The 258,731-nt window shown below is 41.5% G+C and overlaps 7 protein-coding genes across 20 annotated transcripts; 4 read left to right on the top strand and 3 right to left on the bottom strand.

Annotated features, from left to right (window-relative positions):
- Positions 1-16,738: 16,738 nt before the first annotated feature.
- Positions 16,739-84,202, bottom strand: LOC110986918 (sarcospan-like). 5 transcript variants are annotated; one of them, XM_022249237.2, is made up of 5 exons: positions 82,772-82,993; positions 68,253-68,321; positions 58,626-59,153; positions 39,751-39,837; positions 16,739-21,667 (listed from the first exon to the last, which is right to left on the bottom strand). In XM_022249237.2, exons 3-5 carry the CDS (start codon positions 59,079-59,081, stop codon positions 21,203-21,205), a joined length of 1,008 nt encoding a protein of 335 aa, XP_022104929.1. In that variant the 5' UTR covers positions 59,082-59,153; positions 68,253-68,321; positions 82,772-82,993; the 3' UTR covers positions 16,739-21,202. The 5 variants fall into 5 exon arrangements, with proteins under 5 accessions (XP_022104929.1, XP_022104931.1, XP_022104928.1 ...); XM_022249239.2 differs by lacking the exons at positions 68,253-68,321; positions 82,772-82,993 and adding an exon at positions 84,026-84,202; XM_022249236.2 differs by lacking the exon at positions 68,253-68,321 and having other exon boundaries at positions 82,772-82,992.
- A 4,505-nt stretch (positions 84,203-88,707) lies between these two features.
- LOC110986932 (plexin-A2-like) lies at positions 88,708-121,502 on the bottom strand. Of its 5 annotated transcripts, none has more exons than XM_087135831.1 (20): positions 121,483-121,502; positions 116,922-118,254; positions 116,236-116,427; positions 115,758-115,892; positions 109,253-109,365; positions 107,744-107,879; positions 105,246-105,414; positions 102,225-102,433; positions 101,558-101,677; positions 99,588-99,695; positions 98,887-98,980; positions 98,321-98,508; positions 97,724-97,872; positions 97,249-97,375; positions 96,648-96,784; positions 96,014-96,181; positions 95,570-95,666; positions 94,850-95,098; positions 92,725-92,883; positions 88,708-92,213 (listed from the first exon to the last, which is right to left on the bottom strand). In XM_087135831.1, the coding sequence occupies exons 2-20, from the start codon at positions 118,107-118,109 to the stop codon at positions 91,953-91,955; spliced, it is 3,999 nt and encodes a 1,332-aa protein (XP_086991957.1). In that variant the 5' UTR covers positions 118,110-118,254; positions 121,483-121,502; the 3' UTR covers positions 88,708-91,952. The 5 variants fall into 5 exon arrangements, with proteins under 5 accessions (XP_086991957.1, XP_086991958.1, XP_086991956.1 ...); XM_087135832.1 differs by lacking the exon at positions 121,483-121,502 and adding an exon at positions 119,272-119,945 and having other exon boundaries at positions 116,922-118,114; XM_087135830.1 differs by lacking the exon at positions 121,483-121,502 and adding an exon at positions 119,272-119,944.
- A 789-nt stretch (positions 121,503-122,291) lies between these two features.
- Positions 122,292-202,682, top strand: LOC110986460 (plexin-A2-like). 5 transcript variants are annotated; one of them, XM_087136190.1, is made up of 33 exons: positions 122,292-122,522; positions 129,786-129,849; positions 135,681-137,003; positions 137,923-138,114; positions 140,709-140,843; positions 157,675-157,787; positions 161,786-161,921; positions 166,287-166,455; positions 171,334-171,542; positions 172,082-172,201; positions 173,410-173,517; positions 174,109-174,202; positions 179,717-179,904; positions 180,353-180,501; positions 180,850-180,976; positions 181,441-181,577; positions 182,044-182,211; positions 182,552-182,648; positions 183,120-183,368; positions 184,425-184,583; positions 185,431-185,656; positions 186,651-186,787; positions 187,553-187,818; positions 190,945-191,158; positions 191,674-191,830; positions 192,587-192,678; positions 193,830-193,902; positions 194,247-194,434; positions 195,301-195,470; positions 195,676-195,888; positions 197,464-197,617; positions 198,117-198,238; positions 198,389-202,682. In XM_087136190.1, the coding sequence occupies exons 3-32, from the start codon at positions 135,816-135,818 to the stop codon at positions 198,201-198,203; spliced, it is 5,715 nt and encodes a 1,904-aa protein (XP_086992316.1). In that variant the 5' UTR covers positions 122,292-122,522; positions 129,786-129,849; positions 135,681-135,815; the 3' UTR covers positions 198,204-198,238; positions 198,389-202,682. The 5 variants fall into 5 exon arrangements, with proteins under 5 accessions (XP_086992316.1, XP_086992315.1, XP_086992313.1 ...); XM_087136189.1 differs by having other exon boundaries at positions 129,781-129,849; XM_087136187.1 differs by having other exon boundaries at positions 129,746-129,849.
- Positions 202,683-203,439: 757 nt separating this feature from the next.
- On the bottom strand, positions 203,440-228,375 carry LOC110986451 (NUAK family SNF1-like kinase 1). The gene is made up of 7 exons (XM_022248321.2): positions 227,616-228,375; positions 225,670-225,790; positions 215,692-215,840; positions 215,339-215,404; positions 209,553-209,672; positions 208,630-208,762; positions 203,440-208,252 (listed from the first exon to the last, which is right to left on the bottom strand). Exons 1-7 carry the CDS (start codon positions 227,883-227,885, stop codon positions 207,231-207,233), a joined length of 1,881 nt encoding a protein of 626 aa, XP_022104013.2. The 5' UTR covers positions 227,886-228,375; the 3' UTR covers positions 203,440-207,230.
- A 1,381-nt stretch (positions 228,376-229,756) lies between these two features.
- parp3 (poly(ADP-ribose) polymerase family member 3) lies at positions 229,757-240,994 on the top strand. 2 transcript variants are annotated; one of them, XM_022248351.2, is made up of 12 exons: positions 229,757-230,093; positions 231,213-231,436; positions 232,183-232,308; positions 233,168-233,356; positions 234,731-234,878; positions 235,169-235,392; positions 236,243-236,299; positions 236,530-236,631; positions 236,790-236,876; positions 237,438-237,615; positions 238,366-238,512; positions 239,222-240,994. In XM_022248351.2, exons 2-12 carry the CDS (start codon positions 231,257-231,259, stop codon positions 239,389-239,391), a joined length of 1,608 nt encoding a protein of 535 aa, XP_022104043.2. In that variant the 5' UTR covers positions 229,757-230,093; positions 231,213-231,256; the 3' UTR covers positions 239,392-240,994. The 2 variants fall into 2 exon arrangements, with proteins under 2 accessions (XP_022104043.2, XP_086992317.1); XM_087136191.1 differs by lacking the exon at positions 229,757-230,093 and adding an exon at positions 230,109-230,261.
- A 330-nt stretch (positions 240,995-241,324) lies between these two features.
- Positions 241,325-248,399, top strand: LOC110986461 (acid-sensing ion channel 2-like). Its single transcript, XM_022248337.2, has 8 exons — positions 241,325-241,997; positions 243,419-243,585; positions 244,296-244,425; positions 244,902-245,092; positions 245,455-245,665; positions 246,165-246,324; positions 247,033-247,124; positions 247,376-248,399. The coding sequence occupies exons 1-8, from the start codon at positions 241,664-241,666 to the stop codon at positions 247,594-247,596; spliced, it is 1,506 nt and encodes a 501-aa protein (XP_022104029.2). The 5' UTR covers positions 241,325-241,663; the 3' UTR covers positions 247,597-248,399.
- Positions 248,400-250,929: 2,530 nt separating this feature from the next.
- On the top strand, positions 250,930-258,446 carry LOC110986456 (acid-sensing ion channel 2-like). Its single transcript, XM_022248331.2, has 8 exons — positions 250,930-251,575; positions 252,747-252,913; positions 254,179-254,308; positions 254,524-254,714; positions 256,001-256,205; positions 256,709-256,871; positions 257,151-257,242; positions 257,737-258,446. Exons 1-8 carry the CDS (start codon positions 251,257-251,259, stop codon positions 257,964-257,966), a joined length of 1,497 nt encoding a protein of 498 aa, XP_022104023.2. The 5' UTR covers positions 250,930-251,256; the 3' UTR covers positions 257,967-258,446.
- Positions 258,447-258,731: the final 285 nt, after the last annotated feature.

Raw genomic sequence — 258,731 nt, 5'->3', positions numbered from 1 at the left:
TAGAGTTTGTAGCTTCTGATCACAATAATAAGGTGGGGGGTTCGAATCCTATTATGTGGCTACCTGTGACCTTGGTCAAATCACTTGAACCCTTTCCGTGTTGCCCCTTGTCACCCAAGAGTAAACAGGCACCTGTGAGGGCGGACATGGTAATTGTGACTGAAATGGTAGCATCAGGCTATCGCACTACATAGGGAGCTGAGATGGTCATCCTAAGGATTGTATGGAAGTTGTGAGCCCAATGAGCACGTGTAATGGTGGTTATCAGCGCCAATGAATGACAGATATATAGATACTGTGCGCCTCATAAATATTTTCTCTCAAGGACAAGAATGAATCGTTTTTCTTTGCGTTCTTGTCCTCAGAAAATACTTTTACGACAATGTTCCTGACCATTTTTGGAAGCCTCGTACCCCAGTACGTGTGGATTGTCCTGTATACACACTATGTCAGATTTTGGCATGCATTATATAATTCTTTGCAGCGACAGGAAATTGTTCATGTTTACGCCTTTCCAACCAGAGAAATGTGGGCGAATTACGTCATGGCCGATTGGCAGATGGTCTCCTCTTGGCAACCAACATCAGAAGTTTTTGAGTTCTTGACAATTGGGCTTGAACGTGCCTTCTCCCCCCTAAATAAATTAATGGTTTTCACGCTGTTATTTTATCCCGTTTTAACTCTGGGTTTTCTTGGAGACTTTCCTTCCCAGGAAACTTCAACAAAATGCTTTAAGATAATCAACAAAGCATGATTCGAGTTGGACCTGACATTGTCAGCAAGTAGTCATCACTCTAAGCACACCATCACAAGAAACAAGGTAATTAAATCTGTTGACAGGCAAGAGAGCTCGGAGGTGCTATGTTTGTCCGTGCCCGGCCTGGCAATTTACAGAATACAGAGTCTATTTTGGGACCCGGATAATATATTGTGCCAGGAAGGTTTGGGTGAAAATACATGTATACCAGGGGCAAGTTAATCATGATAGGGGCTCAATGAAGTGTTGTTTAGAAGTGAATAAATCACCGCATAAATTCATTGTGCCTCGTGAGGAAATCGTTCTTAAAAACAAAATGGTGAACTATGGTTGAACAATCTTCAGCAGAGTGACCTTTGGCCACGGTCAATTACTGTATAGACATATACTTGTAATTTTCAAAACATTGGTTGATTGAAAGTTGTGAAGGCGAGCAATTCGAGTAATTGCAGACATTTTGTGGGGGGGGGCACACAGGACCTTAGTTTCGCAGTTTATCATGTAGCTTCAACGGGTCTTTTTAAACTGATCGGCACCACTGAATAGTTTTGGCCGTTTGCGATTGCAGCAAGACTTTTTACGACAAAACTCGTGAAATTTATCTGCGGGCTTCAGGGTGGTGACAAAGATGGCATTCGAAGACAAAATGACTAGTAAGACACCTTTAGATTTTTCACCACTGCCACAAAACTGGCACCCTCTGTGAATCATTCAAGAAATGCATGACAGTGCGGAGGATGCCAGATTGCCCGGAGTCCGTTATCAAAAGTGTCGGAAACTTATAAAATCCCCGTGCCTGCGGCACAAAATTCCCGGCAAAAGAACATTACAGCGAAAACAGGCTCCCGTATCTCTATCTTTAGGGCTTGCAAATGTCACCCAAACCACAATTAACTTTTTGATGCTCTACTGTGTGGGCACAGGGACTAACAAAAGCTTTATTAAACAACAGCAGCTTGATTTAAATTAACTTAGCCGCAAATTCACTCGTGCGAAGAGGGTATTCCTAGATCCACTGCCTGGCTTAGTTCCACATTTACTCGAAGCGATCAAAGACACTCATCTGAATTTCGCACCAAGTAATTCAAATGGGTTCAGTGACTCAGTATCAACCATTCAAAAGGGGAACTACCGAAAAAAATTATATTCCCCAGGTGGCTTGCTGCTGTCTGACTGGCCAAAACATGACGTCAGAAAGCTATTAGAAAGTCGCACGGAGTGTGCAAAAATAAACTAACTTCAATTTTCTATGCACGTATCAGCTCAGCTACATGACAACATGTCTTGTTCTCCTTGATATGAGATACCGGGGTTCCCAAGTAACATACTTCTTGTAAAATTGACACTATATCAACCTGGTTTTGGAGGCCAGTTCGTTTAAACGTAACCATGTTCAGAGTCTTGTGTTTGAGGTAGGACTTATAATTTTTCACCATCCAAAGATAAAAGTGAAGGGGTCTCGTTGGACAAGAGGACTGAAAATATTTACAGATGTTTCATGAGCAACGCAATCATAGTCTTAAGTCAGACGTTCCAACTTTCACCTCCCCCCCCCGACTTTAAAGCAGCTTTGTGTTGAGGGTTCCCCTGGGTTTAGCATCCAAGGAGCCAGATTTGGGATCAAATGGAATTTGGATATTCGGAGGAATATATAAAAGCAGTAATTGGCCATCTGCTGATTCCGTGCATCCAGGGACTCGGCGTGCTTCTGCATGCATTAGACTTTACACATCACCCGTCACCCACCCCCACTTTAGCGAAAGCTAGATCTGCCACTGACGAGAATCTAAAAACTTGAGGTCGCAGAACATGAAGCGCAAAGCAATAGACTGACAAGAAACAAACACAAAAACAAAACACAAAAAAAACGGAAAAAGACAAACAACCAAGTGCAAGCACAAAGAGAAACTTAATGGGTATTCGTCTAGTCACACTGAAAGACCATAATTATTCCCCTCTTCACAAGAAGTTAAACCTTCAGCCCAATCGTGGCCTTTTCTTTGAATCAAATAGGACTACCTGGTAACCTATTTCAGATTCTTTTCGAATCTGGATTTAAATCATCATGGGCGTGGCGAGAGGGGGCAGGGGGGAAGGAAAGTGGGAGGAAATCACCAATTTGCTTGGGAAAAAAATACAATACACCTCTTTCACTACTGACATTTTATTGGTTATTTGTTGACGAGTGCCCCTCCCCGGCAATTGCCCCCCCCTTCGAAAAAAATCCTAGCGACGCCAATTAATGCAAGTAATGTACTTCAATAGGGACCTAATTTATTAATGTATTTCCACAAGAGTTTAAACGGATTTTTTTGTGGGAACCTGAATTCAATTTAATTTCTTATTCCTGTAAACACTTGTGGGGTTATTAATTGCAGCAGATTGACATGTTGAGGTCAACTCTGATACACCTCAGGAAACCTGAGTTGGCTTGAACTCGGGTTGAATAAATATGAAGGTGAAAACGACCTGATACTGTACACCGAAGGTGCCAAAATTCAGGTAATTATGTTGTTGCACCTGTGCCTGTCACAGCCAGTGCAGTTGCACAAGTTGATGGGGCACCTGCCTCCGGTTTTCATTATTGCAATTTCCCCGCCGATGTGAATTACTGTTAAGTCCGGCACGTCCATCTTTTCTCAAGCATGGCGGAGAGTCCCGGGTAATGAAATCAGACCGAGAAGTTGCTCAGGAACTAGGAAGATGGGTCTTTGTAGATGCAATTTTGTTTTTTAAATTGTTCATTTCTCTTGCTTATTGACACTTTCTTTGAAGAAGGTCCTATAAAAATCCACTTCAGGTAATAAAAAAATCCCAATAAACTCAAGGAATCTTGTGCAAGCCCTGCAACTGATGCTGTACCTTAAAGCATTCATACATGAATTCCACACTGGGACTGTATATTCTGCAAATATCTTGCCCCCTCCCCCACCCCCCCCCTCTCTCTCTCTCTCTCTCTCTCTCTCTCTGTCTCTCTCTCTGTGTCTCTCTCTCTCTCTCTGTCTCTGTCTCTCTCTCTCTCTCTCTCTCTCTCTCTCTCTCTCTCTGTGTGTCTCTCTCTCTCTCTCTCTCTCTCTCTCTCTGTGAAATGAAAAAGTAGAACAACTAAATGGCCCACTGCATCCTTGACACTTAATCTTTTTAGCTCTCTAAATAACTGTGAAGGGGTTAAGAATTTATTCTTGAAGTAACACTGAAAGGCTTGGTTTTAAGATATCCTTGACTTATGGGCAATGCACAGTAGATTCCCATGATTTGAAAATTAGGCAGACACCAATTTCTACGATTTCGACTGTTCATAATTTCTTACAATGCCTCAGACATGCTCGTGATTTGGAGTTTAATTATGACGTTATTATTCATAGCTGTCACATCGCCTTGGGCAGTGCACTTCAGTTGTGCAAAATCCAGGTTCTTTGAGGTGTTGATTTAGTGCTGCAAGACCTTATGGTCACATTCTATGTGATTCAGTTCATGTAATACCCTCATCTGGTATAATTTGCTCAGCCAGTGTTGACACAACGGCTGGCCTCTGAGGCATGTTTTGGTTTGATGTTTTTCTAATATAATAGACACCATCGAGTGATGGCAGTCCTCTTAATTTGGGCTGTTTTATTCAATTGTCCATGGTTTGCACATATACCCACACAATGTTGCTTTCATATTCGTGCGCCAAATTAATTATGTTAAGACAAGCAATAGTTTTGTAACATGAAAATGTGTCACAGGATTAAAGCACCGAATATCCTGGTGGCATCAGACCGGCGCATTGTGGAGACCTCTCCACTTCCATACTTTCAACTAAATTACTAGCCATAGTTTGTGTTTATGCACTTTAACAGCCGACCAACTTGGTTACAACATAAACTTAATCAACTCTGTTCGAAATAAATGACTAAATCCTTAATTCGACCAATCAAAATACAGTCTATTCAAAATTAGACCGACAGGTTCGGCCTTAGTTAATGAAGGACCTGTTTCTTTCACGTGGATCCGGATCGCGACCAGTGATCTGTCGTTGGTTTACTAACACAAGAACCCACTTAATGGATAGCGCGAACCAGCTTTGGGATCACTGATCGCGATCCTGATCCGCGTGAAACAAACAGGCCAATTAGTTTTCTGTTCAGCTGAGGTCAATTTTTACGAAAGCGACAAAAAAATATCTCGAATAAATACAATGGAAAAATATATCTAGAAAAAACAAAATGGAAAGAAAAAATGGGAAGAATATATCTCGCAAAAACAAATTGGCAAAAAAATATCTCGTAAAAACAAATTTGAAAAAATGTACACTACATGGCACTGGTGGGCTTTCGTACAATTTTGGCTTTTGATTTGGTTTTTGGAGTGTCACCGCTGTTGTAATATATGATTGCCAGTCACTGAAGAACTGCTATTGGCACCCTTTTAGGTTCATACTTGACAGAAGTGCAGCGAGTGTGTGAAATGACATCACGGCAACAGCGCCCCCACGGTTCCAGAAATAAGGAAACCAACCAACATACAGAAGTACCGTTTTCGCAGTATCTCAGCTTTTCTACACAATTTTGAGGTGTGAATACATATTGTGAAATTTCAGGCCCTTTTAAATGGAACTCTTGCGGCCAGGGTTGATGCTTACTGCTTACAGTCAATGTGAACAGTGCCAGTTAGCAAGAAATCAATAAGTTCATGGTTGAGGGACAAAAACACGAAGTGGACATTTTGGTACTTCATTTACAAAATACTGCAACCATACTAAAATGTTAATGACGGCTTGCAACCAACAAAATGCGCTCAATCCCACCGGCTATAAAATATTACCTATTAATAATAATGAAAACATAAACCCTTCGAGTTTCAGAATTGTTTTATGAGTAAACAACTTTTTGATTGATGCTTGAGCTAATAACTCAAGCCTGTATCCGTCGCTAGCCATTTTTTTTGGTAGTCAACATTCCCGGAAGTAGAGCGTTTCGCTATTGGGCTTAGTCAAACACGGTATTTGACTCCTGGGTACGCTTCGCTCAAATGCTTTGTTGGAGCAAAGCCTTGCAACGGTTTCTGGAATACCCTTGTCTTCAATTGTCTCAAAATGTCTTTATTCTCAGTTGGGTGGTTGACACATAATTTGAGACCGGGTAATGAAAACTGTTACGCTGCTATCTAATGTATCGGCATTATGGGGCATATGCAGCAAGGTATGAGACAGAGAGAACCCCCCCCCTGCTTTGTGTTGGTCATTGTCTCGCAGGAATCTGGGGAATTCCTTTCAGACATCTTGGGGGGATGTGTTAGGTAACAATAGTCTGGAGTGTGTATAGGGATTGGACATGTGGGGGGGGTACCCCTCGGTCTCATTTCTTGCTGGGTATATTATGGGGAATTGACGATCAAAGAGGTGTGATTTTAGTGGCAGTGGCGCGCCTAGGATTGGTCGTTAGGGGGTGACCTGTGACCAGAAACCCCCTCCCCCATAAAAAGTCAACCCCCCCCTCCGTTGCGGCATAAGAGAGTGGCTGTTTGAAATGTAGGTGTATAATTGTGTTAATGCTTTTCAAAAAGTCAAAAAAAGTTTTGTTTATTTGTTTTCAATATGACACTGGGGGGGGGCTCAAGCCCCCGAGCCCCTTCCCCTCCGGATGCGCCACGTTTTCAAGTGCGTTTGAATTGCTTTCCCAGACTAGACGGAAGCTGTGAACACGGAACGATGAAAAAGTGGTCTGACTTTGATACAATTTCAGCCTACCCGTGGAACACATTCAACTTCCCCCCAAAAAGAGACGGTTTTCTGTTTCAATAAACGAGTACACGGTTGAAAATAATAAAGGACAAATATGCATCAATTTTCTGACTTTGACATTATTGGAACAATCGATGCAATATTTATCACTGTTACCTATGCTCCCGCTCCACAAAAATAACTATGATTATAAATGTGTCCGCTGCATGTTGAAAATGTCACTCAGGGCTCATATTATTAAGAAACGGGGAAATGACATTATCGGTTTCAGCTTGTGGAAATTTACCACAGCGAAAAGTTTGCCCTTTTTGAACAAATGACACACTAGAATAAAATTTGGAATTTTCAGAAAACAGCAAGGTCTGTTTTCTCATGTTGGCTGCATGCTTATTAGTCATGGACAATTTATCAAAAGCCCGGGTTGTGTTCATGGCAGTACTGCTTTCTTCACCAACCCGGGGAAAATGGATCAGATTGGCAGGGTGTTCGGTTCAGCCAGGTCTGGCATTTTCTCAAGCAAAGCCTAACAAAGCAAACAAAAACCAGGATGGCACGCTTAATGTTTGCCTGCGTGGGCGGGTTGGGCAAACTGTACCCAAGGCTCATCAACTCAAAGCGCGGCGGGGAAGGAAATTCAGCCCAAATGCGGGCGAAATGTGAGGCTATATTGCATTATCAATTGGATAATGTGAGGTTCTGCGGATTTGCCGAGATAGAAAAACCCACTTAGCCAAATGTCATGCCTATACATTTCAGCGGAAGGACACATAATCTCGTTAAGCTAACGAAAGAGGAAAAATAGGCCTACCCAGTTTTACCAGAATTTGTTGTATATTCCTTTTTGGAAAACAAAGCAAAAACAAAACAAAAATGTTTATTTACTCCACACGTTTCAACAACAATATGATTTCTAACGTCACAATCATATGCATCGAGTGAAATCTAGCACCCATTTTTTTCGGGGGGGGGGATGGCATCTCTGATCGATTACCGGTCAATATTTGCTGAAAATTGGAATTTAACAGATAACTAATAGCTTGTTATATAAAGCAAATAATGCGGCTGTTGACTGAAGACATTGCGAGCATCCGCTGGGAACAGTTCCAAATCCAATATTGACGAACCGGGGACAAACATTGTTTGAACAAGTGACAGTTTCCCATTGTATCTTTGCTAGGCGGTAATTAACCAGGCGAGACGTGTTCGGCATGTGGCAGACGGTCCAAAATAGGACGCGCCTCATTAATTTTCTCCCCGTTAATTAAACAGATGCGTCACTGCATTCCATACTGCAATAAGTCCGAAGGAATCGCCTGTCGGCCTTATTCGATTTCAAACAGTTATTGGCATTCTGGCTTTGTCCTCCTTTGATGTTGCGATCTGGTGTTGATTCGGCACTCTTAAGATCTTAGGTCGTCACATTGTGCGATGCGTTTGAGGTTGACAGCCAGACGGGTTAATTCGCACCTAGACCCCCGGCAAGTCTATTCATGTCCAGGGATACTTCTCCCACAACTAAAATACTGCTTAAATACTAAGGACTATTGTTTTTCCAATAGTATCTTGCGGGAAATGCTTATTGGATGTCTCACAGTACATTGAAAGCAGCGCCTAAAACCTCGAACAATCATGCTGTTCAATACATTCGTCTGATTTTTCTCGTGCAATAAACGAACACTTCAGGAGAGATTTCGTACCCTGACTCAATTTCGGAGGAGTTAGCGAATTCCGCTTTTACAAGAGGAGATTTTCTTAACCCCAAATTACACTGAGGTTGATGTCAAAAGCTTCGGCCGAAATTTCCAAAGATCGAAGCCTTCAGGGTTGTGGCAGAAATGGTATCTAGGACACCACTGAACATCTCTTGCGGATCTCGATTTTTTTCCCCTCAAGACCACAGCACAGCGTAAACAAGGACAGTTTTGAAATCGGTATCAATCGGGGACAGAGGGTATGTCAGAATTATCCTAGATATGAGCCCGAGTGAATGACATCACTGACGTCGCCATGACAACAGCCCAGTTGTCCTCCGAATTGTCATGAATTTCACAAGAGCGCCGATCAGATGCTGTATTTGGGTTGAGCCCCAAGTGCCGTATTCTCCATTGATTGCACAGAAGTGGGGGCACGTCAGAGTTAATTGCATCGCCATTCATAATTATTTGATTTTGTCTCGCTGTCAACACTTTGGAGTGGCATATGTCCATTTTTTCACACTTTCCTTTAATATGGCTTGCTGCATAGCAACTTGGCGTTGGAAGGTTGTTCTCTTTTCGAATAAAACGCATCTCAAAAACACGGAAAGCTGTATACCAAATTACAAGGTTGGATCCAGAACCGAATGGCCCGAACTGTGAAGTGGGGCATTGGAGAATTATTTTCTTCATTTAATCTTCGTGGTCTTTTGGTATTTTAAGTGAAATATTATAGATGCACATTGCATATAGAAAGGAACTTAAATACGCAATTCCAAAAGGCATACAATTAATCATGAAAGTGAGCGAAAGAAATAGGGGTGGGGGCATAACATTGTCCCATTCGCCTCCTCAATTCGCACCAAGAGCATGTTTACCCTTGTAACCTCGAGTGTCCCTTCAGTTCTTTGATTACAGTCTCCTGGCGCGTCGCGTTCCCCCACGGCCTCCTTAACAAGTTATCGGGACTACGTGAGATTGATATATGTGAAGTGTGGGGTATACTCTACAGATTGCATTTTTTTTTCAATTTTGAAGAATGTAATTTTTTATAGAAAATAACTTTGATTGATAGAATCGGTTTATCCCAACAATTTGTAATTTATGCCGCGTGCCAATAACACATAAAGTCAGAGTTACAAAGGGGGTCTACAGTTTACGGTAAAGTTTTCAATAATAAAACAAAATTCATTACAAAATTTAGACCCGAAATCATGGTATTTTATTATGCAAAAATCCTAATCATTCAAATTCGGACAAGACACTTGCCAACATTTCTACCTCGACTTTATTACAGAAAAAGACTAAGGAAATATAATGAAGACTCCCTTTAAAATTATTACTGCATCGGACAATATCATTTGTTCATCTCGATCTGAAATATTTGAGACTCGACGTTCATTATCCATGTTGCCTTTCAGACTTCAAAAGAACTGGGGTCTGTCAGCGCAAGTTACCATGGTAACGACAGGGAGTTGGTCAAAGGCAGAAAGACAGAGATCCCGGAGCCACGGCAGTCAGGCAACTTAGGATCAACCTACTTCCAGCGCGCGTCAGTCAATCCATCGACATCAACGCACGGTAAACTGGAGGGCATGAAATAAGAAATGATGTCTTTCTCCAGGAATGTTTGCGCACGGTATTTGAAGGTCCTCAAAGTGTCCTAGTCATGTCGTGATGGTAGCCAAATTGAAAATCTTCGAATTTGGTTGAGTAGAAGAAAATAACATGGTTTTATTACCGAGTTACTTTTTTCAGTAGATGTCTCGAAAACAGAATGACCAAGGTGTTACTTCGCTTTTCGCCTGCTCAGCCCGAGCCGCCAGGTATGTGTGGTGTCATTGTCAACGTGACAAATTTCTTCCAAATGGTTATTCTACACAACATATGCACACTCTGAATTGAGGCTTCACTACAAAGAAGTTTGGGTAATCAAAACCCATGTTTTATTACACAGAATATTTTTCTAGCGCTTTGTCAGTTCATCACTAATCCTTTCTTATCTATGAAAGAAATAAACGAAACCTTCAAATCACTTCTGGACGCCTCACAAAATAACGCGACCCTCGAAACCTCGTACTCTCCGCATGACCTGAACGGTACATCGGGACTGTTTTGTCATGATTTGATTTCCGTAATCTTCTCTTGCATCTTTCCCCCAATTCCTTCAATCGAAAGCGATATTAATTAAAAACCCCGCAGGGGGAAGTTTATCCTCATCCGAAATGAAAATAATGCCGAAATGAAATTAGATGGTATAAAGGCGGCTTCGGCAGAAACGTTACTGAGCTGGTTAAAGGTATAAGCGTCATTTATACCAGAGAAAAGCAGTTTTAATGTTGCTTGCATGGTAAGTTCTACCACCGCCAACAACCCACTCAAGGCTTTTTTTAAGGAAATATGAAACGTCATACAGGGAATGGTATATGATATGAAAAGTAAAACTGAACATGATATGATTGTTATAACATATATGTATGCATATTAATTTTCCTCGAAATCTTCCTTCACCACAGGGAGAATCGATAATTATGATTGACAATGAAAAATTTGTTCATGATATAATTTTGCCATTTTCCAAATTTTAACTAGTTTTCTGAACATATTTGTTACGTAGTAGGTTTGCGGTAGGATCATGCGACATATCTCTTTTTGTGAGCCACACTTACAAAAGAAATGTTTCGAATGATGCTACCGCAAACCTATTAAATTGCCAACTTCACCGTGAAAAACTTCGAATCTCTAATTAATTTGTGCTTCTAAGCTTACACGGTAGGTAAACCACGGTTTGTTCTGGTTTGTTTACATATTTTAATTTCGAGTGTTTTCGCTCGGCGGTGTTTTATGTCCTTTTAACTTTCTCAAAGTCAATGTCCTCATAAAAAAACACATGCTGAACTTTGCGATACAAAAAGATTATGTCTGAAATTGTAACCGTTGTAACCGAAAATGGTGAAATATTAGACGGATCTCTCTGGGTTTGTCGGATCCTGTTAATATGAAGTTGCATTTCTGAGAGAATTTGAGTAGGAGTCGCCTCATTGCCAGAAGGAATCAACAATATCCGGTATTAAAGGAATGATTCAGTTAGTTACGATAAAGACGTTATCATTTACAATCGGTGTCTGAGGTGCAACATTGTAGGGTTATATATCATTACCGCATGTGCTTCAGTGTACAGAGAGCATGTTCAACATATACATGTAAATGAAAACAACGCTTGCCCGGATAAATCTCCAAGTGGATTTAAGGAGTAAAAGGTGTAAGTTGGTGCAGTGAACACGATGACTTTACGATGACTTTCGAACCGTTGGTAGTTGGTTTCAATCGCAGTAAGAAAGGAGACAACATTAATGCATGTACTTAAATCCTCCTGCATTCTAGGAGAGAAGAATACCAAGTAACTTAGTCCCACAGGGCACTTCCATTACCAAAATTTGAAGATTTAAAGTGCATCTCTGCTTCCAAACTACCGGTACCGGGTACCGCACGGCCTGTTAAATGAACACCGTACCGCTCAGATGCAATTCAATAAAGATGCCAGGAAACAGCACTCAAAACTAAAACATCGTGGGTATCTCTGTAAGCTATTCGTTTCCTTCTTTGTCAGGGAAAACGTATACCAATTAACGGAAACGTGTATACTTGGGTTGGCTCTGTCGTAGTTCCATCCTTCGTGGCTCTAACGTAATTTGGCTGCGTTCAGAAGGTTTGGTTACTGATGATAATAACACGTGTGCTTATGGAAGATGGCGGCCGTATCCATTTGCCGTCTATTTTATATTGCCGTATGGCCGAGACTTTGGGGCGCAACGTTGTCCGCATGCCTACCTTTTACCAGCAACTTGCGACAAGCATATTTCTGCACAACTTATATTGATTGCTTACGGACTGGCAAAACCTTCACCATCAGGTGCAAGTACAGACCTATGGAAGATGGATAGTCTCATTCCTTCCTAACTATAGTCGTTTAACAAAGACGCGATTAAAAAAAAGTTCCACAAGCTTTTAGCAGGTTCATCCCATCCATTATTTTTGATCGGTTGGCATTTTGAGCCCCTGTTGACAATGGACGTTGGCAAAACGTGAAGATCTTCAGGTTTGCCGGCTGAAAATGTACACCGCATTCACGCACTGTTCCCCCTCCAGTAACTGTATAATTTCATTTAATGTATTAGGTAGGTAGAGAAATGAGTAATATTTAGTGTTTATTTTAAAATAATAAAGGTGCGATGGTAAACTATGTTTTTGCTTTGGTGATCAACGATACGAGAAGCAAGAATCATTAACTACCTGGAGAGTTTAAGACTGCATGTTCATGGAATATATATCAGTCGGGTGCATCTTTATTACCAACAGTGAAGTGGAAACTGGAGCAGCACTGTAAAATAGCGTTAAATGAAACCGGCTACATGAAAATTCTGTAATTCTCGGTTACCGAAGTTCACTCCAATTCAGATACCATTTGTTATAGTTCTGTGTATTTGTAGTCTGGAGATCGATGAGGGGTAGGAATAGCGGGACTCTAAAGGTCAAGTGGTGTGGTACCTTACCTCCCCTCTGAAGCAGGCTGCTTATCCCCTCTTGGTGTAGGACATAAATTAATAACAGGCTGATTAATGTACTCTAATGGAAGTACTTAGCGCGGTGTTAAAATGATTAATGGTGGGCAATTGCCAGGGACAGAGACTACGGAGTCAACATCCTAGTCCTCCGCTGGAATTTACCTTACCGACTTTGGTAGATAGAGCGGCCAAAACTTGAAAGCGATTGTTAATCTTTGGCCTATAGATAATAATAGTCGTTCTCTGTCAGGACTTCTATTCGCACATGATAAATTTCTTAGGCGAACTTGGCTCTTTTTACCTTTTCACCAAGGAGATCCTTGTCTCGTGTCAGTGTTTTTCCAAGGCGTTTCCTGCCGGGATATTTTTCAGCGGGTTTTAAGGGGCATTTTCAAGAGGGCAACTTGATAAGGCCTCATATATTACAGATTTCAGAGGATGGGGTGGAGGGAGTGAAACAGACAGTAACCTGGGGAATTTCTGTTCAATTTTTTTCCAATAGAGTTGACCAGACTGCCCAAGTATCAGTCTTGCAAGTCGGCTATGCAAAGAATGACATGCCCCATGCAAATGCAGCAGGTGCATTTTGTGAATATCGGTACCCTTGGTACGCGTGCCATAGTTATGGCTAATTTGAACTAGAAACCTTCTCCCCGGGAAACATTTGACAACATTCGATTCCATCTGACAAGATGGAAATGTTGGACTTCAAAGTTGCTGTATTTCAGAAGATATGGCTTTGTAGTCTACAATCTGAGGAGAAAGGAACAATTTAGCCTCGCACAGCCCGAAGGCAGGGTTCTTTATAACCAGATGCCTGAAAAGGTCAAAGCTGAAGAAAGCATTAACGAATGCCACATTGATTACTCTCAGGAAAGAAGGAAGCCTATGGGGCTAGAAATTGCTAGCATCGGTCATTTTGAGGGAGAATTGCCCATGCATTGGCATAGTTGAGGGCTACATCTGGGTGCTTCGCCTCTTAGGCCTACACCCACAAACCCATCCAGATAAGCATCGTTTCTCCGACTCCACCTCTACTCTGTTAAATGTCAAGTGCCGACAGATCTGGAAAAAAAAAACGAACCAGGGAAAAAATATGTCGAGTGAGAGGGTGAAGACCGATGATTAATCTTTGGCTGCAACTGTACACGACTCTCTCATTGTCTGCGCAAGGTGTTAAGGGGGTACAGGAAAAGACCACAACTTAATGACCACTTTATCACGGTTGGCAACACCGGGGCGACCTGTACATCTGTCTCACTTTCAAGAAAATCAACATCGTCTTTGTGTATCTTCTTTCCTGGCTGACGAAGAGATGCGTGTTTGTTCAGGTTTTTAACTTGGATCCTCTGTGAACGATCACATTTTTTTGGTTGTCGACGGCGATCAATCGCCCGTCCATTAATGTGCTCAGGTGCAGCGCGATACATTATCGGATCGAGGAGGGGCGGGGGTTAAGAGAAACTCAAGCTGCAAGTGTCATTTATCACGCTGAGCTGAGCGGAGTGGCTTCATTCAGATCGCTGGTAAGAAATTCTGATAAACACTAAATCTTGATTCCTGTCTAGATCACGAGTGTTCTGATGAGGTTGAAATATCACCTGAACTGCATCATTACAATGTCCTTTGTAAACTTCCGAAAAAAAAATGCGGTAAGCCTACACTGCAGTTTCCAACTTTCGGCTCGCATGTAGAAATACCAATAAGGGCCAAATTGGTTTAATTTTTTTTGTCGGCTCTTTTGATTTATCTTCAAAACCGCATTTGATACCAAACTAGAGTGCTTTCTTGAAACTAAATACACCTCAAACAGGACTCACGAACTACTTATTTGCATAAGATAGTCCTTGAAAACAAGATGCCCTTCCAGGAAACTTCACACGCGTACTACTAACCCGCGCCACGTTAATTTCCACCCAAGACTGAGCAGACAAACCTTAACCTCTGGTGAGAGAATTTCGCTCGCAGAAAAAAGCATTACCAGCTCTTGCAGTTCCCAGGGACTACGAGCGCAGGTACGAAAGGGCCCATCGTCGACTGAACTGTCCAGGGTCCCCGACTATCGGTGCTCAATCAATGCACATTTCCCCGCTGATTGTTCGGCAATAGCCCGTTAGTAGTTGTAAAAATAGAATCCTTTAAATATGCCATGATTGCCAAGACGGCACGGGGACCGGGTTGAAATGATAGGTAATGACTTCACGGCATTCACAGTGCCACGATTGTGAAAACTATCAGGTAAACACACGTGGGCAACACGGCTTAGAAGGTTCATTTAACAAATCAACATTGGACAAAAGACCGTTGGATTTTTCTCCCGCCTTGGTGGAGCGCACCTTTTTCGAAGATAACTACTACCGGTAACAATTTTGTGTTCATTTTTTGTTATTATTTTTTTAACCAACGTCGGCGTGTTTAATTTTGGGGATGAGAGGAAACGTCATGTTAATTTTTCGAATAAACAACACCAACCACTGAAAAGGTCATTAAAATGAGGAAGACATCTAGATGACCTGTATTTGACTTCCCAAGTGCCGATAATGAGCAAGAAAAGCGTGGTGACAGCCTACAGACAGACGGCGGACCGTGAACATGTCGGTTCGTGGTATGAACTCGGTGTCCTTCTGGGATTCTTTTCCCCAGACGATGCTAAAGCGACTGCAGCTCTTTATATGTGTCAAAGTATATCTTTATGTAATCATGAAAATCCACGACGGCACGCCACGCGCCGTCTGGCCACGCTGCCCGCATACATCGCACGGAGCATCATCTTGGAACTGTTTGGCAGTTGTAAGACGGAGAAAAGACCCTCGGGAAACAAACAGAATCGGATACTGGCTCAGAGATGAGGGAAAAGTGTCTCATTCCAGAGGGAGGGGTGAATTGATTGGATTTGACAAAATCTGAAAAAAAACCCCAAAAACAAAACAAAACAAACGCAGAATGAAGAAAACAAATTGGCTCGTTTTCGAGGAATCCAAAGTTCCTTATGGCAAACTTACCGTTTCTCAACTTCCCTCCTGTGCAGACATTGTAAGATAAAGAATATATCGAAGCAGACTCAAGGGAAAGAGGATTCTACATGCTGTAAGTTCACCTTCGCAGTGTTACTTCATGTTGACTTTAAAATATTACCACCCAACGTGGTATGTTGAGGTTGAACGACCAAAGGTTGAACGTTCAGAAGACATCGCGTGCTCGACACCGCTTGTTTTTCTATTTTAGAGCCACAGTTTTCCCATCTGCTGTAGGCCTGTGCATGGTTGCCCCTTCTTTTGGAAGGAATTCCTACAGTTGGGCTGGCGTGGCATGTCATTTAATCCCGACTTGCACTCATTACTGAAGAAACCATTTTACACATGTCCTAGTAATCAGCTGGAAACAGATTTTTGACGTTTTCACTCTATGATGGAACAATGCCCCTTGTTTACGGGTGGGCAGCTCTTTTGCCAACAAAATAATGAGGTTCACGCACGGTTCCAAGCTGTTTTTTTTTTACTACCAATCTATTCAAGAAATGGCGTGCAAAACAAAATTCGAAGTAGTGTTTTTTGGGGGTGGGGGTTGTTTTCTGTACTTCCGTGCAATGACCAACAAGCACGTTCAAACTCATTGAAAACGCCTGTGATACGACGAATATACGTTTTTAACTTACTGACCGGTGAAGAATGTCAGTTGCTTGATTTTTGGTATAATAAAAGGGGATTGTGGAATTTTTGCCAATAGCGCTTTGGAGCAACTTAACATTGGGGAATGACAAAAGGGGCTTGTTCAGAAAAAAAAATACATTGAAGACACTTGGCCAACGTGAGTTCCACTGCAGGTGTGGCTTACCTTATAATCACAATTCGGATAAACATTGCATGGCCCTTTGGCCCAGTAACATATCCATGCTCGATATATCATATACACTGGATACTACACTGAACTAAGGTACCGAACTTGGCTGAAACCGATGTTCACTCTGAAATAAATAGACAAAATTGAGGCTTGAGCGTCAAGTTTCAATCGTCATTTTAAGCAATTCTAAAATGGGATAAATCACTGAAATTCGTGTTTGAAACAAAAGCGTACAGAAAACCGAAATGCTATGCAATTCCATTCGATCTAGTGATTACATAAAGCACTCCTGAAGTTCGATTTCCTGTCCACAACATGCAAAATATGGAACACCCTTTGAATTTTGAATACTATAAGGGCAAAAAAAATCAAATTTAGAGCGATGAAGTCGTTCTAGTTTGAAAGATTTGTTCATGGAACCATCATACTTAACAGAGAATAATACATTAACTTTCCTCCTCTTGTGTGGGTTTGGGTATATTTTCGCACGGTTGTTGACGAATTCAAATAGGCCTACACAGAAAGATGTGACCTCCACGGGACTACGACAAACCGATTCAGTTAAACGAATACGCACTGTCTTCGGTATTCTTACAGCACGAAACATATTAAGATACAACTTTCCTATTGGAATAATCAAAGCAGATGCAACTACAAATATACAAATTGGGGGAAATGGTAATAGAATCTGAAAACCAGTTGGAATATCGTCAGCCATGGTGCAGTCCCAAGCCGAAAGCATTGTGTAAATAGTTCCCAACACGATTTTGTTTGAATGGTTTGTTTTCATTTTACTTCAATTTCCCCGGTACCCTCCGTGGTTATAATATAAACAAACTCTGGTGCATTGGTCATTCCTAAATTAAAATCACCTATCCTTGATATGAGCAACGGGACACGATTTTGGCAAAACTTATCTTCAAACTTTTATGTACAAATTAAAAGAAATTAAAAACGGCAAAACGCTCCCCAAATCCATTACAATTTTTTTGTCTAAGAATTTCTTAAGCGGAAGAAAAACGACAGATTCCACTTTAGTTCAAAAAGTACAGTCCCATCTCTTCGAAGATAACGTCAACACAATCTACGAAAGAGAGCAATAATTTTAAATAATTCTGTTGTTAAAACATTTTTTTATACACTTGTCAATCTGCAAAACTCCAAACGTGCAAAAAGATTTCATCCCAACGAAATGCCGAGGACAGTATATGGGGTCACAGGCAATGGTGCACACAAAATTGACAAAGAAAGACTCGTTCATGATCAAGATCAGAGTGGAGTCAAGGATTACCAAACAAACAAATTCAAAGTTGCCACACTTTCCAACTTTAAAACAGATGCAACTTTATAATGTGAACATGAAAAATGATAATCTGAAGTTTTTGCCAAACATCTACAAATTGTTCTCCTGATCATCTACGAAAAGGACTTTCCTAATCAAGTCAAACAAATTAATTTAGCAACTAATTTTTCTGCCAATCATCAAACACCTTGAAAGCAGTTTCGATCTTAAAGAAGGCATTCTTTGTGCATACATGTATTATAAAGCAGTAAAAAATAAGTGGTAAAGCATAAGTTACCATAGAAACCGTCTCCATGGCGATTATATAGCACATGGTTATCAACACGGTGATAAATAGAACTGGATAAAATTGTAACTCTATCTATATACAGAAAGATTGCACACAAGTAACCAACTGAACGAGTCCGTCTACAACTCAACCCTGTCTTTGGCTCTGCTTATGATATCCCCGAGAATTTTTCTTCTTTTCATAATATACAAGAATGTGGTGATAATATACGAATAGTACAATATACATAAAATATTTACACCATTACTGCATATCTGAAAGATTAAACCCCTTCAAACTTCAGAATCTCTCTGAGACCTTAAAACCCAGCACACAAAAAAGTCAAGGTTGAATCAACAATAACAGTGGGGCATCTCCCTTCCATTAACTTTCATATATGTACAGTATACAGCAAGGCTAGTAACAGCTTTTCAGGCTTGCATAGTGTAAGTGCTTTTTTTTTCTTTGAAAAGAAGAAAAAGAACATTTAAAAGAGCATAAGAGGGGGGAAAAGACAATTAAAGGGAAAATATTGGATTGACTGAAATTTGACTCAACCTCATCGTTAATAATAAAAACCCTGGCCATCTGCTCCATCATCCTGTCAGGAATAATCCGTCTCATCATTCCGTTATTACCAAACCTGGCCTCTCTCCCATTTCAATAAAATATCGGTCATTTCCCCCCCCCCTTGTCTACTGTCGGTCTCTGTGACAATTCCTCACTGGGATTAATATTAAAGCCCGGGAAATGAAAAGCTACTCCTGTCCAAACCCCGAAGAGATTGACAAACAGATTCAAAAATATGGGCATTCCATCAAATGTCAAAATGTACCTCTATCATGTGTAACATAATTACATTCTGAACAATGCGAAAGAAAATAATTGTTCAAATCCTCTGCTAAATTGGAATATTGGTTTTAAAAAATGCAGAATCACTACAATGTACAAACTCTATTAAATTTCCATTTAACCTGGCATCACAAAAGACTTTAAATGATTCCAAGGGTCAACACTTGAAATTTACTAACTCAACCCTGTTAAGCAGGAAAACTTTGATCATGCATTTAACAAGGAAGTCTGAAATTGTAATCAAAGACCTAAAAATGAGAATAGACATTGATCAAGTTGCAAAAGGTCTGGAGAGTTTGTCTTACATGCTCCAGAAAAGGGGCAAAACCATTAAACCTACAGCCATGATGACCCAAAGACAATCAACCCAAACAGCTTTTGGAGGGACTTTCTTCAACATTTGAGTAATTCAGACAGAAATGAATGTGAAAAAAGACAAAAACCTGCAACTGTAGCAGTACTGTTTCTGGAAAGTTAAACATGATTGAACTCTAGGAGCATGAAATTTATTAAGCAATTCACCAACCTGAAAATTTACAGGTGCATTCAGTGACAAAAAAATTTATTAAATGAAATGAATTCTAATCTTTAAAGCAGTGAATCTTACTTACAAAATCAACTTTTTAAAAAATGGATGAAAAAATTGATTCAGATCTGTTTAGATTCAACTAATATCACTGCCGACATGACATTCGAAGAAACAAAATGGCTTGAAGCTGAATTACGTCGAAGGTGAAAATTCCTTCTCATCTGTAAGGCATGAATTATGTTTAACCTTTGACCTCTTGAGGCAAAAGAAGAGCAAGTACTTTGGTGGAGAATGCACTGGCTCCAGAAATGATGAGGGCAAAGATATGAAGTCAACTCGTGACAAATTTGATGAGTATGCACAATTGGAATGTTTGCGAATTTGAAAGCCAATCACCCAACAACTACACGTACCATCTAGTGAATTAGGTTGAAAATGGATATTTACAACATATACAGGTATGAAGCTACATGTATGCTGGAAACAGTTCACTGCACAAAGTTCAGAAAGACTTGAAACAGCAGTAGAGTGTGCTCGAATGTTTGCAATCTCACTGGAATCTGTGTTTTAACGTCCTCGTAAGGCGCTCGCATGTGCATTCAGTAGTGGCTCCAGAGAAGTCCAACGCACCTTGAAGAAGTGCATTTGGCAATTCCTTGGACAGTAAATGGTTAGGATCAGTTTCAGATCCAGAGGGAAACTGCAAACACAAACCCCGCTGGCATGAACTCTGACCCTGCTTGGTTTTTCTGTTGGCATCCTCAATTACCCAGCAACGTGTGCAGTTGTGTTGAATCCAACAGAACACAGCAACTGCGATGATGAAAGCCCTTTGTTCCCTACCAGTACTTCATTCCAACCAATGCCACCCATACCGAGTAGAACCTTCTCACTCATGGATTTTGCTGCATTCTGCATGGTTACATGTAGGGTTTCCAGAGGCTCAAATCCTTGCCTTGTTTAGGTCTTCATCTTCTAGAATGGTCCTTGTAAAAATGGCTAGGATTCTAGGCTGATTCAAAACACTAGGAATGGATGTGTTCACACCGTGTGTCCCAAATGGTTTACACATTGGTCATTCTCCAAAAGTTTTGTTTTTGTATAACTTCAAGTTAAAACAGACGATTAAACACACAAGGCGATATACCCAAGACTTGCCAGACCACATCAAGCCTTTTCAGAGGTAAACCCATAATTTTGGCCTGAAAGATTTTGAGTTAAAACTCAATTATATTTGACAATCAATGCCTGGACATTTACAATGTTTTGATTTCACAAATGACCCCCTCCCCACTGAACGCACCCACTCTATCCCAATGAAGGTTAGTTTAAATTATAAGTAATTGGATTCAAGTTAAACACTCTCTGCACTTGCACAAGATTATTCCATGTGAAGGAAGTGAAAGTTTTATCATGAAGCTGAGTCTACATCACAGTCTCAGATTTCACAGCTCACTGGATATTGATGATGACTCCTCGAGTCTATAATTCCAGGTATAAATACCAAAGGAGTTCCCGCCATCACTCGCATGCCACCCCCCCCAAAAAAAAACCACGAATGCTGTCCATCATCAGCACATCTCTGCAAGGAACAGAAAAAATATAGATGTATTTACACTGCCTCCAGTCTGCTGAGTTTGTCGATTTGTTTCGTCTTCGCCGAAGCCGGTCACGTATCAAAAACAAACTGATCCTGCCCGTTGTCGCCATTGGCCATGATGTAGTTCGTGTAGGGCGGGGTCTGCGGGTCGGACCAGGGGTGGTTGGGGATGCTGGCACTGTACGAGTAGAAACGCAGGCCCGAGTGGAAATCCATGTACCGGTTACGCCACATCAGGATGACCACAAGAAAGGAGGCTATGCCGCCCAGCCCGTTGAGAATACACTGGATGAACATGTAGGTCTTCAGGTTGAGGAGGAAGGACTGGCAGTCGATGATGTCCAAGAAGGTGTAGATGCGCGACAGTCCGTCGCTCTCCACCTTGGTGCAGTGGCAGGTGTAGTGATTGTCCGAGATGCAGTTGGACTTCTCCGAGTTGATCAGGCTCAGGATGTTCTCCCCTTGGATCCCGCAGAAGGCGCTGGCAATGGTGCTGACAAACAGACAGACAACGGAGAGCAAGAAGAAGGAGGCCTGGTGGAAGGGGAGAGAGAGACAAGATGAGATTGGAGGCTGAATAAAAACTCCACAAAGTCCATCAAGCAGAGAGGTTGTGACAATGACTACAGTAAGATACAGGTGACTTTACATTGGATAGAAGCTGACAAGGCATGACTTCTATCCCAAGGGGGGGAACATGATGATTTGGTCAAAAATTCACTCAAATCACACCCCAGGACAAGTTTCTTCAAATGTGGCTCAAGTGAATAACACAAGTTTTTCTTTTTTTTCCAACCAGTATTTCTTCTAAATCGGGGAAAGCAATTACATAAAAGGATACTGTACTGCACTGTATTCTTCACTGCAGCTCAATGAAATATGGCTCCAACTAAATGTATATTTAACAAAGTAAGACACAGGGTAAAAAGAAAAATAAAAATTAGCATTTCCATTTAAAGGTTGCCTCTCTGGTGGTATAACTGGCTGAGGGGTGGAAAGGCATGCCCCAAGCCGAACTCTTTATTTCAAGGTGCCCCCATGCAAATGAACACAACCTTTATACAGGTACATACAAGCAATAGTTATTTAACTTTCAAATAAAAAAAAAAGCCCCCTTCCAAAAAAAAGGGGGAAGACCTCGGGGTGCCCCTTAGAAACTACACCCTGGTTATGCTGCCTGCCACAACCACCCACCAAGAGGTACCATATCTCCTCCCCTTTTGCACCAAGACAAGGTCTTGATAGCAGTGGGCCACTCTACACACAGGCCACCCACATCTCCCCCACCTTCATTACCAGGCTACAAGCTGAGTTGAGTAAACACCAACAACCTTTCAAACAAACGGTAATTCTTTCTGGCTCTGCCGGCACTAAAGCTGTCAGGCTGGCGCATTTATGTCCCGACACTCGCTCGAAGGGGGGGGGTGTGGGTGTGGGAGAGATGGAGAGTTCAGGGTGGAGATGAGACACACAGGTTTGCTTTATATCGCTGAAACCAGACCGGCATGACATCCTGACATTTACGCCACTGCATTTTCAGGCCCGTCTGAACATGTCTGCCTTGGCCAGATGAATTCATCAAGCTTAGCAACTGTGCTACTCGATAAGAAGCGGCCACAAAAACTCTTCCACACCCCAAAAAATTGGTTTTTTATAAAATCTGTTGACAGCATCCACACATTTTCGATTAAAGAGTGAGGGTTGTTATTAACAAAAACATCTCCAGCTAAGTTGCTATGCACCGGTATCCTGAAAAACACAAAATAAACTGTTTATAAAATTCACCTGAAGGTCAATACCACCAGACCAGACCAAGATGTTGCTGCCAATAGCTCAGATCAATTCTGAGTTATTACAGATGGCGATTACAACCCCTAATAATGAAAGATTGAGCAATCAATTCCCGGAAGGCTTACAAATTACCTGCATAATAATTTTATCAATTTATTAACAATGAAATAGTTTGAAATCAATTCCGGTGATATTTCCATGTCAAATAACAAAGGTCAGATGTAACAGGGACACAAAAATGTCACACTGTTTCTGGAATTTTCTGGAATTACCCATATGTAGATCTACTGCTTCAGTATATCAGAGCAGTGTTCTAGCTAGGACCATTTTAGTGCCGGATAAATGTTTGGATTACAAAGCATAGTGAGCGCAGTTCTTAATGCTTTCTGATGCTTGAAATACGATCAAATTGGTACATTTAAATTTTCAGTAATATTTCGGTTCATTTCTTGGAACATCCGTGCTGGGTGGCACAGCTAATTTCAACCCTGAGTGCCGGGCGGAAATTTGCAGTACCGGGTGGTGCCGCCCGGTGCCGCCCACCGCGGCTAAAACCCTGTATCAGAGTACCAGTAGTTTTAATAGAAAGCAATTCAAACGATAAAAATAATCGTTCAAATAATCAGAATCCTTTATTTCAACATGCTCTGTAATAACTGTTCTTAGCCTCGGGGATGGGGGAGGGAGGAATTCCAGACTGCTCTGAAACTCTGGTTCCTCAGGAGGCCGACAATGACAACATCCCTTGCAGCCTGTACATATTATTGAACTAGGGATCGTTGTGTGCCTTCCTAGACACGTCTTGTTGGATGTTGTTGGATGCCACATACGACTAATGGAATAGTTCACACTCTACCGGCGTGTGCAGCCTGTGTGCAAACTGCGGGACTCCCCAGTGTACAGACACTCCAAACCGCTGCAAAAACACCGAGAGTGCTTTTTCTTCCTTGAGGAATACGCGCTGGGACACCTGGAGGTGGGAAAAATACGCAAACGGTGTTATCGTTTTGCTCCGGCGAATGTGTGCTGAAGGCCTCCAAGACAGGCATGCATCGATGAATCGTCACGGCACGTCACTACCTGATGGCCAGCCCAAAAAAAGATTGGACAACCAAGGGAGCTGTATGATTAGTTTCATCTTGACAAAGTACAGTACCTCCCAACAAGGCAGGCCATTATGTGCTATGTGATGCACGACAAACCATGTAGGGTGAGATGTACATATCAACAATCACAAACAGCGTCCTTATATTCTGAAGTACATTGCTAACGGCTTGAAAATAATGTTTCAAAGGAGAGAATTCAAACAATCTTGGCAAAATATGTCTGACGTTTCACCAGAAAATATTCAAAAGAAAAACTCTGAACAGGTGTAAAGAAAATATTTCTGTACCCTTTGGGAGGCATGTGGTCTAGTGGGTTGGGTTTGGGACTCACAAGCATATAGGGTCAGGGGTTCAAATCCAGCTGCTGGTCGATGTAACCTTGGGCTACATTCACTTTACTCCCTCTTGCCCCTCTCCACCCAGGGCTACAAATGGGTACCTGTGAGGGTTGAGATGGTTGGTGTGTTTTGATTAGCTATTTGTGCCAGAAATGGCAGCAGTGAGCTGTGTACTCCCCTGGAAGCTGAGATAGATTTTAGGAATGTTTATGGACACCCTGTGAGCAGGGATAATCATAATGCATGGCGCCTTGATTGAGTTTCCAGATACATTTACATGCACATTTAAAATATTATCATTATTAGTACTTTTTAATGTTTTATACTGACAAATGTACACAATATTTCAATGAGAAATTTAGAGACTCCTACCGTCTCCTCTGAAGCTGACAACTAGACAACTCTAGAGCAAAGATTCACTGTATTTATGACACAGTGCTGACAGTAACTTTACATGACAATTTTCAGAGGTAATTTCGCTTGAAAGAAAGATTGCTTTCTCCAAGTTTTGCTTATCTCAGCCATCTGGCAATTTCTCATTTTTCTCTCAATGCGTCAATCTCACAGACAATCCAAAACAAGTGACAAGCAATCTCTGCAGCATATGAACTTGAGGTTGTCTCGGAAAGACCGGGGAAGGGGCAAGGAAAGGTTTCATGTGAATGAAAAAAGTGGCGATTTGATTGCCTCCAGTGGCAGCCTTCATACATCCTCCCCAGAGTGGCGCGGCACATAAATCTGTCAGGTTTTGCTCCTGTCTGTCTTGGTTTTTTTTTTTTGAAAATATGTCTTCAGCTTCCCCATATTATGAGAACGAAAAAACGGCTGTCATATACTGACTACTGATCCGGAGCGTTGCGGGCCGATGCAACCTGTCACTGATATGGTTCTCGCCTGGTCGGAACTATGTGCTTAGACCAGTGGAGCCTGCAAGGGGGAAAAAAGTCCAGGACTTTGCTCATTAAAGGTGGACGGCAATGGATGTGATATGTCTCATGAAGCCTCGCAGGGAATCATCGCGCCAGTGGACTGGAACCCCTTTCGATGTGCACGCACCTTCCGCTTATCTTGTCCAAGCAAACGCGTGTTTGATATTACGGTTGTAATTTGTGTTTGTGCTCTTTGCTCGACCCTGGGGGAATTTAAAAAAAAAAAAAAAATGAAGGCAGACAAGCATTTTCTGATGTCACAGCATCCTTTCCCTCAAAGGCTTCTGAGAGTCATTCCACCGTATGACCCACATAATTGTGTTTGATCTTAATGTATCAAATGGGAAATTTTCCAGGTTCCATAAGGCTATCATTTCCTGCATTTGGGCAGTGACCACAGGGACTCTTTACGGTGCATCCCTAAATCCACACACAATCACATTTCCACCTTTTACTCCAAGGTTGGTTGCACTACACGTGTGACTGCATGTCTGTTTTTCGATCTACTTCTTTTGTCTAAGGGGCATATTAAGATTTCCAATGTCGTTCATGATGAAAGTCAAGGCCAATCATGTTTAGAAATTGGAATATACTTCCAGACATCAACTGTCCTTGATGAGACTTGATTCGAGGATAGCCTGGCTTCACGCCTTGCAAGTCTGCTTTTCACTGGTGTATTTTGTCACTCTGTGCTACTCCTAGCTAGCCAGCTAAGGTACACATGTGCAGTGTTCTCTCAAACAGGGTTATCACTTTGACAGAAAGGGGATGAAACTGAACTTCCAGGCTTCAAAGTACATGAAGCTACTCTGTGACAACCTCAAGCTTTATAAGTGCAAACCCTACTTTACTTACAAGGGCACAGGAAGAGAAAGATAACATTCGCAAAATCTGAAGCTTCTAAGCAAAGCTTGTCCAAATTTTGTGCTAAGCAAAAATGGGCGGAAACAAGTATCAAGTAATGTTCTTTTCACAGCACTTCAGCTTGGTAATCTGTCTCGCTAAGCAAATATTCTACCAAATTTCTGAGCTTAACAGTTAATCTAAACTGGCCCTTCAGTCTACATACATGTACATGTATGTTCAAACGGAATAAATAAGGACTCCTGTGGCTTTCAACATATATACAGTTACATTTGTGACTCATCTGAATGCATCTGTGTAGCTGACCTAAACAAGGAAGGTCAGGCGATAAACTGCACAACATATGAAAGATGTGGACTGTAAAGTAAAAAAAAAAACAGAAAAAGGAATGGAGTCTTTGAGGAGAACTTTTGGTGGCACACTAACTGTAACATGCAGAGTGCATTCTTATACTCACTGATATTTCCACCACAGACTAATGGAAAATGGGAGATTCGATATCCTCTCGTCTATTGACTTTGTAAGACTCAAGGCATGCAAGGGCTCAGATGAGCACAGAGCCAATAGTTCATCCATATCGGGAGCTAGTGATAAAGTCCATTTCGTCGAGGGGAAAAAAAAAAACCCAGATTGGTGAGATATTCACATACTGCAGCACTAAAAAATACCACAACATAAAACAAAACACGGACATCTGTCCAGTTACGCCACACAGGGCAGCAAAGCCAGTTGAAATGAATGGCCGGGACTTGGGTTTAATCAGTCATAAAGAAACAATACAATTTGTTGATTGATTGACGAGAAGAGGAGGCCAATCAATCCGTTCGGCGGCCGTGAACCACGGAGGACACAGATGGCTTAAAGCTGGCTTTGCACTGCGTGGGTTTGTACGGCGCGGCGCTTGTCGCCCAGAGCACGCAGGATGGCAATAGCGACAATTATTCAATTTGGATACATGTACGTGTACATGAACACAGCCACGGGGCAGAAATGCTGGCAGCAGTGTACTCTCTCTGCCGTGTCAGCCACTCCTTGAGTGTCACTCATTGAACCAGATGTTCCAGCAGTTCTTGAACAATAATTTCACCTTCAGTGAAATAATTGCGATTCCCTCATTCAATTTTTCTTCTCCTAGCATCCCCCCCAACAAGCTTTTCATGATTGTGGCACAGGTTGCCATAAATTACTTAGATGTCAACTGATGAACAAAGCAACGGAAGCGAAAGATCGTGTGCAGGTGATATCAATGGCGGTGCACAACCCAAACTCATCTCTTGAATGAATGGGAAGTTAAAATGCATATTGGCAGAACAGAATTGGTTATTAAACAATTGACTACAGCATTAGGGTCTAAATGTTAGTCGGAGAGGAGGAAAGTGCAGCCTACTTTGGGACACCTGGCGCAGGCGTTTGCAGAAAATCAAAATTTCAAATGAGCGGAAGTGGGGAATGGATGGGTTGACGAGACATGGGGATGGGTAGAGGAGTCTGAAGGGGAGGGGGGATGCACACCCACATGTCCCCACCCCACTCCCATTAGTCACTTGAATACAATAATATTTCTTGACTACGGTGGGTTTTTGCTTCTGAATGATATACTTTTGATCATGCTACATTAATTTGAACCTTGAAATACACCCTTTTTCCAAGACTAAAATCCTCCTTACAGCTAACATACATTTGATGAGTGTGTTGACATGTACGCAAATGAATGAGGTTAAACATACAGGAATTCTTTGCTGCTGTACGTTTGTGTTTTAGTTCTACTATTGTGTTCTTGCAGACTAGGTACATGTATATTTTGCTTCTATCCCAAGTTCTGAATATGGGTCAAAGGTGCAGGAGGGGGCACAGAATAAAGGGTTCTCCCTATCGGAAAGCTTTGGCTCTGCCAGTCAGGAAGTTGAGCCATCCATCATGTTCTCAACTGACCTGAACGAGGCGGTTACCCTGGCAACAATGACATCAGCAGGCAACCTGACTTCCCATTAAAAAGGAAAAAACAATGGGTAGAAGAAAAAAAGAATATCTAAAAATGAAACAAAAAGGCCAAAGGTTGTCCAGTATGGAACAGAGCGTTGCAGCCAGCCACGTGGAAATGCTTGACCTGGACATAGGAGGGAGGTTCTCTGTGAAACGTGACTGCGGACATTGCAGATGCTGTGGTACCTGGGTTTGTGGGATGCTTTTTTTTCCCCTTTTGATCGATGCGTGCTAACCAGTGCATGGAAGTTTCCTGGCAATATGGATGACCCTCTGAAGATCTGTCTTGAAATCCACACTGTCACTTGTGTCAGAGCGATGATCAAATTTCAGGACGATGGGAGGGGCATAAAAACCTCGATTTTCCAAGTGTGGGAGTACTGAATGAGTTCGGCCAAGACTGCGCACCTTGGTAATGGCTGGTGAGGGTACGTGGAAATCACTAGAACAGGTCTATTAACAGACTGCGCTCTCTGTAAATGGACCATAAAAAAGAACAGTAACGGTTCATTACTCCTGTGCAAAGAGGAGAAAAACAGAACCACCAGTGAAGACAATTACTGAGAGACATCTTAGAGGAAAGCCCATAAATGCCAATGAGACCACAGATGGTTCTTATCAATGTCAATGGCAGTTTTAAACTGCAAATTTCTAAGAAAGTCCTACTACACATGTGTACATATGCTCCCCTTGAAAAAAGTGAAATGTCCAAGATAAAAGTCAAATTGTAAGAATGCACGCAAGGGATACAAAAAGTGATTGAAATCAAGACCCCAAAAATATGTGACTTAGATCCAATGCAACCATCCCAAGTAATATAGAGCAGTTCCAATTTATTCCCTCCTCCCCCCAAAAACCCCCAAACATTCAAGGCAGTCTCCAAAGGCAACTGTGGTTTTAATTTTGTGACAGGTTTTGGGCTGAATGAAAACACAAACATTGCCGGAGACAGAGCCCCAACTTTTGCTTTCACCTCAGTAATTAAATGTACCGGTATGTACACGTAGCAGTGGTGACTTTCCCTGCTAATTTATGTGCGATTTAATTCAATTCAATTCAATTTTATTTTCCTCATGTCAACCATGAAACTTGGCTTCTCATTCCACATCATGGAGGACAGACTTTCATGGAGATTCTTAGCAGAAAACACCAGTACATAGCTCTTTTTTGCTGTATTTAAACTAGTCATTAGCACTTTAAATTATACCGAAGTCCTTCCAGTAGCTTGTTTATCCTGCTAAGTAAAACTTTCTTCAGTCAGTGCCTTTGGCAGCTCCATCAAATAGATGCTCTGATGCTTTAAAGACACAATACCAGCCATTTTAACAGTACATGTACATGTATGTACATGTACATGCAAGTGGTCCTCTGTCTATCTTACATTTGAGAAGTATTGACACAACTTCAAGTTTTTACACGTGTCAAAATGTCAGTCCATTACTATGGAAACTGCCCTAAAGCAGCTCCATCTCGTTGGGACACTGATGCTTTCATGATGTAATCCTAACCATCATGCCAATCATTACCTCTATCCCTTCCCTAATCCTTCGACATACTGTACCCTAAGAAAGACAACAGCAGCATCATTCTGACTGGCCTGCCACCGTTCAGGCTTCACTAACACATCGATTTCCACCCTCCTCCTTCCATTCTCATCACTTTCCTTTGTGAGCTGCTTGTTCACCCTGTTTTCTTCCATACCGGCTGCTTGTGCCCCGCCATCCACTTCCTCTTCTGTTTTGGCCTTGTAATCGGTTTTCAATAACCAATTCTAGAGACACCCTCTTGTATTCAATCACTATAGTGGCTCTTGGACGAGGCTGGGACGCTTACATGAAACTCCAGCTCCTGCTGCTGGCCGAAGGCAAGCCATCGGTAGAAATGGAAAAGAAAACCAGGACAGCTACTGAGTATTGCTTTGAGCTGCATTGTTCAATAATATGGATCTCTTGCCACACGGGGACACCAATGTGTTGATCGAGCTCTCTGGAGTTGGCATATCAGAAGATCTCAGTTATCCAACCGACATACTCTGCCATCCCATGCAATTGCTTCTGTTGTGATGTTTATCTTGTGACTTTCCACAGGGGAGGAAGATGTCATTTGGGTCTTATTACTCGGCAATGGATGCCGGGAGACTAACTTGATGCAATTGAGACACCAGAACACATCACGAGTAAGTGACAGGAAATCTATACCGAACCTGCCAGATTTTCCGCAGCTTGGCTTTATCCCTCTTGTAGCTGAAACCCCAAATTGTCAAAGCAACATGAAGGCGTCTAGATTGAGCCATTAAATTCCCCGAGCTTGTGCCAATTTCAGAGGCAATGAGAAGCGACAAATCATCCTTTCAAGAGGATTCCCTTTTGCTCCTTGAAACCCTAACTTTGAAATCCGGCTTGCACCGCAAAATGTGCGACGCGTCAAACTCTGAGCAGACAGTGAGACAAAACAATGGGGACAAGTTCTGGAATGTGCTGTTGCTACAGAACTGTACTGGCACTTCTTTGAGGGCGACTCCTTTGGATTGTATCTCCTCTGCTTTAGCTCTCTTTACAGAGATGTATCCCTCTGAGGGGGCCTATATGTAACAGCAATTGATTAAAAAAGAAAGGTCCCGCACTGAATAAATAAATCCCCAGACTGCTGCTGACAAGAGGCATGAGTCTGCGCGGAAATTAGTTGTTCCCGTTCGGCTCCCGCCTGCATTTGTGCAGTCGGTTCCTCCTCGGCCACATATGCATCATCCCAAGCGGTTGGCACCGGCTGATTGCAACCGACAGCGCGACTGACTACATAAATCCACAAGACAGCAACTGATGACAGTGGGATGCAAGGGGGGGCGATAAAACGGTTACCGTGCGTAGCCAGTCTTCGCTTGAACTGCTGTGGTGACAAAATCGTCAGGATGGCAGAGATGGAACAAAATGGGGATTGATTAGCGTGTAGTGAGCTTGGGGAAAGGGCACAGACAAGTTGGAAGGCTTAGATTATGATCAACAAAAAGTGCGAAGCCTGAAAGACATAAAAGGGTAAGGTTGATGACAGGAAGAGGAGAAATAAGTGAATGAAGGGTAGGAAATTTTTAATCAACCACTGGAGAGGATTATGTTAAACGCTCTATTTTTCGCCTGAGTGAAATGTAGGTTGAAATGATAGGACCCATAACTGCACATGTACACATCAAAGGACAATGAAATAAACCTGTCCATGTGCATTTCATCAGTTCCTTGTTACTTTAGGGGAAAAAAGGCTTTCAACGGACAACAATATTCCACCTGGCAATATGACTGTTATGTACATTAAATTATAACACTTGTACACATCTACACAGCAGATTCAGGGCTGGATGAACAAATGTACAATAAACATGGTTACATTTACCACAATGTAACACACAATATGAGCAGAGAGCAAGGGAAAGTTTGGCTGCAGATGAGTGCGTGGGTTGTTGAAAATTTTGTTTTTTATGACAGCCATGTGCAAGTACATGTATCAGCACTTCCACTGTTATGTACCCCTACATTACTTACACACCTATTGGTATATCCTATCAAAATTTTAATTTTCTGCAAAAATGTGTAACTCAAGAACATTGGTTGTGACATCGATTTCAAAGTTAATTTCTTGGGTTAATCAAAGCATGCAAAGGCATGCTACTTTTTGAGTTTAGAAAAACATTCCTGACATCAGTTTTTCTCAATATAGAGGCTTTGCGTGGTAGCCATCTTGCAAGGCAGTTCTTTTGTTCCACAGGGAAATCTCCTTTGTGCATGCCCTGGGAAACAGCACTGACCTGCAAAACTGATAAGACACAGTAAGAGCCTAACATATAAAGATACATGTACCAATGATTTGCATGGCCAGGCCAAACAGTGCAATCCTGCAATTTTCCTTTTAAACATTAACGGCAATCTCAGAGCAACCGAGACGTGACTGACAAAAGGGCCATCGTTTCCCCACATCTGACCCTTCCAGTCATGGCCGGGTGATGACTTGCCTGCCAGTGTTCTTTGTTCAGCGTTTCATCTGCTCATGATGAAGGAGCATGTCCAAATTACATTACACTTGAATTAACTGTCTCCTCCTCTATCCTTTCTTTTCTTTCCTTTTTTTCTCTTTCCTGTTGGCTGCGACAACCTCCAAGCAATTTCCCTGTCATTACTGAGCACTCCGGAGGAACGAAAGACAATTTTGCTCCAGTCGCAGACAAACACGTTGTTGGGGCAGCGTGTACAACAACAGCACACCTGTGACGGAGGCGGGGAGGGGGGTGTGTGAGATCAGAACTGTTTGACGTGGGAAAAAGATAGGCCACTGACGACAGCAGAGACAAACAGTGGCCAAGAAATGCAAAAAACACAAGAGGACAAGGAAAACAAGCTTCAATTATTCAAGTACCATTTCTCAAAAACAAGCTTCAATTATTCAAGTACCGTTGCTTGAGCGTGTGCAAGAATACAACAAGAGTCTTATTCCTTCATCAAGGCTACAGCCCTCAGCTGGCATACACTGTTTCTGAGCTAAGCCATGCCATTGGGATTGGCAGCTGATCCCAAAATAAGAGGTGAACGACTCGATCTCAACTCGGACTAACACTTGTGCCCTGTCTCATGATTTGAATGATGGCAGCCCTTTCCATCGCATCAACTTCAAAACAAGTTGAAAATGTTTGATTTTCCTTAATACATTCTCACTAGGAATTTTAAGGTTTGATTTCTTATGAGTCTGTTCAAAGAAGAGTCGGGGGGGGGAATATGCAGATGCATTTTACTCTCCGCTGATCTCTCAGAATTGCAATTAATGTAAAGATTACACCGTGCATGTCATGCCAGCAGACACAATGTCTCAAGACCTTTGGACTTTATGGAATGTTTGTTTAAGGGGTTTGAGGTATTTATTTTCTCGGCGGGGGGAAAACATAGGGATGCAAGGTTCCTTTCCATGAACGCATGAGTGTTTTTCTTCAGTTACAAGGCAGTCTGAAGAGGAAAGGAGAAAGAAAGGGGAAGGGGAGGTTTGGGCTGGAGGGGTGGGGGAATAGAGAGAAGAGGACATATAGGATGGCAGTGAAGATTAGAATGACTGTTGTGGCACTGAAGCAGAAGATGATGGCAACAGTTTGACAGATCACGATGGTGATGCTGATTGTTTTGTCGATGGCAGTGACGATGTGACGCTGCTGCTAAGAATGTTGATGGGTCATTTCACAGAAAGTGCGCTGCCTCTCAAATAATGTGACAGAGCAGCTCAGCAGGTTGAGGAAACATACGAACCATCTGGCAAGAAGATGAACACATGTGTTATGGAGTGCGAGAACAGTGTGATAGACACTTTAGTGTGGCTGAACTTGCCAGATACGCAATGGTCCTGTTGACAATGAAATACATGTGCATGTAAGAACTGGGCCGAGGATGAAGATGAGGAGGCCGAGGGGAACAGTGGTGATGACAATGACAGAGACACTGATGGCCACGACAAACAGGGGCTGATGATAATGAAGATGATGGCCCAGACACTCTTGTACATGTAGCTCCAAGGTTGACCAATGAACAAACTGATGATAACGACATAACGAGACACTCAAAAAGACAGCCATGGCAATGACCAACAATGACAATGGAGATGACAATATGGACTACGACAGCAGTGACTGTGACAATAACAACTGACAACATTGACAACATTCCTTTTTTGGGTCAAAGGTCATATATGCCCTCTCCCGAGTTAATCTCCTTGCAGAGCTCCATGCACATGTTCAGCTATTAAAGCTATTCCTTTCCAAAACTACCATCCAAGCCAATGATGTACATGTATACACCAGTGCATGTTCTCTCACACCCAGCCAAGAATTAATAAAACAAAAGCAAAAGAGAGCGAGACAGAAAATATGGGAGCAATTTTGCAAAAAGACAGATTACAAGGCTGGGAGATGCTAGATCCTCAAATGCAGACAGCATCTTGGGAATGTACCTCCCTCGTGCCTCGAAGAGGCAAACCGTGATTTTTTTTTTTTATTACGCCTCCCAAAGGGTGGGATGATTATCCCTCAATAGGCAACTCCACCTGCAACTTGTCAAAGCAATTAAGCACTGTCCATAACTCACGCCGTTATTATTACATGCCACGGCTTACACCCTCCAAAATTCTTACAATCCCTAAGAATTAATTTCCCGAGGGAAGGGGGAGGGTACGGAAGGAGGGGGAGGAATAGCATTTCGTGTATGTCGTGGACTAAAGGTTGATGTGTGACATACAATGCCGTAATAAGCACACAATACAATACAATGCACAATTTCCGCTCCGTTGTGTGGATGCGTGCAATCCTAGTAGGGACTGGTCTGCCCAACATCTCACCCTGAAAATTAAATTCCCTTTGAATCGATAATATCCTAATTAAAGGAGGATGTAGGCCCGGAGAGCCACCATTAATAACTTGACATTGTTGATCAATCAAGAACGTGGATTTCCTTTGGCTTCCATCGTGCACCGTACGGCAAGGCTCACATCAGACAGTATTTTTCAGGGTGATGCTGTCGTCTCTTTCGAATTATTTATCTCGCTTTCTTTTTCCATTGAACCCACAGCACTAGGATTCTTTCAGACCACAAATGGTTTTCGACATTGGTGCTAAAGCATACATCCGCCAGCCAAAAACCACAAATGGATTCCTAAAGAGTCCTTTGTACAGTATTTGTAAGATCATTCTTACAGTGAACGCACCTTTTACGACACCCTGTGGCCCCACCATGGGGCATTTTTCAACATCAGGCAACATGTACAAGTATGTGTAGATCTGTCAGGACCAAGTTGAACATGGTCCCCCAAATAGAAAACAAACGGGAACTCTGACAGGTTTCACCCATCATCCACCCTTGTGCATATTCATCGCCGGCGCGTGTGCCCTGGCTAGTCCTGTATTGCGGGGTACATTGTCTATGGTTGGGAAATTTATGATGGAGTTGTGGGGACAAAAAATTGTCTCCAGACTCCTCGCAAAAAACAAAACAAAACTATCATTCAGCATGTGTGTAGCCATCACAACGAAGGTACCAGTACATAAAACATGTGTACATGTGCTCTATCTGCAAAACTGTTCCTGAAAAAAATTGCCAGTTTTTCGTGACCCCTGGAATTAACTGATCAAAACAGTTTCAGGAAGTTTAAGGTAAAACAATGTACCGGTACCACATGCTAAGGGTGCAGACCACTACTTCAAGTGAGAATTTCTGGCCAGCTCATTAGCATTAAAAGTGCCCCCGCACCATCTTTTGAAAAAGGAGATTGTTTGGCCCCCAAAATGGTGAGATTGTGTAAATTGTTGCCAAGATCAACTCCCTGGGTCTTTGAGATTTCATATGAGAGCAGAATGGCTAAAAACTACGGTTTAAAAGTGGTCGTAAGTGCCCAAGAAAGTTGAGGGTTGCCACTTGAAAAATGGCTGCAATCAGACTTTGGAAAAATAACTTTTCGGGGGGGGTGATTTTGTTTTGTGGGAATAATTAAAAATGTAATTGGTTAATCCACAAAAAATTGAAAAGAAATTGAAAGATTAGGGACTGGACAATAATTTCATTTGTGTTTCTGAAATTTCAAGGATGTAGGCATGCATGCTATTGGGCCCTGAACAGTGCTGATTTTACACTGTTTTCAATGGGGCTTGAATTAGTGGACTGTACCCTCTAAGCTCTGGAAGTCTTCTCCCAGCTCCAAAATGTCAAGGCTATTCAACCGACAGCACCCGAGCCCCAAGTCCCCCAGCAACGATACAGTAGGCCTGCCCACTCTCCAAAATTAATTGTCAGATATGATATTTTCCCCCCTCACAATAAATGTGCCCTCCGGAGAGGAGTAATTACAGTCTGACGGAGATGAATAACATCCCCAACAACGACTGCAGCCATGCACTTGGGCCGGCTCTGAATGGCTGAAGCATTCGGTCAATCGGTCATCACGGCCGCGTGATGGATTGGGACATTGTTCTCTCGGGCAGAATGCCCATGCCTAAAGCTTAGGATTCTCCTCGTCTTCATAAATGAACAAATTCCCAAGGGAACAATTAATAATGATCATTAAGGGGTCCTTAACAACAAAAAAAAAAAGAAAAAAAAAGACACTCATAATAAACTGAATAGGATCAAGTGTTCGTTTGGCTGTGCAGTCCATCATCCTTCTATTTTGCTATGCCCCAGAGTATCGGCAGTTGCCAAGCAAGGTTGGAGTGTAAATATTTCTTAGATAATGTATTGATTCTAAATTTCATGATTGATTTCTAAATTTCAAATCATGTGTGGGGAGGATAACAGGGCATAAATGTACATGTATACCGGTATATATGCTCGTTTTGTGTCAATCCAGCCACTTTATCATAGACTTTGTACTTTTTTTCTGTAATTTTTTCTAAAAATGGGACTCTGGCCATTTGAAAATCTTGTTTCCTCAAGAAACTTGCAACAGCCACAGACCTTGGTTCAAAGAAGTGGATTTCTTGTTTCTAAGTCTCAATTAGACTGTGTATGTACATGCACTAGAGTTATAATTCTCCAGCAGTGATTTAAAATAAATGAGAAACCATTCATTTCCCCCCCCCCAAAAAAAACTAGAGGTCATGTCGCACCTGCCACCCAATCTGACCACAGATTCAGTGGCCGATTGTAACTGCAGTCTGGAGTATTACCCTAGGTGCACAGGCTTAACATCACAAACCTTGTGCAATCTGACCAATCACAAGGTCTTATATAACAGGTTTTTGCCCTTACCCAACGTATATTAATAAGCACTGTATGCTCAGTGCTTGTCCGAGAGCTTGCGAAAAAACCTCACAAGCTTACTCGGGTGGGACTCGAACCCACGACCTCCTGCTTACTAGTGCAGACGTCTCAAGGTCTGAATCACAAGGTCTGTTCTACATGTAGCAACCCCACAAAGGATTGTGGGTGTTTCCATGACACCAGGTGCTTTTCTTAAGCTGTGGAATACAGGCACATGTAGATGGAACAGACCGAAAAGTTTCATTTGCAAAAATCTGATTGGCTGTGCAAAAAAACAGATCACTGCAGACATCATCTTTACATTCTAAAAGATGTTAATACCGAAATGATAACAAATTCATTGTTAGCAACTTGACTTAGGCCTAACGTTGAAGTTGGACGAAAATTACCATCGTTTGGTGATGACCACCAAAACATAGTCAGTAGGGGCAAGGGAAAAGTTACTATGCCCATTCCTGACTAAACTGTAATGTATTTGTACAAAACAATGCATATTTTATGCATACATTAGCCGACTTCCTCCTCCCGGGGTAGGAACAGGTGTTAGCTGTCATCTGTTAGCACTCGATTTTCAGATGTCGGACTTTGACAATTTCGTGACGCAACACGCAGCGGCCCGGTACAATGTACTTTTTCTTTCCTTATTCTTCTTTTCCCCGATGGATGAGACCACTGTCTCCTTTGTCAAGGTGACAGACAGCGAGGAGCTAGGCGGTCCGTCCTCATCTCGCCTGAAGCGAGACTGTCTTCATTTGCATACTCATCCGCATGAGACGGGGGGGAGCCTCATTGATTGCTCTCACACACATACTTGTAGGGTGATGGCAGCCATTGTATAATCCAACGGATTAGAGGAAGAGTTAATCACTTGACGTAATTCTATTTTTCCCTCTTCAAGTTTGCTACCAAGCATTCCTATTCACACGTGCAGAAAGGGTAGCCTGAAAAAAGTACCATGACCCAGTCTTTGTGTGCGAGACCTTTGCACTGTAAATCTGAAACCAACAAATCTTCATTTGCATACCATTAGCATGACTGGAGTGCATCCAACTGATAACTAGTCTTTTACAAAGTAACCCTCTTCAAACCTGCATGCTAAATATGACACCAACTCGGGTTGGGTTTGCATGCCATCTGAATAAATTTCATTACCCGAAGCTGCTTAATTCCTGTGCACTTTTAACGAGCACATCAAATGAGCCACTGCTGATTTCACTCCTCGTTTGAGCATGATTAAAGCTGTACACTAATTCTGTTGTAATCCTACCACTGGATTTTAGAGTCATTTTCATATCCTGATGGCAGACTTTGTAATCAGTCTGTATGCTGATCAAAGAATACTGCTCATCAAAGGACTTCCACCTAGGCACAATATGCATGCCCACTTGCAGTGCAACAATGGACCTGGGCATGAATAATAGAGGGCGACCAGTAATACCAAGCAACGACATCCCATGAGGCAAAAACGCCGGGTGCATGCAACAGTTTGGACAGGGGCGTAGTGAGCAGGGGGGGGGGTGTTTCAACCCCCAATAATTCTTTTCAGTCGGCAAATGAAGGGTCAGTCCGCAATTGAAACTGAAATTGACGTCACGAATTATTGACGTACATCGACCAGTCGGCAAATTGACCCTGACAAACTCCCCCCCCCCAAGGAAAATGCCTTCGCTACGCCACTGAGTTCGGACACATATACCCAGTACATGTATCCTAGGGCAAAGTACATGTACAATGTATGTATAAGGGACTACCGGCACATGCATGTACATGTACACTGTACATGTACTCTCCATCTACATGTACAATTAAGTACAGAAGTCTATGCAGTCTCTGCACCTGCAGGCACAGGGATCCAGGCTGGCAAAGGAGTAAGAGTATTCCAAATACCAGTGCCATGCCGTTACAGTAGAAGCTGCTCTTACACATGAAAAAGTCTGTTACAGAGTTTTGTGAACAGTTTATTTTCTTCTCAGAAAACCCAGATCTGCAGGGTTCTCTGCACAAGGATTTTCCTTGCAGGCAACTTATGCATAAAACGTACATGTACACTTTCACTCAATTAATTTTCAATTCACCAATAACTTAAAATCAGTAACAGTCAAATTAAAACAAAACATTAAAAAAAGAGCTTTTTACAACATCCCGCAATTTTTGAACAATGATACAAATCCCTTCTGATGCAAACAGACAAATGATCAATGAATACCAAGAAAACTTGGTACCAAGTCAATTTACACAATATCCCTGAAGTGTAACCCTGAGAGGACTTTCTGTGCAAAGGGGCAAGTTCCGTCTCTTGGGCACAGTAGACCAAACTCCTCAAGTGTAAATGCGTACGTGTATATGACCGAGTCCATGTGGACCCCTGGTCACAATCACAACCATGATTCTGCAATGAGGGACTTGCACTCCGACACAGAAGGACAAATCTTCATTTCCATCAGGCAAAATTAAATGCTTCTCATTCCAATGAGGGTGATTAAAAATGCTTCGAACGATGGAATGCGTCGGCATAAATGCTCTGGTTGGCCGCCGTATGGAGGTTCTTCATGACTGCGACTTTCCTGAGTCCTCCCATTGTCTTAGGGTCCTCACAGAGAAAAATATGCAAAGTGTGAGGTCCCCTACCCCCCCAAACAAGATTAAGTGTAAGGACACATACATGTACATGGATGTCCAGCGGCAAATTACCAGTCCAGAGAGTATGGGAAAAGTGAGAAAATAAGATGTTTTGTACAGGGAAGCCCCTAGGGTGTATGTTAAATCATATTGAAATCGGAGGATTTGGGATTGTTAGGCAAACTGTCTCAATGTCTGTGATGGATATGGTCTTACCTTGACAATGAATGCTTTGATGCTACCTGAGTAGGCCTGCTCTCTGGTTGCACTGAAGTACAGCCCCACTCCACCGGCCATGATTAACTGTCGGCGAAAAGGAAAAAAATGAAGCATTAAAAGCATTTCCACCGATCAGAGCACGGGATATGCAAGGCTGTGCCCAGTAACTGGGAGTCAGGTTGGCGTAATGGTACTTTACTCGCCTTCCACCTCTGCGACCCTCCTGGCCAACTTGTGGATTGCGTTTTCAGTCCCTATTAGGCTCCATGGGTTTTCCCTGGAATATTTATCTGCGGCTTTCCTCCCACCTCTACAACAGACTTTCCTCATCTGGGGTGTGTTTCTTTTTTTCAGATTTAACTGTTTGCAATAATTCAGGATACAACTCCAAATAGAACATATGGACGAAATTTAACAATTTGCATTGTAAAGCAAATAAATTCCTTCCTTTTTCATGATCCACCCTCGATTGTATGTTTTACCACTAGCAGTCCCTTCTCTCCGACCAGTTTTATCAGCTTCTCCAGGAACTTGTCACATTCAATTTCAACAAAAGCAATTTGGAGCAATTTTTCCAAACGGGCTCTTCGACAAGGCACAAAACAAACAGTAACCGGCAAGAAGATATGTACCACTGCAACAGGAAAGGGCCCAAGTACCGTGTCCACATCCTCTGACACACTGCTGCAGCAACAGGACTTTAATCTTAGCTGCCAATTTTCGGCCAATCCTGCAGCTAAACAATCCCCCAAGGCGCAAAAGGAAAAATTGACTGTAAATCAAATTTGCACATATTGCCGCATCATTTTAAAGGGAAACATGTCTCCATTGGAAGAACGTTTCAAACTCAAAACAACCAACATACATGTACATTATATCTAATGACATCCGAGCACACATCATGGATTAAAACTTTTCCCAAGCTAAAAAAGAGTAATTGGAAAAACAACATTTTCTTTAATAAATCTCACCAAATTCAACTGTTTATACCGGGTACATGTGCATTATAATTTCATAAAACATACACATGTACGTGTAACACTGATCATTGGTGTCATCAGTTGCTTCTAATCAACATCATCCGAGTCAACTTGACAATGCAAATATCAAAAGAAAACAAGATTCCCAATGAGTGCATTCAAATTGTCCAAAACTTTCTCTGCCCAGGATGCTCATATTGGCCAGAGTCCTGCTCTTGCACGGACAGCTTTTAAACCCAACCCCTAATTTTCACCACCACAACAGGATCTGCAGTCGCTCCCCGTTTTTGCCACGCGATCCGTCACGCAGGGGCAACCAGCTGACATTTGCAGAGACCGTTTGTGCAGGGCTCAAGTTTCAGAAATGGATTTCGGTTGCCAAACATACGGATTACACGCTTGTGCCTCGTCCCAGTTTGGAAAAGAGAGAAGGAGGAGAGTGAGAGAGAAGGGAAAAAAAAAATGAAATTGTTGAAAGCTACAGGACCTCTCATCCGATGCGGCAAGGCTGGAATTGGAGGGCTACTGGACTGCCTGGAGCTTGTCCCGTGTGACACTGGTATCCCACCTTGATCAGTGTGCTTAAAGTCTTTAGATCACTGGTAGGCTACTGGGGACGACCTCGTACAACCCCTCTGTCTCAAGAATACCTTAATTTGTTTACTCTTCGACTGGAGCGAGCCCCACTTTGATATGATATTGCAGGGCCGAACTTCAAGACAGTTCAAAACCCGTGGGTGATTTTCTGATTGCTTTGAGCTTGGCCTGCTCAGAATGAACAGGCCGGCCCCTGTGGAAGAAGGTCAGAGTAAACAGACCCCTTGAAGGTAATTACACTGAAATGGAAAGTCCACAATGACCCGGCGAGAATTCTGCAGCTCTCCTGAATTCCTCCACAGATGCACAGTATATGTTCAGGGTACCAGTACTTTCGTCTCTGCAGCACAGCACAACACAGCAGCATGACTCACAGGTACCAACACGGGCATATTTGTGAGAACAGATCATTGAGACAAACACGTATAGCTTAAAGTTGAGCCTCAAATATGAACAGATTCATGTTTGAATGTTCTGGTATGTTTTTTTGCACCAAAGTTTCATTCAAACATCAACTCCTTGTACTTTTTGGCAAATTCATACCTCAGTGAAATGAAGATTCAGAAACACACAGTGAACAATGACAAAAATTGTCTGCATTACAAGAGTTTAAAGTTTATTACATGTCAGTCGATATACTCCAGGAGGGAATTACTATTACTTCAACTTATTTGGGGGGGGGTGATGGGAGCAACGATGGCTTTCAGAAGGATTTAGTGTGTAGTGCATTTACATTTAAGCTGACCAAAAATGTCATTACATGCACATCAACCAATCTTTGAATTCCTCTGCCCTCAACTTCAAATTGCAAGACAACAGTTCTTCAAATCATGACAGTTCCCAAAAGTTCTTGTCCAGTAGCAAACCTGCCTAGGGCCTATCCACAACAATGTAGGAAAAAGAAGAAAAACTTACAGCATACCATAATTAGCCATCCTCAAGCATTCCATACAGGTGAATGGATGTTGCGAAGGGATATGATAGTTCCAGTCATACCGTAGGAAGATTTACAATGCAACTTTGCAAATTCAGGTGCTTGACACAAATAGGCCAAATTTGATAGATCTGCTAATTAGTAATAAGCAGAAATGTTGCTAAGCATGTTATGAATTAAGCAAAAAAATCAGTTGAACACCAGTTATGAGGAGCGTGTCATGCATGGCATATTGGCTGGTCACCAGATTTTATGAAGGAACTATTTTCTGAACTCCATGACATCGATTGGTACTCTAAGTAGAAGTGAGGGAGTCAAGTAGCCAGACACAAGTCAGACAATAACTGCACGGCCAGAAGCCCCTTTTTATACCTTGTTTTAAGCATGTAGGCCCCATTACATTTATTACAACTTCTCTGTGCATCAGACCTGAAATGTCAAGAAGGTAACTTACGCCGATCATGTCAGGCATATTAGGCCCAAAATCCGTTGTAACTCCTGCTGCGCATGCACAAAGCGCTAAAAGACTTAGAAAATGTGACCTTTTGGGAGATCACGCTTATGTGTCCAACTTCTGTCGGTCTGTCATGGAAATGGAGCAAGCAGCTTTGCTGAAGATGAGACCTCAAGTGATTAAAATGCCAACAAAGTCTGGCGAGGGGGCAGTGGAGCAACACAGCCCTCTGCCTTGGGCCAATCAGGGTGACCCTAGCCTTGAAGCGGTTGCCAAATGGAGGGGGGGGGACAAATCCAAGCATACTGCTCATAACCACGGACGAGGGAAAAAAAAAAAAACTGGATTACTGAAGCTCCTTCAATTTCTTTCTGATTCATTAATGGAGCATGCCTAACCAAGGCAGATGGTGACTCTAAGACCAAAATCCCTTCTCAGTGGGGCGTGCGGCCTTCCACAAAATACCGACTCCAGTGTGCCTGAAGATGTACATGTACACATCTACTTCGTGGAAGGTCACAAGGTTATATCATATCTTCCTCTGCAATGAGACTAACATCTGCCAACCACTAGGAGACCGAGGACTGACCTTTGCTTTAGTTTAAACACAAATGGCACAACAGAGTACCGAAGTGAATGTAAACGACATTAGCGTGAGAACCAGTGCATGATCCAACATGGGTGCGTACTCCGTTCATTTGCAGTGCACATGATGTCACACTTCGGAACCCCATACTGACGTTTCTGTTTTTTTTTCAATTTAAGATTTTTCCAAACAATGTACACCGGAAGAAATCTGAATACTTCATTTTTCCTCTGTTTCGAGGCTGTTTTTTTAACACATCAGAGGCAATTTAAATAACAACACTGGGCTTCAGACAGACTGTTTGGCAGGAAAGTAACCAACTATTCATGCTGCAAATTTGCAAGGAACCAAAAACATTGGAAGTTAGGCAAATTTTGCCAGAAATATTTCTTGATGTCAAATGATGAACCTACCATTACACAGTTATACTCAATAACACAAGCGTCCTCATTTCCTGTGTGCTTCACTTCTGAAACATGCAAACTTCTGAAATTCTGGACAGCTGGTTCACAAAAAAGAAACGAGGAAAAATTTTTTTATCACTTCATACACACACAGTGCCTACCCCCTGAAATAAGCACCATGCCATGAAGAAAGTATGAAGCTCACAACATGGCCACGTCTCACTATCTCGAAAGCAATATAACAATGCTCTTGGCATAACTGGTGATGTGTGTCCCTTCAAAAAAAAAAAAATCACATTCCGTGAGGGCAAAACCGGATGCAAGGTGTAAGAAATCTCTACACAGCAGGCACACAGGAAATAGAAACGCCCACCGCATTGACAATCAACCACATCAATTTCCCCAAACTTGACAATTGTAATACCCCCTTCAGTTCAAAAAGTACTCCTCCAATGGTCACCTGTGTTGAAATGGATGACAAGGGTGCCAAGAGAGGGTGAAAAGGTAAACTGCTCCCACCTGACACCGCCCGAAGCCTAGCAGTCTGGTGCCAAGACTGCCACGGGGACCTGTGTCTTACACCCGATACTCAGGATGGTCCCATCAATTACGGTCTGGATGTGTTCTCTTCTTATGCCCATCAGGAATCGTGCTCGTTTTTTTTCCTCTGATGGAAAGCTGAAGAGTAATTGCATCTAATGTGTATGATGAAAAAGTTGGATGAACCGGGAGGCTGTCATTGGCAAAATGAGATTTATTTATGAGACAGTGAGATAGGAATTATGGGGAATTTTTCTTGTGTATGTCACACTGGGATGTTTACTCACTTAGTCAAGAAAAGGACGACTGGTGATTCAGTGCTTTGTGGTTTCTGGAATGGGTTAGAATTTGTGGAAGGCGCCTGACTAAATGGGTTATGAGGAGAGAATGAATATGATCGGGTGTCATTGGGGATGAGTGATTGAAGAGAGACTTTTGGAGCACCATTAAAACAGAACTAAGGTGTGCTGGTGTGGAAAGGGTTGAGTTGGCCTGATTTGGGGAACAAAACAGGCTAGGGGTGAGCTTGGTTGCACCAGGTTGGACTGGGTTGTGCTGGGTCGAGCTGGACTTGCCTGAACTCAGCAGGGCTGGGTTAGGTTAGAGGTTGGACTCAGATTGGACATGCCAAACTGTGCTGGGGCTTGGCTAGTGGCTAGACTTCAAAGGGCGTGACTGGGCCTCACTAGATTCAGCTGAGATACATGTACCGGTACATGGATGAGATTCTGTACACGCACAAAAGACTTAACTGGGGCAGTGCTCTAGGATGAGCTGGGCTACATTGGGCTAGACTGGGCGAGGATGGGCTACACTGGGCTAGGCTAGGCAAGGATGGGCTAGACTGGGCTAGACTGGGCTAGGCTAGGCAAGGATAGGCAAGACTGGGCTAGGCTAGGCAAGACTGGGCTAGACTGGGCGAGGATGGGCTAGACTGGGCTAGGCTAGGCAAGGATAGGCAAGACTGGGCTAGACTAGGCGAGGATGGGCTAGACTGGGCTAGGCTAGGCAAGGATAGGCAAGACTGGGCTAGGCTAGGCAAGGATAGGCAAGACTGGGCTAGACTGGGCCAGGATGGGCTGGACTCTTCTAAACTGGGCAGAGCTTATCTGGGTCTGGCTGCAATTACTAGGGATGGTACAGATTAGACCACACTGAACCAAGGCCACAAGAGCCTAAACCAAGTATCGTTCAAAACAGAGCATCAGCTTGGCAGGAACATCCAGGTGTTACATTTGATCCCCGAGATCACAGGAATCTCAAAGTGCGAACATGTTTCAATTCTAACAAGTGTTCATTCAAGTACATGTACATGTACCTGGACGAGCATAACTTATCAATTTCTGTACATTATATACCGTCAACTGACAATTTCTCCACCGTTCCTTTTTTTCCCCTTCATCAGATTCAGATTGATTTCTACTGCTGTAAGTCAAGGGGGCGAACAAAAAGTAAAGTGTGTAAATATGGCCTTGAAATTGCTACTCGTCATCTTCTTTTCTCTCTCTCTCAGTCTCAACATCAAGTGCATGTATCGGTCTACTTCCTGCTCTCCCAATCATCAGGTAGTGAGATGCACTTAGCAGCCGCCCCTAACAGCCCCTAACATCTCGGTACAAACAAGGCATTGGCACATCACTCACCATGAATCTCCCGGGAGCGTGGGAAGGCAAATAACGCATTTTCACCTTTTTTTTCCCCGCCTCCCGTCATTTCTTGCAGTGAGCACGGTACCTGGTACTGAAATAAAAAAGGCTCCAGGGTCTTCTCTAGACCGGTCGCAGAGATAAAGGAGGTCCTTTATTGTTTTCCTCTACGGCCAAACAAAAAGATAGTTGTGTTTCTCCTTTCACTGAGAAGAAACAAGAAGAATGAAGACTGCCCAGACAACTCTGGACAAACATACAAGAGGAATCCACCTTTTTCAAGCTGAGCAAATACAAATATACATGAAACGATGTACACAAATTAGGTTCTTGTGTGGACACCATACGTTTTCATTTTTATCAAAAATGTTCTGATCAAAAAAGATACAGGTTCTGCATGGTTTTCTGGGCTGGTTCAGGTGAACCAGAAACACAATCATGTTTTGGGTTTGGCCAAAGTCATCTTAATGCTACACAATCCTCTGTCCAATATTATTTTAAGCAAGCTTTCATGGCACTGGCCATGACTTTAATAGCATTATTCATAGTGGGCATCAAAAAAATTACGGAGGGTAAGTATGGGAATGGGCTTGTTTACAGTACGTACATGTATCCATATACGTCCTCCTGCACCGTCATTGTGGGGACATACACTTGACATTTCACCTATTTTGTGGGGACCCAAAATGTTGTGGGGACTCAGAAATGTCCCAACAACTCGGTTCAAATTTCCCTAACAAAAGAACTTGTCCCCTGAACGTGGTGAATGCCTACCCATGTGTACAACCCTTTATAAAACATTTTCTGAATATGAATGAATGGATGAATATCAGTGGTTTATTCAAACTCATACTTAACGCAGACAGAAGGCCATTACGTCTTAACAACCCCATCTATATGCATCCCTTATCATCCACGATCCCACACTTCATTGTGCAGTTTGCTGATGGGTTTACATGTCAGACTTCACAAGCGTAAAGCCATTTAGTTCAAGGAAGGCACAATGTCTCAATTTTGTTTTGATACAAAACAAGAGAAGACTGTGGTTGTGGACAACCACGGGGCTGCTTTGGTTTCAGAGGGTTTTCAAAAGAGTCATTAAATAAAATTTTTACATAATGGTCCAAAATGGAAATAAAACATTGGAAAGTTAACAATCCATGTCATTTCGAAACATGTCACATGACTTATCATGACTATCATGACTTAATTGTCACTAATGATGTCATCGTCACATCAGGTCAATTTGGGTGTAACCCCTTCATTTTAAAGCTACACAGAAAGTTTCAGCCCAATCGGACATGTACTTCACGAGATATAGCGCTTTAAAAGAGTGCCCCTTTAATATCACGTGACTTGTTTCTCGATGACATCATAATCACATAAGGTCAATTTAGGTCTAAAACCCTTCTTCTTCGAGTTATACACAAAGTTTCAACCCAATGGGACATGTACTTCAGCAGATATAATGCTTTAAAGAGTGCTCCTTTAATATCACATGACTAGTCACCCGAGGACGTCACAATCACATGAGGTCAATTTGGCCCTTAAACCCTTCCCCTTCGAGCTATACACAAAGTTTCAACCAAATCGGAAATGTACTTCACAAGATATAGTACTTTGAAGAGTGCCCTTTAATGTCACCTGACTTGGCAGCGGATGACATCATAATGAAAACTTGTATAGGAACGTTTTCTAGCTTGTGGCCTTAGTGTGTGCCCCTAACACCAACTCAGTCAGATCGATATCAGTGCAAAACAGTCTTCCTGTTGAAAAACATGTAAAAAACCTAAACATCTGGGACAAATGAAATACTAAAAATTTAAAAATAAAACACGTGATGACATCATTATGACAACTACATGAATGTTGTTGGACTATCCTTAAGTAATTGTCAGAAAGTTTGCTATGTAAGAAGTCAATCAGATTTAAAAAGAAAATACCAAATTCAAGTAAGACGATAATTTAGATGAAAGATGTATAAAACCAATGGGAGAAAATCAAATATTCAAAATTCAAAAATAAATCAAGTGACGTCATCATGATGAATTTCGTCTAGAACCTACATGTACCTGACATGAATATCTGAAGGTCTATCAAGTTTGAAATCAATCAGATAAATAAAACTATCAAAGTCCCCTGTCACAAAGAATGGTCTGAAAAAGGAAAAAAAGAAAAAAAAAACTTTAACGAAAGCAATAGCTACTTCGGCAGTACACCAAAGCAGCTAAAAAGTGCCCCTGGTTCCTTCTGTGATGATGTTAAATGGAGAGATGTTCGCGAATGTGGGATGCTTCCTGTACCAAAAAGTGCACTGGGAGTTGAGAGGTACAGTGTAACAGCTTTTTCAGTTACGCAGTACTGCCAACTTTTCTTTATTCCTTTTTTTCCCCATCCAACTCAGGCCTCCACAGACTACAGTTCCACCTCCTTGAATTACGGTACTGTCCCAATTAGATCTTTAGCGGGTGTGTAGTTTCCCACGAATGCTCCTAGTTGTGGTCAAACAATGAGGATTCGACTGGGAAAGTAGGGCAGGGGAACTGGGGAGAGCTGACCCACTTTACACCTCCGATTAGCGGCCAGCCAATGTCGCGCTGACCTGCTCATTCTCTGTTAAATTGTTTTCACACCCCCTCTCCCCGGAGTCTGGTGTGGTGCAGTGTGTCTGGCCGAGTGCCATCCTTCCTGTCACCAGAACGCAGGAGAAAAATGCAGGTGATGTTATGCTGTGAGGGGACTGCGATTGTTTGTCGCGCTGATCCGAGGAAAAGAAAAAAACAACCTCGATTTTTTTTATGGTCTCAAGGGTTTTTAATAAATTGTTTTTACATGACCATGAACTGACAATTTTATGACTAAAATAAAAAAAACGACCCACTGAACAAATAAGAAATCACTCACTGCGGTCTAAAATCTGAGTGGGGAGTGCTGCTTTTATAATTCCACTGAAGAGAAGGGACTGTGTTTCTTATTGTTCCTAGCGGTCATTTTTTTTATTTTAGTCATAAAATTATCAGTTCAAGGTTGTGTAAAAAACACTCTCCAGCAGACATGGCACTTACATAAAATATCGCCTGAGGACAGCCCCCCCCAAAAAACCTTGTTCCTTTTGTATTCCATCTTCTACAGTAAACACGCACACAAATAAACACATATACAAGTGCGTTAATCAAGGACATGCATATCAAACATTCTTTTAAAATGAGGACAGGTGATCCGACCAAGGATGTCCTCATTTAGAAAACGTGTACAAACAAATAGCTGTGGCAAAAAAAAGCTTCAGTCCAAACAAAAGAGAACAACACAAGTTCCTTAATACATAGGCACGCTGTGTTTTATGTGACTACCTAATGAACTGGTAGTGTGGATGCTTTCCTCTGTTTTGGTGTCGTTTTGGAAAACTCAGTTGAACTAATCGTTTTTGTTGTACTGTGAACACTCTTTCAAGCCTTAGTTTTGACGAGGGTGTCTTGACTGCTCCTTGTCCCTTTGCTACAACGTCTCTTTAGCTGCCTTCCTGAAAGGGGGTAACCTTGCGTGGACTTGGCTTAGTTCAAACAAGGTTCACACAACTTGTATCATGTGGACTGCAGGGTTTATACCAGGCATGTAAGGTAGGTACGGTACATGTGTGATCTCCATCCCCATCTCCCGCCCCCCCCCAAAAAACAATAATACACACAAAAAACCAAAAAAAAAAGAGGCAAATAACTTCTGCAAAGTCGGCTCATCGCATTGACAAACAAAAACGCAATGCCATCACAGTATCAGGTGAACATGCAGCCGCTGCCCTGGCGGCGCATTGTTAGGAGTTAACGACTGCAATATACAGCAATTAATTGCGCTGCCTCGGTCTCTACTGCTATCTGAGTGGATATGGGCTCTGGCATCGCGTCGATCTGCCGGAGGATGAGTGGTCACTGGGCATACACACCAGTAACAGCAGGTTTTAATTGCACTTTGTGTCAATAATACCGGTGCAGAAGAATTTTGAGAATAAAGCTGGTGGTGGCTGGGAGATATGATTACTCCCGACAGTCTGTAAACTAGGTCAATGCATATGAAGATGCACTCACAATATGAATTACAGTATGCCACAAGGTAAAATTTACTGGTATCCACGTTGATATATCTATCAAGAGTAACAGGTGAAGCACATGTATCATGTTTATAATCAGCTTTGTTAGAGTTAATATTGCTGGACTGCCAGCAACTGGCTCTAGCAGACAGTTTGCACGCTGATAAGGCAGGTATCATCAGCAATGCCATTATCACAACATGAAAATGTGATTCAGAGTTGTTGATGGATTGTTAGTCTCGGTGCCTGACTTTCTTTGCAGGGAGGTTAAAAGCCTTTGTCCTTTGCATGTTCCTGACTCAGTCGACAGAGCTGCATGAAAAGTGGTCAGTTTGCACATGTATAACTACCATTTGGTCTGGCGAATCAGATCTACATACATACATGTAGTTCAATAACCAGTAAATGCTTGTACGACCAACTCTCACAGTTTTAAAAGGTTTCAAAATAAACTACATGTATTATTGTGTTTCGTTTGCAATAAATCATATCTATTTTTTTTATTACCAACTCATGTCTGTATTGCGTCTGTATTTTTTGTTATTTTGCCAAAACTTTTGAACAGCATCTTCGAGTTTTATGAAAAATGTCTGCAGTCTCACCACTGGCAAGGGTGTTGAGAAACGAAATTTGTATGATGTAATACCGGAGAAAACATTGAAACTGGTATCCATGGCACGAATGGTTCCCCTACAGATGTACATGTACATGAACATGGAGCTTGAGAGTCTGTGCTCCTTTCTTCATGATTTACAATAATGCCAAAATCGTGTGTCATTGGTGGATGTACCAGAAATTCTGACAAAGAACCGGGATTGAAATTCTTGGAGTTTCTGAAGAATGAGAGCATTCTTCAAGTTTATGCTGTCTCCCACGGCTACACGTGCTATGCTTCCCTACATAGCTCATGCACTGTATTTCCTCTCCATGGTAATACATCACAGAAATCAATATTCATTAGATGCTAATGAGTCGTCATGACATGTCAATTTTTACAATACTGGACTGGACTTGCAGGAAAAATGGGTACGAAAACTGTGTTTTATGAACACAAAAACATGTATTGAAAGGGAGATATTGATATGCGCCACTTTTATTAGACTGGCTCTTCTCAATAGGATTCAGTATTAGAAAGTTAACATCATTGGAGTTGGTATTTAAACTTACCGGTACCACTATAATGATATCTTCCCACCAGGGCCCAAATTCATGGTGCTGCTAAGCACATGATTTTATGCTAACAGGTGTTCTGTGTATTTTATGGAGACCATAAGCAGTAAGCACTGCAAAAGGCATGCTTACCTTGGAGGAAATTTTTTTGCTTAAAATAGTAGCAAAACAACAGAAATCTCTATGCCACACAACTGTAAGCACAACAACGTCAAGCAATAATGTAATAGTGCTTACTATTCTGCTAAAATTTTTGGCTAAGCATGTACACGTAATAAGCACAACTCTTCTACTAACTGTTAGACAGCTCAGTGAAATTGCACTCAGCTGTGACTGGCAAGGAATGACGAGTATGACAAGTAACACACATGGCATGATACCGAAGCAACAAACAACATGGACAGCAGAACTGAATTCTTTCCAAGAGCTTGTGCCACTGGGCAAACAGGTCATGGTTATCAAAAAACCAAAGAGGAAAAACATTACAATCAAATCAAAAATGCAAATTTCTCCCCCGCGGATGAGGAAACAATCTGTCTTGAACAAGAGCACCCCCTCATCAGTTGGAAAGAGGCATGTTGGTGGGGACTGCTAGTGTTCCACTGATATTGTGTCCACAGGCCTGCTTTCCGCCGCATTGTGGTTTATAAACAGAGGCACAAGAAAACGAATCAGGAAAAGTTTACACACACATTTGCCGATAATGTGCATTAAATAAGCGCACAGTACCAGTCCATGTACGTATGTACGCATTCGTGAACCAGTGAAGTGCAGTTCCCACCAAAGGGTGCCACCGTTGTTGGGAAAGTTGCATTCTCTCCTGCATCCTTCTCGGGGCGGATGTTTATGCCGGACACATTTGTAACGTCTGGTTACATGTATGTAATTAAATGTACAATCACAAACACCTCAGACAGTCTCTCTATTCAACAACGTGCAAACTTGACTGTGTATTAACGTTTGATAATGTCCGCTGAGAAGCGATAATATCCACTGCATAAATCATGCCCTGGCACCTGGATACAAGACAGTTTAATCAATTCTGATTGGTCAAGAGTCTGTGTGCATGTGGCTTGCACAAGGAATATTCCATAAAAGGAACAGGGTTGTGTTCGAGGAAAAGAAATTAAAATTCTAGAACAAAATCAATGGAAATCCATCATATATTGACTTCTTTTGACTCTCTGACTAAAAAGGTACAAATGAATGGGAATAAATGTACTCATACCTGCACTGTATATACGGTACAGGTGCATACACGTGCTTGGCTCAAGAGACTGAATGTTGATAATAAGTCGCATCCATTCTCCTGAGCCGGTCTTAAATACGTGTTTAAGACTGGCCAAGGTCATATTTATTGCCTTATTAAAACCTTATGGTAAAACCACACAGGAGGACATCACCCAAAGTGTACCTCAACTCAAGCTGGTAAATGCACATATGTAACTGTGGAATTATTTTAAGTTCCACAGTGATGTGTGATTGTCACACTTCAAGCTTGAATTCTGCAAGCACACCTACGGTGCATGTATCAGCACTAGTGCCAGTAGGTAACCACAGCTCAAGAAAGGTTTAGCTTCCGACGTCGGAGCCGGGAAAACAGTCAATACACGACCGACTACGAACCGACTTCTGCAGATGTCTATTAAAGTCTCCAGACATTCTTTCCTTTCGTTCATCCCTGCCGCCAGTCCCTCCAGCCCCCCCGAAATCCATCAGCAAAAAACTGATTTGACAGAAATGAACCGCAATAGCATGATAATTCTGTCTGCTGTCCCACAACTTTCTCCTCTCCTCCAGGTCATGACTATGCATGGCTTTCCTGTGGGAGTTCCCACATGTAGATCCACTCTCCCCCCCTCCCCAAACAGATCCGAATCTAGAGGACAAGCAGATCCAGGGCTTTCTGTTTCAAAAAGGTTAATCTGGTTTTACAACACTAAATGGACACGAGGGACTCTTAATCACTAACTCATGATGACCATCGTAACTGCATGAAAATACGCTCATCCCTACCGATACTTCAAAAAAATGCACCAAAACCAGATGTTCTTGATATCTACCGGTAAGCTATTAAAAAAAAAAATCCTAAAAATGTAATCATCTGCATAGATACAAAACTAAAATACACATACACAGTAAATGCATTTTAAAACCATTAAAAATACATGTACATGTATAGGCACATTGATTAAAGCATGCTGACCTTAATACGCGTGAAAATGTACATCTGTAACAACAGTGTGTAACGTATAATTGCATCAGTTAAAATTTAAGAAACTAAATACACGTATCGTACACTACATATGCAAACGTTAAGTCAATACGTTCTTTCTGATGTCCACAAAGGTCAGACATACACGTATAAATGCCAATTGTGTGATAAAATCTGTTAACAGATGGTTCATTTTTATTTGGTAGTACGGTATCTGGATGGGGACTTGGCAATGGATTGTTACGGCAGAAAACATCAAAAAACATGTCTTATTGAGGAATATCTTTTTTAACTGTACCGGTACATTAACCTCTGTCTTGTCGTGTACATTTTAGTAGACCTGTGTGTGTGATATCCTATGTATGCACGGTCACAGGGACGTTCAAAAATTTTTACCCTAAATGTACAGCCCACGTACTGTACATGCACATGTTCATGTACATTTACTGTACGTACCTTGAACAATTTCTGTGAAACACCATTAATGGAGGCTGTCCACTGGTATAAATGTACCCATATGTTAAATACATTTCTTGATGTAGAATATCATGTGTTCCTTGCACTCATTTTAATTTGGAACTGCTTGACCGAGGAGAGTCAGAGACCTGTGAAGGATTTCTTACCTAGAGGTCATTCACCAACCATTTGAAGGGATTTTTAAACCAGACCGTGATTATGCATTCGGCATCAGAAAGCATTCGCAAAATTAATTGATAGAGCTTACAGGACAGCACTAACCATGCGCGCCGGCGTATTACAAATGACAAGTGTGCACGCATTACTTACGTGCTTCCCCAGCATGGCTAACACTTTGGGCTGAAATTTCAACACACGTACATGTACATGTACCCAGCACCACACTACATGTACATGTATGTGTACATGTCCCTAAAGGAACACGAACTATATGCAAAAGTCTAAATCAATATATATGAGCAAAAACAAATAATGTGAAAACTGCCAGATGTGCATGTACATGTACCATATCGGCATGTACATGTATATGAACATACATGTACATGTACACCTGTACAGGTACATGTATGTACTGTACATGTACAGTACTACAATAGATGACGAAGTGGACATTTACTGGTATGTACTAGATCATGTATATTCATGTTTAAAAAAAAGGCACTGGAGTTCAAACTATATTAATTACATACACATAAGCACATTTGTATTCGCGGAATACTCGCACACGGTAAATCGGTCAATATGTCAGTAGAGTACATCAAGCCTGCTGAGGTCTTGTCAAAAAATAGAAATAAAGCAGAGCACCAACACTTGACAAAGATGCACTTGTACAAGTAAGTACTACAAGTAACCATGACTAGACCGACATGGCAACTTTAAGCAAGATGCGGAAGTGAACCGGTGTGTGTACATGTATACATGTATTTTCTCTGAGCAAATTTTGTAGGGACACATGTATACATGTAGCTCTGGTATTTGTGTAAGATTTTTATGTACACATCTACGTGGTATCCATACATGTACTCTGTATCAATAAGTAAAAAAATAATCTATTAAGTTTACCTGTTCTTACAGGTCAATATTTTGATTTAATGAGGGTACATATGTACATAACTACAGGTAGCAGATGGGTCATTCTATAAATCTGGGGTCCAAAGTGTGACATTTTTTTCCGTCCCTGTGACCTCTGACTTGTAATACCATCTGACATGTTTGACAAGAGACGTATCACTAAAATCGATTTCAAACTGTTTTTATTTGTTGGGGAGGTAATTTGCAGTACTCAGTCAGTCTTGGAAATGAAACAATGAGTTCTAAACATTAAAAATTCCTACGCCAGATGTAACAGGGACGAGAAAATTGGACCCCCGGTTAATAGAATGACCCAGAAGAGCGTGTCCTTTAACGGTAGTTATTGTGAACATATCCAAAATACACAAATACACCCCCACTTTCATGTACATGTATTGTGTACTGTACGTTCACTCCACGCTTTGCACTGTAGTTGAATTATTAACTTCCTCAGACTAAACCAGCCCATCTTTAATACGTGTTTACCCTGAAGGACTAATTGCTTTCTTAAGGATAAGTCATCTCCACCATGGTTTAGTCTGTGCAAAATCATCCCCACAATTCAAAATGACACGTTCATTGATGTTATCACTGCTTTTTCCTGCCTCCTTTTTGGCATTCTGTCTTCTTCGTTCCTTCTCTTTTTACTTTCCTGCGGATAGTCTCAGACGCTGTTGCTTCTGTAAACAAGTGCTTGATGGACGAGTGCCGGCATCCTCACCTGTTTCTACGTCCATCCCCCCTCCCTTCAATTCTATTTTGCAGTCTAAATATTGTTGTTGCGCGAGTTGTCAGGAGTAAGATCGCAACGATAAGTCAACACATGCGGGGGGGGCACAAGAATACGTACTGGTAGGTGTTGGACAGAGGTCACTATCAAACTCAGGACTTGAGACTCCATTTTAGTTCTTGGACGTACGTCAACAGTACTTTTCCATTGAACAGGAAGAGAGAGAACAGACCACGAGGTGCAGGTACTAGGGTATGTAGATCTGAATGTGACTACAAGGCGATGATGGGGCACACTGGATATTAATGAATTTGAAATGAGCCAGACTACTGGAAGGACAGTGAAGTGTCATTATAGGGGGGGTGAATTCTAACAACTCATGTTTTCCATCAAATGCAGAAGCCGTTCATTCGAAGTGCGCCAAAGTAAAGTACAGGGGGTAGGAAAAGAAGTTTCCCAGACTTGTCAGTCTTCCTGTTAAAATGACATGATTATGTCAACACAGGCAACTGTGACCTCTCCAAAAATGACCATTCTGTACTGTTCCAAATTTGGAACAATATGACTTTATCCTCGAAAAACTACTCTTTTCCAATTTTCCGCAATAAATACATGTACTTCAGTTTGAAATGACAAATTTGGTGACAAATTTAACAAGATCCCAACAGATATTGATGTATGCAGGGCAGACTGGGGTGAGTCATTACAAAGCATTGCTAAATATTTGGGGAAAATTAGCAAGCTGCCAAAAACTATCCAACCAAAAGATGGGTAATGACTGAATGTGGCCACTGTTTCTTGTTTCTCTTATCACAGATGAAAGTACTTCCCAGGCAATTTTCCCCTTTTGCTGCTGCAGTGCAAGAGAACTGACTGACCATCTCTGTGTCTGTCCATACTGGTATTTAGATGTCCGTGTGAAATACCGTAATTCAAAATTTATCCCAAAGGAGATCGTTTACTAGAAGTCGACTCACTGGTACTTGTACATTCTGGTATCTTAGACCTAGAAGGGCTCGGTGGATTAGGGAATCACCATTTAGTGTTCAAACAAATTAAAACTGCTGGTAAAATATTGTCAATATGACTAGTATGGGTAAATGTACATTGACACATGTACAAATACTGGTAGTGACCACCAGAATTAGAAGCCATTTTTACTGCCGTGGCACAACGCTCTCAGACAGGTGGTACGCGCACGTTACATGCCTCTTCGACCAACAGGGTGTCGTGATTCACCAAATGCACGCGCGCGTCAAGCTGAAGAATGTGCCTGTGAGTGTGGTGACACCGCAGTTATGATGTCTAATCGGATTAGTCTATACTGTATGCAGCTAATGCAAGATGTCAGTAATTTTTAAAACTAGTGCAGTACTGTATGCCATTAAGGATATACATTTGCACGTGTTCATCATAAAGAACGCAAGAGGCAAATAAGTGGAAGACTGGTTCATCTTTGTAACTCTTCTGACAACTGAACCTCTGGCGTGTCACAAGTCACTAATACTGAAATGATACGTGCAGATGGAGCAAGCACAGACTTGTGACTGCAAAGACAAGACGCACAAGAAATTCTAAGCATGCCTGCCTCTCATCTACACGAACATGAGCCCACACGCAGGGGTAGCAGGCAGCTTGCAGTGTGCAGATACAAGACTGGGGAATGGAATGTTTACCCAGCAATCTGGGAGCAAATCTTGTGATTAGGTGCAATTACTATATTGGCTGATGATGAGGGCGGTGGGGGAGAATCTGCATGAAGAGTACATCTCCCTAGCAACAGACGACGGAACAGTTGGAGAAACTTCAAGCAAGTCACGTTTTCAATGTGGCAGTTTGAGGCAGAAGGTGAACACGTACACCACAGAGTTTTCTTTTTTTTTCCTCTATAAAGAAGTTTTGTCATCAATCTCGCTGGAGGAACTGTACAAATTGACCGAGCAATGTAACCTGCAGTTAACATATATTTGAACACCTTTTTCAAGCATTAAGTATTTTCTTCAGAAGAAAATACATGTATATGTACATGCTGGTATACAGCGTGTTCACATTACTGACATCACCTTTCACACGATGTTTGGCATTTTTCTGTTCAACAGACACAGACATTGAATTTTTATGATTCCAGTGACAAACCCAGTAGGTTACTGAAAAATGCCTTGAGTACTGTATTAAACAAAATCGGACAGTTCAACCAACAGTTTGGGCATCCATGGAGCTCTGTTCCAAAATATATCTCTCTAAAAAAAGAAATAATCAAATCCTGCACAAGGACAGGTAACAATTAAAACAAGCTTAATTAAATTTCAAATTAAATTCATGAGAGTCAGAATAAATCAAAACTACACTGTGTTATAATCCACTTTTTTATTCAGGCTCCCAGTATCTCTCATAAATTTTAATAAAAATCTTCCAGAATCCTCCAAAATCCTGTTTGTACTGTTGAGGGACATCAACCCTGGAGCCCATTTCATAGAGCTGCTTAAGCACAAAATTTGCTTAAGTGTGAAAAAAGCTTGCTTGATAAATCAGGAAGCCAGCCAAAACTCCATGTGATGTATATTGTTTTGGGACTGTATTTACCTGTCTTTTGGTTAGCATGACAATCAGATAGAGTTTGAGCTGGTGACCTTTGTTTTTTAAGCAAGGTTTTTTCATGCTTAAGCAACTTTTGCGCTTAAGCAGCTCTATGAAATTGGCCCCTGTTGAAAGAAATAACTATGGGGTGGAGCTCAACATTCTAAAATTCTAACAGGGACGCTAATCAGGTTCTTGTCCAGAGTCTGAAAGTGAAACCAGAGAAGCCAAAATATCCATACATGTACACGAACAAGTGTATCTTGTTAAAGCCTTAAATTAGCACAACACCTTAAATGAAAAAGCCTAAAATCCTGGCTTTTGCCTAAAAACTGGCATCCTCATTTTAAAAATCTTGGAGTTTGAAAAATCTGTGAGTTTAAGAGCAAAATGATAAGAGTGTTACTCACCACAAGACCAGCCCAGTAAGGGGCATCTCTGGTTTTGACTGAAGGCGTCATCAGCAACATTGTGACTCCAAACACCATGATGGTGAAGCCCAGCAAAAGCTGCAGAGTCACAAGGCACACCGGCAGTGTACAACATTGGAGATCGTACTTGGGCTTGTTGGGCACACTGGAGAGCTTCCGGACGGGCTGGGCAGGGCCAGGCAGCCGCTGCAGGTCCGACTGGATGCTGCCGTGGGCGTCGGCTGGGCGGGACAAGGGGTCAGCCCCGCCTTCGGCAAGCAGAGTGGGTGCGGGGGAGGTCTCCAGGGAAGTGTAGCGCAGCTCGGGCGAACTGGAGCTGCGGGAGCTACGGGACATGCGCGCCACGGACAGTGGCGCCGTGGAACGCGAACTGTTGGACCCGTCACAGTCGGGCATGGTGGTCAGCATGCAGGCCTCGGGGGCTTCACCACGCATCGTGCATCAGGCCTTGCGGACTTGAGATGCCACCACATCAAACTCACTGTACACAGACTGGCATTGTCACACCTGTAAAGAAAACCGTCAACCACACAAAACTTAAAATACACGTAGATCACCTTTCATCTTACATCCTATCCCTGAGAAGCCCACCATGCTGTCACAATATTTCCCACTTTCAAAACAAATCTACTTAGCCGGCACGATCACAGCTTTTCATTAAATCCAGTTTCACATCTGCTCGCTTTTGAAAGCCAGAATACATTTGGTACTCTCACCATACCTCCCTCGCCTGACAAACCTTCAGAAGCAACAGAGGTTTGTTCCCGTAAAACAGGATGGTTATCTGTGCTTTGCCACATTGTACAGACATCAGATTTACTTCAAAACAGCCCTTTATTCTTCCTAAAGACGTCACAAATGACCATGAGCAATGATTTTCCATTTAGGGGCTCTTTCACTGGAAGACATGCTCTGACGACGTTCTTCCCCCTCCTTGATCTGATAAGATAATCAGGAGCCGGCGCTGAGAACTCCATAATCTCTCCAATATAATTTGAAGATCTATTTTTGTTCAAGGCATTCTCCTCAAAATAACAATGATAGTTGTTGCAGGTGATGGATCGCACTTTTAAAATGTTGGCATCCTGTGCTTAGACCAAATGTCCCCTCTAGAGCGGGGATAAATTGAGTGCATGTTGCTTCTTCTCAACACTGTCAGATGATTAGGGTGATGAGTCCTCAGTTCAGGCATTATGCCTTATTAGAATAATCGGAAAAAGTTGGTCACAGGAAGTCGGTGGTTTTGGTCATGAGCAAGAACACACGACATACTGTTAATGCATGTACACTGTGCACTGAATAGAAAGAGACAGGAAGACCGACAGTGCATAAGTACCTAATATATTGCAGATTGGTGCGACATTCAGTGAGTACAGTTGAAATAAGTACGAGAAAAATCTAACCTCGAGAACATGACATGTTCAGATACGAGACTCAAGTTAATTTTGAGTGGCACTTAAACACATGCATCCACGCATACACCAGCTGTACACGTGGATGAGCTGTACACTCAGCTCACCATCAACATGACGTCATGGAAATTCCACCTACCGTACGTGCATTGCAATGCTCTGATAAAGGCTGCTTGAGACATTGCATCCAAGATGATTAAACAGTCATTCAACTACATGTACATGTAGAGACAAGATGCTCAAAAGGGTGAACGTGGAAATGCACTGGTACTCACTGGTCCACCTTGGGTGTCATGCATCCATCTGTGAGTATAAAAAAAGAAGTCTCCCACGTCACCGGCAGCCAGCAACTGCTGATTGATTCACGCCTTTTTGGCGGCAAGAAGATATGCACTGGTGAGTCGAATATTCCCCGAACCAACCGCACACATCATACCACAGAGTACATTAGGGTTGTGGGCCAGTTTTCAACCGCTTGTAACCTTCATGTCCTGACAAAACAGGAGGACACTCTCAAACCCGACAATTCATCAAATGACCGTGACAAATGGCAGAGCACTGGGAGTGCACGTATCTGATTTCATCCTCTGTTCACAGATTTCCTGGCTGCATTTTACGGACTTGTCACTGTAACAAAGACTGCAGAGTGAATCTAGGACAGCCAATGCCAGCAGCACCTCCTCAAAGAAGCTGTATTGCATTATGCATAACCATCCGCTGTTCATAGCCACACTACATCTGAAAGAGAATTCTGGACAAGTTGAGTTCAGCGCAGACCAGAGTCAGCACATCTATCTACGTACCCGTAAATGTTCAGATATTGATAGCCTGACAGAACACTTGGTGTTCATGGAAAATCAGGGCCTACAATCATGAGTACCCTACTAATAAAGACAACACCGATATACATGTATCATAACTACGGGGGAAAAAAAAGGAGGGCAAGCAAATGTTTAGGGACCGAGGTGCACATCTTGATGGTCTTATTCATCAGGCTTACACAAACAACTTGTTGGACAAGGCTGAGTGCATTCATGTGTCGCCACGCTCGGCTCTCACCGTGCTGTAACGAGGTTGTCATACATCGGCTGGCAACGGGCACTGGAAGGAGAGCCGAGCATTAGGCCAGGGCACGATTGGGGGGGGGAGTACAGCGACGAGGTCAACTGAACAACAATCTGGAACACAAGGGGTGCGGGGGTTGGTGTTGACTTCAAATTTGTTTCTCCGCTGGTTTGCTTCTATGGGGGTGTGACTGTGAAGTGAAACCCTGCTACAAGTGTTCCTGTACGCTGGTGTGGGCATTTCAATCCATTCTGATTTTTGTTAAGAACTTGGGATTCCACTCAGTACCAAAAATCAAGGGCAGATTTTCCTACGAAAAGCAATGGGCAACACCTCAGCAAATAGAACTTGAAGTACATAACTACATGTACATACATGTACGTACGGTACATGTACAGAAACTGTGGTACTGGTGAATCAACAAATTCACGCAAAGATATTACAAAGAGTGATGACTTTCCTCAAAATGTGATCATTTTAGCAGCAAAAATCTTAAAGCAGCAAGTTGATTCCTCGGAGAGGCATTGCAAAGAGTCAGATTCCTTGCTCAGAATTGAGTCTGCACACCAACTGCCCATACATGCAACCTTAACAGTGTTGCCAACTGGAGCAAAAACATGACGGATGATGCCATTACTTATGCATCGGTGACACGTCAAAAACAAGCCAAATTTGGAGGCTGTCGCAATACGGCTTCGGCCCAGATCCCCTGCAATCAAGGCAGTGCTTGTTTGTGACACTGACAGCTGTCTCGAGCAGATATGAAAATAGCATGCACATATCCACGGTGAGTTGCCGATAACAGCCCAAGATACAGTACATCAGGGCAATATACATGTATATCACTTTGACCACAGAAGCGTGACTGACGCACTTTCACCAGAAACTTCAACCGCAAAACCAAAAGATTGACTCCGAGACTTCCAGACTGATGTGATCTAATGGATTGAATTTAGTCTACATGTCACCCTGTGAGACATGCAAATAACAGCCATCTTCCTATCTGCCCTGAGCTGAAGTGCTCCCCCAATTGGCAAAAGAAAGACAGCTGGTTACAAGCGAGTTCTTGCACATATTCTACGTGTACGTAAAGACCATACATGCCGGAATAAATTAATTACGCATACTCAGCGTGCCCTGTGTCAAACGCGCATATACTCGCGTGCCTAACGATCGCGCGTCTATGCAGTGAATACCAAAAAAAGCACGCCCTCTTTGGTTCCGCTCGGAGCAGATACTCAATCTGGTCTTTTAAGACATCAATCCTTTGCTAGGAACAAATTCATCTTTCCAACAGGTTCCATGAAAAAATGACACTCCTCCCACAAAAAAAGAAGAAAACTCCACGGGCAAAAATTTAAGTATGGAAGGTTGCCATAAATGTACATGTAGGTGGTAACTGTTTTAGCAAGTACATGTATTGAGCATAAGTCAGCTCCAACTCTTGAATGGAAATGTCCAAAGAAAGTCAGTGCCGGAAATAGACAACATGCCATTGTTTTTTTCAAAGAGTGCATCAACAGGAAGGAGAGGCTACATGAGGGCTAGTTTCCTTTCATTTCGCACGTATACTCAAGTTTGAGTTCTTAGACTTTGGGAAAAAAAAGAAGTAGGAAACCACAGAGCATCTGGAAAATATCTCCAGCAGTGCGTACAATGACGGAGATAGCTGAGGCTGATTCAGTCAGCTGGAAATTAGTCAGTGAGCTGTAAAACCCAATTGGTAAACAAGATGTGAACACACGTTGAGAAGCCAGCATCGGTAAAAAGACTACCACTTGTACAAATTATACACGCACAGGTATAACGTATACATGTGCGTGGGTATCGGCAGTAAAACATGGTTGCAAGTTAATGGTTGTGTAACAGGAAAAATGGCACACTTCAAATAAGAAAGTTAAATCTGCCCCTGCTACACTCGCAAGTGTGTGTAGGGTTAATAGGTTAATAAACAATGCACGTGTACCGGTACATGTACATGTATTTTAAAAATCCTAGTTCAGTTTTAAAGTCCATTCAAACTCGAACATTAATGTACATGAAGAGTCCTTTTCAAAAAAATTTTTCTTTCTATTCTCTTTAAAGTTATTATCTAGGCTGCTGGCTGCCAATCAAACAGACAGCAATGTGTGAAATCCCACTGAATCCAACAGAATCCAGCTTAGTCCATCAAAACCTGTCCACTGTTGGATTATGTTGAACAGGGTGAAATTGTTGACAGATACAAGAGCCCATCAGTTGTTGCCCACAGAGCTTTGCTGGCTTGCAGATTTCTGATGCATGTACACGGATATGTACGGTATGCATTTGATGCTACATGTACACAACGCTTTAAATAGCGCCTAAATCAGTCGCAAATGCGACCACAATTTTGCTAATTCAATCAAATTTTCACCATCCAGTCGCCATTTGAGACTTAAGATAGCTTAAAAACTACATGTCCGTGGCTGAACCTTTGGCGAAAACCCTGATTTCGTGGATTTACCTCATTGGCGCTTGTATGCAAGTTGTGTGGTGGACGTGTGCCGGTCCAGATCATGATTCTTCGGCATGGATGGATGATGTAAACGCAGGGTATTTATAGTATACTACATGTGTGTACGTATGTTCATGAATATTCAGCACATGTGATTACTAAATTTTCCTAAAAGTGCTGGTGCCTAGATTTTTCCCATTAGGAGCCAATGGCTACCAAATACTGTTTTTCTGTTTAAAGGGTTGCAAGTACATGTACATGTAGGTGTGTACATATGGTACATATGTACGTGTATACTAATACATCAGGCAAATTAGGGCAATGACCATTTGTCAACACATGGGTCAATTTGCCTGGTACCCAGGAAGAAGTTGTGCAAAGGTTACCAGCGAAAATGGACAAGTGGTCAACAACTGGCTGTTTCTCAAACTTGCCCACTACACATGTAGCAGTTTCCTCACATGCATGCAAATTATAGCCCGGGATCAGACTGGCACAGTATGTGGAAAGTTTACAAATTAGAGCTTTAGAAAAGAAATTAAAACAAATCGGTGAACTTCTGGAAATGTATGCAGATGGCACGGCCCCCACTAGTGGCAGTAAGCATTATGATAACAATTGTGCAGAATAACTGTTCAATGACACTTACATGTACTTTGTACAGAACTGGGCACAAAACTTTTTGCAACGAAAATGTCTAGTGAAACATCACGGCATCATCTACAGAGCTAGCGGACACAGCCTAACACTCGCCCGAAAATGCATTCATATTTTACAACCTGCAAAGAATTCTCCTACATTGGATTTGGTTTATCGTTTATCTAGAACTACATGACGTTGTGCAGACACCGAGCAGACCAAAGACTCCCTCTGTGTTCGCAGTTTGTGCCAGGTAACCAGGATACTGCATAGTATGATGAGGTCTTCGCGAATATAAATGACACGCTATGGCACTACTGCAGGCTTTCTGTTGTCAATTTATAATTTGAGAATGTGCCCATGTTCCTCATCACCGCTGTAAGATGCGTGCATGCCAGATGACTAACATCCATTCTGGGAACAATGACACTCTGCAGTACTTTAGGGTTAGCTTATAAATGCATGAACCCTCCCTCAATCTTCACACTTTTCCCTCCTTATATTTACACGTATCTCCACATACTGGAGATACCAGCAGGAGACTCTAGACCTAAAAGATGCTATGTTTTAAATCCTCTCTTAAATAAACCAATTACAAATTGATGGGCCAGAAGTACCAGCAAATTTTTATCAGCAGATGCATTTGGCGTTACACAGAATGAGATAATTAATTCTGACATAACGTAAATGCCTACCGTCAGTAATAAGCAGACACTGATGCATGTCAACTTGAACATATAACTGCACCATTGCGTTTAAGTTGAGCATTTTCGGTTTATCAATGCACAAACGTGTGCCGTACCCATTAGCCATATTGAATACCCTATATCTGACCAAAAATGGTTGGTGCCGCACAGTTTCACAAAATTTTCTTTGCAACTTCCAAAACGGCACCGCTGAAAAGAAAGCTCAACTAATGGTATTCCCGAGGAAGCCCTTTTTTGATCTTGTTTAACGGATCTGAGTTACAAATTGTTAACTGTTGGATGGGATGACACCAGAATTATTTTAGAATTCATGCACGTGGATTCCAAGCTTCCCTTTCATTTTTTTCTAAATCTGGTTTATCACAAATCCAAAATTATTTATCAAAGTTGACAGGTACTAATTGACAGAAAATTTCACTTTATTCTTTCACCATGATGCTTTCAACTTTCCAAAATAAAGAGTTAACCTCACTTTCAATTTCAATATGGCCAACTCTTTATAAGGTCCAAGTATTGGTATTTTACAGCCTCTTGGAGAAAGAGGGTACAGTTTGTTTAATTTTAATGTACGCAGTGCGGCAGCCTACACTGTAGTACCAGGCAATCTGCAGGAATGGTCAAGCAAACCGGCAAAAGCTGTGAGTACACACAGGGTTTCAATGCTTACAAGTGCTTGATTGACTGGGGACTGCACAACATATTTCATGAACATGAAAAGCTACCTCCATATTTCTGTACAAGTGAAGAGGACCATGTAATTTATATTCTATATGAGCATGTATGATTTTTTTGTGTCACTGAGTGGTAAGAAATTCCACCGATTTCCACACTTTCTTTAGTTTTTATTTAAATCCCCCTGTACTGTTAATCACGTGCACACGAGTACAATGTACAAGCACTGCAGACAGTGATTTTTGCCACAAAGACATACAGTACACATAAACAACAAAACAATAAAACCGAATCTGGTAAAGTTGTTAACGCGAGATCAGCTGTTTTGCAATTTGTTGCTATGCTACAAAATTTTGTATCGGAAGCCCAGTCAATGTATTCATTCTGACTGTACGAGACAGAGCCTTCTTGAACTAAACTAATTTGCTAGTTCTTGAGCTGAAAGGGGAAAACAAAGGAGGGCAAAATTGACTCAAATTTCTGCATCTAGCCAGAGCTATGACAAATATTAATGGCACAAACGATGACTTGATGCAATATGTACTCATTGGACAGTGATATTGAGGACCCTGGGATTAAAAGTGCTACCTGGAATTCCCAGGGTCAGATAAGTAATACCTGGCTGATGTCAAGGTGTTTCGCACAGCTGTTTGCAGTCAGGGCCACAATGGCACAGAGTCTACAAATCACAGAGCTCCTTTTAAAAGCTCCATGTACAAATGAATCGGCTTCAGAAACTAGGAATGCGTGTACTGACATCTTTTTAGTGATTAACACCCTTCATGGAAGAGAGAAAAACAAAAAACTGTCATGGTTTGGCATTTTTTTCCAAACCAAAGAAACCTTTAGGAAGAAATGTAAATTTTTTTTTGCAACCACCTGAGTTGTTAGGAGTTGTGTCTATCAGTACAAAATGTATGCACACTGTATTTGCCTTAAATTCAGATCTGACAGAGAGTGAGATGCTGGATTACAATGGGGGGGTTGCACAGAAGAGGAGCGAGAGTCACCCAACAAGTCCCACCTTGACATACATTGTGGGGAATTTGTGTCATGATCATATAACCCTGAGTTTCATCCATGATTACACTCACAGCTACAAGTATGAGGACTTGTACTGATTTGTAGATTGTCATCAGGGTGTCAGGAAAGAAAAAAAAAACTGCTCTACATGTTTTCTAGTACATCAAAGGCGAAAAGAATCTGCCGGCAATCCTTTCATAAGCCTAGTGCAAATTGGCTTACGGGTCAGCGCAGGCTGGTAAAAATATATAAATATCTTTTCACAGCAGTCTAGTTAAGGTTAATTTTTACAGCAGTCTACATGTAGTTAAGGTTAATGGCAGTGGCTCAGCTGCAAATGAGTGAAGGTAATCCAGAAGGGGAAAGTGTCCAGATTTGAGGTTATCCTGAATTCAGCAGGGAGCTTTGGCCAAGGTGAAAAACTGACAGTAATTCTTGAAGCTTTGGTCAACACATACGGTACATACATGTACCTGTACCTATAAGTCCAGTTTTTGAAGAGTTATTTCCCATATCTGTAGTGATCCACTCACAAGAAAATCTACATGTAAGTCAAAATATTACTCGTTTAATAATGGCAAAGGGAATTTTGAAATAGGTTCACCTATTGACACACAAGCTTACATCTTATCAATGAAGATACCAGTACATAAAAAACATGCATGTACCAGTACTGTAAAATCTACAATTGGTAATACAGTGTATTGCAACTTTAAAGCCATTAAAAAAAACGTGTACAGATAAACATGTACATACACAGGGCATGTAACATTTGTATCTGATTATCCTACAGTCACAGCCTCAAATAATGGGGATAAAATGGAAGGCCTCCCCTCCCACATTCCCAAAACTGATTTTCAGCACATCACTGCACCAGAATAAAGACTGGACCTGTTTGAAATTAGCATCACGAGCAACAAGCCTGGTCTGATGAAATCATCGCATTCAGACACCGTACCGTGGGAGGGGAGGGGGGATAGGTGAGGTCGGGTGCCAGACGCTGCGCATGCTTTAACAGGCACCAGCCTCTTACAGCAAAGACCCAGCTGAATGGAACCAGGGGAAAACTTGGCTTTTCAATCGCAGCTATTCAATCCACGCCGCCCACTATTCTAGCATAACTGTTGGACATTAGACCTACATGTACATGTATATTACACTGCATGTCCACGAGCATACATGTACCAGTCACTGTGCATCTTGAATGCGCCACACGAAGTGGACTGAATCGATAATGTACTGTACGATAGGTTTCATGCTACACGTACATCTCTGACTTCATTAATAAGTGATAGCACCCAGTCCAACCCAGTGAAAAATGAAAACCATTTTGAAACAGCGTGCGTAACAGGAATGTAAACTAACCGGAATACATTTAAAATAAGGACTAGCCTACATGTACATGCACATGTAAGACTATAAAAGTGTGTAAGGTTTTATATTGTACATGCATGTACCTGTACATGTACGTGTACTAGAAACTAGAAAACATATTTTTAATCGAGCAATTTTTAAACTTACAGAAATTACTTAAATTTTAAGATACTTAAATTTTTATGCCTACAGAAATAAATTTTGCTAAAAATATAAGACATAAACCAGAAGAACATACCAGTATGTTGCTGACTCTGAGAACTTGCAAATGGATGAACCGAGGAAGATTTTGCTTCATTGGAACAGACTTCGGCACATAAAAGAAAAAGAATTTAAAAACCCATGCAATTTCCTTGTATCGCATTTCGGCACCTGATTAAAAAAATATATACATATAAAAAAAAAAACAGTTGGCAAAGGCAACTCTTGATAAAGAGCGATTCCATGCAGAAAAAAAAACAACAGTCAGCCCTGAAACCTAAAACCTTTATGGAAGAACAGGGGGCGCTACAAACGGATAGTCTTTCACTGGTTTATTGACAGGATTTTCTTATTCTTTTCAGGCAGAGAAGAGTCCAAGTGAGAAAAGAGGCAATCCGTCTGAGGCTAGTGGTGCCCGTGGCAAAACTCCTGCAGCTAATATGTTTACACTGAAAATAATTTCTTTAGCAGGGGCAAAATAGTGTCTACTTATGAAAAAAAAAGGGTGAAAATAAAAAGGTTTGAAAAAAACATCCACGAACTTCAGCTAATCAGATATTAGAGGTTTTCTTTTTCGTACATATAAAAAAATTCACAGTAAACAAATCATATCCACGAGTTGCAATGTCACCGCAAAAACACTGTTCAAATATGTACAATTCACTGCCTCGATACATGTATGTACATGTACATGAACGGTATGTACGTTATTAAAGACTGCCTACCAGTATTTGCCTAATACAATACAAGATAATTCGCATTTCGATCAATTTCCTTAAATATTAAGGAGTCTTTACAAACTACATGTACATGTATAGATAAATTATTATTCGTTAAGAGCTAGAACAAAACACAACCATTTTTAAATTACTTCTGTGTACATGTACAACACTCACACTGTACAAGCGCCGGTCTGCATAGAGTACATGTACATTAATGTACAGTGTACTAGGTACATACATGTACATGTACATTTTGCATGGAGATGTATGAATATGGTATCAATGTGCATCAAGTGTACGTTACATGTACACAGGCAGCATAAATGAGGATCAAAATTAAAAATTCAGATGTGAAAAATCGATATTTCTTGGCAGTTTGTAACTACTGACGATTGACAGGTACACTGCACAAGTGAACACTTTAAACTTGGGCTTTCTGTAGTTGTGGGAACTAGAAATTGACTGGGTCATTTCATTTTGCTTAAACTAAACATCCCCTCTGCCTTTCCTGAAACGATTTCCAGTCACGACAACAACGATAACCCATCACTCCAAAACCGGAAGAGCAAGGCCAGAATTGGGACAAGAGGAGGGATGGATGGGTTGCCGTGGCAACATATCAGTGAAATGAAGATTTCCAGTTCAGCGCACATCAAGGTTGCCATGTTTACCCGCCCTGTGCTCCAGATGTTCCTGAGCTGTGACAGGCTACCTTGGAGGGTGGTGGTGGTGGGGGGGGGAGGGTTGATGATACTGAAGCTTCCTGGATAATTAACAAGGGGATAAATTTACCTTTTAACAGCCTACAAAATGCTAGCCTGTTGAATTCTGTGACTTGTAAACTGAAGTATGACCTTCACAAGCACATGTACATTTGTACCATGTACATTAAACACTGCTAAACTGAAGCTGGCTGCATAATGTACATTGTACTGACACCGTACAAGTGCATACATCTTTAGGGCAAGTCCTGTGGCAATTTTTATTTGTGGTTGCTACATGTACATTTGTGAACACACACAGGTACATGTACCAGTGTGCGATATCGATCTGTAGAAATTCTGAACCTTCCTGAGAACAACTCTGAATCTCAATGAAAGAAATGCATCTTTTCACAAGACAATTTCAGTTGAGGAGCATGCACATACTGCTTATACGGTATGCACATTCTGATAACTGAATGGCTTTTAGTTCTTGATTAAGTGGCCTCTGAAGTGTACATGTTCCATACATGTATGGGGTAGATGCCATGGGAATGCTGCTTGCCTTAACCATTGCCTTAACACACCTGTTGTTTTAAGACCATGTAAACTTGGTTTACTCACAACTGTACATGTGCCAGTCGGTGAATACCTGTACATTCAAAGGGTAGAGATTTGCTGGTACGAGTTACACGTAAGTACGTGTACGTGTATGTATGTTGATAATATGGGAATATCTACATGTACCTGTGCTTAACGTGTGCAGAGAGAGAGATTGACAAATAAAACTGTCCTTGAGATCAATGTCTAGAGTAATGCGAGGCAATTAAGAAGGCTTATCGGTATGAAAAAGAGAGGAAAATTCCAGGCAGAACAAAAGAAAGGACAAATTTCTCATTTGACAATTGTACTGGTTGGCAGCAGAAAAAAATGTTCGATTATTAGAAGAAAATTTGAATTTTTTCTTGTTCAGGTGTATTTTCGAAAATTCATGAAAATTATGTGCATGTAAATGTGACCTTCACGTACAAGAGCGAGGTCAGAAGTAATTAATGCCTTTCAGGCTGGAACAAAACGGGGGAAAAAAGACATAAGCTTCAACCAGTTCAACTCATTACATCCTTAGAGGAAATCGCCCCAAAACTATGTAAAACATTATGAAAAATTCCTTGGTAAATGTGTTCCAGAAATGTCTACAGCATTATTTTAAAAGCTTTACACGTAAATTTACTTTTTCTAGCCTATGGTCTCACATGTCTGAAATTAATTTAATTAAGTTAAATTTTTTTGTAATGTCGACTTGGACTGGGCCATTGATCATTTTCATGGAAATGGCGCATTATAAATTTTTAATTATTATCAATATTATCATTATTCTTACAAATGGGTCATTACTGAGACATTTCAATGTCTCCCAAATGCTCCAACTGCCAGAAGGAGGCCGAATTTTAAGATTTTAAGAAATGATAGATTTGGGTATAAATTGAAAACATACAAAGTTTGGTTCAGATCAGATTAGGGAATATTTAATTATGGGCTAGTAAAGTTTGTGCACGTTCCTATGGGAATATCTCCCAAATGACCCATTTTTGGTAAATTTTGTTGTTATTATTATTATTATAATAGTAAATGCTGCAGGGTCACATTATAAAATATAAAAGTCCTATACATGTACATGTACATGTGTGTGCTGTGATTGGTATTTTAAAAAGTGTTTGGGTAGATGAATTGGGCCTACTTCACTGATGGCATGGTAGATATATATAATATCCAGGAGTGCTATGCGTGCAGTCATAAATTGATTGCATGTCTACTGTCACACAATTAGAGAAATTGTGGATCCGTCCCCCCCCAAAAAAAAAAACCAGAAAGAAAGTACAAAAATGTGCAAGAGTTAAATTTTAACCATTCGGGTTGGATGCGTTACCACTAATGGACAGTGCATCTCAGTTAATTAATCACTCTTAGCGACGGTGCAATAAGATGCACAGGGGCAGATTTGAGGCAAACTGACGGACGGAGCACAGCGTTATCTGTATGCATGGCTCTCTTCTCCGGTACAGGGTTCAAAACTTCAGGAAAATAGCCGCAAATCAATTAACCTTAAAATAACTGCGGGTGTCATCCGAGAGTAGCCACACCTGGGTCTCAGCACAGATGCCCTATTCAATGTACAGTATGTGTCCGAACATGAAGATCCTACAGAGTAAAGAAAATCTGACTGGCATAGGGGTTTGAACTTAGATGGAGTCCTCTGAATTACTGCTCAAGTACTATGTTGTGTGAGCATAGAGATCTGATCTCTGGTACAGTGATCATGTACTTTCCACCTGGCTTACAAGTTGCAAATAAAGCATTCTTGCTCATACTTCAAGTTCAGATCCACTGTCTGCCTAAAGTCTTGATGAAAATGCAAGAGTAAAGCAGAGAGCCAAAGAACCGTAAAAAAAAATTCCCCGTAGACACATTACTCTTGATCAATGGACAGCCAAACAAAACCAAAATTCTAGAGGTGTACAAGAGGATTGGGGTTGGGAGTTATTGATGGTTCACGTTACTGGGGATTGGGGGAAAGAGGGAAACAGGGAGAGAAGGAAGGAAGTGGCAACAAACCCTCTGTAAGAAACACTGTCCAGTTTTGCTCCTTCAAACTCTGCTGTGCTTCTGGAGCTGTACACTGAACACTGTCCCTCAGTCGTTGCTACCCTTACATGTAGATGCGCAAGACCTAGTTTACATTTCAACAGTTTGAATCTAAGATGTATTTTCACTGAGGAATTCGGCCATTTGATGCACATATTTTTTTCCCTTCTTATTTACAGGAAATGTGGACATTCCTTTACCGGGTAAAAAGCCTACAGCCACCAACTTCAGCAAAATCCTCTTCACAGATTTGGAAAGACTGGCCAAATCAAGTGAAGCAGCTGACAATTAAAGCCCTGTCTGTCCACACCATACCAATGCCTTGGACGAGTGGTGCACTCATTAATTTAGCAAAAGCTTTCAAGCATGTCAGAGCAAGTTATTTTGGACACACACAGGAGCTTGATGCGGAAACGCACAAAGGCAATTGCACTCACGACACAGCATCTGAACGCCCACGCCAGGTTTCAGATTTCACACGAAAGCCAGCCAAAAATTGGGCACACGTTCCAACATAAACATAAACAGCCCCCGTTGGAAAAGTCAAGCTCAAATCAAGGTGTGCAATATTAACAAGTCCCAACTGCTTCATGACGCACCTGGACAGATGCTGACTGTCTAATCTATGGGCAGGAAATATCATGCGAATCCAAGTCAGAAATTTATGCACAGGTGGCACATAAAAACAAGAAATCTAAATTAACAGCCGAGTAAGAGGTTCTGTGGACCGTACATTTTATGATTTAAACATCAGACCGGGCAGAGAGGCATGGCTTTCCAGACACATGGTGTGTGACCCTGCAAGAAAAAATTTGTAGTCTGTGGGCTGAGAGGGGTTTCAGTGCACCCTCCCCCTGAACCCATTACCACTGGTGTTTCTTAATTCCTAGCTTGTCCCAAACTATGACAGTAAAAATCTACGGGTGTTGTCTCTTAGGAGGCCACATTTTGAAATATAGGTACACTGTACATGCACTAGTACCGGTATGTGTATTTCTTACCACCGATTGGCCGTGCCACTCGATCGTTATTCTTTCGACTTCCAAGCTAAATTTTACAAAAAGAATTCAAATGTCTTCTGTGTCTGTTATTATTTTTGAGATGGGAGTCCTAATTATTCAAAGCAGTCAGTTCTAAGTTCAACAGTAAGGATATTAATGTCAAGGTGGGCCAAATTGGAAGACTAGAATACCATACTGTTCCCCCATGGTTGGTTTCCATGGCAACTGAGGACATTTCTGAAAGAGGTAATCGGGAACATTTAATATGTCATTTGGTCAAGATCCAAGTTGAGGTTTGGTCGTGTTATGGCTTACTGACAGCCTTCCTTCCAACCCTTGTGCTAAGAAATGTATACAGGGTGTCCCAGAAAAAAAACAAACTTGAGGAAAGGGGTTAATGAGATATGATTATAATGTATAAGGATCTCCGAAAAGTAGCAGCAGTATTCTTTCTGATGATCCCTTGATGGTATCCCTCCTGTCATGCATGACGGACCACCACTGTCTTGAAAATGGGGCACACTGCTTCTACATTTTGGAGATCCTTACACATGTACATTGTAATCATATCTCATGGTTTGGGCATATTAACCCCTTTCCTCAGGGTTGGCTTTTTTTCCGGGAAACCCTGTATATGTACGCATTTGGATGGGATTGTGAAAAGTGAGTGCATCTTGATTTTTTTTTTCTGTTAACATCATTTTTCTTGTTGAGGGCACGCTTAGTACTTTTTTAAAAATGACCGTAGCGTTGGGTTCTGAGCAGGTGAACTGAAACCCCCTCCAGTCCATCGACTATGGACAATGTACCCATCAGTAAGTCTTTGTAAAGACAAGTCCGAGACCTTTCCAGACCCTAGCCATGCCATTCTCCCTGAATGGTCTACCTCATACACACATGTACCGTATCAAACTGAACATGGGAAAGGCCTACATGTACATTTTTTCATTTGTCAAATTGCATACATGTACGTACGAACACACCAACTCAGAATAATGCAATATCTAAAAATAAATAGAAGAAATTCCAACAATTTTTCCCAATGACACTTTGGGAAAAAAGGTCAGAATATTTCCCCCCTGATAAAGGACATGTATCCTGAGTGAACTGAAAAAAAAAAAATCAGCTAATAAAACCCGGTAAATTTTGGTTTTATATTCTGACCCTCAAAAATTCAGATGCAAGTGAAAAACATTTATTGTTTTTTTGGTTTTGTTTTGTTTTTAATCCCGCTCTCTCATCCTGGGAAATCCGGCGGTGGCAACCAGTGGACAAAGGGGGAAAGGTATGTAATCATGCATTGCCAGCATTTAACCAACTGTTCTAATAATCACAGAAATTTTGGAGGAAAAAAACAATACAAAATAAGAGCAAATTCTGTTCCCAACAAAACACCTGCTCCATGGAACCCTAATTACCAACGATGAGGTCAGGCAAAACGAGAATCACGATAACATCTGTCAGTTCCCCTGTGTTATTTGGCACAGGGTGGGAGAATTTTCAACTGACTGACCTTTGCAGGGTGTACGATCTTGGCACGGCTGCATAAATAAGGACACATTTTCAAATCTTTGTAATTGTGTCATGGTTTCACACCAGCTTCCACTGCCTCTTTTAAAATGCAAAAGTACCAGGAAATTCTCGGACCATTAAGAATCGGGCTGTTTAGCCACAGGCAACATTGTTCAACTACAAACTAACTACAATTGAAATTTCCAGGTGCAGGCCACTGTCTTTTGAGACAGTAGGAGACGACGAACATGTACGCATTCCAGTGGTGTAAATTTTTCTCCCTGCCCCCCCCAAATTTGAGCATGTACATGTACCCAGCCTGACTAAACCCCATTGTTAACTTGTTGTCAATGTCTCCCCCCCCCAAAAAAAAGTGCACCATGGTTGCCCTCTGAGACATTTGATGTCCATTAAACCAATCGCACTGGTACATTCTTCAAAACTTTTATTGAAGCATGAAAATCCATATGTAAATTACCGTAGTGACTGGGCCCTGCCAATACATCCTGCAAAATTCTCCAAATCCGATGGTTAGATTTGAAGAGGATTATACCTGAAGGGTGCTTGTGTTTAAAACCTGGCTGTAATTGCTCAAAGAAAATACAACTAACAAGGAAAAGATGAAGAAGAATTTTTACAAGCAAAATTGAAGCTCCCCCTCCCCTCTTCCCAGAACACGGCTTGGTCGATGCAACACGAGACCTTCCGAAAATATGCCTCTTTACTGTACTTTGAAAGGGGAACTGCATCAGCACATGGGCCAGTCAACGTTCCTGGAATCTGGAACATCTGCTTTTTTAGTGCTGGTTAATGATAACATGTCTTGGGCTGCATCTATATTTTGATCGGAAAAATGTGTTCGAGGAGCCGGGGCCAAAATGTCAACTTGTCAGCCGGAGGCGCCCCGCTTGAGGTAAGCATGGCAGTGCAACGACCCACAATGCATTTCAATTAGAAATATGTAACTCGCGCAGAATCCTAATACGTTATTTTTGTTCTGTTGGACCCTCTACAGCCAAATACAACGAAATTGAAATGAACTTTCAAAACGATCCCGGTGAGCTTGGATCAATTAGACCAATTTTACATTTCACCACTGACATGTACCAGCATTTTAATCATTCCTTTTATCTCCAAAATTTAAAAATCCATTCATCCTTGGTGGTTTATATATTGCCACTCAAATGCACACTTTGAAAGTTCAATAAACAAATCCATCCTTTTTACACACAAAAACATGCCTTAAAAATAGACACTGTCAAGTCCACATGTTAAACGCGCAAGGTTCGGCAGATGGATGTCTTAAAACCTGATCCCATCTATACACCAAGAAATATGGTCTCTCCGGGGCAACCTCAGTAGAAAGAATGAAGATAGATAGCCAGAGATTGCTGGGAAGGGACCATACAGAATAACAAGCAAAAATCTAAAAAGAAACCAGGCCAACAAGTAAGGGGAAAAACACAAACAAACAAATAAGATTTCTCTCAATACAAGGACAAGTACAGTACATGTATTATGAATACTTGATTAACTTCAGCATCTACATGTAACTTCTCAAAGCATGGTAGGAAAAAAAACAGGTCGTAAAAAGCTTGGCTCATCAGATGTACATTGTACACGTACAATATACAGCTTTGGCCACTATCACCTTGCATTATAACAATTACCAATTTACTGATTCTTTTTTAAATCACTGATTTAAACTAACATAAATTTGGGGGAAACGGGCAAAAATGTTGCAATCGTTCGCATTTTTGACTGATTTGCCATTTTTCCCTAGGTTTTGGTAATTTTAAATGGTAAAAATTGATACATTTCAGTGACTCAACTACTGACAAGTGCCATACCGGTACCGTGGCAGTTTATGTGCATGGACATTTGGTAAATGCAATACATACAAATTGGTGAAAATGCTCATTACAGTGAGTTTTAATTGAGCCTGAATCATTCTCTATTAAATCACAAAGAAGCTGGATCGTAAACAAACCAAACAAACAACATTAAAAATGCGGTCTTAAATACTGGAATGCGACAGCTTTTTACAAACATTAGCACTTGTAAAATTAACAGGAACTAACCATCTTTACAGGTTTAGTTCCCAGTTAACAAAATCCAGTGAACTCTTTCTATTTGACATAGGCCTACTAGCACATGTATTTTACAGCCTAGTATAAACACTAACACAAACCTCAGCATCTGTATCTATGAAGGAGCTGGCTACTGTACTGTATTGTACACGTACATGTATGCATTTGTATGCGATACTCTACTGCATATATTTCATCTGGGCTTTGACAGAGTTAGTTATACCCAGCAAGAAATGAGACCGAGGGGTACCCCCCCACATGTCCAATCCCTATACACATCCCAGACTATTGTTACTTAACACATCCCCCAAGATGTCTGAAAGGAATTCCCCAGATTCCTGCGAGACAATGACCAACACAAAGCAGGGGGGGTTCTCTCCGTCTCATACCTTGCTGCATATGGAGTTAGTATTAAATGATAGTTATTAACTGACAGTAACGATGTGATCTGAATCAAATTACCTGCTTTAAATCTACTCCTTTAATCACAACTTGTTGGATTTTGTACTTCCCCAAATAAATAAAAGAAACAAAGAACATTTAAACAATTGTCAAAGACTGTGTACATGTACGGGATTGCATTGTACTCAAATGCCAGTTACATGTATCTCATTACTCACATCTCCAAAAGTTCAGTCACAACTTCATGACTAATTCACCTTTCAACGCTTGACTGGTAATCAGCGCATACGGATGGACACACAAAGCTCCACACATGAATCAACAGTTCTTCCATGCCTCGAACGGATTGACCGCCTCGCTGAGCCGCGGTTCATTACATATACGTGCGAGTTGCACCTTCGTCTTTAATTATGCAGACGTGATCAATCAAATAAAAATAACTGCTTTAATAATGGATGACAGACAGTGCTGTATGCAGCGCAATTCTTGTTTAATCCTGAGCTCTGTCAAATGCTCAAGAATACTAGCACCCCTAACTTTATGATATACAGTTTGCAAGGACCTTCTGCATCAGCTACACAGCAATGATGGACCAACCCTGCCTGGACATCCAAGAAATGTGACGATAACAAGACAACAAGGGAACAAAACAACATTGAAAGCAATCCTCAGATCCAACAAAGGAGTGCCTCTTGCTATGTTTCCTTTCCATCGTCCACGTCACTCTTATTTGGAGTCTGACCTGCTCTGCTTCTACATCTTCCAATCCTGTTAATACCTGTAGCAGAACTGTGGGTCCCAGAATACCACGGTACAACGGTAACATCCACCTTGCTAGACCGGTTAAATGTCACCTTGAATGTACGTGGGGCAAGAGAAAATCAGACACTGATCGTGAAGCATATGTACAGCAATTATCTAAGCTCAGGCAACCTATCGACGGTGCCCAGGATTCTTTTTTTTTCTGACAGTTAGCCATCGGTAACATGAAAGATGCTTTCAAAACCATCCATACTCTTTTAAACACTAAATGTAGCAAACTTCCAGTTGGTGAATCCGGTAAACCCTTAAGTGATAAGTTAAAATTCTGAAGATAAGGAATGCACTTGATGTTACATCCCAGACTGGAGGCAATGCTTACCACTTGATTTCCGTGATGTTCCTGTTGATTTTACCTTATCAGACTTTTACTCCAGCTGATGATGGAGAAATTACCAAAAGCCATTGTTGGTTCACCCCTCAAGTCTTGTTCACTTAATAGTTACTTAATACCTCGCCTACATGGTTGCTAAAGGACCGAGTTCATGTGATGGTTCCTTAAATAACTTGTATTGTCAACACTTCCTTGCATACAGGCACATTTCCCAGTGCCGTACGCCGTGACATTGTTACACCTGTTCTTAAGAAAGCTGTTTCCAACATTGCCTTCTTGTCCAAACTGATGGAGAAGGTTGTTTCTTTTCGCTTGAATGCTTGTGTTGATTTCAATTCTCTCAACCAACTCTTTCGGTCACATACAGGAGCATAGTACCGAGACCGCTTTGTTGTGGGTGAAAAATTATATCGCGGCTGAATTAGGTGACAACGCTGTGTATCTCGTCATGCTTAATTTTTGTCAGCTATGGGCAAGTTTCGTATGGACTTTTTTCTAAGGTTTGGGGGAAAAGTCACCTTGTGGTCAGCCTGTGGTCATTTTCAGGCAAACTATGGGAAATGCTTCATTTTCTAGGCATTTCAAAGCAAATCCACATAATCTACATATGGTCAGTAACAGCCTAGTTAAGACCAAATAGTGTCTTTACAAAGGTCAAAGATCAACCAGTGGTCAGCAACAGTCATTTTCCTGACAAACTTCCCAATGAGGTCATTTCTCAAGTCCTATGAAATAACTGGGGCAATATTTGTTCATTTATGTGGGCCGTCAAATATGCACTTCTTGTAGAAAAAGGTTTATGATTTGCACTCTTCCTGCCTTGATGGAATCCTATGACATAATGCACAAATCCAACAGCACCGATCAATTAGCTGTCCCCAGTGTACATCGATGTGTGTTATATCAGCCTATCAGCTTCTGCATAGGGGCAAAGTGGCGTGGTGAAAAAAAAAACACCTTATTTTCCTCAATGCCTTCAATGACTAAGGTGCCCTCTCACAAACTTCGCCAATCAAATTATCGGGCACTGGAAGTTGCATCTCTCTAGGAATGTAGAGGTTTACTAAGCAGGTTTGACTGCATGAGCAAATATTCTGGGTCTACATTATTGGATGTGCCCCGGTTTGCAACGGAGCGTCCTCATCCTTAATTACTGCAGATCAGATCTGGGTTATGCACAGTGTATTCTTGAAAGTCATTTGCAGTGTGGGGAGAGGGGCATTTTTTTCTGTGCTTTTCTACCCATTGCTTAAATCGTCTGCGTGTACGGCTTTGATACATGTATGGAATGGACCTCCGTAAACCCTTCTCCCCCAAAAACGCTGGCCAGTCTGTTGGATGACTCCAGCTGATCTATGCCATCCCTGGGAAGGCGACGGAGTTATTGATCCCACCCTCCAGGCTTGGGTGTCCAGCGACAAGATCGGGTGCCGCTCCGCGCACGGAGTCAAGAGCCATGGCCTTATTTCCAAAGAGCAATTGTGATCGTTTGGTGCACACTGCATGCATGGTGAATGCAAAAAAAGGGGGGGGGTCGGGAATGTGCAAAATGGATTCAGACGGGCTTGAGGGTACACACAAGTATGACCTCTGTTGCGAGGTCTGCAATTGATGCATCCAATAAGTACTTAAATAAAGTCTGTAAATTGCCACCCTCCCAAAAAAAACTCATGCGAGTCATTTGTGCATTGTATGATCAAGTATTTCTTACCAAGCTCCACATTTTTGCCAAACTCCTAAGATCCTGCCAGGGGGTGAGAATTCCTCTAAGGGGCTGTGTACAACAGCCGTAAGTTAAATTTAACACATGAACAATCTCCATCCACAGACGTCTGAACTTTGTGCATGTGTACAAAACAAACAGGACCTTTATTTACGACCACTATCAGAAACTCAAGAACGGTTGACTTCTTCCAGCATTAACTACACAGGCCCACCGTCAATTAAGTTCAAATGCAGCATATAATTTACTTCGAATTGTTGAAAGTACGGTATTTGTATGAATAACACAGTGTCCCCCCCTCAAAAAATGACAATAAGTACCCCCCCCAAAAAAGTTTCTCTACAAAATAATCAACTGGACCCATTCATGACATTCCGATTTGCAATCAAATTTCCTGGTGTTCTCTCACAAATTTCCCAGCGCTCAAAACTACTTTCTGCTTGCGTTTAACTCGGAGGAAGTGTACGCAAGGGAGGCTACAGGCCTACATGTATGACTGTCATCAGTCATGGAAGAAAGATACTGTGACAGCCTGCATCAATTCTGTGCACATATTTCACGGGTTGTCATTTTAAATGTAAACCAATATGGCTGGTTCTTCAAAAGACCAGATGTGGGTGCCCACGCATGACCTTAGTGTGTTCAAGCGGTCTGCTTTTGGCCACATCATATAAAAGTGGCATAAATAGAGACTGTGACCTAGAAACTATGGCAGCGTGCACATTTGGCTTTTTCATCTGGCTTTTTACAAATAATTTTTTTGGGGCAAAAAAATAAAGTCGACTCAATCTCAGACACTTAGTTGAACAATTACACTGAAAGGGGATTTATCATTGCTGTAAACAATTCACACAATCTGGGTACGTGCAAGTATTTACTTCTACAATTTGAGGCTGACTCACGCACCCTTTTTGTACCGAGCGAGAATGTTTGTGACCCACTTGACTGAACAATTATATTATAGGAGGGATGTATGAACAGGGGCATATCAACATTTGACTCTTGGTCTGCTCTGCTCACCAAGGTGTATGTAACTATTCCCTAACATTGTAGAGCAAACCACACACAGATGGACGCCACTAGGATGGACGCCACTAGGATGGACGCCACTAGGATGGACGCCACTAATTCATCCTGCAGTGACCTTATAGCCATAATACATCAATGCAATAATATGTTGTAAAAGGTCAAATAAGATAGGAAAAATATTGAGGGCCTCACTCAGAAAACACTTTGTCAAGACAAGTCTCATGGGTTTGTGTACAGGGTGTCAAGCAGGGTCCATGAGTTCTTTCCAGTGTTACTTTCTGGCAAGCAAAATGTGCACGCTGGGCTGAGTGTTCAATAGTGTACCAGACATCCAGAAGGTGAAAAATTGTACAGATTTTGTTATTTACTTTGTGAAGAGAATGATCCATGCAGTTTCGGGATAATATGAACCATCTCGTCCAAAGGGTAAAAAAGAGCAGGTTGACAGACATACTTTACACATACTGGAATGAATGCACAACGACTTACAACTTTACACGCACAAACGCGTTCAACTGATGTGCGTACTCAGCAACGTATGTTGTTTTTGCCCCAGGATCAAGAATAGATGGTGCACATTAACGTGAAACTGTTTATTCTTAAAGTATTTCCCAATTACACAAGAAAAGTTTCAGTCCCAACTCTGCATTTCTTTTCTGACTGCACTGACCAACCATGAACACTCATACATGTATGGGAAACTTTCTAATCCAGTACTTCAACAGGCCTAGGCCTACCCATATGGTTTTTTTGGGGGGGGGCTTTTTTTTTTTAATCTGACAAATCACAGCACGCAACAATAATTCAACAAAAACTTTAAAGTGTTAATATTTGACGTAAAAAATACACCAGCAAAAAACAGGCTGAATCATAAACAAGTCACTGTGAATCAACGAATTGGTCAACTTTTTCGGGAAAAAAGGTTGCATCCGGACTCCCCTTTTCTCGTTATATATCATCTCAATAAAAGTCAGTCATTACAGAAATGCTGGGAAGACACAAATTCTGGACTGAGAAACATTGACCGATGTTGTTGGGAAATACTCAGAAAATTCTCTTCACTCCCCACAGACTTTGTACACAACTGCTGAAGTGGAGTCAGGATGCAACATTTTTGCCAGTTTTTCTCCTCCAGGTATCAAGCGGCATCCATAAACTGAGTTCTTTACAACATTACTTTCTGGCAGCAAAATGTGCACACATATACATGTATATTTCACACCTGCAGCCCTTGCCTATGGCCACACACTGGGCTGAGTTCGAGATACCTTTACAAGAAACACCAAAAGCTCAAAACACAATTAAAGTTATAAACCCAGGTGGGAGAAGTTTACAAATAGACAAATTGCACAATTTAACAAAAGGGCACCAAGGAAAGACACTCAAAAAATTGTAAAAGGGAATATGGTTTGACCGATGCGCTACCGGCCGGCGCGGCGAGGTTGCGGTGTGGCCGGCCGGAGATTCGACGGCGCAATATCCAACCAGTAGGCCTACCAACAGATCACAAATCGGGGATAATGCATTCATCGCCAGTCCGACAGAATTGAATTTGGCTGAAACACGTGGAATGTACTTACATGCTGCGACACGTGATGACTCTGAGAAGACTTGGATCTGTAAAAACCACCAGTTTACCGGGTAAAATAGGGCAACACAAGATAGAACGCCGTGCTTTTGTCCAGACCAAACGTAAACATTGCTGCAGCTAACCGTACTGTGCATTATGTGTGCGGCCGGCCTCACGTACTCACGTACATTTTACGTACGTGCATGCCATACATGCATGCATAGTATGTACATGTGTAGCGCGCGCCGACTTTAAACCAACACTAGAGCTAGAGGGCGGGCTATCCATTTTTCAGGAACATCGGTGATGGGAACGGCCTTTGTGAGATAAGTCTGTTATTATCGGCTGCATCCGAAGCTGTTGTCTACGACTTGCGTCTTGATCTTCGCCCATCTGAAATACGACAATAGACGTAGCCGTAGACGTAGCTGACCTTTGCCTCGTGGTACCAGCCGTGCGAATTTCCTCGAGTGGAGGAAAACCCTAACAGCATCAGAAACCATCAGCAAAGTGGATGGGCTCCGAGCTATATACTGTTTCGTTTCTTTTTAATTTTCTATTATTTCCAGGTTGGGAGGGAGGCACGTGCCTTTGGTCCCGTCACCACGCCCATGTGCAGGATGACAACCCGCAAGATTGCATTTCGATCCATATTTCACAGCACATCGGATTTCATTTGAGCTCAAGTATCAACACCATTTGCTCGGCCCCCCCCAAAAAAGTTCTGTTGTGGAAAAATGGTACGCCTTCACGTCTGTAGAAGTAATGATAAGTTCTCATGCCAGTTCAAAAGGGTGAACATAAAGAAACCTGTAGGGCATTTAGTTTGGAGTGGAAACCTTTAAAGATGGTCCATATTTTTCAATCGAATTTTCAAATCGTTCGAGTTTATTTTATATTTTCTTTTAAAATTTACAAACTTTTCCTACTCCCAGGAAGTACCCGTCATCTATAATACGGAACCATGTTCTTTATTTCCCTGACAAATGATAACACCGTAAAACTTCTTTGCGATTTTAATTTCGCGTATAACAATCCCCTTCCAGTAACCCTCGCAATGTTTTATTCTGGATTAATTAGAAGTTAATATCAAGTCGAAAAATTAGGTCATTTCTCCTAAATAAGTTGTCTCTAGAGTCTTACCGCAATCGGTTTTTTTTTTCTGGTCCATCCAATCTCCCTAAACGAACAGACCCATTATTGGCTGATATTAGGGCCTACTTCCGATGTTTCAACAGAGATCTTAAGAAAGAAAAGAACTTACCGGATTTTGCATTGTGTCAATGTATGTAAGTTGAAAGTAGGAACTCCTCCATGTAGGCTTACCAATTCATTAATTCCAACACACACAACCTGGCGTCGGCCGGCTAAGAGGAACAACTTTGGACAGCTACCACTTCAACGTCCGTTCCTGGTGAGTACTTCGGACATAGTGGCGTTTGCCTCCGCATCATACACAAAAAGCACAGGCGCTGACCCATCTTTATTAGAGGTCGCTATTTATTTTCTATGTTGTCGTTAAAAGTTACCTCGCGTTTCCATACGATGGCGGCACGAAAGAATAGTGGAGGACCGGGACTACAGCGGAAATATGGCGTGAAGGGAAATTATATTTCCAAACGCTGAACACCTTTAATTTATGCCGTGACGTAGAATATAACGAAGTCAATCGTCGTTGAGATCTGACAGCAAATTTGTATTGTTGTAGCTCTGTGAATCAATGCAGATGAGATTGGAAAACAGTGTTTGGTTTCAATAGTCATAATACACTAGCTCTGGAGGCCCCACGCCCTAGCAGCGTCATTCGTGGGTTAGAATTCGTGCCACAGCAAGCTGAACTGCGCCAGGCTGAGCTTTAAGCAATTAATATCAACATGAGGCCCATGAGGGATGTTGATTACAATTTTCTGCCTGTGTGATTTTAAGAGATATGCCCCAACATCTGATATTTTGTTAGCAAGCCAATTTTAAGCGACCTCACGCGCCGGCCAATTTGATTCGACTTTTAAGGACTTCAGTTGTGTGACGTCCTTGTACTTCAGGCGGGAATGGTCTCAGAGCTTCTGATTGGTCGATAAGTGACAAGTGTACATCTTCTATGTCACTGGTGTTTATAGACTTTCTTTTTGGTTACAAACATCGACCGTCACGCATGGGTAACCAAAGTTTGCAGAAATGCATCTTATTTTTTTTTCAAAAAAGCATATTATGCTTCATCACGCAATGTTTAATGACTGTTAATTTAGAATCTAGGTTAGTTAAGTGAGCCTTTATAATCGTTGATGGAAGATTGACTTCTAACTAGTAGAAATATCATCATTTTTATTTTGATGTATTATTTTCGTTGATTGATTGAAATAAAAAGCGTAAGCAACGATTAAGTAACCACGAGTATTGTAAACATTGTTATGGCGACAAAGGAGGACGGACACAGGAGTTTGAACTGCGCGGGCTATAAAATCTGGCCACTAGTAGGCCTACCGCTTTCTGGCATGTTCGGTGTGTCCATAATAGCCAGAGCGCAGTGAATACTTGCTACGCACCACCTGTTTCAGAACCATAAGGGTGCAGTGTCCCAATTCAAGGAAAATTCTCCGCCAGGCCGAGGCGTACAAAAAGTACCCCCCAGAGATTGTTTCGAAAAGAGGGGTCTGTTTGGGCCAAGAGATGGTGGGATTGTGTCAGTATGGCTCTGAATCATCTCTGTAGATTCAGGGGCACCCATCTAGGGGCAAAGCAGACAAAAATGGGATTGAAAATTAGTCAGAAGAGCCCCAGGAAGGTGAGGGATGTCATTTGAAAAATGGCCGCTGGGAGAGCTTGGCAACATTCACTTTTTGGGGGGTGAGTTTGTTTTGGGCGGATAATTAAAAAATTCATTGGTTAACCTACTAAAAATTGAAAATCAAATGAAATCTGAAGGACCAAACAACACATTGATTTTTGTTTGAGAGGCCTCAGGGACTTCAGTTGCCTGCCATGGGGCTCCGAACTTGGTTGATTTTACACTATTTTCAATGGAGCTTGAATTAGTTCAGTGCACCCATAAGCGCCCTTTGATAATCATCGCAATTTGTCGCTGGTAACCTGCATCCTAAAACTTTGTGTGCTACAGTACAGGAAGTTGAATAGCCATGCCATCGTTGGTGCTTGGTATGATCTGACATCACCAAAGTTATTGGTTGTGCAGTTGCTTTTATTAGGCTGTGTGCCCTTAGTGTTCATGTGCAGTTACTGCCTTTATCAAACGCTTTCTTCTGGACTTATTTTGGGAATAAAGAGCCAAGTTGTTTATCAAAATTTTGTGCCTTATTTGAATCATTTTTATCACGCAAGTTACACAAAAAGGTATTTTATAAGATCTCATGATAACTCCCAGTGATGAAACAGCCCATTTTGTCTTTCGTGAACTTAACTGTCCTGTGGTGGTCAATATGTAGGCCTAGTTGGCCAGTCTTAGCCAAATTCGTACACTAAAGACTTTAAAAACTTATGTTTGGGGGTGACAAAATAAAATTACAAACAGTGCATGAATAATGGAAAAGTACATCAAAATCTTTAGAAAAAAAAATTCCACGACGGCAACAGTAAATCTAATGTTAGATTTTTTCTTGTTATTTCCTAGTCACGGTGATAAGTTGTAGTTACGAAGAAAACACTATAGCGCACTGAAGCACGGACCGGGCTGGTTGATGTTTGGAGCATTGGTATTATTCAGGCTCCAATCACCATGAAAACTACATGTAAAAGATATAAAATACACAAAAATTGTTTAAATCTAAGGGACAGCTTATTGAGAATTAAAAGCACATGGGAATATCTAGAGAAATTAAAGACCAAAGCTCCCCAGGAATTCAATGAAACAACAAGCTTACATGACCACGAATACAACCGAAGTTAACATTATAGATCAATAGGTGCTCAAAATTCTCAAAACACTAAAGTCGACAAAAAGGGGAATGAAATCAGCAATGATCAAAAACTATGAAGTAGACATTGACAAAGATTATTGTAAATGCAACACTTGGAAGGCCAATGAAGAAAGCGTTATTCAACGTACGAAGGCCAGAAACTTAATGACGCAGAGTACTAATTAAACCATCAACAAAACACAATTGTAAACATTAGAACAGATCAATATCCTAACGGCGTTTACGCCTATTGTCCAGCCTTTACGCAGTACATGTATACTCAAAACGGCAGCTCCATGTGCATCGTAACATCACCAAGTGGAAAAGTACTGGCAAATATCTTGAAATGCTGATGAGAGCTCGACATGCGGGTAATATGTAGTGTTACCCCGACTGGAAATTTTGGACAGTGCCAACGTGGCCAAGAACTTCACCGTCTTAAGGACAGTTACCATGGAGGTAGCTCCATGGTTTTTACTAATAGTATATTTACAGACCACCTTGAGGACTGGCCAGCTGACCACTACACCTCCAATTGATTTATGGGAGGGCAATATCCAGAGAAGATTGGGCCTTCAGTGTACATATGGGTGGTGTTTAAAGGGATTTTCTAAACTGCCACTTACAAACACCACAAATATTGCAACGATATTACTGGCCCCATTTGTCCGGCTAAACTGCAGGCAGTAATAAGGCATTTTTGGAATGTTCGTCTGACCTGGCGGCGATGATCATCGAGCACTTTGATGTGCTAGAGTTGTAACTCCTTCTGTGTCCCTCCCATGGGCAAACCACGGGCGAGACATAATTGACACGTACTGATGTAATGACAACCAATTTGAGCATGTGTGGGCTAAACGTTCTGTTTACAAACTCCAGCAGTTAGGCCTACTCTATTTTTTTTTTTTTTAGTTGAATTTCCCTATAGAAGTTTAATACTTGAATGCTTTTGATGGACGCAATGGCACAACAGATTTTTTCTCAAACACTTAGTTAAAGCATCAAAGCTGGTTGCTTAAAGCCTTGTGCAATTGTTTCATTGGATTTGTTTACAGGGTAAGAACTGCTAGCTAGTCTGATTTTTCTGATCCGTGGATCCGGCAAGAGTTAATTAACATCTTGACTTTAAAATCTCCATCAGTATTTTTCTTATACACATTAGCTTCGCTTCTATTCGAAAGTGCAGTTGTTGTGGTTTTAGGCCTATTTAAATAAGAGCAAGAATGGCGCAAGCTATTATTTTGTGTTCGAAAGTTTATGATTTAGAAGTCAAGTGTGACCTACATTAAGCATAAATTGATGGCTTTATTTTGACGTCATAAATGCCACGTTCTCTATTAAAGTGGCATGCAAGAATGTTGCCCTTAAGTGATAAACAAACAGCTAGAAAATTATTATAACTTGCACGGACAGAAATTGCCAACTGACGTCATGCAAGTTAAACGAAGTCCCTCAGTTTATTGGTCATGGGCTGCAAGATCAGGGTCATACAAGGCTAGAAATGATAAACATGTACATACTTGATTTAATTAAATAAGTCAACGTTCGCGGTAACATCACAGATGACGTAAGCCGGAATTAAAAACATTATGATATGCATATCGGTCACCAACCAGACGGTATGGAAAGGCGCCAGTTCTTTAAGATAACGTCGCTGTCCGCCAACGCCGCATTCAACATATCTGGATGACTATTTTTTTACTCAGCTGTCTAGAAAATGATTTCATTCACTTGGATGTAGCAGGAAGGTGCCAGGATATTACATCGCACCATGGAGAAATAAAACATCGCACTGACTGACTAATGAGCCCAGAAACTAGTAGTTTCTGCCGCGTGTGTCAACATTTTTCGAAATTAACCGGAGTTAAACAGACGTAGACTGGTTCCGTACAAAGTCCCACACGTCCTTCGTACGTCGACTGTAGCTAGGTCCCAATAGCGGGTAATGAATTCTAGAGGATTTCCTTCAGGTTTATGTAAATGAAGAAATTCGCACATATGCTCCAACAAACAATAAATGACACGGCTAGCGAAAAAGCTTGCTTCTTCTTTATTAGACAACACAAGTTCAGTAAGTTACATCATGGAGGAAGGAACACACCTCCATGATTACATCATACCAGTATGCTATACTCATTTACGTGTTGAGCCACACATGATCGGTGGTTACGAAGTTAATTGCCAGCGTACTCAGAAACATGTACATGTAGCGAGAAATGAATTACATTACCCTGGTGAACAGGGGAATTAGGGGTGCACCACGACAAATAAATTCCCATAGACAGCAATGATAAATCCCCATACTTCACAATTATTTTAAAAATACAACTCTCACAAGTGTCCAGGCTGCACAGAAAAACGATAGACATGTCCCCTTTCATTTTCCGTTCAATTTTCGGGGGTTGACCAGTGAATTTTTGAGAAATTTTCACCAGATGAAGACCACCCCTAAACTGAAGAAAATGTCTCTGCCCAGAAAAGCTGCCATTCAGAAAACCCGTCCGTCTGCAAAACGGCCACTGTCGGACCCGATTGCACCCAAATTGCTCAGAATTTCAAGCCCAAAGTCCAGGCCAGAGCTCCAGAGACATATTTGTCCAACTCCTCAATTTCATGGCTCTAAGGACTCTCTAATATAGAATATTTTGTGTATAATTTTTATTAATGAGCTCAGCGGACATATTTTGTGCCTTTTTGCGTGGGTCCCTTAAGAGTTACAAGACCGTGTCGGACATTCTGTACATTACTAGTTTTTGCGTGAAAGGTGGCTGAGGTGTGCGCGTGCGCATTAAATTACTTCAGCCGGGAGTCATGTGCCCGTCCGATTGTGGGAGTATTAATTTACATACATCACAAGAGCTATTGATTGTGCTCTGCGTTTCATAACCGTGAAAATATGTGCATTTTTTCACTGTTTGGGAACACAATAGAGCTAGAAGGAAGCACTATTTACATTTTTTGTCGCCATCTTAAAATCCCGATACCTAAGCCACTGGAGCACATTTTTATTCACATTTCACAGAAATACAACCTGGCAATCCTGTAATATAGGCGAGCTTCTGGTCCAAGTTTATTTATGGATTATATTATGTTACGGCCTGCAATCCTACAATAATATACCTCACAGGGGAATGCCCTTAAAGACAGGGACTGGCTTGTCTCCGTCCCATGTTTCAATGTACAGCACACGTCCAATCATGGGCATGCCTATCCAATTGTCTCCACACGGGGGCATTATTAACCCAAACTTGTCTTGAAAAGTGCAGCGAGTACAAAACGGCTCATGATCATTGTACGATTGATAAAAAACCCAGATAATAAATCCTTTCATTCCACGCTTTCAGTGACAAATATGTCTTGCTGATCAACTTTCCATTTCTGAGTTCACCCACCAGGTATAGGCCCTGCAATTGATTTACAAACTCTTGGTCTACCTTCCATACCTCACAAGCATCAATAGTTACACATTTTAGGTACAATTGGCACATTTTAAGAGCGTATATTCATCAAAAGGCACTCCACAGTTAAAACACGTTTACAAGCAGGTTGCACATGTTGTTACCTATCAAAGAAGATGATGATGTATATGTCTCCTTTCTTTTCATTTGTTACTTCTAAGCGTTTGTTCATCTACACAATACATTATCATCATCAGTTGCCATAAACAGCAAATTATCAGACTTAATACTTCATAAATTACAGAAATATAAGAACTATAAATCATCACATAAATACTTTATTCTATCAAATTACAATAATGATGTGGAATTCTCAGGATAGAAGTAACCTATGGCTCCCTGTCCTGCAACTTATGACTAGTACAGACAAAATGTGACCCACCATCCCCAATCCAGCCTAAAGTAGGTAACTTCATAACCCTAAAATAGTGGAACTTCCACTGTTCAGATTTTCATGGGAGTTTTACAGCTATTATTACCCGTAAGAAGCTTACTGCAGACAGAATTTTGATTAAACATGGATCACTTTAAAGTGTAAAAAAAAATCTGAAGGAAAGGAATTGTCCAACATCACAAATACCGACTTCAGCCTGGTTTGGGGATGGTGAGTCACAAATAGGTTTCTTTTTTTCTATGTCAAAAGGCAGGTTTTCCCTACCCACGGTTGGCAACACGACTGGCTCTACGTACAAAACCAAACATGCTTATTCTCAAAGTTTAAAAACTCATGCAATTATGAAAACAACACATGATAACTATGACTTTGAGGCAACAGTTGTTGCTAACTGGGGGCAAACTTTCTGCAAATGTTTGACATCGCCACCTGCGCTTGTCAATAAAGGTTCAGTCTGTTCAGCCATCTTCCTGGCCCTCATTTTTCCTGGCGTCACTTTTAAAACGGGCGAGATGAGCTGCATGACAGATGCAACACCAAATCTCTCTCAAAACAGTCAATTTTTTGGGTGTTTTCCAAGGCTTGTTAGCATTTGTAAAGAAGATAATGTGATAAAACCATACGGACCTTCCTACAGATTGATTATGGGCCCTATAAGGACAAGGGACAAGGACAAATCAGAGTCTTATTGAAGGCTGAGTACTGCATTACTTTGATGATTGATTGATCAACTGATCAGTTGATTGACAGATAGATGGATTGTGGACTGATTGATTGATGATCTCTCGACTCTATTTAATTTATATGGAGGAACTGCACTACCAGACGTCAAATTTTTGACATCCAGCTAATTTTGACATGCTTGGTTGGTACCCCGTTTGCTTGTTTGTCCTGTCCACTCGTCATTTTGCCTTCGAGAAAGATTCTGCTAAGATCGAAACGTAAGCCCTCCAAATTTTCACATGGTAAATTTTGAAAACATTAAAGTTTTACCTATATTTCTGCAGTGAATGTGACGGTATTTGATATCAATTTTTTTGCAGGTAGATCACACTTCAATTTTCTATTTGTCCAGGTGACACCTGACTTGGCAATATCTGTAAAACACAGAATAATTAATCTACGGCATGGATATAACTGTGTATAATGGAATAATTCTAAAATTTGGCAAATTTATTTTACTAAAAAACATGTATACTGTGCTATGTAATTCAATCTGGATAATAAATTAATTGCAAGGACATTAAATGCCACCATCAACAAGATGCAAACAAAATATGAAAGCTGAAAGTGCTTTAAAAGCTGAAAGACAATTATTCAGACAGGATTTCAACCTGCTAGCTGCAACATCTTATGTTGCTCAGAAATTGACATTTACGGTCCAAAATAATACCATCGGCAAGTGGTTGATCTGAGCTGTGGTATCTTTCACTCGCTGTCCCCTCGCAAGTTTGTGGCCTCAACGTCTTTGGATTCCTGGGCTGCCTGTAGATCCAGTTGTTCCCGATGGGTCTCCATCTCCTGGACGGTGGTGTAGCTGGGACTGACCTTGCATAACCAGACGAGCAGGGCGATGAAAGCGATGACGACGACGATGAAGATGCCCACTCCCATCAGGATGTAGACCAGGTAGTTCTCCGAAACGTATTCCAGCTGGCCGATGGTGAAATTGAGATTACCGTGATGAACCTTTGGTGTATAGAAAGAGACACAAAACTATTTCTGAGTCAGGGTCGGTTGCCTCAACTCACAAATGGAACTGGACAATGACTGCACTTAACAAGTTTGCGTCACTCCCTGGCGAGTCAGATTGGTAGGACACTAGTCCAGTCCGTTTCAAGTCTGAGACTTCTTTTTGTCACGGCTTATTTCAACAGCTTGTGACTTGGTCACATCAGTTCATTGCCATTTATACCATTTTGGAGGCTTTTTAACTGGCCGTGGTGCTGCGGTCTTTGCTCACGACGGCGGATGTGCATCACGTCATGTGGGTTAATAAGAGCATCCACGAAGTTGGACGTCAAATGACAAAAGGGGCCTTGTGAGAAAAGAGACGAGAACCTACAAATGCACAAATGAGGGTTGAGATTGAGAGAAATGGACCCACTCTCAAGGGTTACAGCAACAATTCAGTCCAACCTCCTTCTTCCCAGCAGTGACTAGGCAGCAACACGATGGCTAAAGCCTCAAAATGACTTACCACAACTTCAGGGAATTCTGCACCCGTCTTGCTCTGCGGTTGTTCAGTTGGCGGGGAGCATGTCAGTGTGGTGGCAATCAGGGTCACGTCTTTGCAGACTGCGTCACCAATGGTCACATTGACATCCCCCTCCTTGTAGGTAAGGGTCAGATTCTCACCCTGGGTGGAGCAAATTGGATAGGACAAACAAATTTAATGAAAAAAAAAGGACTAACAGACTTGAATGCCTTGCTCCAAGTGGTACATAGTATAACTTTTGAAGAATGTCACGGGTCGATTCCATGGACTTACGAAACAAAAAAATCTGCTTACCAGGAACTGTACCCGTGGTTACATGTTAAAATGTCAACAAATCCTTACATATTATTGCCCAGCAAAAGAAAATGCACCGTGCAGTGTTTTCTGCAAAGTAGAGGTGTGTGGCCTAGACCAGTGGTAAGGGTTTGTTTCTCCTGAACACAGGGTCAAGGGTTCGAATCCAGCTGCTGGTTATACGATGCGACCTTGAGCAAGTCCCTTTACTCCCCCTTGCCTCTCTCCACCATAGCTGGGTACCTTGTGAGGGTTGAGATGGATGGTGTGTTTGATAGGTCATTTGTGTCTGAAATGGCAGCAGTGAGCTCTACACCCCCAGGGAGTTGAGCTGGTTTTAGGAGTGTTTATGAAACCAGTGAGCAGAAACAATAACTGTGTAGTGCCTTGAGCATCAGCGAATGATGGATATGTACACTTGGCCACTTTACGCCAGATGATGTATAAATGCACACAATTTTCTTTATGTGTTCCACTGAGGATGTGTACACTCAATTAAGAGTTCTTTTTTCTTTTCTGCAGGTGACGTATTAATACTTGGTTGGGTCAAAGCACCATGATGGAAGACGATCCTACACTGCTACTAAGTGGACCCCCCAATCCACAAGAATCCAGAATGCCTTTCTTGAGTAATTAGAATTGAATTGCGGAACCCACACTATGCACAAAAGAGCTACCATCTTTGTTTTGAGTAAACCAGTTTGCTAGGTAGCGAAACCACACTTACAAATAAGGTTAGGTTACAAAAATCCCAACTAGCAAACTTCTTTGTATTGAAACAAGCGGCAAAAAACACACATGGCCAGGGGTGATGACTACATATGCTACAGACCTTTTGTATGAGAATTGGTTGAATTCTGAACACGTGCCACAATTTTTACCAGGGCAGTTGAAAAAACAGCTGAATAGAAATACACCGGGGAAAAGAATGAAGATACCGATGATTAAATTCCTGAGTTGTGCCTCCCTACGTATTTTATGGGTGCCAGAAATAAACTGCAACATTGAAGAATTTGTCCCCCAAAACCCCCCAAAACTCCAAAAGCTGTTTTGGAGTAGAAAACCTGACCTTAACTGGCCATATGTACCCATCCATAAATACCTAAGTGGGTTATGCCAGTCCTATTAATCAACAGCCTGTCATGTGACTGGTCTTAAATGGTGGATCAAGCACCCGCTGGCTGTGTGCCACCTCAACATACCAATCCGTACATGCCGCCATGCACAGACCAATCTGCGTATATGAGATTGTTTGGGACTATTCACGAGAGGAAATATAACATGACTGGAGAGGTCTGTTAAAAAATCAACAAAAACTTTTTGAACAAAATTGTTGGAAATTTGTGGTTTGTAAACTTGTTTGACTTTTGGATTCAAAAAGGAATAAATGTGTGTTTGGTTTAGGAGAATGGACACGACCAAGGCCTGAGCTGCAGGTGACATTATCAGCGTTCATTATCCAGATGTTTATTCTCTTATGAATATTAATATGAAATGGGATCAAGATTTTTTAATGTTGACCAAATGCAAATCCAAACCCAACAAAAACTCAATGAACCGCTTCATGCCTACCCAAAGCTGGCCTAATCCAATCAATCCCTCCTCCCAAATTTGCATTAAACCCCCCCCTGAGGTATGGAAGTTGAAACGCAGGTGAAAAAATTATGACAAATAAACATAGCATGGGGGGGGGAGTTCTGTCCCTTCAACTGTAGGCTGGAGTATCAACATTTCATCATGCATCAGGAAACACAATAATTATGACAAACCACGGGCGTATGACTTTTACGATCGTGGTTGGGTGAAATCTCACCCGAATTTCCAGAAGGACGGTCTGCCCGGGCTGCAACTTCTGGACGTTGTCCTGGTCTGCAAACTTGTGGTAGACGGGGTCGGGGAAAAACTCAAAGGGCTGGACCACGCTCAAATCCTTCAGGGAGGCGGAGTTCTGGACGCCGTCCAGGACAAAGCCGTAGTTGGCCTTGGGCACGGCCTGGACGGCATAGGGGCTGACGTCCGGCGAGGGGCAGATCATTTCGGCCTGGCTGAGAACGTTGCAGGCCTGAGAGGCAATGTTGCAATGGGAAAGTGTTAATATATTCAGCATACTTTGGTGGCAATGCTATATCGGTCCAACAAACTCCTCATGAGTGGTCTCAAACGTTCAGATTTTCAAATAATACTTTGCTAATGTACTGAGCACATTTTATAAAAGGTCTAGTAAGGTACATGTATCACAGTATCTGTCCCTCATTTTGTCACGATGTGCAAATAAGAAATGTTGCAATTGAGCCAAATCAGTAACAAGTTTTAAAATGTCTGACAGTCTTTGTGAAGATAGTAATACCGAAGCTACGATGGTGAAATTCCTCAGAGTCGCGTATGCCTGTTCATAATACTTGTCATTCGAACTCCCTTCCTCACTATTCACTTTCAGACTTTAGCCAATGCCAAAGAGACACATTATAATTATGAGTAAGACCTCCCCACAGCTTCGCAGACAGCCCTAATCTTGCCACCTTGGGGTACCTACCAAAGTCAACTTGGTCTTGTTGTTGATGGTGAACTGTATTTCGGGGTTCTGTATCACATCCAGGTTGGTCCCCTCCACCTTGATATCCAACCCACCACTGTAAAAGGAGATGAACCCCACGGTGCCAGTTAACGATCCTACTGCTTTAAATTCTACGTGTACCATTTACTTAATAGGCAATGAAAAGTGTGTGAAAGAAGTCCTGGTTAGAAACTTAGTTTGAAAACCACATGTAGAAAATATGCTTTCCTGTTTATGTCATCAAACATATGAGGCTTTACATCTGGCCCTAATACAGAGAGGTGCAAATTATCAGTTTATTTGCTTCACTTTCCTCATATGGGAACAACTTTTTTTCCCCATTTTTGCTTTTCTCTTCCACGAAGATTCATGTTTTTCTTACCTACCTGTAGTTTGAAAAAACTTAATGTGAATATCACTTGCCTTTTTATGCTTTTGTATCGATTCAGACTGGTGATCGCAGGATCTTGCCTGTATTCAAAATTAAGGCTGGCATCATTTGCCTCCCCATCAAAGAGCATTTGTACTATGGCCTGACCGATACCCACAGCGCTGTTGGGCGTCTTGCATACCAATTCGTTTAATGATCGCCTGTGCAGGGAGAACGTGGAAAGGAATAGGGAATTTCACGATTAGATATATGTTTGTGTCCCTAAAGGACACAGCCTAACAAGTCATGTCCTCAAAGGTCATGTCCACGAATGTCACCTCAAAAGCTCATGTCCTCACAGGTCATGTCCTCACAGGCAATGTCATCACAAGTCATGTCCCTAAAAGGTACATCCTCACAAGCCATATCCTCATGAGGCAAGTTTTACAAGTCAGGTTCTCAGTCTCAGGACAAGGCACAAGTTATTCAACTGAACTGTGACGAAGGAATTCCCTCTCGTCACTGTGATCTTTCGTGTCCATGGTTATTTGACTTTGAATTCAGCAGTAGCTAGCTAGAGATCCAGGTGAAAGTGGCTTTGCATGAACTGGCTTTTTCTAACGATCTGCCAACCATTAAAGGGGAGTGCACTCCCACCACTTTCTGTTCAGAATACTCAGTGCTCACCTGATGAGTTTGCATTCCGGTCCACCCACCACGGTGATGACATCTCGGCCAGCGTCCAGATAATTGCCAGTGATGGTAATACTGGTCCCTCCTGACACTGGGCCAAATGACGGCTGAACAGCTGTCAGCTCTGGCACCTTGACAAGACAAAGAAAACAGTCAAATTAGGAAGCATCAAACTGAGAAATACAAATTCTGCAAGAAAAATACAACAAAACGGTGCAGAGTTAAGTCAGAGTGACACAACAGGTTGCTTAAACAAAACTCAGTATAAGGCTTTTATTTTATCATAATTTCGATTTATCAAAACCACTACTCAAAACCTTAGCAATTATTACAAGCACCAGTGACAAATCTAAATTACATACTATGCACAAATTCCACACACTACATGTACGTCATCAGACAGGCACTTCATTTTCTGTCAAGAAGAAGCCAAAGGAGCCTAGTTTTTCTTTTCTTCATAATCATTAAATGACGGCAGAAGGTTGTTCCATCAGTCTAGAGAAGTGAGGGCCAACTTATCCTGGCACTTTGTTCTTAATGATTGGCAGACAGGTACAATTCTGTCCATTCCCTGCAAGTTGTCTCGTGTGCCTACCACATATCTGAATGGTTCCTCAGATCGAGCCGTGACAGTTTCTTCAGCGTCCATCTGATTTCCGCTCCCAATCACAATCTCTATCTCTCCTTCCTTTTCACCAGAGGCCTGGGTGTAGCATACAACTCTGCATGGTGGTGGACGAGGGTGGGAAGTAAAAGAAAAGACACAGCTCAAACTTCAGGGTTCTAGACCAGAGTCCTGGTCTCGGTCTACCGGTACTTCTAGTTGAGGTTATGAAAAAGACTGGAGGAAGTATGGTGAACAGGACCCGGCGTTATCACTGTAAAATTTACAAGGTGCACAATCTTCACATCCATTTACCATGTTTCATTCCCATACATTTCAAGGGACAACTCTCTCCATAACTGAGACACGAGGACTGTGAGTGCACTGAAAATGTGACTACGGAAAGGTGCCTTTAATGGGGATAATGCACAAAGTGTACAGAATGAGTGCACAGTGTTACACTTACTGTGTTGCCACAATATAGCCGCTCTGTTCGATAGTGCAGACTGTGCCCGCCACAGTCACGCTGCGAATGTCCTCCGCTTTCTGTCCAAGGTTGATACCGGTTATGGTCAGGATGGTGCCGCCTCTCACGTAGCCACTCTTGGGGGAGAACTGGACCAAGAACAGGAGTGGTACCGTCACAGCTATGACAAGGACGTGCTTATTCCCTTTCAAATAACTGCACCCCAGTTTAATCCCAAATCAGGAGTACAAGTGTTTGTCATTTGCTGAGGAAGTTTTCCTCTTCCAGGGCAACATGGCACAGCATTTGTTCTCCCTTCCCCCGTCCAATCTGTATCATTTGGAATACTTTGGTAGACTAAAGTTACAGCCTCCTTTTCAAAAAAGCATTCAAACCTCTAATCAATGTTGACTGTTCCAAGTCCACTTTGCCAAATTTTACCGACAGAGGAAAAGGATAACAAATTGATGCCTAAAACAAAACAAAAACCCTCATCTCATGCACCACAATTTAAGTCTTGAAAGCAGCTTTTTGTGGGAAAAAAAAAATACACAATCCGGTATTTCAAAACAGGTAACTGACAAAATGCAAACGTACATCCGTGATGAAGGCATCGGGACAGAGTGCCTCCCCACTCAACCAGCTGTTGTCGCACTTTGACTGCAGACTGCATGTGTCACCTGTGGTCGCACCGTCGGCATGACACCATCCGCACCGGTACTTGTCAGGTCCGGCCAAGCAGTCACCACAATTGGGACGCTTCACCTCACACTTGTACAGGTTAACTGTGGACAAAAAAAAAACAAAATTGGCTGACTTTTTTGAAAAACAAAAGTTCAATATTATAAATGTGGCAAAGAACTAGTGCCATATGAGACTTGTATTTGTTACATAACAGTGAGTGGTAGCTGCTTTCATTGTTGAAGTGATTCAATCACATTGCAACTCGTTGAGTGGCAAGGAACCTGTCTTGACCTATGATTGTATATCTGTAACGAGATGGCACATAAAAAATTAAGATACACGCAATTACAAAATCTCCCTTTGATGAAATGTTGAAATTTTGTGCAAAATACACTAGACAAGCAACCTAATACCTCAACCCCTCCTCCCCAAAACAGTATTACTGTGGTCACTCTAATGTCAAAGACCAAACAACTTGCCAGCGAGGTCATCAGGATTGTCGATTTTGTAGTTGTCATTCCACTCCACTGTTAGAACCACTGGCAAATCATTGACATCCAAGGTGTATTGATACTGCAAAAATCCCAAACAACAGATTTCGTTACTTTAACAATTTTAAAAGAAATTTAAACACTCGATCCTTTCCAATGGGTCGCCAAGTAAGGGAAGAAACTGGTTAGAAGACATTTACTTGATAATTACACACACAAAAAGGTTTAAGCAGTACCTGCTGTTCCAATTGTTTGGAGGGGCTCATAATAACCCGATTTAATTTGATTCAAATAGATGTCATCTTCTCCTTTCTACTTCTGCATTTAAATAACTGTGTCAATTTGTTTGGCAGGTACACTGTAGATGTGTGAACCAACAATGCAGGTTGGAGGATGCATAGTAGACTACGTAGGATTTACATTGTTGATGGTAGCTCTTCTGCACTGTAAATTGCTCAAAGGGCCCACATCAATTACAGGTCATTTTGATTGTCAGTCTCTCTACGGCCCAGGTGCTATATTCATCTTGTGGAAGGCATGGGGGCCACTAGGCACGTATGGTACAGCAGACAATCCAACAAGCTAACAAAACAGATGGCGTTGACAAGTAATGAGCCAATCAATGCCTATAGCCTGTCTGTAAGTCAATCCAGAACACATCATACTGACTGTGCGTGGACACCGCTTACCTCTTCTGACTGGCACTCCAGGCTAGTTTCGTCAATTCTGTTAGCCCGAACCACTTGCGTCGAGCCTTCATATTCCAAGATGCACTTGTAGCCCAAACTTCCATCAGCCTGAATTGGATAAACGAATCAATTTTCATTCACTAAGATTATACACCTGCAGCACAAAGTTATCACGAAGTGTAACTTATACACGTACAATACATGTAATACCTAACAAAGTTATCACGAAGTGTAACTTACACATGTGCAATTTATGTAATACCTAGCAAAGTTATCACGAAGTGTAACTTACACATGTGCAATTTATGTAATACCTAGCAAAGTTATCACGAAGTGTAACTTACACATGTGCAATTTATGTAATACCTAGCAAAGTTATCACGAAGTGTAACTTACACATGTGCAATTTATGTAATACCTAGCAAAGTTATCACGAAGTGTAACTTACACATGTGCAATTTATGTAATACCTAGCAAAGTTATCACGAAGTGTAACTTACATATGTGCAATTTATGTAATACCTAGCAAAGTTATCACGAAGTGTAACTTACATATGTGCAATTTATGTAATACCTAGCAAAGTTATCACGAAGTGTAACTTACACATGTGCAATTTATGTAATACCTAGCAAAGTTATCACGAAGTGTAACTTACACATGTGCAATTTATGTAATACCTAACAAAGTTATCACGAAGTGTAACTTACACATGTGCAATTTATGTAATACCTAACAAAGTTATCACGAAGTGTAACTTACACATGTGCAATTTATTTAATACCTAGCAAAGTTATCACGAAGTGTAACTTACACATGTGCAATTTATGTAATACCTAGCAAAGTTAGCACGAAGTGTAACTTACACATGTGCAATTTATGTAATACCTAACAAAGTTATCACGAAGTGTAACTTACACATGTGCAATTTATGTAATACCTAACAAAGTTATCACGAAGTGTAACTTACACATGTGCAATTTATGTAATACCTAGCAAAGTTATCACGAAGTGCAACTTACACATGTGCAATTTATGTAATACCTAGCAAAGTTATCACGAAGTGCAACTTACACATGTGCAATTTATGTAATACCTAACAAAGTTATCATGAAGTGCAACTTACACATGTGCAATTTATGTAATACCTAACAAAGTTATCACGAAGTGTAACTTACACATGTGCAATTTATGTAATACCTAACAAAGTTATCACGAAGTGTAACTTACACATGTGCAATTTATGTAATACCTAACAAAGTTATCACGAAGTGTAACTTACACATGTGCAATTTATGTAATACCTAACAAAGTTATCATGAAGTGTAACTTACACATGTGCAATTTATGTAATACCTAACAAAGTTATCACGAAGTGTAACTTACACATGTGCAATTTATGTAATACCTAGCAAAGTTATCACGAAGTGTAACTTACACATGTGCGATTTATGTAATACCTGTAACAATACATGTCATACAGCATGAGTGCTCTACTATACTAAGCTACAAGTACCTTGTTACATGTTGGCAATCTTTGAACCTGTGTGTAATTTACTTGGCTACGGCTAGCAGAAACACACCAGTCTAAAGGATACGAATGCAGTCGCTGTGTGTAATTTACTTGGCTACGGCTAGCAGAAACACACCAGTCTAAGGGAAATGAATGCAGCCACTGTGTGCAATTTACTTGGCTACGGCTAGCAGAAACACACGAGTCTAAGGGAAATGAATGCAGTCACTTGTGCAATTTACTTGGCTACGGCTAGCAGAAACACACCAGTTTAGGGGAAATGACACAGCCACTAGCTAGCAGCTTCCATAGATGCACATGTGACTTCCAGCCACTGCCAAGTACATGTACTGCTAATTCAGACATGGCTTATGTCTTTGTGTAAGGCTGCCTATCAGCACCAATCAATAATATAAATAAGCAGTTTTAATTTCATGCGTAAGTATGAGACAGTAATACCTTGGGTAATGGCAGGTTTGCAGCAGCGACACTGAAGCTGGTGCTGACTCCTACTGGAATGAGAATCTCGTTGCCGTCATTCACAATACGAGGGCAGGCCATCTCCCCATTAGGCACACCCTGCCGACATCAAGAGAAACCAGACAGTTACAGGCATTCCTTTGTGTCAAATCACCGGGCAAATTTCTCTGGCAAACTGGAAGCATCTGAATCCCTGAAAGTCTAGAAATACCCACAAGTAGAGAACGTAAACTATATCTTCCCAATCGTTAATGGAAACCTCTCCACAAATGTGCGTACTTTGCTTTCTTCATGGACTTTGTCTTGAACTAGTTGTGTAGACATTGCCCTGTGTGATATGACTCTCACAGTCATGACTGTCACAACAGCATTGCATTCTCTTGTCATCCTTAATGTTGACCCATCCATATGGTCTGCTTGGTTTCCACAGATACAGCCCTTCCATGCTTATCATGAGACTTGTTGAAAGCGATTAGTGTTCATTGTGACATTTGCTGTTGGCCTCACACATTTACATCTTTGAAAACTGTGCATGAACTCTAATTCAGCCTTCGTAGACGTTTCTGCAGTGTTTTCTGAGTTTTCAGGCATTATTTTTGTTGCTTTTAATCACAGGAATTTGCGCTGCCACCACACAAGCACCAACCTCTCGTTTGCTGACGATACCGTCAGCGTCACAGGACAAAGAATTCTCCATGCACTGGTTCTCAAAGATGCACCAGTCGCACCTGTACACGTTGCCCACGCAGGCTGTGCAGCTGGTGAAAGTGCTGCAGTCGTAGAAGTCAAAGTTGGTGCTGACAATGTCCAGGCTGGTCTCCGTGGCAAGGATGGAGAGATCCACACGCAGGAAACCTGTGAAAAAAAGGATCAAAGGTCATATATGTTATTTATTTTGGATCGTCTTGCAGTTAATCTCGTGTCACTACGGACACCTTCGTTTAGAAAGGGATGCACTGTGACTCCTGCATTATCGGTGCAGAATTACTGCAACCACACTGAGAAGACCAGAACCCTTATTTCTCTATCCCTCTATTCCTCTTGGGTACCACAACATTGGTGTTATTTTTACACCCAATAATTGCTTATTTGGGCAAATTTGGGCGTGAACTATGGGTTGACTAGTAATCACTAGCTTTTCAACAATGTGCATATTACATGTACACTTGAACGATCCTAGTTGGCGTATCATTCTTACAGCATACATGGTTACTGAAATTTGGTAACAATTATTTTCGTGTGAAGTCATGGTTCCCTCCACAATGATAAATGACGTTGGCTATTGATAACCAGCAGTGCCCCCATGCCCTGGGGTCTCGTTCTGAGTGGTTGAATAGACAGTCCAAATGATCCATTGTTCAGGTGATGTTAGTTGCTGCTCTATCTTGCCCTTTGTGGTCTGAGAGTTGTTTGAGTTTGCCTCAGTGGAATTCAAACCCACAGACATCTTAACCACTGAGTTTGTTGAAATCAGGTGTTTGGCTTGAATGAAGTGCTGTACTAGGTACTTCAATTACGGGCGATTCACAATAGTGCGCCACCAAGAGTTTGCAACACGTTGGACAATCACAACGGGCAAAATTTGTCGACCCTTTCCAAACGCGCATTGGGTCGACAAATTTTGCGCACTATTGTGAAACGGCCGTATTTAACTTTACATTAGAGATATTAATTTAATACTAGGTTTTGCCTTTACACTCACCAGTATATCCATAGTGTAAAGGCAAAATGTAATATAAAATTAGCATCCAAGATGCAAAGCTAAAGTAGTGCCATAAGAGTGTTAAACTTCCTCAAGCTCTTCTCCTGTATCCATGGAAACGACATCATTTGTCAAGATGTAGACCTATAATACCTTCCCTTTATCCACTTCCATCAGCTTTCCTACATCGATCGGCCATCTTGATAAAACATATCTTCAACAAGCAGCTAGTGAAAAACTCGAATCAGCACAAACAATTCTAAAGCTTATCTCCAACTTTAACTTTATCTGTTATAGGGTGAATGAATATTTCAATTAGCTTCTCCAGTTTATCAGTCATGATAATTTTTATTTACAAGACAGTCAAGTTGAACTGAAACAGAGACAAGCTCTCCATTTGGGGGAACATGAGAGAATTGAAAGCAATAAAATAAAATTTTGTTACAAATTTAACATTTGGTTACATGGATGATTAATTCAGAATAAGTGATAACGTGCTCCTTAACGTTTTAAGCCACGCTAAAAATCCTAAATAGTCCGGCCCCCTTGCATTTAAAAGTTTACAATTCATGAAATGGATTCAGGGAACACAACTGAAAATGAATTATTCATAAAAAAGTCAGTTAACCTTTGAATTCAAAATCCTTTGAAATCTATTGAAAGGTTTGGAAAGTTTGGAAAAATTGGCAGGTTTCATAATGTATACATGGGGCTTGTATCCTCCTCGGTTGAATTATCTAGAGCAGATGTACATGTATCACTGACTTTCAAGCCAGGGAAGGTTTCTAGGAAACTTGTATCCTGGACATTTGCTGGGGAAAAAATGACTGAACTGCGATAATACGACCTGGTAAGCCCATTAAGTAATCATGTTACTGACCATAATTAGTTGAGGGTTGCAGGTTTCATCTGGTTTTCTTTCATTCGGTAAAAGTGCCAAGAATTTGTGGGAATAGAGATATAAACCCAACATCACAAACACATTGAAGGAAGGAAAATTGGATCATCTTTCCTTTGATTGATACTGTCTCACGACACAGCTGCAAGGAAACTGCACTGATGGGAACCATAAAGCAAGATATATGAAAAGCCACGGTGGAAACCTCATCACGTGTTCAGTGTGGTAAGATGATTATCAACTGAATACTATCATATTCTTGATGCCAACGACACACGTGGTGGGAACAATGATTTAAGCCTGTCCAAGGTAGCGGCAGCCAAAAAATGCTGACCTTTGGGCTATTTTCAGGATCAACTCAGTATCAACTTTCACAGCACCAAGTTTTTTCCACAAGAAAACAAAATCTCCCATACAACTACTGACATTTCTTGAATGAGAATTCAGCGGAATACAAGATAACATTCTGAAATTGCAACTGTAGATGTACACGGTCAGTCACTTGAAAAGAAAGTAACACCATTAGAGAGGCCTGTAGCGGCACCGTGCAAGGATATCTCTTTTGAGTTATGTGTGGTTCTGAAAAGAACCGGGACATACCACACAAACTCCAAAAGTGATATCCTTGCACGGTGCTACCGTAAACCTCTCGAACTTGCCACCTTCACCATGAAAAGCTTCAAAGCTCATGTAAGTGTAGTAACCAATAGATAGGGTTTTTAATTCTTGAAAGGAGTAACCTTGAGTTTAGTAAAACATCTGAAAACTGATACAGAAATTAAAAGGGGATCCAGATAAAAACCAATGAATACATTGTATGGGTGCCAATGAAAAAAAGAAAGAATTTTTTTTATTTTCCAGCTATGGCCAGAAAGACATTTATTTCACCAAGACAAGCCCTGTATCACTGATATTTTTTTGGCAAAAAGGTTTTAAATATCCAGACTGAAGAATACAAAATCTTGAAAAAGTCTAAAAAACTGGGTGTGGTCAACAAAAAACCAATGAAAACGTGCTTTAGGCAATGAGATTTAACTATACCTCCATGCCCCTCTTTTTTTTTTTACCTTGGACTGCCGGAAGCTGGTCAAGGGGGGGTGTGTAGCAGCGGACCTTGGAGGCATTGTTGGCAAAATCCAACGTGGCTGGCTGCATAGCGAGATCCCCAAACTTGCACTTGTAGATGAAGCTGCTGGCTGGGTCCAGCTGGGGTAGACCCCTGGTAGTTAGTGTCAGCTACGCGAACAAAAAAAGAGAGATTTACGAAAATATGGGGTGTTAGCTACGTGAGCGAAAAAGAGATTTTCATGATGTTTAGTTGACTTGTTGACGTGAGCCATAGTAAGTCACATCAGCCTAAAGAAAACACCAAGAGAATTTTGTTGGTCAGACATGTGGTTAGGCATCAAAATTTGAAGACAAAAGTGAATTTTACAACTCTATTTCTATTATTTTACAATCTATTAAACTGTACATTCACGAACTTTGGATTCCCTTTACCTAACATGTACAAACAAATGAAAAATAGTGATACTTGGAAGAAATCAAATGCTTTGAAATATAAGTTCCAAAACATAAAAAATGTGAAACTATCATAAAAGACTGATCTGAATGGTTGACAATATAGTTGTAACTTATCACACAGAAAGAAATAAAACAAGAAGAGAAAAACATCTTTGATGCGACATTCATACACTGGCAACAAACCACGAGAGCTGCGGCAAATCATGGAGGCAGGAAAACAGATATCAAAGCCAGCAAACAGGCACCACTGCAGCTAACTATTCTGGGAAAACCTTAAATCACTTATCCGGATGTAAGTTTTTCAACTGAAATTTGAGATTTTCCTTGAATTAGTGTGCCTGGATTTTAAGTGAAAGTTTGGTGGAATTCCTAAGTGGACTACACATGTATGTAACTGCATAGAGGCTTATAAATGTACTTCAATGGAATACGTAAAGAATGCATGTTTTCATTACTTTTCTATTTGGATGGAAACTTTTAACAAGGGTCATCATAGGGGCCTACAAGGAAATCGTTTGTCACAACAAAATGACACAAGGAAGTGCAAAGGATGTGTGGGTGTGGGATTCTAATATCTCATGGAATACTTGGCTTTCTGACTCCAACTTCTTTCTACACTTTTAACTATTCAAAGGCAGACTCAAAAAAATGAACAGATTATTCCACTTAAGACACTTTTTGATCATCGCTCCATACTGAGGATGACCCGTGCATGCCGTTTGTACTGACATAATGCTAGCACGCATGTCATGCACAGGTGCATGGACGCGGGATCTTGGGCCGGCCGCAAGTAAAATTTCGTTCAACAGGGCGACCCCAAAAAGGGACAGAGCGCATGCGCGTGCACTAGAGGGGGTACTGGTATTGATGTGAATATTGGGGAAACCCCTTTGTGGTCACACTCGCAATGTACATGTAGGCCAACTCCACGCATCAACAATGGAGCTCCGGATATCAATTGTTTATTTACAGCCCAATTTATACCGAGGATTTTTTTTTTGTTTTATGGAAAAGGGACCGAGAGAACATGCCGACTTGAACGAAACAATGGCTTATAGAGGCCCACTTAAAAATTATCGATGGAAATGGATCAACACACGATCGGTACTTTTATCAAAAGGCCAACTTACGAATTGCACGATGCCGTCTTGACCAGAGTTTTCCATAACCATTTAGCAAACAGTAATCATTTTAAAAGGATCCCCATTTCATTTAAATAAAGGGATAAACACTATTTATTATATTTTAAACTTATTTAAGGGGCTTATGAATCCTTGAATTCTAATGGGAAAGGGATACAAAATCTAAGCAAGCATTAAATCAGAGGCTGGATTCGCAAGGAAAAAATCGTCTGGGTAATTGTAATCAATTAAAAATGAACATTACAATTTTATACAGGGAACGCGACAAATAACAGCAGCATGATAACGCCTTTTATTGAAGGGGGGATGCATAGTGTACAAGAACTGAATAGCTTACAGGCCTACTCATGACATGACTGGTTGTCAAAAATGCAAATCAAAGGTTTCCAACTTGAATAATTGGCCTTGGTGCCCCCTTGAGCTGGCCTGGTGCCCTGTTGAAATTTGATGAAGGTCAAAGTGGCCTGCCCCGAGATGAGGCCTGCATGTTCGACGATTTCTGGTTTGCATGGTTCCGTTTGGCAGTTTGACTGCAGCACTATCTGTGAGTGGGCCAATACACTGGTTTGATTAAAGGAACTGGAAGCACCAATACTTTAAAAATGGTGCTGCTAATTTTCTTTGGGGGGAGGAGAGAGTTGATTCTTTAATAGATGAAAAAAAATTGAGAATCTTTTTCGGAAAAAAAATTCCATTCTGCGCCCCCCCCTCACTGAAACCCGACTATATCACTGAATCAAACTTAAAATCAATGAAATTATCTTCTCCCTCATGATTCTTAATGATTCAAACGTCTTTTGCAATTTTGATTAGATTGACAACTAAATGACGACAAATGAGGGGAAAATCCTGTCTAGTCCACCTAGAGGTGCCATATTACCCTGGCGATCCTCAATTACCTCTTGCGTTCCGCTGCTGGGTGTGTTGGGCGGGTCCACAGATAAGATGGCAATGCACTGGTCCAGCTTCCCCAGCCAGCGCAGATTGGAAGGGTCCTCTGACCCGACGCACTCGCTCTGACTCCGTCTTGTGCAGCTACAAGGATTCAACGAGAAAGAGAGAAACATGAGAGTGTCTCGGAGATTAAAAAGAGAGGAAAAAGATGAGGTCAGAATCTGCCAGGCTCTGTAAGGATCTTTTCTACCGAAGTGAATCCTAAAAGTAAACACTCCCTCCAGTTTTCTTTCTTTTTCTCTGGCCCCCTCTTTTTTCTGAATTTTTCGGATGCGAGGGATATGACATCAGAGGTAAGTTTGGGGAAATTCTGTGACAGAAAATAACTGGCATTTCCTGATGTTAAATATCGAAACTATAAACTCAAAGAAAACACAACTCAAAAACAGCATGCTTTCATAACTGATTCCCCAGTCAGAACTCCTACATAATTTTCCCTCAAACCAATACAAGGGAACGATTTTTATTTATCTGTCTTTCGTTTGATTTTTTCATCCACTGATTTTTTCCCCCTGGAGTACATGTAATCCAATCTGGTAGTACCGTAGTATCGAGTAGCTGTCTGCTATGTACCGTAGAGCGCTAGACAGGACAGGAACCGATATTTTATTACCATACACAAGGTGACTTGAAACACAGCCTGTACACTTGGCATGTTGCCCATAATGGCAGCAAGTAAAAAGGGGTCAAATGCAAGCATCCAACCAAGGCTGATGATTCTGAAGTAGTACTGCTAGGCAGGTGCATTGAAAATGAACATGTTAAGTATTTAACCGTTATCAGGAAAGGCTGTTTCAACCAGTTTAACTCGTGCACATCAGAAGCTGGGTCTTTCCGTATTAAATTTTGTAAGGTGTGAACTTTATAAGATTTTTTTTATTGTTGGCATAATTTTTTAAATGAATGTAATTTTTTTGCCTTCTGAGGTTGTTTTCAATAGGTTGCCTATCTTGACTACTGCTGGTTACATGTACGTGTACACCAGCAATCCCATCCGATAGGCAAACATGTACACATGTGCATGGTTTGTGGTTTTCCTTTGAAATTTTACATGTACTGGCTTTTCTAATTTCATTTTTTACACTGAGTTTTCCCCTACTGCATGTATGACATAAATGCAGGTTTCCTCAAACAATTTATCCAGTTTAAGGATTTACAACTGAAAATTAATTCCTCTCTCAATTAAAATAATTTTATTTTGAAGGAATCAAAAGTGCCAACTCTTTAGGAATAGTGCTACTACCTTTCAGGGGAGGGGGAAAAAAACCTTTGACAATCATTCAATACTAACAATTCCCTGAAACTAAAACCTGTAGCTCCCCATGATTCCGAGTATTTTGCAATTTTAAGCTTCACTGCACAGAAGCTAAATGTTACACTCAGGGCATGAGTACCGGTCCTGGTTTAGGCTTCTATGCTTGTCTGAGTGGGAAAAAGACCGAGTGGAAATTCACCTCTTTTGGAGGGAGCACCAGCCGCAGTAGGGGTCACCGACACCGTTGCCGATTCCCAGGCAATCCTCACAGGTTGTGTGAGCGGAGCAGTCCTCCACAGGAATCTTATGGATCTACAGCAGACCAAAATGCCAAAATAGGGAAGTAGAAATAACTACTGTCCTTTAACACCTTTCCTGAGCATCTGGCTTGTGCAAATATGTATTTATGTAAAAAAGAGTGTTTAAGTTTTGTCTGAAACCTTCCAAACCCAAAACTGTGTGGTTCATGTACATCATTGGCAACATTAACATTTTTACTTGATGAAGTACTCGCATGCCAAGCCTGATGTTTACACTGGCTGGGGTGAGTCCAATGTCCATGCATGTGACTCGGAAATTACCAGTGGAATCTGGACCCCTACGTATACTTAGCCTCACTGAGAAGCATCATACATCTGTCTACATACAGTACATGTTCACATACAGGTATATATTGTGTGGTTGAGCGACTACGATAAATATTTGGATACAGCTTGGTTTACTGCCCTTCAAACTATTGAGGATAAGCTGCAGGGTACCAGTGTACTGAAACCTGCACTTGGCTGTGGAAAATATTCTTTTCCATTGAAAATACTGATAGTACGTTTTTCGCACATTGGGACGACAATTCAAGGATGCCAGCTCCATGTATGTTCTTGTCCAATGTTCACAGCATGAAAATATGGCCAGCCTGAGAGAAACCTACATGTTAACCTACCCTGTCAAGGTTGGAAACTGGCCAAACGTCTGACATGAAAAAGCCTAAAATCAGGCTTTCACCTCAAGACTGGCATGTACACAAAAATGTGTCAATCTACCTTTTTCTCGTATATAAATCAAGAAGATGTCATTATTATCAACATTCACTTGCAGGCCTACTTTGAAAGTATTTTGAAAGGTCTTACATAAAAGAAGTTTTGTAAATTTCTTGTGTGGATTAGAAGATACTTAAAGATGAAAAATAATGATAAAAAAGAAAAAAATCCTAAAACTTAATTTGAAAGTATCAGCATGACATTGCCCTCTAATCTGCATATAACCCCTGGTCTGGGTAGACTTGCCAGAAGTTGCCAATTCTTAACCAAGCTGGACTTGTAGAGTCAGAAATATTGGCCTGCAAACACTATAACTTGCATCAAGTATCATGTGACCCTTGATGATGATGTCATCATGGTTCTAGGACCACGTTATATGAGTGTCAAGTTGGGACTATTCACGAGCTTGCAAAGGAAAATCCTTTAAAGAAAAACTTTCTACATGGTCAATGGAATGTACTGTACAACTGAACTCGCAGGGGAAAAAAGGCAACAAAAAACACCTTTGCCAAAACTATATTTATATTCATATCGAAACCTTGGTGTATATGAAAACTGTATCATTATTATTATTATTTAGAAAAGCAGAAAAAATGGGGGGAAAATCGTGAAAAAAATCTATGTTTGCTTTTGGAAACAGCTAACAAGGAAATAGTTGAGAAATTCTAATGCTTAGTGTTTATAGCATGTCATACTAGTACATGCTAGCATCATAAGTGCTGCATATACACGGTGACATGAGTAATGTGTGTCTGGTATAGGTCATTTCCAAATTACCTGGCTATGGCTTGATATTGTATAACTCTATTGGAACCATTAGACTTGTGCATAATTTCAAGCTGCAGCCAAATAATTCAGCTGTGGCTGGAGGGTGTGGCTTTGACTGTGACAGCTGCGTAGCTAATTATGATACTTTCAGCTTTCAAGAATACATGATCATGTAAAAAGGCTGTACACTTTTCTGTACATGTACGTGCATATTCGCCCGACACAGCCATGAAATAGCTAGTGAGCACACTGCTTTTACAACATGACTGTAGTCAAGTCTGGCAATATTTCAGAGCCCCCAAAATAATGTTTTCTTATTTTGAATTTATCTCATTTTGATTTCCCTCTTCCAAGGAAACTGGTGGTTTATGTAGAGAATGCAACAGTAACACTAGAAGTGCATTAACCATATATACTAATCTGTGAGCATTTTGGCACATCTACAAAATCAAATCTATATCCCACACATAAATGGAATTTTTCTACCTTCAATGGATTTCAGTGTTCCCTATTCTAATGTTGGGCATGTGGGTGGAGAATACCAACAAGGATGTTTACATTATGAGTCCTTGCCCTTGTTACAGAGTGGCATGATTAAGAACAACAAAAAAATTGCAAGTGGGACAAAAAGGGGGCTTGTTTGTGAGGGCCAGCTTACAGAATTCATCTTTGTGAGAATATAACGAATAAATGTAGATAGATTCCGACACGAGGCAGTTGGGTCAGCCTTTATTTTTGAAAGTCAACCAATTCTGGGACATCTGTTTGTGATCTGACATAATTTTTCAAGCAAAATACATGTATATACTCCCATATATCCGTACGTGACGATGAAGATCCACATGTACAACGGGTTAAAATTTGTAACAGTAGAAAATTACAAGCCAAGGAAAATGAAAGAAAATGGCCAATCAGGAGGCTCTTCAACCACAACTTCATTCCTGGTACCAGTAGTTTCAACTTCCAGATAGTATGTACATAAAAGTGAATGTCAAATTTGTTAACGTTAGCTCGACTGAAATGAAAATTCATGTTGATGTCATTTGATTTTTATATTTGTCCAAATTAGTGATGTTATTCAAATCACATGTTTATTCCTTCCCTTTGTGTTTGTACTTGTGGTTCAGTCTGCACTTGAGTAAACATTCCCTGGGATGAATATCCTCTTTCGTTTTTCCACTAGCTTCCCCAACAAAAGCTACATGTACCTACATTGTATTCACGCACAGCTGTAACAATGAGGCCTGCTCAGATTTGGTGACTAAATCTGTCAACAATTCATGACCTCCAATACATGTGCCCACGACAACCGTTATTCCAGGAATACATGGTACCCGGTACATGTTTGCTGGGTGCATCCAGAAAGAGAATCCATGATGTGCATGTACATGTACATGTACATGCAGTCTGTGCAGAATTTAAAACAAGGGTAGGAGAGACATATTCATGTATGTGTCTGTAATCCGCAGACAATGACGCAAACTTTTAAAAGGTCCACGAGATGAAATTCTCTTGGATTTCCTGCAAGTCTCTACATGTAAGTTTTAAGAATAAAATATTTCCATGCTTCTTTCAGACAACTGATGTGGGTGCTGTTGCCTTGAAATCATTCCGAGGAAGGTACATGTATAGAGATTCTGTGAATAAATTGTGACCAATGTATCAACTTATTTGAAACAGCTGTGCAGGAAATTCCTGCCCAGAAAAGACAGTGGGATTTTGAAGTTTTGATGCTCGTGAAAATACATGTAGAAATTCATTAGTGTGAAAAGCACAAATAACGTACCAAACTCCTTTCAATATGGCCAAACAAAAATTGACAGTAAGGCCATGAATGGGACATATCTGCATATTGCTAGACAAAATTATAAGCCTATACTGCACTGACCCTTTAAATGGACATCTTTACAATGCCACATAAATATGTCCTGTGTTTAAATGTGACAGTCAAGATTCTTTGAGTTACATGCAAATGGACCCCTTTTACACAGCATGCATACTCAAGGGAGAACACTGTCATGGAAGATGCCATCCGGAACATCACTCAGCCTCCCATTATGGAAGAGCTAGACGAACTGCCTTCTGTGCGAACTGAGCAAGGCCACCGAGTCGCTAGCCTGCTAGTAAAGCCCCAGGAATTGACCTCCAGAAGTCATCAAGCTTGCCAGTAAACAGAGCTCCCTCTACAACCACCTGTACGAGCTTCTGCTTCAGTGCTGGGAGGAAGGTGCTGTACCTCAGGACATGCCGGACACCAGTATAATCATAGATAAAAACAAGGGTGTCATCAGGAGCAATTGCACTGGGGCACATCTCTCTTCAATACTGTGGGCAAGATCTTTGCTCGGTTGGTCTTGGGCAGACTGCATCATCTGGTGGAGCGAGTCTATCCGGAGACTCAGTGCACCTTCAGGGCCAAGAAATCCACCATTGACATGATCTTCTCTCCGAGACAGCTGCAGGAGAAGTGTAGAGAAGAAAGACAGCCATTCCACATTGCTTTCATCGACCTCACCACGATTTCAGTTTAGTCAGCAGGAAAGGTCTCTTCACCCTCCTGGGGAAGATCGGTTAGTCCTCCCAAGCTTCTTAGCTTGACTGTGTCACCCAGTCAGAGGACAGGATCCATCTCCACACCAGAAGCGATGGGTCCTCATCAGCCTTGCCCACCTGATGAGAGCAAAGACCAAAGCGCAGGCAGTGCTTCTCCAGAAACTGCTCGTTGGAGATGATGCAGCACTAGTATCACACACAGTCAATAAAATACAATTACAATCAGTCTAAAAAAGACCGACATCATGGGGCAAGATGTCACTCCATTCCCAACACTATTGGAAGATTCTATCTACCTTGGTTCAATCATCTCCAGCAACCTGTCTTTGGACTCTGAGCTGAGTTCTTGCATAGGAAAAGCATCAACAGCAATGCAAGAGAGTCTGCCTCTTGAGGATTCACCTGTTCAGCCACAGCAGGTGCTTAAAATCAACCACTGATGACTGACCAACTCAGGTGCAACTTTATTGTCTTCTGAGACTGACGGATACCATGAACATGAGCGTCCTTAGGGCATGTTTGTGCACAGCAAGGTACAAATACTTGATCAAGTACCTGTTAATCTGCCCAATTTGTCAACTTAAAGACCAACTCCAACGGTTTTAAAAGTTTGGAAAATTAACTACTTTTGTGTTTAGTATGTGATAAATCACATATTCATTACCAAATCATGCCTATATTGCATCTGTATTTTTTGTAATTTTGCTGAAACCTTGAACGGTGTCTTCGAGTTTTATGAAAATTCCCACAATCTGACCCCTGGCGGCGCTGTTGAGAAATGAAATTTGTATGATGTAATACTGGAGAAAACATTGAAACTGGTATCCATAGCACGACTGGTGCCGTTACAAACGCACATGTACATAAACATGGAGCTACATGTGCATGAGCACATTCCAATGAGAAGTCTGTGCCCTTTTCTTCATGATTTACAATAATGCCAAAATCCTGCGTCATTGGGAGATGTCAATTTTATGGAATATTTCTTGTACAAATTGTCCAATTGGCGTGCACATGGCAAGCCGCATGCACACAGACTCTTAACCAATCAGAATCGATTAAACTGTCTTCTATTCAGGTGCCAGCATGTAATTTACGCAGCGAGCGTGGTCACTTCTCAGCGGGCATTATCAAATGTTACGGTTAAGTTGCACTGACGTTGTTTAATAGGAGACTGTCTGAGGTATTTGGGTTATTCCATGAGGTTGGGGCACAATTTGTGGTGGTGTCCATTGTCACATGCGTTCCATAAAATGAACAGCTATTTCCCTGCATACGGATTTCCAATTCTACATCTTAGCAAGGCTGAATACAGAGGTGTGTGTTATTTTTACAGAGTAAATGACCTACTCTACAGGTCATGACAGGTGGTAAAAGTTACCCATGTAACAAGGACACCGTCACAAATTGTGCCCCAACCTTATGGAATGACCCATTTATGAATGAGTTTTATGTTGGATTTGAGACTGGTTTCAAGACCATTTTTTGCTAGTCTCAGCCTTGGTCTTGGTATCTGACTCGTCTTGGTTAAATTTACTAGTCTCAAATTCAAGACCACAAGTATGCAGCACATAATCACTAATTAGATACAAGGTACAAGTGCATCTCTTACCTTCATCTAAAATGTACAATTGACAATGAAAATTCCTTTGAACCTATACTCAGAAACAAAACATTGGCTGTCCTTGTCTGATATGATATTACACTTCAAGCTCTTTGCTACAAACTGTGTTATTTATTATACTGAGTTCTCAGGAACGTTTTCTTCTGCACACTATGTGCAATCTCTGCATGAGCTAAATACCGTGGTAAACACTAGCAGTACTGACGCACTACACTTAGCCACCCATTGTGTTAACTTTTGTGCCAAGGAACTTGCTAAGAAATTTGTGATTTATTGTGCTAAGCTCTACGATGAGTACTCTTCTAAGTATAGCTGAAGTGACGAGTCATGCGATGAGCTAACCCAAGGAACTAGGCAAGTATACCTAGCCTCGTACTTAGGACTGTACCGACTCTTGTCTTAAGAAATGCCTTATTGTTGGTGATCACTGAGCTAAGTGCTCTCCTGAACACTGTGCTTAGCAATCTTCTCAACACTCTGCTCCGGCACCAAAATACTGCACTAAGCATAGCCTTATGCTAACCACATACTGTGCAAACTGCCAAAAATTTTTTTGCTAATCACAAAGCTAAGCACTCTCCAAAATACTGTGCTCCAGCAACTAAGAATTACACTTTAGGAACCTTTGTGCTTACACAGCATCATGCTAAGCACTTTTAGCTTACTCCTGTCTTAAGAACTATGCTCTTTGTTGTGCTACGCACAGAGGTAAGTACTGCCCTTACCTTCCGTTCTGTCATGAAGTAGATGAAGTTCTTATCCGGGCTAAACTTGATGCCATTCCTGACTACAGGCCGTGATTCATCAAGTATGGCCTCCTCCTCGTACAGCACAGCTTCTGTGGGTGACTTGAACCACAACTGCAAAGCAAGCGGGTGAACTTCATATAAATATGAGAGAAAGCATAGCCCAGGATGGCATTTTCACTGGGAGGGGGGGTAGGGAAGGGGACGGCAGATGGTATGAAGGACAAAACAAAATACCCCTCCGAGTATCTGAAGCTCTGGTATATTTTTTCGCCTAAGCAAATAAATGTGTTTCTCTTTTCTTTTATTTAACATTTCTGTTTGGAATATTTTCAAGTTCTTTATCAATATGAAGTTATTTCTCTGTCTCAGCTTTTGCAACAAGTTAAACCTTGCAGTTTCACTGAACATGTACAAAGATGTAATTTTGAGGATGCATGGGGGGGAAGTATTTCACCTTTTTCAGATGGCCAAGTTGATCTCCAAGGAAGATGACAGTCTCCTCAAGATGTGCAGTGACAGCGATGGCGGACAGAATGGAACTGTCGGAGTAGATTGCCTCTGCTGCAATGGGTGTGTTGCCACCAAGCGGGGAAAAGAAATCCTGTCGATGGCAATACTCAGTACCTTCTGCGTTGATTGTATCCACCTGAAATTACATGTATATTGAAAGGCCCAGGGAAATGGACCCATTTCCATCACTAGCCACCGTCATCTGCCACTGAGAACAGTGTCCATTTATGTGCACATATTGTGATACTATCATTTTATTTATATACAGATTTACTGTACATGTGTTTAAGTTACGAAGGGGCTTACTTTATTTAGTAATGACATCATTGCCTTTCAGTGACACATTAAATGCTGGTACGTACAGGTGTCTAAAATACACCCCTGGCACCCTGCAGGCTAAAAAAGCTTGCTGTTCCTTATAATACTATGATTTTTCATTTCAGGCATGTATACAAACAATTAGATCCAATATGGATGCTGTTTAAGTAAAAAATGTGTTTTCAAGGAGTTCTACGGGTGTAATTATGAAAAATATGGCTAATTGGAAAGCTTAAATGATATGAATGCAGGAAAATTTAACATACATTAATGTACACGTACATGTGGACGTTAAGAATAAAATCAACTTACAAGAGCCCAGAGAGGGCTTGCTTTATCAGCACATTCTGTGTTAGGAAGCCAAGGGATCTTGGCATTACTTGTCTTTCCAAGTGCACATTCCTTCGTTCGATTGATGAACTGTTCGTTGATCTTCTTGATGGCATACATACAGACGGCTGATAACTCTGTGGGTTCCTTCTCATTCACTATTGACTCGGAGAAAGTGACAAACAAAACCCTCTCGCCAACCTCCAAATCACTGTTTGATGCCAAGGCAGATCCAATGGTAGCCACATATGCTGACTGTGCAACGTTATAATTGGTTCCATCTTGCTGACACTTTAATGGTAATTCTATGTAGGAGTAATATGCTATGTCTTGTTGGCAGATTCGGGCAATTTTGGTGTAAAAGATGGGTTCAATAGCCTCTGGGTCTTTTCGCTGTATGGCTACAAAGTAACTGAAATTTGTATTTGAAAATCCATACAGGTAATCAATATTAAATGAATTGGCAGTAATAAAATTCTGAGGGATCTTTATCTCTGATTTCAGGAAATTCTCCTGATCTTCCAATATTTCAAACAGGTCACTACCACTGTTTGTTTCTGGTAATACTCTGGTGGACAATGTTGGAACCCCAACGTCAATCCACTGTCCGTAGGAAGTGCCCACATACATCACATCTGTGCCTGTGGGTCCTGGGGCTATAAAAGCAACTGATGTTCCATCTGCAGTGTTAGCAGCAATTTCTTGATAGCTGTCATTACCAAGAAGCCCCAAGTCGGTGAGCCTCCTGATGACACAACTTCCCTGGTATATGCTTCCACAGACAAACAAGCGGTCCTCATTAATGACAAGGAGCTTGTTGATGTTGTCTGTTGTGGTCCTTTCATGCTCACAGGGCTGAGGTGGAGCAATACACTTAGGATTGTCTTGCCGAGGCCCAGTTTCGACCATTGCATCAATAGCAAGATCCCCAGACAGTTTGTAGAGCCGATTGACAGACCCAACATACAACGCACTGGTGTTCTGATCAACCAGCATGTTCTTTAATTTGATGAGATTGTTCTCTGGCTGGTACAATTCCTCAAAGAAGGGATACTTGTCGGCTGAAGTATTTACTACTGAAACCAGTTGCCATAGCAATAGACACCTGGCAACTATCTGAGCAAGACGTTGCATGCATCCTGTCATTCTAGATGCTGATGTGTTCTCCATGGTTCCTATGATGCACGTTGTGGAATTTCATACAGCTCAGGTCAAAGTCAGCAATGGTCAATTTTCTTTTATCTGAATTGCTTTACCTTCAGAGCTTTCTCAGTAGGAAAAACGGCGAGCATCACTCAATATTTACTTCTGTAGTCTTAAACAATCACACAGGAAAAGAATGCATGAACATCTGCAAGGTTTACTTGAAAAAAATGTCTTCAAACATGTTCGGCATAGTTTATATTTAGAGTCATACTGCCACAAACAATGCATGTACTTGTTTTTTTGTTTACAGTTTATGCCAATGATGGACGACATACAAAGCACATGTCTATAGTTACATGGTGTGACATGTGTATCAATATGTGGAATGATAACAATGTGTATGCGAAGCACAAAGCCCTTAACAGTCGTCTGTGGTGAAATCTGAGGCAGTTTCTGACAGCTTTATCCAAACTTGTTTTTACCATTTTTCAGACGTCATTCTGAAGTTTAAAGGAAATGAATTAGCTTTACCAAGCTGTACAATCAAATGTTGGTCCACATTTTCACTCTGCCGCAACAAGAAGTGGGAGGGAGAGGGGACGGACTAGCTATAATTCCTCCCACTTCAAAGACAGGAAGGGCGACATGTTCCCCATTCCCCACTGATGGATTCCCATAGAGTTAGAACTTCCAACTTTGGACTCATTTTATCACTTTCTACTCTATGGGATGACAGAGCGATCCCCCAAAAACATGTCGTCAAATATGGTTGGGTTGGAATTACTCAGCCGGTGCACGAGCGTATGGATATGGCTTCGTATCTTTGAATCCCTGCTTGGAACTAACTTGCTTATGAACAAACCAATCAACCCCCTGTATGTTCAGTTCTGTTGTCTAATAATTATGGAGTCTTTGAACAGTGGCAATACCAATCAATGTTGGAAATTTAAAAGAAAAATGATGGCCACGTACCCTGAAATTAAAAGCCCCTCCTCATTTTCCCCCCAAAAGCTGGACACTTAACATGTTCAAATTTTTACATGGCCCAACATATCTTGAGGTATAAGGCCTGTATAAAATTCCTCATTAGAGGTGCACATTTCACAAGATACACTGTGCGTATACCAAAAAGCTAGTTACATCATGGTTACATTAACAAGTATTGGCCAAATGTACATGTACTTACCATTCAGTATTCCACAACTTGTGCCAAAGTTACTTGACACAATGTAAAATTTTAGACAGGTTTCCGTACACTCAAATGGCTGGAATTCTGCAAACTTGTGAGAGTGACTTGAGCCAAGACAACTTCACGCAGTGAGCCAACACCCAACATCATAATGAAAAAGTGCAGAAGTATTTCTGTGCTTGTTTACCGCAGCATACTGTGAGGGGTTAATGGACGTGCAAAAAGAGAGCCCTCTACGTCGTCGGCAGCAAACTGTATAAATTAACACATTTAATGTACAAATAGAGGGCTCTTCACATGGCACTACTGCTACAATCCCACACAGCGACACAGTCAAAGCAAACTCCTCACAAATTGTAATTTAATTTCACCCTGTTGACATCAGGGAAGGGGACTTCACCTAAATTTCCTTGCAAACGGTGCAGATGTTCTGATTTGCTTAGCACAGCTACCGTAGATTCTGGCTAACCAGCATTTGTCCAGCATAGTAATGTGGTCCAAATTAAATACTGATCTACTGTCTGGCTGCTGTTTCTGGGGTGGGTTTCACACCTCTGCCAACAGGTGGATTGTTGGAGCCTGGGTGTGATCCTATATGCCATGGTGTATATGGACCATGGATGCCAATGCAAGGAGAGACTTTAAAGGACCGCCCTCAAGAGCCAGAATGGGGAGGGGGGCAGTTTTTAGACATCCTCATAATGCATTTTTTCTGTGCCCAGCCTTCAGTGTTCTTGACTGTTAAACAACTTTTCAAGAAAATGTTAACATTATAACTTAGACCTATAAAACACAGTGATTAACCATACACATACACCACTGTGTCTGAGACAATATTGCCTAGACCAATACATCCATCATGTATGTTCAGTTTCCTCAATGGGAGTTTTCTTTCTTGTATCAAGTAAATAACAGTGGAAGCAACAGTCTCCAGTGCCAGATTTGTTGCACTGTGAATGGGCCACCCCTAAAACAATAACATGTACACGTCCATGTATATGACACACACAAAAAAAGGGGCCGGACATGTTAGCAGCGCTTCCCAAGTGGTTACACTATTCAACACCCGCACTACAAATATTTACAATGAGCCAATTAGCATTTCAAAAAAGCAACGTCTTTTGGGAACAAAGCATGTGCACACTATGTGTGCCCACGGAGCTATGCCCTTACAAATCTGTTACTCCCTTTTGCAGTCAAAAATGGACGGAACAAAATTAACCTGTCAGTTGAGACATTAAAATGGACAGCAAGAAGTCCAATGCACCGACAACAACCTTTGAGGAGAACGGAAGGGTACATTAAAGATGAATTTTTACTTCAATTTGGACTGTCAAATTTGTGCTGATGTTCTGAGGTTGACTATGAAGTTCTCCCTTAACAATTCTTTTGATGATCTAACTACTTATTTATGAAAATGGTCAAAATTATAAATCACAATTTCCCATTTCAAAATTGTTTCCGAATCTCTACTTTTAAACTATGCCATCCGTACATGCAGGGGAATGGAAAACTAAGTGTATTCATTTAAGAGTCATTTCAAATGCCATAGCATCCCAGTTGATGAACATACTTCACTTTACTTCATTTCATCTCTTCTCCTTTTGTACCCAATAAAATACAATACATAGAATACTTAGAAGAAAACAAAATTAAGAAAAGAATATTCATAGAAAATAACACAGTTACTGCGGAGACAGAGATGCAAGAGACCCTCAGAGGATATTTCAGCAGAATTCCAAGCTGAACTTCACAGATTTAAAAAAAAATCATGAACTTGAAGAGTCCAGTTGAAATTGTACACCAATGTTGACTTTTTAAGAAAGGCCTACATGTAGTTTCCGCTTTTGAGAAATTTTCCCATTCCTAATAAACGATAGTTGTGGACTGATATATACATGTACCTTGTAAAAAGCTGACCAACAAAATGTCGAGTTATGCTCAAAGTGAGAACTACCGCGAACCATGGTAAAAAGAAGAGTGTACGAACCCCCGTGCACAACCCGACACCATGTGACCCTTGTCTGGAAAAACTAAGTGTTTTCTGAGTAACGCTTCAGAATTTCCTCAGCTAAATTTCACTTTTAAGGACATGTATATGAAACTCTTTCCTCGAAGTTTCATTAACTTTGTGAAAGTTAATGGTTAAGGAATGTCCTCAGAATAGCCGTCAAATGGCCTCGCACTCTCCTTGACCTTGGGCCTTACCTTTGGGGTTTTGACTGAAGGCGAAAACTTTTCCAACCCTCCGCGCGCCCCGCATACGTGCTAGTGCGCCAACAGCATGCACGCGAGCGCGCGAATGACGTGACTTTAACGTTACTTGTATGTACCGTCGCGTCGGTAGCCGCCGCAGAAGGAGTATACCGCCCTCTCTTGGAAAAGCGCTCGTGAAATGAAAGAGATATTTAGTTGCATAATAATAACTCGATTAAAAGGTGCGACGCGACGCGAAAGGGTATTTTCCACATCACATTCTGGGCGATGAGGGATGAAAAAATTGAACCTTTTCGTTTCTCGAAAAATCCCAATCTTCCTTCAACCCCAAAACCGAATATAGTCACTGCCCTGTCAATCTGCTTGCCCTGAAGAAGGCACTAAATTACCGAAAGCTCGGCAATCACATATTTCAGAGAACTGATTTCATATTATATTCCTGTAGAAAATATTTAGTTTGCTTTGACATTTTACTGTTCATTCCCCCCAAAAATGTTTTGTGGTAGGTATGATGATTTGCATTAGAATAAGTACATCAAATTGAGTCTGAGCATGGAGGAAAGAACACAGTGAGTGTACTGATGAGGTGGACAAACAACTTGTTTCTAATTCTACACCCAACGATAGTTTGTTCACCTTTAAAAAGAGAGTGGGTACGGTGTCTCGAAGTACTCGTTGTAAAACATATAAGATCTGCGCAAGCTCAACAAGCAAACCGTCGATGGTTCCCGTTCACCAAACAACGCTAAAATGCATACAATGGACACATAACCAGTGTCAAGTACATTTCGCAAGATAGAGGTACGTGTAGGTTACGACACAAGTAGTTACGACGTGCATGCATTGAGTGCAGAGCGCTATCAACGCGTTATCGATGCGTTGTCGGGTCGGATATTCTTCTCGCAGCTGTCCAGCCGTTTGGCGTCGTTGAACAACCAACACAGGAGCGGTTTACAGCGTTTTCAGGAAACTAAATATGCGTATTACCCGGTCTCCAAGAACTGAAATAAGTTACTTTTCATCGTCATAGGGTGAGTTTGAGACATTATGAGGTCTTTGAATTTATTTTAGAAAAAAGGGCTGAACACTAGTAACATTTGTATTGTAACAGTCACAACCCGTGACAATTATTTTTCACCAAGCAAGGGCCCTTTTCACTCGGCTTCTCATGATTTTGTGAGTTTGTGCTAAAAGATAATTGACAGAAGCCTCTCCTTCTAATACCTGAACCTTTGCAGGCTACACCTCTGTATTGTACATCATGTTGTAACCGAGTTAGCCACGGCCGATATGATAAATGAAGCCTTGACATCTTGTAAACCCCTAATTGACTTTTCATGGCATTGGAAAGTTTGATAGTGTTGAGTGCAGACTTGGTAGTGGGGTACATTTTACTCTCATAGTTTGGAACTGGTACGTGCAGCTTGCAAGTTTAGAATTTGCGTATGCTCACTTTTCATGCCAGAAAATTGTGCATACAACTGCACAAGTTCAAACTTGTGCAGAACAGGGAGCATACTTTATGCAATAACCTAAATAAGAACTTCCGATGTGATAAGCACCATTTTTGTTTATTACTCTAGTACGAACAGTTTCACTTCATAATGTGTGCATCAGCTTAAACAAGTAAGTTTAATAGAGCAGCACATGTTCTGTGCACAGTTCTTGATACAGCGGATTCACAATTATACGGGGCACAGTCTGTTTTTATATTTCAAATAAGACCAGTTTAGGCCAAAAAAGAAAAGTCTCCGATTTCTGGTCAGTGCGTGCGTCGACCGTAGACCTGTGCGTCAACAAATAGAAAAGCTTTTTATTTGCTATAAAACAATGTCCAAAGGCTGCCAAACTTGGTTGATCTACTGGAATCTTGTTACTGCGTAATTTTAACACATTTTTGACGGGATACATATGAGTAATATGTACAGTAAAGGAGTGCCTCTTGTTCTCCCAAACATTTAGTCGGACACTCTTTGTTAGATGATGTCATTTCTGTATTAAACATTTACATCTGGGAACCAAACAAATGAGATGGCCTCAGGTCCTGTTTAATTGTACACAGGACTGCAATGGAAATAAGATAATTTAACATTTTTGCGTTATCCTTACTATTTCCACTCTTTGGAATCTTTGAGTTTGCTTTTCTTTAATTTATTTTTTTGTAATAATATTTTTTGAAATAGTGAATAAATCAAATCATGTATGCTTTTAAAGAGTTAGAAAGTGCAGGGCTCAGTCTATTTTAGTGTTGTTAGCGGCCAGCATAACATGTGAATGCAGTCACAATGGAGATCGCCCGTTATACATACATGTACATGAATCTTATTTCTAGAAAAAAGTGAGGGTGAAAAAAAAATCCATGTCGCCACACCACTTTTGGATCCATCTCCTGCCAGAAACCGGAGACTTATTTTTGTTAGCCAAAAGTTACATGTATGACATTTTAATGGGGTGTGGTCGTTCAGGGTTTGTAAAAAAAAGCACTTCAGCAGACGTCATTCTTGATAAACTTTTGAGACCTACTTCAGAGTGATCATTTGCAAAACAAATTTCTCCCCCGGTTTGTGCAGCGTGAAAAAGCCCTCTGTTCTGTTGGCCAGCAGACAGATGACCTCTCATTCTCATTGGCATTGTGAATTTTCAGAAGAAAAGTAAAAGATATTTGTGAATCGAGATAGTGAAAAGTTTGTGCCCCAGCAAAATTTTCACAAAGTTGCCAGTTGGCGATTGTGCACCTTTGCACAAATTGCGATTGGCATGTGCCAACTTGGCAGAGGTTTCTGCAAGGCGCTGTGGAAAAAGTAGCTTGATGAAGTTTTGTCAAAGTACGGAGTACATTTGTATTTTTAACTAGGAAATAATTTAGTTTTGAAGTGTTGTCTGTTAGACTGCCTACTTCAACCGAGTGGGAAATTTCAAGCTAAGCAGAATTTCTTTTAACAAATAACCTGATTGATTTTGTCCAGAACTATAAGGCAAATGAACATCAGAAAAAAAGGGGAAAACGTGTTTACACCATACAGTAGTTGAAAAAGGTATGTCCACAATTTTGTATTCAGCCAACATTTGGTTAAAAGACCCAAAATTTGCAAGGCCGTGTAAACATCGCATGTCAAAACTTCTTTCACTCCTTGAACAAATTTGTGAACCTAATGGTCCGTCAAACTAAATTGCTGTTAAAATCTTTATTAAATCAGAAGTTCTTTCAAAATAAACAAGAGGTTGAGTAGAAATGAAAATTGCTCCAACTAAAATTCTTCAAGATAGTAACATTGAACACACACAGTTCACTGTTCCATCACCACCAAGCTGGAAGTTTGCATGTACATGTATGTACATATATGTACATGTATACTGTACATGTACATGGTTAAAGTTACACATTTTCCATGTTGTATTATAAAATCATGCTGTGCCCCCACAAGCACTTGAGGAAGAGTTTTTATTTTAAACATTTGAAAGCAAGCGCTGAAGAAATGCCAGCTGAGCCATGACAAGTGCTCCCGAGGTTAATTGGAAATCTTCCATCCGTCTGTAGCTGTACAAGAAGAAAAGCAAATCAAAGAGGGGCTTTGCCCGGCTCCAGCATGAGGGGCTACGGATTACCCCGCGAGCTCCCCATCAGCATCCCCAGCAATGCCCCATCCAAAGTGGTAATACATGCCGCTGAAGAAGAAGCAGGATGCATGCCGGAGGAATATCACATGGCGCTGCCACTCGCCATTTTGCGCTTGAATTTGGAGCTGGCATTCGATGGGAATGCTCTGTGAATACTTGCTTGAAACTAGTCGGCTGGAATTTTTTCTTTCCTTGTAATGATGGATGCCGTATTTCCTTTGTATTAAAAGTAGAAGGAAAGTATGCACCTGCATCCCTCTTCTTTTTCTTTTTTTTTTTAAGAAAAGACTATGTAATGGAATATTATTGTCATAATATTTTAGTAGTCACCAACTTAAAAGTTCTAATTGATTTGCCAAAGGATTGTGGATTCATTCTTATTTCTGTATGTGTGTGTTTGGAATTTCAAAACTTGGACACATGAATTATCAGGTTGTTAACTCCTTTAAAGAAAATGCTAACTTGATTAATCAGTCCTGCCAGTCTGCTTAATTTCAACATTTGTGGATATTTACACTGTGGCTGACTAACATACAATGTAGGGGGTACTTGTAAAGGAAAGGGTCGTATTCCTCAGGTAGATAGGTTTATGCAGATATTTACCTCGGATAAGACTGTTATTACATGTACATGTACAGTTGTTGGTATTCAAGCTTGAGTGGGCTGGGCCATGGCTGAATGCCAAACTCCTGTGGTGCAATGAAGTGATTTCTGAGAATTCCCTCCCCTCCTGCCTTATACTACAATGCTGTACATGTTGTTATCTCATAATGCGGGGTGCAAACAGACCTTGGAATCAGCTCTAGACTTAGTCATGTCCCCACTTTAGCAATCAGGTATATTCAGTTTTCATGCTCTACAGGGAGGGGGTGTTATCTCCGCCCCTCCTCTCCAAACAAGAGTGTGTCCCTGCAGTCAGTGCAGTGCACACACGTGCACATGTACATTTACATGTAGTAATGCAAATAATTCATTTCACTTCAGTTGAACTTGGCCTGAAAAGGTCTTGCATTTGGCTGTAAAATGGTACAGAAATGGTAACATTGTACTTTATACATGTAGGCCTACATGTACATGATGTGCCATTATCATGCCTCCTGTCCATATTTGGCTGTTCATATGTAGGTGTGCTGATACACTGTACATTCTAAGAGTGTTGCTGTGGCCCGGGCATTTCTGAATGAACAATTGATCCAGGGTAAGAATTTCATTCCTCACATTCCACACCTTATCATCCATGTTTCTGAAAACAGATTGTAGATTACAGGGAGGCTACATGTACTGTACATGTACAGTTTTGTGTAGTGTACATGCACCTGTTACTGCTTTTTTTTCCTGTAATGAATGTGTGAAGTACACGGGTAGGCATGTAGCGGTGTAGGTCTTTCTAATGACGTCATTTCCTGCGGGTGCACGGTTTATTGCCACATGCATCAGCAGTTTGGACATCAGATTTTGTGACGCACATCAGCTGTACCATATTTCGAAGACATTTGGATCAACACGCTCGCTTGTTTGGAACACTTGCACCCTGCATGCTCACACATCTGACGGCGTTGAAAACAAAGATGCTGTCCTAGGAAAGAGATCTACATCGTGCATTACAGAAATCTTTGGTGCTGAGAATCACTATAAAAAATGCAGGCATCACTTTTGGGTTCATAATCCCTGATTTGGCTACGTTTAAAAGTTCAACTGTAGTTGCTCACCACTTATAATGTACTTCATCCCTCTCGTTAAAAGAAAAGTGGATTTTGGAGAAATACCTAATTAATGCTGAAAGACCATATAGTGTGGTGCTCTTGGGTTGGAAACATGAAAATCCCTGTCATCATGTATCCCTCCCACTAGGAGCCCACTTAGATCTTATGTCTTGAACATTCAGAGATGATCCCTGCATTCTCATTTGGTGCGTTCCTGCAGTAATCCTGCCGTCTTTCTTTTTTTCCTGGAAGGAAAATTTCATAATAAAATGATCGCTTTGCGATGATGGTCGAGAAAAATCCCACAATTATCAAAATAGATCACTAGGTTGTCAGTGACTGACACAGGGTCGTGGTGGCTCAGTAGAACTTTGAAAAGATAATGACAATCATTATTCCCTTGTCTTTGTATGGAAATGAGGTCATGTCCAAATTGTCTGTCTAGAGCTACCGGTGGCTTTGTGTCTTCAATAAATACCACTTGAATGAAGGTACAAGCAGACGGTAAATTGGCCTTGCTGGTAGCTCTGGAAGCCACTTTCAAACAAAGCCAGAGCACCATCAATAACATGTCTGTAAGTGATATTTCTATTGGTTAGAAGCAGTTCCGCATGTGAGGTTATTGTAGCTGGTCATTGCACTTTATCAAGTTTCTTTTTAAAGTCACCCTAATGAAGGTTACAGGAAGGTAACATGCCATTGTCCCGTTAATGTAATTTATGTACAAAGTTGGTGCACAAGACATGTACCATACTGTAGTTTTGGCCCATGTTTGACACTTGCCCACATTCTTTTGTACGTTTTCACAGTTTTTTCCCCTCCCCCAGCTTCCGCCTCCGTATTAAGCTTGCCCCCTCCCTACATGGAGTGATACTCATGCTTAAACTAGGGTTGAAGGACGTCCGACACATTTACAGGCAAAAATGAGGACAAAGTCGGTCTTGCTGCTCAAAAAATCTCCTCATCCCGTGGTACACCTACATGTAGGGAATAAGACTACAGTATTGTCTGGCCATCTGAAAAACAAACCTGTCATTATACTGTGCACAAAGGAGTCCTGTTATTTGGGCTTGGTGTTTCCGCTTCTGTGAGGAAACTGTCATCAAATTCAAATTATTTTTTTATAGGGAGTGTTATTGAAACAGGAAGTGCAGTGAGTGTGGGAAATGTACACTTGCGGTAGGTACATTGTATTCATCCACCGCATGAAACCTTGACTTAAAGAAGACCTGGGGTTGTAGCTTTCTGCTTGTTTTTTTTGAAGTGATTATGCAATGGGTTCTAATTCCCATTTTCTTAAAAAAAGATCATTCTTCCATATGAATTGCGTAATTGCGTATGTAGGTAGGGTTTCAAATTTCAACTACAATGTACACAGAATACTGATCTATGTTTTGTGTTTCTAAAAAAAAAAGTGACCTGGCACATACTTGATATTGTACTTTACCAAGTTGTAAAATTCTGAATCACTGCTAATTTTAGCCCTTATGTGATGTTTACATCTTCCATACATACCGGTACATGGCAGTTCTACCATTTGTATGTCTGTAGACGATTCCAATTTCCAGTGACCATTGCTTGTTATTTACATCGGCCCCTGTTACTGGTGGTGAGCACTGTGACAGTTAGTTTCAGAGCCGCTGGTTTCGTGATGAAACAGTCTTGTACAAAACCTAACACACTGCTTAAACTGCCATTAATGGGGGCCATCAGGAGTGTCCAGTGAAGCGTCAGTGAATTCGTCTATACATATACGTGTACATGTAATACATTCATACAAGAGTGGCATTAGATACATATACATAGTTAAGTTTAGGTACATGTATTTGAGCACATTGCTATGAGGGTACTAATGCTGATTAGTGTACCATATGTATATGTACAAAAACTGTCCCATGTTCTTTGAAATCCAGTGTCTCAGCCTTGGGCCAAGTTGAGTGGCACGCAGAAAGATTTATTGAAATTTGGCACACAGTGTACATTGTACATATACATGAATAAAACATGGCTACTGCTGGTAGAGTTTTACTGAACTACAATGTACAGAGTAATATGTTTTGAATTCTTGGTACCAACACAGTATCAAATAAATACTTTTCCCTTGTGTTCAGTCCCAACTGCATTTATACAGTACACTCAAAGGGCATATATACATGTATATTTGCACAGAACCCTCCTGAATCCTAATAAACAAAATCTACATGTACTGCATGTACATTGTATGGTATACAATGTACCATTATGCAGTGCACCAGTTTTTTCAAACTGACTTAAAATGTCAAGGGGCAGCGATTCCAGTCCCTTTTCAAAATAACAATGGGGGAACTCCCCATTTACTGTAATACACATGTACATGTATGGATACATGCATGCACTGCATCTTTCTCATATCTGCCAAATAGCTTGAACCCCCCCCCCAATGATTCTAATAAGATATTGAAGGATGTGGGAAGGTTACTTTGGGTGGAGCAATGAAAATTTTAACATTTTTACCACAGGTGCCCCGTGGAGGACAGATTTTCCATTTGTCATTGTGGTACTCGGTACATGAAGTTTACACTTAGTCATGGAGGTATTTTTGATGTACACTGTCTGATTTATTAATCATACTGTGGACCTCTTTATCATGACAGCTTAATATCATGTTTTACATTTTACAGCTTACCGGTGAGTGGTGCGCAATTTAATTAATGGGCCTAAAAGTCGGTGGATTACTAAGCAATTAACGTGACTTCCTCCTGTTGCTATAAATAATCCTTAACCCTGTAATCAATTATGTGACACCTTGCCTCCTCAGCTTTAGCAGTTTTTGGAGGCTTGAGACTTCTCCCTTAATTGCGGTCAGCCATGTGCATTATTTTGGTTCCCCTGGTTATTTATCGTCAGAACTCAGATTTTGCAAAGCCCTGATCCCTTAATTTTTTTGTTCAAAGTGAGGTCTACTGGAGGTGTTCTTGTTCCTTGCCAGATCAGGATCCGATTTCAAAGCTGCTTAATAAACAGCAGACCAATTGCAGGCCGCACAAGAATTAATCAGGTATGATATATGATAAATAAGCTGTCAGCTTTCAACATAAACATCATACATTACAAGCTGGGGCCCCAACCATTTGGAAAATTCCTCGGGCACGCACAGTTTGTGTGTGCATGCGCTATTCTGTTATCCAACACCAGCTTTCTGCCTGGTGTCAGGTTTTTGTGATGAGACTGTCACTCGGTGGAATGCTTAAATTCCACATTGGAAGGCAGTAATTAAAAGGGGTATTCCTCTGAGATGGTTAGAAATTATTGTGTGGGGGAGATACCGCACAGTGTGTTAACAATTCAGGCAATTTTGCTGAATGCGTTTTATGGCATTGTGTGTATGAACAACAAACATATGATGCATATATACATGTGTATATACATTTGTATGCACAGTAATTTTATTACGCACTTTAATGCATCCTTAGATGGCAAAAGTTTGGTATTGACTGGGATAGGCTGGAGTAAACCTTGTGCATTCATTGTAACTAAATTAACAACAAATCCCCTGAGACACCGTGGTGACGCCTCAATTCATAACCCAGTACATGTACACATGTACATACACGTATGTATATTGTACACGTGTGTTACCCTGAATGAACGATAGTAAGAATGAACAGTTGGTCTGCAATAGATTAGTCAGTGTACCAGTAGACGGACATGTGAATGTCCAGAAGACAAGGATGCCTGGTTCATGTGAATGAAAATTAAAGTTAAACTGGGGAAAAAAATGGAAGTCCCGCATGTGCATGCTTGTCCTTTATTGTGCTACACAGGTGCACACACAGGTACATGTACATGCATGCATGCATTTGAGGAATACATGTACACGTGTACATGTACTTCCATTCATGGGCAAACATGTACATGAATGTGCGTACATACATTGAACGTGTACAGGCCAGACTGTCACGTGACTAAAGGCTTTGTTCCCCAAAATAATCTGGCTGTCTGCTTTCTAACGTGTATTCACAAAAATATTCACTATTCTACATGCACAGTACGCTCAAACGACTGTAACTGACACATTTTAGATACATGTACATGTGTACCGTAGATTCTTTGCATTGTGCCCAAGTCACAGTAGTCGTTCCATTATGTACCAAGTGTGACATGGCCACATTTTCACAAATGGAGTCCGTAAAATGTTGAAACTGATGATTAAGTTACACTATGAACATGTACATGTATTTCATTTTACATCCACACATACTGGGCTATACATGTACATGTATATTGGTATCTTATACACGCATTGGATGTGTTCATCTATCCACATTAGTACTGAAATAATTGTCTGTTTTTACCTTTGAGAGAAGTTTAATATGTGGAAGGAGTCCCAAATCATAAACAGGTTTACAGTAACAAAGCACACAGGTCTGTTTTGATGCATTTGGGTCGTTTCTCAAGTGTGAATATCTCTTGGCTGTTTGAAAGTGGAAAGAATTATGAACTGATACATGTGATATAAAAATTGAGTGCCTCATGTACGTGTACCGACACCTGCTGCTTACAGGAATACATTTCAAAGAGGAAAGATCTGTCAACTCACGGAGTTACATGTAGAAATAGTGCAGATCTTTAGCCATTACATATGTACATGTACATCTAGCATTAAATATGACTCAATGTGTATTTTCACTGGCTGTAACGCTCAAAATTCATGAAATTGATTCACAGATCTATGGGCATGGAACCTTGGACCTATAGTAGATCTGTAGAATGGCCCGTACTTGTAGACTGTACAAGTATTGTACATATCTGTGTCTCAGAGAGGAGACATTGTGAAGATAATACAGTGTATACCATCCAGTAAAAGCATGATGACAGTGCTTGTGAGCTTGTTGGTTTCATGAATTTGCCAGTGTGGGTTCCAAAGTCACAAAGTAATCACCCACTCAGAAAAATCTTTTCTGCAGGCGTGTCCAATGGAACCAATAGGTGCAAGGAGACTTGAATTAACACCTGCTGATCAGGACTTTTGTATTCTATTTCATTTTTCACATGCATTCATGTGTAAAAATGCATGTACTGTACATGTATTGTGGACCGGTACAACATGTTAGTGACATGTCTGATATTTAAGCATCAATTACAACGTTCTGTTTCGATTATGTACCATATTTAAAACATAACAGAAATCTTTAATACACAAGTACACCCATCCCAAATCTGTATCCTTGTGGAGACATTCCTTTGTTCTATAACTACAAGGTACATATACGATACTGTACCATATTTGAGCTCATGTATGGACACTGACACATGCATATAATGATGGCTATGTACATGTATATACTTTATACATCTACACATATGTACACAACGTCCCATTCGGAAGAATTTTGTACACACGTAGGCTTCAGTTTTTACCTTTTGTTTTGGCTCATGTTTGAAGAATCTCAATTGTGCTCTTCTCCTCTATGCTAGTAGCACATGTTCATTGTACATGTACATGTGTGGTACCTATTTGTACATTTTTATGGACTGGTGTATGTGCATGTACTGTGTCTGTACATGTAGCTACAGTGTATATTATTTAGAGTGTACTGTTTAACCACGAAGGAATAAGTATCCATGGTTAAACACAGGATGTTTAAAATAATATTAACAGTATGAGTATGGATATCCTCAAGTGTGTCCATTCAAGAATTCCTTTCTGTTCATTTATTCGCTCACACTGTACATGTACATTTATACGCATTCAACATACTGGTATCAATCACATCTTGGCTACCAACACAGGTGTTCGGTGCAGACAGTTTTGTTTGGGATTAAAACTGGCACTGTGCCCTTTCTTGCAGATTCCCAAGAATAGGCAGACTTTCTCTCTGCAATAACAGTGCAGTTTCTCCACACAGCCAACCCACTCTGTAAATGTGGCCCTACACGTGTCGGAATTAATGCCTGTCTCTGCGTTAATGCAACCTAATTTGTCGGCTCTGACAGTTAGCGTCAACACCTTCCAATTCCGTCCACGGGCTGAATAATAAATACGTGTTGGGCTGGAGCATCTCTGCAGCCCAACTTCCACTTCCAGTGGGTGTGACGTGAATGGCAGTGCCCAGGGATCATTGATACCTTCTACACGTGTTCTAAATTACCAAGATTCTCTCTGCACCGTGCGTCGCCATGGACATGTATTATTAAATTATATTCTACAGAGTCAAAAAAACGTTGTGCACAGTTCGTGTATACTGTACATGTACATACTTGGTAAACATGCATGTACTTTCATCTTTTAAAAAACTGTGGACTAACAGCTGTTGAGTACTTAATAGCGGTACATGTACATGTACAAGTAAGTTAATGTGTACTCTACAGTATTTCTCTTATTTGGGGAGGTAGGGGTCATCGTGTTTACCACTCAGTTTAGTGTGATTATGGACAAACTGCAAAGAAGCATTATGCTTGTCAAATTGGTATACTTAGTGCCTATATACCGGTATGTAATGTACATTATACAGTATACATGTACATGTAATCAGTGCCTGTACATATCCTATAGTACATGCTTACCTGTATTACATTTTTGTTCTTTTTGTATCTTTTTTGTTGTTGATCTGTTGAAACCCTAACCCCCTAGGGGGTTAGGGTTAATCTTAGCATTTGTTACATGATATTCAGATGATTGAATTTGATCAGTGTACCTACATATTTAAAGACAGTCAGTTACCGTTACTTCACGAGACTGAAAAAGCCGTAATGACTTGATCCCTTCTGTAATGCAGAGATATTTGCTAGACGCCTGTAGACCACAGATCTAATTATGTCCAGAAAAAAACTAATTCATTGAAATGGTTCTACGGTCGTTAAAAGATCAGTGACCTGTTCTTGGCATCCCTAATGTTCCTTAAGCCTTCCTACAGGCTTCCGCAATTGCACGTCAAGACACATCCTTGCGCCGTCTCGTGTCAACAGGCACAGGAAGAAAAACAATGTTGATTTTTCCTCAAGTGTCCTGAGTCATGCGCCATGTTTTTGGGCGACTTCGGCACCCAGATACACATGTATACAGTAACCGTGGAGCACAAGCAGGGCTGCAGTTAGAGTCAAAAGTTCATGCTGGAAAGTCAGTTACAATGTAAATCTGTCGTGATGCATGTATGAATTTTGCGCTGACGGTGTACACATGTCCAACAGTGCATTTCTCACTTTACCATAGAGGACAGAACGCCTAGGGAACAGTGGCCGTTTCCCTGTCCTTGGAGGTCAATCTGTTGTCCTCAGTAGTAAGTACCAGTACCTGTGGCTAGTCGGTGGGAGAATGTTGTATTGTAGGAACAATGGGATGTGCATGTAGCCTTAACCACAACAACAAACCCTGGCTCAGGTGTCACTCTAAGCTGCAGTAAATTACATGCAATTTGGACATGGCTTCAGAATCACAGTGCCCTCTCCTCAGCAGTGAACACATGTAGCATAACACGACTGTCTGTATGCGTACATGTGCTATACCTATACAATCCTTCAGTTTAAAGCAGTGCGATTGTACAGGCGCTCCTACAGGTGCTCTTCAACACTCCTAAAGGAGCGTAAAAAATCGCGCCCCTAAAGAAATGTAAGGGCACTTTACAAATAACGAACGATATGACAAACACAGTGGATAACATCGCCAAAAAAGCGCTGTAATTTGTTTGTACATGTAACTTACAATTTCACATTTATCCTGCCATGACTTCCATATGTACCGGTAGGCCTAAAATTATTGTACGAATATATTATGTTTGTTGCATTGCGAACGCGGCCTGCTTTCAGACAGGCCAGCCCTGTACACAGTGTAGCATGCACACTGTACATACATGTAGGCTTGCATGTGCATGTGTGCCGTGCGCAGTTTCGCTGTACATGATACAATCTGTTACATGTTTTTATTGGTCGGTATTGCTTTTCAGTGACCAGAGAGCCAATTAGTATTGATCTTCTTTACGGGGTGCTTAAGCAAAAAGCGCAGTGTGCTGTGAGCTTTTGGACATCATGAAAACACTGCTCCGTGCATACATACATGTACAGTGTGTGCACTCATGCATTGAATTCGCGCAGGAAATCCCCAGCGTGTCGGAATTGTGAATTATCCTTTGTTACATATAGTTTTATCAATTTCAACTTTGGCTCTCTGTCAATTGATGGTCGGCCATGATTTATGTGTGCACTTGTGCACGTGTACATGTACAGTACATGTAAACTGTACATCATGTACATGTACTCCATTAATGCACTACTACGGACAAATGATTCAAAACATTCAATTCACAATAACTTAAAATACTACTGGTGTTTTTATCAGGTCTCAAAACAGTGGTTTTAAAATGGGAAAGACCGTGTAAGCATTTCCCTTAAATCTGATGGTGTTTATTTTTCTTTAATCACTTTTTCAGAATTTGTTTCAAATTTTGTGCAGCTGGGTTCGTATAATACAGTTGTACAAGGTTGTCTAATCAATTTGTAGTTATCAGGTTATCTCTGTGAACTTTATTTGTTTGTGTTTTAATAAAAATATATTATGGTCTCCATCGTCCAAGAGAAGAGTTGGAACGGCATCCCACGTTGCGTGCCTTGAAATCCACACTAAGGTGATTGAGTGCGCATGTGCTAACTCTTAACTGAGTGGTGCACAAAAATATGGGAGTGTACATACATGTCTATGGTTCAGTTGCCTAGGTAATGTAAATGTCTGAAGTACATGTACATGTAAATTCGGTTTGAGGTATAAAGGATGTACCCCCCCATACAGCTTTGAGGGTATGGCTTCTGGTGAATGTAAAATATGCAGAAAATATTTGAAGATATGTTCTCACATCTACTCTGCAGATGTTGATGCATCTCTTCTTTTCTTTTCAGAAGCAGGAATTCAGTGATGCCACTCCCAGAATGAAAGCATTCAAGCTGAAGTGATGCCGACAGAAGACAAGTGATTATTGCCGATTTTGACCGGATATCGCATGAAATTAATCCAGAAAGTGCATCATAGGAACCATGGAGAACACATCAGCATCTAGAATGACAGGATGCATGCAACGTCTGGCTCAGATAGTTGCCAGGTGTCTACTACTATGGCAACTGGTTTCAGTAGTAAATACTTCAGCTGACAAGTATCCCTTCTTTGAGGAATTGTACCAGCCAGAGAACAATCTCATCAAATTAAAGAACATGCTGGTTGATCAGAACACCAGTGCGTTGTATGTTGGGTCTGTCAATCGGCTCTACAAACTGTCTGGGGATCTTGCTATTGATGCAACGGTTGAAACTGGGCCTCGGCAAGACAATCCTAAGTGTATTGCTCCACCTCAGCCCTGTGAGCATGAAAGGACCACAACAGACAACATCAACAAGCTCCTTGTCATTAATGAGGACCGCTTGTTTGTCTGTGGAAGCATATACCAGGGAAGTTGTGTCATCAGGAGGCTCACCGACTTGGGGCTTCTTGGTAACGACAGCTATCAAGAAATTGCTGCTAACACTGCAGATGGAACATCAGTTGCTTTTATAGCCCCAGGACCCACAGGCACAGATGTGATGTATGTGGGCACTTCCTACGGACAGTGGATTGACGTTGGGGTTCCAACACTGTCCACCAGAGTTTTACCAGAAACAAACAGTGGTAGTGACCTGTTTGAAATATTGGAAGATCGGGAGAATTTCCTGAAATCAGAGATAAAGATCCCTCAGAATTTTATTACTGCCAATTCATTTAATATTGATTACCTGTATGGATTTTCAAATACAAATTTCAGTTACTTTGTAGCCATACAGCGAAAAGACCCAGAGGCTATTGAACCCATCTTTTACACCAAAATTGCCCGAATCTGCCAACAAGACATAGCATATTACTCCTACATAGAATTACCATTAAAGTGTCAGCAAGATGGAACCAATTATAACGTTGCACAGTCAGCATACGTGGCTACCATTGGATCTGCCTTGGCATCAAACAGTGATTTGGAGGTTGGCGAGAGGGTTTTGTTCGTCACTTTCTCCGAGTCAATAGTGAATGAGAAGGAACCCACAGAGTTATCAGCCGTCTGTATGTATTCCATCAAGAAGATCAACAAACAGTTCAACAATCGAAGGAAGGAATGTGCACTTGGAGACACACGTAATGCCGAGATCCCTTGGCTTCCTAACACAGAATGTGCTGATGAAGCAAGCCCTCTCAAGGCTCTTGTAAGTTGATTTTATTCTTAATGTCCACATGTACGTGTACATTAATGTATGTTAAATTTTCCTGCATTCGTATCATTTAAGCTTTCCAATTAGCCATATTTTTCATAATTACACCCGTAGAACTCCTTGAAAACACATTTTTTACTTAAACAGCATTTTTGGAACGTAATATGCCCACAGGATCCATATTGGATCTAATTGTTTGTATACACGGCTGAAATGAAAAATCATAGTATTATAAGGGACATCAGGCTTTTTAGCCTGCAGGGTGCCAGGGGCGTATTTTAGACACCTGTACGTACTAGCATTTAATGTGTCACTGAAAGTCAATGATGTCATCACTAAATAAAGTCAGCCCCTTCGTAACTACATGTAACCCTAACCCTCCCAAATCCTCCAAAATCCTTTTCTGCAAAGTGGAGGAATTCGGAGGATTCAGGGTTTATGGCAAAAGTGCATGGCTGATTTCGAAGGATGCCGTACGTGAAGGTTGTGGATTAGACCTTATGTTGTTTGTTCTTAGTCAAGCACAAATTTAGCCCAATATTTATTTTGAATCTACTGCACAGCTCAAGAGTGCCATTCGCACTGCCTCAACATGATGACAAGATTTTTGAAGGATGCGGGCAGTTAGGCACACGTCCAAGTGACATTTTCAAGAAATTTTGGAGGATTTTGGAGGATTTGGGCTGAATGCAATTTTTTTATGTGGAAAATCAGAGGATTTTGGACGATTCAGGATTGTTCCTAGTAAAAGGGCCTTGGGGGTTAGCTAAACACATGTACAGTAAATCTGTATATAAATAAAATGATAGTATCACGATATGTGCACATGTATGGACACTGTTCTCAGTGGCAGATGACAGTGGCTAGTGATGGAAATTGGTCCATTTTCCTGGGCCTTTCAATATAATTTCAGGTGGATACAATCAACAGAGAAGGTACTGAGTATTGCCATAAACAGGATTTCCTTTACCCGCTTGGTGGCAACACACCCATTGCAGCAGAGGCAATCTACACTGACAGTTCCATTCTGTCCGCCATTGCTGTCACTGCACATCTTGAGGAGACTGTCATCTTCCTTGGAGATCAACTTGGCCATCTGAAAAAGGTAATCCCCCGACCCTCATGTCTTTAAAACGTGTCCTCATAGTAAGTATGTACATAACTGTACATCTGTTGAATTGTGGAGAATACCTTGTAAGTTCTCTGAGATCTAACATGGTTCGGTAGTAAAGTCGGCTCTTGTTATTACGAAATCCGTTGGACCTGATGGAAATGTTTGCTGTATACGAAATTTGTCGCAGGCGGAACGCGGAGCAATGACTTTGGTGTAGTATATGAATAGGTTCTATTGTGTACAATGCCATGTACATGCACTGTGCATACATACATGTGTACATGTACACGTGAACGTGGTTGATGTTACTGTTATCAAAAACATCTCTCGGTTATGATTAATCAAATTTTGTGATGTGTTCAGAATAATAAACTTCACTGTCATTATGAAAACGTATTTAATGTACTTGTGAGATGAAAAGCAGATAAAAGCATTAAGCCTGGGAATTTGTAAAAGACTTATCGATCGCCATGGATGAGGACAAAGCTAAACTTAACGGCATGTACTCGTACATGTACCTGTAAGAATGTGAAGACTCATCAACCAAAGCCCCCAATCTGTGTAAGTAGTCTTTCCAACACAAATCGTGTCATGGAGAGACATTTTTATTTAATTTTCTGTCTGTGTTTTGATGTTTGACACTAGCTGCGTGACAATGATTGATCAATAGTCTGAGTTCACTCGCCCATTGCGGAGTGGCCGGCCGTGCGCAAGATGGTCGCTGAAGAAACTGATGTCATGAGGGAATATTGTGATTGGATAGCTGTGTCTTGCAAAATACACATCATGTAAGCGCATGGTCTCATTGGCAGGCGCGACAATTCTTTTAGCAGTAATATGAATAATTCAGTGTTGGGCAATTAGTTGCTTCTTGAATTGCGAGAATAGCGTATGTATGTATGTATATAAAATGTATGTGTAGAACCTTTAACTAGCATTTACCAGCGAGAATAGTTGAGCAAACTTATTTGGGATGCATTTTTATCGGAATAGGGAAAGGATTTTTTGTTCTGGCGGTGCTATAATCAGTGTAAAAAATCAGCAGGAAACTGGTGAACAATGTCCGTATATCACGTTGTAAGCATGCGTGATGCATCTAGAGGGGCGGACGATAAACTACCTGTGCTGCGGCAGGAAATTTTGTGGAAATATGCTCGCTTCGAGTATGAGCAGTACAACCTTAAATTAAATTCATGAACAGAAAATACGAACGTAGACATGAAATCAATTTATGTGAATGAATTTGCAGAATTTTGTAACGGCAGTGTTCAGTGATTTTTTTGGGCTTCAACTGTTGAGCTTTTTCATGTATGATGTAGTGCAACGTATGACCGTATTTTGGCTGGGATATGTACACAGACTAGTTGCTGCATTTCCATCATGCCTTCTTCGGCAATGGCTCGGCGCGGCGGGAACTGGTGCAACATTGCTTCAATTGCATTGCGCATGTGTTTTCACCACTGTGATTCGTAAATGTTTGTTATAAATGGGTCATCAACAGTGGTTTTTCAAGCAACCGAGTCACAAAACCTTTCGTTGTAACAGGAATTTTGTACAATGCGATTTCTCTTTAACAGATTTTCTCCCCATAGAAATGTGCACATTTGCGCCGGAACCACAGATGTGTGTTTGTTACATCCCGAATTTCGTTATAGCGGATTTCATAATAACGAGAATCAATTATACGTGTACTTCTTGACAAGGACAAGGATATCTACATTATTACATAAATGTTACAAGTACATGTTTAAAGACGATGAAGAAAGAGTGAGAGAATCTGAAGAAAGGTAATTTAATTTTTGACATCAGTTTTTCATGATTTAATTGAGATTTTGGAACGAAAGCTGTTTTTATTTACATAGAATGCAGGTTTACAGTTTACTTCTGGTCAGATTGTTTCTTTTCAAGGTTGTTCAGTCAGTTTTTGATGCTGATCCAGAACTACCTGGGAGGCTGTCGGTAGTTTTTGGTTGAGCTGTTCCACTGATTGAGAGGGTACAGAGCAAACGTAGCGCTGTATCAGAGTTGAAACATTGCTGTCAGCACTTCACGAAATTATCGGAAAAAAAAGACTCTTTGATTGCTGAGAGAACTGAAGTAAACAGGCGAAGCAGCCTGGTGGGTGGGGGGGGGGAGACTGCAAATTTTGACACATTGACTATTTCAGTCCTCTGACTTACATGGGTTTGGGTTTTTTTTTGTAGCTTAGTGTTGTTTGTTGGGTGGTGGAGAGGAGGGGAAATTTCTTTAGGTTTTCCTTAGTTGCAGTTCATCCGTGAAAATTGTAGCGTAATGTTTTGTGGCTGGTCGTGATAACGTTTTCTGCTGTCTGTTTTAAGGGTACCAGATGGTCAAAATGCATGTGTAGAACCTTTAACTAGCATTCACCAGATAGAAGAAAAGGAGGAGGATTTTTATGATCAAGGAGTACAGATGTGTTTGAAAGACTTACGTGTACATGTACATGTACACATATTCCGTTGGACAATTGCCCATACTGTGCCACGTCCATCCCATTTAAGAAGCTCAACCGGTTTTTATACTTTTTTTCTTAATTACACGAAGTTTTCCCTCTTCCCCTGCAGTTATGGGTTAAGTCACTCACAGAAGCTGTGCTGTACGAGGAGGAGGCCATACTTGATGAATCACGGCCTGTAGTCAGGAATGGCATCAAGTTTAGCCCGGATGAGAACTTCATCTACTTCATGACAGAACGGAAGGTAAGCGCAGTACTTACCTCTGTGCATAGCACAACAAAGAGCATAGTTCTTTCGAAAGGAGTTAGCACAGTGCTCAGCACAAGTACATTGCTTAGCACGTACTTGCGTAGCTTTGCCATTTGAGCACGGCGCTTCGAAGAGTACTTATAAATCTTAGTGTTCAGTATAAAAGTGCATCTCCCAGCACCTGACAGAGCACATTGCTTAGCATGATGCTTAGCTCAGTGCTCAGTGCAATACTTTGTTAAGAGCTAGAACACAGTGCTTACATTTATGTAAGCACAGTATTTAATAAGGAGAGGGCCAGGAGTGTCAAAGCCTTGTATATTTGTTGAAGGCAAGCAAATGGTAAGGATTAGTTCAAAAATGGATCATTCACTAAATATCTGCATTTTTTCAACAACTCGACTGTCTCTCTAGCTTCCAAGCGGCATACAGTGTATGCCTCTCTGTCATCTGAATCCACACAGTGGCAGTAGAACGTTAACTACAGTGTGTCTATATCATAATTCTTCCTGGTCCAGCTTGTGATTGTGTCATCTGGTTTTTAGGTTACAACTATTGAAAATAGAAATCTTTCCTTGAAGAGTGTAGGATTTGAATGGAATGTATTTTTCTGCATTAAAGGACATTTGTAAAGGGATGATTTCCTTCCAATCCACTGATGTAATGTGAAGGAAGTCAAAGGAGCTTTTTCTCCTAGAGCACCTTTAAGTAAACGGCCAGAGTAGTCTCCAGCAGTCTCTGTTTTGATTCATGCTTGGAGACGAACACATTACTAGCGCCACTGCTGTGCTAAAACATGGGAGACACACCCACTCACCCGCACATTTATCGGGCGGTGCGCACAGCGTGTGGTGTGTTTATCCATGAACACAGGGCTCGAATCAAAACACTGTGGCAATGTAGGCACATGATGAATTCCTCTCATCACACAAGCACTTCACATGCATAATTGCGGTTGTGCGTCTTTCCATCAAATGAGAGGGGGACACTTCCTTCTTTTTGTACATCCCCGTCACGGTTACCATATACTCCAGCAGCCTGTTATTCACTGTCTAAAGTGTCTTTGTCAGGAAATGCATCAGGTGAAACCCCCCCCCCACCTCACACCTCATTTTGATACTGTCTGTTTTTTTCGAGTGATGCTACAGAGTGAAATCTGAGATTTGTCTGGCCTTGGCATTTAGTGGAATTTTACAAAACTTTCCTGTAAAATCTGAACGTTGTGCATCTACTATGTACAATAAATGCCACCCAGTTACATTGTACATGTACGTACGTGATTTTCACGTGATATCTGCATGACATTATTGCTGTTTTCCCAGATTTTACTTTCTCGAAATATGACCTGCACAAATGCCTTCCCAGTCTCTTTTGCATAACTTGAGGGATGGAAGTCGTCTTGTGAGAGCTCGATCTTGGGCTTTTTCCTGATATGTTGACAGTAAGAGTGTGTCTGAGGGGTGTCGGAGCATCTTTGGAAATCCTGTTGGTCATTTTGGTATGTGTGTCTATGTAGTACCCAGTGTTTTTCATTCCAAGGCGAATGTGGACTCCCCATTTTCAAATACATGTACATGCATTGGTACTGGCTTGCACCTCTTGTGCCAAATGAGGTCAAACCTTTCCTGTATTTACGTACATGTACATGCACATGTTTGAGCTTACTTATGATTCCTTTGTCTTTAAGCTGGCACAGCTCAACCACCATTAAAAGCTTTTCTTTAGGCTTCTGATCAAAGCACGACTGGGCCTTGGGCCCCTTCAAAGGTGTAACCAGATGGCCTGTTGTAACACCCTCTGTGGATCCTACCAATTTAGGTCAGCCGAAGACACCTAAGTAATTCCATGTGACAGCCCAGATTTCTTCGCCCCTTTTGTTGTCCTCTCGTTCACTCCTTTCTACTTTTTTTTTGTTGTTGGGCACTAGGGGAGTAGTCCTAGCCTAGTTTCGTTGGAGCATGCCATGAAAGTATAGGCCTGGTGGTTCTGAAGAGAAATTTTTTTTCACACTTGGGGCAATAGAAGTAAAGAAATAACTGTCTACATTTTTTCCAAGCTATCAAGTTTCCGGCTTTTTGGGGGTACATAAATCATGCACATGAGCCAGTGTACTGTTAATGTATGTTTGATGATACCATCAATATGGGGGTTTGAAATTTAATTGCACCGGTAGCTTGACGTGAAATAAAAAAACAACATTGTACAAAGGTCTTTCCTGGTTTCTGAGCAGCAAGACATGATCTTTAATTAATGTTATCATGTTTTCAAACTGTCCACATTCAAGACGTCATCCCATGTCTCAGTAGAGCTGTGTTCATGAATTAGGTTGATTTTTTGTGTGTGTGCCCGTTGACGCGAAGAAATGCTCAATAGTTAATATTTAAAAATGAACTCGGAAATTTGCAAAGTCAGTAATGGTGTTGGACACAAGATTAGATTTTTTTTTGTCCAAGCAATCATTTTCAAGCTGTGACCTTGCCCAGCGAGAGGGCGGGTTCAAAGTCCAAACTTGGGAGAGAGTTGAAATACCCTTGAGATGACAGCGACCAAAGAAGAAATTCACTTCTTTATATACTCACCGCCTGGTGGGAATGTTTGTAAAGTGTTTATTGTGACATTGGCATTTGATTCCAGTTTGTGATTCCATACATCTTGCTCCTTGGGGAGCTTAGGTTCATGGTATATAGTCCTGCCGGTCAACACATTACATTGATATATTGCCACAACATGCGTAGGCGTCTTGAAGTAATTATTTTTCCAAATGGCAATTGAATTATGACAGCAATTTTTTGGGATAGCAGCATTGTATATTTGTCACTTGTTCTCAATGACACAAGAGAATATCATTTGTATCCATGTTTTTCTGTGTGAATCCCCTTATGTGTACTTGTCGTGGTAATTTTTGTTGCCGGGCATTCTCCTCTGTGCTCTCTTTAATGGTTGAGCATTAAAAATCTATGATTGAATAAAATGGAATGGCAAGACCTCTATTCAGAACAAGTACTCTCTGCTGTGCTTTTAAAGAGGAGTTGACGTCAGAATTTCTGGCAAGTTGTGCATGTATATGATCGTACATGTATATACATTATGTGTACCGGTACGTGGACAGTTTACATGTACATGGTGTGCGATATATTTTTCAGTGTCCACTATATTGGATATGTACATGTATTTTGTATGGGAATGCTCAGGTTACCTGTTCTTTGTTAATGTGTGATTTGAATTTTTTTATATTTTTAAGCAGATTTTTGATTTCCAAAATAGACAACTTGTTTTTGTTTGTTTTTCATAAAGATTGGGTACCCGGTATACATTTATGGACAATACTGGTGCAGTCATCAATGGTATCCTTCCTGTGCCTTTTTTCTGACATGTAAACAAACATATGTACACATATGTTGGATGTATAAAGACGGGAACTACTTAGCTAAAGGCTTAAAGTTCCACTACCTTTTTATTTCGTTATCTGGAGATGGCTTCCTTGGAGGCCCCTTCTCCGTGCCAAGCCAAGATTGACTCTGTGTATATATAACATCAGTCTGGATTTTTTTCTGGACTTCGGTCCTCAGCAAATCGGGAAGTGTTTGATATCAAGGGGCAGGAAGTTGTGGGGTTGCGTGTGGCAGGGTGCGATAGTCACTTCATACATCAAGAGAGGCCATGTTTAGCAACAGGATTCATCCAGTCTTCTCAGGTTTTGACATGGTTCTTAAGTTCATAATTGAATGGTTCCAGTTTGTGTACGCAGAAGTGAATCTGTGCACTGCACGTTTCAGTAGGTAAACAAGGTGTCCATGTTTGCCATTTTGAGTTCAGAAATGGGGTTATTGCACTTGAACATGTAGTACATGAACCAAAGAGCCTGAACAAGTCCACAAGCCATACCTTCACACACAGTGTTTACAAGTGCATAGTTTTGCTGTGCGTATCAATTGCACATGGGCAACATACTCGTACATGTGTACATTTGTCTGATAGACATTATGAAAATGGTAGGCCTGTCGGTGCGGTACATCTAGAGTACACTTGAAGAAATACCGGCATGTGGATTGAAAAAGTGCCAGTACATGTAAGGCTTGGAGATGTACATGTACCGGGTACTTTGAATTTACCAGTATAAATGGAAATTTGGGTGATAGCTTTGCAAGAGGGGAGGGGGTCCTGCTTCTGTACATTTTTCTATACATGTAGAGGAACATTGATAGGATGATATAGTCAAGGTGATCTGGCAGATATTCATGATGTAGTCAGCACAATGACCAATTGTAAGCACTGCATTGATAGCATTAGCATTCCACAGACAGAAAGTCCCTGTTGATGTGCATAAACAACCCGGCTGCATGACCTTGCATAGCCCGGTGGGCAAGTTCAACATGTACAATGTACATGTACTGGTACATTGTATGCTCTGGTCACACATTATGCATACAATCCAGGCATACCACTACTGCACAAGGAATTTGTATATGACTCTGTGTGTGTGCATTTGCGTGGGCCAGTGGAGGGGAGGGTATGAATTGAAGTGTGGCTCTGCGGGCCGTGTGTCTAGGGAGAAGACAGCCAGCCATGCAGTATTGTTACAGGGGTGTGTAAGCCGTTTTGCCTGGAAGGCCAAGAATGAGTGAAAGAGTTGAGATAGCCATGTCCCCACCAGCAGATTTCAAGGAATGTTTACCGAACAGCAGACTAAGCTGAAGATAGCCTGAATGGATGAGATTTTCATAACATTAGGTGAAAAAACGGATGAAGTGGGAAGAGAAATAACAGACGTGTAAATTTGAAAATTGCAAATTGATCTTGATGTACCAATGTGGGAATCGCATCAAATCGAAAGTGATATTAACTTGTAGTCTGCTGTCTGAAAATTAAAATAACCTTGAAAAGGGATCGCAGGGTTGGTTGACATTAACAAAGCAATCATGGCTGACCCACTTGCCTTGCATTAGTCGGACACCTCCACATTCATCTCACATGGGTAAACTCCAGTCTGGCTGGCTGTTGGCGATGTTGTCTGAACTTGGGCAAGAGAGGGAAAAGGCGGGTATGTGCTGGCAAAAATGCAGTCTGCACATGAGCACTGCTATGTCGAAATCAGGCCAGCCTAATTTACCCTAAGTACATGTGCACTGTACGTGCCAGTGTATGCAACTTCCCGCAGAGATACATGTACATGTACAGGAGTAGTAAGTTTGTACAAATTTAGATAGTGGTGGACAAAAATGAAGGTATCTTTATGCATGTACATGATACCTCTCTGTCTCTGCTGTCTGTCCAACGACTAAGCACTTAGAACTTCAAATGTGGCCCATGGTACATGTAGGCCTACATGTACAGGGTAGGATTTACATGAAATCATGTATAAATTTGCATGTACTTTGAAGATGGTGAAATCTGTTGCATTACAAAAGCAGTAAGCGTATTTGATTTCCTTCCTGCAGTATATTATCTTTAGTTTATTCACTGTATGGTTTGTGAACCTTACTTCTTTGCTTACTGTAAATAAATATTTTTGGGGGGTAGGAATACCGCAGTCGTGACATTTAAACTTGTTTGTACTATTTGTTTTGATATGGTTTGAATAGGAATGGAGAGGAAAATCTTACAAGTGTCATGATTTTACGAGGATCTCAAACTGGAATTGTTAAAATAGGCACCGTCTCAAGACTGCCTGATTTTCTTGAGTTGCTCTCGAGTTGTTTATTTTTTTTTTCCCCTGAAACACTCTACTTCTTAGATGGGATGAAAAAAAGATTGGGGAAGAATGTTGCAGTGATATTGTCACGAGTTGAGACAACCCCTCACTGAAGAAAATGTGAGCAGAGACATGGCCTCATCCAGACCGTGATTAGATCACAGTTTGGTTTTGCCAAGCTCATCAGGCCCTTAATTTGGCCAAATTAACCCCTTCCACCAGGAGCAACAGCCAAAACATGTTTCCCAAGAGCCCTACAAGATTGACCTGCGATTGCCAGAAATAGTTTTACCAGATCTCAGTGCTGTGGTCCAGTGCTTTCCAGAGTACCAAGTTCTGTCAAATATTGAATTGGTTACAGGGTAACAAAGCTGAAGTGCATGGGCATTGGATAGTAAATGCACAAAGGCAAGGCTCTGGACTATCAGTGTTTAATATTGTGAGACAAAAGCACTCTTAATAACTCTAACAGCCCTGAATCCTCCAAATTTTAATATGATTTTGCATACACCCTAGGGAGTTAAGGTTGTAAAAGAACTCAGCGGAGTACTGATACATGTACGTGTAGAGTACTTTTCTTCTTTAAAACTTAGTTTCATGTTTGTGTTGAAAATCTTACCTTTGTGCATTTACTCATATCAGTGCTACTAAATGGCAGTTGTTCTCGAGCTCTTTTCCTTCCTAAACGGCTCAGTGAAGTACTACATGTACATGTGGGTCTATTGGACCACAGTGCTGCCAGACCTGCCAAAGGAAAAAGTTGCACTTCAAAACTCTGTCGCTATTCTGTCAACAGGTGGATTTAGAGGGAGTTTTTCCAAATAAATTGACGCTCCCTCTCGGAGGAAAGTTGACATTGTGTTCCACGTTTGATGATTATACCGGTACCTAGAGACAGTTTCTCACATGCTTTGTTCATGTGTATTCTACCTCCATGGTATGATACAGTAATCCCGTTTACTGTACTTAACGTTTGCTTGACCAACGCATAGAGGTACCACTGTGTATAAAGGTACATGTGCAGGTGTTAACTGCCATTCTCATTGTGCTGTCGTTATTCTTGTGCATGAACAAGGCTGCGTGATTGGAGCATGTGTGTTCATGTGGTCACGCAGTTTTTGTTGTCATGTACATGTACAGCCTACATGTAGTTCAAGGAAACAGAGACCCATTTTAAGCCAGATTTTCCCCACTATCTGTAGTATTACTAGTTGTCAGATCTTTGGTATATTTTATGCGTACGTTGTACACGTACTTGTCTATGATGCCTTATTGATGATTTTTTCCTCTACAAGTGCAACGATTCTGTCGTGGTTGTTGTAATGTACAATGTATTAAAGTGCACATGTAAGATTTTCCTCCGAATTCATGTGCAGTACATATTCTGTATAATACATACATGTAGGCCTACTTGTATTTATATGCACACGTTCGTTATTTATTCAGTTCTTATGGATTAGTTCATTTTGAATTATCCCCGTGGTGTCCAACTCCTAACCATATTGAATCTGATTTTATTGATCAATCTGACCACAGACTACAGAGCTGAGCCAATGTGTGTTTACCAAACATTGGCTTGGAGTGTTTGCAGAGTTCTGGGTTTCACGGGACACGCAAACACGAATCTCAGAAAACATCTGCCAAACTGCCTGCTGAAAGCAAACTCTTGGGAGAAGGCGGCGACCCAACAACAAACCAGTCAATCACACAGACGAAAAAAAAAAAAGAAGAAAAGTTGCTGCCCTTGTCTCCCCCCCCAGGTCAGACAAGATTTGAGCGTTCAGCCTTTGTGAAATTATCCTCGCATCATTTGGTTTGCTACCACTGACGGCCCTGAACTAAAGATTGTGGTTCTGCATAGCAGAACAGCGTGAATAGTCCTAGTCTGGTAGTTATTGAGACTCAGTCATGCATAATAGTGTTTCCCCAGAAATTGTAAAACCACTCTAGGTATGATCACTTTGCCAGCTGCTTCAGGGCACACAGGTACATGTACATGTACTTAGTGTGTATATTGGCAGGGAACTTCTCAGATGTACATGTAACTTGATAATCTCCAATTATATACATTTACTTATACAGGGAGTGCTGTGTATGTGGAGGCTTCCTGTTCAGATATGATAAAATGCACATTTGTAATGACACATACATGTGCACATGTAAACCAATATATAGTACACCGTAGTTATTGTAAAATCCATGGTGTAAAGTGTGGCTGTGTAAAGACAACAGTATCCGTATGTCTTGGCCTGCATTACATTACATTTACAATACAATGATGCACAGTATACATGTACTTGTAATGGTACACACATGTACATGTATATTGTACTTTTTACCTGGTTATTGGGACCGTGCACAATTTGAAAATGGGCATCAAATGGGGATTGTTTGTCCTCATAACTCGGTCCTGACTCTCCTTACAGTGTCCCCTTAACCTGGGGAAGGCCCACCGGTACCTGTAGTTTCACACAGTCCTAGACAGAGCACACACATGTACATTTACATGTACATGTGTGTGAAATGTTCATACATTATGTCTCTATGTACATAATACATGTATGCATTAAACAAAGGGATGAACATACATGTACATATACACATGTACATGCACTGGTACATGTGCATTATTTGCACATTGGAAAATTACTGGTAGGCAATATGGGAATTACTGAATCTATCTTTGTGACCAGGTCCCACAAAGGGAGTTTATACCGTAGTTGCATCTTAAATTTTTGTTATATAAGATACTTTTACTTCACCGATTATGAATTTGAATTAGTTTAGTAACAGAATGACATTATTTTATTTATTTAGCATATTAACACATGTACATGTGCATTGCATGTGTAGCTAGCAGTCTGTCCTGAAGAGTAGAAATGATATTGATTCATTATTTTCGATGATCAGCATTTAAATATTCCTGAACGACAATTTCTGCAGAAGGTCCAAATACGACAGCAGTGACAAGCCTTTCTTGAACCTAGCGGGGAATGCTCTTACTTTAACATGCACTTCTCCTTCTTCCGGTGTTATTCCTCAACCCAGTATGCCTGTGGACTTGCCTCTGCAAACTCACAAAGTGGGTGGTCAGGGGGTATTATTGGGGCATCAAGGGATAGAAAAATAGTTGGAGGATGCTGATAAGAAAAGGGAGTTATTTGTACAAGTCATGTTAACGGGGACACCTGCTGTGGTTGAAGGGGATTGCATGGCTGATTAGTGATCCCTGCTCCAATTTTGCAGCTTGGACTGTTGAAGTTGGAGACATGTTACTTGTCTGATAGCCTGGGTCATTATTTGTGAATACTATACCAACATTCAACCAGGACATGAGTGGGACAAGGACCTGCATTTGAAATGTAGCCCATCCCGTCCATTATCTTTGTTTCTAACGTTCCTGTTGATGAAACTGTTGATGAAGCTGACGATGCAGGTGTTCATTTAACTTACAATATGTGCACCTGTGTACGGGTACACATACATGTAATTGTTCCAAATCCACAACTACATATATCCTCCGGATCTACCAAAATCCATGTCCTGATTATTCCATTTGATGCATTTGGTTGGAAATGACATTTGTGTTACCAAAATCTCATGCCTGTACATGCAAAGTGCCTGCCATGATGAATTTCAAAGTGAGATTGGGCCAAGTGCAGGCACTGGTTCATGGACAATTACATGCATATTTCCCCTGGCATAGCTAGAGTGGTCAGTACATGTCCATGTATACTGGTAAAATTGTGTACAGATTTAATGACTATATGAGTTTACAGGGAAACTAGGTATGCTGTTGCAACCAATTTTCTTTGAACTGGGAAACTGTCATACTAACTCCACAAAGTTCTTATTGCCCGGAAGCTCTGGCATAAACTTCTACGTGTCATGATGTGAGGATGGTGTACATCAAAGGACATGAACCCATTCTCGTTTCCTTTGCCTGAGCAAAGCCCGTGTGCCCGGCCCAGCCTTAAACATGATAATGCATTAATGGTCTAGCTGCCAACAGTATCATTATTGGCTCCCTGGCTGTACCGGTTCATGTACAGCACGGAGCTATGACTGTCCAACAGTCAAAGCCACACCTTAAAACCAGACACATTATTCATGTTATCTGTATGTACACATCTGGACTTGTTCAGACCAGGAAAGCAGTGAACAATTCAACTACCAGTGGCGCATAAGTGATGACTGTAGGATATTCTACATACATGTATTATAAATAATCAACCAAGGCATCAGTTGTCTCACATTCTATTGTGTTTTTTTTTTTTTTTCAACAAATGGACATGTACATGTACCAGTACTTAGAATCACTTGGGCACCATAAAAAATGCTGTTCGCTTCAACTACTTGTCAATTTGCCTTTGAGAAAGATTCTGCTGGGATCAAAACGTCAGGCCCTCCATATTTTGTGATTTGTATTTTAAGTCACTGTAGTCAGCAAGCAGTTTGCAGCAGTTTTGTATTACATATCTCTGATTAATTTTTAGCTAGGGGGGGATATAAAGTTGAGTTTCTCCGTACTTGTAGAATTGAAATGTGGACCCGTGTGTAGTTGTGGTATCGCAGATTTTCTGCATTTCTTGCAGTTTTGCCATTGTACATGTATATGATGTGATCGTTCCACCAATTACTCAAATCATGTGAATTAAACCCATACCAGTGCATTTTGCACCAGTGGAAAAAATTTCTGCGGGCAGTTCATGTCCAAAGTGCCTCTTTATTTTTGAGCCAAAAGAAAGCACTTCAGTGAAATGCACACGCACATGTATGCTCAGTGTACATGTACATTATAGCCCCCCCCAAATATGGGTATTGTACATAAATGTGATGCTGTGAATTGATGTTGAGGGAAATTGCCGTCTGCCGGTGCACGAGTTTACTTTCCGAAATTTGTTGACTTACTAGGCCTACGCATCACAGGCAGATTTTTTTGTGCGTGAGCAGTGTCACTTTTGAAAGCCTTTGACGCTACAAGGAGCAGCTCAGTTTTGAAATTTGGCACTTTGTGGTTTTGTTCCCAAAAGTTTGGGGAAGCCGTTTGGAAACAGTTATGGTATAAATTTTTTCTACTGAGGTAGCTCATCTTGGACAGTTCACTGAAGGGATACTTACTGCAGATGTAAGGAAAATAGCTATGGGTAGCTGTCCATGCTACTGTTATACTTGATATTAACTCGGTTTTTAAAAGAGGTTGTGAGTTTAACATTTTTCCATTAATTTAATTTTTTATTAATTTAGTGCATTTTTAAATATTTGTAATGCGCATTAGAACATTTCTATGATTACTGCGCAGTGTAAATGCATTGTTATTATTATTATTATCAAACTTGAAAAGGCAGTTGTCTAGTACAGTTCATGGATTTATGGTGTGAACGAAAATAAACGAGCCCTGGTTACCCCGAATAATGACTTTATTTTGCTCATGAAATTGATAATGCAAGTACATGTGCATGTATTTTAGGATGTAAAACCACTCGCCCCCAAAACAAATTGGCCAGTTGTTTGCTATAGCAGGAAAGGGAGAGACTCCAAACTAGTACAAGTACATGTACTTTGCCATTTTCCGTGCAGGACTGTTATACATGTACGTGTACGTGACGGTTCCAGGAAAAACCATTGCCCCTCATCTGACCCACAAACGATCAAACGGTAACTCTAACTGCTGTGTAAGAGAAACTGAAGAACAAAACATTCTCAGACACGTGCATGTGTTAGCAGAACGGGAATAAACTGAAAAGAAAAGGATTTGATAGAATCTGGATGCTGAGAGTTAGGAGGAAGAGCAAGAAAGGAAGAAAAACCATACAATATTCATGTATGACGAGAAGGAATGAAGACATTTTAGGTGACTTTTCAACATTATTGCACATCATTGTTCAACTGTTCAAGCCGGAGGGGAGTGTGGTTGTCATTTGACATTCCTTACCGGTAGGTCAGTCTGGACATCTTATACACAAATTCATGTATACTGTGTGAGTTCACTCATAAGAGAATGGTCTGTGTTTGCTTTTCCTATGGTTAACTTGTCCAGATACCCTGTTTTTCACTTCAAGGTAAATGGACACCCACTTTTCAAGTGCCAACTGAGACAGGTGCACATGTACATGTACGAAAGGAGACCATGAGGAGACTGTGTTTAAAATGCATACATTATGAATTTACATGTACATGTACATGGAGTGTGAATACCTACCGGTACATGTACATGTACCTGGGTGTGCTGGATCCATGTACAGTGACCTCAGACTTAGGGTCATAGTTATTTGTTTGTCTTAATGCAACAGAGACTGAATGATTCAATTGGCCAATTAAATAGGTAGCTGACACATGTCCAGGCACTGTAATTGAGAGGTCGTTGGACGGTCTAAATATGATTACACATACATGTACATGTTTGCACTGGAATTACCCTCACCAAAAAAAATGAGCTCAGACTTTTCTACTGGTACGTACATGTATATATGTTGGACTGGATTTTTTTTAGCCTACCTTCACTTTAATTCACTTATTACATGCATTAGTCAGGTTTGATGAGTAATCCCTGCTCATTTGCATACTATTTATAGCATTCAAGGGAGGGGAAAAAAATGTCTAACATCTGACTTGCGATGTTATTGTCCCACTTTTGTCCCAACGCTTACGGTGTTTGTGCCATTACATGTAGGCCTACCATACCGGTATATTGCACAATTTCTCTCTCTTTTTTTTGGGGGGGGGGTCCTGTTTGAATTGCCTTTTATGCTTGGGCGAGCAAAGCCTGGCTGTGATATTAGCTGTCTCTTTCTCCCTCCCCCCTGCCATTTGTCCACTTGTACCTATAAATGGGAGGTCATGTCGCAGGAAAGCACTTCGCTTTGAACTGGCAACCAACAAATGCCGGTCGCCTGACTAAAAAGTATTGTTTGTTGTGGGGATATTTGTAGGTCCGGGGATTTTTACTGGAAAGAAAAAAAATATCGATCAGGCGCCAGCTTCATATTTTGTGCTCTGTGGGTAAACTTGCTTTTAATCGTGTATTGAAAATGATTGATAGAGACTGTAGTCTATTTCAAGTACTGCCAAGTTGATTTGTTCTTGGTTGGGATGCTATGGAAATTGGAAAATTGTCCCAATTGGAATATTGTCCCACAAGTCCAAACATTATTTCTACTCTCCTATAGTTGCAGTACAGTTGTGGAAAGTTGTAAGACAGAAGTGGTACTGGCATAGTGCTGTGAGGGCTCATGTATTTCTGGAGAGGTGGATTTTGTAGAAAAGACAAAGAGCTGTAATTTTTATGTACTTTGTACGCCTGCCTTACCATCCACAAGTGCAGAAAGTGAATTGGGTCAGGCTTAAGTTAGAGGGACATTTGACAGTACAGGTGCACACTGCACAGGCACATGTACATGTACATTGTATGTAGATGAGGTAGTGGTTGCTGTGGGTCTCTGGACCTCCTGAGAACATTTACTGACCTGCGTCCTGTATACATGTAGACATCTACCAGGGTACATGTACATGTATGTCCTCCCTCCTCCCCAAAACACCATCAGCTGTTGCTGAAACCTGACTTTATGGTCTACTTGTGGTGCTCTCAGAGTGGAAGAGGGCAGAATGGAGGAGGACCCATTGTGCACGCGTCAGCAGAGGTTGGCAACATCACATGTTCCTCCCCTGCATTTGCCTGGGGCTTTCCTGCTGCTTTCCTGCTGAGATACACAGGGTTTCATTCAGTCTTGAAATGACACACTTCTTTCCTGTTCTGTGGTTAGTGAAGTCAAGCAATACGCTGTATTGTTTTCCCTCCAACAAGGTGGTGGATTTGATTTCAATGTTCATGCCGCTAAATATCATGTGTTCATGGATGTAAATGTGTACGTTTCCATGCAATGAATTAGTGTGCAAAGAGGAACTGGGAATTTATATGAATTTAGAGATAGAATCGTCCTCCTCTTTGCAGCCATAGTGCACTGCTGTCATTGGGTTGATTTGGGTTCAATTTTCAAGAGCAGCAGTAGTGGTGTAAAGAAATTCTAAGTCTTCACCCAGATCTGAGATTTGGACTGGAAATATTTTAGTCTTAGGCCGTGTCCGAAACGGGCTTCCAGAGCTACGGCTAGGTCTACTGTCTGGGCGTCTCCACGCATTTCCAATGGAGCGAAGACTTAGACCTAGCTCTAGACAAGAGATTCGGATGCAGCCTCAGTTTGCACACATGTAGCAGTACAGTGATTTGATAGAGAATTTGCTGTTATTTATGAGAAATAAACTCCACTGTCTGGTTTGCACATACATGTACACGTACTGTGTAAGACATACCGGTTGACTGTAGGTTGCTAACCAAACGTTTCGTCTACTGCAGTGGTGGACGATTACAATGAATCTGTGTGGTCATGTGGTCCTTCTACATCGTTTGATCTGACCCTTTGGTCCACTTCCATTGTTGTATCAAACATGGTTGTACTGACACTATGACATTAGACATGTATACATCTACGATATGTGACCCGCTCTGCAAAAAGGGTATTAAGTCGCGCAATGCCAAAACACGAAATGGCCTGTTTTATTTGGAGAGGGCCAAATTTCTTCCAAAATGTGATTTTGCATTTTTTCCGTTAATAGTTTCAAAAAAATTTATATTCTCAGAATTTGTGACTACAAACATGGATACTGATGAATAAAGATGAAACATTGATCATTCAGTAAGAAATCTTCATAGCATTGTGTTTTCAAGCACTACACTTTATGAGCTTTTTCTCGAAAAGTGCTGTTATTCAATCCAAAAATGTGGATATAGAAATGTGTACACACATGTATCTCTGGAACGCAGTGCACTACAGGGGTCATTCGTATATCAAATTGTAGCTTTTGATGCACATGTACATAGCAGAATCCAGCCGTATCAAAAACTCATAACTTGAATCTGGCAACCTACATGTACATGTAGTACCCATATTTCTAGAGCCGGTCACATTTAAAATGTTGGCCTGCATGTACATGTACATCTACATGTACGGTACATGCATAGCTCGGAATGTACATGTACAGTACATGTACATTGCACAACGATACACGCGCAATGTACATGTACTCACTGTGAGGTTACAAGGAGGGAAAGTGCGAGGGGGGGGTGGTGGCTTGATTGCAATTTGCCCTCCAGCCAATTTCATGCATGCGTAGTCTTCTGTTTTACAACATTGAGCTCCCTGCCAAGTCTGGCAGGGCGTAAACAAGTTGGGGGCCCCATACATTATTGCTGTCACACAAGCACTACAGGCACTGCGTGTTTAGTGTACGGATTTATTCAGGTTCAACTTGATCAGCATGTAAGCAGTGACAACATGATTTGTTGTTTGGGATTTTTGAAAATGGGTTTCAGGAAGGATTGCTTTTGTAGAGATGTTCCCACCCTTTTCCCCAAATTACAAATTGCATTCTGTGTAATTAGGAACTTGACTAAATTGTTTTCAAATGTTAAGTGTACCGGGTAGGTTAAATATAACCATATTTTTGTGTTCAGGGATTTTGATGGAAAAATTGGAATGGAATGTTATTCTTGGCTTCTAGTACGAGATGTGTACATGCATATTGTTGTTTTAAAATGACAGTTCTTTTTACCTAAGGTACCAAGAACCAATGCATGGTACCATTTTGATGTTAGCAGGAAACACATTGCAAAAGTCACTGCTTCCAGGCGAGAAATGAATTTTGAGTGCAGAACTTGAAACCAACAGGTTTTGAAATACATTTATGCTTGTGTTTTTGGGGGAAACCCAGTAATATTGCATGTACACGTACAGTGGATTCAATTTTGTGGGAAATCCCAGGCATTGTTCACCTTCAGGTGGGCTTGTCCATGAATGCCCTCCTTATCAACTTCAAACAATGTCCAGGGGAAAACCTGGATGATATTTTTGAATGCGTTAGTGAATGTTTTGGAGAGGCAACAAGGGCTTTTCCCCAACAGCCTCCATTTTGGAGAAGCATCCAGAGATAACAAGCAACTGTCGCCATAGCGAAATGTTGAGGCACCGTAAATGAGGAAGGGATCGTCTTCCTTGAGTTGTCTTTCCCCCCTGTGAGTCACAAAGACAGGTTTGTGGCAGTAAATGAGATGCAGTCATTCCTCTGCTTGAGTTCAATCCCCAGGTCACAGCAGCCTTTCTTGTCGAACTCTCAAGACAGGAAATATTTGGTCCCGAGGCTCGTGGGCATTTAGCTGCCAATCATGACTGCATGTGTTACCTGTGTGACACTGGAATTAAAGGGACTCATTGATTTGGCCAGACAACTGATGTAATGGATCCTCAAGAATTTTTCCGAGAACCTTCTAAATTCTCTAAAATCCAGCAACAAATTTCTTATTTGGAAGAGCATCACTTCTTAAGGAGCATCAAGTCCATCTTAGTATACCGGTACATGCACGTTCAACATTTACTATAGTTTTGTTCAACCTTTACTATATTAAGGTATATGAAAATTTTGTTTGAAACACCTATTGCAGACCAGTTTTTAGTGTCAATATCGTAATTTTGTACTATTTTGAATTGTTAAAGTTTAATCATTGGAAATCATTTACAATTCAGGATTCTGGCTATGAGGAATTGTTGTGTAATACATTAAAGCATAATCTGGATTGGTTGATTGAATGTCATGATGGGCTTGGATGGATTGACTAATGCTGTCAATTTGTTTATCTTTTGTGAATGATGTATTTACAGCCAAATGTACGGCATACGCTAATGTGGGTTACAATTGTACTTTTTGTTAGTTGAGGCGTATAAACCAAGACGTATATATCATCATTGCTAAGCTGCGAAGTGGATGAGCCATGTATTTTTCTCCTGGGATTACAACCTCCAAACACATACATTACGCAGCACACACTGTACATGTATGTGGACTTAACTGCATGGATTGGGGAACATGTTGCTCATGCGCCATGGTCTTAGGATTTGACATCCTTGGTACCGGGTATGTTAGAGAACATATACATGTACCATTAGTGTTGCCGTGGATACCCCTCGCAGTGGTAAATTTGGCTGGATTCAGAGAGGGTTTGGGCAGAAATATCTCAAGTTTCTTTAATTGGTGATGGTATAATGTTTTCATTTTCTCTTTTTATTTTGGCACTATCTTTAGATCCATAAGATTCCTGTGGAGGACTGCTCCGCTCACACAACCTGTGAGGATTGCCTGGGAATCGGCAATGGTGTTGGTGACCCCTACTGCGGCTGGTGCTCACTTCAGAAAAAGTACATTTCTACTCAATCTTTCTCCCACACAAGCATGTGTAGAAGCTTGCAATAAAGCCGTGTTTGCACTGGACTTTTTTCCCAGTGGATTTTATGGAGCCGACGGTCAGAAAAAAAAAAGGTCAAATGTGACCACTGTCCGCACTTGGACTTTTGACCGGGGAAAATTTTACCGAAACTGAACTGCAGGAAAAGTAACCCAACTGGCAGTGCAATGGCTTATGAGGGTGCTTAGAGTGACCTTTCTGCATTTGTTTGTTTCCTTAGACACAACATTACCATCCTCATCATCATCTAGAAATGGTGCACTCTTAACACCAGTTAATATATCCAATATATTGGAAATATTTGCCACATGCCACACCACAGCAAACTGTGCAATGCACGTACGTAGTTTCACTGTACATGTATGAAATATGCCGTTGTGCTTGGGCGGCATGCACGCTCCACAGGGCTACTGTCCTCTGCGTTTCCCAACTCGCGCTGTCCTGGACTTTCCGTTTCGGGAAATTGTCCCAGGAATTTTTCGTGGTCAGAAGTTGGCCATTAAAAATGACCGGACTTAAACTGAGAAAGGTAGCCATCATCTTGGTAAGTCCTGTGTGAACATGGCTAAAAACCAGAACAGGCGATCACACTTAATGTAACAGTAGCCTCTGTGTAGTGTTGTAATTGAGCCCCCAAGAAGTTCCTGCAAGCCCATTACAAGTCTGCCATAAGTCATTCAGTCTTTAGCCAAGTCGCAAAGTACCCAAATAAACTATGACAAAACCTTCCCTCTGTAATCATTCACTGTGCTACTTAAATGTATGACTGGTCTAGTGAGAGGACCCGTAACAGGACTTGTGAAGGGACTTGCTGAGGGACACTAGAGGGACTCAACCACAATACCGGCAAAGAGGTCTTGAATTGGTGATTATTTTAGAATCATTTCCCAAACTTCAATGTCTCACTGCCACATGCGTAGGTTTGGTTGCCAAGTTTTCAGAATTTGCACTTACCGGTATGCATGTTTTTAAAAAGGTGCATTTAGACCGTTTGTCGTTGTGCACAGTGGAACCCCGTGTGCATACCCAGATCATGCAATAGTGTAATCCACTGCGTACTCATTAAAAATCTACCCATCATCTTCAATCAAAAGGCAACACAGTCCAGAGTCAAATGGCCTTGAAAAATACCAGAGACTGCAACATTGCTCATCATCAGATGTCATATGCATGTAATCCAATGATGGAGTACTTCTGCTTGTATGTGTACCTGGACATGTCATTTGTGAGTGCAGTGCACTTTAAAAAAATGATTATCTAGCAGACCGGTTGAATTTTTCATTGGAAATCTTTGAAACGGCATGAATAATTTCTGAATTACATCATTATGAGAGGATAAGCAGACAGGGTATGCAAGAAGAGATAAAGGTTTCTTCTTCATGCTGGCATTGAGAAATTCGAGTCCGTCGGTAGGCCTCACTGTGTTGGTAATCATATCTTCCTACCGACCCGCCCCAACATCCGCCCAGAACCGGAACTAGAAATGTGCACACCCGACACCAATTGACAAACTCCAGATGCACATGGAAATGTTTGCGGCCCTGGTCCTGTAGCAATTTCCTGTGACTGGGCAACTCTTCTCCCACCTCCCCGCACGCTCTGTAAGCAATATAGTTCAACAAAGGCAAACCAGTTGGCAGTTTGGTACATGACTCCGTTGAGACTGAGAAAGAATTTTTTCCGCCCACAGCTTAGAAATGATATTCGGTTTGTGGCGTTCACTGTAGCTCCTCCCTAAGGAAATCAACAAGGCCTATGGGTGCATAACTTTGCTCACGGTGCACCTTCAATTTATTGTTCAGAAGCAATTCTGAGAGGATAAACATTCCTCTCTCTACAGGAGGCCTCGTAAACGAGTACCGGTATCATAGGCCATGTTCAATAACCCACTTGAAAAATGAAGGCATCCTCTCTAAACATGTCTACATTTACCAGTTGTGATATAATAGAAGACAGAGGCCTTCTCATGAACATGAGAAACAATTCCCCACTTCCCGGAAGAGATATATTTAGAAACAGGAAACACTCCCCTCACACCCGATCCCACCCCCCCTACTTGTCTTGCTGTGCGGTATAACCATTGAGCTGCCGATACGTGGGGACTGTTCCTAGTCCATGGGGTCAGAGGTTATACCCACCACTGACATACTACAGACACATACCTTGGGGCCCACAGGGGGTCTTTGCAGATATCATATAGGGGCTGCAGCTTTCTGATAATGCGGATCAAGTGTCATTTTACAAATTGATGTGTATATTTTGCAATGATCTGGTTGCACAGAGATATCTTTATACAGCTAGTATTGAACTGACACCATGTATATGTAAATTGTAATTACCACCTTGTCTCCTTTTGACCAAGTGCATAAGTATATTTGTACAAATTTGAGTTTGCAGGTGTAGACCAGGTTCTTGCTGATGTTTTTTTCTGACCCAATAGGTCACAATATTTTCTCAGCCATATTTGAAATTGAATCTTAAATTGTATTGCTTGATAGTTCATTTTTCCTTTGTGGTCTGTGGTTCCAGAGGATAACCTTTCCAAGGAAAATCTAAAATTACAGTCGGTCTGGATTCCATCCCGTGAATCGTAAGCATGGAACCAGACAAAGATTTCTCATGGTAAATGAAAGTTGCAGCCCCCCCCCAAAAAAACCCCACTAACAGCAAGCGTGCTTAGTTGCCATGCTGATACAAGCACAAATGCACATCAACTCTGGTTCAGGATCAAACATGCATTATCTTAGCTCATTGTCTTGGATGTCCCTATTTCTAATAGAAACTATGTTTTGGATGCATGTACGCCATGTACTTGCAGTTCACCCCTTATTTTTGGGAAGTCTTTTCTTTGCATCAAATACCTTTCTTTGGTGGGATAAATAGGAAATTCCAGTACATTATGATTTAGCTTGTTCTTGTTTGCAGTCCTCATTGCAGGATCTACCGATGCCGTACGGCACAAATTGTTACAAAGTCTACCAGCAGTGTTTCCAGTCATCTTTTGCAGCAAACTGTCAATTGCCTGGTTGTGTCGCTCAATAGCAGACTGTCATTTGATACTGTGGTTGGAAATGAAAAACAGAACTCACAATCTAATCTGAGGGCAGAAAAATGAAAATCCTTGCTTTGGATTGGCTGAAGAAAACGGCGTGTATAAAAGAATATTGAACGGAACTCATTTTCAAACCGTGCATTTCTTTTGTAACTGTTTTCATATTATTCAGAAGAGGATTTTGTGTTCCTTTTTTCTCTCTCTGTTCATCCCGCACGTTGTGTCGTGGACGCTCTATTGTTCCTGTAAATGCAACCTGAGCTGGCACGAATAACATTCGAGATGACTGATTCAGGGCCGTGTCTAAACATGTTTATTTTTGCATTTTCACATTTTTTTTCCCTTCTTTTTCTGTGGCAGCTTTCGTTACCACCGAAGATCGGTTTCAGTGTGGATAATTGATCAGTCACCAATTGTTCCCAGGAATTCTCCAGAATTTCTGGGGTTCAGTGTATTTATTTCTCAGAGCAATGCTGCACTTAAGTTACAATGCCTGTTATTGTTCACGCACTTCATTTAATTCTAATCCCCAAGGGGTTTTAAAAACTGTACTGAAAATGTAGGAATTTGGAACTGTGATATGGTTGAACCACATGTATATTTAACAACCCATACCAATATGACTGTTTTGATTTCTGTCATTGCTCATGGGTGACTGTATTGGAAGCTGCACAAGTCCTTGTTTCATTTTCAAATTATGTAGTCTTGAAAACACAGTGTTTTAGGCTGAAAAATGTTATCTGAATATCTTGTCAGTGGTATGATTTAAAGAATCAGATTTCATGCCTGTTAAGACTGACTTCCCTTTATGCGTTGAACTTTGTTCTGGACATTTCTTCAAAAAGAAACTAAGTTCTGTGCCCACTTTTCTGTCTTTCGCTTTCGTTGAATCCTTGTAGCTGCACAAGACGGAGTCAGAGCGAGTGCGTCGGGTCAGAGGACCCTTCCAATCTGCGCTGGCTGGGGAAGCTGGACCAGTGCATTGCCATCTTATCTGTGGAGCCGCTCAACACGCCCAGCACCAGAACGCAAGAGGTAATTTTAGATAGTCGGGGTAATCCGGCATGGCTGGCCTGACTGTAGGGGATTTGCCCCTCATTTCTTGTCGTTTAACTACCGATCCAATCAAGCCGCTGCAGTGTGCCAGCTCATCAGACTAGTGTTTTTCCCCCTTGTCGAAGGAAGGAGTAGGTAACAGTTGCATCAAACCTTTCACCTGAATGTGTATCTCTAGGTGAAATCTTGTCAAAAGTGTTGAAAGACATGTTAGCTGGATATCTCAGTACTACATGAGATATCAGAATCTCCCATCCATATGCCCTGTGCATGCCCCTCAAGCAGTCATGATGTGGCTAAGCATTTCAAGAGTACATGTACTTATAAAATTCATGTAGATAATGTATTGGCTAAATATAAGGGCCTCTGTGGGCGGAAAGTTGATAGAGAGATACTCCAGTTTACTGTTGTTAAATAACATCGGAAGTTGTTTGTTTGTTTGTTTGTTTTTTTTGCAAATTTACACGTGCACTGGTATACAGGTCCACACTGCTGGTGTGGAATAGTTGTATTTTTAAAGCTGATGCTTATCCTGTCGATTTTGAGAGGAAAGAAAAAAAAAAGAAAAAACCTGGAAAGGAATACAGAAATTCCCTCTGAATATTGCAGTCTGCTTACTGAGATGTCGCTGACCACTGATACATATGTAATCCGTATCAAGCTCAAGTTGACTGCAGTAGACCCACACTTACGATGGGTGCTCATCAAATCAGCACTCAGTTTGGATGAACAGAGTAATATTTCACCTGCATCCAGGAATGCTGGAGTGCTTTGTCAACAACATCTTTGTCTTTTGTACACAATCGCGTGATTAAATACGTGTCAGAATTACATTTCATGAGGGGGTCTCTGATGTTTCAAGCCCATACGTAAGAGGGGGGTGGAGGGGACGAGGGAATAGTGTTTACACTGAACAACTTGTTCCGACTGCTGTGGAAAATATGGAGTTTGGGATGACGGGAGTTGCAACTATAACCTTGTAGGGTTTGTGTATTCATGGGAGCAAAACGTGTAGCAGTGCACGTTGCAAAAATATTTTTAAGGAATTGGCAACAGAAAAAGGAAAAAACGCGCAGATCACATTGAGTCAAACTGCACAATATGTTGTTTGCCAACAACCTTTGTAGATCTGATTGTGAATCACTGTTGTTGAGAAACTTGTTAACTTTAAGTTCAACAAACTTTAGACAGAGGTTTGTCCTGCAGGGAATCTTAAAAAAAGAAATTTGTAAATGTAGAAGATGAAACTTACAATGTACTTTCTTTAAGAAGGCTACATGTGGTAGTAGTATTATCTTTGGTTTTAAACATGCAAAATGCAGCTTTTACAAACTTACTGATATCAGTTTCTTAAAGCCCGTTAAGTGATTGGTTTTCCAGCCAAACATTTACATGCAGGACATCTGGGTTTGTGTGGTGAAGTTGACTTTTGTTCAAGGTTGGTCACTTGCCGATCTTCCTGCTCTGAAAGCCATCCAGATATTTTTTGCTGATTTTCCGTCTTTCCTTCCTGTTTGGCAAGGTGCACTGTCATGGAGACTGGAACAGTTCACCTCATTTCAGTTAAATATTGATTAGGCTTCTAGCTTCAGTTACTAGAAAATTTACTTGATCTCATAGCAAGTGAATTGAAATCAAAAGTCAAATGAAAAATAAAGCTTTTTGCAGACCGCTAACAAACAGGAGTGAACCGATGAATTCGATCATGCAAAGCTTAACAGTAAGTGGGCTTGGTGTTTTGATCTTTTGAAAATCCTCTAGAAAGGCAAAACTGAAAGTAGATCAAAGAGGCCATGATTAGAGAATCAATTCCATTTTTGGATGGAGAGAAATCAAAACTTGGCTCTGTTGTTAGTGTTACCTGGACAGTTTATTATGCACTCTTGTATTTTGACATGTTCTGGATGTTTTGTATGGGTGTTTTCTCCTGAAAGTGAAATGGAAAGTGTCTTAATGGCATTCTGCTGGCAAAATGTCGGTCTCAGTCCTGATAAAGTGGGGGCTCATGAAAATTGGGGCAGAGTCCCAGGACTTGCCTTACGTAAACGGATAATCACTGTAGCATTTACCAATTGTAGCGTTCTGCACCTTGCGCAGATAAATTGCTGAATGACGCACAAGGAAGTAGCATTCCTTCCTTGCCAAACGCTAGGGTATTACTCGCCTGGGTTTTATCGGAACCAGCTACCAGTTTGCAACAGAGTCAGATTTCCCTGAAGAACCACGATTGCCGTCGAAAACCTTATGCCAATACATGAAGCATTTTGCCATTCATGCGTTCCGCTGCCGTGCCGCTACACTCTTGCAATCTAAAATAAACCTGAAGTTATTTAGACAGCATTCTTGGGACACAAATCACACACGAGCTGTTCTTTTTCTTTCTCATGTAAATCAACATGTATGAGAAAGCACGGGAAGGTGGGCTCTGTTTTCAGAAAAGTAGTTTGGGGAAATTTGCTAAAAAGTGTTGATAATAACCCCCCCCCCCAAAAAAAATTGGAACTGGTAGATGTCATTGCGGTCCCTTTTGAGGAAAGTCTACAATTTTAGCACAGTTAAAGCAGCATAGTCGGGATACAAATAATAACTATTTGTTAAATCATTCATCAATTTCTTTCATTACAAATGCCTGAAAAGATCCCTACAATCTGTTCATTAGCTTATTTGCCATTTTGTCTGGTGTAAAGTGAAGACTAGAAGTCCTCTAGTCCTGAATCCTTTGGGCTTCAGCGGATGTTCTTGGGTGACCAGCAGTTTCCTCTAATCATTTTGATAGCATTTGATTTTTTTCCTTTGTGTTTTATCGGTATCTCCCAAGAGTGAAGAAATTTCTTTATCTGTCATAAGGAGTTTCATTTTTAGTTTGTTGTTCTCGTCTGCCATTTCGGGTGAAGACCCTTATTAGAGTGCCTTCGATAGTGCAGCCGTGCCTACGATGGTATTTAACATTCGAAGTATGTACCAAGGATTCGAGCTGTTTTCACGATGCAGCTGCATGCCATTTATTGGGATGAATAATTCATGACGTGCCACTGGCAGTCCACCAATGAGATGAGAGGGATTTATTCAGGTGTTGTATAATTGGTACATAAGTCACCTCATTCTCCGGATCTTTCTGCCATGAGGACAGTGAACCTTTCTAGTCCCTCCCACTGGGACCCTCCCTGCTCCGTTTGGAGAGGAAATCTGGTATAGGTGATGCAGACTTTCTCCTGAGAGTGGGGAGTCAAACTGAATATCCAGATTTGGCAGAGACACGTCTAACGACCATCAGTCAACTCAGACTTCACCAGACTTGCCATGTAATTCAAGAGCAAAAAGAGGAAATCGCATCAGTCAGTAGGGCCCTGCTTTGGAGAAAAATCTGTAATTGTCAAGCATTTGGGGACTGGGTGGAGGTTCAGCCTGGCATTTCCTTAATGTGTTGGTCTTTAATTGCATTAGACATCAAGACAGCTGTAGTTTTTTTTTCTTGGGGGGAGGGGAAGCCTCCAACATTTTACCTAAAATACACAGATATGCTAAATGATAAAGGGGCATAATGGGTAAAAAATAAATGACAACAGATCTTTTTTCATGTCCAGAAAAGCTTGTGACCTTCCGAGCACTTATACCCCGGATAGTTACCCCCAGATAGTTAGCCCCGGAAAAAGCATTTTTTATTAACACTGTGCCCGTTGTCAAAAGTGTTGCAGTCGAGTCCCTCACAAGTTATTCAGTCTCAAACCAAGTTGCAAGCTATCAAAATGTGACAGAAGTATTCCTTTGTCAGTATTCATTCCATTAATTAAGGACTGGTCTTGTGAAAGGACTTATGACCAGTCTTGTGAGAGGACTTGTGAAAGGAGTCGGACCTTACTTAAATCTGTTGTCCAACTTCAGGTCCCCACAAGATTTGCCAGTGTTAGGAATATTTTATTATTTACTGCATTTTAGAAAAACTTTCATGAGACGAGTAATTGGTAACAATATTTTCGCAGTTAGAATTGTTTTGATATTTGCAATTTTAGTTTTCCTCATTGATGTTGTTTGACATGTACAAACGTACATTTTCAAGACACTGGGTTGTACATGTACACTTATAGGTATATTCACTCAGGATACTTTTTCTTATGATGATCGCGTACAGTCTATAGAAAAAGAGAACTTTTATTTAGTGTTTAGATATTACATTTTTGGTGTAGACTAGAAGGAAAATTTATGTGTATTTTTGAACAATTTGGGGAATTGAAATTCATAAATGAATCTTTTCTGTGCAATACAATTTTTAAAAGTTGATTAATTTTATGCGCACGCTAGTTTTGAACTGAGCTTTGTGTAAATCTTTCTCTTTTGCCGGTATAGCTGACGCTAACCACCAGGGGTCTGCCCCAGCTGGACCCAGCCGGCAGCTTCGTCTACAAGTGCAAGTTTGGGGATCTCCCTTTGCAGCCAGCCGCGGTGGACTTTGCCAACAACGCCTCCAAGGTCCGCTGCTACACGCCCCCAAGCGACCAGCTTCCGGCAGTGCAAGGTAAAGGAGGGGAGGGGGGGGAAGATGTAGAAAAATCATATGATCAGTGAAAAAAGTCAAACCCAGACAGGACTGGTTTCTGATTACCAAGCAGTCATCTCTGCAGACAAGACGGCTGACAAATTGCATTCATGTTTCTGTCCCACCCTCACAGATCATTTATTCATTGGTTAATAATTTCATCCTCGTTTTCTCATATTTCTGCACCAACCTTTCAGAGAAATTTCAGTTTTCCGTCATTAATTAGATTTCATTTATCTTTAATCGGAAAACTTTCCATTTCCCGTCGTCTATCAGATTTCATTTATATTTAAATACAAGTTTGTGCATAAGCCTGGGGATGTCAGCACAGTTATGATGTGATCTTACCAAATTAGATGGAGCTACGGAGTAAAGAAAAATTACTCGATGAATTTTATTGTATCATCAAGGTACTCATTTTTAAAAACAAGTTTTCTCATTCTCGATGTAAAGAATCATAAATTTGAATGAGGCCTTTAGGAATCATAAAAGAAAACACCTGTTCATATGTGTTGGTCTAAGCGTATTCCTATTTTAATTTTTCACAGAAACTCATGCTTATAGGTTCTGAGTACGTGTATATCTTTACCAATAGAGTTTTTGTTCTTATGGGTTCTGGAAACGACTTTCCTGTTCTAGCAGGACAGGAGGAACAACTTGAGTTAATGATGTTGATAGAGCAGCATTTCCCCTGAACACAAAAGTGCCAGCTTGTTACATCCTGCAGCTCTCCCTGTGATCAGTTTCCTGGGTCTTGTAGCATGTTCTTGTCAATGCACAGGACCCTTGGGCTGATAACCTTAATCTCATTCAGGTGTACTTGAGGCAGCCAGCAGATGGCAACAAAAAGCAACGCAGCTGAAAACAACAATTCCTTGCAGTTGAAGTAAGAAATCACAGGGCTTGGAATGAAATGCAACCGTGGAGTTTGTGGCGCTGTACACAGCATTGGATAAACGCCGGCCTCTGCACCATCGAGTAATAGAATCAGCTGTCACTTTTGTTGAATGCTGAAATTCAACAGCATACAACTTCTGGCACCTGTTGCAATTTGTTGTACCTTAGGATGAGGGATGATACCCAACAGACTTTTCATAGACGGCCATCTTGATTTTCTACCATTCAGGGTGCAGACCACTAATTCAAGTGAGAATTTTTGACCAGCTCATTAGCATTAAAAGTGCCCCCACAGTATCTTTTGAAAAAGGAGATTGTTTGGCCCCCAAAATGGTGAGATTGTGTAAATTGTTGCCAGGATCAACTCCCTGGGTCTTTGAGCTTTCATATGAGGGCAGAAGGGCTAAAAACTACGGTTGAAAAATGGTCCTAAGTGCCCGAGAAAGTTGAGGGTTGCCACTTGAAAAATGGCTGCAATCAGACTTCTGAAAAATCACCTTTTGGAGGGTGATTTTGTTTTGTGGGAATAATTAAAAATGTAATTGGTTAACCCACAAAAAATTGAAAAGAAATTGAAAGATAAGTGACCAGACAAGAATTTCATTTGTGTTTCAGAAATCTCAGGGATGTTGGCTTGCATGCTATTGGGCCCTGAACGGTGCTGATTTTACACTGTTTTCAATGGGGCTTGAATTAGTGGACTGGACCCTTCAAAGCAATGTAACCAAACTGAGGCTTGAAGGAAAAGTAATCTGTTCCCTTTTATCAATGTATGTGAAGTTATATCACTTTTGCCAATGGGTCTACAGGGAACAAGACAAACATGGTAGCATCATTATAAAGGTCTATCCCAAGGACATGACACTTTAGAATGACAACACCAGGCGTGTTTAACCACGGACCATTTACCCTAATCGTCGGTGGTTTAACAGACCCTGTTGCCATGGAAGTGCTGTTTCTAGTCTGTGTTATTTTAATGTAATTTTGGCTTCCTACATGGGAACCAATGGTCTGGAACAACGAAAATGCCAAGGACACAGGCAAACCATCATAAACATCCATCTGGCCATGATTTGAGAAAGTATTTTTAAAAAAATAAGGAAGAAGAAAAGAAATTGAGTCTGACATGAGTCGGCAAACTGATGCTTGAGCTGGGGGGGCATGCAAACAGGGCATCATGCAGCAAGTAATGCCATCAACTGCAAGGCGAGATTTCTGGCATCTCTGTGGATTATGCATGAATGCGTGTCCGAGATGAAAGACTTCCCCCGGCTGTCCCAGCACCGTAACGCGTCCAGGGAAATCACGTCCGGCTGGTCCATTTGAGTCATGTTATTTCCTTGCGTAGGTGAGGCTAGGCCACAGGATTTTTTCTCCGTCTACGTTAGTCTTAGGCAGTGTGGTAAAAAAGATGACAATGCTCGTACACACTGAGGTACGTACCGGTACGTTGTTGGTCTCTTCCCCCCCTCCCCCCATATCCATAATAATATCGTTACCTTAAGGTACCTGTCCATAAATGCTTGCTCATTCGGGAACAGTGCAGCAGGACTCACCGGTGGGGTTTCATTACAAATTTTCTTAGGGGAATTTGTTTCTGGCCTGTTGTGACAAGACAGACTTTTCCCTCAACCTCAGGTTCCCCCGGGGAACTGCATAAAAACCCCTCCGTTACAGTAAGCAGTAAACGTATATGATCCTTTCTCTCTTAAGCCACTGACCCGTTTGTTTCAAGAAATTACAGTTCTGTAGTGTTTCAGCTATGTTGCTCAGTGTAAATTTACGCAAGGTTGTTCTTTTCTGGATGGACAAACTCTGTTTCTTCAGAACTTAATGTTGAGAGCCGAGGTTGGAGCCTCATAGGAAATAAACCTGCAATGATCCATTAGTTTTTGTTTTTTAACCCCTATTGCCTTTGGGGTTTTACGGAGCCCAGGTTCCAAATTCCATTTTCACCCTAGTATTTAAAGATGTAGTATGAGACTGGTTGGCATGAGTCACTTACCGGTAATATGCATTTTAATTGTGCAGCAATTTTGATCATACATGAATGTATCTTCCAGATTTCCTGGAATGCTGCAGTGCTGTAGACCAGACTTCTTACAACTATCACAAAATCCCATAAGACTCAACACAAGAGTTAACACAAGTCTGCCTTGAAGTCACAGGCTATTCAAATGAACAGCAATGTGACACCATTCCTTTGTCGTTATTCACCCTGTTTGTTTCATGACTGGGGTTGTGAGTAGCCTTGTGTGTGCCATCTTGTAATACATGCAGGTCTTTGATAATCTTGACTACTACTCTGTAATACAGTTTACATGCTCTGGCATAACAAAGTTACTCCTGTCTGAGGGAAGGTGAATCAATTTTTTTTTGTCTGAAGTGCAGTTCTGAACCAAGTACTATTCCCCGTGGCATGAATAAACTCTCAAGCCTGAATTGCATCCAAGTGTGATTCCCAATTTTTTTTTCCAAGGAATGAAAGTTGGGAGCAACCGATAAATGTAACCAGCCTGCAACACTCAAAGTGCATACAGCTATTCCTATTCCATATTTTGTTCCGAGATCGTTGAGTCAGGGACTTAATGAACTTGCCGGGTGTCCTGGTGCCAACCCAGTTTAGTAACATATGTTGCATTTCCCTCAGCAGTTCTGCAGGAGACTTTCCTGAACATTGCTGAAACCCACTGAAATTTATAGTGTGCAGGAAATCAATGACACATCTGTTTTTACTCACTTTTCAAAGGGGCATCAAGCCCCCCCTCTTGTAGCAAAAATATCTTCTTGAATCTGAATCTTCTGAAACCTCTTGGCAGAGTTTGAAGGATCCTGATAGCTGTGGTTGATTTTGTTTAATTCACCTTGATGTACATGTATTTGTATTGAATCAATCAGAACCTGTTATATTGTTTATCTTTGATTTTGCTGTTGTGTGTTATGTATGTGTAAATTGGGAATGACAGTATTTTCTGACATGTGACAGATCTTTACCATCTGTCAATTTGTAGTAGGTCATCTACTTCCTGTCCCCCCCCCATTAGATTTATTACTTTACATGTACAAAAGGTCGAACCAGTGAATTTGTTGTACCAGTGAATTAGGCCGAGTGTAGATCAGTGGCTGTGTCCGAATTAGTTGGCCGCGGCTTGAAATAACATACAGCTTGTAGCTGCAACCATAGACTTGTGCGTAATTTCAAGCGAGGGCTAAATACTTCAGAAATGCTGTCTGTAGCCGGCAGCAAAGCATGCACATCAGTGAGAATGGCCGCAGCAGCTAGCCAGTGGCTTAGCAGATGTGCCATCGCCAGCCGCAGCCGTGACTTCTTGACACAACCCTATATTTTGGCAAGGACTCTTAGAGGATGAACGGACACCAAGATGGGGAGAGGCTGCTTCCTTTGGGTAGGAAAGAGCTTGAGGAAGTTACTGCAGATTGCTGACAGTGGCAGAGTGCAACTGAACTCTGAACTGCACTGCAGGTTACTTTGAGAGGCAGAATGGCTGTGTCAAAAACGGGCTTCCAGAGCTACGGCTAGGTCTACAGAAGATCAGTCACTTGATTTTTGACAGTCAGCGTTCAATCGACATGGATGTGCACAGAAATACGCACGCTCTCGAAGTCTCTCGACATTCCAGTGTACATGAAGCTACCAGTTGAAATACACAGATTCGAAAATGCACATGCCTCCATGGACACGGTACGCTTCCTTTGCTCGTTATGTTGCATCACCTGAAAGACCTGTATTGTCTGCGATACATCTCCACATATTTTTGAAGGACTGAAGACTTACATGTAGACCTAGCTCTGTACAACGAATTCTGATGCAGCCAAAGATAAAGAAATAAGGGTTTGGTCTGCTGTTACGTGAATAATGCAAATGTCACAGTGCTGAGATGTTACAGCAAGATGATCCAAACTGAACTAAAGATGTGAACTTTGACCCTTTTTTCACAGGTTTCCTGCGTGTCAATCTTTCTATCCATGCCACGGAGACCAGCCTGGACATCGTCAGCACCAACTTTGACTTCTACGACTGCAGCACTTTCACCAGCTGCACAGCCTGCGTGGGCAACGAGTACAGGTGCGACTGGTGCATCTTTGAGAACCAGTGCATGGGAAATTCCTCGTCCTGTGACGCTGACGGTATCGTCACCAAACAAGAGGTTGGTGCTTGTGTGGTGGCAGTGCAAATTCCTGTGATTAAAAGCAACAAAAGTAATGTCTGAAAACTCAGAGAACACTGCAGAAACATCTACGAAGGCTGAATTAGAGTTCATGCACAGTTTTCAAAGAAGCAAATGTGTGAGGCCAACAGCAAATGTCACAATGAACACTAATCGCTTTCAATAAGTCTCATGATAAGCATGGAGGGGCTGTATCCGTGGAAACCAAGCAGATCATATGGATGGGTCAACATAAAGGATGACTAGAGAATGTTGTAACAATCATGACTGTGAGAGTCATATCACACAGGGCAATGTCTACACAACTAGTTCAAGACAAAGTCCATGAAGAAAGCAAAGTATGCACATTTGTGGCCCGGTTTCCATTAACGATTGGGAAGATACAGTTTATGTTCTCTACTTGTGGGTATTTCAAGACTGTCAGGGATTCAGATGCTTCCAGTTTGCCGGTGAAATTTGCCCGGTGATTTGGCACAAAGGAATGCCTCTAACTGTCTGGTTTCTCTTGATGTCGGCAGGGTGTGTCTAATAGGAAGATGGCCTGCCCTCGTATTGTGAATGACGGCAACGAGATTCTCATTCCAGTAGGAGTCAGCACCAGCTTCGGTGTCGCTGCTGCAAACCTGCCATTACCCAAGGTATTACTGTCTCATACTTACGCTTACTGATGAAATTAAAACTGCTTATTTATATTATTGATTGGTGCTGATAGGCAGCCTTACACAAGGACGTAAGCCATGTCTGAATTAGCAGTACATGTACTTGGCAGTGGCTGGAAGTCACATGTGCATCTATGGAAGCTGCTAGCTAGTGGCTGCGTCATTTCCCCTAGATTGGTGTGTTTCTGCTAGCCGTAGCCAAGTAAATTGCACATAGTGACTGCATTCATTTCCCTTAGACTGGTGTGTTTCTGCTAGCCGTAGCCAAGTAAATTGCACACAGTGACTGCATTCATTTCCCTTAGACTGGTGTGTTTCTGCTAGCCGTAGCTAAGTAAATTGCACACAGTGGCTGCATTCATTTCCCTTAGACTGGTGTGTTTCTGCAAGCCGTAGCCAAGTAAATTGCACACAGTGACTGCATTCATTTCCCTTAGACTGGTGTGTTTCTGCTAGCCGTAGCTAAGTAAATTGCACACAGTGGCTGCATTCATTTCCCTTAGACTGGTGTGTTTCTGCTAGCCGTAGCCAAGTAAATTGCACACAGTGACTGCATTCATTTCCCTTAGACTGGTGTGTTTCTGCTAGCCGTAGCTAAGTAAATTACACACAGTGACTGCATTCATATCCTTTAGACTGGTGTGTTTCTGCTAGCCGTAGCCAAGTAAATTACACACAGGTTCAAAGATTGCCAACATGTAACAAGGCACTTGTAGCTTAGTATAGTAGAGCACTCACGCTGTATTCCAAGTGGTGGCAAGTTCACACATACCTAGTTCTGTCTTCTTTTTATTCAACAGAACGTTGCATGCAGTTTTTAGTTTGCTTACAAGAATGTCCAAGAATGAAATTTGGAACAGGTTTTTCAGAGAACAAGTTGTGGGTTGCATTAAAGTGAAACTTTAGAATAGTTATCCACAGTCACTGATATGAATGCAGTACAGCAGTTGAAAACTTCATTTAGCCTGTCAATTGAAATTTCACTTTTTAAAATTTCATTGTACAAGACGGCTAAGCCGTAAAACTTTGTTAGGTATTATATGTATTGCACATGTGTAAGTTACACTTCGTGATAACTTTGTTCGGTATTACATAAATTGCACATGTGTAAGTTACACTTCGTGATAACTTTGTGCTGCAGCTGTATAATCTCAATGAATGAAAATTGATTCGTTTATCCAATTCAGGCTGGTGGAAGTTTGGGCTACAAATGCATCTTGGAATATGAAGGCTCGATGCAAGTGGTTCAGGCTAACAGAATTGACGAAAGTAGCCTGGAGTGCCAGTCAAAAGAGGTAAGCGGTGTCCACGCACAGTCAGTATGATGTGTTCTGGATTGACTTACAGACAGGCTATAGGCATTGATTGGCTCATTACTTGTCAACGCCATCTGTTTTGTTAGCTTGTTGGATTGTCTGCTGTACCATACGTGCCTAGTGGCCCCCATGCCTTCCACCAGATGAATATAGCACCTGGGCCATAGAGAGACTGACAATCAAAATGGCCTGTAATTGATGTGGGCCCTTTGAGCAATTTACAGTGCAGAAGAGCTACCATCAGCGATGTAAATCCTACGTAGTCTACTGTGCATCCTCCAACCTGCATTGTTGGTCTACACATCTACAGTGTACCTGCCAAACAAATTGACACAGTTATTTAAATGCAGAAGTAGAAAGGAGAAGATGACATCTATTTGAATCAAGTTAAATCGGTTTATTATGAACCCCTCCAAACAATTGGAACAGCAGGTACTGCTTAAACCTTTTTGTGTGTGTAATTATCAAGTAAATGCTTCTAACCAGTATCTTCCCTTGCTTGGCGGCCCATTGGAAAGGATCGAGTGTTTAAATTTCTTTAAATGAAATCTTTGTTTGGGATTTTTGCAGTATCAATACACCTCGGATGTCAATGATTTGCCAGTGGTTCTAACAGTGGAGTGGAATGACAACTACAAAATTGACAATCCTGATGACCTCGCTGGTGAGTACTGACCTCTAGTATTACGGCCACCAAAGCTTTATTTGTATCTGCATGTAGGACTTAATGTATTCAAGGCCTGTCATTAATTAAAACAACGACAGCTCTTTGTTGGTATTGGTGCTGAAACAATGAGGCTATTCATAATTTGTGTAACCTAGTTCTGGTTAGATTTTTGTCCCACATGGCAAACTGATACTCCATTCACTGCATTCATAATATCCTCAGCCCAGTGTTACTTCACTTACAAAATGAACTTTCCAGGGACCACATTTCATCACTTGAGATGTATTAATAGAAAAAGGTATTAATAATGGACAATTGCGGAAAGACGGGAAATAGGTGACTCTCTGAAGTGGAATTTCCAACCAGGCTGTGTGCCGGAGAGACGATGGTGTGACTGACATTCCAAAAAGACATTGACTTGACACAGGTCTGGTCCTTGTGACTGGCTCCACTGACCGTAATAAATCCCTCTGCCGTAGCAGGGATGTGCAGGCCCGTTGACAGGCCACGTGATGTGAATGATCTTGGCCCCGAAAATGTCATGCAGCTGGTTCTCATTTCCAAGAGGGGGGTAGATAGGAGGGGTAAGAGAGAAAAGAATGATCAACGCTCAGGGGAGGAATCTGTTTGTAGTTAGGCCGCCAGAAGGACTGGATTGGATTGTGGCACCTGAGTGGGAAGCCGTCTTCGGATACCTGGTATTGTGTCACTTCCGACGCTCAATCATAACGTTTGGCGCGCCAAGGCAAGCTGAATGCCTGTTGGGTCTCCGATGGGCGTGATAGATCAATCATTGATGAAACGAGACTGCCGTTAATTTTATGGATCCCCTGCCATCCACGTTTTTCGGCACAGCACAGATCTGTTTGGTTTGATCATTCGGCGGGAATTGTTTGAAATTGGGGGCCCAAGTTGAAAGTTTGGCGTTGTGTCGTGTAGAAGTCTGCAAAGTGGTAACTGAAATTTGCGATAAACTTATGTGAAAAGATAATTCAAACTGGCCACTTGGGTTTCGTGATGGCCTGTTTAATTGCATTGCTGGCTGTTAGCCAATACATCTGAAGAGAAAGTGTGTATTTCATGCAGTTCATGTGCATATTCTGACTGCATTTTCTTCATAATCGATTATCTTTTTGTGTGTGTGTGTGTCTCTCTCTCTCTGTCTAACCCTTTTCTTCTCAATTTTTGAGCCAGGTCAGTGTTAGCTTTTGTCCCTCATTTCACTGGAGTTGTAACTTGCAAGAAGATAATAAAGCCATTTGTGAGTTAAATTTGAATAAACTCTGGTACACTAAGTTATATGATTGCGCATAAACGTAACAGTTTGAATTTGCTTTACTTCATGATTCAGTGCGAGCTTTCGCATAGCGACCACCATCTCTGGAATGGACTGGTTCCTTTGTACCCTCCTTATCTATTGAGAAAAGTGTATTGGTGAAAGGTATCTCTTATGTAACTAAGCAACAGCTTGCACAGAATCACGAGGTATAGCAACAGTGGTTTTAGTATGGAGAAATCAAATTATGTTCACGTGAATTCATTGTACCAGATTTTATTCAAATTTAACTCGCAAAAGGCTTACTAACAAAAACAGCTTTTTAATAGTTCTCCCTTGCCAAAATTGGAACAGATATTTTTCCCCCTTGCCGGAAGTAGAATTACATTTTCTGCTGGTCAGTTCAAAGTTCTAAAAACCACCTTATGGTGTATTCCTTTCTACCGTGATGGCTTTCATTTTACCTTTCAATAATGGAAACTGATTTTGGACGTTGAAATTAATCTTCATTTTCATGATTTTTTTGTCACTGTCACATTAACAATTCATCAAAGATAAGTTCCCCTCCCCCAAGAGGAGGAGGGCTTGCGAGCTTGGCAAGAACAAGCTGTTTTTTTCTTGTCCAGACACAGTCATCAGTAATAGTTGGCAGTCACCGAACCACAACCTCAATAGCTTCATGGCAGTGAAAATCGCCGGGCTGTAGTGACTCACGATCCCAACTTTTCGAAATGCCTAATTTAGCAACTTCACCGTCGACCTTTCTCGCCAGAGGTGGAATATACCGTTACTTCAGGCCAGCTCATTTCTGTCATGAGCCCGATTCACTCCCTGGATGTGATTCCCAGTGGTCCTTGGCAGAGCAGAACATGTACCATTTGCTCTTCTTGGAAGAAAAGTTGGGGGGGGGGAGATGATCAAAGAAAGCTGTTGAGCACATGTAGAGGAAAAAAAGAAAAAGGATTTGATTAAGCATTCACTTGCGCAAGTCGGAAGTACGCTTCGTCACACTGAATTGGAGAGAATTAGATTTACTTGAGTTCTACTAATTTGTGACTGCGCAACCTCAAAAGTGAAGTAGCAATTAGATATGGACACTGCACAGCCATGTGTTCAACGATCGATCGTGGTTGTTCTGGCAAGAAAGACCGGGTATTTGCAGAATTGGGGCCCAAAGAATTGTGGAAGAATCTCAAGTCGCAGCCTGGAATGTGTTGATGGTGTCCTTACACTGATTTGATATACGTGCACTACTGCACTTGTTAAGTCCAGTTGGCCCGCTGAAGTGATTTATATGGTGTTCGCTGGGTGAGGTCTCTTTTTGGGTAGGGTTTGTCATTCCTACGTGTGCCATAAATTGTGGGTACTAATGAGGTCAGTGCAGCGACCTTTACCCTCCTCAGTCACCAAGGTCATTGCTCCCCCCAAGCTGCCCAGACCACAGAGAAAGTTTAACTGAAAGAAGTTGTGACCAACTGACTGTTTAATCTGGACATTGTCTTGTGGATGTTTTTGGTCTTGTCATCTGTTTTTCATGAGACCCATTTGTGTACTGAGAGTACTTTACGTTTTACAGCTGTAAAAATTTCCTCGAATGAGCTCCTTTCAGCACTAAAACAGCATGTCAAAAGGTGAAACCTGTAACATCCTTAGAAATGTCAGATATTTTGCTTCAGTATATCGATTGCTGCGTGATAGTGTTATCAACATAGTAGTGAAGTAAACTGCAAATCAGTGTAAAAAAGAAAGCTGCATTCATATTCAAACAAATTTGAAAGTCAACTCATTCCTTCTATGAATGAGTCAAATCAAAGTAAAAGGGCACCCTAGAGTACCCTTTGACCTAAGGGTGATCTTGGCTAACGGAGCAGGATTCCTCGAGAAGGCCGGGAGGAAGTTGAAGGTGCTAACACGCAGAGCTCCTTGGCAGTTAGACATGTTGCTTGACTGCCAGCATCAAACCAGTTGCCGAAAAGGTCACCACTTCCTCGCTGTGGGTTCAGAAATAGCCGCACCGAATCCGGAACAGACGTTTTCGTTTGTGTTCTCATGGAGAGAGAACGTTCCCATGGACTGTCAAAATACATGTTTGGTCAGTGTGGGATGCTCATTTCCTACATTGGCCTTGGTGGAAAAATCATAACCATTTTCTCTCTAGACAGGTACACGTGTCAAAGTTGTGTTAAGATCACTTTGCAGATTGTTTACAGCAATTTTGGAGTAGGGAAACATCTGTGATTGGATGTATGAGGCATATGGAAAGTTTGGACAAGCAGAAATTGTGACAGGCATCAGCAGTCTGGCAAAATACTGAATGTTTTAAACAAAACCAGTTTTTTGGTTTTTTTTTCAAGGAAGTAGCATGGTGTTTTTGTATCTTGGGTTGAGCATCTTTTCCTCCTGTTTGTGCGTGTATCTTTATTTGTTCAGCAAAGGTCGAGCAGGGTACCCCACCAGACAGTGATTAATTCCTACCGCTGCTGCTGCTCTAGGAAATTCCCCATTAGGATATTTTAGCAGGAAATATCAAAGAGTTCAAAAGAAATAGCTTGCCAAAATGAATGTTAGTTTTGAGGTCCCAATTTGTAGCCTTTGGTAGTGTTTTCCCTGGGTAGCTAAGTACCACTGACTGAGACCGACCCACACTAGGTGCTGTGAAAGGGGGAGAGGGGGTCTCGGCCCGTGTCCTGACGGATCGGGGGATGTGACCTTTCCATGTCACTTCCCCCCCTCCTCTTTCTTAATTTCCTGTCCAGTAATTGTGTTAATTTTTCTGGGGCTCTGATGTAGGACATGAGATGCATCTGACGGTTTGTTATTGCCACTCTTGAGAACAGTCATTTTTTTAGTGGTTTTCTTTTTTGGTCAGAGTGAGAGGCTATCGAAAGAGAAGGCTATAAATTCCAACATGCCTCGATGTCACATTGGCAGTAGCCGCTGAACACGTTTTTGCACTGTGGTTTGTGTTTGCCTCTAAGCGCTCGGTGATTGTCGCAGCCCAGTCTGACAATAAATAGGAAACATTCCAAAAATGCCCGATTGCTGCCTGCAGCTTAGTCAGACGAGTGTGACCAGAAATATCCTAGGGATACTTGTGTTTTGCTTGCAATCAACTGCAACTTATTGCCGCAAGCAGGAAATAGACTTTAGACCTTCTTTTGCCATCGCGAATAAACTTTTTTGTAGTTTGTAATTTTATTCTCCTCCGTCCAAAACATCAGTTTTCAAAGACTTGGTAAGAATTTGGCTGAGACTGGCCAACAACACGTTGACCGCCACTGGAAAGTTAAGTTCATAAGAGCAACCTGCACTATTTCATCACAAGGAGTGATCATGAGATCTTGTAAAATTCACTTTCGTATTAGCGCTGTAATAAAAACAATCTTAAAAACAACTTTGCTATTTATTCCCAAAATAACTGCAGTAAAAAGCATTCATTAAGGGCAATGACTACCCATAAATGTTTAGGGTACATGACCTAACACAAGCAACTGCGCAAGCATTAAACTTGATGTTGTTACGAGATCATACCAAGTACCAACAAAGAATGAATATTCAATTCCCTATACTTCAGTACACAAAGTTTTAAGGATGCAGATAACCAGCGAAAAATCACAGCAGCAATCATAGGGTACAAAGGGGTTTCGTGGTTGTGAAACAGATGGTGCATGGCAAGTGCTCGCAGCGCTCTGGCTATTGACATACCAGGCATGTCAGAGAGCGGTAATTGGCCAGATGTTATAGCCCGGGCAGTTCCAACTCCTTCTGTGTCCCTCCTCCGTGCTTCAACACTGCCTACCTGTTTGTGATGCAGTCAGAGGAAACCCTTTACACTCTGCGAAAGTCACCCCTGATTTTACCATCATAAAGTTAAGATTAACCTCTAGATGTTATGAAGTTAGACCGTTTGTAAGAGCGAGTTCTGTAAAAAGGAACATCAGGTTTCAAACAATTCACATAAGAAAAAAATCACATTGGTCAACTTCCCAATGGTTTTTCCAGATTACATCTAATGGAGCTGCTTTGACAATGGGGGCATTCAAGAGATTAAGAATTGGCAGTGTGAATCTTCTTTCACTTCCGTATTTCACTATTTCTATTCCTCATTCACATTTGTTGGATACAGCAACTGTTTTGCTGTATGAATGCGTTTCGTTGACTTCCCAAACTCATGCACACACCGGCTGACGTCCTTGTCAAGTATCAGTATGTTTCATGCTTTTTTTTGTCCACAGTTAACCTGTACAAGTGTGAGGTGAAGCGTCCCAATTGTGGTGACTGCTTGGCCGGACCTGACAAGTACCGGTGCGGATGGTGTCATGCCGACGGTGCGACCACAGGTGACGCATGCAGTCTGCAGTCAAAGTGCGACAACAGCTGGTTGAGTGGGGAGGCACTCTGTCCCGATGCCTTCATCACGGATGTACGTTTGCATTCAGTCAGTTACCTGTTTTAAAATACCGGATTGTGTATTCTTTTTTCCCCACAAAAAGCTGCTTTCAAGACTTAAATTGTGGTGCATAAGATAAGGGTTTTCGTTTTGTTTTAGGCATCGATTTGTTATCCTTTTCCTCTGTCAGTAAAATTTGGCAAAGTAGACTTGGAACAGTCAACATTGATTAGAGGTTTGAATGCTTTTTTAAAAAGGAGCCTGTAATTTTAGTCTACCAAAGTATTCCAAATGATACAGATTGGACGGGGGAAGGGAGAACAAATGCTGTGCCATGTTGCCCTGGAAGAGGAAAACTTCCTCAGCAAATGACAAACATTTGTACTCCTGATTTGGGATTAAACTGGGGCCCAGTCATTTGAAAAGGAATAAGCATGTCCTTGTCATAGCTGTGACGGTACCACTCCTGTTCTTGGTCCAGTTCTCCCCCAAGAGTGGCTACGTGAGAGGCGGCACCAACCTGACCATAACCGGTATCAACCTGGGACAGAAAGCGGAGGATATTCGCAGCGTGACTGTGGCGGGCACAGTCTGCACTATCGAACAGAGCGGCTATATTGTGGCAACACAGTAAGTCTAACACTGTGCACTCATTCTGTACACTTTGTGCATTGTCCCCATTAAAGGCACCTTTCCGTAGTCACATTTTCAGTGCACTCACAGTCCTCGTGTCTCAGTTATGGAGAGAGTTGTCCCTTGAAATGTATGTGAATGAAACATGGTAAATGGATGTCAAGATTGTGCACCTTGTAAATTTTACAGTGATAGCGCCGGGTCCTGTTCACCATACTTCCTCCAGTCTTTTTCATAACCTCAACTAGAAGTACCGGTAGACCGAGACCAGGACTCTGGTCTAGAACCCTGAAGTTTGAGCTGTGTCTTTTCTTTTACTTCCCACCCTCGTCCACCACCATGCAGAGTTGTATGCTACACCCAGGCCTCTGGTGAAAAGGAAGGAGAGATAGAGATTGTGATTGGGAGCGGAAATCAGACGGACGCTGAAGAAACTGTCACGGCTCGATCTGAGGAACCATTCAGATATGTGGTAGGCACACTAGACAACTTGCAGGGAATGGACAGAATTGTACCTGTCTACCAATCATTAAGAACAAAGTGCCAGGATAAGTTGGCCCTCACTTCTCTAGACTGATGGAACAACCTTCTGCAGTCATTAAATGATTATGAAGAAAAGAAAAACTAGGCTCCTTTGGCTTCTTTTTGACAGAAAATGAAGTGCCTGTCTGATGACGTACATGTAGTGTGTGGAATTTGTGCATATTATGTAATTTAGATTTGTCACTGGTGCTTGTAATAATTGCTAAGGTTTTGAGTAGTGGTTTTAATAAATCGAAATTATGATAAAATGAAAGCCTTGTACTGAGTTTTGTTTAAGCAAGCTGTTGTGTCACTCTGACTTAACTCTGCTCTGCTCTGTTGTATTTTTTGTGCAGAATTTGTATTTCTCAGTTTGATGCTTCCTAATTTGATTTTTTTCTTTGTCTTGTCAAGGTGCCAGAGCTGACAGCTGTTCAGCCGTCATTTGGCCCAGTGTCAGGAGGGACCAGTATTACCATCACTGGCAATTATCTGGACGCTGGCCGAGATGTCATCACCGTGGTGGGTGGACCGGAATGCAAACTCATCAGGTGAGCACCGAGTATTCTGAACAGAAAGTGGTGGGAGTGCACTCCCCTTTAATGGTTGGCAGATCGTGAGAAAAAGCCAGTTCATGCAAAGCCACTTTCACCTGGATATCTAGCTTGCTACTGCTGAATTCAAAGTCGAATAACCATGGACACGAAAGATCACAGTGACGAGAGGGAATTCCTTTGTCATAGTTCAGTTGAATAACATGTGCCTTGTCCTGAGACTGAGAACCTGACTTGTAAAACTTGCCTCATGAGGATATGGCTTGTGAGGATGTACCTTTTAGGGACATGACTCGTGATGACATTGCCTGTGAGGACATGACCTGTGAGGACATGAGCTTTTGAGGTGACATTCGTGGACATGACCTTTGAGGACATGACTTGTTAGGCTGTGTCCTTTAGGGACACAAACGTATATCTAATCGTGAAATTCCGTATTCCTTTCCACGCTCTCCCTGCACAGGCGATCATTAAACGAGTTGGTATGCAAGACGCCCAACAGCGCTGTGGGTATCAGTCAGGCCTCAGTACAAATGCTCTTTGATGGGGAGGCAAATGATGCCAGCCTTAATTTTGAATACAGGCAAGATCCTGCGATCACCGGTCTGAATCGATACAAAAGCATAAAAAGGCAAGTGATATTCACATTAAGTTTTTTCAAACTACAGGGAGGTAGGAAAAACATGAATCTTTGTGGAAGAGAAAAGCAAAAATCGGAAAAAAAGTTGTTCCCATATGAGGAAAGTGAAGAAAATTGATAATTTGCACCACTGTGTATTAGGACCAGATGTAAAGCCTCATATGTTTGATGACGTAAACAGGAAAGCATTTTCTACATGTAGTTTTCAAACTAAGTTTCTAAACAGGACTTCTTTCACACACTTTTCATTGCCTATTAAGTAAATGGTACACGTAGCATTTAAAGCAGTAGGATTGTTAACTGGCACCGTGGGGTTCATCTCCTTTTACAGTGGTGGATTGGATATCAAGGTGGAGGGGACCAACCTGGATGTGATACAGAACCCCGAAATACAGTTCACCATCAACAACAAGACCAAGTTGACTTTGGTAGGTACCCCAAGGTGGCAAGATTAGGGCTGTCTGCGAAGCTGTGGGGAGGTCTTACTCATAATTATAATGTGTCTCTTTGGCATTGGCTAAAGTCTGAAAGTGAACAGTGAGGAAGGGAGTTCGAATGACAAGTATTATGAACAGGCATACGCGACTCTGAGGAATTTCACCATCGTAGCTTCGGTATTACTATCTTCACAAAGACTGTCAGACATTTTAAAACTTGGTACTGATTTGGCTCAATTGCAACATTTCTTATTTGCACATCGTGACAAAATGAGGGACAGATACTGTGATACATGTACCTTACTAGACCTTTTATAAAATGTGCTCAGTACATTAGCAAAGTATTATTTGAAAATCTGAACGTTTGAGACCACTCATGAGGAGTTTGTTGGACCGATATAGCATTGCCACCAAAGTATGCTGAATATATTAACACTTTCCCATTGCAACATTGCCTCTCAGGCCTGCAACGTTCTCAGCCAGGCCGAAATGATCTGCCCCTCGCCGGACGTCAGCCCCTATGCCGTCCAGGCCGTGCCCAAGGCCAACTACGGCTTTGTCCTGGACGGCGTCCAGAACTTCACCTCCCTGAAGGACTTGACCACGGTCCAGCCCTTTAAGTTTTTCCCGGACCCCGTCTACTACAAGTTTGATGACCAGAAAAACATCCGGAAGTTGAAGCTTGATCAGACACTCATCCTGGAAATACAAGTGAGATTTCATAAACCAGTGCCCTATTAGTCGTACTGGCTTGTTAACTGTATTGTTTTTCAGTCCGTGCATTAATTGACACGCAGTTGAAGGAATCGTGGACTGAGTGCTACTACATGCTCTAGGCATGCTTGACTCACAATACTTCATTTGTATATGCGCTTTTGCTGAGACTGCTTGTTTGAATTGATTTCTTCCGACAGATTCCAAATTCTTACCAATTTCATGGAAGAGCGTAGCAGAAAATGCTGCCTAGCAACAACTGTTTAACCCTAACCTTCTAAGGTGTATGTAAAATCGTATTCATAAATACCTCCGACAGTCTCCCTATTGAGCGACGTGCAACGTGACCGTGCATTAATATTTGATAATGCCCGCTGCCTGCATACGAGACAGTTTAATCAATTCTGATTGGTTAAGAGTCTCTGTGCACGCGGCCCGCCATGCTGGGGCCAAGTCCATATAAAGAGATTCTATTGGACAGCTTGTTAAAGGAATATACCATAAAATGAACGGGGGTGTTCAGGAAAATGAAAGTAAAATTCTAATACAGAATCAGTGGAAATCCATCATATTATGACTTCTCTTGTCTCTGACTAAAATGGTATTTATGAATGGAAAGTAAATATGTGCTTGGCCGATCTTAAACTTACGTTTAAGATCGGCTCAGGAGACTGAACGCTGATAATGCCCTCGCCTGTGGCTTGGGCATTAGTCGCGTCCATTCTCCTTAGCTGGTCTTAAAAGCACTTTTTTCCCCGGTGGATTTTGGACTGTTGGGGCCATGCTAAGCAAAAGTATGCAGGGAGCCAGTGACATTTTGTGAAAAATATGCAGGGAGCCAATGACATTGTGGCGAAAAATGCAGGGAACCAGCTCGGCAAGCAACCTGTGTAGTGAACTTTAAATGCAGTACTTCTTGTTGTAAGCAGACAAGTCCATTGAATTGGCCCGCGATGTGTTTAGCGGATAGTGGTATTTGAGTGTGCTGCAAAGTTTGATGTTTATGATTTTGCTATAATTGATCTGTCCTCCCGTCCAATTTGCTCCACCCAGGGTGAGAATCTGACCCTTACCTACAAGGAGGGGGATGTCAATGTGACCATTGGTGACGCAGTCTGCAAAGACGTGACCCTGATTGCCACCACACTGACATGCTCCCCGCCAACTGAACAACCGCAGAGCAAGACGGGTGCAGAATTCCCTGAAGTCGTGGTAAGTTTTGTGGTTTCACACTGCTTTAGTCATCTGGAAACGAGTTCGGCTCAGTTAGTCCTTTTCTGTTTCGTGCAGTCTATCAGTCCTGGTCTTGTGTTTTTGCTCGCACTCTGTGCTGTCCTGCATTCGCTGTCTGGTTTGTGGCATTTTTCAATTTCAGCTGCGGTGATTTGTTCTTCCTCCATTCATTTGATGATAAAACATTCATGCGTGAAACCATAGGGCAAAACATTAGGAGATCTCTCTTTGTAATAGGTTGTCTGGGCACTTATAGCAGGCAGCAGTACAGCAGTCACCTCTTAGAGCTATGAAACCTGAACCAAGATACACAGAAGGTACACGGAAATGCAAGGTCAGCCAGTGTGATGAAAAGTACCAGCTGGTTACCTTGGCTGTGAGCTAGCGATCTCTTAGTCAACTCGGATAATAAATCCTAGCCTGATGGACCTTCTGATTGATACCAGTTGTACCAAATGCCCAGAAAAGCAGAAACAAAGGGTGCAAGTTTGTGTCAGTGTTCTGTCTCTTAGTTCAAGGATGAGGCTGCTGGTCCAGCTGATGTATGTACCTAATTGGTCCCAGCGAAATCACCATCGCAAAAATAAAGATTCAAGCAAAAAAGACCGGACATCATTTCTTATTTTTGTATTCACGTCTGAATCCTTACACCTCTGAAATGAAAACTTCCTGGCATTAATTGGATATTCGGCCCTACTGAAAACCCCCGGGTGATGCTGCATCTTTGACGACAAACTTACTTCATGCCACTGCCGATGTGTTGCATTGGTTTGATTTCAGGTTTGGTTTCAGCCTTCAGTTGGTTCCTTGGCCTTTCACATTGCAGGTATACCATGGCAACCGCAATTTCACCATCGGTCAGGTGGAGTATGTCGGAGAGGACTTCTCGGTCTACATCCTGATTGGAGCAGCCGTCATCATCGTCATTTTGATCATCATAATCATCTTGTGCATTTCCTACCGCAAGGCCTTTGCCAATGACACCATCGTGAAGCAGATGGAGGCCCAACGAGACCAGCTGGAGCTGCAGGTGGCCCAGGAGTGCAAAGAAAGTAAGGCATGAAATAAGGCAGAGGGGTAATTCCCCCCAACAAGTCCAATCCCTGTACACACACTAGCCTATTGTCACTTGACACATCCCCCCTAGATGTCTGAAAAGAATTCCTGAGATACCAGTATAACAATGACTGACACAAAGGCGGGGGGGTCTCTCTGTCCCATAGTTTGCATCAAATGGGATCAGTCTGGGGACCACAATTAACCCCTTCGCGACGGATGACGGTAAAAGCCGTCGTAAAAATTGAGATCCTCAGCCGACTTTTCAGCTCTTGTATATATGGTAATTGGTCTTTGTGTGTAGCCCAGAAATGAAAAGACCGAATTTGCATCATAATCACCAGCTTCACAATAGTCCCCACTTTGAAAAGAGGCAATTTGAATGTAGAAGCGTGAGTAGAGCTGCATGCCACCGTACCGCCTTTTTACTGTGTAATTCAAAGCATGCAGAGCACACAGGACCACAAACCGGGAATTTGCGGTTTGGCAAGTGGCCTTCGTGGCCAGGCGAGGCTGGAATTCTCGGAGCCGGCTTTCAGAAAAAAGTTCCCGTCGTCAAGGGGCTGAAAGATCAGCTGGGATAGCCTTGAACCTTTGAGATTTTAGTGTAAATGACTTAGAATTGTGTTGGCTTTGGCACGGTCAGGCTTTTCATGGAGCTCCGGTGCGGTAATGCAAAAGTGGTGGGCTCACATCCTGTGCACATTAAATTTCCTCTCCCCGTTGACAGTTTGTGCCAATTTTTTGCGGCATTTTCGTGGAGAGCACTTTTTAACACATTTTGGGGGTGTCTGATCATATTGGCGATTGACAGGTTAAACCATCAAACTTCCAATTTGTTTAAACATGAGGAGCTTTGTTCAAAGGTAATGCTATGCGTTAGGTCAGATTGCTGTGAAGTAATCCTGGTGTCAAGGGATTTCAAGTGTCTTTGGTTTTTGTATTCCATAGCCCATCGTTGATGTCGTTATTTATTGTCCTCGTCTCTAGCCTTTGCCGAGCTGCAGACAGACATGACGATCCTTACCGGTGATCTAGAGGCTATACCTTACCGAGAGTACCACTTGTACTGTGTCAGGACGCTCTTCCCGGACCAGCCCAACCACTGCGTGCTGAGGGAGCTTGCAGTAAGTACAAGAACAGCAGACAAATTATCTTTTTGTCTAAGACAATTGAGATACATGCAGCTGTCGGCTAGTACAGGGTGTCCCTTCCCTGTTTGTGTCGATCTGCTGCCTAGGGATGCTGGGGTTGATGGGGCTGCCGAAATGAGATCCTTAATGGAGGACTGTGCATTTTATGGCAAGTTGGAGCAATGACTACGGTTAACCGTAGTTCGACCAGCGTCACCTGAACAATGAACGGTTTGGGCCATCTAGTTGGGCCATTCGGAACCAGGCCCCTGGTGCGTAGTTGCAGCATCGGTTATCAGTTAGCGATTTCGTGTATCAGTGCAGAGGGAACCAGTCCTGCAAAAATAGTTTGATGAGATGCCACTGACAATGAACTCGGCAAGAGTTGTAGCCAAATGCAAAATATGATCGATGAGATTTGAGACTTTACGAAATGGTTTGACTAGAGCCATTCGAGTGTTATTGTATTGTGCGTGTGCATTGTTAAAATAGCAGTTAACCATTGGTCAAACAATAGTTTTCACCAGAACTTGCCCTTTGGTGTCCCTGGGCAGAGATATGGCCTAATTTTTATTTCTGCTTCAAATAATGGGATAAACTATGACAAACGCCTGTTTACCACCGTCCTTTTTTGAAAAGCTGTTGACTTGTGATTTAGCCATTAGTTAGATGCTATGATGAACTTATATCTTGGGTTGTTGCTCCCCCAACCCTACCTCCTTTCAATCCCTCTACCCCCCTTCCCTTCCACCCCGACAGCTTGCAGGGGCCAGCAAGAGCCGTATCGAGCAGGGCCTGGTCCAGTTTGAGCAGCTGGTCAACAACAAGCCCTTCCTGCTGACTTTCATCCGGACGCTGGAGGCCCAGAAGGGCTTCACCCAGAAGGACAAGAGCAACGTGGCCTCCCTGATCATGGTGGCCCTGCAGGGCAAGATGGACTACTCCACGGCCATCCTGAAGGTGCTTCTCAAGGACCTGATTGAGAAGCACGTGGAGAAGGACCGCGCCCGCCTCCTCATGAGGAGGTCAGTGGGTTTTGGGTTTTTGTTGTCGTGCTGGGTTTGCTTGCATTGTCTTGTCATGTGTTGTTCTGCCTCTGTGTGTTTGTCTACCTCCTTGTTTGTGTTGTCTTTACATTTTCGGTCATTTTGTCCCCAGAAATGAGAATGTTAAAGCCCTTCCCCACTAGCGGCAAACTGCGTCGGATGTATTTGTATGATAGCAGTTTGTTTGGTCAGACATTAGAAATGGTTTCAGCTATCTAGGAGTAAACAGGTTTACAGGCTTGCATGAGGGCTACAGTGTTTATATGTTGCATATTCCTGAGATTTCTGGTTACGTATTCACGACGTTACCTTGTTGCATATTCATGCTGGTCTCTCGCTGCATATTCATGAACGTCTCTGTATACATACTGCATTCTGCACAAAGTAATCACAATTGTGTGAGTGCGGTAAGATGTGTTACATGTCTGATAAAATAATTCACTAGAGCCTACACCAGGAGCTTTTTTTGTGTTTTGAAGTTTGTTAGCCAAGTTTATTTGAACAAACAGTTGGAGTCTGCCTCTTTTCAAGTGTACCCTGAATACTTTGGCTTGGTGAACTGCAAGTCTCAAAAGGTTCCCAAGAATGGATGGAGAGCCAGTTGGTAACTGTATGAATATTGGTCCAATCAGAGACAACCAATTTCCGAGTACCCACTGACTAGTTGCTAACTACAGGCTGAGGCACAAAGTGTGAATCGTCCCTTCCAACTGTTAGTTGAAAAGTTCCCCCTGCTGAGTTGAAGAACTTTCAACTTACCCGGAGGTTTTTATGAAACAGATGGTTGATAAATGCTGTAATCCGTTTTTGTTCTGGCTTCTTCGGACACTACATTCACGAAAGGGGAAAAGTCATCGCACAAAAACATTCAAAAGACATTGAAGTAGTTTGGAATTCATTTGTTAAGCAAGCTTGTGAAATTCTCACGTGACCCTGGATAAGACTACACATAGCATTAGATGTTAACTTTACATTAACCCTAACCCCCCAAGGGTTGCTGGCCCTAACCTTCCCCATTCACACAAAGTTAAACATCCATATGGGACTTTGTGCACTGAGGCTGTTGGACTTTGTTTTTCTGAGGTATACCAAACCCGATGCAAAAGCCAGCTGTTATGGGCCTACCAGACCTATCCCCACAGAATTAAACACTTTACTAGTGTTTATTTCTGCGTGGTTGGGGAAGGTTAGGGTTGATGAAGGAAAACTTAGCGTTCAAATGTACATTTGTCAATGCAAAATGCCATCAGCAGGTACAGTGCATGATGAAATATTTACGAAATGTCCTTTATTGTCCAGAGCGTACTTATTTCACTAATTTACTAATATGTACAAATTTAAGACTTCACTGAAAATGTTAAAAGAGATGTATTACAATATCTACAGCGATAATGAATGGGTTAGTAGATACTACAAGCACATGGCTACATTGCCTTCAGGAGTGGAATTAAAGGGAAGTGTTACGATTCTGTGGTAAGTAGGTGGTCCAAGGTTGTGCACATAATGTTGCAATACACAATTTGATTAACTAACGTGCCTTAACTAATGTAAGTAATGTAACTAACTAATAAGCATTGCATTTCAGTATGAGAAGAGGTAAAGTTCTTAAATGAAAGAATCTGCTAGGTTGATAAAAATTCCTTACAAGCGCTGGCTTCAAACTATCAGAAGTTTAATTTTCGAGTGTAACAATTCTGAACGTGCTCGTACTCCATTCGTTTGCAGTGCACTTTCTGGTTCACAGTGAACTCAAACTTCAGTACTTTATGGATGTTTCAGTTTTTGTTTTGTTCATTTATATTCCCAAATCACATGCAACTTTCCAATTACGCATTCCAAATTTTCATATTTTGATGGTTATATTTTGCCAGGATGTAGATGTCACCATTTTGAAAATAATCAAGTAATATGGTGATCACCAAGTGGACTTGGTTTTTGCCGCAATTTGCTTCTTTTGGAATTCCAGTGGCAGGGATAACTTGAATCAGTTCCCTCAAATCTTTTTGAATTATACAAGGCTCTGTGCTGGTGACTTTGAAATTTCTACTTATTCCTTGTGGCAGCCGAATTTCAGTTTGTTTTGAGTTCAGACCAGATCATTTTTCTTTGTTTAGTCAGTCATACACGTATGGCTGCTGAATATGTGAAAAAAATGGACAGATGCTTTTCATATCTGAAGCTAGCATTTTTTGTTTGAAGATTGAACTCTGTTTACTATTTAGAATTGTCAAGTTCCTTCAAAAGGGTGGATGGCTTGTATAGTATGCCAGGGTTAGTTTAACCCCTTCGCGCCGGGAGACGGTAAGAGCCGCCCTAAAAATTGAGATCCTCAGCCTGCCTTTCAGGTGAAAGAAGGCAGACCCTGGCTCTTGTATATATGATGATTGGCTTTTGTGTGTAGCCCAGAAATGAAAAGACCGATTTCGCATCATAATCACCAGCTTCACAATAGTTCCCACTTTGAAAAGAGGCAACTGGAATGGTGGAAGCGTGAGTAGAGCCGCATGCCACCGAACAATCAGCCTTTCCACTGTGTAATTCAAAGCGTGCAGAGCACGCAGGGCCACAAAACGAGAATTTGCGGTTTGGCAGGTGGCCTTCGTGGCCAAGCGAGGCTGGAATTCTCATGGTCAGCTTTCGGACAAAAATTCCCGTCTTCAAGAGCTTAAGGCTATGTCCAAATTAAGTATGCTAGGGCTGTAGCTGCAGTTTTGGCCATTGATGCACTGTGGTGAATAGCCACAGCCTGTAGACAATGATACCGATTTTGGATGTGGTTTTTACCAATTTACTCCAACATTCTGCACAATTAAAGATTCAAGCCTCATTGAATGGTGTGTCCTGTGACCTCCCAAAATCCAGTGACTTCCCAAAGTTGATGTTCTCTGTACAGGATGCATTTTCTTGGCCCAATTTCTTATGAGCCGACACTGCTGAACAAAACTTTGTGCCGAGCAGAAAAAAGCAGAGAACCAGTGTCAGGCCGTATACATTGCATGACAATTTGGCTGGTAACCAGTTTTTGCTAAGCAAATGTTTTCTATGCTTAACAAATTTCTGTGCTCAGGTTCTGTGTAATAGCGATCTCTTTATGTCTCCTTCCAGGAACGAGTCAGTCGCTGAGAAGATGGTCAGCAACTGGCTGTCTTTCCTTCTGTACAACTTCATCCGGGAGACGGCTGGCGAGCCGCTCTTTAAGCTTTTCTACGCCATCAAGCAGCAGATGGAGAAGGGGCCCGTAGATGCCATCACTGGAGAGGCCCGCTACGGGCTGAGCGAGGTCAAGGTCATCCGACAGCAAATCAACTACACGCTCATGGTGAGGCTGCTGTGAGATTGATCACGTCCGGATGACCCTCCAAATCAAACATGGGGATGCATGCAGGCCCTTTGCAGAGCCACCTCATGATTTTATAATGGACAAATTCATGATTCAGGGGTGCTGCGTTTCGGGCAAAAGGCTTTTGCGTTTAAAATTTTGGGGCTCGTTTCAGGCCTTCACATGGCATCTTTGGGGCCCCTCTTACCATATTTTTAGACTCTGTACCAGAACCTGACTGGCATCTATGATGGTAGCTTATTATTGGAAGTTTATTCATTTCCCTTGCACAGATATAACAGCTTACATTGCGTACTAGAGGTGTACATTTATTCTGTGCAGTAATATGTACACTGTATCTCTAGCATCAAAATGATCACAAACAAAACTGGTGATGAAGTGTAGGGTGCAGCATGTCCACATTTGACTTTCTTTTGAAAAAACTTTGGAGATAAACCTCAACACCCCAAATCTTCTAGTCTGACCTCATTGCCCGTCCACTGACCTATTTGCAGACGGTCAACGCCATCGGTCTGGTCAAGGATGCTGAGCCCGTCCAGGTCAAGGTCTTGGACTTTGACACCATCTCCCAGGTCAAGGAGAAGATCCTGGACGTGCTGTACAAGACGCTACCTTACAGTCACAGGCCGCCCAAGGAGGAACTGGACCTGGGTAAGACACAGCAATGGGGCATAGAGTCGGATACCTAGGCCTTGTTACACGGCGATGCTTACTGTCAGCAAAGAATCATTGCTTTATATAACTGAAAGGTTCAAGTAGTCACAGATTAGTGAGATTGAAGCCAGTTTGGCCTGTCAGTGAGGCAAGACCACTCGGGATAAGACCTCCAGGCCAGTTAGATCGTGTTCATTGCCTTATGAATGTCAGCATATGCCATTGCTGGTGGAGCAAGTTCTGCTCACGCTATGTTCAAGTGATCCCTAAAACCCCAGACACTCTTCATCGTGCATGCTCAATTGGAAAAGTGAACTTGCACATTTGTAGGTTTGCCCACATCTTTTTATGAAGGGCTACGTTTGAGCATGTTACTCATATCAACTTGAGCATACTCCTGAGTGAGTTTACTCTCAATCAGACTAGGAGTTTATGCTTGCATCACTTGGGTATTTCAAGATGGCAGAGAGGTAAACATTGTCTATTCGTGGGATGTGATCTTAGAATAATGCCGACACATTTGAAGCCAGCGTACAATTTTGTGCTGACAGGGTTGGCATGGGATTGCCCTGCAAATACTGCGCAGAGATCATAACGAGGAGAAATCTATCGGTTCAGTAGTTAGCAGAACCTTTGGGGTTTGGCCCAGCTCATACAATAATGGAAATGGCTCGCCTGTCCTATAAGCAATGATATTTGAGACCCAGGCCAGTGCATTTGTCAATTTTGGCTTTGTTTTCAATTCCTTGACAGAATGGCGAGAGGAAGGAAAGATACTGCAAGATGACGACAGCAAGACTGAGGGAGAGTGGAGGAGACTAAACATGCTCTGCAACTACCCAGGGGTAAGCAGTTTATCTGTTGCTACCCAGGGGTAAGCAGTTTATCTGTTGCTACCCAGGGGTAAGCAGTTTATCTGTAGCTACCCAGTGGTAAGCAGTTTATCTGTTGCTACCCAGGGGTAAGCAGTTTATCTGTTGCAACCCAGGGGTAAGCAGTTTTAATATCTGTTGCTACCCAGGGGTAAGCAGTTTATCTGTAGCTACCCAGTGGTAAGCAGTTTATCTGTTGCTACCCAGGGGTAAGCAGTTTTAATATCTGTTGCTACCCAGGGGTAAGCAGTTTATCTGTTGCTACCCAGGGGTAAGCAGTTTATCTGTTGCTACCCAGGGGTAAGCAGTTTATCTGTTGCAACCCAGGGGTAAGCAGTTTTAATATCTGTTGCTACCCAGGGGTAAGCAGTTTATCTGTAGCTACCCAGTGGTAAGCAGTTTATCTGTTGCCACCCAGGGGTAAGCAGTTAATCTGTTGCAACCCAGGGGCAAGCAGTTTATCTGTTGCAACCCAGGGGTAAACAGTTTTAATATCTGTTGCAACCCAGGGGTAAACAGTTTTAATATCTGTTGCTACCCAGGGGTAAGCAGTTTATCTGTAGCTACCCAGTGGTAAGCAGTTTATCTGTTGCCACCCAGGGGTAAGCAGTTTATCTGTTGCCACCCAGGGGTAAGCAGTTTATCTGTAGCTACCCAGGGGTAAGCAGTTTTAATATCTGTTGCTACCCAGGGGTAAGCAGTTTTAATATCTGTTGCTACCCAGGGGTAAGCAGTTTATCTGTAGCTACCCAGTGGTAAGCAGTTTATCTGTTGCCACCCAGGGGTAAGCAGTTTATCTGTTGAAGCTACAGTCACTGGATCCCCCAGTCTAATATCACCCTTACTCTGTGTAAACACGACCCTACGAAAAAAAAATGATCTAGAAAGGAAGAAATAAATAACACATCATAATAACATTATGGTACCTGAATACACATTTTAGAGTGGAAACAATGTTTTTCCCATTTTTTTCTGAGAGGCAGTGCTTTGCCATTTGAATGCGAAAAATGAGCGTTTCCTACCGTACCTCGTACTGTTTTCCCCCAGAAAGTTTGCTCTCAATTCATTCGCACTCACTCTGGCTTCTTCTGGATTTATTTTTCTCATGTTGTTTTCCCCCTCAGCTTGGTGATGGTGCAACGTTAGCGCTGGTACCCAAGCAAGGCTTCATGTCAGTTTACTCCAGTTCCAAATACAGTAAGTAATCAAGAGAAATTGCTGATCATTATTTTGTTAGTGGTATTGAAACTGGCCTTTTTCATATTCTTGTTAAGCACACAGTTTGAATCTGGAATCCTCTCTTTTTATCAATCTGATTTCTTTGTGTTAATTTGCTTGTACTGTTTATTTATTTATTTTTTGGGGCTGTAACAATCAATTTTACATAGAGACTAGCCTGCCCTCTGTGGCATATTTCATACATCTGCATACTTTGTTGCTATTTTGGCGACGTTAAAGTGGAAACGCTAGACACGCCTCTTGGAGGACAATGTACGGCTTTCTGTTTAACCTAAGCCATTGCATTCTCATTGCTTTCGCAGTGGCCATGCCATCAGCCAATAGCCCCGCCCGCTCCGTGACCACGCCCATGCTGTCGCCGGACGTGGACGTCAACGGCACCAAGCTGTGGCATCTGGTCAAGCCGTCCGATTCGGAGTACCACAAGTCTGGGGACAAGGTCCACAAGATGATGGCAGAGATCTACCTACCGAGACTGCTGACCACTAAGGTATTAACGGCTAATGCTGCAGCATTATATATGACCCACTCTGTGAGAATGAGTCTTAAGTCGTCAGAGCCGCTTTGGAGTAAAGAGTCCTTCCGAATAATTTTATATCAAAAGGAACCCACAGCATGTTTCACCATGGAGTATCCACTTTCATCAGGATGGCAAACTGAGCGATACATCAAAACAAAAAATTCAAATTTGCTCTTTCCACTGCAAATGAAAACTCAAAAAGTGGCTTTGGCGACTTAAGACTCATTTTCACAGAGTATGTCACATATTTTCAAGAGGGGTTACAACTACTACACAAAATATTTACAAAATGTCACGTGTTGTAACTAGGCCCATGTGTAATGATGCAATGTATAATGTAACGCATTCTGCAGTCAACACGTGTAAAGTTTCCTCTGACATTTCTTGTCCTTTGTATGCAAGAATGAATATAGAGGTCATTGGTTCTTTTAGGTAAAATCATTGATGTGATTCCTGTTTCCAATAACCGTTCACTGTTCAAAAAATGTGGCACTTGAGCCCAAACCGCTGAAGCGGAACTCCCAGTCGTTACACCTTTTTTCCTTTTTTTTTTCTTGCTGCCCCAAATGACACCTCTAGACAAATGAAGCGACGGGCCTTGAAGGGACATGACAAAAAAACGGTTCTTAAGAGTAACCTTTTTTCTGACTTTGTGGCAAAAGAGGTTGCTTTTTTTGGAATATGACATAAGCTGCATATTACCTAGAGAATGATGTAGATGTTTTCAGCCTCTTTAAGCCTAAGAGAAGCGTGTGGTCACTAATATGCCGAGACTGGCTGACCCTGCCCGGTGTCCAGCTAATGACCCAATTGCCTGTTGGTGCTTCCCCCACCAGGGTGTACTGCAGACGTTCGTGGACGAGCTGTTTGAGATGATCTTCAGTGTCAACCACCGCGGCAACACCTTGCCCATCTGCATCAAGTATCTCTTTGATCTCCTTGACGACCAGGCCAAGCACCACAACATCCAGAACCAGGACGTGGTGCATTCCTGGAAGAGCAACAGGTGAGGGCCGTCACTACTCAACCCTGCTTGCCGTTGCCTGCAGTTGTACATTATGTGGCTTGAAACGGTTACAAGAACAAGAGCCACTTTGAGCATACAGTGTAATTAATAGAAGTATCCAGTGCTACTTGTACCTGGTTGAATTTCACACCCACCTCTTTGATTGGTCCTGACCCTCTGCCCCACCCCCTACCTTTTGTCTTAGTCTACCACTGAGGTTCTGGGTTAACCTCATCAAGAACCCCAACATCATCTTTGACATCTACAAGTCGGAGACGGTGGACGCCTGCCTGTCCATCATCGGCCAGACCCTGATGGATGCCTGCTCAGTCGCTGACCATCCTCTGACCAAGGACTCCTCGTCCAGTCGGCTGTTGTATGCCAAGGACATACCCAAGTACAAGAAATGGGTTGCCAGGTAGGAGGACGTGCTTATTTTTTAGCAAGTACCCAGTAGTTCTTTATTCTGCATTTCTGTGGTGGAGTTGCAAGAGAATGATACGATGGGGAAGGGTTGAGTTATCCAGTGTAACGACCAATTGTACATCATGTGACCATTTTTTTTTATTCAGACATGGAATGTTACCTTTTTTCTGAGTTTTTACTTCCTCTGTGAAAAGTCTCAAACAGCTTTAGATTTCCCAATCTCTTCCTGACACCCCAGTTGTGCATCTGTCGATACAGTCAGTGGATGTTTAATTGTATTGGCCTTGAATGAATTGACTACTTGAACGATACCGATGGTCAGGCCTGATGCCGTCCTGCCTGCCTGCTCTGAGGAAGGGGGACTCGATCCATGTCTGTCAGTAGCCAGCACAGCGTTTTGGGTGTGAGTGGAGAGGAATCGGCAGTATTTAGGAAGGTTGGCTCGCCCTCCCAGCACCCCTGCCACTCAGAAACTAAACCACTCCGTTATCTCCTGTCTGCCCTGAAGGGTCAGTTGCCTACAAGTGGGTACACAGAGGGGGTCAGCACAGAGTTTAGGATTGGCTGTTCTCCCACATGGCAGCTCAACAGACAAATCGGTCCTTGTCTCGTCTCTGCCCTCAAAGGGTTTGATACCAGTCATTATATCACGAGACGTGGCTTTTTAAAATTTTGTACAGACAGGTTGCAAAATGTGTTTTCCGTGGCCCATCTGGTCCACTTTTGAGTGAGTGCAGTTTGCCACCTAAGGCAGAGGAGAATGTATTACAGTGGAACGCCGCTATAACAAACACGACGGGGTCAGCACTAATTGTTTGGTACAGCGGACGTTGGGTATAGCGAAATTGACTGCTGAACGTTTTGTTTCCAGGTTGAATAGTACCCTCTCTTGTCTAACTGAAGTGCACCCTCTTGTGATACTGTGGTTTGCTGTTTGTGTGATATTTTGCTGTTGGATTGATGTTTAAGGTTCCCAAAAGAATCTGTTAATTATTTTTTTGTATTAAATCTTAAAGTTACAAAATTGATTTCATGTTTATCCTAAAAGTCATGACGCTACTGCTCATGATCGATCTCTGATGCACGCTGTGGCGAATCTCGGTGGCACCCTCTTTAGACATATGTTAGTACAATGCCACAGTGCACGCGCAGTTTTCTCCCACACAGGATCATGTGGAGTTGCAAAACCAGTGTCCATTCAATACCATTGGCAGATTGACCATGCGTGCCCTGTCCATTACTAGAAGATGACTTTGAACAAGTGTGGACCAATGTACCCACTTTCTCAGCTAGTTCAGTACCAATTAGTTGAATTAACTCGTCAACAATCAGTGGCTTTCCCTTCTAATCCTTGGGGAAATAATGTCCACTTGTCACTTTCACGATGTTCGGTACAGCCGGATGTTCGATATAGCGGCGTTCCACTGTATATACAAACTAAGCTGACTTCTTTCAATAATTGTTGCTGAGACCCTGGATACCCTTTCACCTCGGTCCTGCAGAGAGTTTCAATGTTCCTGTTTCTTCTCCTTCCCCCCCCCCCGTTCCATCTTTGTCCACACCCCAGGTACTTTGAGGACATCCGAGCCATGCCGGCCATCAGTGATCAGGACATGAGTGCAATGCTTGCTGAACATTCCCACGCCCACCAGTATGACTTCCACACCAGCACCGCCCTCAACGAGCTCTACTTCTACTATGCAATCACCTACAAGAAACAGGTGCATGCCATGACAGGTGTAGGGAAAATTGGTTGTTGAAGATCAGCCTAGGCATGGGAGAATTCTTTTGGGGGGACAAACTTGCTGAGACTGTGGTTACTCTAGCTAATTTGGAAAGTAAAAGGTTCCTTGTGGTAATTGGTGACTCAAATAAACCAAAGGAGAACAAGAAGTCAAGTTAGTGTAAATGTTGGAGTAAGCCCTTTATCTGTAAGTGCATTTGCTGGGTAGAGTTAGACCTCCGATTGAAGTCAAGTTTACAGCAAATTCCTGAAAACCCAACACAAGCTCTTGTGCGATGCGGTGCCAAACTAGATTTGAAATAAAAGTAAAACCAAACAAATTCAAACAATGTTCAGGAGAGTGTCATTGTGAGAGAGGCCTAATCTGACCAGGCAATTTCAGTGTTTGAAAATGTGAAGATTTGATTCAGCTGAATCATTTGATCTGTCATTGTGGTTGAGAAAATCAATTCATTCTCGTGATTTTTTTTCTTCAGATCATTGAAGAGCTGGAAGAGAATGATTATCCGAACCTGGCTGAGAAGTTTCGAGCGCTCTGTGAGCAGCTCAACGACACCTTGTAGAGAAATGGTCAGCAGCCTAACCATGGAGATTGAAGGTAGGGCACTGGCTTCAGGTCAGTGGGGCAAGAATCTCCTTTCATCAGGGTTACATACTTTTGAATCTGCTGATGATTTGAGTCGAATAAAATCAACTCATTCTTTTGGTTTTGTTAAAGTAAAAATGACCCAATGTTGTGCATTGACAGAAGAGACTTCCTGAGGAGAGATTAGATGGAGTCCAGTGAGTGTCACCGTATCCAGGACACCAGGCCTGTCACCTGGTGCTCATGCCACTCAAATCGCTCAGCTGCTAAAGGCCATTAGGTGGTGATGAGTCTCGGTGTAAAACTCGAAGCATACCTGTGTACTGACTCAGCGATCAGGGGTAGTGTTAAGTGGCTTTTATTTGTCCAAATCTTCAGGAATGCTGTTTTAGCATCGCTTGCGATTGGCAAAAGTTTTCATCTGTTGCTCATTCCGATGGGAAATTCACGTGGGGAATAAGAAATTAATCTTTCATAAAAGGAATGATAATTGTTCAGTGCATTGTGTGTAATAATCCCGTTCTTTTTTGTTTTTGTGATGGTGCTTTTTTGTGTTGCCATAGATACTAAAAAAAGTAAAATTGAATGACATTGATGCAGTGTGTTTGTAACATCAAGCCTTTGTTGTGTCCAAAGAATTAGCGTAAAAAATAACGAGTGTGTTTTTGTGACCAAGAACTAATCTGAAATGTAAAGGAATGACTGTCTACTTAGAATGACTGTCTCACTGCGAGCGTAAAATATTTTTTCATTACAGTCGAACTATTTACACCCTACTGATATCCTTGGCTGTTGGAGAAGGGAACCTTTGTGTATTTCTTTTTTTACTTTGTGACTGTCTTGTGTAATTTAACAACAATGCAATAATCCTCTTCCTTTTTCTTAACGAGACAGTTTTACGGCAGTTTGAAAGGAACTGCCTTTTTTGATGTCAGTCACTTTCAGGATTGAATTTTTTTTCCAGAATATTTTTGTTGGAAAAAAAAAATCTGCTTTTGTAAAAACTGCGGTACATACCACCGATATTGGACAGAAACGTTTGCAGTTTGAAACTCTAACTTCAACATTCAGTGCACGTCTGTCCTTGCGATGCAGGGTTGTTCAACAACTCCCTCCCCTGGTGAAGGGCATAACACCGGGCGTTTAATAGACTCTGCCAATTAGTTGGGCGTGCAGACTGTTGAAACACTGATTCTTAGCTCGGGGTGAGCACAGAGCTGAGCATGGAAAAATCGTCCCTGCTCGGGTTGGGGGATGAAAGAGAAGAAAAAGGAACGATGTCAATCTTTGTTGAGCGGGGCACCCCATCAGTCAATTAGTCACTTGTTTTTGATTTAGGTTTGGTTTTGTTTTGTTTGAATGGATATCCATAGGTTCTGTTAAACTTACCATTCAAGTAATGTCGAGAATTTGTGATACAAGGAGGTAGAGTTACTGAAGTATTGAAAGACACCAAAGTTTGTGACAAAATAAAGTCTAGGTCCCTCTATTCTTACTTAACGGACACTTTAGATATTATAATGTGTAGGATGTGATAACCATCGTTCATTCATTAAATATACAATGAGATAGTTGTTTGTTGACATCATTTCATAAACGGTTAAAAAGAAATCTGTATATAGTCTCATGATGCTGTATCCAAGGTACCTGTCATTTTGGTTTATCGAATTCCTGTAGGAGGAGTCTAGGAATTTTCATACAAGGTTGCCTGAAGAGGTTTCTGGGACTTGGAAGGGGTTTGAAAAACGAGGATTTACTTGTATAGATCATTCCCCCGTCTGCGCAGTGTATTCTGTGTGGTAGAAATGCATACAGCAAGTGTACGTAACTGCTAATTAGTGGCATCATCAGTGTCATCTCATGATTTGAGACAATTCTAAACTCTTATATAATGGCAAATTGTACATAAGTTTTTCTGCGTGCGAAGGGGACCCCCGGAAATGACCTTTTTTTTTTTTTGGCGTGGGACGTTTCCTGGGATGGAAATGAGATGATGCAATTATAATATGTTAAAAGACGCGTATAACCTTAAGCGCTGTATTTATGGTGCAGTAGTGATCATTTGATGTAGTTCAATTATTTACAGAAGTAGGAAATGTACATGCTCTGAGGATACTTTGTTTCCATGTGACTTGCTCATGCAGTCGCATGTGCTAGGCTGCATATTGGGCTCTGTTCCCTGGTTTTTTTTTTCCCCTCTATTTTGACTTGATTGGAGCCCAGGACAGAGTTTGTTTTGTCTCAAGTTAAAAAGTCTGTCAACCAATGTGATGGGGTTCCATCACTGTGGAGATATCGGTTGCTGAGCATGGATACCAGAGTATCGCTGAAAGCGATGGGCAGTTGGATGCAGTCGCCTTGTACACGTGCTGAAGTAATGTGCGTTCATTATCAAGTAGCGTAACTAGTCAAGCATGTTGTAGAGACAGTGTCGTGCTTCTTGGAACAAACTCAATACCGTAGTAGCGTATAGTCACGTAGTAAACCACCAACAGATGTACACAAAAAGACTTGTGAATAACATTTATACTGTGGCTAGACTGTCACAAAAAAGATGTAAATTTCCTTGTGTTTGTCACTTCCGTTGCATATTTACAGACCAAGTCTGACATATTGCTTTTGTAACACTTCAAAATCACTCTCTTTCTGTACTTGTTTTTTCCAATTCGATAAAAACATTTGTTTAATTTTTTTTTTTCATATGGCAAATCTAATCGTCTTTCATTTATGTAGTTTTGTTGTTAATTACACATGTGTAAGCAATAATATTGATTTTGATATTTTTGACGTCATGCACCAAAAGTAAGGTTGTTTGTTAAGCATGGTTAGAAATTGAATCCGTAGTTGTTGTTTTTTTCCAGCAGTTTTACAATACCCTCCTTCAATAAAGCCATCTGTGGTTCTAATAAACCCATTTGCGAATTAAATTTGAACAAAATCTGGTACACTGAGTTATCTGATTGCATATAAACATAACAATTTGAATTCCCCAGACTAACGACACTGTTGCTATACCTCGTGATTCGGGGCAAGCTTTTGCATAGCGACCACCATCTCTGGAATGGACTGGTTCCTTTGTGCCCTTCTTATCCATTGAGAACAGTGTATTGTTGCAAGGCGTCTCTTATGTAATTAAGCAAACACTTGCCCCGAATCACAAGGTATAGCAACAGTGGTTTTAGTATGGAGAATTCAAGTTGTTAGGTTCTCATGAATTTAAAGAACTCAGTGTACCAGATTTGGGTCAAAGTTAACTCGCAAAAGGCTTATTACAAACAAGGACCTCTAAATCAAGTATACTATGCATGTCACAATCAGGAATGGTTTCTGCTCATTGGCAGGTTTTTTTTCTGAAAACAGTCTCAAATACTTAAACTTGATATCCACCCCCCCACCTCCAACTTTCCTTTTGTCACTGAGTCCAGTCAAAGGAGTTCAAATTGGCAGGCCTATACAATACATTGTATTGTCAGATCACCCACCGACACCACAACACCTGTTCACAACTTGGACAAAGATTTGATCATGTTTTCATAATTACTTTTGAGAGCCACCTTGATGTAGTGTGTATGGTTCTGCAGAATTTATTTAAATTGAGGACACATCACGAATGGGAAGACTGTTTCGTTTCAGCGTTGTGGTGGCAGGTTCTGTACATGTTGTTATATCAAGTTGATGAAACTACTGTCTCGATCATCTCATTTTTAAAATGTACTAAATCACTAAAAAATCAGGCAAATTTAACAGATCTGCTTTTCCTGAAAAGTTGCGTAAGATTTACATGAACTCTACTCTTAACACTGTATATTTCCATGAGAATAAGATATTTTGTATAAAAGTCACCCTATCTAGTAATTGTAGTCTGGGACGTTTTGCAAATTACGGTTTTCTAGTGGCCTCAGTGCTCCAGTGTCAGGCGCAAGTTTCCGCCTGCCATTAGAACTGGAGCTCAAAATAAGCCTTGGAGCCTTGATTTGGAAAGTGGTCCACTAAAGTGTTTATAAAAGGCAAAATCTCTTAGTGTTTGTGTGCTATCAGCATATTTAATGGTAGTGAGTATTGTTGGGGATAATAATGTGGGAAGTGAATATGTATATGCTACTAGTAAGCATGTCTTCTCTGCTTTTAAACTTAAAGGGGTCTCAAATTTTTGCAGTTCAAAATGTTTATGGTGAAGTATTTTAATCGACTGACTTCTTTTAAACAAAAATTGAAAAAGCCAAACTTATTTTACATATATTTTGTATATAAATCAACAGTTACACTGGGGTTTTTGTTTTTGTAAATGCATGTGGGGTTGATTTTTTATTGACAAGGCAGTTTTGTTATTAAAGGTGTGGGGTCTGTAATCTGTCACCATGGCAACACCATGTGTATTGTTTTATTGATGATTTTGTTTATTTGTAATGAAAAAAAGTGAGTCATTCTTGTGACTAATAAACTTGTTTCTATCATAGCTCGTTTGTGAAATCTGAATTGTCATTGTTGGGTCTCAAGCCACAGTCTTGTAAAACTTCTACATGAAGTGAATGCAGTCACTTCGGTGGCTGGGGTCTCAAGCCACAGTCTTGTAACATTTCTACATGAAGTGAATGCAGTCACTTCGGTGGCAGTTCGAAAACTCTGTACAAGATATTGATAGCCAATGAAACAAAGACAAAATGCATAACTGAAGGATTTAGTCTTGATTCAAGACTCTACTGTAGGTACATTGGGTCATCAGAGGGCATAGTCACTAGACTTGAAATGGAACAGATGGAATTTATTCAAGCAACTAAGACTATGTAGACCTAGTCTCAAATTTGGATCAGGAATAAAGCAATCGAACTATCCCTGTTTGTAAGTTGGCCAAAGCTCTTAGACAAAAACCCTGAGAGATTTTGCATGTTGAGTTTTGCTTCTGATTTTGTGTCCCACATCCATTTTGTATATCCGAGTGTAACTAGAAAATATTTCACAAGCTGCCCCGGAGGCAATTCTAACACGATAAGTCAATTTCCTGTGAAATAAAAATTGAACCTTCCTGTTTTACAAAAGAACTTTCACAGGTTTTTATACGTACACACAAAAACAGAAAACACAACTCCAATAAACTGGTTAACTTGACCCCTTTTGGCAATTCCAATGTTCACTTTTACACATGGCAATCGACACTACTGGCTAATAATGATCATCCAGACTGTGAGAAACTAGAGAAATAACATCTCACACAATTTGTGTATGCTGGAAGGTTTTCTTTATTGATTTCAACTGCAAAAGGGAAAATACAGATGTCTAAATTACTTTTTGATAAGGTGTTTTATTGGAGTTTATAAAACCAGTATGAATTGCTGTCAAATTCTCACCTAAATTTTCCAATTCTTGTGTTTTGGGCTTTTGCATTAAATGTGATTTACGGAAAGAGTTCCATATACAAACACCACTTGTGACACTGTGCACAAACCCTATGGGACTGCTCTGAAAAATTCCAAGTGTTTTCAAAGTATTAAAACGGCTTGGTTTTTCCTTCCTAAATTGAACTTTTCTGGACATGTTTGCTTTCTGACGGCTAATAGGTCACTGTAGGTAACAATTACTGGCGTCCGTATATGAACTCTTCCTGAATTTACATAACTTTAGGATGTCATAATTGGACGGAACAATTATTTTTGGCTGAAGGATTAAAGGAGGGGTATATAATTGGCACTCGAGTTGATAAAAGTAACTTTTTTCATTTGTTTTGTTCAACTCAAATGATATGGCTTTTGGTAAAACAGGAATGCAAATTAGCATGCACATGTACATTTGAGTTAAAAATTTACCTTTAATAAATTACAAAAGTCAATCAATTCACATTTAACAGAACTTTCTTTACAGACGGCAAGAAAATAAAGTATTCATTTAAATTCTAAAGTACATGTCGAATGTTTACAGATATAACATGCTGTCATAATCAACCAATTGAGCAATCTATCATGGCTGCCAAATAACAACTTTGAGTTTTGCAAAGTTTGAGTCGAAATCCATCCCTCTAACATTGGTTCAGAAAGAGACAACCAGTGTCACAGCTCATTTTAATGGTGACTTTTTTTCCAAAAATGCTTCCATCAATCAAAGCATCACTAATTACATTGGCAGGGCATTACTAAAGAGGAGGAAAGTTGATTCAGATTTCTTCCAAAGTAGGGGATAGCCATAAATATTCCTGTTCTTTAAATGTGTTACTTGCACTCATACTGAACCTACACTAAAAGAATAAAACAAAACATGCCAACAATAAAGTCATTTTGTCACCAACCGTACCCTGTCTAACATATTCTTAAACTCTATGGAAGAAAAAAAAGGTTATGGGTTTTTTACTCTTGCAGAAAGACTAATGCCAGTGACATGAAGAACATGTCACAAATATCAAAGTATTCATTTGTAAATTATTAGCAAATTTAGATAGCAGAATGAAATTTTCTTAAACGGATGATCCTCCAAATTTCGACTTTAAGTAAAAAGGTTACAAATATTTCAAGGACGTGAAGGTCTGAAAAATATCCTGTTCTCCCTCAAATTGTGACAAAATAATCACTTATTTTAAACATTATTAAAAAGAATTCAACCAATACTTTAGAATAAGTTTTCCAAGTCAAGCACTCTCACATAAATAAATACAAACAAATTAAAATACATAAAGACATGGTTTTACAACAGTTACACACTTTTCTGGCCATACGTCCCATTTAAATTAGGTGTGATGATCTATGCCTGGAGTGTTCAGAAAAAGTCACACTACATAAAAACTTGCACAATAGTTTTTGACAAATCTGATAATTTGCCAGAGTTGTGCTGGGTACGAGTCATTATTGCTCTTGAATTATAAAGAGACATTAAACACTTTTAATCCCACTTTTTAAAAAGTGACGTCTTGTTTAGTTCATTTTATACATGCATTTCTCACTAAAAAATTTTTTTAGTTACTTTGAATTCTTTCTTCAAAACTCTCATGTAAACCTCAACTGGGGAATGACAAGTGACAAATATCCCAAAGAAAAACCTGTCATTCTTGCACGGTACAAACTTTTCCCTACTGTACAGCAGTATATGACCCACATACAGTGGGGCAGCCACAGGGGGCCTGCGGCACGTGCACTCCCCCCCCCCACAAATTCCCAATCCCCCCAAAAAAACACCAGATGAATGGATATTGAACAAGGCTAACAAAAGCTTGCCCCCCAAAAAAGCACACCACTGGAAGTCCCCCTAAGATGCTGCTGCCCCCATAAGATGCTGGAAGTCCCCATAAGATGCTGCTGCCCCCATAAGATGCTGGAAGTTCCCCTAAGATGCTGCTGCCCCCATAAGATGCTGGAAGTTCCCCTAAGATGCTGCTGCCCCCATAAGATGCTGGAAGTCCCCCTAAGATGCTGCTGCCCCCATAAGATGCTGGAAGGCCCCATAAGATGCTGCTGCCCCCTTAAGATGCTGGAAGTCCCCATAAGATGCTGCTGCCCCCATAAGATGCTGGAAGTCCCCATAAGATGCTGCTGCCCCCATAAGATGCTGGAAGTCCCCATAAGATGCTGCTGCCCCCTTGTGCCCCCTCCACCCACTAGTAAAATTACTGCCCACATATGGAAGATTATTCTACAGGCCACACATGTAGTCTTTCAATACAAATAAAAGAGTACATGTACATGCAATCAAGGCAGACATTCCACACAGACATTCTTACAGAGCTAAGAAACTGAAATACCCAAATTAGAACTCAGACCTCCACAACACTGTACGGGTAAGATCTTGTGGGTCTTGCGGTTTTGAATCCTACTCCAGATAATTTGCTCGTTTCATATCGTTGCTTTCCACATGTTCAGTACACATGACAGTCAATACCATTTCAAAAGTACAGCTACGGGTAAGATCTTGTGGGTCTCGCGGGTTCGAATCCTACTCCAGATAATTTGCTCGTTTCATATCGTTGATTTCCACATGTTCAGTACACATGACAGTCAATACCATTTCAAAAGTACAGCTACATATGCCCTGTTTACTACTAAACGCAATCCAGATCTGATCAACAAATACTGAATTGAGCTCTTTGGTTTTTTTCCTTCCCTTTCCAGATTACTCACCAACGAGGAACTAGATGTCAAAGAAATCAGGAAGTATTGCCATTTAATTTTACTTCTCGTTCACCCCCAACACAGAGCACATCAAAAATAGAAAACTGCATTTCGCAGCAATACGCTAAAAATAATGTAGCACTTGCGCACGTACAGGGCTCTGGTGTAATATGTTCACTGAGGATGAAGATGTCATGTACACAACCTCGGATCAAGTCTTGGCCCATTCCATCTGGGAAAGGCACATGGTTTATTTACGCACCAGATGCCTAGGGAATTTTTGCACTGAGCTTTCTAGAAGCTGGGGGGGGGAGGTGATTGGAACGTCACGCTGTAATGAGAAGACAGCTGATCCATTGGAATGTAGATATCTGCTTCTCCAATTAAAGGGACTAAGGATGGCACGCGATGTTCCTAAACATCTGTGTGCTTCTCAGAATTTCTTATTTCTGTTGTCGTATTTAATTTGTATGTATTTCAGCAGGGATATTTTAGCAGGATTCTACCAATTCTAGAGTTTGATCTTCTTGGATATATGTTAGGGAAGGCATCATTAGTTCTAAGTGTAAATCCGATTACAAAAATTTGACTCTGTTTAAAGTGAGGTTTTGTTTTTGTCTGGAATCAAACAGTTAAAAACTACGACAAATTTTTTGGGTTCCAACTGAACTTGATGATCAAAATGCCCCTAAATTATTTCAAATTTATCCTTTGAAATTCCCCGAATGCTGAAAGGAGGACTTATCTTATTCCTCCAAACTATTTAACTTTGTTCGCTCTGATAGTTATTTGTAATATACAAAGATTCCCGAATGAGTTAGTGCACTTCATTTTCTACACTTACTGAAGATCAGTTGGAACCCTGATTTGTGTATATTGCTTTATTAACTGGGAAAAAAAAGACAAATCAGAACCAATCATACTGCAGCTTGAGAGATTCTGAGGGCTTTTTGGTAGACTTCCAATAATTCTGCATCCATTGCACCCACAAGCTCATCCCTGGTATAGAGTTCCTCACCCTCCTGCTCGGCTGTGGATGAGGACCTGTCCCCATCCGTCATGGTCAACGATTTCACCTCTTCCACTGAATACTGGAATTTCTTGGTTACGGTGGGCGTGCGCAGGCTGGGCGAGTCCAGGATATCCAGGATGTCTTCGTTGCTGGAACTTGAGTTGTCGTGTTCCAGAGTTGCAACATTTGCCACTTCGGGCAGAGCCTTGGCGTCCGGGCCGCCGGCCACTGCTGTGGTGTAAATAGACTCCCACATCTTGGCGACGCGTGAGTACTTACCCCGCGAGTGCCGCCGGGTGATCTTACAGACATAGTTCAGCCTGTCCGGCACTCGGAGTCGGCAAGATGACTCCTCTTGCTGGCTAGCCTTCTCGCTGAGCAAGCAGCAGCTTGTGAGGTCTTGGTCAATGCCTGAATCTCTCTTGTTTTTCTCCTTCCCCGCCTTTCTCTCTCGTTCCATACCGGATTCTATGCTGGCACCACTCTTACTTTGTCCAGATTCATTGATCTCCAATCCACTGTCGCCCCCGTTGTCTTTTCCCTGCTTCTTCAAGATGCCCTTCTTTGTCCTTGGCCTCACTACTGCTTCCTCCTTTGCTGACCTCACTTGAACATCTTCACGTTTCTGGTCTCTGTCCAGTTCCTTCCCTGAAGAGGACCCCAGCCCACTATCACTCGACCCGAGCTTGTGCGAAGACCTCTGCAGCGACTTCTTCAAGATGCTTGTGAGTGGCTTCTTGGCGTTTTTGTGACCGGGGCTGGCCGTGTCACCGTCCAGGACTGCTGGCTGCTGATGGCGGCGGATTTCCGGGACTTTCAAACAGGGGCGGGGCCCGTCCCTCAGCCAGGGGTGGCTCAAGATTCCGTCTATCGTGATTCTTTTCCTTGGATCGACTGTCAGCATGCGATGGATCAAACCAGAAGCTTCTAGAGACAGAAAACCATGAAAAACACTGACTGTAATTTGATAGCTCGTTAAAAAAAACACAACCTACAGCGAATCCCAATCAAGCAACACACGTTGGATAAATGTTGGATCCTTGTTTTGAACTCTGTTCCCGAGTGTTCTTTTGGATGTAAAGAGGCTGTAAGGAAATGAGATCACTTACACGTACAGGCCCTAAACCAGGGTTATGTTGTATGTTGCCTGCAACTGCACAATGTCTAACATGCAGAATCAATCTATATTTTATCCTCATACCAGTTACCAGTTAATGGATAAAGCATAACACCGCATCCCCTTCTATCAAATTCGGTTGATGTCCATGGAACTGTAACTGCAAAGCTGTTATGTCTGGCTGTACCTGATAGACTTGGTGGTTCGTAGAAATCTCCCCCTGTGATTTGGGCCTTTAGCTGTGCAAAATCCGCTCCGTGGAACGGCATGGTCCGATATACCATGGCGTACAGGATCACGCCCAGGCTCCAACAATCCACCTGTCGGCAGGGGAGGGGGGGGAAACAAAAGAAAACCCAAACGGTGACAGCTGGTTGACAGATGTTGGAGTGTTTGGATACATGTATGTACATGTTCACAGACCAGAATGTGGGCTCTGCACCACCCTGATGTGGTTTGTTGGGCAAGGGTAATTTTTGGAAATCTGTTCTCCTGATGTCAAATCGTTAAAAATGAATAAAGTCTGTGAGAAGGGCGCATAATTGGAATGCCTTCGTTCTTTTGGTTTGACAGGACTTGAGATCATAAGCGCTGACCACAGTGGGATGACCGCAGTAAGCCTAACTCAAACGTCACTAATTAAACAGATGGTCCAAGTTTGGAACCAATTAAAATCAGTGAACTGCAACAGAAACCAACATGTTCGCAATTAGCAACAAGGCTCTGATTCAAAAGGCTGCTCATCAGCTGAGGAAATTTCCAAGTAACATATTATGCATCATTTTGACAAGTAGCGATTGCAACACTGAACACAGGGCCTCTTTGATTTCAGCCTGTTTGAGAAAAGATATTCATCTCTGCTTCTCCAGTAATGCATCACATGACAGCTAATTTACTATAATTCTGGTTGAAAGCAGCTCAAGAATACGTAGTTTTGCAAAGAGTTGAGCATACAGCAGCAAGCCTATGTGAAGTGCACATAAAAGTACTACCCATGCATAAATGACCACCAGTGATGTAGAGAATAACATTTTGAGTAAGGCAAATGTTGCTATGGAAGGTAAGTGTGTGCTTTCAACCATAACAGGATTTCACAATAAGCGGTCATACCTCCGGTCCATGGTAGGGAGTACCGTTGATGATCTCTGGCGAAGCATAAAGCGGGCTACCGCAGAACGTGTCCAAAAGACGGCTGCGATCAAAGGTGCTGGAAAGGCCAAAGTCGGCAATCTGGAATGACCACAAGTTGAAAAGAGAGATATCCGTGGTTAGCATAAATGTGACAGACACTTGGAATTTATACCTAAAGGATCATCAGAAGTGCTACCATGCACAGAAACTTGCTAAGCGCGGACATGGATGCTGAGCAAAAACAGTTTACCAGCCAACAATGCCATGTGATTAGCATTACTTGTGAATGGTTCCCAGCTTCCTGAGTAGACAAATTTGTTAAGTTGTAGTTTCTCCTTTGCAAATTGCCAAATATATGGCCCTGCCAAGGGGATTCCATATGTACATGTATACAGGATAGACTTGTTGATGGTCTACAGGGCTAAGTCCTGAGTGGCCAAAAAGGGCACACACTACATGCAGTATTGTGGCTACTTTTCGTCAGAATGTGCACAGACCTATAGTTCCTTTACTGCCTGAGTGTAGGAACAAGGTACACGGGGTGCAAAGGTGCCCTTCAATGAAACTTAAATGTTGAGCAAGGCCCTGGCAGTTTCACTCTAAAGAGAGAGAACTGACCGAACATACAAGTACCCGGTAGTAAGACACATTACAACCTGACGGCACTACAATAGACATTAATTTGCAGACAACTGGACTGGAACAATTTGGACTGCTAGTGCTGAATGTTGCCACTGTTCTATAAATGTGAACTGTAAAAAAAAAAAAGTGATCCATTTCTACAGGCTGGTTAGAATATTGGGAATAGTTTTGCGATTTGTTCAACGTTTGAATTCTTTGTTCTTTGTCTTTTCTTCTTGTGTTCTGGTTGCAGTCAGGTTGTGGCTGCACTTCGTAGCCTGCAGCTAGAATTTTCCAAACATTAATAATAGAGACAGCAAAAAAGAAGGCACACTGTGTGACAGTTGTTATCAACAGGAAGGAACCAGGAGCTGATAGAGAGAAGTGTCACTTCCGATGGTGTGTTTGGAATTCACACAGGAAAAGTGACTCTTATTTCTCAGGGCCCCAGGAGGACGGAATCCTCCACTCTATGAATACAGAATGCGCAGCATGAGGATGCAATGAATCACTTCATTGAGGAACAGAACAACCTTAACGTCCAAATATGTGTTGCATTTTTTTTTAAAGACGGATAAATCTGCATGTGTACAAGGTACATGTATACAGTGCTTGTAACTGACAGTTTTGGGCAATTTCGGTACCGTGGCAGCGGATTTCGTTGAGAAATCACAAACTAACACGTATGTGTACATGTCACACTAAAGTTTATACTGACTACTGAATAGGTTTTATAACGTGCACAGCAACGATGAAAATTCTGTCTATTACTTCTGCTGTCTCAGTTTGAAAATGTTTCCAGTGCAGTTTTACCTTTTCTTTGCCACAAAGACCTTAATTGAACTGATTCTTCAAAATTTGACTATTATCATTGAGCATGGAATGTGTGCATGCAAAGCTGATTGGCACAACTTCAAAACTAGTAATTTTTTGGTGAAAGTCAAGATGAGGTCTTATCAATATTGTACATGTGTGCTTCAGAAAGTGGATCAAAGCACAAATTTCGGTCTCTACATACCGGGATGTATAAAAAACAACCAAGTTCATTTTCACTTTGGATTAATACCCTGGGTTTCACTGTAAAAAATCCAGCAAGTCAGTTCATGTTTTCATCAAAATGAAGGAATGAAATGTGGCATTTTTTGGTATGTATTTCCTGTCCTTTGATATACCATGCACTCTCGTCTGAGGCAAGATGCATGGTTGATGGTAAGGTTGCAAAGGGTCAAGGATAAAAAAAAATGAATCAAGTACATGTGGAACACAGCTGTTGATAATCATTGGCTGCTGTTGCCATCATTTTGACTATCATTTTGCTCTTTGGCAGAGAGATCTAGACAGAGACCCAAGAGATCTCTGCGCTACATACCCTGACCCCATCGGGAACACACAGCCGACATAATTACTGATATTGGCCAATGGGTTCATTCTCCTGTCACACCTCGTAAGGCGAAAAGTCACACGATTCGATTTGACAAGAGCGGATAGGCGAGACATGGAAATATGCATGGCTTGTCAGATGCAAAGCTTGAGCCACCAGCAGTGAGGTGGAGTTACTTCTGAATACATCAGAAGTGCTTGGGTGAGGAGTGTAACATCCCAGACAAGAAAATCATCATCATGGAAATAAGGAAGATGGCTTTGAATGCATCTCCACTTGTGGGTTTGTATCAATAATGCAATCTTTAAAACAGATGAATTTATGCAGTTGACCCTGCCTTGGGTACTGGAACAATATTAAAAGAAAAACTCAAATTCTTGTTTTTTTTTCTTTTGCTATACAGAAACGCACATTCTTAAGCAAACAAGAGATGTCACATAAAGGTCACTCTGAATTCGATGTCAGTTTATAGGACATTTCTAAGAATTTTGTTTGGTGAAAACTTTCAAACATTCAGCCTCTTTGATTCTGGTGTTGCATTATCCCCCATCAAACCTACACACTGGGCAATCATCAGGTTAAAAATGCTTGGAGTAAAGTCATTTCAAGTTCAAATAATTGTTACAATTATTCAAATGGCACGCACAACTAACTACATGTATACGTGTGCTTGATTGCTTCAAAAAACATTTCACTGCTCTTGAAAGACCTTTTGATCCCCCACAAATTACATGTATGCCCTTATCCTCCAAGAACATCCTTCCATCCACCCCTCACGGGGCAAGAGAGCAGAGGTGCACTGCAGTCTCCTGCAGCCTATTAAAATCACATACATGTACATGTACATGTATGTACATGCACACATCATATAAAAGGCTTGGCGGGAGGGCTGACGTACACAGCAATCCCAAGGTGAGCTGTGGGCATGAGAGACCATTTGAAGTTCATCGGCAGCCGCTGTGAGCTCAATGCCGTAAAGCTCAGCAGGTGAACTGGGTGTGACTGGCAAATCTACCGGTACCTGTACATGCGGGGTCGAGTACTTGACTTCTTGTTGCAGGTACTTCACCTGCAATAGGCTGAACTCAACGGAATGTGCTGGTAGATGTATGTGTAGAATGGTTGAATCAAAGGCTGGACTCCTGAGTAAGCCACTGGAGAGCTTAGGATTTGGATCCCGGTCAGACATTTTACTGATGCCGTTTGATGACTGTCTCAGTGTGTTTTCATTATCGACAGTTGATTTGCAAGCAATCAATCAAGAAATAAAGTATATTATTAAAAAAAATGGCTTTGTGTTTTTAGATTCCACACAATCATATGCATGGAATTGGTGGTGATAAAGTCCCCTTTCAGGCTATAAACCAGAGTGAACATCCCTGTTTGTCCAACTCTGATGGGATTACGACAAGAGAATTTGACCGAAAAACAAAGGATGATTTCAAGTGAAAACCGCGACTCTTGATGAAACTTTGCAATTGGGCAGTGGTATTTTTTTTTCACATTGTTCTGTCCGTCACTGAACGTAATGAAAAAAGCAAGCACTGTACACAAGCATGTACATGGATACTTGGAACATCAGAGGATTCAGGGGACTGCTCATAAAAACTGCTGTGTGTGTCTGACAGATGACCACATAATATGTCCTTTCGCTGGCATCAATCGTTTCCTTTTTCCAATGTCATATCTTGCATAATTTAATCAGACAGCAAGAAAGCCCACAGGAGTGTGAACTCTCTCAGCTGGTATCCTGCAGTGTGAGTGAGGCATGCCCCAAGGAAGGGACCCGCTAACCACAACATGCAGGAAACCAGGCCAGTGTGGCATCTGACACACAGACAACCAATCAACCAAACCGGTTTCTGATGAACCAAGATCCTTCCTGAGGGTGAAGGTGACTGACCAGCGGTGGTCAAATACCTGCCACATCACCGGAGTGATTTCCAGGGAAAAAATGAAGGGGGTAGGATGGAGGGAAGGGGAGACACACCACAAATTTCAACATCTAAGACAAACGGTGACAAATTACTGGTGGTCACATTAAAGGAATACACCACATGCCAGCCATATTGAATTCCCCGAAACAGAAGTTAATTTGATTGTCAACTGTTTTAAAAATAGGCCACAATATGATGAAGGGAAGTGCAAGTTTTACAAGGATATCTGTCATTTTTGAGAATATGCTCTTCTAATTAACTGAATTATGAGTTCCAACATTTCCAATTTCGTAAGAATGGAAACTGAAAGATACACAACACATTCTGTGCCTTTTGTCTGAGTGATTTCACAAGTGCACATAAATGAGATGTTTGGAATGACAAGTTTCAATCATGTACACTATTCATATTTAGTAATATTTTCTTCTGGGAAGTGACAATATTTTCCTTCCTTTCAAAACCAACCAAATTAGGACAAACTGGCCGAGCACCGTGCCGACAAACTATCCTAATTAGATGACACAAACGAAACTGAAACACGTGCCATGTGACAGTATTCATGCACTGTCTTCTTTCTTTTTGATAAACTGTGTTCGAAACAATATCCTCAAAAACACCTAAAATTAAAAAACCAAAGCACATACCTGTACCGTGTATATATTTAGAAACAATCTAAGCCAATGCTTTTCAAATTTAATAAAAACGTCCTTCACTAACAGGCTTCAGGGGATTATGCTATCCTAAAAAACATCTGAACTGCTGACACCGAGCATTCCAGCAGATGAAAGGGGCCAGACCCTTGAGTCTTGTTGGTGTCCCTGTCATCATGATGCCATATGACAGAGGCTTACAGCAATAAAAAAAAACTGGGGGGGTTAAAATTCATGAAATCTAAGCCTCTGGGGCCTTAGGAAGGGATTATATCAATACCACTGAGGGGAAGAAACCTGCTGGTGTCTTGAACTTGGGGGGAGAGAGGCTGGAATGTCAGGCCACATTGCCTGAGTGGATCGGAGGTTTGTGAGCGGACGGAAGGACTGTTCGTTGAAACAATTGGGGCGCATGTACACTGTGCATGATGTTGAAAAGGATTTTTGCCAAGTTATGGCAAAGAACGTGAAGATACATGTACTGTACACTTGTGGAAGCCCCAGTAATGATATAAGCAGTGAGCACATAGCTCAATCTTCCGCCATTACTGGGGGGGGGCTTACTGAATCAAAGTGAACTTGATATGGTTACTGTTTCACTTTAATGTGCCTGTTTATATGAACACAACATTTCTGAAGAGTTGCTTCTTTTCCTAGGATTCAATTGACAATAAACCTTTCCGAACAATGTTTCCGATGACAACACTGACACTGTTTTGGCAGTTGATATCTGTCAACACAGGAAACTTAGAGCAATGCATCCTAGTTTCTGTACACTGTTTGCCTTTGAACTTGACGGAATAATTCCCAAGAGAGGAAGAGAGACAGGGAGAACTGTTGCGGTCTGGTTTCCTAGCCATGTCATGAACTGGTAGGAACTAAGTTTTGCATTCCTTCTGCGGTCACCTGGAAATATGTACTGTTGACATTACAGAGGTGACGGTGCTCTTTGTGATGGCAGCAAATGGATTACAACGAACCTTGTGAATGGCATTCAGTAATGTAAAAATATGCCATGGTTTTTAAAGGTACTGCGTAGCAGTACTGGCATGAGTTCAGCAGCCTTTACACTGCACAACTGTTTAGTGGAATTAGTGGCACGGGTAAATAACATATGTTGAAGTAACAGCAATATTTCACATATTCTTTTTTTTCAGGCTTTAGACACCAACTCACCTTGACGGTCAAGTCAGAATCCAACAAAACATTTTCTAGCTTCAAATCTCGATGTACGACGTTATTCTACAAAGAAATAAACAGGAAACAAATCTAGTATCAGGTATTTACACGGTAAACATTAATTAGTAAACAATACTTCTTCCAATATGTGGACCAACATGACATTTCTTCAACAAACAATTTCTACGGCCATTTTGTTCAAAATTCATGGAAATGTATAAATATTCTGGAAACTTCCGGAAAAGCTGAACACGAAAGCAAAACATTTTGGAGGCTTCTGCAACTTTGTTTCCTACTTTGCGGCAGGGCCCCTTTCTCCACAAGAACACACCTGCATTCTTCCCCCTTACCTTATGAAGGTGCTGAACAGCCAAGGCGATCTGCCTGAACAACCTCTTGGCCTCGGCTGGCGTCGCTTTGCCGCCATTGATGTAATCGTACAGTTCACCGCCAGGGGCATACTCCATCACCATGACAATCTTATCTCTGCTCTCGAATACTGCAGACGAAAACAACAAAGAGGAGGAAAAAATGGAAAATTGTTAAGATCTGAATAATGTTGCCAATGGAACTGCCCAACTGAAAACACACTAGCGTGAATGCTCTATGTTTGGCTTTTACTGGCGCACACACATGTACAATTGTACGTGTACTTCGCAACACTTTCCTTTACTGGGATGTAGACGCAAGCCCTTTGCAGTTTTGGCCAAAAAAATCACAACAAAATGAAAGTTTTCATCTCTCTGTAGCGTGGTAACCACACACACTCAATCAAATTTTGGGCATATCAGTAAATTCAGTCTTTTAAACCCCAAAGTGTGAAACATCTACATCTTTAAGAATGTATCTGGTGCGACCAAGCTGACTCTGATTCTTAAAAACAAAAATCCATTAAAATATCGCAATAACCCTTCAAAGTGGACTTTGAGGAACATTTTCATGTATGGGAAACTGGGCATTGGAAAAGCAGTTCACAATTTTCCAACATTCCCCGAAAGTAGTGCGGGCATTGACACGTTTAATGTTTGTTGGCTGTCCGGGAAACCAAGCGGCATTTCAGTTTCACTGTCATTCCCCGATTGGCAGGGTTGGATAACCCAGCCCGGTAAACAATACCCTGCATGTGTACACAAACAAAGAAACACTGGTATGCCACCCAGGCCACTGACAGGGGTACAAGGAAATCTCCCGCGGCCCCTCGTCAACATTACTCAGAAGAGGTGAGCCCCCAAATCGCAGGCACAGGACAATAATATTTGAACAGACCAAGGACCATCTCTTGTTGTCGTAATCTCTAAGGACTGACTGGGAGAATGGAACAGTGCAACTGTTCAGTATTCCGTGAAGGGACTGCATTACAATGAGTACAATGTACATGTACGTGTACACACTGGACTCAGTTCACAGAAAGTCTACAAACAGTGCAGTACACATACGCATGTCTAGACAAACATGGTACCAAGGTCCAACTTATGACACTGGCTGGGCAACCCATTTTCTGGGATATAATAGATCTCTGTGTAGGAAAATCTAAGCCAAGGTGACAGCCCTAATAAACTGAAGCTTCTTTTTTTGTTTTCCAGGGAAAGAGTTAACCTAGGATGGAGGTTGATGACCCTGTAAAGGAAGTTGTTGAGCTGAATGACAACATGAAACTAATCTTCCCCCCCACCAAGAGCTCCTGTGTTGCTTTGTTTTTTCCCCTGGCATCTCACTGTAGCATGTAATCTGTGGTTTCATACCAGATTACACACCAGATTAACGGCCCATAGCTGAGAAGTACAGGCAATCTGGAAACTTACCCCCTGGGCTCCCTCCAAACCACAAAATTATTCAAACAATATAATTACACAGTACTTTTTGGAGACCCCTTGCAGGGAATAAAGATATCATTAATTAAACACAAAAATAAGTGGAATAGGTAGGAAGGTATGTAAAAGGTTGAATGCATGTACATGTAATTCTTTGGTACCAGTACTTTCCAAAACCTCCTTACATAACCTGCCACCAAATTTCCAACATTTCATGGTTTGGGAAGTTTTCTTGTTAAATTTTGCTACCACGAAAAGAAAAAAATTACTGTATCGTGCCTGCTCCTATTTCTCAACCAATCTTGGCATCAGTGGCACTGGTTGTGATACAAATTTGTCAAGACTGTAAATTAACTTTGACATAGAAAGCTTCAGCTTGGGGCTAAAGTTATACCAAGAGCTGTTTAGGCTGCTTAGCATGAAAAAAGGAAAGAAAAAATCACTGCTTGCCAAATTTTCCTAATTACAAAGGGAGCAAGCCATGGACAGTAAAACCATATCTGGGCAAGCGGGTTCTTTGCAAATTGGTGTGATGCCATAGAACCATGCCGGGAGTCATACAATGTTGTAAAGTCTAATACGGGCGGCAAACAAGAGTACCAATGAAATTCAGCTTCCAGTCTTGATCTGTGATAACAATCACAGAGTAAACGAGGAAACATTTTCAGAGAGAGAATTTTAAAACTGGGCTTATCTAAATCCCTGCTAGATCCATCTGCTTCTGGCATAGAATGCTGATCCCAAGTACATACAGCCTACATACTGAGAAAGCAACTTGTTTAGTTATGCTCTACATTCCAAGAAAGAAAATTAAATTTAGAATGCATCATGGACAAGGTGCACAATCTATACTTTTTTTAATCAACGGTATTTTAATCCACATTATTTGTGAGGGGTGATACATAGAATGTGCCAGTACAAAGATATGCCCCTTGTCTTTGTTTTTTCCGATCCATTTATCAGTATTTAACAATCAAGAAGGCTAAAAATAGATGTAACAAGTGCCTCATTGAGACTTTGTAAAAACCAGGCATTTTTGAGCTAACCACAAGCCAGTGCATGGTACACAATGGAATGTCCTCATTCACAGGTTTTGTCCGTCAATCAAAATTTATCTGTTCAGACTTGACAGGCGAGTTATTCTTTATGACAAACGCCCCGCTTTGGGGTGTTTTTGTTTCATTAATCTTGTGGTTTGGGGACTTTATCCACACATGTAGCAACTCCTTTACAATGGTGTTATTTGAGGTGAATTTTGATTGTGCGTCAGCACAATACCGATGTCAAGGATTTCAAGTCAATAATGGGCATCACCCATATCAGCTGCACCAGGCCCTGTTTGGCTGTGCAGGTTGAGCAAACAGGTTCAACAAGAACAATATAACGCCACTCTTCAGTTCCTTTTTTTGTAAATGTGACTAAAGAAAAGTGCCTCACAATTTGTGAGCAACATCTCCTTTATGAAAGTCATGTTGGGAAACTATGCATAAACAAGCCTGCATGTTGTGAACACAGTCCAAAGGCCGGTTCATGTTTCAGCCGAACGCAATGTTCGAAGCAAAGTTGCTGGAGTCAAAATGTGTTCGACTTTTGCAAATATGCAGTGCAGATATTTGATCTGAGGCAAAAAAAAATTCACATTTGTTTGTGCTTAGGCACAAAGTATGAACAGGCGGTAATGGTCTGCAATCGAAAAAAAACCCAGACAGTCCAATAATAGACACAAAACTGGTAAATCAAAATAAAATCTTAAAAACAGCACTGATTTTTTTCTCATCCATTAAGGAGTTACTAAATTCAACCATTTGCCAGGAATTACCACTACATTGTACCTGACCATCACAGGGGCTCATACAAAGAAGGAACTCTTCTTTCATGGACAGCTGTCGATGATTTGAACAAGAAAGTCACGTAAAGGAAGACATGACTGTACAGTTAGAAAATGGCGTACATGAAGCTGTACTGTTGTGTCTCTGATAAAATGGAAGTAAAATTATCCCCTCCCCCCCAAAAAAACCTACAAAACATGACCAGAAGTTGTGGACAAACAACAAATGCGCGTGAATTCACTTCAGAATTGACAACTTGTTTACAGCATTCTGAGAGCATTTACATGTAGGGACGGTGCACTGTGACGTCAACGTCTTATTGCTGCACATGCCCACGTGCGGTGACAAAGGGGCTGCCTTCAACTGAAGTTCTTAAGACGTTGTCGAAAACAACTTCGGGCAAAACGCGACACAATGGTGACCACTTTGGCATTAAATCGGCAACACAAAAAGAAAAAAAAGGGCTGGGTGGATATAACGCGTCACAAAGTAAGAGGATTTCTGACTACTGGAGAAAAAAGCACTACTTTTGCTGGTGCACAAACTGCGTACAAACCAACAGCCTAAAGATACTCGAAAGAGATTTGAGATGACATCAGAGAGAGCAGAATGCCGAGACAGCTCGCAATCATTGTATATCTGTCGTCTATACCCAATAGGTACATGAACATGTACATGTGGAACAGGCCTTGGTAAAGTCACACAGACCGTGACCCAGTGGCGTGATTGGTCATGCCCGATCTGTCATCTTTTTGTGATAGAGGATGCCAATAGGATCCGGTTCCCCATCAATACAGGGTATTGTGCACAAGTAGGGTGGAGTACACATACCTTATTATTGAATTGAAATAGTCTTCGCTTTAAACTAATTTCATTACAAATTTTGTCTTTGTGTTCAGGTTGGCCTTACTCAGCAAAATTAACATCCGATCTCAACCTCTGCTGTTTTGCGTTTTTATTCAAGTTGTGCGGGTCATTTTTGCAAATTTGGGATTCAAGTTTTTCGTCCATGTCACATCAGACATATGATTTTGTTTAATTTCTATGAGTGATTAAGTAATGTAAATTACCTGTCTAACAAATCAAACTAGTTTGTAGTCAATCCAATGATACTTCCATGTCAAATTACACAGGTCAAGGGTCAAGAGTAACCGGGGACACAAAATGTCACACTTTCAGACTACAACTTTATGCAAAACCTCGTATAAGTTTGCCTTTTATCAACAAGAAAGAACACATCCTGCTGAGTATCATACTGGTTTTCCCATCAAAGTAATAATAATTGCCTCTTTTTTTCTTGCATAATGGAAACCAAGTACAAAGTACTCATTGACCACAAAGCTACACTGCATGCACTGGGTCATAGAGAAAGTACTTGGGAGCAGAAATTACCTCTCTATCAAGTTATTTCTTCCCATACAGAGGCCGACTGGGTAACTGTAACCATAGTGCTACAAACCCATGGGGCACAGACTAGAGCCTGGAGGCAGGAGAACTAAGTCTCAAGTCATTTGAGGACCAGAGACAAAGTTTGCTTGTGCCTCAGAAATTCCTCCAGACACTCCATCTGTGGTACAAACCACAACCACAAAGCAGATCTTCCTTTTTGTCAAAAAAAAAAAAAGACAGCTTGCGCTAAATTCTTGTGGGGTTTAAAAGAGGGTGGTCCAAGGAGAGAAAGAACCATGCCGCCAGCATGTGCTAAATGCCAGCATCTGGCAGACAAGTGCTGCAACTCCCAGCCAGAAAACAAAGAACCAGTGTGGCCAGACTTGGACCAGAACTCGAGGGCTGAATGGAGACCTCTGTTTGCCAATGGAGGGGTAAGAGCCCCATCACAAGACCTTGGAGCACTTCACAGGAGACGCGACCCATTGAGGCAAAGCCGCAAGGAAAACAAGCACTGGGGACCAGGGAGGAAGTGGCCCCAGTGTCATCCACTCTTTACATCAGAGGGGAAAGCCATAAATCCTTGGCCAAGGCGATAAAGAAAAGAGTCCTTTCATTGGCCTGGGATTAAGAGGTTTGGGAAAGTTATGGCATTTTGTGAGTAAGTTTCCTGTGTGCTGAAAACAGACCCTCCACCGGAAAGACAGAAAAAGTACAGAGCCAAAGTTCTCACGCATTGTCAAACACAGAACTTTAAAAAGAAAGATAGGGAGTATGCGATTAAAAGTTCAAGTTCAGCTGGGAACAAACTCCAGTTTTCACTGATATCACTGAGAATCAGTCATGGGTAAATCCTCGCTATTTATGTCTCAAAATCCAGATGGATATTGGTGGGTAGAAGATGGAAAAGCGAAACAACAGATAAAAAAAGACCGAGCAGACCATGAAATTGCTTGGTTTGGGAGAGCGGAAGGGAAAGGAGTGGGCATGCACCTGTTGCAGTCACAGGTTCAAATTAGAGATGGACAAGTTAAAGAAAGTTAAGAATTATAGTGCGATTGGTTTGTAGTGTCATGGAGCTTTTTTTATCGCTTAATGACAGCATGGAGCTAATAGCATGATGACAGCTATCATTTTAAATTTTGCTACCTATCCATCATGATCAACCTCAAGTTATGATCCTCTATAACTTACAAATATTCCTCTCCTAAGCATGAATGTACAATGCAATGTATACACGAAAGTCACATACATGTACAAAGGTCAAAAACATGAAGTTAGAATTTGAGCAAGGAACTTCGACTTGAATAACATTAAAGCGTCTGGCATGCACTTTGAACAAGCTGCATTTTTTAAATCATGTTTTTGCTGCATGCACAATCAGTAATGTCCTGGGGCATTTCAAGGCCCCACTAAAGCAGTTATTTCTCTCTAGTGCACTGGCAGCAAATCCAAACACGCCCGATCCAAAGTCCGCACTCGCCTGGTGCGCAAACAAGGCCCCAGACACAAAAACTCTGCCCTGATAAATAGCCACAATGCCCGTCACTCTAACAACAAGCACTCCAACGTGACATGCCCACCATCAACTCGTTGGAAATCGCTATAAGTGAAATATTTCTCCAGCAAAGCTTGCTGATATCATGAAAAGTAACATACAGGTAGTCATTTGTGTGACCTTTTTTTTTTTTAATACAACCTAATTTTTAATTAGAAACAGAAATGCTGAGCTCATTGGACAGAGAGTATCCTTTCATAAGTGTATTCCAATGAATGTCACAAGCTACACTGATAATGTGCAATATTGTAGCTATTTTTTTTTTGTTTACAAAAGTGTTTTTCTTAATTTGAGCTACATGTAGGCTACAGTGCACATGTCGGTTTTTGCGTGTCTAAAATTTTTTGGACGTTGTCTGCTTGTTACTACAGAACTAACTGACAAAATAATTCCTTAATTCCTGATGACAATTCAATTAATAATCACACCATTTTCACAGCTTTCCACTGCTGTTGATGCTAACAAAGTACATGACTCAATATAGAATGCATTCACTATTATCATTAGTTGTAGCACTTCTAAAAATTTCTGAATTGTGTTTTTGGTAAAAATTTGGTCTATTTGAAAATGAAACTTAAACAGCAATGAACCAGTACAGGAACGTAATACATGCACAAATTCTACGCTGTGTCATCAGTGTGAGAACTACCTTAACAACACTAACTATACAACCACAATTACATGTAAATTATCTTTGTTGAAAAGAGGTAGGCCTACCAAAAATCCCTCAAACTATAAATCTTATGACAGGAAACCACATAAACAGAAATCTCACATGAGGCCATAAATCTAGCGGTGGATTTATCCATTATTGTATGCACTGAGTTGTGACTTACCATATACGGCCTCGGGACCACCTGCCTTACTATTTCCGCTGTGTTTGGGGTTTCCCACTCAAAGCAACATTCCATGCACATTATTAACTTAACCCCAGATGTCACCCTCCCACTACAACCCACAGTAAGGTCCCAGATGGGGGGAGCCAGATCTTGCCCAAGAAATAGGTGGCATCCCCAAGAGGTGATTCATCAGCAAGTAAGATGGATAAAGAGACCTTGGACCTGCACCGCTGATGGCTTGGCTTTAACAGATAACCAAGGACTCTGCTGAAAGTTTCTGCTGTTCTGATATGTACTTTGTTTTGACCTGATGAATTGGCAAACCTCAGACTTCCTTCTTCCAAGCCTGCTGCATTAAACACAATGAACATCGGCTTCTGGGTACATGTAAATGCTACACCAACAACCCATGTTGTTAAAAACTGTGATTCCTTGGGTTTTTGGTTATCCGCTACGTGTAATCTATGGTGAGACAATTCACAGCAGTGGGGATTAACAGACAAAGTGCCACTGTAATACTTACTAAATTACCAATTATGGAACTTGTTCATTTTTGCTGGTCAGATTTAGACTTCAACAGGCTTTTGTTAAAACTGTAACTTTTATATAAACAGTTTGAGGTTTTCAAGTTTTTTAGAGACACACGTGTCCAAGGGTTTTGTTAAACACGGCACTTCAGCATACATAAACTCAGTATAATCCTAACAGAATGGTCGATCGATCTGTGGACTTGCTTCTCAAATCTTCCCGTCTCAAAAACCAAATTAATAAACAAAAACTCTTTTAACAAACAAAGAGGAGAGTTCTAACCTCAAAAACACTTTGAAAAACACACTGGCTTGAGTTGCATGTTGTCAAAGGATTGCAATGTTGGCAAAAAGTTCACATACCGGTGAACAGTCTGAAGCTGACAAACAGCCATTATGATCTCATTTCTGAATTATTTTCCGCCACCTCTCTGAACCCCTGACATGATCTTATTTTGATAACGAGCCATTTATTATAATGCAATAACATCTTTCCCGGTGGGTTTCACGGTGATAATGCCGTGTCATTTTTTCCCCCCCATAATTCAAGCCCGTGGCCATTGATAGGCGTTCCTAGTTTTTCACTGACTAGAGCAGACAGGCGCAGGTCTGTCAAAGTGCAGTGTCATTTATATGGTTTCTGGGCGCCAGCTGTCACAATAGCCATTTCAAACGGACAATCCTTACAAAGTTACAATACACATTCCACCGGCAACCACCGCTATTTGACACAGTTCTACTCTACCCGGGAACCCACAAAGGATTTTATTTTACATTTACGCTAAAGAATGCGTTTCGAAATGTGGTCACCAGTTTCGCATTTTATTTATTATTGTATGAATTACTGGTATAATGCTACAAGAGAGCATTCATACATTTCTAAACTTTCATGAAGGGTGTTTTAATACTTTAAGCCCAAGAAAACAAAATAGTGTAGGTGTGGTTTAGTTTCGGTTTGAATGCAAAGCCACTGCAGAAAATTGCCAGGAATGAGGAAGTTTAGTTAATTTTAGCTTTTTATAGCACTTACAGTATGATTTAACAGTCGAGTATTTGTAATTCTTCATTTGGGGAAAAACCTGCATGTACGGTACATTTCATTGACAATCCCCAAAACGAAAGAGGAGTGCAAGAGTTGAGAGATTGTAACAGGAAGGAGATTCTAAAAGAAAAGTTGGTATACTGCAAGAAAAAACCTCGGCTACTAAAAATAGGTTTAAGAGGACCAAAGCTCCATTTTGTAAAGGAAAAACAAGATGCTTGTTCTGCACTTCAAACATACATGTACATGTATGAATGAGAAGTTGATGTCATCAAAACGTATTCACTTCCTACCATTGTTCAGTTCCCTGCCCCCCCATTTTTTTTTATTGTTGCCTTTCGTTAGAAGTTAGAATCATCGGACATTTTCAGCCCTTCAAAGGGATGGTACATGTATAATGAAATCAACAACAGCTCAGAAAAAAGGAAAACTACCGACGTCATCATCGTAAAATGCCGATGACTGAATGGGATGGAAAAGAAAAAGTTCCTTAGAATTTTGGCTTACACTGTGGCCACGTTCCAAGTTCAACATTGGAATACTGTAAAATTCCAGACTTTTATACTCCATAAAGGCGATGAGCGGGAAAAGTACGGACTTTTGGGAAATCCCCTTGATCCCCTACGTTCAAATTCGATTGCACAAAAAAATTTCTGCCAACCGTTGGCGTTACACCTCAGTGGAGAATATGAATACAGCCATAGTAAGTGGGACTTTTGTCCGATGTTTGTGTGGTGACTAACTCAAAGATTTTCAAACAAATGTTACGGTTGATTGCAAAAGGAACAAAATTTAGGCTAAACCTGCCCTCTCTCAATATGTTTGGGTCCTTTTCCAGAAGTTGTGCATGAATTTATTGTTCAATATTTACTGACAAGGGAAAGGAAGATTAGGCAGTGTGGTGTATTGATACACAGAGGTGACTTCACTAAGGTCTGCCAAACTAACATATACAGTGTTTCCTGTTTACGGTTAGTTTTCAAGATTATGGTCTGATGTGTCAGGAGGAATTCTTTTGTTGTTGATTTGCAAATGTTTGCTCATCAAGGAAAAACAGCAGCATCATTTCTGTGAGAGGTGGGAGTTGTGTATGAATTCTAGCTGGCAGAGTTTAGCCATAGGGGCTATCTTCAAACCTTTTGAACGTCAGTTCATTTTCAATGTCTTATTTTATGGCAACATAAAAAAGGGTAAACCTGCTTTAACCCTGATTGCAGTGTTTCTTCGAGGCAAATTTGGACACAACTTTTCATTTTCTGGCTAAACCCCTGGCTACTTCTACACTGACTCCCTTCTCTCTTTCCCCGGGGAGGGGGGAAACAGCATATCTCACCTTCTGTCACCCTGATGATGTGCGGGTGATGCAGCGATGACATCACCTCAATCTCTTGGCGTAATCGCCTCAGGTCAGCTGCATTGTCGATCTTACTCTTGGGGATGCATTTGATGGCAACCTATAAGGTCAGAAAGAAACCAGGGAATTACTGAAACGCAGCTTCGCAAGTTTGAATTGCCAGTCGTTTGACAATTTTAGGAGGCAAGGGGATTTACATTCAATTCAAGCAACATACATGTGACTGTGAATTTTGTCTTAAAACTACAAATTTTTCGCTATCATAATTCAACTAATGTGTATCACTCAGGAAAATAGAAATGAAAATCAAGAACACTGCAGATATGTAAACAGTGCCAGTTGCCAGTGCTGGTAGCTCTGCAATGTAATCTTTTAACCTGCCCAGACTTAACATTTTTCTGTATTTATTTCTAATTCTACAATAAGAATCGTCTACATCATACATGTACATGTAGGCTAGCATTGAGGTATCCATTTCATGCTGATCTCCAAATCATGCTGTAGGGACATAAATACACCAGGTAATAAAGGACTGATCTCTCTCTCTACAGCTGACCATGAATTGGATTACAAATACAATCAATAACCACTGCATGCACTGGCCTTCAATATTAAAGCCCTATACATCTGTTGGGTCTAGTGGTATGGCTGGCCATTGTGTAAGGCCAATTCACACTGTATTGTTTTTGGAGGTCAGATCTATTGCTGTCCAGTTCCAACCCCACCTGTTAGTAACCCACCATCTACCCCTGGCTGGTTGCTATCAACCACATTAAGATACACCTGGACATTGTCTGGTGGGTCCCCCCTTCCAGACCAGAACAATGGGACCAGAAATGCTTGGAATGCCTGAGAGACAAGGCTGCTGGGATTGTGAATAAAGCCTTTGGAGGACATCCTGTTTAATGTGGGATGTGGAGAGGAGGGGTGTTAGATGTTCCCCTCACATGAGATTCTTAACACCCAATAAACAGGAACAATTTTGGAGGAATGCATCCAGAGTCTGTAACCATGGCAAGAAGTGGCGTGATGGTGCTCCAGCCTGGTCTGTGGGTTTTTTCCTTTCTTCACTGTCTTGTGTTTAAGTGGGGTACTTGTTTTTGAATAAAGCTTGTTTGCGGATGGCATTCCTCAGCCCAGCACTTGAAATGCCTCTCTGTCTGCCAAGCCCTGCTGATCAAAATGCCCCTATCTTGCCTATAGCAGTATACTGCATTCTGCAATTTCAAAAAAGGGCTACCTTGGGACTACCTTGAGCAATTCCAGCCCTGATGTTTATGATGTTGGGAAATTCGCTGATTTCTAAGAGCATTGCTCAAGCCACCTAAGGATCTAAAACAGATGTACAACAGATGTACAGACCTTGGATTCCAAGATTTAAGCCACAGTCAGATTTTCTTAATCTCCACGCATGAACAGCTGAATAACATTATGAAAAATTCCCTAGGATAATTTCAGACTTCCCTAAACATGACGGAAACCTTATTCCTTAGTCTGATGAGCTCAGGTGTAAATAGAGAGATTTTGTAAATTCAGAAAATTGATTGAGAGAATTTCTGTTGGTATGTTGGATGTTGATCACTGATGATGAAGAAAAAAGATACACTCATCTTCAAAACTCCTTACATTATATAGACAGAAGTCCATCATATTTAGACTTTCATGACTTTGATGAATACCTTACAGAAATTAATAATATTAATATAATTATAACATAATAAGGAGCAATATTATAAATCTCTACACAAGAAAACCTGTGCTTTCTGATCACAGAAAAAGTATGAATCCTTTAAATCAAATAAGAATATGCCAATCAATTAGCTGATAGTGATACTGGGCAGAACCCCCAGCCTGTGGGACTCTTTTTCCAAGCATCACCAGATGGTGACTGACATGGTTGAGTAGAGAGGCAAAAAATGACTCACCTCTTCCCTCGTATCAAGCTGCAAAGCCAACTTGACTTTTCCGTAGGTGCCGCTACCTAGCGTTCGGACAAATTCAAACCGATGGCTCAGATTATGCCGGTGCCGGTGTCTGATGGTGGAGGCAGCAGAAGGGCCAGCCTCCCGCTTCCTGCTCGTCTTCTTGAGGCTGGCCCGAGCAGTGGAGGATGCAGAAGAGGGGGCCGACGTTGGGTGCTCGCCGTCCGAACCTGATGAGGCAGCCGACGAGAGGGAGTCATCCGATCCTGCCATCGTCCAAGTGCCAATGTCCGTCTGAGTGTTGAAATGGCCTGAATGCAAGAAGGCCTCACGACTCAACACTGGTCACCTCGAAGTCCTGACTGATGTCTTACTTGAAAAGCCTGTGCAGGGAGAGTGATGAGCCTATAAAAATCTCACAAATTGCGGTCCACCTGGTGACGTTTTACATATGTAAACATTCTGGTGTACTTTCCTCCACTAATATAGATGAGTAACTGCCAGTCGTAAAGCACGTGCCTGTATTTTCAACAATCTCACCCCATCGTAAACCGCAGACCCCTTCCGTGACGAACGATTTCTACTCTTGTTCTGTTTATCCGGATACAACGTGCGGCAGAGAAGTTGACCTTGCATTTTAGCCCCGCCTAGCCTTGACACAATGGACCGCACGACCGTCAACAGAAGATCTTGCGTTTCCGATTGGCTGGATTGTTAAGCCGGTGACACGATACGGACGGTGCATGGCACGTGCGCTAGCTCTACTCGTACGTACATGTACAGTACATGGGGATGTACAGTACACGTACAATGTACGAACACGTACACTACTTTCACAGAAAATTTGAAGCCCGCCCTCCTTGACTGATTAAGCCGTATGATGAAACATAGGGGGCGCTACAGTTCACTCTGAAATTACTCCTTACTGCGATCAGACCTCTATTAAAGTATTATAGTAGAGATCAGTGGATCAGACATGTAGTTTCATGGTAGCCATTCCTAAAATCCGTTCATCCCTAAAATCCAGCCTAAAATTCTTTACTTTTTTCCGAAGAATTAGGAGATAAGGTGCCAATATGGACACACAAACAACCGTGTTTCTGATGTTAGAACCATCATGAACAGAACCAAAGGCCACGCCTACTTGCGAAAACCATGGAGGGAGGAAATCCATGCGAAAACAAAGAATTGTGATTAAAAACCCTCGACAAGTGAGATAATACCAACCATGGAGGAAGGAAAACACGTGCCAACCCATGTAAAACAGTTTATTCACGACCGCCAAATCGCACCTCAGAGTATGAACTTCTTAACTCCGGCCTAATTTCTTCCTCAATAACTTTTGGTATTTACAAGTATTTGAGTTTCAAACCGTCCCAACAATTTCTCCTTTCAGGCGCCTTTTGTGAAAACGATACACTGGAAACCGTCATGCATCTGACCGGGGGTGGGGAGTGGGGAGCTGGGCCGCGGCGTGCTTCAAAAATGATAGGGGAATGGAAATAAGCACGACTTTTAGGTACTCTTTATGTTTTCTCCCTGAAGTGTATAAACAAATATTGCCTTACTCCCCCTTTTTAATTCCGGGTCATTCTGTAAATTCAGGGTCCAGGGACATGGAAATGTCACCGGAATTGATAAACTATTACTATAAGTTTGGCAGGTACTTTACATTAACCCAATTCATCACGCTTGGAAATTAGAAAATGTGTTCTGCACTTACAAAATCATAGATCTGACAGGGACACCAAAAATCGGACCCCTAATTTATAGAATTGCCCTCCTCATTTTGGAGAAACTTCCCCAAAATTTGGAACCCTGAAAATTCGCCAGTGTATCCACCGTTAATAAGACATTGTTCACTGTTACCAGATTCATAGAATGGACCTAACGAGCTGAGTAACAACCGTTCCCACTAAACAAAAATTGTCTGTCGGGAGGCTTTCAAACATGTCGAAGCACATGCAATGAAGCTCATAGGGTGTACGGCTATTTTATGTCGTTATCCGCTAAAACAGTCAATTGTCTTCGGCGATACGAGCATGACCTGACAAGTCTCTTGAGCAGGTTGAAATGCTATATTTATATAGCCTCCTATTGGTCAGTGTTATGATTGAAGCCGAATATTCAACATGGCTGGTGAGGTCAGAGTACCTGCCTCGTCTTGTCTAATGGGGAAAATACAAACTGTCGCACAACATAAAGAGAGAAATAAAATCGAAAGCATATAAAATACATGTACATTGTACGACGCTCTTCTACACCGTGGACTTTGTCTTTTAAAAGCGGTACAGCGTGCTTTAATTTGCTGTGGTAAAGCTAGTGTGGGTGGGGCATAATACTTGCAATTGCGCTGTGCATGTACAGTGTACATGTACATGTATACACACTGTACGTTATCTGTGCAACTACTTAACAAGAGGGTTTTCCACAACTCAAGGAAACCGCGGGGTTCTGTTTGCCGTTCACGACGATAGTTGGGTAAGCCCACATTATTCAGAATTGCCGAGAGTCACGCAGTGCATGATCACAGTAAATGGAGGCATAAAGTGCACGTAAAATCATGGAAATAGGCCTCGTGCTAGCCCAGGTGGACTCCCTGAAAATTACTGGGGGAAGAGAGTATGAATCGTGGAGCAGTCGTGCTCGGTAGTACAGTGGTTGGTTGTTGATCAAACTTTTTGGTATAACGTTCAGCGCAATCTTGACTCTTTGCGCAAATCCAGAGAATGGATTTCATTCAAAGTAAGGCCCCCAAATCAACTCAGGATAGAGTACTTAGCAAGGTTTAGTGCTGTTAGTCAAGCTATTGGTGTGTGTCGGTCAAATACTATAAGAATGAAAGATTACTGATTTTTGGAAGTAATTCAAAGTAGCCCAGTTGTCGAGCACAATTTGTATTTTTGATAATTTTAATGTAGATTATGTCAAATAGTATATGGGGTTTAGACAAATCCCATAACTTTTTAAGATGCCATTCCCAAGGGGCCATTTACACCCTCGCAGCTGTCTCAACCTGAACACACGCGCACCGCCAGCGCTTGAACAGGATGGCCCTGTAGTAATGGCATCTAATTTTGGTCGTTGGATTTGTCTGTCAGTCGAAATGTTCAATTGTTGAATATTTGCCGGATTTAAACATCCCTTTTTTGAAATAATCTTGCACAACCATGAATTAGAAAGAAAAGGCAAATGGTTGACAGTGAAATTATTGAAAAATCTTGCAATAGGATTGATGTTTAAATTTGGGGCTTTCGAGCCAGATTGATCAGATTGAGTGATCAGGTGGTCAAGCCAGATTGGACAATCCCACCTAACATGTGCACATTGATCATTTTCGTCATTAATATTAGTGCACACATGACACACAGTCAACCTTGCATCTTACTTGAAGGACCTTATTGTCATTGGAACAAGAAATTGGTAGGTGGGTCATCCATCTTACACCAATTGAAAAAAAAAAGGAATTTAAAAGGATAGACATTTGTAATTGGGGCAAAAACCCAACAGAACCGTAATAGCAAAGAGTTGAGAACCTTGAAGAGTTTTGAAAGCAAACCTTTAATTTGACTGGATTTTTTAACTTTCCTGACATCACAGAGAGGGCTCGAGTTGAGTAAGAATTCTGGATCATAACCTTGACCATGCCTCCTAAAAGGAAAGCTGCTGCGGCCAAAGCCGGAGGCAAAAAAGCAAAGGTGGAGGAACCCACTGCTACGGAGAGCGAGTCTGACCTCAAGCAGGCTGTGGAGGCCCTCAAGTCTGCCGAGAAAGGGAAAAAGAAGGCCTACGTCATCGACAGCTACTTCCCAGGCAGTGGCTCTGTAAGCAAACTAATGCCTGGTTTATTGCAATGTGATGTATGCTCAGTGGGCTTTAACTTGGTCCAGTATTCAGGTTTTGTTTGTGGTATTCATGCCAAAAATCAGAGCACCTTGGTAAACCCTCCTCCTCAACATGACGTTAAGTCATGGTCGATGGGTGGGGGGGGCTTACAAATGACAGTTATACAAATGTACGGTTCGCTTCCTCTTTCCTGCACAACTGTACTCGACATGGGCTTTATTTAATTTACATAGGACCCTGCCAGGACGAGATGTAAACCTCAAGTGACATTAACTTGTGCTTACCATTTACTATCACAAAGGTGCCAATTTTATACTATTAAGTGACACTTCTCAAAAACATTCTGTAAAAAAATGCCCTTTATTCTACTTGTAGAACTCCACTAGAAATTCTCGCATAGTTTCTTGTGTGTTTCATTACATTAACCCTAACCTTCCCCAACCACACAGAATTAAACAGTAGTAAAGTGTTTAATTCTGTGGGGATAGGTCTGGTAGGCCCATAACAGCTGGCTTTTGCATTGGGTTTGGCATACCTCAGAAAAACAAAGTCCAACAGCCTCTGTGCACAAAGTCCCATATGGGTGTTTAACTTTGTGTGAATGGGGAAGGTTAGGGCCAGCAACCCTTGGGGGTTAGGGTTAATGTGTATGCTTTAAGAAAGCTGCCAGAAATTCTGGTATTTGCCCAGTTCTCAGTTTGATCCTCTTGTGATGCCTTGGTAGGTGTACGAGGATTTTGACTGCATGCTGAACCAGACCAACATCTCGCAAAACAACAACAAGTATTACGTCATCCAGCTAATACAGCAAGGCAAACAGTTCACGGTGTGGACCAGATGGGGTCGTGTCGTAAGTACCGGCTTGAAGTTTTTAGTTTTTCACAGGTTGAGTTGCTGGCTGTTCATTCATCAGACAGTGCTAACTTCCTTTATGGGTAATTCCAGAAATTAGGGGTCTGAAAGTGTGACATTTTTTTGTCCCTGTTACATCTGACCTTTGTTATTTGACATGGAAATATCACCGGAATTGATTTCAAACTATTACTACTTGTTTGGCAGGTAATTTGCATTAATTCATCACACTTGGAAATTAGAAATGTGTTCTGAACTTACAAAATCATATGTCAGATGTGACAGGGACACCAAAAAAAAAGGACCCCTAATTTCTAGAATTACCCTTATTCTAAACAGTTTGGGATGTGTAACGTAACCTAAGTTTCATCAGGAGAATGTTTCAAGTTAAAAATAACACATCAAGAGATCTGTAGAAGCTAGAACGAGCCACACACTGTTGCATTTCTGCATCAAAAAGTGAACCGGAAATATCCTGGGTACATACATGGACATGTACAGTGTATTTTCTTCAAAAGAACACATGTCAGCCCATGTAAGATGAGAACCAGCTCGTGAATGCAGGAAACTAACTTCCTCATCAATTTTCTGTGGAAGACCTTCCTTTCCTGGTAAAGGCACACAGAAACTAGGTATCGTGAAGCTCCTCTCACTAACATATTAACATCCATGGATTTAATGATGGATGTCAAAGTTTTGCAATGTGGGAAGCCCTATCATTGAAAACTTTGTTCATTCTGGGCGAGGTGACTAAGTTTTGACATTTGTCTACTTGAGAGATTTCCTCCGAAATTCCTTCAATTTTTATCCAACAAAATTACTCCATCTTTGAAAAAAACCCCAATATCTATATTCAGGGGGAGCCGGGAGCCAATCAGCAGAACTCGTTCGCTGACGTCAGTCAGGCCATCAAGGCATTTGAGAAGAAGTTCCAGGACAAGACGCGCAACAAGTGGGCGGAACGGGAGAACTTCAAACCGGTGGCTGGCAAGTACACCCTGATTGAGGTGGAGCGAGGCGAAGATGTGGAGGAGGACTTGAAGAAGGTAAGGCAGAGTGGATAGGAGTGGGTAATTTGCTTGATAGCACACAGGTAGCTTGTGGGTAGTGCTCTTAACTCTCAATAGAGTGACCCAGGTTCAATTCCCAGCCCAGGCCAAATGGGAGTAAACCTGTGCCATGAGGTTTTTTCTTCCGGTTCTCGGGTTTCCCTCTCCAGGTGAAAATTCAACACTGACGATCCTTAGCAATGCTCTGTGGGTCCTTGATCAAATGTGGGTTGTCTGCCAGCTGCCAAGAGTGCCTTACATGCCCTCTCTTAGCCTACATTATATCTGCATTTTGGTTGTAAACCTTTTCACTAATAAATTCCTAATTATACATGCATGCCGACAAATGGCCTTGGCGGCAAGAAGTGTGAGCAGGACATTGAAAATGAAGAGGGGTGCGACTTTGATGATCATTTTCTCTCAGGTTTTCCATCACATTAAATCGCATTCATCTTTTTGCTATTAGTTTCTAATTTAGGCGGGATTTTTAGTGCTCTGAAAAAGACTCTATAATCATAATTTTTACTGTGCACACATTTCCCAAGTGCAGAAAGCAGCAAATCGAATGGGTACAGTACATGTACATTGAACATCAGTACGTGTTTACTAATGCACAGGTTGGCTCCAAGAACAGGAACCATGTAATTTATACTACTTATGTTGGAAGGGGGCATGCTAAGAAATGGCGATCTCGTGCACATAGGAAAAAAATCAAGATTATAGAGTCTTTTTACAGGGCACTAAAATTCCTGTTTAGATTAGAAACTAATAACAAAACAATTTCATGGGATTTTCTGAAGAAAAAAATGAACAAAGCCAGAACACCTGTGTGAAAATGATCATCAAAGTCAAACCCCTGTACCTTTTTAAAGGCCTGCTCACACTTGTTGCCGCCAAGGCCATTTGTGCGTATGTGTGCATAATTATGAATGTATTAGTGAAAAGGTCTATTCAGTCTTATGGATCCTCGTAAAGATTATTATTCCCACCATTAAAAGAAAAATTAATAATTTCTGTTGTGTTCACCGTTAAAAAATTGGGGCTAAATGCCCATTAGAAATTTGTAAGAACAAAAATCCAGCTCAGATTACAAATAATGAAAAGTGACCTAAAAGATTGTATTTCTTGTGGAAGTACTTTGGATGTGCAAGCTGAATATGGTGCTGTGATTTTATTATTCACAAAATACACCACATGTGGTGTGCTTGACAGGCTGGCTAATCATGTGGCTTACGACTTCCAGAATTTGTTTGTCAGGTTACCTACCTATTGGATTATGTGATGACAATGGAAATCTCTTCATTCTGAAACAGTTAAAGTGTTGATAACTGATATCTTTGAATTTGAAATCTGTTCCTGTTTTTGGTACAGTTGGGTGCACTGGAGGGCACGAGCGGCGCAACTTCTAAAAAGAGCTCGGAGTATGCCCCAAGCAAACTGGATATGCCAACCCAGAAACTCTTGGATCTGATCTTTGACAATAACATGTTCCAGGAACAGATGGAAAACTTTGAGCTGGGTGAGTGCTGGAGTCGAACTCCTGGTAAAACGGTGTGATTTTAAATTTGGTCAGAGCTGGGGTGAGTTGGAGGGATGAACATTTGTTGACTGCTGGTTATCTTGCCTTGATAAACTATGTCAGGATTCTCTGTTGGAACATCTTTAGCAGTTCTGTATGAATTTAGCTGGACCAACCTGTTCACATATTTACCTTGTAACTAATCAAGTGTATTTGGACCCACTTTTAGTCTTCCGTGGTCAATTCCATTTGGTAGCAATGGTTCAAACAAATCGCTGTCCTTCCCTCAGATGTGAAGAAAATGCCCCTGGGTAAACTGAGCAAAGCCCAACTGGCCAAGGGCTTTGAGGCCCTGGAGGAGATCGAGACAGCCATCAACAGCAAGGCCAGCAACAAGAAGCTGCAGGAGCTCAGCTCCAAGTTCTACACCGTCATCCCCCACTCCTTCGGCCGGAAGCTGCCACCGACCATCAGCACACAGGAGACCGTGCAGAACAAGAAGGACATGCTCCTGGTAAGAAGTCCTTGTAGTGGGCCTGTTGCTAAGGTGGGGAGGGGGGGCAGAGGGGCTGCCTCCCCCCCCCCCGCGGGGGCACACACCAGAAACATCAAATTATCAATTGTTCATGTGGCCTGCCCCCGTAGCTGGTACTCTGCCCCCCCATGCCTGAAGCTGGCTATGGGGCTGCCTTGTAGTGTGATGGAGTCTGTTACCCCACTTACACCCCTTCTAGACGTTAGATTAACATCCGCTGAGGCTGCATGCTTTGTATCTGGAAGGCTGAGGACCCTGTACACAGTGCTTTAGCAAGGTCATTTTGATTGTGTGAGAGGGGATGAACATGAAAAAGTCCACTCGGGATCTGTGTTTAGCGGCAGGTGGAATTTTTTCACTGGAAGAAATAAACGAAATGGAGGGAGGGAGTGAAGAAGCTGGACGATGAGGTTAGATTACGCCCTTCATGGCTGCCTGATTTCTGACGGTTGCTCGTCATCAGCAAAAGGCACTCGTGGGAAAAATGGGCACTTCCTTGTTCCTCACCACCCCCTGCCATGCTGTGCCACTGGTCATGGAGCTATAGAGGGCGCTGTATCCATGCCAGCAGCAACACCTTGGTGGGCTGACACCATTTATGTTCATATTGACCTTGCCAGCCCTGCATGGAGGAGACGTTTCGGTTCGTTGGGAAATTTGGACTGGATTATGAAGACTTTCAAAGCGCCCCAAGAGCAAATTTTCTCCATAATTACTGTCATTTGACAGGTCTGTGTTCCCCACTGTACACCATGGTGTGCCCTCTTTTGGAAGTGGTGATTTGTGGGAAACAAATTGGAAAAATTGTACTCTTTATTGCATTGCATAGGTGCTGAGTGACATAGTCATTGCCCAAGATATCAAGAAAGAACAAGACGAAACACTCGTAAGTAATTCAGCTGCCGAATTCCTGACTTTTTTTTTTAATTTAAAAAGGAACTAACTTAAGTTTTTCAACTTGATCTTTTTGACTGGACGACATAACCGGACTGAGTTCCCATAACATTTATACCCTATGTTTTGGTTATTTTTATGCAATTTGCGAGTCCCTAAATTTAATGTCAATCGATTTCTTCAATAATTTGTTTACCTTGACATTCCTCCTGTGTCCTGCAGTCACAGTCCCAGGCTGACGTGGCACCTAATCCGCTGGACGTGAACTATGAACTGCTGAAATGCAAGCTGGAGCACTTGGAGCCCAAGACAAAGGAACACGAGGTATAGCGTAAGAAAGATGTAGAATATTCCACCTTTTGAGCAAAGAGCTCAAACGCTGAGTTTGTACCTTCTTGTCCCTCACGTTTCCATTACACTTGTTGGCCATTTAAGTGGCATGTTTTTCATTTGAAAAATGTTCAATTGTTTCACTTTTTCAGGTAATTCGTACCTACGTAGACCAGACGAAAGGAGGCTGGAGGAATCCTACATTGCTGAATGTCTGGAAAGTTGCCAGACATGGAGAAGTAAGTACCGAGAGCCTTTGCAAAGATCAGGACCCATATTGAGCTTTTGGGTCCTTGAAACTATGACACCATGATTTGGCCTCTCTTTGAATTTCTGGTTTTGTAGGAAAGATTTTTTTTTCAGGTACCACAATGCAGCTTAGCACCGACATGAAATACGGTGCTAAGCGTGAAATTTCCTGCCCTTACTGGCACTGTGAAATTGATGTAGGTGTCTTTGGTGCAGTAGAGCCTACAGATTACTGGTTCGGACGTAAGGTGCAATTAATCTGGCCTTGTTTAGAGGAATTTTCTCAAGTTCAGTTTTACACAGATCAGTGTCCTTATTTCCTTTTGTCTAACCTGAGACATTCATTACTAGCTTCAGAGAACTAGCTTCTCGTGTTTTAGTTCCAGTGTGTTGCTAATCATTTTTTAAACACGTGTTAAAAACACATTTTTTATCCCTCTAAATATTGGCATAGCCCGCCTCGAGTCAAACAAGACTGCAGTGTTAGAATAAATAATTTCTGATAATACTTTTTCAGTCTTTTGTTCACTTGTCTAAATTTTTGTGCGCAGGACAAACGTTTTGCCACCCATGACAAGCTTGAGAACCGGCGCCTGCTGTGGCATGGCACCAATGTAGCCGTGGTGGCGGCCATATTGAAGACTGGCCTACGCATTATGCCCCACTCAGGGGGACGTGTCGGCCGGGGGATTTACTTCGCGTCGGAGCACAGCAAGTCGGCAGGATATGGTAAGCGGCTCTTTTTATTAATCAAGGAAGTCTCTGCACATGAGCTCCATTTCAGTCTCTTTGGCAAAACTATGGTAAAGCAAGGGACTGTACTTCCTCAATTCTGCTGATGCAACCACTCTAGCATTCCATTTGCTCCTGGAAGCAAGTCAAAGTTACAGCAAGATGTCCTGCTCAAGGACATATTTCCCAGGTTTTCCCAAAGGTCGGGCTTGAACTGGTCTTAGCACTGCCTCAGTCTATCAGAAACGAAAGTCTGAGACCAGCTTCACCCAAACTGTCTTTGTTACCTCTGGCATGGTGCCCACCCCATTTAAACATTTTGAGATGCAAACAAGGCACAGCGCAGTTAGGGTAACTAAGGCCGCGTCCAAAACGGGCTTCCAGAGCTACGGCTAGGTCTATTGTCAACGCCTCTCCGAGCGTTTCCAATGGAGCGAAGACCTAGACCTAGCTCTAGACAACAGATTCGGATGCAGCCTACGAAAGTGACTTGCCAGATCACCGTGAGAAAGGCTTCACAGAATTGAATTAATATCAGAAGTCACTGAGGCATTGCCTGCACATGGGTCAGGTTGTCCGTCTAGATGTGAAAAATACATATCAAAACGTTCTGTTTCTTGGAAAAGAATACACCAATCTTCACCTGGTGAACAGTGGTGATGAGGAAAAACGGGGCCAGAACCTTGACATTATTCAAACTTTTGATATTAACAGTGCCTAATCCTTTCCAAATTTATACTTAAACAGTGGGAACAACCAATAAGGGCACCGGGATCATGTTCCTGAACGAGGTTGTCCTAGGCAAGGAACACCACATCACCATGGATGACAGCAGCCTGCGACAAGCCCCCTCTGGCCACGACTGTGTCATTGCCAAAGGACGAACCGAACCAGGTATGAACAAGGGGGCTAGTAGCTCAAGGAAGTGATTTGGAAGTGAAGAGGGAGTTGGGAGGGTATCGTTTGACCAAATTCCCAAGACATGTGCAAACAGAGCGTGAAGTTACGATCTGAGGTTTAGCCATTTTCTAAATGCTCGTGGAATTTGGCAAACCAAAACCAGATGTGTGGTTTGACTAAATGTCTGAAGAAAATGTTAAGTTAGCTTTCCCAAAGTCAAGTCCTCTGTTTTTTAGGTGTACGGCATGTAAACTGTGCCACCTTTTAAGAGTTAAGCCATCCGGCAACCCCCTCCGGCACAGATTTATACACACCCCTGCCTTTGTTTATGTCCAATCAAAAGGTGACATTGATCACAACACTAGATTTTATCTCACCCCTCTTTTGGCATAATTTCATGCATTGGCAAGGTAAATGGAATTTGTAAGGGTGGGTCTGAGCATGCTTAATGTTAAGCATCCAAGTGAGAAAGTAATGGACCATCTGAACCTACCCTGTTGTCCTACAGTCCTCGTGACCCAAGAACAGTTCAGGTCAACTCGATTTGAATAATGTGCGGACAAATGGGCAATGAGCACTTCCTGTACACATGGAAATAGTTGGGCTGAAGACAGAGTTGATGCTACACATCACAAGACACAGGCTCGGGACTTTTGGGGGCAGGCTTGGAGTTTAAGTAACAATCGCTGTTTCATTTGTCCAGATCCCAAAAAGGAAACCCACCTCATGTTGGACGGTAAGAAGGTCGTCGTCCCACAAGGCAAGCCAGTACAACAAACCAAATACAGCAACAGTTATTTCTCCCAGAGCGAGTACCTTGTCTACAGTGAGAGTCAGAATCGTATTCGATACATGCTGGAGTTTAAATTCTGATGAAATGTCGAGACCAGGTGGATTTTGTAGAGTGGAGAAATGATGTCCCGGCAGTTGAGTTTTGATGAAGTAAACGGAAAACAATTTCCGTATAATCTGGCAGCAATCATGGATCAGCACTTTTTATTTTTTAGTAAATGAAATTCTTTTTCGGTATTTTTTCCGAAAGGTCTGTTACGTTTTTCGATCTTTAAGCAATCAGCTAGTTGTTGCTTAAGAGTGGAAACTGGGAGGGCCTTTTGACCAGTATTCCTGAAAAAAAAAACGGACGAGGGAAGAAGCGAATGCTGGCAAAGTGGGCCTTGCACGTGGTAGTGAAATCAGTGTCCATGAATTTTAATTACACTAAATTTTAATTTCTTTTATTTTTAAGGAAATATCATGGAGAAGAGATGCTTAGTTTGAATTGAAAGTCTTTGAAATTATGTTATTTTTGCTTAAAGAAATTCCACGTATTGCTTAAAGAAATTACAAACCAAACTGAAATTAAGATTTTTTTCTTAATTTGCAATATTAAAATTCATATACATGTATACCCAGTGTAATGTTTTAGCAAAAAACATTGAATTGTGTAATTAGCCGTTAGAGAAATTTGTAAGATAATTGGTTTAAAGGGAAGTCACATCCTGTCCATTGCTTATATTTTAATGTTAACAAATACCCTAAAAAATCATGGCGGTTAAATGTATCAGTCGAAAGACAAAATGATATGGGCAAAGACTCCGAATCATGCCTTTGAATTTTTAGATTAAAAATTGCTTTTTAGAAGGAATCTTTTTTATATATTTTCAACTAGGAAATATATATGTTTGTGTCAAAATATTTTAACTGTAATGATAAATGTTTCATTATCAAATATATGAAATTTTATTGCTGACATAGCTTGTTTATTACTGATCTACAGTTGTGATAAAATTGTAATGAAACCTAGATGAATAGAAATTGATGGATATATTTTTAGTTTATGGTTATGATTCAACTCATTTTTGACACCTAGTGTTGGAGGAGGAGCTGTAGGATCTTTCTCTTTCTTTAGCGCAGTATGTGTGACAGAAAAGGCGGTGATTGTTTTTAAGTTGATTACTAGTTGTGCCATGCCTAAATGAAATACATCTGGTTATGTAATCAAGTTAATTAGACAAATGTGGATTGCCTGCGTTGTGCATTTATATTGCAAACATGAAATTGATCGCTTGCACTAAACTGTTGTTTTCTGTTGTACCACAAGTGTTTCGTGGTGTCTTGTCACGCTTTTGAATTCAAACAAGCAATATTTCAATTAAGAACTCGAAAATTGGTCGCATCAATCATCGATGTTAGACACAGTACAAAATGCTTGATAGTTAAATATGTTGTACCTGTCGCCATTTAATGCATAAAACCTGGCGCAAGTTTCTTGTAGTTTTGTTCGTTTTCCCATACAATTGTAGTATTGCCGGTTTAGTTCTGTTGAATAGTGAAATATATTCCTGGATTGTCTCAGTTTATGACCATGACTAACCAGAAGGGGGCAACTTTTGTCCTGTAGGCCTACATGTTGATTTTTCTTTCTCGTTGAATGAAAAGGACATACTGAGGTCGACTTGTGATGTCCAAGAAAGTATTCATGCGGTTTCGCTTCTAATTCTGGTTTGATGCAGTTTGATTTCAGAAATTATCCCGATTCTACCACCGGAGTCCATGGGTGAGAAACAAGGGATGGTCATTCCGAGGTAGTACCTAGTCTTTGAGTGTCTCTGGCCAATCTGGGCGTACCCCTGCGTAATGGTCTCCATGTGGATGGTCACGCAAACAAAGTAAATGCACTTATTAATTAATTAAGTCCTCTCGAATAAGCCGCTCCTTTCATTACTGATCCCCAAGGGACATATTCTCCGGTACTTCCATTTACGGTGAAGGACATTTCTTATTAATCTCACCGAAACCACTCGTTTCTGGAGAGCACCCATACAGTTCCAAAAGGAATTATTAACGGAACTGTTCATCCGGAGCTTTAACTTACGACAGTCACATCACCCGGAGATGAGCTAAGGGTTTCAAGGTACGAACAGAATCAATTATCGGGCCCATGATTAGACGATGTTTGCCTTGTGATTTTCTCTAAACAGGTAGGCCTACTGACCTTTAGGGATAATTATTTCTACGCGTTGTGCCATGGTTCCCTGCTTCAGAGCCCAAAAGCGAAAACCTACAGGCAGAGAGCAAATGTTGGTTACAGTAGTCTTGATTTAGGCAGTTTTGCGACTGAAGGTAGATTTCCGGGGCCTGTTTCATGAGATATCCCACAATGGGCTGTTACAAACGCTGCTACCTTCGTCAGTGGGCCCTGACGGATACGGACCTGCACGGGGTGAAGCACATCGCTGGGGAGGGCGGGATACTGCGCCGTCTGATCTGGGCGGCGTGTTTCTTGGCCGCGCTGGTCGTCTTCTTGCACCAGGCCACGCTGACGCTGATCCACTTCGTGGAGAAGCATCACGTCACCAAAGTGGACATCTCCTACCGGAAGAAACTCGACTTCCCCGCGGTCACTGTCTGTAACTTCAACAAGTACCGGGAGTCGGCCCTGACGGATCGCGACATCAGAAATGTCGGCTACCATTTGGGTGAGTACGGCGGCCAGCCTTCTTTCGGTATATATCGTAAAATCATATTCCGGTAGCTTCCATAATTCCCATACATACAGGAATATGAGCACATACTGAACGCTCATCAACTGGTTTTCCACCTTCGCACCGTCGTCACTGGTGTTGTGTTGTTCTGAAAATGAGAAAGTGGAATGTGTTTCGCCCCCATTTCGTTGCATAGAAATCGATATTTAGTATTGATTCTTTTTCCAATTTCCATTCCGCTAATTACTTATATCATAAAATGAATTTCCTGCACAAAAAGGTTGATTTTCGCAGAAGAAAAAGAGCATGACAATATTTTGACAAGAGAAACGCTTTCAGGGAACATTGGAATGTTATGCAAGGTTTAGATTTAATTTAAAAGCGACCGTTAATGTCCAGTTTCTTTTGCGTACTCGTCACAAGAAGCAATGAAAGCCTTGCAACATTATGTAACATTTATGTAACAATTTCATATACATATTTCCTATATTTGGCGAATTCAAAATCGGGACAGAGAAAGGCTACACCGGTCCAAAATGATCATCATGTCGAAATTGCAATTGTTGAAATATTATACCACTTGGTTTGCTGCATCATGAATTCTGTTATTACATGCACTGCTGTACATGTACTATTTGATAAAATATTGTATAAGAAGGGCGGAAATACTGCCGTGGGATGGTTACACATTGCAGTTGGCTCTGTTGTCTCATGAGGGAATAATTGAAGTACCCCAATCAGTCCGGTTATTGCTTATCGGGGGGAAAGAGATTTGGCTATTCGCTGCATGGTTTATTAACCTCTTGTGCATCTGCATCCAAAATGTAAGACCTGACGTCACTATGTAGTCAAATGCAATATGCAATAACAAATTATTTTTTGATGCCTTTCCTGACACATTTTGGGGCTATGGCTCTGATGTCACAACAGAAAGACACCGTTCATATCAAAAGGTTCAGTTCTGTTCAAAACCCAACATTCGCTCATTGGAAAAATTGTTGAGAAAACTTTGCTTACTGGCCTACTGTGAACTGAAGCAACGCACCTCCACATTGAGCAAAATAAATAAATAAATAAATAAACAATTTGCGACAGAAAACTCTCCAAAATTCGGATGAAATCTAGTACAGACACAGCTGTCACATTGAAATGTTGTCCTGGATGACACTATATTTTTTTCCATTTTGTAGATTGTCGTTAGCATCAGCATGAAAAGTCACCAGGAAATACATGTATACTTAAATTGGCTTATCTAAAGTGAAAATCGAGTTAAATGGAAAACACAGGAGCATTTCTTAGGAGTTGCATATTTTTATTATATTGCATGAAAAATGTGACATGCATGCTTGAAGAACAACAGATTTTTCCACGCTTTTGCAAATGATGAAGTGACATTCTTTCGTGGTTGATTACAGGTATTGTCGACGAAGACCACAACCTCATCAACCCTTATCTGTACACGGAGGAGTTCAGGCGAAAGATGGCAGCCGTCGATTGGTCGGTTCACGACATTGACGATGAATACAACATGACGGAGTTTACCAACCGGACGGGGCACCAGTTGGATGAAATGATAGTGGAGGTGGGGTTCAAAACTGTAGTGGAACTTGTCATTTTGTTTGATATCCACTGCAAGAGAAGGCTACCTGCCAAATAACGATTGCGTTTGGCTTTCTCGACGAACATTAAGAATACATTGTATTGTATTCCCGTTGGGACCGTCAAAGGCTGGGTTATTTGTATGGGCGTAGCCTTTTGTCCGGGAGGACATGTACAAAGTGATAGATTCAACTGTTGTCTCGAATTTCACTTCCACAATTGTTTCTCCTTGCTATATTCTGAGAATCATTCTCTCAATGCATCTCTGGTACTGATAACAAATCTTTGCAAAAAGCTTTCTTTTTTTGAAAAAGAAGGGGTCATCAATCATTCAAGCTTCTCCATTAAGGTATATACATCATTATGACAAGTTATTTCATACTTTTGTTCACACTGTGGAGTTCGTCTACAAACATCTCATCGAGTTTAACTAGTTACAGAATGCTATGATAGACATTAGCTTGTGCTCAGTCATACGAAAATTAGTCTTAAGTACTGCTATATGCGTGAACCAGAAGGCGCAGGCGTAACACGCAGGAGGCCACACGAAGACATATATTTACTTTTCATCAATTATACAACATATCTTAAATTTAAAATGCATTATTTGCCCGAGAATAATGACATCTCCGGTCTCAATCATGTCGTAAGTCACAAACGAAGCTCCAGTAGTTTTTCTCTTTTCCTGAATAGTGCTCTTGGCGAGATGAGCCCTGTTCTCCTGACGACTTCCACCACATTTTCTCCCATCTCGGGAACTGCTACACCTTCAACCACGTGGCCCTGGCCACTGAGCGTCACTCATCCATCTCTGCTGGGGCAGGTGTGTATCGAGACTTGCCAAAACACTCTATACGCCCCAGTGCATATATCTGAAGCAATTTCTAAAAGTCCAGAAAAAAAAGATGCTTAGCCTGCGCTGCATGCAGAAGAGTGGAATCCCCGAATTGCTTCTATTTTCCGTCTTTGATAGTTATTGTGATACAGAGCCAACACGCTGATCATTACTTTTATATGAATCTAAACCATCCAGGCAAGGTTTGAGCTCAAAGGTTTACTGTCTGTATTGTCTGTTTAAAAACATTATCATACATGTAGTATATAGTCAGTAAGCGTGTATTAAGCAAACGCTGGTAAAACGGTTCTCAAAAAGCTGAAGTTTATGTTTTAATATTAATCTGTAACCTGGCGCGTGTGTAGACTACCTTTAGTGATGTCACAGAAATAGCAAGTTATGTGTCAACAGTGGCATCAGGTGTTTTGTCGATGGACTGTTCAGTTGTTCGGTGTTTTTGGCAGCCAATGGCCTGAAGTTGACCTTGAATATCCAAGAGGAGGAGTACACGCCTAGCAACGACCTTCATGGAGCAGCCGAGGACGCAGGGATCAAGTGGATGCTGCATCATCCCTCAGAGCCGCCCTACGTCAAGGAGCTGGGTTTCGGGGCGGGTCCGGGCGACCATACCTTCGTCGCCGTTCGTCACGAAGAGGTACACAGCCCACGTGTGATTCACTCTCTTACCTTATAGAAACTTGTAACCGATAGTAGGCCATAGCAACTGATTTCATCAAACTGTCCTTCAGTTATTCTTTTTAAATGCCGATTTCTGTCACGAGCAGACAAAATAAACTTTAGTAATGATTTGTACTATGGAATTACAGTTGGTTATCTCAAACAAAAATACAATGGTCAGCACGTAGGCCCGAAAAATTATTCCTTTAAAACCCGCGGAAAGAAAATAAGATTTTCATGCTTAAAGATACAAGATGATCTTCAAAAGTAAAGACAGAGAGTCCCCCCGTCTTTTACCAGCTTGTTTTGGCATCCATTTTACGTTTTCTTATATTTCAGGTTGAAAGTCTTCCTTCACCGTACACACCTTGCATGGAGACAAGTGCTGGCTTCCTCGACCACTTCGATCATTACTCGCTTCAAGCCTGCCGGATCGAGTGCGAGACCGAGGTCGTAGTGCAGAGATGCGGGTGCCGACTGGTTGAACAGCCGGGAAACGCTCCTGTCTGCAACCCCGCTGAGACGCACGAATGCGCCCAAGCCGCTCTGGGTCGGTTTCAGTACTTGTTACTTAAATTCAAAATGGGTCTTCCAATTCCAAGCTCCGTGCCCACCTGAGGCTTCGCCTGATTTTTAATCCCTGCCTTTGAAATGGGCCTAACGATTATAAGCCAGAGTGCGCCACCAGAACATTGAACTATTGGGACAAATATTGAAGTACATATTTGTATTTATATTGAAGAGCGTTGGCCAACATTCATTGATCGATTTTAGACACAAGACCTTGAACAGAGACGAAGCCGAGTATTTGGAAAGCCCGAGACTAATGCTTGCAAACATCTGAAAAATATTTTTTGGAATTAAAATCGGACGCATCCAATAAAAGGCACTAATTCAAGTGCCAAACTAAGCTTTATCTGATTTTTTAAATATTTTAAAACTAGTAATACAGCTAAATTACTTGGATATCGACCAATAGTTATAAGATACCTGTCAGTGAGGAAAGCACAGGCCTTAAGCTACTTTTGTCACTGGCTTAAAACATACAGTTCATGCAGTGGCGGGCCATGGAGACCAAGCCTGCGACTGTTCGTCACCGTGTTCAGTTGAAAGTTACCCCTTTACAACCACCAACGTTAGGCTTCGAGCGAAGTACATCGAGAGAATTTACAGCAACACCACTCATAACTTCTCCGCTGATTACATACAGTAAGTCAAGTATTAATTAAACTTTCTACAGGATGCACAAAGCTAGAAAATGATATCTATCTGAAAACATGTTCTAGTCATTTTGAATGTAAATTCGATGCCCAGCATGGCTTCGGCGTTTTCGATATGGTGCCCAATTGTATTTACCTAAACAATCCACCAATCACACTGCATGATGGAGAATACCAGCGATGTCGCGTGAGGGCTCTTCACCCCGAAAGGTGAGGTACCAACATTGCGGCTGTGTTGATACATGGAAGCGTGCAGCCCATACATGAGCTATACCTTAAATATCTGTTTGGTCAATCAGAATCAATGCTTTTAGCTGCCATTTCACCAGTACAGGCTTAATGACGCAAATATTACTATGGAAGCTTAGACCGATAGTGAACCGTATGATGAAGTTTGGGAAATGTACCGGTACACCTTGCGACATGCACAAACCGTATTAAATCACGTGACGATTGGCGCTCATCTCCACGTACATTGCTCAGCAGATGGTAAGAGGATATGAACAAGGAAATAAATTAAGGCTTGAGGACCCAACTGAGCCTCTCATGTGCGGCGCCATCACAGTCAAGTGCTGCGCACAAAAAGCCAATCACAGTCCTTACATCAAGGACGTCACAATACTGATTTACATTTTGACCCAACCACTATATTTTTAAGGGGCGTGGTGCCAATTGTTCTTTTCGTTTCAATGTACAGGAACAATCTTGTGCTCCTGTCTATCTACTATGAGGCCTTGAACGCCGAAGTGATAGAGCAACTTCCGGAGATGACCGTACCGAGCCTGCTCGGTAAGAAGCTGTCAATGTTTAATGTGGCCAACGGATTTACACCATAATTCCCCTCCCCATCCCACCCCCCAAAAACCAATCAATCAATAAAGAAATAAATCAATCAGAAAATTCGAAAAGGAAGTTCAACTTCAAAACTTGACGGCAATGTAAACTGATTTGGTATCACAACTTGGGAGGATTGTCTATAAGCAAGACCGTTTTACTCCAATGAAATGATTCCTTCAATTATGAGTTACTCCCCTTTTCAGCTGCTTTGGGCGGAAACTTTGGTCTGTTCCTCGGGGCTAGCGTCCTGACGATAGTGGAGTTGCTGGAGTATGTCTTCGATGAGTTGACAGCATCGTGTACAAGGCGAAAGACCTCCGGTCGCATTAGCAATGCTCGCGAGATTTTGACGGTCAGGGCCGCACCCATATCGGTTATCGATACTGAGAAAGAGTTGGAACATGGACGCCAATGGAACAGATAACAGTCCGGACAACAAAAAGTTAAGTACTTGACGTTTGGGGTTATTGTGATAATGTAGTCATGTACATGTATTTAATTTATGATCTCAGGTCTATATATGCAAGGCTTAATTATTGATGGTAGAACCACGTGTTTTCACTGCCAATGACATCATAATTTTTATATACCTTTTCAATTTGTGCTTACCTAGTAACAATTAGGTTGTCTATGGCAAATAATAGGCCTATACGATATTTTGACTCTGATCTCTGTTAGCTATTACATTAGGGCCTAACTACTATTTAGAAAAAAATGTTTTTTGAAGAAATTTTGAGGAAATGTATTTAGTGTAACACCCAGGAGAACACTACGCCAGTATAGGGCCGCATCTAATGTCACATCTACGGTTGGCTATCCGGTGGGCAGTAATGCACGAGTCTACGGGAAGTGTTACATCTCCAGCCGCAAGCCCGTAACTGTTGCACGTAGCCATTTACAGCCCTCGGCAATCATGCTGGAAATGATTCTACTGACAGACAGCCCATCAACAGACGGACAAGTGGATAAACAGTTGTATAATGTTCCAAATGTTTTTAAAAGTTAGAAATGAAATGGTGAATTTAATATAAAATAGTGAATTTCTCTTTTGACTCTAGAAAAAGAGAATTCAAGCCGATCAAGATTTTGTTTTCGTCACTGTTTACAGATTATTATACTTTAGCATGGTACTATATAGTGATAAGAATTACGAGGTATTTTCAGTCGCTAGCATGTTTTATTTAAAATGAAAATGTACTCATTACATGAAATAAATCTGCCATTGCCTATATTTGTCAAGTTGTTTGTGTACTTAAATTGACCAGTTGGTCAAATTTTATTTCTGAAATAGTGCATTCTGTAATTGTGCTTGTCAGTGATTGGAAGATGAAGCACAGTTCTGCTTTCCAAATTAGGTGAATTTACAACCGTTTGCAAGGTCTTCTTGCAGCACTAGCACCATTTCCGTGAAAAAAAAATCAGGCAACAAACGTTATGACGTCATTCCTTTTTTATACCAAAGCGGTACTCTTGTCTGGCTCACATGAAACGTCATTACTTCTCAAAATTACATGGGACCCGTTCTTTCTTTCACAGCTTTATTTTTTCCTACCACTGCAGTGGTAGGAAAAAATGACGCACTATGGCTGACCATGCAAAGCAGCTGGGTCATTCTATAAATTTGGGGTCCAATTTTTTCCCGTCCCTGTTACATCTGGCATAGGATTTTTAATGTTTAGAACTAACTGTTTAATTCCAAGATTGCATAAGTACTGCAAATTAGCTGCCAGACAATTAAAGATAGTTCGAAATCAATTTCAGTGATACATCCCTCGTCAAACATGTCAGATGGTAGACATGTCAGAGGTCACTGGGCCGGAAAAATGTCACACTTTGGACCCCAAATTTATAGAATGACCCAACTATAAAAAAACACCAAAATTATACACAACTGTAAAATACGCAATAAAAATACGACTTTTAAAGTAACGGGCAAATCTACAGTTCGAGGTACAATGTGGCATCAACCAAGGGCAATATTCGTGCAATTTTTGGCCGCCCATTCAAGTACAGTCATGTGCAAAAGTTTAGTGGGTAACACCTAATCGGGCTTACCTGCATGCCTTGCCCTGAAGAAAGATCCATGCACCCACCTCGTCTGATATGTCTATCCCTCTCGCATCACTAAAGTATACATCTCGCATCGGTCATCTTTAGCCCCATCATCTTTTATACAGACACTCTTCACCAGCAATAGTTTTCTTATCGTCACTGACCTTTCGTGATGAGAGTGAAAACATCGATGTTCTCAATGGCGTCATAAAATCAATCTCCGAATTATGAATGAAAGGCTTATTTTGTTTGAGCGCATTTGTTATTTTGGGAAGCTCAATTTTTTTGTGTCAAAGAACGCAAGATGTCTCTGTTGAAGCCGTCCTGCGCACAATAGTTCACTAAGTGAGTCGTGTAAATCCTATATATAGATCCACAACAGACCAACTTAATACATAATCATGACTGGTTCGGGATGGATTTCATATACGGAAGCCACTAATTTTTCCCGGCAGTGATTTACATGTATTAGCCATCTGAAAGCTCTAAAACGTCCTTGAGAGTCAACTTTAACCAAACATTCTTGAGGTATTCACTTTGAAAACACTGAATTTTTCAGACAAATCTTGTAGAATGGGTCTTTTCTGAAAACTAAATTTACTGCATAAAGTTTAGTGGTTTGGTGAGGATAAAGTTGGTTGATATGCGGACCTTGAACAGAAAATATTTTAAAATGAATGAATAAATAAAGAAAAATATAAAGAAAAAAATAAAAGAAATAAAGAGCCCACACTACCAGACTTTTGAAAAAAAGATCCACGGTTTTGTATGCACTTGCCGAGTACTTTTCTAATACCTGTCCACCAAAGTTAAATTGAAAATTATTATTACGTATCCAAACTTCCTTGTTTATTGTTTCCTTCAATCACTGGCTTCATTTACCGTCAACCGTCAATTTCCCTCATTGTGTTCGCAACGAATAGCTCCGTCTTCGATACTGAAACTCGGGAAGCATACTCGAGAAAAAAATCCATCTCACTGACAGGTATGCAAAGACTGCTGAGTCCGTTATTATAATTAATAAAAAATATCCATTTTTCTCGACCGGGACGACGCAAGAGCCCAAGATGTCGATTATGTCACCGTGGACCCAGAATCCTTTCAGAGAAGAAAAGAAGAAACTTGTCAGTTTCAGTAACGAGCCCCCGAAGCCTGTCGTGTAATTCGGAAGACAACCCACGCGTGATGTTCGTGCACTTGTGTGGATTCGCACCGTAGCTACCAACAACCATAGTACAGTGGAAGGGATAAGGCTGGCCTGACTGCGTATGATTCACGTTAATAAGGAAGGGTTTTCTCTTCTGAAATCAACTTTCATCGGCGAGAGGCCTTTGCCATGAAGTCGTCTCCGTCGATTTAGACGTGAGTAGTGTTTGTCTTCATGCGCAGTGAGGTCCGGTAGCACCTGCAATACAATCACACGACGTGCGGCGCGCTGCTTGCACCAAAGATTGATGGTAACTGAGCATATTGTTACTATATTTACCCTCTCATCGGGAGAAGGAAAAATAAACACCTATTATGCAAGTGAATACACTGTACAGGGCTAGGGGAACGTTTTATGAAGAGGATTTGAAGCCACCTTGCAGAGTCAGTCCATGTCAGTCTAGAGTGTTGTGGTTTTCAAAAGGAAGCCAAAAGATGGGGCAACAATTTATTTTTAGTTTTTTAGTTTTTTTTGTTTGTCCTAAACTGTTACATAATTTGTTGCCATGGTACTGAATTGATTGATACAGTTTCGTTGGCCAGTGGGTTTATCGAATAGTAACCAGTTCCAATGAGGTTTAATCCGATCATCGATAGGTGATAAAATGGACTCCTAAGCCTTATTGACCACGGGAGAAGAATAAAATCGCGGTGACGACACAACAGCACATTGACTGGAACATGTAAACGGCTACACGAGTCGTGCTACGTTCTATGCAGGAGACAAAACGACACCTCCTGTGTGCACTGCCCATATACGAATCTGAGGAACTTCTGGAAGCAGGACAGAGATTTGTAATCGCCAAATCGAGCAAGAACTGCTGGCATGGGATGCTACAAGCGCTGCCATCTTGTGGAATGGGCGCGGGACGTTTCGGACCTCCACGGACTGAAGCATGTGGCCGGGAGCGGCGGGGTTCTGCGCCGTCTGATCTGGGCCGTCGTCACCCTGGCTGCGCTGGGCTTCTTCCTGTACCAGACAGCGCTGTCCTTCATCAGCTTCTTCGAATGGAACCACGTCACCAAGGTGGACATCAACTACGCCGATGAGCTGGAGTTCCCTGCCGTGACCCTTTGCAACTTCAACAAATACCGGGAGTCTGCTTGGACCGAGCGCGACCTTAAGAATGTTGGGACTCATCTGGGTGAGTATAGTGATAGCTAAGACCTTGCATCACTGAGATATAAGGACCAAGCTATTGTTCACATGTGGCCCTTCCACTTCATACCACTTGCTAGAAAATCAAGTTCATCCATGCGGTCCTTTCCTTGAGGAAAGCTCTACATTTTTATTCCCTTGATTTTTGACATCTTACAAGGTGTGTATCGGCCCACAAATACCTTCGCTGCCGTAGAAGACTCCCTTTCGCAGAACTGAAGGATTAAAGAGACATTGCTAAAAAAAGAGTGTAAAATACTTGCCAATTTGGGGCTTTTGAAAACAACATAAGCTTGGTCCCGAAGGGACTGCCAGACTCTGTTCAGTAAGAGGGCGACATGCCCTATGCATTTAATTACAAACCTCGGGGACTCCTCGTAAATCCATAATCTAAACTAGGCAATGGTTGATATGAACAAAGCTTTGGGTTGGATTTATTTGGTATTACCGCACAATTAGGTAATACCAGAGATAGCCCATGAAAGTTTTGCAATTTATTTCCAATGCGGTCCCCTCTTGAGGTAGCAAGAAGGTCCGGTTTTAGAGGCAGGAGGAAACCGCATTGCCCTGAGAAAACCTGCGAGAGCGAGTGTGGACTGGAGACCAAATGCACTTAAAGCCTGGGCCAAGCCGGGACTCGAACCCAGACCTCAATGGTGCAAAGCGAAGAAAGAACCGCTCGCTAACCCGCTCCCCCATGATGCCAAAAAAGGGGAAAGATGGGCATTGACATTGCAGTGGTTAAGCATTCCGCCTTCACTTTGTTTTATTTTGCACATCTATTTATTTGATCGGTCCTCGACACAATCGTTGCAAAGATTTACTGAACATGTAACTTAAAGCACTAACGCTGAATCGAAACTGACTGCGAAAACTTGGTCAGAACATTAGTTGGAGGGGCACAACATTTGGACACTGTACAGCCCCCCCCCTTGAAATCCTTGACCAACCAGTGTCGGGAAAAGGTTAAAAGGACCATTTTTAATTAAAGAAAAAAAGACTGATGCTGCGTTAAAGGTGAATCATTGCGGGTTTAACAAAAGGGTTCTCGAATCACATTACATCACACATCCCCTCTTCATCAAAACCAACCCAAACCAAAGATTGTAAATGATGTTTCAGTTACTGTTCTCAAGTTTCGTCAATAATATCACCAGGTATCATCGACGAAGACCACAATCTCATCAATCCACATCTATACACGGACGAGTTTAAGCAGAATTTGGCCGCCGTTAATTGGACGGCTCTGGAAGTTGAAGAGGACTACGACATGACTGAGTTTACCAACCGTACGGGGCACCAGTTGGACGAGATGATAGTGGAGGTGGGAAGAGCGACTGTACTGGAATTTGTTATTTTTTGAAGTCCACTGGAAGAAAAGGCTATGTGCTGAGTATCAACAGCCTTTGGTGTTCGCAACAACATGTAATAAAAGCTTTTGTTCCCTCTGGGGACCGCCAAAGGCTGGATACTTAGACTCAACTTTCGAATCATTTCCTTGGCCCGAAATCACAGATAAGACATATTTACTCATTTTTAGCCATAAATCTTGACTTCACAGCTGCTCATTTTACTATGTAGATCCCCAGAACCATTCTTTTGAAGCATCTCAGACGCAGATTGTCATCCTTATCACAATTCTCCCCCATATTTTACAAATGTTGTGAAGGAAGTGGGATCTCTATGAATATTTAATTGTGTCACAGTTTTACACTTCATAAGGTAGGGTCACAGTTGACGAAACAAAGAAACGAATTTCACCCGTTATTTGGTGCAAATGTTCTCTCGGATGTCTCTTCAGACACTCAATGTACTGTTTGTAGGACTTTTAGCAACATGAATGAAAGATACAGTGAAATATCGATAATTTAAATTCTGTACTGGAAAACAAAATGTCCATTATCATCATGGGCGGATCGAGAACCAAATTGTCGTTTTGAAATCTTCTTGCCGGGAGGGGCAATAATTTTGACAATTTATTTTGTGTAACCATTCATGGCCTTTCTCAAGGTTTAGGCTACGTTTCAGTACGTGCTCTTCACACGATTTGCAAAGTCAAAAGGGGAACTTTAGCACAAAACTTTTTCTCTTATTACTTGTAAAAACAACTTTTGTTGCTTTTTGTTAACATTGAGGCATCTGTCTACACTGACGTTATACTTGTGCATTAGCTTAGGAATTTAAAAAACAAAACAAACAGGTGACTCAATCTCAGTTTGGCCCCCTTCAAAACTGGCGTGTTTTATCTTGACTTACTACAATCGATGGTGGATTCTGCACCACTGGCGAACCACGGACTCTGGCCAATTTACATGTAACGGTGTACCAATCTCGCCCGAACGATTACGAAGACGTTGCATTGGTCACACACCGGGTAGTACATGTAGTGCATTATCGATCGTGGGCATCCTAATAACAAATGTCACTTAACGACCTCGAGAAGGGGTGTAGAACTTGCATAATCGAGGGGACGAATGCATAGCCTCCTACTCCAGGATGCAATGGATACTACGTGGATTGCTTTCTTAAAAGACATTACGCTATGATTGTTTTGACAAAACTGGTGTCTTACAAAAATATCAATTTTAGTGTACGTGGAAAGGTTCGCCTTGCAACTCCCAAGACTTCCACCACGTCTTTTCCCACCTGGGGAACTGCTATACCTTCAATCACGTGGAGTTAGACCAGGATCGTCATTCGACAATCTCTGCTGGAGCAGGTGTGTATAAACACAAAGTAAACTCTCACTGTCTCAGCCAGAAGGCTGAACGGCTCTCAGAACTTCCAGTTGGACTATTCGAATTGAATAGTATACAAAGAATGCAATGTTACGTTGGCATTTTAGAAAAAGTACGGACAGCATTGTAATGTGCGCACTAAGACAAATCCGAAAGCTTCATATCGCCATGAAAAACATCTCAATTTTTACTGCAGCCAATGGCCTGAAGTTGACCTTGAATATCCAAGAGGAGGAGTACACGCCTAGCAACGACCTTGACGGAGCTGCCGAGGACGCAGGGATCAAGTGGATGCTGCATCATCCCTCAGAGCCGCCCTACGTCAAGGAGCTGGGCTTCGGAGCAGGTCCGGGCCACCATACCTTCGTCGCAACCCGGCACGAACAAGTGAGCAAGAAAAGTTTGATGCACAAAAGCTATTTGCATATAAGAAGTATTTGCTTGTTAGTACCAAAGGTATATGCATATCACTGTCCTCCAAATGAAGTACGTTTTTCAGCTTGGACAACGTAATTTTTTTGCCTTCCTCGGATAGAATCAGTTTAAAAGACAGTTCTGTTCAACACATCTTGTCTAAACATGCATTGGTTTATAAGGCAGCCATCAACCCACAATGCTTTGCCACGTCTGCTCTTCCTTCACAAAATCTGGTTTGAGAGATTCGCCCATCCCTGCGCCTTGTTAGGGTCGGACGGGGACTGAGTGAAGTTTATGCATACTGCGCCCTCATTGGTTAGTTTGTTTTTAACTACTTCCAGGGCGCATCGGATCACGTCAGACAGGGTTATTAAGATAAGGTTTATCCCACGGACATGTATAATAAAATCTGGACTCGCAATGCCCTTAATCAGCTTATAGAGATCATTGAATCCACTCGCGGCCATTTTATCGAGCCGAATACAAAGCTTTCCTGTCAATGCCCACCTTTGTTCTTCCTGACGTAGAGGGAGCCAACCCACGCATTTGTATTCGGCTCGGTAAAATGGCCGCTGGTTGGCTTCTTCTCCATACAAAGTCCAGGTTTTTTTTATATACGTCCGTATATACGTATAGATTATCCTCAGTTCTTCGGACATTATGGCCGAAAGCACGGTTGAGAAAAACACGCGTACTTATGGAAATCACTGGCTACCTGCAAAGGCCACTTCCCTTGGACTTGTATGTTTAATACGGCAAGCCGCAGCCCCCACCCCCCAAAAAGCACATCACGTTTTCTACAAACCGTGTTGAAAATTCATACAGTTTTCTGTCAAAGGCTAAGTATTTTGAAGCCAAATTCTTCTTTTTTTCCTCGAAGAACGTGAGCACCCAGTCTATTTTTATTATCAAATTGATAGCGCTGTCAGTATCAAGGTACCAGGGAATCCTGATATACTTGGGTGTATATCACTCACAATGCTACATACCCATTTCCCGAAAGATGCAGTTTTGTATAGGTTTTAATGTTGGATGTTCCGGAAAGGCTCAAGTAACTTTTTGGCAATCGAGTTATTCAAGTCTTTGCTTTTCTAAAGAGGTGGTAATTCTATATGATAACGCAATCATTTTTCCACTCGCGTGCCACTTGAATGAAAGGAAAGAACAATTAGAGATCGCAAGATCATCAAAACAACTTGACAGGCTGTGCACGTATTTTTAGCCTCCTTAAAAGGACATGCATTTTCTATTTGTAGATATCTAGCCTCCCTTTTCCTTACACAATGTGTGAAGAGGATGGCAGTCTGAAGTACTTTGACCACTACTCGATCCAGGCTTGCCGGATCGAGTGTGAAACGGACTTGGTGGTGGATCAGTGCGGGTGCAGACTGGTAGAACAGCCTGGGACAGCCCCGGTCTGTAATCCGGCCGAGTCGCACGAGTGTGCTCACGTTGTGTTAGGTTTGTGATTCAGACACGTAAACAGTTAGGCATAAATACCTCAAATTACTCCTTATCTACAAAACTTCCCGAATGTTGTAAATGTAAATCAAAGATGCCAAGCCAAATGAGCACCTCAAAATTGACGCACCGTAGGCCTACCAATAAAAAGTTTGACCAGACGGGTTGTTGAACTGCTCAAAAGTTTGTGTAAAAAATAAAACCATTTTGGAAGCTGGACTGCTCAGTTGCTTACTCTGTAACACAGAGTTCCAGAAATTGCTGGTTATAATCCGACCATGCAAATGCAATTAATTGACCTCATGTTGAAAGAAAAGTGTTCAAACATGCAAAGAAACGCACTCGTATTTTGGAATTTCTTTTATTCTATTTCATTTTGTCATTTTATAACGTAAATGTGTGTGCACTCTTTTGTGGACAAGGCAACAATAATGAAAAAAGGTAGAATACGATCGTTATAGCCAATGCCTTAAATGATGAATTTTTGCCCCATTTTGCTATAGTTCAAGCTGTTACGGGCGAAACAGAAAGTTCCTGTGATTGCAAATCCCCCTGTGAGTTAGAGGTTTACCCGTTCACCACTACCAACGTGAAGCTCCGTGCCAACTTCATTGAGACAATATACAGCAACAGCACAACGCACAACTTCACGGCCGAGTACATAGAGTAAGTAATTAATGGCCGGAAGAGATCATTGGGTCAAACGAAACTTTGAAAGCGATGTAGTATACACATTATAGGATGTAGAAAAGGATAATTGACGACCCAGGTTAATGCAGGTTGAAAAACAGGATTCACTACTGGCGATAATATTCAATATTAATGTTAAAAACTATGGATTTTCAAGCTAGCAAATGTTAGCAAAATCCTCCTGGTACAGATTTGACCTGCGCAAAAATTCTCTCATTCATATTTTGCTGTCCGCCGCTTTCTTTTTCTCCCTAGAAACAACCTGGTCTTACTGTCCATCTATTTCGAAGCCCTCAACCACGAGGTGATCGAACAACTTCCCGAGATGACGGTTTTTACCATTTTAGGTAAGATTGCTGCCCGATTTGAATGAATTCGGTCGAACATTAATAGGACCTTTGAAGAAAACTCTACAGATTCGCTTAAGCCTCATTTTAAACTTGAAGATTTTGGTAAATTGTTAATCGACCATGTAAACCATTGTAGCATGAACATTACACACATACCTAAACAATAGGAGTCTCCCATCAGCTTTATTCTATTAATGGCTAATCGATCATACATTTCAAAAGGCCCTTTGACAGAGTATTATTTTTTTGTAATCACAAGAAATGTTATAGTTCTTTTTAAAAAATGGCACATTTTTTCACTATTAGTTTATAGTTTCATTACTATTTTACAGTTCATTAGCTTTAAGTTGCAGTACATGAAGAGAAGAAAGTACTGTACAACACTACACCGCACACCTAGTAGCCTCGTTGTATAGCGCCCTCTGTAGGCCCTGAATATTTGCCTCTTCTTGCCATCGCCCTTTTTGACAAATATTTTATTGAAATTTCAGCTACACTGGGCGGGAACTTCGGTTTGTTCCTCGGGGGCAGCGTTTTGACCGTCATGCAACTACTGGAGTATTTATTCGATGAGGTGACGGCGTCTTGTACTAGTAAGGGCTCGTCAAATCGTGTGGGCGACTCCCGCGCTAACCTGACGGGCAAAGAGAAGGATGTCGAAAATGCCGAAGATGGAATATCGATTATCGATATGGGCAGAGATAAATCGAAGGACAGGTAGTTTTCTAGAGGGGAGAAAAATCATCAATCAAAATCAAAAACAAAAGAATGCACATTTTCTGGAAAAGTGTAAATACCACAGTATGTCGTTCAGATATCTGGCCAGATTGATTCGTAATGTACTTCACGTTTGATGCGAGGACCACACACATCACGGGTCGGATCGTTTTAACATAGCACGGTTTCAAATTAATGGTTAAGAAAGTTGCTTACTTACTTTCTTATTACTTGCCATGTAATATAATATGCGTGTTGGAAAACCAATAGAAAAATACCTTACATATTTATCTTTTGATAAATAGAAAGGCCTTTGGTCTCTATATTTGAGGAAGATTTCCGGGCGTTGACCAATTTCTTTCTCAAAATGGAGCCCTTTTTGTCGGGGTCACATAAATATTGAAGTTTTGGGGAGTTGCGCTTTTGTAAAATAATCACTCGAAAATTTCCTTTTATTAATTCAAAACGCTCATCTATGAACTTGAAAGTGTAAATAAAGTTTGATAAATTAATGTCTTTAGAAATTGCTTTGTTGGCGTCTTCTGTTTCCTACCATTCCACTTTGAACTAGCCCCATCCCTGATAAACTTAATGTGGATCACGGTCGCTCACGTTTCGTTCCGTTTGGGTGGTATTTGTGGTTTTATAATTGTAGGTTCGTTTTAGGAAATTGAGCGGTTTGTAGTGGGTCGTTTTCAGATCAACCGAGTCGGAAATCTGTCATAAACAGACGGTTTATATCCAGATGGAGTCTAAATTTGAAGGTTAA

This window comes from Acanthaster planci, linkage group LG04 (assembly GCF_054643075.1).
Source record: "Acanthaster planci isolate LZ-2023a linkage group LG04, COTS_SCS, whole genome shotgun sequence".
Taxonomy (NCBI): domain Eukaryota; kingdom Metazoa; phylum Echinodermata; class Asteroidea; order Valvatida; family Acanthasteridae; genus Acanthaster; species Acanthaster planci.
This window is presented reverse-complemented; position numbering and strand designations above follow the sequence as displayed.

What these genes read in the sequence shown, in the direction of transcription:
- LOC110986451 (XM_022248321.2), bottom strand. Translation starts at nt 227,885, where the DNA reads ATGGCAGGATCGGATGACTCCCTCTCGTCGGCTGCCTCATCAGGTTCG. An exon ending in ATTCTGACTTGACCGTCAAG is followed by an intron (nt 209,673 to 215,338) that starts GTGAGTTGGTGT and finishes TGGTCATTCCAG; the next exon opens with ATTGCCGACTTTGGCCTTTC. An exon ending in CTCCCTACCATGGACCGGAG is followed by an intron (nt 208,763 to 209,552) that starts GTATGACCGCTT and finishes CCCTGCCGACAG; the next exon opens with GTGGATTGTTGGAGCCTGGG.
- LOC110986918 (XM_022249239.2), bottom strand. Translation starts at nt 59,081, where the DNA reads ATGCGTGGTGAAGCCCCCGAGGCCTGCATGCTGACCACCATGCCCGAC. An exon ending in CTTACTGGGCTGGTCTTGTG is followed by an intron (nt 39,838 to 58,625) that starts GTGAGTAACACT and finishes TTTCGCCGACAG; the next exon opens with TTAATCATGGCCGGTGGAGT. An exon ending in TCAAAGCATTCATTGTCAAG is followed by an intron (nt 21,668 to 39,750) that starts GTAAGACCATAT and finishes CCCTTCCACCAG; the next exon opens with GCCTCCTTCTTCTTGCTCTC.
- LOC110986932 (XM_087135831.1), bottom strand. Translation starts at nt 118,109, where the DNA reads ATGGAGAACACATCAGCATCTAGAATGACAGGATGCATGCAACGTCTT. An exon ending in AGGAACCATTCAGATATGTG is followed by an intron (nt 96,785 to 97,248) that starts GTAGGCACACGA and finishes TGTCTTGTCAAG; the next exon opens with GTGCCAGAGCTGACAGCTGT. An exon ending in CCGTCCTTCTGGAAATTCGG is followed by an intron (nt 92,884 to 94,849) that starts GTGAGATTTCAC and finishes TGCTCCACCCAG; the next exon opens with GGTGAGAATCTGACCCTTAC.
- parp3 (XM_022248351.2), top strand. Translation starts at nt 231,257, where the DNA reads ATGCCTCCTAAAAGGAAAGCTGCTGCGGCCAAAGCCGGAGGCAAAAAA. An exon ending in CAGCAAGTCGGCAGGATATG is followed by an intron (nt 237,616 to 238,365) that starts GTAAGCGGCTCT and finishes ATACTTAAACAG; the next exon opens with TGGGAACAACCAATAAGGGC. An exon ending in CAAAGGACGAACCGAACCAG is followed by an intron (nt 238,513 to 239,221) that starts GTATGAACAAGG and finishes TCATTTGTCCAG; the next exon opens with ATCCCAAAAAGGAAACCCAC.
- LOC110986456 (XM_022248331.2), top strand. Translation starts at nt 251,257, where the DNA reads ATGGGATGCTACAAGCGCTGCCATCTTGTGGAATGGGCGCGGGACGTT. An exon ending in GACAATCTCTGCTGGAGCAG is followed by an intron (nt 254,309 to 254,523) that starts GTGTGTATAAAC and finishes TTTTTACTGCAG; the next exon opens with CCAATGGCCTGAAGTTGACC. An exon ending in GACGGTTTTTACCATTTTAG is followed by an intron (nt 257,243 to 257,736) that starts GTAAGATTGCTG and finishes TTGAAATTTCAG; the next exon opens with CTACACTGGGCGGGAACTTC.
- LOC110986461 (XM_022248337.2), top strand. Translation starts at nt 241,664, where the DNA reads ATGAGATATCCCACAATGGGCTGTTACAAACGCTGCTACCTTCGTCAG. An exon ending in TCGCCGTTCGTCACGAAGAG is followed by an intron (nt 245,093 to 245,454) that starts GTACACAGCCCA and finishes CTTATATTTCAG; the next exon opens with GTTGAAAGTCTTCCTTCACC. An exon ending in GACCGTACCGAGCCTGCTCG is followed by an intron (nt 247,125 to 247,375) that starts GTAAGAAGCTGT and finishes TCCCCTTTTCAG; the next exon opens with CTGCTTTGGGCGGAAACTTT.
- LOC110986460 (XM_087136186.1), top strand. Translation starts at nt 135,816, where the DNA reads ATGGAGAACACATCAGCATCTAGAATGACAGGATGCATGCAACGTCTG. An exon ending in AGGAACCATTCAGATATGTG is followed by an intron (nt 180,977 to 181,440) that starts GTAGGCACACTA and finishes TGTCTTGTCAAG; the next exon opens with GTGCCAGAGCTGACAGCTGT. An exon ending in TGCTCTGCAACTACCCAGGG is followed by an intron (nt 192,679 to 193,829) that starts GTAAGCAGTTTA and finishes TTTCCCCCTCAG; the next exon opens with CTTGGTGATGGTGCAACGTT.